The sequence below is a fragment of the Scleropages formosus genome, chromosome 1 (assembly GCF_900964775.1).
Source record: "Scleropages formosus chromosome 1, fSclFor1.1, whole genome shotgun sequence".
Lineage (NCBI taxonomy): Eukaryota > Metazoa > Chordata > Actinopteri > Osteoglossiformes > Osteoglossidae > Scleropages > Scleropages formosus.
In genome coordinates this window covers 36,062,738-36,304,478 of record NC_041806.1, presented here as the reverse complement: position 1 = coordinate 36,304,478, position 241,741 = coordinate 36,062,738, and the positions used below count along the sequence as shown (strand labels likewise).

Below are 241,741 nucleotides of genomic sequence, written 5' to 3'. Positions count from 1 at the left end.
CTGCACTGCCATCCGTTTCCTGAAGGTAAAGTCAGTATTGTTATTTTAACCTGCCCAGATATCAAAAGCAATAATTTCCTTGACTTTTACTGAGATTTTTTTCCACATAGAAAACTTGAATTCATTTTTTTTCTTGTAATGCCTGAATAAAATAGAACTAAGAGATTCAGGGGGAAAAAACTATGCAGATGTGTCATTTTGGTTGTACTACAGAGAAAATAATTGTTCCTGAATATATGCTTCTGATATAAAAGCATAATCTGCTATGTTAAGGATTTTACATGAGAACACTAGGTCCTAACAGCTTTCATAACACTAAGAAGAACTATCATAAGCTGACATACGAGTGAAACACAGTAACATGTTTATAATGACGTCTAATCAATGACTTTGCATCACACTGGGTTTTTGAATTATGAGAGATTTATGGCAATGGCAATGCTATGAAGGCTTTAAATGTCTAACTGAACATGGACACTAAGTGTTGCGTGAAGATGGTCTCAAAACCATATTAGTTGCATCAGCATCTCAGTTGATTCCAGCTCTTCACCTGATTCCAGTTCCATCTGTTTCAAAAATGTGTCCATCATTTTTAAGGGTTCCACTGCTTTTTCCTTGCATCTCTTCTTGAAAATAGTCATATATACAGCCCCGTTGTTACAGCTCCTTGGGATATCTAGTGAATACACACACACACACACACACACTGTCAGAACCGCTTGTCCCATACGGGGTCACGGGGAACCGGAGCCTACCCGGCAACACAGGGCGTAAGGCTAGAGGGGGACACACCCAGGACGGGACGCCAGTCCGCCGCAAGGCACCCCAAGCGGGACTCAAACCCCAGACCCACCGGAGAGCAGGACCCGGTCCAACCCACTGCGCCACCGCGCCCCCATCTAGTGAATAGGAAACAAATATTTTGAAACTGTATTTTTCATTACAAATGAAGCCAGTCTGAGCTTAAACTGATGTCATGGAGTGAAGCAGATACTGAATCAACTGGCTGAATGAAATGCCTATCAAAGACAGTGATTAAATCCAGTACATTTCAGTCACAAATCTGGAAAATTGCCCAAAATGCATATATTTTCAAAGCAATGCTAACGAAGATGTTTGCCTCACTTTGCCTTGGAACTGGATTTTGAGTGATGTAACTAGGACTTGTAGCAGTTCATTAAATAAACATGTATGCATATATTTTACGCATTTGCATGAATTTAGATCTACGAGTCATATTGAAATCGTTTAGCTTTATTTCATATACTTGTTTTTTTTTTTTAACTGTCTCCAAGAGTGATTTTAAAGTACAAACCTCCATGTCCAAGTGCAAAAGGGTGTGTCCTTAGACCACTGCAACCACAGACACATCTGTTTTAGATTATACTTGTGATGTCAGGATTCATAACGTTTTTGTTACAAAGAAGAAAACAAACAGACTTTATTATCCTGTTTCCTTGTAGATCCAGTTGTTGGAAATCATATCACAGCTAGTTTTCAAATATATCGCAATGTTTGTACTTTTACTTCTCTTAAATTAGCTGTGTGATTCATGCTTTGATTTTTCAGAACATTCACTACTGGGTATTTTTGGTTTTGTTGTAGTTGTGGATTTGCAGCCCACATTTTCTTCGTACACAACAATAGAGTATCTGAATACTTTTCATTGTGAGTTTATTTTGTGACAGTTTTAACCATTTTATATTTCTCATGTTAATGAGCTCCCACAGTACCATACTTCATAGTACAACAGTATCAAGATTTGATTGGGCAGTTGAATGTTGTGCAAAATATACCGAAAAGGGTCACGATTATTGCCATACACACAAAGAAGGGCATTTTCACTCTTCGGCTGCATCAGATCTTTCATGCAACTGAAGAAATAGTGACTGAATGTTTGCCAATTTAATTTCACTTGGTGTGAAAAATCTATATTAACAGATAAAATATTTTTTTTTCTGCTGTATACGATAACTACAAATGAAAAATGCACAGCATGAACATCATGCTAAATTAAAAGCAATTTCTTGTTCTGCATAGAATTCATTGCACAAACAGCATTCACAAAAGATGTGATTTGAGAAGTTGCCACAGGCAGAGGTTATTTTTTTGCCAATATAAATGAAACCGTCACGAAAGAATTGCTTTATATTAAAGAAGCAGAACTTTTGTATTCCATAACATTGCAATGATGCTGGGAGGTCTTTTTACTCTGTGGATTTACTTTTTTGCAGGGTGAAGACAAAATAATATTTCCACCAGGCAAAGCTAATAAAAAAATAATAGCATGTTTGCATTTGTTGTGGAATACAGTAACTACTGCATACTGACAGATACAAAATGAGTGATGAAAGTGGGGTGAGTGAGATACGAACAAGAGTGCTTTGCAAACAATGCAAGGCAACTGTTTCAGGAATGTGTGATCTGCAGAGGGAAAATATAAAAAAAAAAAGGACCTCAGCGCTGAGTAGATCATAATGTAAGGAAGGAATGGGCCAGAACAGTGGCCAGGTGGGTGGTCGTGTTGCACAACACATTGACAATAAGTGAGTTCATAACAGGAATACACAGCCTGTGTAAAGGGCAACAGGAGGCCAAGTTATGAAAAACTGTTACCCCAGATTTCTGTTCAAAGCAACTCAGTGGGTAACTCTTAAGGCAAAACTATTAATCAATATAAAGTTGCAGACAAGTTATACAGCTTTACGATTCCCTCGCAGACAGTAGCTGGCTATGCTTTATCTTCACTGACATACATAAGCAGACCACTCTTTTATTGCTTATTACACTATTTTATTCATGGCAACAATGTTATGCAATGCAATTTTTGCTAACCTATTAAAATTTTCCTCTTTGAGTTGTGCATCCATGACGTACTATTGGAAATACGAAAACAATATTTTAAAACTGTTTAAAAAGTTTACAAGCTTTTCTGTAACTAATGGCAACTGAAATGCTCAAAGCACAAACACAAATTACTACACACACACACACACACACACACACACACACACATTGTCAGAACCGCTCGTCCCATACGGGGTCGCGGGGAGCCGGAGCCTACCCGGTAACACAGGGCGTAAGGCCGGAGGGGGAAGGGGACACACCCAGGAGGGGACGCCAGTCTGTCGCAAGGCACCCCAAGCGGGACTCGAACCCCAGACCCACCGGAAAGTAGGACTGTGGTCCACAAATTACTATTAATTGTACATTTTTTTCCACAGTAAACCGCTGTGCTTCATTTTAATTAACTGGAATATATAAATAACAGCGAGCCAAAACCAAAAGAAAATGATGCGTAATCCCTGCCTTGCCTCCTGATACGGTTCACTGCTACCATGGCTGCTACCACAGTAACGCAACAGAAGAAGAGCACACAGCTGCACAATAAAGAGCTACCAGCTGTACCCAGTACAACTCCTCGGTCTGGAGAAATAATACAGAATCATATAAACATTTACAAAGGCTGTTTTCTAACTAGGGGGCTGCGGTGGCGCAGTGGGTTGGACCGCGGTCCTGCTGTCCGGTGGGTCTGGGGTTCGAGTCCCGCTTGGGGTGCCTTGCGATGGACTGGCGTCCTGTCCTGGGTGTGTCCCCTCCCCCTCCGGCCTTACGCCCTGTGTTGCCGGGTAGGCTCCGGTTCCCCCGTGACCCCGTATGGGACAAGCGGTTCAGAAAATGTGTGTGTGTGTGTGTGTGTTTTCTAACTGTTTACGTCTTCACCAACATATCTTTACGTGCTACAGAAGGGACAGTTTATGTGTGAGCAGCAACCTGATCCTCATTAAAATACAGAGTCACATACATAATGGTCATTAAGGTACAAGTTAGATAGATGTCTGTGTTACAGGGTAATTCTATCACTGTGTCGCTGGTTCCTCACAGTAGTCCCTCAAAGGAATACTCTTATCCAGGGGAAGAGTTGTGGAGTTCAATAAGCCAGCATAAATTGCCCGAGTTTTGGGGAAACTGTACATTTACTGCTTCTAACATCAGGATCTAACATCAAGATAAACAGCAATCGCCAGGTAGTGTACATATCATCTCCTCTCCCTCTTCTGCTCTCACCCACTAAATCACTAGCCTCCATGTATCACTCCACCCATCTTATAAAAGAATGAATTTTTCAGCATCATAGAAACATGCACAATGAAAGCAAAGACAAATTTACCAGTTAAAAGCATACTTTCTTAATGAACAAGTATCTCTGGGATGTGACGTTCTATATGTACATTACATTTATTTAGCAGACACTTTTCTCCAAAGCATCTTCCAATGGACTCTATGTAGTGTTATCAGCCCACACACCTTATTCACCAAGGTGACTTACGCTGCTAGATACACTACTTACAATGGGTCACTCATCTATATATCAGTGAAACACACTCTCTCTGTGTCACTCTGAGAAAACACACACAGACACAGGGAGAACAGGCAAACTCCATACAGACTAAGCGGGGATCGAACCCACGTTCTCTCACACCACCCAGGTGCTGTGAGGCAGCAACACTACTCACTGTGGCACCGTGTCACCTAATCCTATACCGTGTCGCCTTATTCTATACGGCTAAATACAGTACATATAGTCAAAAAGGCTGAGCTCAAAGACTGCCAGGCATAGCTGATGTATTACCATAAATACTAAAATATATATGTGTATTTTTCTGATTTCTTATGAGGTTCGGATACTTACTAACCGATGTTAATATAACATAACAATGTGAAAAATAGACTACAAGTGTAAATAAACCAAAAGAACAGAATGGATTTGCACTATGAATATGGCAGAGTCAAGCATGAAGACAAAGAGAGAGGGAAGCTTTTCCTGAGACGTTGGGTGTAAAATGTTTTCATTAATTACGTAACCGTGTTCACATGGATACATATTTTATGCTGTGTATTTCATGAATGAAGAAATGTACCATATAGAGTGTGTATGCAGCGTTTGTATGGATAACAATGCATTTTCCTTAGGAAACCACTTGCAGAAATCTATTTTTGGAGATAAGAATTATATAAACTGTTAATTCATCAATAAATGTTGATGGTGAAAACTCTGGCGAGCTGGATGAACACGCATGAGTCAGGACAGAACAATAAAGGGCGTACCGTGAAATGGTCAAAGACTGAACCTTTGTTCAGAATGAGACCTCCACTGCGGAAATAATAACATAAACAAGTGCAGCTCTGAGTAAAACATAATTCAAGGGAGGACTGGGAGCTGAGAAAAGAGAAAGCCATCCTATGCGCTCAGTCGTACATCATACTGGATTTCAAAAAAATGTTTTCCACTCATCAGCCAGCAGTCCCGTCCCTTACAGGCCTGAAGCCCAAGGGGTCTGACCTCCACATTAACCCGTTCACAGTGCGATACCGCTGAGTCAACGGTACCGACAATAGAACGCAGCTGTTAGTCTCCCTCACATTAAATCGTGCACCAGTCGCCTTCCAGACACCGCTATGCCCATCTTAGAAAACATGCTGCATGAGTCATTGTGAATACACCTTGTGCATTTACATACATTTGTGACATCATAAGTGACATTCAGAATCATCAGTGACGTTCAGACCCTATTTGATCCAAACAGAGCGGCAAAGAATGCAACTACAGCAGTAGGAGCTGAATTCTTCGTGGCGGAATGAAGTGTAAGTTCGGTCAGAGCTGAGCGGGGGAGAGCTGGGAACACGCCATAAGATCAAGACATCTGCTGGAACACACTGAGCTCTGGTGCAAGAGTGATATCAGCCACAATATTGTTATGACATCTATACATCTGTGATTGTACACCGGTCCCTCGTGACACATTCAAGTTACAGTTCCTCCAAGATACTGTAACGACCCGCGTTACTGAGGAGTGTCACGTTTGAGCTAGAACAGGTGTTCATTGTAAATCGTTGGGGATTGTGAGAAAAATGTAAAAAGTTGCTCAGTCACTGTGGGGGCTGACAGGGGTTATACATGGGTGAGAGGCTGTTGGGGAGTGTAAAATAGGCTAAAAAGAGCTGGAAAGGCTGGCTTGGGGTGCAGGTCCTACCTACTTCTAGCTGTGGGTTGCTGTTCCAATAAACGTTCGTAATGAACGGTGTCCGTGCATCCTTCTACACCCCATCCGAACCCAGACAACACTAACATTGTCCTTTTTATTTGTTTGCTTTCTTGTTTTATATTGTGCTGTTTTTTTTTTATTTTTTTACTGCTGCAGATTAAAAATGAACTCTTTCCGCATTCAGTCGCAGAAACTACTACTAATTATAATGTAGCTCGTAGTTAATAAAAAACGTAAATGTCCTCGGAGAAATGCTGAACGAGCAAACCGCGTCATTTTTTTTTTTTTCTGAACCGCTTGTCCCATACGGGGTCGCGGGGAACCGGAGTTTACCGGCACAAAAAATATGTATTAACTCACTGATGAAGCAGGGCACAGATGTACTTATTTTTCATGTACCAACTATTCTCTGTCAGCACACACTAATTTAGGCCTTGGATTGATGGTTCACAGCCAGCATTATGGGCTTGTCATTTAAGTGTACCTATATTTGTGCATGGAAACTTGGCTATGAAAATAAAACATCCTTGGCCAAACTCATCATGACTCCTTTGGGCACACTTTAAAACTACTACTATTAAGAAAATCATAACATCTTCTAACAAATAACGAAACAAAAATACATAATTTGCATTCAACAGAAATATTTTAATGTCTGTAGGAACCTTGTCAGAAAAGATATACCTGGAAATGATAACCAAGTGGTAATTTATTACACTCATTTTACCATATTATTATTCAGTAAAGATGTGTACATGCAGTGGAAAGAACAGTATTAAATTGAATAATGGTCATGTGTCTTTGAATATGTTTTGCAGTAAAGGCTCAAAGTGTATTTTTCTCTGCTCAGTTTAATGGTGCAGGTTGTAGATTTAATGCTGCCATTTTTCTCCACAGAATTCCCTCAAAAATAAGCTCATTAACAGATTTGTGACCACACACAGTTTAAGATGACTTTTTAGTCTCTGCAGTGTTGATTTTGGTTGGATTTCCAGTGAGTTCTCCCCCATGGCTGTATTTCATTTATTTCAGTATTGGAAATGCCTCAAGTCTGGCCCTCTGCAACATATTTTGCGAAATGAACAAATGTCAGGAATTGCTTTTCTTTAATCTTTTATTCCTTTTTCATTTATTTATTTATTTATTTATTAAATTGCCACCCCCAGAGAAACATCTGATGAATTGATAGTAATCATTTAAACAGCAGGGGTGCGATCTACAAAAACAAAAAGTTAACCTTGTTTTGAATTTATTGCTCCGTAGGGGTGTTCGTACTTGTATTTCTTCACAGCATTGCTTTGCTGTTAAATTCACCAGTAAAGCAGTGTGGTTTTCAAGGTATGAGTTTACGATTGCAGTGTTACAAGCCCCATGCAATCCCTAATGAGCATTCCGATCCAGATCCCAGATTAATACTGCAACATAATTTTGTTATTAAAGTTAAATGGCACAGAGAGACTGAATCTTTTCTCCTTGTACTTTCACAGGCTTTAGTAAATTACGTTTATCTGTTGGTCCCAAAGGCGTTATTTTGCTATTTAGGTAAATTAATAGAATAAGTACATGGCACAGTGGCACAGCAGATAACACCGGCACTTAGCATCTGAGCTGAATTTGGGTTTGTATTCAGCTGTTTTCTGCAGAATGTGCATGTTCTCCTAGTGTTGGTCTGGGTTGAATGCCACAGTCCACAGGCATGAGTTTCATATGAAATGCTGAAATTAAACGGGGTGGCACAGTGGTACAGTGAGTAGCACTGCTGTCTCACAGCACCTGGGTGGTGTGAGAGGACATGGGTTTGATTCCTGCTCAGTCTGTGTGGAGTTTGCATGCTCCCACAGTCCAAGGACATGCTGTTTATGTTCATCCATAGTGTGTGAGTGACACAGAGAGAGAGAGTGTGTGTGTGTGTGTGTGTGTGTGTGTGTGTGTGTGTGTGTGTGTGTGTGTGTGTGTGTGTTCTACTGCTGTATGGATGAGTGACCCATTGTAAGCAGTGTATCTTGCAGTGTAAATCACCTTGGTGAATAAGGTCTGTGGGCTGATAACACTACATAGAGTTCATTGGAAGCTGCTTTGGAGAAAAGCCTCTGCTAAAGAAAAAAAATGTGAATAAATAAAGGCACATGAACTCTGCTGTACTGTACAATATAGCGGCCCACAGTGCTCGAGGGTGCCCCCTAGCAGTAGGAGTGAGAACTGTTGGTCATATTGGTACTCTGCTGGTTTGGTGGATTTGTTAATTTGGTGAGTTTGTTGGAGAAGGTAGCTAAGCTTCTTGGTCTCGGGGCATGGAGATGTCTGTTGGCTATGCTGGATATTCTCTGTGGTTTCATGTTGGTTGGACTGGGTCTTTGTGTACAGCCATTGATAAATACGCATGGAGTATAACATCTTGTCCTGTGTATCTTGAATGTCTTCCAGTTTCTTACCTCATGCAAGACACCTGTTTTGGTCTTATGCTCAGAGTGTTGTTGGTCAGTTCTGATTTTGTCCAGCAGTTCCTCAGCAGCTGAGTCCATAAATATGTATACAGTACATGAATGCTGGGCTGCATCTGGTGATCCATACCCTCAGGTCCAAGTGTGGGTTCATCTCCCTGGACTTCAGGTGGCCCTTTGGCTGGTTCTAACACTAAGCACCTTTTACTTCTGATGGGCAACAGCAGCTGCAGGGGTTTTCTGACCACGGTTTTGTATTAAGTAACTCATAGCAGCAAAATCGGGTCAAACATATAGTCACTTGTCTGGCTATTACTTGCATTTGATTCTAATTTAATAATTCCTTTAGGTAATATACAGTCTTCAACATATGATACAGGGAAAGATGTAGTTGCAATACTGTAAGCCTATTTATAATTTCACAAAAAAGTTTGATACTAAGAAATAGCCTGATATCCCATAAAGTTTTTAATTAATCAGTTCAAATTGTAAAGGAAAATTATAATTGTAAATTATAAAATGCAGCAGGGTTTTTTTACACTCTTGAACGAGCAAAATCCGACAATACAGGGAAATTGTTTTCTAATTATAATGTAAGCAGTTTTACTGTGCAGTCTAGCACAACGTGCAGGAATATGGCAGTTAACTTGTCAGCGGTTCTTTCAGGAGCCAAATTATACATGAGCTGTTTAACCGCATAAGATTGTTTCAGTAATGAGATAAAAGACCAGATATTAATTTGTGATGTGCTTATTTTTAATTACGTTTTATGTAACTTTATGAACAATAATAAAAATTAATTGTAACATGTAAAAGAGCTGTGACGTGATTTTAATTGCAAGAATAATAGCGTGCGTATTTAAAATAAGCAAGAACGTGCTGTAGTAGGGAAACTTAGAAGTGAAACGTCATTGTTAGATGTTGCTTTATTCATGTGCAGCTCCAATGAATGCTAAGAACAACAGGACTGAATAGGGGAACCCCGCTATACAGACACACTGCTATACGGGAACCCCACTATGTGGGAACACCGCTATACGGGGACCCCGCTATACGGAGACACCGTTATACGGGAACCTCGCTATACGTTGCCCGGCAGACGCGTCGCTTCTTATTTACGCCACGTCTCACTACAAGGCACTTGAACCCCGCAAGTACATCGCTATGGTCACTAGACATCGAAGTTTACAAAAAAGCCAAAAACATCTATTGTTATTCAAAACTTGTCCTTTAAAAATGTGCGTGTGTCAATAAAGTGCGGAATGTGTACAGCACCGTGCCCCAGTGCTGAAATAATGACACAGTAACTGTCTATCGTTAAACCATAATAAACTTATAATATAACTCACTGGCATAACTGGGAACAAACATGGGACGTACTTTCCTGTAATGGCTAGATAAGGAATTCTGTAAATATTTTTTCACCGCAAGAATTATTTAAAAGAGTACATGAAAATCGTGGATTTAAAATGCTTATTCTTTGCGGTACTTAATACCAGATTGGTTATTTTGCACCAAACCGCCGGGAAAGCGCGACGTTTGCTACACGTACGCGTGGCCGCCACTTACCATTGTTTCGCTCAAGCGCACTTTTCCGTGCCGTCTGTACAGCGGAAGCGCTACGTCCATAACACTGATAAGAAACGGTCCAAAGTCGCACTAACAAAACGGAGAACCACCTGACCACATATTGTGTAATGTTTATCACATTGACAGTTACGTGATATGCAAAATTGCACTCGTGGCCGGGCGGCGCGGTGAACCTGGATAGTGCGAGAGGACGTGGGTTCGATCCCCACTCAGGCTGTGTGGAGTTTGCGTGTTTTCCCCGTGTCTGCGTGGGTTTCCTCCAGGTGCTCTGGTTTCCTCCCACAGTCCAAAGACATGCTGTTCATGTTCACCCATAGTGTATGAGTGACAGAGAGAGTGTGTTCCACTGATGTATGGATTGTGGAGTGACCCATTGTAAGTGTATCTAGCAGTGTAAGTCACCTTCCTGAATAAGGTGTGTGGGCTAGTAACACTACATAGAGTTCATTAAAAGCTGCTTTGGAGAAAAGTGTCTAATAAATAAATGTAAATGGCCCTCAGTGTAAATGGTGCTTAAGAATTTGACAAAAGCTAAGAACCCTTTTTCCTATAAAAGTATCCATAAATAAATTTTGAAAAAAGAAGTGTAATAATAAAGTAGAATAAATGTAAAATGTAAAGAAAAATTATAATTGTAAAATGCAGCAGGGTTTTTTTTTACACTCTTGAACAAAGCAATCAAATGCAAGTAATAGCCAGGCAAGTGACTATATGTTTGACCCGATTTTGCACTGAACTTTGTCTGCCTTCACAGAGAATTACACACACACAGTATTTGAAACCGCTTGTCCCAAGCAGGGTTGTGGCAAACCAGAGCCTATCCCGGCAACACAGGGTGCAAGGCCAGAGGGGGAGGGGACACACACCGAGGACAGGACGCCAGTCCGTCACAAGGCACCCCAAGCAGGAGTCGGAACCCAGACCTGCCGGAGAGCAGGCCCCGGCCAAACCCGCTACAACACCACGCTCCCCTCACAGAGAATTAGAAATAGCATATTAATGTTTTATTTTCAAAGGGGGGTGTGGTGGCGCAGTGGGTTGGACCACAGTCCTGCTCTCCGGTGGGTCTGGGGTTCAAATCCCGCTTGGGGTGCCTTGTGGCGGACTGGCGTCCTGTCCTGAGTGTGTCTCCTTCCCCCTCCAGCTTTATGCCCTGTGTTACCGGGTAGGCTCTGGTTTCCTGCGACCCTGTATGGGACAAGTCGTTCTGAAAGTGTTTTATTTTCAACTTTGAATTAGTTAGTGCTGTTTTCAAAGCAAGGCTGTGTTGAAAAGCGCAGCCCTGAAGAGCATCTCTGGACACCCAGGGGCTCCAGGGATGGTTTAAGATCCCCTGCCTGAGAGAACGAGTGTGTGAACGATGCACTGTGACATGTTATTCCATCCAGTGCCTGAAACAAACTGCTTTCCACAGGTCCCTGCAGCCCTGCAATGGATAAGCAATTTGTGAAGATGGAAAACAGAATTTGTGATTCCTTTACAGGAGAAGTGTTTAAGTGTCTTTTTTTAAACTGTCTGAACGTACCATGCCATCCCCCAAACTGAAATGTCTTTAATAACACCGCCACCTAGTGGCGTAACAAATCACCTTTCACCACCACCTGGTTTGTGTTTCATCCATCAAGTGCAGGCTTGCTTTGAAAACAAGTCAAATAAGTACATAACATTTTAAAATAACGTGAAAATATTACCATGCTTCCACTGTCTATGACACCGTTCTATAAGGGACGGCAGGTAGCCTAGTGCTTGGAACGGTCCGTCGCCTTACACCTGAAGGACACAGGTTTGAATCCCCCCACCCTTGTAGTATCCATTTACATTTATTCATTTAGCAGACACTTTTCTCCAAAGCGACGTACATCTCAGAAAAAAAATACGAGCCTTCAGCAAGATGCTTAACCGGAACTGCACCAGGGCTCTGTGGCCTTGGGAAGATTAGACACCAGCAGTTTGAAAGGGTTTGTACTTCTAACAAAGCGTTTGTAGAAGCAACACGGTGAAGCCAGTGCTCTGTGGACTCTGGCAAAGCTGCGAAAACTGAACTGGAACCGTTGAGAGAACACAGCAAATTTCCCGCGAGGCCTACTTGCGGACATCGCCACCGATGGCTTTCAGTATGTAATATTCATACTGATCCATAAAACACAACAAGACATCTTATGTGTTCGAGTCAAAATATAGTAACTCCTGAATGCGCTTCTCCTTTTCTGCAGACACAACACATCCGCTTTTTCTCCTTGTCTGCAGACTTCAGGGCCAAAGTGAAGGGAGGAAAAAATAATAACAAATACTGTTCTCCCATTTTTCCTCCACAATGTTGGCGATCATTACACGTTCGGGACACAATATTTTAACAATATAACTTGGAAAGCTTCCTACCACTGGAATAGCTTTCATACTCATAGCACACCAACAACATTATGTCTAAAAGCTTAGTCGGTGCAACCTCTTATGAACTGTGGCATTATGGTGCACAACATAACATTATATAGCTGTAAAGTTTTAAAAAATACATAATACTTTTTTTTATTATTTTTTTTTAAAAAACCATTAAAGGGAGCTTATTAGCGCGAGTACCACGTTCACAAAGGGCAACCGAAAGGGTGAAGAAAAAGAGAAAGTTCTGCAGTGAAGCATTATGGGAGGCGCCTACGTCACGGTGCTGAAGGGGCGTCCAACATGGCGGGGCTCTGGCGCCAGTCTGATTCAAGCTTCTACAACAACTGAACTGAAAACAATGGAGCGGCAGGATGTGCCGGATTCCTCGGCCGTTGACGACTGTAATAACAGTGAGGATGAAGAAATATGGTGTTTGAAAAGAGTGGGGAGGGACTCCGAGTGGCTTTGCCTGCACGACAACACTGAGGTAAAATTACGGCTAGGCTGTATGATACAGTATCAGTATCACCTGTTTCACATTAACGACCACAGCTAAACCGACCAGCTGGCCAGTTGCATATATAAAATTGAGTAAAACAGTGCTGTGTATGTAGGTACGTTATAGATATTTGTCACAAATTTTGTGTGCATGTGAATTTCTCCTGCAGCCCAGTTTGTTGTAAGCCGGTCCAACGGAGCAACGTCAAGTTACACCGCTGCAATGACTGTGAACACTTTTTTTTTTTTTTTTTTTTTTTGTTCAGTTCTTTGATGTTTCCTCTTAAAACTTTATACCTCCTCGCTTGTTTAGTGAGCTGTCCGTATGTTAAAAATGCACGTGTATGATTCTGAATCTGATTCATCATGATACTGTATCGCTTATCACTCAGGGTAACCCTGCTGCACTGTATCATGTATAATATAGATGGGTCATGCCGGGACTTGAAAAACGAAATAGAATAACACCAAGATTGTCTTAATTGGTTAAGAAATAACAAGTAACGGCAAGTGTAGTTTGGGAAAAATGAGCGTAATTGTTCTTCGTGTTTTACGGCTCCTGCGGAGAGAAAATTGTGATCGAATTACCTAAATATAAATGAGAGAGAAATCTCCATAACTTTTTAACCTCGCGATAACTTAATGAACTCTGGAAGACAAAAGGGAAATGGTGAGTGCTGATGAATGGTCATATTCGTTGTCATTATAGTCAGTAACTGATTGATTAAAACATTTATTAATGAGCGGCAGAACGTGACAGTCAAAAATCGACATCCGGCTGACCTCAGGAAAAAAATAAAGATATTGGTTGCAGAGTTGTTATAAAACCTAAAATGACTTGCTATTCATCAGATTTGGAGCGAAATAATTGTTTTATGGTTACCATGGTTACATCAAGGCACAACCATCGGTCATTTAGGGTTGCGGTGGTCCGGAGCCTATCCTGGAAGGTGTACTGACGGGATGCCAGTCTGTCACAGGGCACACTCACTCACACACGGCAATATAGTGTCACTAGTTTTGAAACTGCAGTCTTTGGACCGTGGCTGGAAACCTTATTGTGTCGGAACCCGAGCCCAGGAGGATTGAGGCACCAGCGCTACCTGCCTTGCCACCTATGAACTTTATGCTGAGATGCAATGCAAAGGCAAAGCAATGGATATGGGTTATTTTTTTTTTTTTTTTTTTTTTTTTTAGAAATGTCCCAGTGAGCTTTTCTTTAATAACTGCTTCTTGCAACAAATGTTGATTTTGTAGGTCACACTTGGACGTGGCATGAATGTCACCTACCAGATTTTGTCCCTACGTTATCCTTTAATGATATCCAGAAACCACTGTGCATTCAAGCAGAACAGTGATGGTCAGTGGACGGTAACAGACAATAAGGTAATACATTTTTATTATATTTATTATGTTGATGACTATACATTCTTTATAGACATCATAGTGTAATGCAGTTAAATAATGAATAACATTTTTCACTCTCAGAGTCTTAATGGCGTGTGGGTGAATGGAGAACGCATTCAAGCGGAAAAGGCAGTGCAGCTGAATGTCGGCGATTCAATAAAACTAGGGGTTCCTGTTGATGGAATGGAAGTAGAGTTTGAGTACATCCTTTTGCGAGACTCTCTGCGGACAGTCAAACCCTTTTTACACGTCAAGTTAGCGGCAGAGGACGATGCGGCATCCAAAACAAGAAAAAGTAAAAGAAAATTCAGCATGGAGGAGACGGAGTCCCCAACTGCACTAGAGTCCAAATCTAAGCTGTATCGTAGCTCCACCACAGACAAATCACTGGGCCTAACGTGTCCCGTAGAGGAGGCTACGCAACAGAGCAGGGCACTCCGAGAGGCGGCAGGGCCCAGCGGGACACATTTACAGCCGCAGCCAGGATCTGACACCAGTGCAGAGCTTGCCCGCTTACAGCAGTACAACCACAGCATGCAGGTGCTGAAAAGCAAGCTGCTGGACACGGAACTGCAGGCTGCAACTTTGCAAGCAAAGCACCCAGCCAGAGAGGAGGAGATGGCCAAGTTGCAGGAGCAGCTGAACATGATGCGAGAACAATTGAATTGTCAGCGTGAGCAGCAGATTCAAAGAGTCCAGATTCTGGAGGAATCTTTTTATAAGGAGGAGAAACGTTTGGAGGTCAGTGGAAATTACTCAAAATTTAGACGTTATAGGAACCAGATACCTTTGGTTCTGCAGACTTGAGTGTTTTTGGTAATTGGATTAAAAGGGTTATGGTCTTTAAAAGATCCCAAAAAAAGACAAAAGCAACAGAATGTACACTTGTCCAAAGTATGCTACCTCAGTGCTTTAATAGCATTCGTCTTGTATGGCACAATGTGGACGGCAGTGCAAATAGCAGTGCGGTCATTTTACTCAAATTCACTTCAGTTAAGATGTTATTCACTGTTGGCATTTTTTTCAAAATATGTTTAATACTCCTACATTATTGGATCAATAATTCCTGTTAAAGTGGAATTTTGTACATTCTTTATACATTGTGTTGTGGCTTAGCTGATGTCATCCTTTGTGTCCATTTACACTTATTCATTTGATGTTTTGGTGTCGCATTTAGTTAAACTCGCTTAAAATATATGAGCATCAATGATAGCTCACTGTTTTTCCTTACCTTCACTTTTCCTCATGGGTGAAATACCAGTAGCACAGGGATGGTGTTAACCTGCCAGTCTTAAGCTTTTAAGTCTGTGTCCTAAATAGCTTCCTGGCTTTACTACTGTGTTTGTGGGTCTTTGTATGTCAGCATAATAATTTTACATCTGAAATCCATCTAGATGCAATCACGAAAGTTGCACAGTTTTATTAAAGGAAGTTCTACAGTATTTTTATATTTGTGACATGTATCCTGTTTAATTTAAAGCCATTGTATAGTCAGTACTCAAAAGTACACTGGTTCTTGAGCTTTTGAACACAGTTAGGACCAGAAGTCTGTTTGTAACTCCAAAGTCACTTTCACCACTAAGTCAATCATTAGAAAACTATGTAATACAGACCTCCGTTTACTTATTCTCTTGTTAGGTTTTGTAAAGGCTTTAAGTAAGAAATGTAATAAAAATAAAGTAAGACTTCCATCCATCTGTTCACTATCAGTATCCACTTGTCCAGCGCAGTGTCATGGTGATCTGGAGTATATCCTGTAACTATGGGGTGTGGAGCAGGATACACCCTCTTCTAAAGGGAATTACTCTGAAGGTTTTACTATATGTGAACAGATTTTTTTCATTCAATTTTCTGCCTTTAAGATGGAAAAAAAACAACTACAGGAGGACAATTTGAAAAAACAACTTGAAGAAACATTGCTTGAGGTAGGTACACTTTTTTTTTCTTTTTTAAAAAAAAAAAAAAGTGCTTTATGAAAGTCATGTTAGATTGTTTGGTTTAATATTTGGAGTGACAGTGCTGCTTGAAAGTATGTGAACCCTACAGAGACGGCCATTATTCTTGTGTGAAATATCACACTTATAAAATTAATGAATGACTGATTTACACACCTGATTCTATGTACCTGCTTGGTTTAACTAATGCAACTTGGGGCTTACTTGTTTTTGCACCTGCAGTACTTCCATGTTTCTACTACAGTTTCCTCTAAACCAACATATGGAATTGGTCCTCACACACCTATTATGTCTGATGAGAAAGCCTAGTTCTGCTTAAATAATGATTTTGTGGTAAAACTAAGGGACACAAGGAGTTTGCATACTTTCAAGTAGCACTGTATATTAAACCCTTCTTTATTTTTAAAGCACAGAAAGGTGATGGAGGAGTTGAAATGCTGTCGTCGAGGCTTTGAAGAGATAATTCAAGCAAAAGACAAAGAGCTAGAAGAGACAAAGGTAGGATGGGGAAAATAGGGTCTGAGTCTTTTGTAATAATAATTAAATAAACCTTTTGGTATTTTTAGGGTTTGTATGCTCATTTTCTGAGAACACTAAGCAATTTAAAGTACTTGTTTGTTTTTCATTATATTGAGTATATTACCTTGTAGGAGGAGAAGGAAAAAGCCAGAGCCCAAAAGGAAGAAGTTGTAACACAGATGACTGAAGTGCTGGAAAATGAACTTCAGTGTATTATTTGCTCAGAGCTTTTCATTGAGGTAAAGTGTCAAAGGACCCAGTGTGCTTTATATTACTTACCTTTGTAAGGGCTCCCGGTACATACAGTATCGTCTCCATTATCCAATGTATGGAACCTGTACCTGGTAGGACACATGAAAGTGTTAGATAATGCAGAAACGCTGAAAATCGCACGTTAAATTGAAGTGTAGTATATGTATGAAATGATTTATCAATCTTTCTACTTTATAAAATATTAATTAATTAATTGGGTACATAACCATTGCTAGTTATTGTTTTTTAAAAAAATAGTGATTGCAGTTTGTTTCCCTGGTGTGCTTCTCTGCCTTGCGGCAAGTTCTTGCCAGCATCTCAGTAACACTAAACCAAATTCAGATGTTTATTTGTGGACTCACCTCTGTCTAGTCTATCTGAGAGGTAAACTTTCTCTTTTTGCTTGCTGTGTTCCTCGAACAGGAAAAAATTAATGGAAAATTCAGTTGAAAAAATAAAACACAATCACCATATGTACAGTACAAACCTTACTGACTAGTGCAGATGAGCAGGGTAAACTACTTCACTGATGGTATGTGACAGGTTGAGAAACAGGCCCATGGAATTGGGGCACAGTGCATAGAGTCCTGATTGACTGTGTTGGGCAAGGCAGTTTTGGATAACCAAAGTTTAGATAATCAGACTAAGTATAGTCTGATCAAAAGCTATACTCTACTGTGTTTTTCATCTGAAGGCAATTTTTTTTTTTTAAATAGAAAAATCTCAAGAGAGGTCCGTAGTTCCACACTTACACTTGGTATCTATGTTTCTTAAATAAATATGCAAAGGTAAACTCCGGAGAAGTAGAATTCTTTACTTTGGGTAAAACTTTTTTTTTTTTTTTTTTTTGTGTGAGCAGGCTGTGACTCTGAACTGCGCTCACAGCTTCTGTCTTCATTGTATTGGGGAATGGCGAAAGCGCAAGGATGAGTGCCCCATCTGCAGGCAGGTTATAGCATCACAGACACGGTCCCTGGTCCTGGACAACTGCATTGACCGCATGGTTGACAACCTTAGCGTTGAAATGAAGGAGCGACGACAGGCTCTTATTAGTCAGCGGAAAGGTGAGAGGTGCGTGCAGGACACAAAACCTTCTTCTGAATGCGATGCCTAAGCTAATGTTTGTAGTATAACTGCTAGCTCATTGCTCTGAGTTCAGCATATCTTATATTTGTCCTTTGGGTCCTGACTAACATTGTGTTTGTGTTTCAGCAGCCCCGCTTGTAGCAGTGGAGGTGGTACAAGATGATGACAGCCACAGTAACAGCAGCTCCTTTTGGAGCAGCAGTCCCATGGAGAGCAGCTACTCTGGAAGTGGCTTCCTGAGCAGCGGCTTCACTGACAATAGCAGTGAGCAGTCTTTGGACAGCACTTTCATGTCTTCTGTCCTCTCTCAGGAAGAGTGCAGCTCCAGCTGCAATTTGGACAGCTTCAGCTTCAGTGACAGTTCCATTTACTTCAGTGACAGCTCTTAATGTACATCACGCCTCTCACCTGGCCCCTTCTCGCAGGCTCGCTTTCAACTAAGTGGTCCACAAAAACCGAAAAAGCAGATCCTTTTAATATGTTTAGGGTCTGGTTATTGTTTACAAGCCGTTGCTTTTTACTGCCCTCTTTCACATTAATGCCCTAATAAATGTACCTCAGTCACATTAGATTACTCTGCAAGGTGTAGATTTTGGCTTCTTTTCCTTTTTACAATGTTGTTAATAAGAGACGTTACATTACAGTTCTGTTAAACGTTTACTGGTTAATAAATATTTGGAGAAATTCAGTGTTAACGTCTGATGGTCATCTTTAAGAACATTTCCAACTTGTTTTAACGTGGTCTTTTGCTGACCCCCTTCCAAAACTGTTAGAGCTATGAGACGCAAGGGGGCGACATCGTTCCAAAATCAACAAGTGACTGAGACAATAGTTTGTTCTGCATGGACATGCATATAATTTTCTGTGTTTTGTGTCATAAAAGGACTTGGCATGAAGATGAATGCTTTTGTCCAATTGAAGAATTGTTTTTAAAAGGGAGATGGAATGATTTCCCACAGAAGTGGTTTGAAATTGTGTGCAGTGGTCTTGAAATGTTTGTATTATGAATTGAAATGTTTAGTACTGTACAACCTTTTAGAACTTAAGTATTTTGTGTATATAAAAAATATCAGTATATGAGTAAACCGTATTCAGAATTTATTATACATTCTGAAATTGGTTTTAAACAAATTAGAAAAGCTGTCATTTAAAACTACTTTTTACTAAAATGTATGCAAGGGGGGCGCGGTGGCGCAGTGGGTTGGACCGGGCCCTGCTCTCCAGTGGGCCTGGGGTTCAAGTCCTGCTAGGGGTGCCTTGCGACGGACTGGCGTTCCGTCCTGGATGTGTCCCCTTCCCCTCCAGCCTTGCGCCCCAAGTTGCTGGGTTAGGCTCCGGCTCCCCGTGACCCTGTATGGGACAAGCGGTTCAGAAAGTGTGTGAAAGTGTGTAAAATGTATGCATTATTATGTACTGTTGTAGCAGTGACCATATCACTTGGTTAACAATGACAGCATGTATCCACAAAATGAAGTGATCACTACTTAAAAAAGTATCTTTTACCCATGCAGAAAACACTGCTGTTTGATGCACAATGAAAGTGCTTTCAGGAATTAAGAGCATTTTCTTGAGTTTTCTCTTGCTCATGTTATATGAAAGCTCAGAGAAACCACAACTGACAATAATGTGATATAACAAGGGCTAGGCCTTCAATCAGCTTATCAGAAAAAAGTACAAGCCCCAAAATGTGTTATTTTTTTTCTGAAATAGGTTATACATCAGTGCAATGACTTGAAGTGCAGCAAGAGGGTTCTATGAAATGTAAGATGGTTTTGGTCTCATATTTAAAGTTTATCATTTGCAATATTTTGACAAATCTTCAGGTGATTTTAAACATTTAATATTTCATTGAACATGTCCAAAGAAATTATAATTTGTAAAGGAATCTTCTATACAATGAATACAGTGAGTGCAGAATGGCATATCTGCTTACCATATTACAGACCAGAACTGTTGCTAAGCAACTTTGGCTCTTGAATATATTGGTCCGTTTCCTATTATCCTGTGACCAGTGCTTATTTTCTGTTTCCTTTTTAAGGTATTTGAGGAGTCCTTGTCTTTTTATTTCTTACACTATTTCCTTTTTACAAATCACTCACTGTCAATAAACCCCTTTGAAGCTTTGGTTACAAGGCGACACAAATTTCAAGTATTATGTTGCCTTTAAAGTGAAAATTCACTTAAATTAACCCTTAATTTGTTAGTTTGATACAAGGCAGTTGTATGTATGTAAATGAGTAATGTGTAAATAGGAGAAATAATCCCAATTTTAGTAGATAACTGAAAAAACAGCTTCTCTTCACTTACATGTGGAAAGTAGCCCAGTTTGAACTGACACAATTCTGGCTTTTACTGAAAAGATTGAAAGATGACTAATGTATTGCAATTCAAAGCTTAAGGCATCAATAGCAAGTTTCACCTCCAAAAACGGTATCATAAATACATAGTTTTTAAAACCAGACGTTCGTAAATGGGAAGGTACTTCTTGGTGGTTTATGTGTTCAGAAAATAGTCTATAACGTATCAAAGAGAAGCTGGGGGCTCTGATTGTCACCAACCTGTATTCTCCTCCTCTTTACCATCTGTTGCCTGTTCTTATTTTTTTTACTGTGTGATGGGCAGTGAAATTATCACTCAAGTCAGATCATGTGCAAAAGGCAAAAAAACAAAGTTCTTATCTTTTTTTGCCTTAATGAACTTCTGTGTATGGTGAAGACCGGGCCATGGTGATCGTGTGCTTTGCTTCTCCTTTAACGCATCAGCAAGCTCCACTAGTGAAGAAGCGCTCTCTTGGCCTTGCCCTAATTCTGTGTTCCAGTTCATCCTAAAGATGTCCTGTCAGGTTGAGCCCAGAGTTCTGTGCTGGCCACTGCAATATTCTGATGTTATGCTCTGCAGATCACGTGTTCACAATCCCTGCTTCGTGACCCATTTTCCTGCATTCAAAGGTGTGGTCCTCTGACTTCTGGTAGGATGGTGGAAGTACAGTAGCCAAGGCCCTTTAGTTGAATGGTTGAGATGTAGGCATTCATTTTACTCAACACTACAGTGAATCCGTGAAAACAAAATAAAAAATACTTATTACTTACCATTCCATCACGTCTGCATGGGGTATGTGAGGGGCTTTTCTGAACTTGTTAGTCCTTGTTTTTAATGCAGATGCAGGAAGATTCATTAAACATTGATGAAGTGCTTGGGATTTGCTAACATGAAGCTCTAAACACAAAATGCTATTTGTTCTATGTGCTATGGAAGTCTTTTGGTGCAATGCATGTGTCTGTAAATCCATTCTTAACATTGACTTTTCATTACAAGCTTGGACAAAATACCTTCTAGTGCAATATAACATTTAGTAATTTTTAAAAATAACATTCTTTTTTAAAGTATTTCCCATCTTTGCTGTTTCACAAACACAATGTGCATTTATGAATGAGAGACAACATTACAGTAAATTAAAATGAGGTGAATATGAAAGCAATTCTGCTGACAATTTGGAGAAAAGCAAGAAAGGCAGAGATGGGCAAGGCCTATCATGGTTGATACAGAATTACACAATGCAAGCTATGACTGACTTTAGAATATAAAATAGCTCTGTTTATTATTATTTTATAAAAGGCTCTAGGTGGTAGAGCAAAGTACGCAAACTTGAGCAAGGTTGAACCAGGTTTTTACTATGATTTGCTCCAGCAGGATAAATGGGAAAAATTGTATTTCCCTTTTGGATAAAACTTGGCACACAGAATAATAACATTAATAATGAACTTGCACTGATTAAATAGATTGCACTGAAGGCACTTACACATTTGGCACTAACACAGAGATTTATCTCAGCGTATGGAGCTTCACGGAGGTGGAGACAGGGTGATGTTGCGGGGGAAGGAGGGGTCTTGTTGTGAGATTGACTCACTGCTGAAAAAAACACTCTGCTGCCAGCTTCCAGAAATCTCACCCCCCCCCCCCCCCGCCCCCCACCTCCTGCGCTGTGGAGGGCGATGTCATATCAGTCCATTAGAAGGCAAGTTCAAGGGAAGCGTGTGTCTGTCGACTGCGATTACACTGAGATGACAGTGACGGACAGCCTCAGGCTGCAGCCAGTGTCAGACTCCGGTGTTTTCCAGGGGGTTTGAGTGTGATTTGTCATGAAAAGAACAGTGCCAGCATCAGTCACCCACAGCTCCTTTATTGGTTTTGTCCCATCAGCATTTTCTGGTGTCATCTCAGAAATACCCTTTGCATTTATTTTAATGGTCATGACACTGTAATTAAAAGAAATATCTTTTTCTACTTTCATACTGTGTTCAAACACAATCATAGAGGGCTTGAAAAGATTTATAAAGGCATCCTAAATCCTAAGGTTTTCTTGTGCACAGAAATTGAGCTTCATGGATTTGTTTCTGGAAATTCCACAACAAATACAATGCTTTGAGAGAGAGAAAAAAAAAGAGAAGACACCAGTGTTTGGCTTCCATGTGTTTCGCTTAGGGCTGTTGATGAAGTCTAAACATGGTGTGGCGGTGCCAACCTGACATGCCTGCGCTATTCAGAAAACCAGTTTGCTCACTGAAGTCTAGCTACAGTAAAAGATGGGATGGTGAGCTACTTGCTTACCCCAGATGAGCGCTGCCAGACTGTGTCACATTTAGGCCAAGTCACTTTTTACTTTTTGACTTCCCCCAGTTACAAAAGCTCCAGCTGCCACTGAAGGCAGCGCTCTAATCATACAGTTCCACTTCTCATGGTTTTTGTTGCCATTCTCAGTTGAAGATAAGAATGTTGGCCTTAGACTAATGCCTCAGCAGGATTGGGCAGCACTAATCTGTTGATTTTTTTTAAATTTCTGTAAATGGTTTAATACATATTTATAAAGCACACAATAATATACACTCACTGAGCACTTTATTAGGAACACTATACTAAGAATGGGTGGGGCCTCCCTTTGCTCTCAAAATAGCCTCAGTCCTTTGTGTCATGGATTCCACAAGATGTTGGAAACATTCTTTTGATATTCTGGACCCTATTAACATGATTGCATTGTGCAATTTCTGCAAATTTGTCAGCTGCATGTTCATGCTGTGAATCTCCCGTTCCACCACATCCCAAAGGTATTCTATTGGATTCAGATCCGGTGACTGGGAAAGCCACTGAAGAACGCTGAACTCATTGTCATATTCGTGAAACCAGTGACACAATGTATTATCACCATTAGAAGATGGGTAAATTGTGGCCATAAAGACATGACCATTGTCAGCAACAATACTCAAATAGGCTGTGGCATTCAAGTTATGATTGGTATTAACGGGCCCAAAGTGTGCCAAGAAAATATTCCCCATATCATTACACCACCACCACCACCAGCCTGGACTGTTGACACCAGACAGGTTGGGTCCACGAATTCATGTTGTTCACACCAAATTCTGACCCTACCATCTATATGCCTCAGTAGAAATTGAGATTCATCAGACCAGGCTACATTTTTCCAGTCTTCAACTGTCCAGTTTTGGTGAGCCTGTGACCGCTGCAGCCTTACCCTTCTGTTCTTGGCTGACAGGAGTGGAACCTGATGTGGTGCTCTTCCGTTGTAGTCAATCTGCCTCAAGGTTCAACATGTTGTGAATTCTGAGATGCTTTTCTGCTCACCACAGTTGTAAAGAGTGGTTATCTGAGTTACCGTAGTCTTTCTGTCAGCTCAAACCAGCCTCGTTCTCCTGTGACCTCTCTCAGCAACACGACGTTTCCATCTGCAGAACTGTAGCTCACTGGATGTATTTTGTTTTTCACACCGTTCTCAGTAAACACTAGAGACTGTTGTGTGTGAAAATCCCAGGAGATCAGCAGTTGCACAAATACTTAAAGCAGCCCATCTGGAACCAACAATCATGCCATGGTCAAAATCACTGAGATCACATTTTTTCCCCTTTCTGGTGTTTGATGTGAAAATGAACTGAAGCTCCTGACCTGTATCTGCATGATTTTATTCATTGCACTGTTGCCACATGATTGGATGATTAGATAATTACATGAATAAGCAGGTGTACAGGTGTTCCCAATAAAGTGTTAGGTGAGTGTATATTTGTAGCATTTATTTGCTTGTGCATATTTATTTATATACATATACACATACTTAATTTTTTGTTTGTTTATATGTGTATGTATTAAAATTATAATTCACATTCTTTTTATAAATACAGTATATTTATGTGATGTCAAAAATACCTTTATCAGTAGTGGATATAATCAATTTCCTTTAGAATTACTGCTATGTGGATGAATAAATTTGATGGAAGTGTTTCTGTGTACAAATTTGCCTTCTGTGCAAAGAAAAAAACCACCAGAGTTTTGATGTTCACATTTCTCCAGATATCGTCAGAGCATTGTGATGCATGAGTGAAATCACATTTATGTTATTTCCTGACATTTTTCCTGTGGAAAGCACTTAAGTCTCTGTGACCCGCATTGAATTAATTGGTTGAGCTTTTTGTGCATGCTGCCCTAGTTGCTTTCACACTGCGGGTATGTTTTAGATTGCATTTGTCTGTATTGAACTCAGGATGCCCATTAATTGAAATTAGTCCAATTTTTCTGAAGTGTAATTAAATAATGTAAGCCAAACAGTTTCCTTCTGATATTCTAAACCCTGATCATGGAGCAAATTCAAGTGCTTTTCTGTGATTAACTGTTCAGTGGTTACGTTTTTCTTTTTTTTTCATCTGTTAAATTTACTTTTGTAGTTGAATTTGTTTTCAGAATTCTTAAACAAATGTCAAAAGAATGCTAGTCCATCCATCCAATTTCAATAACTGCCTTTCCTGAACAGGGTCACAGTGAAACCAGAGCCTATCCTGGAAGCATTGGGCACAAGGCTGAGGGGGGTACATCCTAAACAGGATGCCAGTGTATAGTCACACACACAGACGTGTGAGAACATGCGAACTCCACACACACTGAGTAAAGATTGAACCAACATCCCTTCACAGCCCCCAGGTTCTGCAAGGATCAGTGTTGCACCACTCGCTGCACCACCATGAGGAATGGTAATCTCAGTGAGGAAATGCACCTTCGCATATGCCTATCCCACATCTTGGGTGGATTTTAAATACGAATGCTAATATGAGAACTCAGAATGATTTCCTGCAGTCACACCATGAAATTGATTTGATGAAAATGACAGCTTGGCTGTGGTGGTGCGTGAATAATAGGTTTACTTACTGAAAATTGGACCATCTAGCTGCTGGTACATTTTGTTTCAAGAAATACAATGATCTGCCGTCACAGTTCTGGAGTCAGTAACATGACACATAGAGGAAGACGAGCATAATCGCTGATTATGACAAATTATGAGTGATCCTCACATTAAACCATAGGTGTATGTGCTGAAATTAGACTATTGAATTCTGAAAATAATATCTTATGAAGAAGAATCAGCTATTAGACTGTGATATCAGATACTTGTCTTCGGGATTACTTTAGGATCACACATTCAATCAGTTCACCAACTTTCTTTAAAATGTAATGCTGCTCCCCGTACGTCTCTGCGTTTCATTCGCTGCACTGTGGAAACATTTCATATACGCCTCAGCTCAGATCCTTCAGGCTTTGGTGAGAGTGACAGTCAGTGGTTTTCAGTGCCAACGTAGTAACTTGGGTTCGAGCATGGTTCTCTCGTGTGGCACTGGAAAACCGATGAGACAAACACGCTTCTCTCCCGACACTCCAGCGGGCCCAATGGTGCAGTCACTGCAGGCTCAGACGATTTAATGTGCTACTAATTAAATGCACCGGACTTAGCCAGATCCCTCCATTCGCAAGTTTCCCACAGTGTCAGTTTCAGATGCTGCAGTACACTTGGACTTGCAGGCATTGCTTAAAAAAATGCAGTTCGCACAAATACACTTTAAGTCTACCAGGTCTACCACGGTACTGTTCTTGTGTTTGGCAAGTGAAGACAGAGCATAAGTTAATCATTATAGCTCCATGTATATTTTCAATACTGCCACACATATACATAATTATAATAAATACATAATAATTGTAGTTAAAGTGTGCTAAAATTAGGAACAAGCACACACACACACACATCATCGTTTCAGCACAGGACAAGTTCGAGATGCTCTTATAAAGAGGCAAAAAGCGAAGTAGTAATGTCACACACGGCTCTCCTCCTCCTGCGGGTGTGAACGCACTTGGAGCCGTTTACACGCCACCACGAGACGTGTCGTTATAGCAACAAGCTTCTGGGATCGGTTGCCGAGGCAACGGTCAACAGCGCGTGTGAAGCGCCGCCATTTCCGGTGTGTTCGAGGCGAGCGCCGCGAAACGTTGTTTTCCAACTTCAAGTGAAGTGTGCGGTCACGGAAACTTGCGAGGAGTCTTTCGTTTTGAAAAATTGCGCATGCATGGGTGACTAAAACTGGCGCGTAAAAATTATATCTTATTTTATTTATTGTTTTGACCGTTTTCGTGTATGTAGCTCCAGTTGAGTTGTTGACTTGGGGCTCTTTGCAGTATATATAATAACACGAAGTTGCGAAGTGAATCAAATTAGAGTGAAAATGCTCGAGGCGCTCCTGTGCACTGGATGACACACGTTACAAAGTCACGCTGCGCAAATCAGAAAATACAGGCAGGTAAAGGCTGACTTTTGTCATTGACAAGTTCTTCCTGGCCTTGGACTTTTCGTACAAGAAGGTTTAGATTGATTGATGGTTGATTGATGAAGGTTTAGATTGTAAACCACTGAAATGCACTGTAAGTATCCTACAGTATATATAATGTATCTCCTGCATGTGATCACCATCATCCGTGGTCGCCAGAACACCACACTCAGACTGCACCGTGTTTCCGGTGCGGTGGAACGTTTGATTCAACGGAAATCTCGTTTTTCCCTTTTCAGGAAATCGATATGTCCGAATTTGCTGACCGTTTGGAGGAGTCTTCGGAAGCCCAGGTGGAAATGTGTCCACCGGTGGCTAAACTGGAGCCTGCCGTAGACCCGAGAAGAATGCGCAGGATTATCGCTGAGGACACACAGTGGTCTTTAGCTCTGGTCCCTCTTCTAAGAGATCTCTGCTTGCAGAGTATTGTGAAAAACTTTGAAGGTACGTTTTTGTTTGGTGCGGAGATATGCTGCATACTGGCATGGATATAGAGAGCTCTTGTGCACTCCTATATAGGTATGGATCTGCTCCAAATTCCGCAGATCTCTCAGCCCTGGATTCATTTGCCAGTGGACAGCTGGGTGGAGCCATGTGCTTCAGTTCTTGTCCATCACTTGCATCTGTTGAGAACGGTCAAGTTACAGATGTTCAGAAATTGCCACAAGCAGCCTGTTTTACGTGACCTGCTGAAAGATGTCAGTAAGAAATACTTAAACAGGAATCTGAGGCTAGATCTGATCATTTAATTCCCTTCCACAATCTCGACACCTCCTTTCCGCTGTTACCGAGTGTTGACGGTCAATCGCGAGATGAGAAATGTTGCACGTTAATGAGTCCTCGGTCAAAACTGAGTGGGAGTTTGTGGAGACAAGTGTGTTTTTTTGAGTCATTTGAAATTTATTTTAATTGTATTAATACAATTTTAATTTTATTTAATTTAATAAATCACATTAACTCAATGTGGGGTTAATCAATTAGTCTTACAAACTATTAATTATAGCTATGTCTGAGAATTTTACAAAACCTAACCTGTAAACATGTCATGGGGCATCTTAATTGTGAGGCTATTAATGATTAAGACTTGGTTAAAGTGGTTAAAGTCACATTAGATTTACAAACAAATCAAATTACAGAATTCTGGTCTCAATAGGTACTCTTTTCTTCACCTTATGCTGTGCCAGAACGCCAGCGTCTATTGAAAGTATGTTAAGGTGGGACTCTTGTGTTTGTTTGCAAGCAGTCTTGTGTTTTGTCTTCATGTCACAGAAAAGCCTATCCTCAACGAACTTCTGCCCCACCATAAAACTGTGGTGTTGGAGAAGCTGTCTCCTAACCTGCCCCTGCACATAACAGCCAATCTGATCACTGACGAAAACTACTGGAAGAGGTGCTGTATACAGCGCTGGGGCTTAAGTGATGTCTCCACGTACGGCTACAGCTGGAAACGCATGTTCTTTGAGCGACACCTGCAGAAGGTCATTGAACTCTTCATTCCAGATGTGACTGATCCACAGTCAGTACTTGAATTAGTTCCACTCTGCAAGAACTATGTGCAGAAGCTGGATATCACCCAACTTTTGCCCCCAGTAAAGGACCCCCAAAAGCTAGAGGAGGCTGATGGGTCGGACTCAGTCAGTGAGGTGGGCTTCGATGGGCCTTCCATTGACCACTTTGATTTTGGCATCCTGTTGAACAAGCTTACAAAGCTGGAGGAGTTACACGTAGTGTATGGAGTTAAGGGCTGTGGTATGAACTTTGAGTGGAATCTGTTTGAATTCACCCATCGTGACTGTCAGGCTTTAGCTGAAGCTTTAAAATCTTGTAAATCATTGAAGGTAAGGTTCATTCCGCTATTAAACAATGTTTGTTGTTTAACTGCGGGCTACTATTTGTCATTTTGCTAAAATCAATTATTTGTTCTTGTATTTCTGTTAAGTGTTTGACTGTGGGGATGCTACTGTCATGTTCATCTGGTAGCATGGTGGCTAGAGCTGCTGCCTTTGGATCTGAAGGTTGCTGGTTTGATCTCTACTTCTGGCTGTAGTACCCTTGAGCAAGGTACTTCCCCTAAATTGCTCCAGTAAGAATACCCACCTGTCTGAATGGGTCAATAATTGTAAGCTTGTCATAACTATGACCTTAACATTTTAAGTTGCTTTGGAGAGAAGTGTCAGCTGAATGAATGTTTGTCATATTCCAGAAGTTAATTATATTTCATTGTCGTTGCAAAGGTCTTCAGAATCCATCAAAGTAAAGTGAGTGATGAAAAGTGCCGAACTCTGGTTAGTAAGCTATTGGATCACCCTTCACTGAGACACCTTAGTTTTTCCCACAACATGATTGGAGACAGGGGTGCAAGGGCTATTGGTAAACTGCTGAATAACAGCAAGTTGGAGAAGCTGAACGTTTGTGACAATAAGATCCGAGGCCCGGGGGCCCGGGCCATTGCCCATGCACTGTGCTCGAACACCACGCTGATCTCCCTCAATCTCAGGCTCAATCAGTTAGGAGATGAAGGAGGGCAGGCCATTGCTGAGGCTCTTCTATACAATGAGACCTTGGAGAGCCTCCACCTTGGAGCCAATGAGATGACAGAACCCACAGCTACAGCTCTCTCACAGGTCCTTGTTCAGAACAAAACCCTGAAGAATATCAATGTCTCATGCAACAGATTGGGAGTGGTAAGAAGCCCCTTAAATTATTAATGGATACACATACATACAGTATACAGTATATATTCATGCTGATGATTTTATGTTTCACAGTGTTTATAGCATATGTATCAGTAATCTGAGGTGTTAAAGAAAAACTACATTAAATGAAAAATTTAAAACATGCTTGTGAAGAAATAAATGCAGAAAGGTTTAAGAAAACAAGTTTGGATGATAATTTGTATCCAAAATTATAGTTTTTATATTTCTATACATTTATACTTACTGATGACATACGTATTCTTTGCATCAGTCAGTATTTAAATCAGTGTTAGTCCACTATAAATGTGCTTTTCATTTGATGGTTGTGAAACATTAAACCCTAACAATAGGTGAATGTGACATTGTCCACATTGCAGTTGTCAAGTATTGTTAGTCATGGCAACAGACGCGTGTCTTACAAGAAATCAGTGCCAATTTGCAAAGCAGTTGTTTTTAAAAACCTTGCTTGCTGTGCCACAGTAAACAAATCTGTGTGTAGTAAAACATAACCATGACAGCAAAACAGAACGAGGTCAGTTTTTCCAGAATACAATTAAGAAGACTTGATCATGTTACTTGATGATGTAACAAACCTCAGTTTAAGAGCGAAACAACAAAACGTTTAAAAACATAACAACACATAATGAGAGATGTATTTCTGTACCTGCCCAACATTATGCTGACTTTACAGTAGAGCGATATTCTCAATTCTGAAGCACGGCCTTGCAGTAATGTGGCCTCTGGTTTTTGTTTGTTTCTGAGGATGGAGGCAAAGTGTTTGAAGAAGGAATGTCTCATAACAGGACCCTTTTGGAGTGCGACATTCGTTTGACGGAGGTGAGCCAGGAGAGTGAGCGCTGCATCAGCCAAATACTTAAGAACAACCAAAATAAAGCACGGAAGAAACGTCTTCAGGAAGCACACAAAAAATAGACAAGATTGCTTTCAAATTCATACGCTTAGCACACACGATTTATGACCTCATATGTATTTCAATATCTTTAATTTTAAAGACAACACAGCCAGAATCAGTGAACTGAACAGCCGTCACTCCAGTGATCAGACTATTAAATACGATTGTTGATTGACAGTTTGGTTTATTAGCAGAGCACTGTACGTGGCAATGAATTCTACAATGGGGAGATCTCAGAAATGTCCTGCTATCAGTTATCAGTTAGAACACCTTTTTGCAGGAGTACATCTGCTAAATGAATGTAGCATTTTATAGAATTTTTTTTTCTTTGAGTCAGTAATTCATCTTTTCTTATTTCTCTGGTTAATGTTATGAGGCTCTTGAAATGGTCATCACATGATTGTTCAGTAAAAATCCATGGCCTGTACACAACCTAGGACCTGGTGAATATTTTGGTACTCAATACATGTCATTAGTTCTCCCATTTGAGGGCCGCACACACACACACACACACACACACACACACACACACACACACACACACACACACAAAGACACATCAACAGTTCCAATAATGTGATGCACCGATACACAATGAATGAAATATGTCATTCAGAATAAAAACCAAAATATCATTTTGGTACAATTCACTGATACATTGACTATGAAACGTTAGTCTACATCAGTTGAAAACACAGAATGTTTTATTTAGTTAGCCTTTTGTGATTATGATACACAGTTGGGTTAACCCTTGTAGTTTAGTGTATATGTAACGTAAAGGCAACATTGTGAGTGTTAATATACATACAGACTTGCTTTTTTCAGTCTTTCACATTTATTTAGAAGAAGTCAGCACACACCAGACTAGTGAAATACCTTATTTAATGCAGTACAAAAGGGCCTATTTTACATTATACCTGTCTGCTGCACTTGCTGCAAGGGATAACAGAGCTGCTGTTGTTGAACTATATTTAATGTTTTTTTACGTACTATTATAGTTATGGACCTGGCTAATCTTATCGCTCTTCATTGCGAATGTATGTTTTGAAATGTAATTAAAATACATAATCGAATTTCTAACATAAATGAAACAGCAGAATTAATGGGTAAATAATTGTAGGTAGCTTAACATTTTCAGTTGTTTTTGAGGAAATTGTCAGCTAAATGATTACATGTAAATGTAAAATAACTGTCCAGGCGTTCCAAGTGAAATTTGTGTAGTTTGGTAATGTGTTGATGAACATGTCGAATACTGAAGGGTCCCGTTTTCACAATCTTTCATCATCGTCGTTCTTTTTCTGTGCTGTGTTTGTGTATTGAAATGATGTGTACAGCTCAACACTGAAATGACATCCCTCAGAATGGTGATAAATGAATGCCAACATCAAAATGTTTGTTCTTTAAAACTGTAAAAGCGATGTGAAAAACAAAACAGTGCTCTGCCATATTGGAATTCAGATTATGCAGCACCTCATGTATGTAACTTCATTGTCTCCTTGTATGTACTGTACAGTATTTTTACTTGTAGATACATTTGTCCGACATAGTTTTCAGATTTACATTGATGAGTTTCAACAAACCAAGTACTCCCCTCATCAAGCACATTATGAGTACATTATGTATTATTAGTGACACATTCAAAAGTGCACAAGAAACACATGAATATTCCTTCCATTATTAAATCTGCATTATTTACAATATGGTGAACGTCATCCCATCCTGATTACTTACAATATACCGTATGTAATGATACTTAAATCCGAATTTATGCGTAACAAGTTTATTAAAAAGCAATGTGTTAACAGTCATTTATTCTGAAAACAAACTGGTATTTTCTGCTCTATTTTCTTGTCTTGAAAGGTTTTTTCCAGGAATATTTCTTCACATTTTTTTTCTCTCCTTCAATCTGTTTGACTTGAGTCCCATATGCACTAATTTAATAATATTTATTAGGCCTCAGTATACCAGTAAACTCACAATTTGCATTTGGCTTCTGATTATGCACATTTGTCTTCATTTATAACATGTATTTAGTCAAAGTATGTTGTTACATCTCTGCTTTTCATTTACATTTAAACATAAGACACATCATAATGTTCCCTGGTCTTTTGGTAAATAATCATAATGTGAAGGTGATAATGAAACAGACATTTGTACTTGACTCATTATCTCAAGCAGTACCAGAAATTGTTTGAAAATGTATTTAAACAAAGCAAACTGCTATTCAGATCTTCAGAAAATCACAGAACATATTAGGAATACATCACATTAGTGAGACAAACATTCCACTGTACCCATAATAAAACCCAGAAGACTACTTCTGCACCAAAATAAAAAAAGAGAAAATGGTTTCTTGGCTGTACACCTGAGTCTCTTGCATAGATGTGGATGTATGTTGAAAAAAAATGACCTTGGTTGCACCTTAAAAGAAGACAGATCGCCCCGCACCCCAGTCATTACTACATACCTTACATTACTACATACCCTACAAGCAATATTAATGATCCTGTAGACAGAATAGACAAACCTCTTGAGGAACATCCAGAGGAGTGCATTCTCACCTCATAAAGCAAATGTTTATTATTGTTACTGTAGTGAATACAGGTGGAATATTCACCTGCAGTTAGTGGTGTAAGCAGTGGCCCGAAATGATAGTAAATTATCACAGCACACAGTTGTCAGTGCAGGCAATCACTACAATCAATACAAGATTGACCATTAGTTGGGCTCTGAGTATTATCACTTTACGAACTGGTCCACCTAAGGGACATATGCAGTAGGTCAATGATGTGAAAAGTCCATTTAAATGCATTACCTATACATTCCTGAGGGCACCAGGGAGAGAGCTGGATTTTTTTTTAGTAGAAAAAATACAAAAATTTATGAACTGATGAATTGACAGCACAAGGTGAGACCACATCATATGCTTGGCTTGTTTTGTGGGACAAAAATGAAAAGTTTAAACCATTCTGATTTGTTAGAGTGCATGTCAAAGCTTGTCCTGTATAATATTAATTTTTGTGTGGATGTTTTACGCACTGATACCTAGCAAAATCCTGGTTTGGTGGAAAAACAAAAGTATAAATAACCCTTTTTATCATGAAATGAATAGCTACTACCATTTACATGACAAACAGTAGACGTAGTCTTAGTTACTGCTGTATTAGTAGTACAATTTACCACTGGTGAAGCTATTCTGACTTTGTCAATGGACTTAAGCATTGTCTCGCTTTCCAACCCTTTGAAACCTGTCTATCTGCTATAAGTATTCTCGGACTTGTTTAATTGTTTAATTTTCAGGTTTGTATATAAAGTCGTAGGCGAAACTGACCTTGCGTAATATGGGAAGCTGAGTAAATGTGTGACACAAACTACTTTTGGTAGTCTTCTACAATAAAATTTGAACTTAAACTAGAACTAATCTCAGTGACCGAACGTCTTTTGCTGATTCAAATGCCTCTTAATTCATATGTATTGCTTTTTTTTCAAGCTGCATCAAATATTTAGTTCCTTCCTTAACATTCATGCTTCCATTTAATACAAAATATGAGTTGCTTATGAGCTGTTGTTTTTTTTTTTGCAACTGAGGGTTGTTCAAAGAGCCTCCAGGCACTTAAGTTGCTAAACAAAGAGGTAGTTCAAGGGACAAAACTCAGAATAAAGCAAAGCAATACGACAAAATGAAGAGTTAAAAACATCAGAATTTGGAAAATTAGTGTTCAACATCCAGTACATGTATTGTACCTCGTGTACAATACCTTGTATTATTGATATGCAATTCTTTCCTTATTTATGAAGGTGTTTATTAATCTAAAAAGAGAGCAATATTTTAATTGGATAAACTGCTTCTTAAACTGTAATAATAATTATTATTTTTGCAGTTTCTATTGTTGATATGTTAATTAATTTTTAAATTGCTAAATACTTGTGTCAAATGACATTTTAAAGACGATGCACGGTTCCAAAGACAGTTTCCCATTAATTTCTAATTTGACTTTCATGAAAACCAAAAATTTCTCTTAAATTCTGTTTGAAGTACTCATGTCCTTTGGCATCCCTCACTAAATTATTCAGTACACTCACTAAGGTGCTATAAATAGAGAAGCAGGAGGAATACGAAGCAATATTTGTTGATATTTTGCACTCTCCAGATTCCAATAACTGCAAGTTTCAGTACGTGTGACATGCTCGTAACTGTATAACGTTTGTAAAATGACTAGTGTACATATGCAATGGCATCACGTGTTCATGCAAAGGGAGCTATTAGTGCTTAGGGAGCCACAATGGGATTCAGTAGCAACATTTTGTTGGAATTTCACAAAAAAGTACAGTTTCAGTAGTATGTATTTTTGTGTTATTATTATTGAGTATAATGATTTATCAGTGACAATTTACCATAGTAAAGTATGTAAGTTGAAAATGACATTCTTTCATAAATAAGGTATCATCTTCTTTTATAGTGAATAAATATTAAGTACTGCACAAGTGGTTTATTAATTTCTTAACACATTTCACCACGTCAGTCAATGTGTCATGAAAGTTGTATGTGCACCTGTGTAAAAGACTACAGCTTTCAGTTCATACTGCTTTTTTATTTTGACAGCTTTTAGAAAATGCCATTTCTACTCATGAAGCACAAGTCCGGCGAAGTCGAGAAATCTGTATAAAGGTGAGTTGGAGGAAATGTTTGAGTCAATGCAATAATTATAGGGAAACGGGAGATTTACATCAGTATTGTGTTATGCGTGTATCTACTTCTTTACTGTCCCTGAACAGAACTTACACGGTTGTCTAAACGTAGCTACAGATCCTACTAGTTCTGTTACCTACTTAGCGTAACACTGGGAATGTGTTGCTTTGTAGAAATTCAGATTTCAGAAGCACCTAGAGAACCGTTTCTGGCTTCTTGCCCTTTTGAAAAAATCTGTGCAATACATGGTTATTATGATGTGTGATCATTACCTCTGCCTGTATATGGTCAAATTAATTTAGTGTTGCACATGTATCCTTGCATTTTTTATTGACTTGATTTTAAAAATCTATTTGAGAAATGAAAAACCTAAATTCACCGACGTGGTGGCCGCTGAAAAGAAGTTCTGTGGTTTTCGTCATTATTGCCATAAATGCATATCAAGTATGCATTGCTGTTTAACTTCCTGTGAAGGTTTCCAGTGTTATATTCAACATATGCTGCATGTTCAGATTTCACTTTCGCTCAGTAACAGAGGTACTCCTGGAAGAAATTTTATCAGGTGGATTCACGTAGGAATGCAAGACTGACGAAATTATTGAACCCATGGATTAAAATCAGACCCGAAGGTATAATTCTTCCAGTTACGTGAACAGAATCCCTTGTTCAGTGAAATAATCCAGTCTGCTTTGTGTATGAATCCAATTGCTTTATTATGTCTTTATAAGGAAGTCTCCACACACGAGCCATTTCTGTGTAGAGACCTGTGGTTGTGATGGAGGCAGCCTTCGTTCCGGTGAACGATGAGCACGGGGAAGTAGAGAGCATCCTGATAGGGAGGGGGATTCTCCTCGCTCGTGACCTGCCCGGAGAGGCAGCGTGTGTTCTCCGTGGGGCAGTTCTGCTCATTCAGGCTGCCGCTGTGGCTCCTCCAGAAGCAGCTGCGTCGCGAGCCATAGAGGCGGCCCAGCGAGAAGCGGCTGGCGCTGAAAGGGATACGAGGGCTGCCATTGCATATGCTGAGCGCGCTCCTGGAAAAGATGGACGAGCTGCTGATGGTCCGGTGGCACCGCTCGCAGTTCTGCCGGTAGCCACAGATAGTGTAGGTGTTGCAGCTGGACAGCTGGGCGAGGTCCATGAGCACGGCCTCCGAGTAGCTGGGCACCAGCTGCTGATTGGAGCGAATGTGCCACTCCAGTTCCGTGCTGTCAATGGTGTTGACTCTGGGAATGTGGCGGCAGAACGGCCGCTCGTCCGAGGGGGTCATGGGGACATAGTCAAACCCAAACAGCTTCTCCACGTGGTAGTGGACGTATGCTGTGCGGTACTCAGTCAACACCCGCAGAGGCCAGGACAGGGTTAAGAAGGCTGACATCCAGAATACATAGTGAGACACGTACCACGGTAGGTGGTCTGGATCAGAGAAGGCAATCATGTATTCTTTAAAGTCTACATTCTTAAGATGCATTCCTTCCCGGGCCTCCATGTAGTCATCCAGGCCCTCGTTCTCCGTGAAGAATCTGGCGCGTTGCGTCAAGTAGGAGTTCTCTGACTCCACATTGGCGAAGCTAAAGCACTTTGTGAACCTCAACTTGGTGACGGCAAAATTCTCCAGGCCCAGCAGGTGTTTCGAGATATCCTTCACCCCACAATTGCTGTAGTCAAACTCAGCCTCCGCCACATGCGTGTTCACCCTCTCGTGGTAGACCTGGGTGGTAGTATACGCATCTCCGTTGCGATAGCGGGTGACCTGCCGGGTCCTGCGCACATAGTGGTAGCTGATTGCCTTCCACCAGATGCATGGCGTGGCTTGCTGCATCCTCTGGATGCGTTCGCACACGTTCTCCACGTCCACCTTGTACTGTAGCTCATTCCTGGTGTAGCAGTGCCAGCACTCCACAAGGTAGACCACGTAGAGCATGACTAGGAAGGCCAAGGGAATGTAGATGTAGCCATTGGAACAGGGACTGTCGTGGTACATCATGGATTTCCCCTTGTATGCGCTGTCGAAGGTGAGCCGAGTCACCTTGGTCACGTGACACCAGGTCATGGCTCCTATGCAACCGTACATGAGCAAGGAGAGCAGCAGACATTTCCAGTGGGTCTCCCTGCACAGCGACTTGCTCAGGGACTGTTTCTGAGGACGCTGCTATGCAGCAGTGCAGCCGGGTGCAGAAACAGCAGATGGAAAACATTAGTGAATCAAAAGAAATGTACTCATGTATTTGGGCAATCCTATCAAAATGAAAGCCTTTCTTATTTTCTTGCACATAACTTAACGTGCTGTTTACTTTGTGTGCAAAACTAGCAGGCAGCGATGAGGCCATCATTCAGCATTTCATACAATGAAAGCCGTACGCAATGTAACACATTCCGAACAATCTACTATTCGGTATACAGTACCAGTAATGCAGTACTGAACCGCAGCAGGGAGAACGAGCAGCCAGGAACACATTCTCTCTCACTGGTCATAGCGTAGGCAGAAAAACCAAGGAGCATTCACAAAATCCAACAGCTGTTCCACACCCACATGTCTAGCTGTCAGCAGTTCATTGATGCTGGACTGTGAATCCCAGCTTGTAGAGGGAGCAAAATATATTTTGGGGAAAAAGAAAGAGTGCTCGAGTCACAGTTGTCACTGCCTACTGCACGCAGAAGGACACCTGCTCCTGGACCTTTTAATCATGGAAAGTTTTTGCCGAATGCAGGCGGTGAAAGTGTTACGCGGGCCCTCGCTGCAGGGTTGACAGCCGTCTGCAGTCGCTAGAAGCAGCATGCCTTTTCTTCGTATTAAATATTAAATGTTAATTTACCATTCAAAGTGTTTCTGCATTTCTTATGCATGAACTGGGAGTTTCATGTGCTCCTCTTCACATGCTATAATAAAACATCTGCACACATCCATTTCTGGAAGACCCTGAGACACAGGACCAAAACTGATGTGCCTTTTTAGTCCTGAAATCCAAGTGATGCTGTATCTGCTTTTATGGCGCTGCAGAGAAATCCTGTTATTCTATAACCTAAAATTTGACTTCCACAGCGTTTAAATCTCCAGTAAAAGCAGCTTAATTGCTTTTCACACCAATATCTGACAGTAAAGTAACCTCTCCTTCGGAACGAACGTGAAATACCACTAGTTATCAACAACAGTAATCAACAATGTATTTATATATTCTCATACATATGTTGTTACATTCTTTTGTGCTTATTTATTTCACATGAATGTTCGTAGAAACGTATCTGCATAAATCTGCGAGAAATAATTCTGCACACTATATGACATGTTAAATGAACGCTAGTTTTGTGTATTTTGTGTAAGTACAAACACCAATAAATAATACATAAATCAGTGCAACGTTACTTTTAATTTATGTTCTTTCTTTGGAAGTTAAAGTCCTCATAATCGCTGTGGAGTTTCTGAGTGTCCCAGTATGAATCCTGAACGTTTCATGAGTATTATATAATTGCTGGAGAATGGATGGAAAGCTGTGGTTGTCTCACTCAGTCTCAGCTACACTGTCACATCAGCACACACAGCCACAGCTCTAGAGTGTGACAGCTAACTGCATGGTGCTACTAGGACTGCCGCTTTCACAGAGTGTTTACTCTCGGGAAGGGAATTAGCTCTGCCATTAATTGATAAGTCATAGATTTCATCATTATGCTTCCTCTCAAGAAAAAAGGCCTGTTGCTCTAGACTAAAGGTCAGCACTCTGCATTTCAACTGAACTCTTTTTGCCAATTAAATATATTTTAAAGTACATAAATAAACAAAATGGCATATTTTTACAGAATACTTTTATATAACTTGAAAATATCAAAGACCCTAAGATAAGTGTATTCCTCTGCTTATTAGCTATTTTGGTTTAAGAAATAAATACAGAATATACTTACTAGAGTGAACACCTTAATACATGTGTGTCTGACTAGAGTCCAATTCCTTGTGCCGAGGATTGCTTATGACCTTGCTTTTTATTTGATTTTAAATGTAGTTAATTATTTCACTAGCATATGACCTCAGATGCTGTAGAAGAAAACAAATGTGATATGCGATTTTTACTAATGGTGAAGAAATTGTTGACTTAATTCAATTCACGAAATAGAAATGAAATCTACAGAAGTGAAGCCCATATGATGTTCGACTATTATGTTTTTATAAATGTCACAATACAAGGTCACCAAAACAGCATGTTGTTGGGGGAACTACTGAAAAGTAAGTGGAAACAACATGCCCATTAATATCATTTTAACAACAGATTCCTCATAATTCTTCATAATCACTCAATTCCAATAACTTTCTATACTGTATGGTATAATATTGTTTAATTCAAGCAATGTTTCTCTGAAAGTGCACAAAATAAACCTGCAATATGTGTACTAGCCTAGGAAAAAATACAGATGGCTCAATTTATGCATTTATGAAATACATAAACCAACATGTCCCCATTGTGTCACAGGATTATAGCTTGATCACTCTAATGCATGATGCAAATGTAGTCAGAAACCGTGCTCAGCGTTAGCATGTATTGAGCACCTGTTCTATAATTAAGAGAACAACAGAACAACCTTTTAACATTTACAAGATAAGTGCCGGGTTCAATGCATGCTGTACATTGCTGGGGCAAAGGGTTATTTGGTAATCAAATATGAAATCGCATGCAGTTACGGCCCAGCTATTAAAGACTTCATTACAAAAAGATCTAGATTATTTCACAAGTCCACCATGGAAAATGCTAAAAGGAAGTCCTCTTTATTATTTCCTAGTCTCTTACATGTTGTGTTATTGGGGCTCATTTGTTTAATAGATAGTCCATATCAGACATTGTGTTATTATGCATCCAGAGCATTAGATGTGGTACAGAGTTACTCTTGGGGGGAGGTGTATCTTAGATCTTTGTATATTCTTATAAAAATGCTCATTTTAGTAACACTCATGGGCTCTAAATTTTGGTAAGTTTAAATGTGGTTTATAGTAAATATTCTTTTAACAGTGAGCAAAGGGGATAACAAAGAAACAGTTGCAATGTAATTCAGTACAGTGACCACACCCATTACCCCTAAAAATGATCCAATGTCTAATTGAACAAGCTTATTTCATTTCCTGGCCATCCTGAATCACAGTGAGGAACTCCTAGATTAGAAAGGAATGTGCCTGGTTGCTCACCATGCTTGAATAACGTCTCCCCACTTGTTCATGACGTAGAAAAAGCAGATGACGGAAATCTGGAATTAACTTTCTAACGTGACAAGCCTGTGATCTGTTTCATGGCCACCTGACTCAGCATTCATATTTGGTTCGAGGAAAGCAGACTGAAACCGTGAAACAGTTCCCCTCATTTTGTGATAAACCATAGCCAGCATTCATATGCACTTAGCAAACGTTGGAGTAAACCTACAGTAAAGCTCTAATATATTCCTGTACATAAAATCCATTTGTACAGCTCGTTGAAAAAACAGTCTCATAAACGTTGTTTAAACAGTAACAACACTTGTCTAACAACAAGACAAGCTTCCCAAGCTATTCCAATCACAGTTTTTCTCATGAAATTACTTTATACCCCTAATTCTTATAATTATTACCAAAGTGTTTTTTTTTCACTTGTATCATAATGTAACCACTAATTATCTGAGATAATTATTAAATGCCATAAAATTATATGGGATCTTACTTGTTTGACAAGGTGTTTTAAAATGCACTGTACATGTACAGAAATCACCTGCTGCGCTGTACTGAATGTGAGAGCAATGTGACGCAAGGCTGTGCGCTTTGCTTGAAATAATAATAACGGGCCACACGGACAGTGGAGTGTATTATTGACTGGCCGGTGCCACTAGTATGAAATACAGTAGAGTAACAGTGTTAGGGTCTTTCTGCAGTGTTTTACCCCACCAGTCCCTCAGAGCCTCACCGCAGGGCCGAGAACTGAGGAGGCTGTTGCAGTTCTGCTCCGGCCGGGGGCATTTCGCCGACTTTCATTTCACTCAGTGCCTTCAGCTGCAACGCTGTCAATTGGTGTAACGTGAGCGCGCGCGCGCGCGCACACACACACACACACACACACACACTCTCACAGTCTCTGGCAGACGCGCGCGCACTGACAAACGGAAAGGAGCGCACACACACGCACCCACACCGACGCACACACTGACTTATAACGTTCAAATGGGGAAGGAAATAATATTTTTTAATTGCTGTAAAAATACGGCTTGCAAATCCAATTAAGCTTTTTTTTCCACTCATATATTAAGCCTCTGTATAATTGGTGCATATAATATACAAAGTAACGGTACCGTAATGATGTGCTGTATATGGTCTCAAACAGGTTACTGGCGTGCGGGTGTACTCTTCAACCTGTACACATTGGTTGGTGTGTGTGTGTGTGTGTGTGTGTGTGTGTGTGTTGTGTAACGGTTCGGCTCGGTGCCGCTCGGCTCGCCTCTCACCTCCTCCCGAGCGCTGTCCGCCTCCTCCTCCGGCACCGTGGTGGTGCTGCTCTCACTGGCTGTGGCGGCTGAGGCTGGGGACATGGTGGTGGTGGTGGTGACGCTCGGACTGACAATGGGACATGGATCACGTCGCCGGCGAAGCGCTCCGAAAGACGCGGCGTCGGAAAGCGGCCCGAGAGCAGAAGGCGCATCATCCAAGAGCCTCCTCCTTGAGCAAAAAGCCCTAGACGTCCAGAAGAAACCCGTCCGCGGCTCCCCCCGTTTCCGCGCTCATTTGCAGCAGCATCGCCAGAGCGCGCTTTTAAATCTGCTGCTGCACGGCTACGCGCATCGCAAAAAAAACAAAACAAACAACACGCAAAACACACGGTGAGCGTGCCGGGTTCCGATCTCTTGGCTGGAACAGCGGGAGACGGTGCGGAGAAGCTGCTGCTGGTGCCCAAGATGATGGACCAGCAGCAGCAACAGCAGCAGCAGGCAGGGAGGGCGCAGCCGCTTCCCCCGCCCCCCGTGGAAATAATAGAACAGAGAGAGAGAGAGATCAATCAATCAGCTGCCGCCTTGGAAACACGCGGCTGCTGAGTGACTGATTGATTAAGCGGGATAAAGACGCGCGTGGAGAGAGGAAAAGAAAAAGAAAAAGAAAAAGTGGCGCACGCGTGCGCATCCTGGCCGTACTTGTAGATCCACTGACATGCGAAGGGCGTTCCGTGCGTGCGTGTTATGATCGTCTCCTCTCCTCTCCTCTCCAGGTGACGGGCGCGCGAGAGCGCCTGCTTTCTGCGTGGACTCTCCGTCTCCCCGCTGGGAGGGGGACGTGACCTTGTCCGTGGGCTTCGGCTCGTTCCCTGCAATATGAGCAGGGCTGAGATCAGCGACGGCGCTGAGCGCAAATCGCGTATCGCAGGAGGAGAGAGCGGCGCAAACAGCAGCCTACGGTGCATGACGCGGGAAAAGCGCCGATGCTGAAGATATTTAATCACATTCAGCTCATGCTGCAAAAATATCCGGTGTCATAATTAGCTGAATCAATTTTATACCCCATGCCATCCAGCTTTAACGAATGGATGAATATAGTGTCGATGATTGGCCGAACTTTGCAAAATTACACCGTTTGTTTTCCTGTTTCCCTTATGTGCGGAAAGAAAGGTGCTAAAATAATGTGTCTTGCATTTTTTCCAGGGGGTGTGACAGTGATGCCATAAATAGTGTGACTAAGGCTTTCATGCATGGCTTACTGTATCCCCTGGCTGTGACTTTTACAGGAGATGGTGTTCTTCAAGGGATTGGCAACAGATATGCAAACACTCACACCTACAATGAACACCGCATAACTCAGAGCGAAATATTTGTGCCTTTGCTGCCTGCAGGAATATCTTTTTGTAGAGAAGACACATCATACCTGAAAGAAAAGAACAAAGCAGGCCGTGAAGTGAGCAAGGTGATGACGGCAATAAACAAAGAGCATCATTACGGAATGAGCCAGAAAGCAGCACAGGGCTACTGCCTTGGAATATGTACAGTAGGTCCTGGGTTTGAATCCCTCTTCCTGCTATATTACCCTTGAGCAAAGACTTACCTCACATAACCACAGTAGAATACTCTGCTGTATAAATGCATACATGGTAATGTGTCAGAGTACAGAACTAACATGGTAAGTTGCCTTGAGCACGTGTCACCCGAGTAATGTTAATAATACTGATAAAACACTGAAAACTTGTTTCAGATACTGGTGCTTGGCCAAAAATTTCTGGTGACCAAGCTTCCATATTTCACCGCGAGATTTTGTTAAACAAGGATATAGTCTCAAAAGTGAACATTTTTCCTAGACAATGTTTGTTCATGTTTTGAATTTGTTTAGTTCAATAGTGTCAGGATAAATTCCGCAAGATTTAATATTTTGCGAGACTTGGTCAAAGACTAGGCATAAACTTCTTTCTGTAATATAACTACGATTCTTTTCATTGGAAAATTTAGGTTGGAGTTGTTAAAACGAATTGTTCTAGAAAACTTAACACTGTTTCTGAGTAAACAGATATTCTTTAATAGATTTAATGACATAAGGATAAAGTAATAATCAGATAATTTATCCAAACCAATCTGAAACATATACCCACCAGACACTCATTTGAGATAATTATTAAAATTAGTTGTTTGGATAATTCAATAGTGAACATGTTCCAAAACACACAAGGGGATGGTACATAATATAATTGTTTCAGCACAAGTAAGCAATATTTAATACAATTCACTAATTATTTAAAATAATTTCAACAGTAGTAACAGACAAAAATATATATATATCAAAACTGGGTGTTTACTGCCCCCATATGGATTTATAAAAACAACCATAATTGTCTGCAGAGGGAATACTTTAATTTTTTTTTAATTTACACAATGCAAAAACCTTACATTAAAAAAAAAACTTTCTATGGGTAATGCAACATCAGAAAAAAAGATTAATAGAACAGCATTCCTTAGTTTATGGTTTCTTAGATTAATTCCTGTACAAAACCCTAGCTAAAAAATGTGGTTTAGTCACATGAGGCTAAACATTTGGCAGCTCTAAAGCAATGGATTCAAGGCGGTTAATGAACAGATACAAGTAAGTGTACACATACAGTGGCTCCTCAGCTTACAGACACAATTGGGTCAGAAAGGCTATTTGTAACTTATTTTGTTTGCGTCACACCAACCCCTAAGTCACAGCCAAAAAAGGCGTGACAGTACAGACACCAACTAACCTAGTCACAGGTTAGCTTCTGTAAAAAGTTTCTTCCTTCTTCAACAAAAATTTTTTAAAAAAACTGTACAACGTATCTTATTTTATATTCTTCAAGGTTCGTTCACTAATTTTAAATCACTGCAAATAAAAATATCTTATCTCCCACAAACTCATATTCATTGCTGATTGTTGATCTATTTTTCCCATAAGCATGTGGAGCACTTTCAGCTTTCTTTAGCTCCACTTTCATCTCCATGGTAACAGCATGCATGTTCCTCATTGCTACCATTAAAATCACCAATTCTCAGGAACACCAGACATGAGCTGCAAACACTGCAGAAGTGATTTGAATTAAGTTGCTCCTACATTCATTTTCAGTTTGGGTGCATTTTACTGTCATCTCTATCTGATCAATGAGTAAAAATAGTTTGCAGGTTTAAGGCACTTCATACAGAAGTTTTCGAAAACGGATAAGCACGTTAAAAATAAGATATTTAAAAGCAATATATTGGGGGAAGTCTGTGCATTTGAAAATTTGTAACTGTACTGTTACAAGAGGAGTCTGTGTACAGTACTCTAATGTACAATTATGACTTTTTACACATTTGTCCACATGGTGGCAATCACAGCTGAAGACAAGGTATTAAATTTTTTTATTAAATTCTGTTTATCTGTATGATCGTTTAAAAGCGCAGAGGAATAAAGATTTGCAAAGAGAATAAAATACCGACACAGAAGTGACCGGTAGCAAAACTAATGAAATCATAAAGCATCTGTTTTCTTTGTTTCATTTTAATTTTACACCTTGAAAAAACAAAAGCTAAAAAGCTCAATAACAGTTTAAACAAACAAAAACAATTAAATCACACATGATAACTTTTACTTAAAATTGTGACCTTGATGTATTGCAAGGCAAAAAAAAAAATGTGGATGTTAAAAAATATCTATTTTGCTGTGAAAAGGCCTCCATAACTTATCTTCATGGTACTGTAACTGTGAACCAAACCACAAATGCAACAGATGGAGCAGGATTGCACCATGCTGAGGCCTATACAGTGCCTGTGTGCTCAGTCCAAGACCCCCTCTAACATCGACTGGAACCACGCCTAGAGAAGTGGCAGAGTGCCCTGGTGCTCACACTCACTGCCATAGACACTCCAGAGGCTCTGCAGATCCAACGATCACCTTACGAAAAAGGAAGGGAAGCAAAGATGACACTGTGAACTGGATATGCCTGTCAGAGCAGTATTCTTACCATGGTAAGGCTTTTCCCTTCATCTATTCATTCAGCTGTGCTTTCTCCAAAGCACCTTACAGAGATGTATTTATACAGCTGGGTCACCTTTACTGGAGCAATATAGGGTAAGTACCTTATTCAGGGACACGAGAGGCTCTAGGTAGGATTCAAGCCTGCAACCTTCACAGCAGAAACCAGCAGCTGTCACCACTACACTACCAGTTGTCTCGAGGGTTAGGCATGACTGTCGACAAGATACATTTGTATGAAATTCTGATTTCTGTGTAATTGTATAGATATGGAGGAGTGTACCTCTGCAAATAAAACACTGCCATAGTAGCGCCTTGTACATGTGCTGTATAAATGGGTAAGTAATTGTAACCTCAACCCTGTAAGTTGCTTTGGAGAAAAGTGTCAGCTAAATGAATAAATGTAAATGTACATAATTGAATTAAATCAGATCATTTACCGTTACTAATTTGACAGACACTTTTCTCCAAATCAAAGTAAAACTCAGAGAAAACAAAAGTGCATTTTTACAACAAATGGACAGATATAGATGATACACAAGTCTTGAATTCGGAACCCTTACTATACAGTCAGTTTGTCTGATGCCACTGTTAAAACCAATATACATCACATGGGTAGCTGCAGATAGAATTGACAGGAAATATGAACCTAATTTTGACAAATAATGTAATGGAAATTTATGGCGTACAGAGAGCTAGAGAGAAGTGAGTCTGAAAGAGATGTGTTTTAAGACCCATTTTGAAGGCTGAGAGGGATTCAGCTGCAAGTATAGAAATGTAGATATTGTATCATATTTGTCCATGTTTGTGTAAATGTAAAAAAGTAAAGCCATTTATCGTTTTTTATTTCCATTAATATGCATTCTGGTAAATGTTTCCCTCAAATTTCATGCAAGAGAAGTCTAATATAATAATGTGATGTAATGAAATTAAATGATGAAAGATGTCATCACTTGCATGGGTTTATTTAATAATTATTTCCTATTTATTCATTTAGCAAAGGCTTCTCTCTAAAGCTAATTAAAATGTTAATCAAATCATACTTCTTTGTTCATTTTTATAGTTGAGGCATTTCTTTTACCAGAGCAGTAAACAGTAAGTACAGCCATGAGAAAGAATTATAAGGATTTCTGCATAAATAGCACCTAAAATGTTCTTTATATGTCCTGCCATATAAAGACACACACATTTTACATTACTTGATCTTTACAAGAGTTCTTTTAAAGTGCAATATGACTTGACCAAAGGAGATTTCAGAGGACTTAGAAGAAGAGGTACTAAAGCTCATAAGACTGGAAACGTTGAAAAAAGAAGTTATGGACTTGGGCCTCCTTCATTTCACAGTCAAGAAGACAGGTTACAAATGGAAAACAAGAAGCACCACTGCAACTCTCCCTAGGAGTGCATGTCCCACAAAGATAAGTGCAACGGTAGGCCCTACATTCCTCAGACAAGTGACAAAGAACCCTGTGGAGATAGTTAGGCATCTGCAGGCATCTCTCGCACTTTCTAATGTCTGTCAATGTCTGATAACGTTCATATTAGACTACCATAAGGAAAGCACTGAACAAGAGTGGGGCTCCACAGACGAAACCATTGCTAACGTTTGCTAAAGACCATCTGGATGTTTTGCAGCACTACTGGAAAAATGTTCTGTGAGAAAAAAGCTCAACTTTTTGGTAAATACAAAGACCATTGTGTTAGGAGAAAACTAAACAAAATGATCCATGCAACACCAAAACACGAAAAATACTTTAGAATAACCAAGTTCTGACCTCACCACCTTTGAAATGCTGTGGTGTCATGCAAAGAAGGTCACTCACTTCAGACTTCCACAAAATATATGTGGATTTAAAATTGGGTAGCAACTCAGGGAAGCTGCAAACCCTGCAGTTTGCAGCTGAGTGGTGCATTTGCAGTTTTTGTTGGCAGGTATGGAGGTAATCCGAGATGGTTTGAGTTTGTGAAGGTCATGTGTTGGAAGGTATGTATGGAGCTGTGATTTAATTGGGGTACTTGAGTTCGTGGAGTTGCTGCATTTGTTGAGGGTGAAGGGCATCTAACGTGTATGGAGAGGGGTGGTTCTGGGACGCCAGACTACACTCTTGACTCTTCCGGAGGTGTTGTGGACCTATTTCAATGAAACACTGACAAAAGGAGGTACCCACTTGACAACCTCAATGAAATACCCATGTTGGTACCCTGTGGTTGTGTTGGTTAGGGAAGGAAGTTAAGCTTCTTGGTCTCGAGTCATGGAGATGTATGATGGCGATGCCGTATGTTTCTCTCTGTGGCTTCACGGAAAAGTTGGCTGGACTGGGTCCTCACGTACAGCCGTTGTAATATACGCATGGGGTGTAACATCTTGTCCTGTATATATTGGATATTTCCATTTATGCAGAAATCTAGATAATTATAAAAGGCTTCGCAATCTTGTTCCTCACAACTGTACATTGCTCAAGGGTACTGCCCCTTTAGTGGAGATTCAGATATGGATCCTTCAAGTGCAAGGCAGTGGAGTGAGCTTGCAATTTCAACCAGTGCAGATTTAAAACAGAATGGTAGGTCTTCTGAAACATGTCTTTATAAATGTATATGTTAATAAATAATTTAGTTTTGCATGCTATTTTCCTTTGTTTCAGCTTAAACATGACAAGGAGAACTCCAGAATCCCCAACAGAGAGCATCAGCACTGGTATTCATAGTCCCTTGATCTCTGAAATGTGCAAAAAGAGAGGTGAATACAATAAGGACAGCTGGTAGTGTAGTGGTTAGAGCTACTGCCTTTAGATCCAGGGGTTGCAATGTCAATCCCCATCCCCCTTCAGCAGCACTACCCCTGAGCAAGGTACTTACCTTAAAATTACTCAGCGGTGTAAATGAGTAACCCTGACATTCCAAGTCCCTTTGGAGAAAAGTGTCAGCTAAATGAATAACCGTAAATACCTACTGAAATTATGTCAGCTGACACACTTTGAACTATTCTAATGCTAAACCATTCACATTTGATTTATTCCTTAGCTGATGCTTTCTCCAAAGCGCCTTGAGATGCTAAAGTGTTACACTTGACCGGGGAAGCCGAAGAAATTTTCCTAGGGAATTACAAGAAATGTTGAAATTGTGCTTTTGAATTGTGCATTTTTTTCCCCATATTTTGCAGCTCGTTAATTTTCCCCGCCGTGTGTAGGCCCCAAAAACGTTGCAGCCCCTCTGCTTTTCAGTACCTAACGTGAAATGCGCACACAGTCCACAGCCGCCTTTTTTCCGCTACTTTCTGAAATCGGCATGAAGACGCGACCTCTGCGAGAGACTACACACCATTTCTGTGTTCTTTCCGTGGCATTTGAAAGCACCATTACAATGCATTTGGTCTGTGGGAGGAAACCGGGCCACCCGGAGCAAACCCGCGAAGACAGGCCAACATGCAAATTGCACAGACTGCTGTGGTGAACGAGCGCTACCCGCCGTCGTCTAGTGCGCCCATGTCACGTGCGTGCGCACAGCATCCGACCCACACTTAAAATTAATGGAAGCTGTTTCGAATCCTCCGTTATTTATTTCGTTCAGTTCCTAAAACAGCTTGAAAAAGCGGCTCATCGTCCAAAGAAAAACGGTAGGGATCCGCAACCAAGCGCTGTAAGTAAGCGGAAGGTTCCGCGTGGAGCAAACGCTGGAGGTCCAGCAGCGCGTGGGGGACCAAAGCGGTGCTGTCGTAAGCACGCGATCACACATACCGAGAGAAGACAGAAGACCCAGTCGGACCGGGGACACTCCACAGCGCCGCGCGCTGTAACTTGAGCACAGGCCACGCCCTCCGGGGATTCCCCCCCGTGGGCAGCCGTTCAAAGCGGCGCTTCCACTCAGTTGCCCGACTTTCTGTTCATACGCCGCGAGCCGCCAGGACCACGATGGCCTCAGGATGTCGGTAAACAGGGTTCCGCCGTGCTTTTCTCTTTTCGCGCGGTCACATCGATATGGAGCCGATATGATGAGCGCAGGAGAAAATTATTATTATATTTCAGGGGAGCTGGTGGTGCCGCGAGCCGGGTTTCCTTCCTTTACTATAATAGCTTGTTAACCGTCGGCGGGCAAAAGAGAAGCAAGCTGTCGGTGGCATGAAATGCAATAATTCACGCGGAAGGTTTCACAAAGGAAAGGGTTTTTTTCAGGTGTGACTTTTTACCTGTCCCCGCCACCGCGCACGGGATTTAAAAGGCTACTCCTAGTTGCAAGCCGTGAAGAGCCCGCGGACCTGCCGCGCGGTACCATGATGATGGCGAACAAGCCGGGCGACGAGGGGGCAAAGGTGGACCTCGGCGAAGACAGCCGAGTTGACTCGGGCATCGAATGCTTGAAATCGCTCAATAAAGAAGACCAGGGGGGCATGAAAGCGGCGCGGGGGCCGAGCTCGAGCGACTCGGACAGCGGCAAGGACAAGGTGGTGGACAATGTGGCGGAGGAGCGCGTGGACTCGGCGTACAGCTCCGCGTACAGCTCCGCGTTCTCCATGGAGAGCCTGATGGAACAGTGCAGACTGTCGGAGCCCGAGGCCCCGCCGATCGCACATGAGACGCAGGGCGCCGAAGAGGACTCGAACCTTCTGGCCACCATCACTGAGGACGGAGACACGTACGTCCCTCAACACCGCACACTTTGCCCGTAAAGTCTCCCTCATTAGTTGAGCTTCACGCGGACTTCGCAGATCTCCCCCCCGCCCCCCCCCCCTTTTAAACTAAGTGCATCATCATCATGTCTTTAATCATGTTACGTATGACAGGTTGGCGGCCTTTGATGAATTATTACAGTAGTTACTATTAAATCGAATAATAGTGCTAGATCAGTAGGCTACCGAGGCCCCTAAGGGTACGCCGCAGTTCACCCACACATTCTCATAAGGACCTTCACTGCAGCCCTCTCTGGGATTTGAACCCACAACCTTTAGTGCACAATTCCTCTTTAGATGCTGCAGCAGCTCCTCCGGTGTAAGTGCATGATGTTCTATCTCACATTTTCTTCCCCTGTAAAGCAGTCTTATTGGTTTCGAACCGGGCTCTGCTCCTTTTGCAGGCAAACTGTCCTCGTCCACCTACGGATTGCATGGTGGGAATCCTCTACTGGCCTCTTAGTGCAGTTTGGACCTAACTCTTTGAAATCGGGCTCTCCTTATTTCATCATTGTTTTTGTGGTTTTCGTGCTCTCTCGTTCCGCCGCTTACTGCGTCTGCCGTGAGTCGTATGTCTCATCCTCTAAACCAACTTCGCACGTTACAAAACTCAGTGTCCCCGTCAACTGATGGTAGCGTGAAGAGGAAGAACGTACAACACGCCGATGATAAATCAAGTTAAGACCGCGCGCGCACGCTGCGGCCCTTGCTTTCCTCGTATGCCTGCAGTGTTCGTTTTCTGTTTCAGGAGGAGGGATTTGCTGGTGGAATCCACCATTCCCTGTGGATATTAATCGCGATGATAAAAAGCCTTTGTCTTGCAAAACCGGCTTTATTGCCTCAGTTATCGCAGGGAGAGTTCGCTCCGTTTAGGCCGAGGCTCCTGCCTGTGACAGCGATCCACCGTCCCCCACTGGCTGTGGTTTGCTTTAGTCAGAAAGCAGAAGTGCACAAGTTGAGCTTGGAATTCCCCATTATAGGCAGGGTCCATGCACGTTGCCTTCTCTGCCTTGCCGTCTCGGCGAGCGGCAAACATGTGAAACGTGTGCTTGTGAAAAGTAACTAACAGACTTCGCTTTTAGAATCAGCCTGAAGAGCACAACGGCTGCTAATAGCAGGAGACGCGTGCAAAAAATACTTTTAAGCGTTCCGCTGTCTACGTATATTACATTTTTAAGGTCTTTTAGTAAATGGGTGTTTTTTTTTTTTAATCTGAAGTTCATCCCGAGACGTACCAAAATATAGCAATGCACTGCATAGGGCAGCATTCATTTTCACCCCAACCCCCCCCAACAAAAATATTTTCTGGCTGCATCACTGTGTTTAACCACTGTCAAAACAAAAGTACCTGCTGTCTTGTCTGACGTCCTTTCATTTCCTCTTGTTCGGCGTGAATGTCAGAAGGAAGTACTAATTTAGCACCACTTATTGAAAGGAAGGCGCTCCCACGGTAAAATTCCTATATTGTGCCATTTTCATACCATGTTACTGTTAGTGGTTCATTCAGCAGAGAGCTAAAAATCCGCTGCGGTGTGGTTAAAATGGGATCATAAAATATTCTTCAGTGGTCAGGGAGTGAGATCTGGTTGCTGTTTCGTGTCCGAAGGTTGTATCTGAAGAGAACCGGAGTTAAGATAGACGTAAGACTTGAAAAACACCTGTGAGTGATGAGAAGTTGAAATTCTCTTCCCTTTTTCATTGACTGAAAGAGAACAGATTGAAATGGGGTAAAATGATGAACACCTACAGTAGGGGAAAAACACTCCAACTTGCTCTCTACATTAAATTAAGGCGTTGTAAATTTTCTAAGTTCCTGACGATCTTTGTAAATCTCGTGCCCTAAAAAACTGCGATCAGGTACTGAAGTAGGTCGCTATAGCAGAGGTAAGCAGACTCAGAAGCTCAAGCTGAAGCAGTTGTTTTTTTTTTTTTTTAGGTGGCTCTAAACAATAGTTGCGCGTCCAATATTGCGTTAAGTTATTAATGTACTCTTTGGATGTCGGGGTACGAAGGAGCCAAATAGCTGGTGCACCTAACGCTGGCATGGTGGCCCAGCGGGTTGTGTGTTCGTGTGTGTGAGAGCCAGTTCGGCCTGTGTGTGGAGTTCGCACGTTGAATTTCCTCTGGGGTCTCCTGTTTCCTCCCACACTTTAAAGATGTGAATTGGCGACTCTACTTCTCATAGTGCGTGCATGTGAATGATTGCGTGTGTTTGCGTGTTATTTATATGTATTGTGTTATTCTGCTGTTAAAAATGGGTGAATGATTGTAGGGAGTCTCGTACAGCGTATCTAGCACCGAAAGGCACCTTGGACAATTAGGACAGCTAAATACTAGCGAATGATGGCTGTACAACATTGCTTGGGAGAAAAATGTCTCTGCTAAATGTGCCGAATGTAAAAGAAAAGGTGAGTAAGAGTTATGAGCAGTTCCTTGAATATTGGTCTTCTTGACCTGCGAACATTTTCTGTTTTCCTTTTTCACTTATCTTATGCTTATTATTGGCATCGCTTTAATTTTACGTAGCCATATTTCTACGTTAAGATGAGAATAGTTGCCAGAGTGTATAACAAAACTGAGCAATTTTCAGACTCAAAGTAATAACTCAGTACAGCAGAACATTAGTGTTGTTTTTTTGGATGCTTGGTTGTGCTGGTGTGTGTGAGAGAGACTTTTAGGTAGAGTACATAAAATGCTGGAAACTGAATTGTTGCTGTGGATACCAAACTCCCCAAGCAGTCATGCTGTAGCAGCAGTGTTACGTACACCGCCTGCTGTGGGAGGGAGCCGGGCGCTCTCAGAGTTACGAAACAAAAATGTTTCCATGGGAAATTTGCCTGTCATTTGAGTCACATTCGTATTCAGGGCAACGTGCGTTTTCTCAGGAGAGTGTACGAAACACAGATTTAAGTTCAGAATGTCCATAAATAAGAAAATGCAATAATATCCAGTAGATGTAATTGAGAAGAACAATTAACCAGTATACCGAATGTGTTCCCAGCGTTCTGAGACATACGTGGCTACCGTAATGGAGAGAGTAGGGAGGTGTGAATGCGTTCTGTGAACCTGAGTGTACTTTCAAACGTCACATGTACATGTGAGACTCTGAACAATGAAGGAGAATTGTGGAATTGTGGAAACCTGGCAGGTAGTGATTCTCGGAAGTTTTCGGTTGTAGCATGTGAAAAAAATTTTTTTTTTTTTTTTTTTGGTATGTGGATGCTGTGCTCTTTAGCCGTGAGAAAGCAAGTACCACTTTGAAGCATGAAGATATGTCGATTCCTTAACTTTACTGAGAAGGTGGAGTACATCTCAATATAGCTATAAGTGCAAAAACATTAATTTTTCATGGTGTCTGAAGCAGTTCAGCAAAAAAAAAAGTGCCACACCCTATCCCACCCTATTTATTGAGTACAAAATCTAAAACTTACAAATAACTGGATGCATATTAAGCACAAATCACTACACTAACCTTATTAATTTTTTTCTGTATAATATTATACATATGATATCACTACATTAACCTTACGACATTTTCCATCCTTATGCAAAGACCTTTTATGGGGGGGGGGGGGAAATGATGTACCCTTGTAGTTCCTCCTTTTGTGGAAGTTTTGGAAATGCCCTTCAGCTGAATGACCTTTTCTCTCCTGACTAGATGTAAAAGTTCCTCGGTTGTGTAATTTATCAATATGTAATGATTTCCTCTTTATACAACACATATGCAGAACAAAAAAGCTAACATGGAAAATATGTTCAGTTGCAAGGTGTAAAAGAAAAAGTCATTAAATTTCTGCCATTTGTTTGGTTTTTCCTGTTATGAAACACATGTTAGTGAGACATTTTCCAGATCAAAAATGAATTTTACTTCCCTTTTTTGTATTTTTTTTTTTTTTTCTTCCCTCTACAGAATCTTACACCTAGCAATAATCCATGAAGAATCTGAATTTGCTCAGCAACTGATAGACTTATTCCCAAAAGATGTGCTGGACATTCAAAATAATTTATATCAGGTAAATACACACAATTGCTTTCCATATACTACATTGTAGGTATGGGAAGAGTTTGAGGAGGGGAAAAAACCTAATGATAATGCTGAACCTAGTGTTTTTGTTTCACCTAGCCACCTTTAATTTGAATAAATGTGCACATGTATTTCGTTTTGTGACATTAAATGTCTAGTGAATGCCCCCAGAAATGAAGGTTTTAAAAATCAGGAGGCTTTTTTTGGGCCACTTTCAAAGGATGCTGTGTGGTAACTGTCTTAAGGGGGGGGAGGGGTCCCAGGAATTTGACATAAGTGTGCAGGTGAAGGGGGTAAATTTGCGCGTTACCACTGAAGCAACAGTTAGACAGGAGGCTAGCTGACAGGGCTTCTTGAGAAATCCTGATGGGTAACGGGAAATGGCAAGAGCATGCAGAGTTGATTTGGTCAGCATTTAACACAGTGACTCATGAAGCTGTCCTTTATACCCTTTACCAAGAAAATGACATGTGACAAAAGGCTATCTGAACAGCACTTAAGAACCTAAATATGGGCTTGGCGCTTTTCTGACTCTTTGACGTAAATCTGAGTTTAATCTCCTGGCATACTTAGAAAAAAGATGACTTCAAAAGCATTCCTAGCGTGTGAACTGGTTTTGCTATTGTCACGCTGTCAGCTCATCATTGTTGACTTGGGTTGGTCTCAGACGCCTTTACATCTAGCCACCTATTTAAACCTGCCGATGGTGGTCCGGGACCTGGTGCAGAAGAAGGCCAGCGTGGAGCTGCAGGACCAGGATGGTAACACAGCCCTGCATGTGGCTTGCGAGCAAGGCCGAATGGAGTGCGCCGGCGAGATGACGAAAGAGATCTCCATGCGGCAGTTTGCTGAAGTGCTCAAGATGCAGAACTGGAGAGGTAAACATCGCGCTGCACGCTCGAGTGTGTGGATTTGCAGCACAGAACAATGTGAGGGTAGCTGAAGGTTAGTGTAGCACCTTTTCCAGAGAAAACAAGGTGAGAAATAATACATTCATTTTTGAACCACAGTTGAACCTTTGAGTATCTGGATTTCCCATCTGCCTACGCTCAAGTCACTTGTGCTGAAAGCATGCTTTATAGAGTGAAATCTGGGTCTTTTCACAAAAACTGCTGCTAATATGTTAGTTTCATAATCCCCGTTGTGTAATTCAGATATAAGATGATGGCGTGTATATAAATTATGGTAGAGTAACCTGTGGCTTTGGGGTTACTGTATTCAAATCTCAGCTGGCAGTCGTCATTGCTGCCACCCTGCCAGATATAAGTATGTATGTTTTTTGATTGTGGTGAAACACAGGAAACAATTCTACATTTAGAAGAGCTGCAGTATGCAAAAGATGTTATTCACAAGACTATGAAATGTGCAAGAATCTGACTTCCCTTAACGTTACACTCCTCTGCGTCTGTCTGTTTCTCCATGTCTGGTGTGTGAGCGTTCTATTTGTAGTTGCATTATTACTTACATGCGACACATTTTGTCGTCAATAGCGTATGGCGAGTTTCAGTAGGTCTGCTTTGTAGATGTGTTTTGTAGGAGGAGAACCTTTGATCCAGAATATCTGATATGACTTGGCAGAGCTCCTTGTTGTTGTTAATTTTTTTTTTTTTTTTTTTTTGCCTTGTACATGATTTCAGAAGATTCTACTTGGAATATTTAGAGAACTGCTTCTGAAATGGAAGCTTATCTTGTTTCAGGTCTGACCTGCCTTCATTTAGCTGCATTGCACAAAAACTACCGCCTGATGAAGTTTCTAATGAAAAAGGGTGCAGACCTCAATGTGCAAGTATGTCAGATCTTTCAAGAACCATTGTGATTTTTCTCACCTCCCTGAGCTCTTAAAATCCTCAAGTATGCCACAAAAGTGCTGTGGCACACAAAGTTGTGGATTTTGTTCTGACAAATGAAACTCAGACTTTAAAAAGTCAGTTCATACTTTGTTTTTACATTTTGTGCTTTAAGATGACTCAACATTTTAGTGTTAAAAGGTGTCTGAATATAACTGTGGCAAACCGTGCATCCCAAGAGCGACTGTCTGTCAGATATTCAAGAGAAATGTTGATTTGTCATCAGTCCAACTGAAGCGGCTGCTCTGACCTCCCCGTAGGAGGGAACGAGTGGAAAGACGGCCCTGCACCTGGCTGTGGAGCTCCACGATGAGGTCCTCGTGACCCTGCTCTTGAACAAAGGGGCCAACGTTGACGCCGCAATGTTCAACGGCTGCACCGCCCTGCACTTGGCCGTCGGGAGGCAGGACGCCACGATTGCTCACCTCCTCTGTCAGTCTGGAGCCGACAAGATGCTGAGGAACATGGAGGATGAGACGGCACTGGACCTGGCTGATGGCAATGATGACGTAAGTTCAGCAACCCACCTGCATTTACATTTATACTTATTCAATTAGCAGATGTTTTTCTCCAAAACGACGTACACCTCGTAGAAAATACAATTTGTGCACCCACCTCTGTTGTGTTATTCTTAACATTTATAATTGTTTCCAATTATTTTTGTGCTACAGTGATGAAAGCACTCTAAGCTGCCTTTTGAAAAGAGATACCGCAAACAAAGTTTTTGAGGGCTGCTTAAGCCATTTATTCTCAGAGATGGTTAAGCTATGTATGGCACTTCTCAGAATTCAGAACAGGGAAGCGTGGTATGAAAGAACAGATTAAAAGTGCCTTGCCTTGATTTGTGTGCATTTATTTGTTTAAAGTATGTGTAGTGTTATGTTAGCCAGCCAAGCTACTGACATCGGTGTAAACTGATGCTCAGAGCTCAACCAGAAGTACGTACAGCAGGCCCCTGTCCTGATTGCTACGGCATGCGTCTGTACCCCTGCCAATGGATATTTCTTCCTCCTGTTTTTCAGATTCTTGCCCTCTTCCCATTTGATGACATTCAAATCTCTGGCAGGTCAGTTGTTGGCATAAAATTCTAAGCATATTTGGCCACTCAGAAGACTGTTTCATGTGAATTTATTCAACACAAATGTATCTGAACTTATTTTGACTTATGTAGTCTCCTTCAGAGTACTATAGTGTTTTTCTGCCATTTTTACATGGAATTATCGACAAATATGAAAATTGAAAACTGCATTCGCTAACATACATATAAGACCTTTTGATTTTTTTTTTTTTTTTATTTTTTATTTTTTTAAAAGAAGAGTTTGGTTATTTTTTACATTCACATGTGTTTTCACTGCAACAAGAGGCATTAGATAAGATGTAACTACATATGTGAATGGACTGTCAGATCATTTCTCTCAAGCTGAAAGTTTATGGTTTATATGTGGAAAGCATATTTAGCATTTCACTTGTAATAAATGAAAATACAAAAATAACCCAGACTTTGTGGAAATGTTTGAACTTCTTTGTTACCAATACAAATAATAACTTTCATAGGTATTAGACACTAAAATATTCTATAAAAAGAAGTGCATTGTGTACTGGAAACATACCATATTACCAGTCAATATTAACAATGCAAGGTTTAAATTGTAATATATCGTTTTTTGGTAATAAAATACCTAGCAAATTTTCCTTGTGACTCTTCAGTCATTTCAGTGTTTGGTTTGGTTGTAGAGTCTTTTTCTTGCACATTTCTACATCTTATGATAACCATACCATCTGAAAAATGTTAACATGTCTGTGAAGCTCAGATACACCGTTTCATACCTTAGTTAAAAGCTCTCATTCTACAGGTTTAAAGTGTTTGTTTTGCATTTCATTTATTATAATCTACCTTGTTTTAGTGTTCCTTTCCTCTTTGCCATGTGTAATAATACTGTTAAGTCGGCGATGTTTAATAGATAAAAAAAAAAAAAAAAAACTTGAAATTTTATCAGAGTTCACAACACCTCAGATGGCCTGAATATAAAAAATAAAATTACTCATTCTGGATGTTGGTAGCATCAAAAAGCTGTTAAGAAAACTGGATTTTTTTTAAAAAAAAAAAAAATGTAATTTGACTGCTTTGACCTGTATTGAAAAACAGACCTTTAAAGAATATTGAAACTGTCATATTACAAGCCATATAAAATGGTTTCTGTCTGCATGTAAAAGGATGAGTGAAAAGTGCTGAGTCAGCCTTTATCTTTTCTAATTACCCTGCCAATCCTGTTTTTGAAACTTACGGGAATATTAGTAACTGATGGTAACCATTGTACTTATCCTTGATGGTTCTTCCTGATAAAATACAAAGTACAAAGAGCTTGGAATTTCCAGTCATCAAATAATTTTCCCTTCCTGATCAGTCAGAATACACAGGGAATGACATTAGGTGCAAGGCCAAAGCAAAGTTAGGAAAATAAAGCCTTTCAAGACATAGTTGTGTGGTTTTTTTTTTACATGCCCTGCAGAGAAGGATGCACGTGGAAACGCATATTAAAATAACTCAGTACCGAAATAACCCAGGAGCTTGAAATATATTCAGTGTGAACTCCATCTGAGGAAGCTGTGAACACTGAAGAGTTTGTGTTTGCCGTGGTGCAGTTTGCTCAAGGTATGAAAGAAAGGTTTCAAAGTTTCAGCAGCACAAACTGTACTCCAGTGTGCTGCAAAGATATTTACATCAATAATGAATTCTTTTTAAAAGCTATATAATGTTGATTCAGTTAAAATGATTTAAGATTTAAATGACCAGTTTTTAATTCTACCTATAAACTGAAAAAAAAATCTACAAGAACTGAACAATTTTTATAGTTAAAGGTGTCATTACATATGACAGCAAGGATACCATTTTACAAAGGTTACACTGAATTAAGTTTATAGGTAATATAATTATATCTATGTAATGATGCCTAATAGTATACAGTGCTGCTTGAAAGTATGTGAACCCTAATGGGATGGTCATTATTCCTGTATAAAATATTACAATAAAGCTACATAATCTACATCATAGACAATTAGGGGGGTGTGGTGGCACAGCAAGCTTGGCTGGTCCTGTTCTCTGGCAGGTCTGGGGTTCGAATCCCGCTTGGGGTGCCTTGTGACAGACTGGTGTCCCATCCTGGGTGTGTCCCCTCCCCTTCCAGCCTTGTGCCCTGTGTTGCTGGGTTAGGTTCCGCCTCACCGCGACCCTGGCTGGGACAAGCGGTTTCAGCCAGTGTGTGTGTGTGAATAAATGATTTAAACACCTGATTCTGTTTACCTACTTGGTTTAACCAATAGAACTCGGGGGGCCACTTATTTTTGTACCTGCGCTACTTCTGTTTCTTGACTGCACACTATTTCCTCTAAAGCCACATACAGAACTGGTCATTACACACCTATTATGTCACGAGAAACACCGGTGCAGTCTCCTGTTTTTAGCTAACTTTCTAAATACATATTTGAATAAATTATGATTTTTCATATTCTGGTGAATACATTTAGTTAAAATGAAATTATGTGTGTTAAGATGAAGTGCGTGGGGGCACAGTGGCGCAGTGGGTTAGACCGGGTCCTGCTCTCCAGTAGGTCTGGGGTTCAAGTCCTGGTTGGGGTGCCTTGCGATGGACTGGCGTCCCGTCCTGGGTGTGTCCCCTTACGCCCTGAGTTTCTGGATTCGGCTCCGGTTCCCCGCAACCCTGTATGGGACAAGCGGTTCAGTAAGTAAGTAAGATGAAGCGAGCCAGAAAAAAGGCACCAAAATTGTATGAAAACATGAAATATTTACACTTTGAATGGGAAAACAAGCCTTTGCAAATCACTACGTATTATGCGTTACACGTTTTGGCGCTACAGTACACATCACATAGAAAGGCCTTTCATCCTGATCATCATCATCACGCAGTAAAATGTGACTTTTTGCCGTCTGCGGCTCCAGCAAACGCAGTGAATCTGAGGATTAAAAACGATCAGCGTGAAGGCCTAACTGATGTTCCTGCACGACAGGTGGAACTGGTGTGAAAAAAGAGAAAATCTGTCCTTCTTGGTGGCACCACACAGCTCCCTCTCCTTTTACCCACATCATGAGCCCCAGATGGTCCCTTGGGCCCTGCGCTTTACTGTATATTTACCACATTTCTGTACAGGACACTTTCGCCCTGCAGATACGCTGCTCCCCACAGAGAGACGCAGCATAACTCGCAGAAGAGGTCATTAAAATGAAGGAAGGTAAAGAAGGTCATTAAAAATGTCTGCCGAAGGTGTTCTTGGACTAAATAGTACAGCAGCAGCTACGTCACGTGTGTCTCACACTGACTCAGCCAGAATACTGCTCTGTTAATGTTAGCACTGTGTTTGTCGCCTCTCCGTTCTACTGCGTTCGAGCCACTGCCCGCCAATAATATATGTACAGCACAGTAAGGATAAGGATCGAAAAAAGTGGACATTTTGTTTAAAATATTTCTAGTTATGGGCTAGGGGTTAAATCGTCTCGCGTCACACCGCGCCGAACGAGCCGTTCTCTGAGTGCGGTTGTTCTTCCCAGCCTGCAGGTGGCGGTGTCATTTTAACACAGCGCCATTAATGTCGCTGGTGGCTGCGACCTCCTCCCTCTCAGCTGAGTACTGGGAAGGCGAATCTGTGCCTGAGAGATCGCAGGCGATTTATGATTCGTGGACGCCGAGAAAGGGGTAAATAATGGGCTGGGGAAAGCGAAAGGTGCCTTGGCGGTGACGGGTGTGTAAATGAGGCGTGCGTTAGCGAATCGGCCCAGTATTTTATGTGTTTGTTTGTTTGTGCAGGTGTTGTGTCCATGCCCAGCTGTGGTCCCTGTGGCCGACGTGTCCGGAGGTTGTGAGTCGCCAGGTGTTCGCGGTGCACAGGAGGGCTCGGCAGGGGCAAAATGGCCTCTTGCGCGCGGAGGTACTGCACGCGCCGGCTCTCCTCTCCCTCCCTTTCCTCCTCCTCCTCTCTTTCCGCGTGTCACGGCGCACGAGCTGCTGTTCGGCTCTTCTTCTTGTTCTCACGAACCAAAATATCATGACACGACGAGCAGAGTTATGAGTTCTCTACTCTAGCAGGAGAACTTTTGTCTGTTGTATAGGCAGCAACTCAGCGATTTACGCTACCACCAGCTGGACAAGCAAAAAAATACTCTTATGATACCACGGCTATTAATAATTACGGCTACTTCTTGGCTGTTTTTCATCAGCAACCAGAAGGCAGAAAGCCGGCCAGTACTAGGAGTTTCTAAATGCTTATAACACAATAATAGGGAGCAGCAGGGTGTGAGACTCGAACCGACAACCTTTATGCTTAAATCCATGCCTATCACGGTCATAACCCCGTTACGTTAGCATCTCGGTAACTTAGCTGCTGCCTTTGGACCCAAGGTGAAGGTTCCACTGCAGCGTCAGCTGAATGAAGCAGTTATGTGCTGTTCCACCACCTTAAACTTTATCCTTGTTGGTATAAATAGGTTTTTTCTAAAAAAAAATATATATATATATATATATATATATATATATATATATATACCGGAACAGACTAATATTTCACTTAACTATAGGAGGAGAATTTGTAGAACATTTTAAAATCTGTCTCTTGGTTGCTAGATGGAGGGCAAAAAAGATGGCAGTAGGAGAGACTCACCAGGAGTCCACTTCCTTTTGCTATGTTTTCTAGCAGTTAGGAGTTGAGGAAATGTTGTTGTGAAGGAATGTTTTGTAAGATCGTGGTTGTGTGAATTCTTATTGCGTGAGCTACATTTTTGAGATTCTTGGAGCCTTCCTGCATTGATCTGGTAAAAGCTGGCATGGTACACCAGCTTTGTACCAGTTTTTCTGGTTTTAGCCCCTCTGTCTGTTGTGGAAGCGTAAATGGTTGAGTTGCTGCCTTTGGATCCAAAGGTCGTGGGTTCGATTCCCACCTCGGCTGTAGTACCCTTAAGCAAGACACTTACCTTAAAATTGCTGCAGTAAAATTACCCAGCTGTATCAATAGGTAAATAATTGTAACCTTAACCCTGTGAGTCGCTTTGGAGAGAAGCGTCAGCTAAATGAATAAATGTATAAATAATGAATAAATGTCACTGGAAGCTGGCAAATGACATGTACAAAATGACTCTCTATATCCCAACTGAATGGGACAGGGGAAGGGTTTCCCTGCCCCGTCAGAATAGTCTTCAAGGGGTTTCAATACAGTTTTACTGTGTTTTCAGAAGGAATGCTTCAAACAAAATTGAGCTGAATAAAATGGCAATGTGCTGCAAGCACCAGGCAGGTTATGGGAATGCCAGTTAATAGTGTGAGCCATCATATTCCAGGAAAGCATTACTGGAGTATGTTCTCAGCAGCTGCCCAAGAGCTCTGGGTGAGGGCTTCAATCTGTGGCACCACTGCCAGAAGCGCAAGGTGGTAGCAGAGTCATGAGTGTGGGGCCTGTACACCGCAGGACCTGTTGACTGTCAAAGCAGGTCTTGGCATTTGTCAAAGAAGGTGAAAGGGCAGAATCAGCAGCCAGTACCATTTCAGGGCTCCTGGTGACAATATAAGACAGTAGGGGCAGTTGATGGTTATCAGAAGCTTCTAAGGAAGTCACAAGGAACTGGTGGAGCAGTGCTGCTCAGAACACTGGTGTGTGATGCTAAAAGGCCCAGAATACCGTGTGATCCCTGGTTATGCTGCTGATGATACATCCAGATATTAGTTTACTTTTATTGGCCATGAAAGGTCTTTAGAATTGATATTTGTGTGATCTTATAGTTTCCAAGCCAATGGCTTGGTTAGCAATCCAACTTAATTCATATTAGAAGTCTTTTAACAAGCAGGTCCTCAGAAAGTACCAGTTTCCCAAGGGAAATTGATCCTGTTTTCATGGCTCAGATTTTTTCTGTAGGTTTACAAGAAAATCTTGCAAAGCTTGTCCATGACCGTGTGATAAGACCTTGTAAGTGACCCTTTGTTTTTAGTGCCAGAGGACAGAGCAGCAGTACAGGAAACTCAACCTGGTTTTATTATCTGTGTTCCTTAGAATTCTAGCTGCATAAATTTGAAAGCATATCAGATAATGTCTGTATTATATTTGAAGGCTATACATGATGGTGAATTCTTGTATTTATGAGTCCTGCTGAAGAAACCTTTTTTTGAACAGGCAGGATTGTCCTTGGCTGAGAGGGATACAAAGAAATCATTGTCCTACTTGCTCTGGCCTTCTGGGTGAAAGCTGCTTAAAAAAACAGCACAAATCCTTTTTATGTCACAACATGTGAATGTAAAACTTGCAATTTATTAGACGATCCCTGGAAATGTAATCACTTTTTTTTAAGTTGGTGTTGCTTTAGTAGTGTTTATTAGCTTGACTTTCCTATGCTTCACAGTTGATGGTCTTGGCTTGGTGTCTCCAACTGACATTCCTTCAGCTTTTACAGTGTTTCACGACTCGTGCTGTACCTTGTTCCAGACTTCCCAGATTTTATCCAGATTGTTTGTCAAAGTTGTTTTACTTGTTTGGCTCTCACACCTCATTTGTTAGGAAGACATAGTTTGTATTACATGACACGTACCACCTGAACCTGTTTCTTTTTTTTTAGATATATTTATTTGTGTATATGTAGCTAAGTAACACACTGTTCAGACAGCGGATACAATAGGTATGATATCAGTATGGGTGGCATGGTGGTACAGCGAGTAGCTCTGCTTTCTAACAGTGCCTGGGTGGTGTGAGAGGACATGGGTTCGATCCCTGCTCAGGCTGTGTGGAGTTTGCATGTTCTCCCCGTGTCTGCGTGGGTTTCCCCCGGGGTGCTCTGGTTTCCTCCCACAGTCCAAAGACATGCTGTTCAGGTTCACTCATAGTGTGTGTGAGTGACAGAGTGTGTTCCACTGATGTATGGATGAATGACCCATTGTGAGTAGTGTATCTAGCAGTGTAAGTCACCTTGGTGAATAAGGTGTGTGGGCTGATAACACTACATAGAGTTCATTGGAAGTTGCTTTAGACAAGTGTCTGCTAAATAAATATAAATGTACAGCATGTACTTTTTAAAATATGTCTATATGCTTTGTATTTAGTCAGTTTATATGGAATTAAATATACAAACTGTCCTTGACTGGTTAAATGTTTTATTATTTTGATTAATATCTTAAATCATTGTTTCTTCACCACCTTAAATGCAGTGTTTGCTCTATTGACAGATTAAGGTAATAATCTTGTGACTGTTTGCAGGGTGAGGGATGATGTGTAATGTACAGTGTGACCTTTTAGGATGAGGTCCTTGTGTGCTCTCTAGGGATGGGCCTTGTCAACTTTCTTTAAACACTTAACGTAAAGGATTCCACAAGCAAATATCCCTTTTGACATTTTGTGGAGTTTGCTGAGGTTATTGTGCCCAGAAGTCATTGAATTGACTGATGTCTTCTTTTTTGTAGTCCCCCCGCCAAAAAAGGCGTCATTAGACATACCCGTGCTTGACAGACTTTTGTATGGCTACATTTTGAAATTTCTTCTTGTCAGTAGGAATTTGACAGAAGCTGTAGGCATTTTAAAATCTAGCCAACATTCTAAAAATGTGTATATGAAATGAAGCATATGAAGTATAGCAGATGCATATAGCTCTGTGTGTGTGTATATATATATATATATATATATGTGTGTGTATATATATACACACACACACACATTTTCAGAACCACTTGTCCCATACGGGGTCACGGGGAACTGGAGCCTACCCGGCAACATGGGGCGTAAGGCTGGAGGGGACACACCCAGGACGGGACGCCAGTCCGTCGCAAGGCACCCCAAGCGGGACTCGAACCCCAGACCCACCGGAGAGCGGGACTGTGGTCTCACACACACACACACACACACACACCACACACACACACACACACACACACACACACACACACACACACACACACACACACACACACACACACACACACACACACACACACACACACACACACACACACACACACACACACACACACACACACACACACACACACACACACACACACAACGGGGAACCGGAGCCTACCCGGCAACACAGGGCGTAAGGCCGGAGGGGGAAGGGGACACACCCAGGACGGGACGCCAGTCCGCCGCAAGGCACCCCAAGCGGGACTTGAACCCCAGACCCACCGGAGAGCAGGACTGCGGTCCAACCCACTGCGCCACCGCACCCCCTACCCCAGAATATATATATAAAAAAAAAAATTTATTTTTCCCAAATAAAGTGTGGCACAGCTGTCCAAAGTGCATCGAACCTGTGTACTGGTATTCTGTTAACTTGTTAAAATGCCTGTGTATAATTCACACAAGCAAAGAGCCTAAATGTCTGCACAGAAGACACAAAGAAACAAATCTGTTGAAAGTTTGAGACTGTCTAGTGTCTGTATAGTGGAAAAGTGTTCATAGTTGTTGCTTCCATTCCTTTTGCTAATTTGACTTTTAAGTTGCAGAATACTGCACTGTACAAACCTACAGATATAGATGAGCACCTTTTACCAGGTGTCTCCAGGTGCTCTTTCCAGCTGTGTTGTATCGCCGTCGATAGTTTCCTTTGCAAAGCATACTTGTCCTGACTGCCCTCTTTGTTTCCTGCAGGCCTTGGTTGCAGCTGCTGCCGCCACTGCTGCTCCTCCTCCTCCTGCCCCTTCTGCCAGTGGTTGCAGCTGCTGAACAAGAGCCACCCCTGGCCAAGAACTGGCATGACTTCTGGCTCTTTCGCTTCTTGATCAACATTCTGGGCTATGCAACGATCATTGTTCCTGGCTACATTCTCATTAAGTATTTTAAGAAGATAAATTACCTAGAAACAGGTTTGTCAGATATTAATTTCTGTGCATATTCTTTTGAGTAATGCTTTTAACTGTACTAGTAGGTGGTAGACACACACACACACACACATTTTCTGAACCGCTTGTCCCATACGGGGTCGCGGGGAACTGGAGCTTACCCGGTAACACAGGGCGTAAGGCCGAAGGGGGAGGGGACACACCCAGGACGGGATGCCAGTCCGTCGCAAGGCATCCCAAGTGGGACTTGAACCCCAGACCCACTGGAGAGCAGGACCAGGTCCAACCCACTGCGCCACCGCGCCCCCCCAGGTGGTAGTCATTGCTGTTAATTGTTTAATTTTTTATTTTTTACTTTTTAAATGAACTAGTTTCTTCTCCTTCCTCTCCAGGTCGCGGAATTTGTTTCCCTGTTATAAAAGCTTGTGTATTTGGAAATGAATCAAAATCCAGTCTCCTGGATGAGGTTTCCACAGCCCCCAGAAATGAGTCGGAAACTGCCTCGTCAACCAGACAGGCTTTAAAGTTGTTCTTTTGCGCAGCTGGGCTTCAGGTTTGATATTTATACTTTCACTAAAACTAACAGATTGCATGGGTTTTGTTTGTTTTTTTTCTTTTTTCGAACATATTTGTGTTTAATGCTTACTTTTGAAGAGTACTACTAACTCAAAACGATGGCTGTATTTTTAATATTACTAACACCTTTGAAAAAAAAGCATGTGCATAATAATGAAATTGTACACTGGTAAACAGCTAGTTCTTAGATGTGTAGCTTTATATAATTTTCAGTACAGTCATGGTTAAAAACCTTTCTAAAAATAATAATTGGTTGTGAATATATATTTACTTTTAAAATGTACGGCATTACGCGACTGCTGTTCCAGTGACCGAATGGTCCGGTTGTTTGAGACAACACTGTTCAAAAGACGGTGGGTCAGAGACAAGTTTTTATTTAGACAAATGGGCAGCTGGTAATGTAGTGATTAGAGCTGCTGCCTTTGGACCCAAAGGTCATAGGTTTGAATTTCACCTTTGACTGCAGTACCTGTGAGCAAGGTGATTACTGTAAATTGCTCCAGTAACATTACCCTGCTGTATAAATGGGTAAATAATGAGTACCTTAACATTGTAAGTCGCTTTAGAGAAAAAACGTCAGGTAAATGAATAAATGTAAATGTCAAGGTAACATTAAGCATCATGCACAGCCTTAGCAAAGTGCTGTAGACTGGACGTTCTAAAAACAATTTGACATTTATCATTCGTGGGGAACAATGTTTCTAGTACAGCCATCCTGTGTATGTCTCTGGGTGATATTCTTGTGTCCTTTGAGTGAGGGCTTTGTTAAATATTTCTGTTGCCTTGACTGACTTGACTGCTGGTGTTGGCTGGCAACTGCAAAATGTCAGTTGTATGAAAAGTGATTTAAGTTCCTTTCATTAATGTTTATTAAGCTTGCATATTTCTGATAATTATGAAAGTAACACTTGTCATATTTTGTTCCGGTTTACTTCTCTCCATAAAGACTAATACTTTGTGTGAATAAACATTGTGTGAAAACTTTTACCTCTAGGGTTCCTACTTGACTTGGGGTGTCCTACAAGAACGGGTCATGACGCGCTCTTATGGAGCAACCGACACAGAGGAGGGAGAAAAGTTCTCAGACTCCCAGTTCCTCGTCTTCATGAACCGCATCCTGGCCCTGACCGTAGCTGGACTGTGGTGCGTCCTGTTCAAGCAGCCCCGTCACGGTGCCCCCATGTTCAAATATTCCTTTGCCTCGCTCTCTAACATCCTGAGCAGCTGGTGCCAGTATGAGGCCCTGAAATTCATCAGCTTCCCCACACAGGTCCTTGCTAAGGCCTCCAAGGTCATCCCTGTGATGCTCATGGGGAAAATTGTGTCACGCAAGAGCTATGAGTACTGGGAGTACTTCACGGCTGTGCTGATCTCCATTGGTGTCAGCATGTTCCTCTTGTCCAGCACCACAGCCAAGCATCCCTCCACAGTTACCACCTTTTCAGGCGTGATCATCCTTGGTGGCTACATCATGTTCGACAGCTTCACCTCCAACTGGCAGGACAACCTGTTTAAGTACAAGATGTCCTCCGTACAGATGATGTTTGGGGTGAACCTCTTCTCCTGCCTCTTCACTGTGGGCTCACTGCTGGAACAGGGAGCCTTTTTTGAGTCCATCGCTTTCATGATGCGCCACTCAGAATTTGCCTTCCATGCCATACTGCTGTCCATCTGCTCTGCTTGTGGCCAGCTCTTCATCTTCTACACCATCGGCCAGTTTGGTGCTGCCGTCTTCACCATCATCATGACCCTGCGACAAGCCATTGCTATTCTGCTTTCCTGCTTTTTGTATGGCCATGCCATCACTATAGTGGGGGGCTTTGGTGTGGCCGTGGTGTTCATTGCCCTCTTTCTGAGGGTCTATGCCAGGAGCCGTATGAAGAGGAGCAAAAAGCCAGCTGCAAACCAGTCACAAGTCCAAAAAGTGTAGGCAGAGGAACTCTGTTCAGACACCACGTTTTCTGTGGTGGGTGTTTTTTTTTGTTGTGAATTGCATTTAAACTTTTCCTTTTTTTTTAAAAAAAAAAAAAAACAAAAGGGTTTTTACTTTGTATAGTAACGGTACAGTAAGGGAAAAAAATATATCTGTAAGATGTATGACTTAACAATTTTGCATCAAATGGTTAGTTTAAAATGACACAAGAGAATGTGTTTACTCAGATTAATGGGGGCTCATGTCATTGAACTTGGTACTTTTCAGAGATACGTGGATATTTGTGAATGTCAAGGAAGAAAAGTGTATGTTCCCCAATGTTCAAGTCTTTTCTTTAAATAATGGAATGTTTATTGTGACTTTTTCAGATTAACAACAGTTGATGTTAACTGTGGGATTAAAATTATACACTTAAAGCATTAAGTACTAAACATGAAAAGCAAAATGTTGTGCTTGTTGCCCAAGAACATATTGGCAGATGGCCTAGCCTGCTGGAATCTGTGCTCAAGAAAATGAGATCAAATGCAAACAAAACATTTGTGATGCATAGAAATGTTGGTTGAACAGTAGCTCTTAAGTAAAACACTGATAAAGTGTGAATGAGAAGCTGAGCTGTAGTTGGTCGGTATAATTTGAGTTTTAAGTCACGTTTATCCTTTAGCAAGGAAACTGATACCAGCTGTAGCACAGAAATGCAGTATATAGAAAATATATTTTAAAAATGACTAAATCCATAATGTACAGTTTTTTTTAATGGTAGGTTGGCAAGAGTTTATCCCCTTGTGGCTTGTTCGGAATATCCTATATTTGAACTGTATCAACTCTTGCTCAGTTCTGCTAGACTAAAAAGACAAAGATGGCATTTACACAAATCCCTGCTTCAAAACTGCCTTAACTTTTAAGCAGTTTCACTCACCACGCTGTATTCGTTATGACCAATGTAGATTTTTATTTTTTGCTTTGGAATTGAGTAGCTCTTTAGTGCTTGTTGAGTGTTTTGTCTACTTTAAACATAAAATGCACTAAAGCATTTGCTGATTAGGGTGGGTTGGATGACTCCATAAAAGAGGTCATTTATGTTTTTTGCTAAAATCAGTGTTCTTTTGTTGTAAGGGTCAGGTCTGGGTTCTCCTCTTACTGTTCTAAACAGAAGTGGTGTTGATGCTGATGTCTCTTGCACCTGTATGCCAGAGGACCATAGTTAGTTTTGCTTGACATTGTACCTATGGGTATATATGCCAAGCGGATAAGGACAACGGATAAGCTTATATCAGAACAAAAATTTAGCATTCAGATTCATGATTTAGTTTCTTTCCCCCTTAAGATGCTACATGTTTCTTTAGATTTACCTGGTTCATTACCAACCTGGAGTTCTCCAGGTCTTCAGCTGAGACTATGTGGCCTTTTGCGGTTAATACACAGCTCTCCGGCCCTGTGTTTGCGATTTGCACGCAAGTGACACCCATTTGCAGCAACAGAATTAAATTGAAACTTTGTTTGGAACCTTGTAATAAATGCCTACTTGTAAGGACCAAATTTTTTTTATAGTGAAATCTGGCTTACCTCATTGCTTTTGTCTGCAGTAATCAGGGTAGTTGCAGTGCGTGTTGGAGAACAACTTCGAAGGAGGGCATCGAATGATGTTTGCAATACTCTAAAACACTCTAATGCATGCTTTTCTAAAAGCCAAAGACTCAGTACTGCAGGACACAACCGACTCTGCTCTCCATTCTGCCCTACAGTTGCATGGGTTTTACACTGCCCACAAAGTCAGATTTGAATAACTATCCCTCTGTTAGTATGTGTTGTATTTCCAGACATCACTTTTTTTCTAGCAAACCCTGAGCTTTCATTTTGCTGCACATTAGATCATTTCACATCGCAAGGTGTGCTGAATTCCCAGTGGATCTTGTCAGCGGTGTGTTTAACTGTGCTGTGTCACTGAAACACTTAGCTGGATGGCATGAGCTTTAGTGCTCCTGTCCATGGGTTCAGATACAGTAAAAACTCTCAGGTCCAGTAAAAACACCTGAAACTTAAGTTAGAGTCCAAATTGGAATGTAATCGATCTCATTTCACCAGTGAAAACTGCTTATTAGTACTACTTTTAACGTAAGCACTCCATGGACTAAATATGCCTGGAGAGCCCTTGTTGGCAGCCTATGCCCTAGGAAGGGTGGAAGGCTTTGATGATGATGACTCCATGCACTAACTTCGTACTAAAATTTGTTTTGTTCCTTTTCACTGCCAAGTTGGTGACCATTGACGTTGCCTTTAGTGGCTATGCGCACAAGGCAATGCACAATGCTTATGGTGTCTCTGTGTTGGTTCCTCCTCTCGTTGCCTTCTAGAAAGAGCACCACAGCTTTGCGTGTTGGCCTAGTGATTTTAATTGCTGAGATCTGTTGTAAGCCTTCTATGGCTCTCTGCTTGTGTTCTTCAAGGGTGTGCGTTTTCCCTACATTCACTTTTTTTTTTTTTTATTGTTGATCCCTCACCAGTGGTCTGTGGAAATGCTTCAGTGAAAAAGTAATATTTGTAACATGTAATTTTTTTTTTAAAGTGGCCTAATGAAGTGTAATGACAGCTTTGACATGTGAAGGAAGAGCAACATAGTTGGCATCAGAATGCATACAAGGGAAATGAATGCATTACAGGTACTCCAGTTTTTATGTTAGTATTTTTTTAGATGGTTCAATAAAGGTATTTAAATGAAAATTTCTCATTGTGTCTCCTGCTATGATGTTATTGCTGCGGAAAGTAGGAATTTGGGTGAAAATGGGTGTGAGCATGTATATAGTTTCTGTCCTCGACCCCGGTTTGTGAGATCGATTACAGTGGTGCAACGTATTGTAATATTAAAAGACAAATGGCAGCTTTACACATAAGCCGAATGGAAAAAAAAATAATTTTGACACAGCACATCAGGTGTACTGTAGCCAGCTCTATTAGCATGACACTTTTAAGAACACACTCTAAGCATAATGTGGGTTAAGTTCAGCTGCACATTTGAAACATGCAGAATGTCCCGATTTGTCTCATCGTTCACGAAATCAAGTGTGAAAACGGTGCGAGTAGCAAAATGCGGGATTTAATAGTGGCGAGGGATGACCTGAGAGTGAAACGGCCCTGCTATGGTAAGTGCCCTCGCTAATGGGGAAGTTCCCTTACCAGGGTTAGTAACCCTGCTTCTCCTGCTGTTCCGAGGCCTTGTACTGGCAGCGTTCATCACTGTTTCCATTCCTCTTTTCAGTAATGTAAATGAGAAGCCCGCGACGTGTGGATGCGGAGAGAAACCTGCTCGTGCCTCACTTCTCAGAAGTCCACACGTAGCACAGTTTCAGTGTGAGTATCAGGATTAAGTTTAACCCCTTGTCGGGCCAAGTGTAAGTTCATTGTTGCGTGACCTCTCGACAGGGTTGCGCGGGAAACCCGCGTAGTAAACCGTACTACGGTTCGAACCTCTCGAAATGCATCGTTAGTGATTATTTCCTCAGTGATCTTTGGCTTTTATTGAGAACTGATGCACAAAGGTGCTACGGGAGATCTGAAACATAGTGTTGTCATTGCAGTGTGCAAGGACTTTGATACCGCACATGTGCACTATAATATGTGAGATTAATATTCAGTTTGAAAAAAATTGTTTATGTGAAAAATGTGCCAAGACCCGCACCTCAACAATAATCTTGTCAAGTTTTTTTTGTCCCGTCTCAAAAAGAATGGTGAAATACTCCTTCGGCTTGTGTTTGCACACACGCACCACAGACAACACACTGCGATATAATCAATGCAAGTCTGGCAGCACTGCTGAAGGTTTTCTTCAGCTCTGATGTCAGCATGTTTGTGTTTGTGCATGTTGATCTCAGCAGGCGTGTTGAGTTCTGGTAGAGAAAAGATGAAAAAAAGTTGCGTACAGCTCATTTTGAACTTTTGATGTCTGCTGTTGCTAAAATCTTAATGTTGCATTCAAGGTGATGGATGATTGTGATTGTGGTCTCTTTGGATTTCTGTTGTTGACCATTTGGCTCTGAAAATTTCAAATTTGTTTTGTAGTGTATTGGAACCGTGGTTCACGTGTGGAGTGTTGCCGTGACGACAGTCAACGCTGCCTCCAGCTCCAACGCACTCAGGTAGGCACAGGTACCTGGGCCCAAAGTTTTGTCACTCATCCCCCCCCAACTCCTCACGGCTTGTCCAGAAACAGGCGGTTCTAAAATGTGTAGAAAAAAAAAAAAATGCAGCATGTAAAAAAGGATGTTTTTTCACCATAGCAGATTTTGCTGTTACCAAGCGTGGTTGTGCATTTTTTTTATGGCGTGCTGAAAAGGTAAACAATAACACTGTTTCCACAGGAAATGACAGGTGTTAACCTGGTCCTTATGTAAGGGCTTCGCTTTACCCTGAAACCAGCAGGGCGTCTGACAGTGTGCCTCGTTCTGCAAGAGCCCTCGGCAGTGGCGGCAGTGTCATGTGAGGTGTCCCCAGCACAGTGCCATCAGTGTTCACTTTCTCTTAGTTGACGCCTTTTACCAGCGCGGCCAAGTTCGGCCGACATCTTGTTCGCCGTTTCCGTTACCCTGCTCTTGTGCATTCCTCGCGCTGCACGGCAGCTCTCGTGTTGCTTTTGCCAGAACGTCGAACCCGAGCGCTTCTCGGCGTTCATCTTGCTTAGCAGTGAGTGTTTGCCCGGCGCCTTTTGTTTACTTGCGGCTTCGCGAAGGTACGGCAGGGTGTACCGGCCTCCATCGGTGTGCTCTTTCTGCCATTTGTGGTTAAAGCTCTCAGTGCAGGGCTTCCTGTACACAACCTTGTCATTCCTGCAGCACTACGGTGTGGAGACGGGTGCGAGATGTGAACATGTGGGCTTCCTTGTAATATCTTTTTAATGATAAAGCAGTACAGTAGGTCCACGGGGGAAAGTGACGGCGTTTTCGCTGTGGAGCGAACACGGTAATACACTCCTTTCGTCCAAGAAGACAATTGAAATGGTGGTGATCACTGGTGTTCGAGTGCTCTTCCAGATCACCTCCCATAAAAGAGCGTAAAGGAGAAAACACTTAACACTTTTACATTTTTTGAAATCTAACTTGAGCCTTTTTATTCTGAACACACAGGCTGTCTGTACGGAGACAACGTAGTGCCATCAGATGCCTACTTTCACTACCTCTGGAACTTAGTAACTTCGAAGCAAACCCTCGTTGCTCGTTCTGGCAATTTTTAGTAGGGTTCTGGTCATTTCTGCACAAAGTTGTAACGGTTTCAGGTATTACGCTGGACTTTGGCTTCAAGCGTGGGCACGCCGACGCAGATGATGGTGGTACGCAGCCTCTCAACCACACACTGTTTATCAGAATGAGCAAACCAGTTGTTGAGAAGATCGTAGGTGTAAGACACCCACATGGGGAGCTGTTTCAAGTCCCATATGACAGCGTCGTGGACTTAGTCACTTTCGTACATGTCAAAGTAGACGCTGCGCAAAGCCTTGCCTTTCCTCTCTGTCTTACTACAAATCATGTGATTTGCAAGAAGTACACAGAAGACTGAGCTCATGGATTCAGACGATTCTTACATACACACACACAAATATAGGTGTACGTTTGTATATTTATGAAATTCTGTATTTCCACGATTCATCTCGCTTACATCTCTGGGTGTATCGTGCTTTCATCCAGCGCTGTTCTGGAAGACCTGGAACCTGGAAGAAGCTCCGCCATAAATCATGGTAAAGCTGATCTGTCCATCAGACGTGGATCTGTTACGTCATTTTCAGCAAATCTTAAAAATGTAGGTTGAGCGTGTTCATCGCAACGAGTGTGCACGACAGCATTTTCCACCTGGAGTGAGACAAACAGATTTTGCAGGTGGTGTGAACTTTTTCCTTTTTCTCCGAACCTTGCTGTATGGCAGATAACAAACTTATTTTCACCATTTGCCCTTTCAACTCACAAAAATCATCCGAGGTGAAAGTAGATGGCAGTTTGTATATGAAACTGCTGTCGGAGATGAGTTAATGTGCTCATGGGGGTGTCCCGTTTCTTAAAAGACCTGGGTTCAAGGCAAATTAGGTAGAACTATTACGTGGTCTATAATCATTGACATTTCTACTGTTAGTAATTTTATGAAGAGACGAATCAGGCCGCAGATGCAGCCCATCTCTGCGGTGCTGGTGTGCTCTAAAATGCTGGAACCGCAAAACGTTGTTTGGCAGCAGTTACGTTCACGCAGCGAAGGGCTGGAAGTGCTAACTTGTCCTTTGCGTTTCACTGGCTTGCAGAACTGTCAGCACTGGACTGGTGGGTGTTTCTCCTGAAAAACGGACAAAGCCGGCTGTCTCAACTAGTACATCCTCATGTGGGCAGCATGGTGGTGCAGCAGGTAGCACTGGTGCCTTTCCGCTGGTGGGCGGAGTTTGCACACTCCCCCGGCTATATGCATTTTCATGATAACATACTCCTTTCTCACACGCTCAAAACTTTACTGTAAGCAGAAGTTTGTGAAAATGATTCCCACCATCATGGGATGCAGTTTTAATACTGATCTTGTAAATGTTAACACACTCACATTTCCTACATTACCTTTTGTACGATTTTGACAGCTAGTGGTTGTGGTATTTGTCATTTTTAAATGGTTTCTATTGTGGTTAAGTTAGCTTTCTTTAATAAACACTTTAAAGTGGTGACACACCCGATAGTGCCTTTGTGTCACAGATCCTGCATGGTGCAAGAAGACGTGGGTTCGATCCCTGCTCATTCTGTGTGGAGCTTGCATGTTCTCCCCATGTTCAAGTAGGTTTCCTCCTACAGTCCAAAGAGATGTATTTCAAATGAATTGTGCTACTAAATTCCCCGTAGCGTGTTGATCATGTGAAGATGAGTGGTTGACTCTAGGTAGAGTTTCTAGCATTCTAAGTGACCTTGGGTGAAAAGGTATCAGCTAAATACTGGCATATTCATTGTAAGTCACTTTGGAGACTTTATTCTCACACTTTATTGTAGAAAATGTAATGGGTAATAATTTTTCTGTCTTACTCCTGGACTCAATTGTCTTCACTTCCTTTCGAAGGCCCCCCCGTCATGTTTACTCCTGCCTCTTGTATCTCCGGTTGTCTCATGGCACGCCTTTCCTCACACTACACATCTCCTGTATGCCTGGTATACTACCAACTTGCAGACTTGATTAAATAAGTCAGACAGCAGAATGGTATTGGTGATTGTTTAGGCCAGAAATAAACTGCCTTCAAGAAAAATCTGAGTGAAAAAGTGGACACATGCAATGCAGAAAAATTTTCAGTGAGGTCCCACTCAGGTTCTGGTGTAATCTGATACTACATGTGTGCAGTGGTGTCACACAGAGCTTGTTATAAACCAAGTAAGCATTTTCATATGTTTTCCTCAGGTTTTCACATGACACTCAACGTAGTCTTTTCCCCACAGAAGAAGCTCAAGATCTCAGAACCTAACCCATATTTCTGTGTGTTTATGGAAGTAAACACGGAAGTCGACAGTGTTATAAAACTTAGATACATAAGAACTTTGGATGCTTAGAAGTTGTAAGGCGGTTGTTCAGTTTTATTTAGGAAAAGCAAACACCAAATACAGACTTCAGGGCTAAAACAGTTCCATTGCTCGTGCAATGTCCAAGTTGCACTTGAACAGGTTTATCTCCCTAAGTAGTGATATAGTTTCTTCTGTCATTTACCATTTCAAATTCAGTGCAGAGTTCTCTTTGGACATGTTACCAGCCTATTAAGCTGGAACACTTGTCCATAAGTAAAATCTTGGCTGAAATTCTAAGAATGAAGCTCACAAGACCAACACAAGTCCACTAAAATATTACAGTATTGACCACCCATATTGATAAGGACATTAATCAGGCCTCAAAAAAAGATTTACAAATTACTGAGAAGTGAGGTCACAGACATTTAACAGCTTAGTCCACTTCTTCCATGCGTGAAGCATCATCGCCCTCTAGAGGTGGGATCTCATCTTCAACAGCTTCAGCACTTGGCTCTTCTGCAGGGACGTCATCATCATCAATGCCTGAGGACAGAACGGAGAGAAAGATTAAGAATGCAAACATGAAACAAGTATTTAACAGAAATGATTGAAAGCCTAAATGATGTTTACCAAGTCCAAGCTTGATCATCCTGTAGATACGGTTTGAGTGTGTCTGGGGGTCATCCAATGAGAACCCAGAGGACAGCAGGGCTGTCTCAAACAGGAGGATGACCAAATCCTTTACTGCCTTGTCATTCTTATCAGCTTCAGCTTTCTGCCTTAAGGTCTCCATAATGGCATGGTCAGGGTTGATCTCCAGGTGCTTCTTGGCCATCATGTAGCCCATTGTAGAGTTATCCCTCAGAGCCTGAGCTTTCATGATGCGTTCCATGTTGGCAGTCCATCCATAAGTGCTTGTGACAATGCAGCACGGAGAAGACACCAGACGATTTGAGACTGTAACCTGCGAAAAAGGATTGCAAACTTCTTACTGGAGGTTATATCATGATCTTATGGTCCAATTCATGTTCATTTGAAAAGCCACAATATTAAAACTGGTTACAGTCAAGCAATATTTTGGTTAGGATTTGCTTTTCACAAACAGTGCAAACATTCCTATAGCAAAATATTCTGTCATCTGTTTAATTTCAGCAAATCACACCTTCTGTGGAGGCAAAACAAGATAAGTGCACATTCCCCAATCCCACTGAAGCATGAATGGAAAAGGGACACAAAAGAGCCACTGACTATGGGATTTACAGCCCAAATTACAATCTGAACCTACATGGACAACAACTCACCCAGTGTGCCAAATGGCTGAACTAGGCCACCTGTGTGCAACCAAAATGGCAAAATGACATCAGCACTTTGGAAACAAATCGGAATAATGCAAACCAATACAGTGTTCATTTCAGTAAAAATTCTGGAGGTTTTAGGGTCTGTAGAGGTGTGAACAACCACTTTTGCATAAATTTACCTTCTCTACTTTTTTGTCTAGAATCTCCTTCATAAGTTTGCAGAGGCTCTCAAATTTGGCCTTGTCGTCTTCCATCTTTTTTTTTTCCTCTTCATCCTCAGGCAGCTCCAAACCTTCCTTTGTGACTGAGACTAGAGTCTTGCCATCAAACTCCTTAAGCTGCTGGACGCAATATTCATCGATGGGCTCGGTCATGTACAGCACTTCAAAGCCACGTTTGCGAACTCGCTCCACAAATGCAGAGTTGGCCACTTGGTCTTTACTCTCACCTATTACATAGCAAAACAGTTATTTTAGCAATGCAGACTATCCATGCAACTGTTGCAACTTCTACATCTGTAAATTTCTCCAAAATAAAGCAGTGAATCACTAAGGATAAAAAGTGATCTACCAGTGATGTAGTAGATGGACTTCTGATTGTCCTTCATGCGGGTCAGATATTCAGCCAGGGAGGTCATCTCATCCCCAGACTGAGAGCTGTGGTAACGCAGCAACTCGGACAGCTTCTTGCGGTTCTGAGAGTCTTCGTGGATACCCAGCTACAGACAAATAATGTAGTCTTACAGTTAGATATTACACTTCTGGGTACAGGAGTCATAAGTTGACAAGAACTCAAAGTTCCTCCGTGGACTGCTTTATGAACCACAAAAGGCATGTGCATCAGAAATGTTTTGATTACCTTGAGATTTTTGGAGAAGGCATCATAGAACTTCTTGTAGTTTTCTTTGTCTTCAGCCAACTCTGAAAAGAGCTCAAGACATTTCTTTACAATATTCTTGCGAATCACCTTCAGAATTTTGCTTTGCTGCAGCATTTCTCTGGAGATGTTGAGTGGAAGGTCTTCAGAGTCCACAACGCCACGAATGAAGTCTATAAAAGAGATGCAGCGTTACGGTTACAAGTTAGGAAGAATAAAAAGGTCAAAGTGCGGTTTTCCACCCTCTAGCCTGACCCTCCCCACTTTAAATAAAAGGGAATATAATTACTTAGGTATTCTGGGATGAGTTCATCACAGCTGTCCATTATAAACACTCTTCTGACATAGAGTTTAATATTGTTCTTCTTCTTCTTGTTCTCAAACAGGTCAAACGGTGCACGGCGTGGGATGAAGAGTAGGGCCCGGAACTCCAGTTGGCCTTCCACAGAGAAATGCTAAAAGGGACCATAAATTCATTATTTGCACAAGTATAAGAAGACTTGTCAAATATTCTCTTGGTCACAGCAGAGGTAGGCAACAGTGGGCACAGAGGGTACACTGGATCTTCTTAGATTTGTCATCATCTGAACCCTTAAAAGATTTAATGGAGAAAATTATATAACAAATCAAAACAATATATTTAGTTACTTATATCTCCTACCTTTACTGCCAGATGATCTTCCCAGTCATTTGTGAGACTTTTATAAAACTCTCCATACTCTTCTGTCGTGATGTCGTCAGGATTTCTTGTCCAGATTGGTTTGGTCTTGTTTAATTCCTCTTGGTCAATATACTTCTCCTTGATCTTTTTCTTCTTCTTGTCTTTGTTATCTTCCTCATCGTCAGAACCAACATCTTCAATTTTAGGCTTGTCCTCTCTGTCTTCTTTATCTTCCTCCTTCTCGGTCTTTTCCTCCTCTGCTTCATCATCACTGATTTCCTTGTCACGTTCTTTTTCAACCTTGAGAAAATATAAAACACGTTATGTGACTACTAACTATGTCTTCACCAAAACTTACAAATTCACAGCTTCAGCAAAATCAACTTGTAACACAACAGTTCACTCTTAGTTAGGATGTTAAAATTAATTTGATAAAGCCACCAGTAACTTACAAAAAGTGTAATAGGATAGCCAATAAACTGGGAATGCTTCTTGACAATTTCCTTGATTCTCTTTTCCTCTATGTACTCAGTCTGATCCTCTTTAAGGTGCAAAACAACTTTGGTACCACGACCAATAGGTTCCCCTACAAGAAGAAATAGTAAATTTACAGGTACAAACAGAAAATTCAACTTTTTATTTTTACAGCACAATGACCAAAATGGAAATATTTTGCAGCTAATATACCATGGTCAACTTTGACTGTGAAAGACCCTCCAGCAGAACTCTCCCAGGCATACTGCTCATCATCATTATGCTTTGTGATGACCACCACCTTTTCTGCAACCAGGTAGGCAGAGTAGAAACCTACACCAAACTGCCCGATCATTGAGATATCAGCCCCAGCCTGAGAAAGAGAAAGAAACAATGAACGTGGCATTAATTTGAAACTGATGGTTCTCAATATTTTCTTTGATTAAGCAGCATTGGTGGGTGTCAGTGTATACACACCTGTAGCGCTTCCATAAAAGCTTTGGTGCCAGACTTGGCAATGGTGCCCAGGTTGTTGATGAGGTCCGCTTTAGTCATCCCAATTCCAGTGTCAACAAGGGTCAGAGTACGCTCATGCTTGTTGGGAATAATATCTATCTTAAGATCTTTACCACTGTCCAGTTTAGTGGGATCAGTCAAACTTTCATATCGAATTTTATCCAGGGCCTGTGGGAGAAGGAGAATAATTCATTTTAATAATACAGGTAAGCTAGTGACAGAAGTGCAGCATGGGATGGTGTGTAACAAACACTGATGCCAAGCAAGCAGAAATGTACTTAGTAAAAAGCAAATTTTCCATGGTACGTACATCAGAGGCATTAGAGATCAACTCCCTGAGAAAAATTTCTTTGTTGGAATAGAAGGTGTTGATGATCAGGGACATAAGCTGAGCAATCTCTGCCTGGAAGGCAAAGGTCTCAGCCTCTTCCTCTTGTCGCATTTCTTCAGGCATCTACATAAAACAATTGATAATCTATTTATACTGTGAATTATAAGGCAGTGCATGTGAATGGACATCACAGATTTGCAATAAGAAATAACAATTGGGGCAAAAATGTGAGAGGAACTCTTTCTTAAAATAAAGATTTATTCATTCTTCTCCATCTTAAAACAAATGTCAACAAGAATAGGCTGCAACACATTTTTTAAGGGAAAAAGGAGATAACTCAGCTCAGAAACACAAATTCAAGCCCTCTCAGGGTGGTTGATCTGTCAGAACCAATACATACCAGGTAGGGTTCCCACCCTTTCAAAAAAAAAAAAAAGGTAAATAATTTAAGGGCACATACTCCAGGATAATCCAACCCATCTTTGTACATTTGGTAAATTATGTGAGATCCACAGCAAAGAGATATTTTTCCCTGCACAGAATGTTAACAGATTTGTGTGAACAGACTGAAGTCTTCCAGAATGTTCTGTCCTCCTTGGGTGACTTCACGCAAGTCAAGGTGCCTTTGTTTTTGTACTTGGGACACAGGATAGAGAAATCTATTCTGAATTTAGAGATATGTGCGCTCTGTATTACCTTTCTCTGTTACAGACAATATTTTTTTGTCTGATTCTCCCACATCTCCACCTGTGTCTACATTTGGTAGTTTCCCCAGACGAACTTCCTTTTTTTAAATCAAGACAAAATGTCTCTACAGCTAAGATATTAAAATCTAAGAACATTTTTACTGAAAAAAATCTAATCGGGTAGCGACACAAGTCTTGTATGGAGATCTTAAACTACCACTTACAGCGGTATAACGACAGTGAAATGCTTCTTTTCAGGCCTTAGTTAGTTTATTCGAGCGCGCTCATGTAACACCTCCTTACGCAACCGCGGGCGGGACGTCGCTGCACTGACGTTCAATATGGCGGCCGCCCACGTGCCTGCAGTGAGCGCACCACGTGGTCAACGGCGCGAGTCACAGCGACCATAGTCTCGCAGTAACACAGTGTTCCACCTTCAGGGAAGCGCAGAGCGGGAACAGTTTCCTGCAGCGCCGCGGTACTTTGGATCGGTTAAATCTCTTATAAACTAATGTTACTCGCCGCTGGACTAAACAAATAAAAAAGTAGAATAACTGCTGGGATGTAATTTTAGATTGAATAAGTGAATGTTTTCATTTACAGAAAAAGCAGGACAAACCATTTGACCTTTGATCATGAGTTCTTAAACAACACTACACTGTCTGTCAAATTAGGGCATTCCATTTTAAATCTAACTCAATTCGCTCAAGGGAATCGCGAGAGCCGCATGATCCAGAATGAAGGAGTCCCTTCTTCTTTGTCACACTCAGCTACTGCATCCACACACAGGGTGACACCTACTAGCTGCGGAAAAACAAAAACTGCTGCTACTTGGCCATTTCATACACATTTTAATGGTACAATACCTGACCGGGCTTAGTACAGAACAGGTTCACATGTTATTAGTTACAGTTTATTAAAATATTCCTCAGGCAATAATAATAAAATTGAACTGATCGATGTCCTACTATCCAAGAATTTGAACACAAATACTGAAATAAAGAAAAATGTATTACCTTTCTTAGTTCCGGTAGGTTTTCTTGAGTTAAATGCAATCAAAAGTGTCCCTTCCCCTCCGCTCTCTGAAGCACAGAAATTGAAAGAACTTCCTACCTAAGACAGATAACTATATGGCCACTATGTAATAGCCTGCATATCCATCCGCGGAAACGCACCATCCTGGTACAAGAATGACAAATCTACAGTTTGTTCCTTTTAGCAGAATTTGTGTGGGTGTTATCGCCTTGAAACTTATATATTTATATTTGCACTGTTGGGCTATCTATGTGTACTCTAAAACAGAAAAACCACTGGCGAAAAATGTAGCCATACAATCATTTACATATTCATGTTCTGCGCATTTCAGATGTTTATAAGGACATAAAATGTATGTATATTATTGCAATTTATGTATGTAAGTGTTGGTCGATTCATTACTCTTTCTAACCATTATTTATTTTAATTAGGGTTGACTATACAAAGATCTCTAACGTTCGGTATTTTATAGCATCTCGGAAGGATATTGGTGTGCTCTCGTTGTTGCGCTTCGGTTTTTCCAGCACTTTCTATATGAAAATCACAGATGTATGGTTAGTAGACCGAAAATCCCTGTTTGAGTGGAAGACAAGGTTCTCTATATCTATACTGGAACCGCCCCCTTTGAGTGCACTGTTTTTCTATTGGACAAGATGTGGGCACCAGCGTCAGTAAGTACAGGAACTTGTGCTGTGCGGCTCAGATGCGGTTGGAGAATTCGGGGTTGTTTGGCAGCTCTCTTGGCTGGGAATGTTTATAAAATGCTAGCGTGCTTATCCTTGCATCGTATATTATACTATTTCGAATATCTTGAAAATATCCTGCTATTTTAAAAAAGCTTAGTAGTATTTTATTTTAATCTTTCCACATGTAACAGTATCTAAGTAGAACAATGTGTCAAAGCTGAATTTAGGCCAGACCAGGTTGCATCAGAAAACAAAGAGAGAAAGACAAAGAGTGTACAATAACTTAGTCTACTTTATTTTTTCAGCAGAATATCAATCTATTTACATAAACGGCTAAACTAAAAGAGTGAATGGAAAACAGTTAACATGTCAGAGACTGTAACAAGTACATTTACTGTATTCATGTTGCTGACACTTTTCTCCAAAGCAACTTACACAATGTTAATGTACCTACACTTATTTACCCATTTATACAGCTGGGTAATTTTAATTTTACTGGAGTAATTTAGGGTAAGTACCTTGCTCAAGGGTACTACAGCTGGAGGTGGGATTTGAACCTGCAACCTTTGGGTGTAAAGACAACAGCTGTGACCAGCTACTCCAGGAGGTTCCAAACATTTTTTATTAGGCCTCTTTTTGAGTTTTAAAACACTACAATAAACCTAATGCAGAAAAATAATAACTCTTCATTTACAACATTTTTATTGTAGTTGCTTGCTGCTGTCGTTATTGTTGGCATTGTTATTAAAATATAAATTTCATGGTATCAGCAATTCACTGGGATGATTTGCACAATATATATGCATTTTTGTTTTCATGCAAAGCAAAATGATATTCTGTTGGTCCAGGTGTTGAAGCAGGTAGTGTAGTGTTACAGCCACCAGCTTTGGAATCAAAGGACCAAGCTTTGCATCCCACCTCCTACTGCGGGGCCCTTGACCAACGTACTTACTCTAAATTGATACAGTAAAAATTGCCAGGAGTGTAAATGAGTAAATAATTGTAAGCAGTATACACTGTAAGTCACTTGGAGGGGCTAAATTAGTGGAAGTAAATAAGTTGTTGAGTATTGATGTGGTACATGTATAATTCATTTAAAACATATAAGCGTGTAGGGTTGGCTTACCATGCTTTAATTTAACTTAATTTTTACACAGTATTATCATCATCAGTGGTGAGTTATAATGACTTTCATTTGCTTTATTAATTGAGCTTATGTAAATTTCTGAAAAAATGTACATTTCAAAGTAATTTTTCACGTCTTAACTTTTTACGTTTACTCGAGCGCACACCAAGAAAAAAAATGTACATTTACTCCATTACATTTTTATGTCACTATAATGCCTACTTTTTGCATTGTACATTGTCTCCTTAAAACTAAGTGACACCCCTTACTGTCAACAGTTTTCTGTAGATTTCACTGACCATCATTCATTCTTGACCCTTTTTTTTTTTTTGCTGAATTTTGCACCACCTCGACTGAAATAGTAGTTTCATTCAATTTCAGGAGTGATGGTAAACATAAGAAAAAATATTTATTTATATGCTGACTACGTAACAAATAATTTTCTCCTATTTCATGAGAGCTTAATTCTCTCTGAATTGTCCAAGTTTGTCTAAATTGTTCTTAAACTGAGTTATTGGTTAAGTCAACCCTGGAAATGAATTCTGGGAACTGCAATGTCTGCTCAGTAGGCACTGAGTCGATGTCCCCTCAATGCCTTGGCATTCCCCCCCTCCAGATAGATGATTGCCTTCCATCCAGTTTCCATCCACCTTCCCTGTATTCAGCCACAAGCTCCGTGTATTTCTGCCTCTTCCTCTCATGGGTCGCCTCAAAGCCTTCCTTCCACGGGTTGGTCAGCTTGATCATTATGACCACTCTGACTGTTGCAGACCATACCACAATGTCTGGCTTTAGGGGGGTTGTCATAGTTTCAGTGGGAAACCGGAACCGCTGATCAAGGTCTACTGTCATGGACCAGATGTTTGAATTCCATTCTTCCTTTGCTTGGTACCCTGTGCAACCTCTCCTTGCTTGACAAAGCACAGTAGCTGTTTTTTGTGGGAGAGGTTGACCTTTGTTTGCTTCCTGTATGCTTGTCTCCAAAACCTCTGGCAGCTTCTGCAGGGCTTGACCATATCCCAATCTGTACTGACCTTGTGAATATGCGGTCTGGCACCTAGATGGGAAGCACTGGAGCCTTGCTTCTAGAGTATCACAAGGGAGCGCTTCCCTTAGTGTCTTAGGGAACCCTGATGAGTTTGGCCTGCGGTATTTTCCACGTCGCACCAGCTTTTGACTCTGTTGATTACACTCTCGCAAGGGCCAGTCAGTAGTGTAGCAGTCAGGATAATGATTTGTAATGCTCAAGTGGTCTGGTCAAATCACAGTCCTGCCACTGCTGTATCGCTGTTATGAAAGGCAGTTATGCTGAACTGCTCTACAGGTAAAGAATTGTAAATCACTTTGCATAAGGGCATCAGCTAAATGGCAAATGGACTGAAATAACGTCACACTGTAACTGTTAACATTGTTCATGATTCAGAGCATTTAAAAGCCTCATTTCAATCAGTTCAGTTTTTGATTAGTCCCCCCCCCACCTGTTTCTTTTTCACTTTTACTTAAGTAATATTGAATGAATACTTCAGTAATTACAGTATATTTTGAAAGTAGTTACTTTTACTTGACAACTGTGTTTGGTTGGTTTTGCAGTTGTGATTGGTTCTGTTCACACCATGATCCACCCGCAAGTATGGCTGATATCACGTGGTATGAAGAGCAGTGTTAAGAATAAGGTAGGGAGGAAAGTTGGGTGCCTCAAGGTAAGAGCTGACAGTACTGATGCCGGATCAACTGTGAATCTCAGAATTTGTACATTTACCATCACTAGTTAAGATTAAAAACCGTCTCCAGATCAGCCCTCACTGGAAACCTATTCCCATAGCCAGTTTCTGCTGAGTAGGAAAACTAAAATCATGGGAAACATAGACATTGGCATTGGTTGAGAAAAAAAAATATGGTCATCATGAAACATTTTTTGGTATGAAGTAATAATAAGCCAAAATTTAATTTAGAATGCTCTGTAATATACATTTACACCATGCTAATTGTAGAGTACAGTTGGTCTGCATTCTGTACAAATGATGAATTACGAAGGTGTTCAACTAAAGGACGTGGTTATTAGGATGTTTCCCACTAGGTGGCAGAACTAATGTTGCACACATCTTGGCCTCCTATTCCTACACGTGTGGGGCGAGCGAAATAATTATAAAAGTATGACAATTTACATTTCATGCAGTGTGCTTATCCCCTATATTTGGTGTTTATGTCTGGGGAAATCCAAATGACTTTTTCAGCTTTTAGTACCCACTGCCACTTATTAGACTAACACTGTAGCAGGTTTATTATGATATGGGTCATATAATAAATAAGGAGTATGAAGCCATTTTAGGCAAAGTGATACAGCCTCTATTTCAAGATGATAACACTCCATACATACTGTACTGCTAAAAGGATTCAAGTATACATTTATGAAGAGCTAGATAAGCTCAGACACTCAAACCACATCCATTCCCCATCCTGACAGCTGCCCCTGCAGATGGTTCATTAAGAACAGCTGAGCATCAGGTGGGCCAGTTGTACCAATAATAAGACTCCTCATAAAGAGAGGCTGGAAAGAAAGCTGGGGGAGGTGTCTTAAGAGCATTTTGGTGAGAAGTTCTGAGTTATTTGTTACATTTTGAAATTAGAGATTGCGTTAATTGTGTTTTACTGTTAATTGTTTTGGGGGGTGCAGTGGTGCAGCGGGTTTTGCTGGGGCCTGCTCTCTGGCGGGTCTGGGGTTCGAGTCCTGCTTGGGGTGCCTTGTGACGGACTGGCGTCCCGTCCTGGTGTGTCCCTTCCTCCTCCAGCCTTACGCCCTGCATTGCTGGGTTAAGCCTCCAGTTCGCCGCGACCCCGCTTGGGACAAACGGCTTCAGACTGTGTGTGTCTGTGTGTGTGTGTGTGTGTGTGTGTGTGTGTGTGTGTGTGTGTGTGTGTGTGTTAATTGTTTTTTATTTTTATTTTTCTGTTAAACTTGGTAGTTTCTCACTGCTTGGTCTGAACTGAATAGACATTTCATTAGTCAGCTTTTATTAGTTTGGTTCCATCTTTGGTTCAGAAATATGATGATAAAACAATGAGCTTTCCTGCAAGTCCACCAGTGCTCATCCCCCACCTGATGACTACCTAGAATTGATGTGCCACTGCATGTTAAACACAATGAACAACCTTTTTGCACATTAAACCCTCTGTCAAGACCTTGTGATAACAAAAGGAGGTAAGCATTAAAATAAGAAAAAAATTTCATATTATTCCAAACATTCTCATGCTCTCTTTCGTTAGCTACCACTGCAAGTCAGGGACAAAGAAGGAAACTGTCACATCCATTCCCAAAAACTGAGCCAGATTCAAATTACACCCAAACGGAACAGGTACGGTGAAGATAACATGTAGCACCTCCATGCCACTCTGAAACATTTCCTATAGCACACACACTGCCTGAAACTGCTTGTCCCAAGCATGGTTGCGTCGAACCAGAGCCTAACCCGGCAACACAGAGCACAGGGCTGGAGGAGGAGGGGACACACCCAGGATGGGACACCAGTCCGCCGCAAGGCACCCCAAGCAGGACTCGAAGGCTAGAACCACCGGAGAGCGGGTACAGGCCAAACCCGCTGCGTCCCCCCACATTTCATAATGGCAACAGTAAAATGCAGTTCACTTCCACAGAAAAATACATTTCAGAACATACTGCCTAATTTGCTCACTGGACTATTTCACTTTCTTACCACTCTTCAACATGCACTCAGAAAAGAATCATAGCAGATTGAACAAGAGCATCCATATGGGCAGAGTGGTTGTAACCCCAAGGAAAGATCACGCAAGAATTCGACGGTTAAATGAATTTCTGTGCATTTCAGTCAGCCTGCCCCCTTTTATGTCTTTCCTGAAAAGGGGCTTATGAGGAAAGATTTCTAGTATATTTGTCGAATACTTATTGCATCCTCTGTGATTCTGGTGTGATTATTTTTCTTTTTCATGTGACTGAATTATATAACTGAACTCATTATTAGATTTGAAAAGGATATTTTACCTATGGGGGTGCAGTGGCATCGTGGGTTTGGCCTGTGCCTGCTCTCTGGTAGGTCTGGGGTTCGAGTCCTGCTTGGGGTGCCTTGCGATGGACTGGTGTCCCATCCGGGGGGTGTCCCCTCCCCCTCCAGCCTTGTGCCCTGTGTTGTCGGTTTAGGCTCCATTTCGCCGTGACCCCACTCGGGACAAGTGGCTTCAGACAGTGTGTATTTTATCTACATCTTACAGATTTTTTTTCCTTCTTATTTGTACATGTTGCATGTTCAGTCTGTCCTTTGGTGCAGAAGTGCATCTCCTCCCACAGAAAATGTCATCTGTGTTTGCTTGTCAGTTGTATTTGATGGGAGCTTTGATTACATTTTTTTTGCCCTGAAGTTGAACCAAGTTATCAGTAGTGATGGTGAGAGGTGAGTCATCATTCATTTTCCCACAACGTACTGCTGATCAATACTCACGATATGAAAAGAGCTGACTGCAGCCAAACTTCTTGTGCCTCACAAACACGTACATGATAGCACACACATTCACATTATGGGTACACATCTGCTTTCTATAATTGTGCAATGCCAAAAACTAGAATATTCACAGGGAAATACTTTTTGGAGTCTAGTAATGTAATCATCGCATTTTATATATTCTTTAATTTTGAGTAAATTGTGAAGTTTCACCTGTTATTACACAAATTGACAAGTTGAATTATGGAAGCTTGTTTCTCATTGTCACATAGGAATATTCTTTGACGTTTTTATCAGTATTGCGGCTAGGGTTTTAACATGTAACTTAATGTAAGTCACTTTGGAGAAAAGTGTCAGCTAAATGAATAAATATAAAAGTACATGGCATGATGAAAGTGCTTTTGAAAACTCAGATTTTTTGCTTAGGGAGGTGAATTTTACCTGTGATGTCTGAAAATACTATGAATCTAAGAGAAATTATGTTTCAGTGACTGTGATTAAGGCAATTCTTTACTCTGTCATTCTTAATATAATAACAATAATAATATATGATCAGATGAATATGTAGCAGCATCACAGTCAATTAAAAAAACACATGGGATAGTGTTTTTCTAATATTTACGTATGTCTATTCATCTAATTTTGAAAAGAAAAAATTGGTACTACGTATAAAAGAACATTCATCATACAAGAATTTTTTAAAAATCCCATCAGATTAGATGCCCACTGCAAACCAGATCCATTATCTTACCTAATTTTTATTATATTAACTATTTCATCCTACCAACAGCAGGGGTAAGATAGAGAAGAGGTAGCTGTTTCTCAAACACATCTATTTGAACCTTTGTCAGTGAAACCAGGCTGAACGGCCAGGTGCTCGTCTCCTGCTATGACCAAGGTTATGCTCTGAAAATCCATTAGAAAAGACAGAAATTTTTGAATTTACGTCTTGCCGAGAAACTTCAAAACAGAGCTATAAAACTCTACTATGTATTGGTCAATAAGACATTTTTCAGCACAATGTAGTATTTATGACATACATGGTAAATGTAGCCATTTTTGCCTCCAGCTTCTCAGTTGAGTACAGCATATAGTAACTTGTACAATAAAGGTAGGCAACTGTACTCAATAATATACAGTCAATAAGGGCTGAGAGTAAATAAAAATTAGGAACCTCCTGAATCCAGCTTGTGCTTTTGTGTTTTCGAGTGTATTATGCCTTGAGCCTAATGCTGGTGTTCTGGAAATCTCAAGGGTGAAATGTCTTGTTTGATTAATTATGATAGTGAGTGTAAAAAGTTTTTGTTTATTTGCTACATTTAAATCCTATTCCCAATCGCTGGGTTCACTTGTTATTTACTCAAAATTCCATAGTCCTAGTATTACCCACATAATTCCTTGAAAGCATATTTATTCTCCTTTCAGCAGCATTGGACAGTGTAGGAGTGCCTTGTAAACTTTGGTCAAGATCAGTTTTCTTGGAATCCAGAATCACACTGCAGGAGAGTCACTACTTCCTGTCCATGACTGCATCTTAGGAGCATGATATCCAACAATGCGGGAACATTTAAAATTACAGTTTGATTCTGTTATGGGTCTGTCATAAAAATATCACAGTAGGGTGATGGTGGTGGCAACTGTGTAATAATAGCAATCGTAACACCATCTTAGACAAAGACTAATAATCTTTTATCTATCAGATTGTATAACTGGGCATACACATAAATAACACAGATTTCACAGATTTATTTTGATCCTTTTAAACCTCGTAATGTGCAATGTGGTTTACAAAGGTATAGATTTATATGAAATTACAAAAGTTGTATTTTCATTATTGGACCTGCAGATTTTCCCCACTGTCCTTTAATAACAGTGGACAATGTTAAACAGATTACTGAATGTGTTCTTTTCTTTTACTTGAACAGATTTTCAGTAGTGTTCAAACCAGGGGGGCGCGGGGGCGCGGTGGCGCGGTGGGTTGGACCATGGTCTTGCTCTCCAGTGGGTCTGGGGTTCGAGTCCTGCTTGGGGTGCCTTGCGATGGACTGACGTCCCGTCCTGGGTGTGTCCCCTCCCCCTCCGGCCTTATGCCCTGTGTTACCGGGTTGGCTCCAGTTCCCCGCAACCCTGTATGGGACAAGCGGTTCTGAAAATGTGTGTGTGTGTGTTCAAACCAGTGATGCTTGAACTATTGTACTTGGCTGTAATGGGTTTCGTCTATTATTTAAGCAGGATTAATAACCCCCACAATGCTTTTGTAAATTTTTTGGAAGGATTTATTTTTCAAAAAAAGAAAAATTTCCTGAATTTGGTACTGGTGGTTTGGTATTATTGTAACCCTGCTTTGGATAGACTAGCAGTTACTAATAATAGATTGATGGTTGGACGTGTTACAGTAAATGTCCAGGGGACAGCTGGTAGCGTAGTGGTTAGAGCTCCTTCCTTTAGATCCAAAAAGTCACAGGTTTTATCCCCACCTCCAGCTGTAGTACCACTGAGTAAGGTACATACCCTAAATTAGACCAGTAAAATCTACCCAGCTGTATAAATGGATAAGTAATTGTAACCTTAACGTTGTAAGTCGCTTTAGAGAAAAATGTCACCTAAATGAGTAAATGTCCGTTGTTTTTTTTTTGTTTTGTCATGACCCACAGCAACAATTCCCCCTAGTGACCAGAAGAGGCGCCATTTAGTTCCACTAGTCCAGACCTGTACACCTGTTTGCAATTTGGTAATCAGTCACATATAAAAGGAGCAAACAGGATTGTGGATTCTTAATCAGAGTTCTACTGCGATTTCAATGCGAACCTTAGTTGCTCACTCGGTTCCCATGTCTTGTTCCATAGGTGTTTATGTTCCAGTCCCGAGTGCCTGTCCCAATTACTCCTGCCTTTTGTACTCCTGTCCAGGTACAAAGTTCCAGTCCAGTATTTTGTCACATCTCCCTATTGGAGTCCCACTCACAGATCCGCGTTTCACTTTTCACTGCGTACACTGTGTATCTCTGTGTCCCGTGTTCATTGTTTCACCTCCACACTATACTGTCCAGTTTGCAGTGTGCACTTATAAATACACTCTGCACATGGGGTCATTATGCTTTACAGCAATATGCATTGGTCTCACATACAGACGCAGCAGTTATAGCTTTATCTGCAGTTTATACAAAACCTAACCCTTGAAAAAATGGAGAAACGTCTGTATTTTGTAACTTTTAATGGTTAGTGTGAAAGCGACTTTGGAGTTACAAACAAATTGAGTTAGGAAAATACTGCTGGTTCCAAAACTGTTTGTAACTTGTGAACTGAACTGGGATTGGAAATCAATTTGTAACTCAATTTGTTAGTAACCCCAAGATGTACAATGTCTCCAACGTGTCCTAGGTGTGCCTTGAGCTTTCCTCCCAGGGGGACACTGTCTCACCAGTTCAGCTTCAATGGGAGTATTCTAGAAGAATATGCCAGAACCACCTCAACTGACCTCTCGATATGGATGAACAGCAACTCTACTGAGAGGGAGCCAAGCAAGACCAGTGATCCTTTGGAAAAGCCTCATTTCAGTTGCTTGTATCCATGATCTCATTTCTTTGCTTATTATCCAAAGCTTATGACCGCAGGCAAGGATGGCTTGGTAGACTGAGTGGGGAAATCAAGGGCTTTGTCCAAAGAATTTAGATTGCTACCACAGATGGGTAAAGAACCTGCATAACTGCTGATGTTGCACTGATCCACCTTTCAATGTCCAGTTCTTCTTTTTCATCACATGAGGACAAGACCCTGAAAAACTTGAACGCTTCCTCTAGGAACCAATTGTTTCTCCTTCAGCTGGAGAGCGCAATCCACTTTTTTCTGGGAGTGGACTATGACCGCAGACTTGGAGGTGCTGGTCTTCATCATAGGTGCTCACACCCAACAGTGAACTGCTTAAGTTCACATCGAAGGTCACATAAGTCACATGGCAGCACAGTGAGTAGTGCTGATGTCTCACAGCGCCTGGGTAGTGCGAGAGAACGTAGATTCAATTCCTGCTCAGTCTGTGTGGAGTTTGCATGTTCTCCCCGTGTCTGTGTGGGTTTCCTCCCACAATCCAAAGACATGCTGTCCGGGTTCACCAATCGTGTGTGAGTGACACAGAGAGAGTGTGTTCCACTGATGTATGGATGAGTGACCCATTGTAAGTAGTGTATCTAGCAGTGTAAATCACCTTGGTGAATAAGGTGTGTCGGCTGGTAACACTACATAGAGTTCTTTGGAGAAAAGCATCTGCTAAGTGAATAAATGTAAATGTGCATAGGCATGAAGGCAAAAGTGCAGTATTTAACGTGCCATTCAGCATACAGAGAATGGAAATTTGAGTCCTCACTGGTACCGTTGGAGTAGATTAGGGCTTTCTGGAGCTAGGCTTGGGGATAGAAATTTGTGTGGTCATAATGTGGTCCGACTCAGCTTGAAATGGCAATGTAAAGCCATCTTTTGGGCAAGGTGAAGAGTGGTGGTCAGGTTTAATGTCAATTCTTGGCATGGACTTAGACTCTACAACAAATTTTAGAAAATAGAACAGTGTATGTAGAAAATGCAGTTAAAAAGAAATAAAAGGGAATTGTATTAAGTGTCTATATACATGCACATACACATGTAAATAAACATAATTTCTCTGAGATGCACATCTCTTTGGAGAAAAGCATCTGCTAAATGAATAAATGTAATGTAAATATACACGTACATAAACACAAACATCTATTTTTCACGTTCACATAATGAGGCATCGTTAAGAAAAATGTGCATTTCAAGCCTATTTTAGCATTGGTAGTGACCTTTTGTCACATTGTCACATTACCTTCAATTGTGTCTAGTAGAGTAAAAATGAGCATTTATTTAGTGCTTCATCACATACAAAAAAAATAACCTGATATTAATTACTTGAAATTGCATAATTTTGGATGCTCTCCTTCTAAGCTTAATATAGTGTAATTTAGTCAGGCAACAAGTAAAAAAAGGAGGAACATATTATTTATGACATATGATGGATTGCTACTGCCTTTAAGTCCTTATTTGTACCTTATAAGGAGGAAACATATAAACAGATGAAAATATAATAAATTCCAATAAGTAGTGGCAGGTCTGATTTTATTCAAAGCACTCAAGTAAGGTAACAATGTTTCCATTCCTCTTAGACATTCCACTGTGGCTAAAGCATTTAGGCAATTGCCAGTTTCACAGCCCCTGACTCGACAAACTCACAAAGACCTAGTTTTGTAAACCATGAGTTCATAGTTATATTGGTTCGTTGCTTCTGACCCACATGATAGTCAGCAGTTGTGCTTGAGCTTTCTTCTCCTTGACAGGAGAAATCTGAGAGTGTATTGCAGCCCAAAATAAACTGCATATTTGCTGTGGGTAATTAATTACTACCATCTATTACTGCATAGTGAAAATAACTTTAACCATGAATTTCTTAACTGTAAAACACATCCCTACAATAAATCCCATCTGAAACTCATAACCCATCCCTCACATAATGCAGTTAATTTGTTCCATGGAATCACCTTTAGGCAAATTCTGTCATGATGCTATCAAATGACCATTACTTATTATGAAATAAAGTAATTGTTTGTGGATGAAAAATGTCACCCAAAATAATCTGTATTATAACAATAATAACAGAAACACATTTTAAATTTGTAACAAAAATCATAATTGTTAAGAATTATTCAAAAATTATTTCAAACTTTTAATTTTACAGATTTTTTTCCTTTTAGTGGATTTTTCTTTGCATTCATGATTTTTTTTTCAGTGTGTTTTGGATTTCCTTTCCAAACTTTGTAGGAGATATTTTGACAGTGTGGCTTATGAATGTTTATAATATAAATAAAAAAGTTCACAAGATCACTGCCTATGTCTTTCACTCTGCAAAGCAAGCCCCCCTTGCTACAAACTGTTATGATTTTTCAAATCTACAAACTTTTTTCGGTTTATGTATTTTTAACTGCATTCTCAACATCTATGTCCTAATATTTATGTTTGTACTGGAGTGATCCCTCCCATAGATGTGCCCAGCCATAGATGTCAGTAAAATGTTCTCGGGGTGGAACAGCAGCTTCCACAGTTCTTAAACCTCTGGTGTTGCTGAGTGTTAATGAGCAACAATATGATAATGTTATATGCGTTTATCGGATGAATTAGTCAGCAATTTGCATTGAAAAGGAGTTTGCAGAGACACCATATTTTTATTGTATTTTGAACGAGTTTAAATTGAAATATTAATGTTCTAATAAATTCTCTTGCAAAGGATTTTTAAGAGCAGTATTTGATTTTTAAAAGGCAAATGTTTCTTTTAGAAACAAATTATGCACAGTCTTATGGGCCCAGTTGTGTTGGTAAGATATGGAACAGGTATGTTTACATTTACCTTTACATTTATTCATTTAGCAGACACTTTTGTCCAAAGCGACATACATCTTAGCAAAAGTACAATTTATGCATTACATCAAGAGAAAGAGAGAGCTGCAGACATGTGACTCAAGTAAACAATTTGTTACCTACCACTTGCTGCACCCAGGTTCATCGTTCAACGTTCATCGATCATCGTGTTTAGACCTAACCCAGTGAGCATATTCAAAAGAATGGACCATAAAAGAGGTCACTGGCTTAACAGGCTGTCAGGTAATGCAGAATCAAAAATATCAGTAAAAGTAACAACGGAATTATACCTGAATCCTTGGGGCACATCAGGCTTTCCCGAACCCCAGTCCCACATATGATGTACGCACCATAAAACCACTGTTTTCTCGGGGAACCCTCAAAGGGAATCTTCATCTTGAACTTCTTGTCATCTACGTAGCAATTTAACTTTTATTTAATAAGTGATGCAGAGTCCTGCCGGTCACTGGGCAATTCGTATAAATTCTCACAAAGCATTTGATGGGTTAGTAAATGAAATCCATAATCATGTAAAAGCATATTCTTACACTTTTAAGAAATGTGACTTATTTTTCATAGGTTGACTAATCTATTTATTTACCAAAGTCGTTTGAATGTCAGGGCTTGGCAGAAATGACATGATCTGATCATGTAGGGGCTCCACGGTAAATGCTTTGTGTACGGAGGGTGTTCGTTTGACACGCATTTAAATATGGTACGAGCGTGTCAGATGTGTCGAACAGAAAGTGATGGTGATACGGTAAGCAGGGAAAATAATAATATATAATGAGGCGCATTTGAGGGAGAGGCGGAGTGCGGAGGAGCCTTGGGCGCCCTGGCAGTGCGACTCCCCGGAGAGCGGGAGCGGGAGCGGGAGCGCCCACGGACGCCGAGCACCGCGGCCACACCTGTCGCGTGGAGAACGAACGGGGCGGGTTGCTATTTCTGTCCCGTGAATAGAACGTGCTGGGCGTTCCGCGCGGCCTCCAGTGTTCCATCACTCAGCCCGTCGTGAATATTTCACTCAGGTGCTCCGCTCAGCAACAGCCCGGATGTAGCACAGTGTCCTCGGCTCGCGCCTGGGCAGCGGATCGACAGGCGCGCTGGGGAGGGATAACATGGCGCTGGCAGCGGCGGAACACTACCCACAACAATAATAATAATAATAATAATAACAACAACAACATCATCAGTAATAAGAACAAAAATACTAATAATGCACAGAGGTGAATCATAACCGGGAGGACATGTGAGGTCATTATCGAAGCCAGCGGGTAAGTGTGTTTATTTAATCGTAATACCCCACCGAGCGGAATCTCTCTTCATAAAATCCCCCCGTATTTGCAGGGAAACGCTTAGCGCTCACTCCCGTTCAATGGCTCACAGACAGAGTGTTACAAAGGAGGCAAAAAGCCCCGACTCTCCAGCGGCAGCGGCGAAACGTAGAGAAATGCGCAGTTTTTCCACCACGGCGACATGGATGGATGGATCATGGACGGGTGATAACGGTGATAGTTTCGCTGCGCGGCGGAGCGATGCGCGCCTCAGCCGAGAGACGGAGCGGCGTTCGGGGAATCGCAGCTGTTCCCTAGAAAAAGAGCCTTAGTTTAGCAGGCAGAACATGGACGGGCACGTAGACCGAGCGCAGCCTGCGTGCTAAAATGCACACATGATGATGCCTGCGGCGTGCGGCTCTGCAGGATGGACGGAGGGGAGAGCGTTCAAGTTGAGCGTGTGTAGCAGGCTTGTCCACCACCATGCAGCCGAGGCAGCGGCGGCGGGAGCGTGGAAGTGCCTTATGAACTGGGGCGCGATCGGATCAAAGTGCGCGAACGCTCGTGCACACGACGACGACAACGACGACGATGATGATGGCATTGATGCCCCGCGACTGCCGCGCTCTACTCTAGGGATGGTGGACCGCCGTTCCGGTCGCCCCCACGCCACGCCGGCGCACGGGCAACAACAGCGGGGATTAATAGGAGGAGGATGAGGATAATGCCATGGGGATCGGTGCGCACCTTTAATTATTTCCGCAAAATCAGACCCAAAGCAAGCCAAGGCTGTACCATGTTTGCCGATGCACACTATTATATGGTACGTGGCTCAAAGTAGTTGCTGTGTCCTATACAGCGAGAAGAGGCTCCGTCCGGCAGTGTTTCGCACGGCTCACTCGCACTCCCACACTTGCTGGAGAAGCATCTCTATAGTCGTGAAGTAATACCCTTCTGTGCTGTGAAGGTGCCTGGTTCGAATCCCACCGTCCTCCTCTCGCACCCTTGAACGAAGTGTTAAAAAAAATTATTCCTCTAAGAGTACCCCATTATATAAAACATCATAAGTCACTAGACAAAGGTATCAGGTAAATAAAGGCCCCCCACCTTTTTTTTTTTTTTTCTTTTAATTAGATCTAAAGTGGAGGCTGAGGTTTTGGTAGTTAGGAGCTCACACTTGCTGGGTAATTGACTGTGCTGTAGAAATAAGAGGAAAGGGTCCAGTTTTTGAAACTAGCTGTATTCCTGAGAGATGCTGAATCAGATCATTCATTTAATTAATCTTGGTGTATTGTTGTTTAATGTGGGAAATGAAATATCACCAACATACTTAATTACTCTTTTTTTTTTTTTTCCCTGCCGGTATGACAGCTAGGCCTGCTCTTCTTTCCTGTGAGATATACACACATATACAGTATATATACAGTGTATATTTTATATACACACATATTTGTGTGGATTTCATGCATTTGGAGAGCCACTAAGCAGCAATTGATGAGGTCTTGAAGGTGAGATTATCGAGCTGATATTCCTTGGCTGTGCCGAGCCCGAGAGGAAGCGGTTTTAGCCGCGCAGTGTGTCCTGTAACAATTGTGTGTACACAGTACTGTTTGTAGGTCAACACCAGTTTGTTTTCTCTTCGCTCGGTGTGTCTGTGCTGTGATTTAAATGACTAGCAGTTTATATTTTGCATGACTGTAGGCCAAATTATGGTAGATGTCACCGGGGTCGTGTCGCGTCGGGGTGACTTCAAGCAGAACATTTTGAACTAACCTACTTATCATTTTGCCGTTTTTATGGTGCGTGTTATTTATGTGGCGAATTTATGACGAGACCTTAGAATTTTCGGAAACATTAACGGTAACCATAGTAATTACGTGGAGCGTGATACGTTTTATTCGGATTATCTGATAATTCATAGGAATCTTTTCAATAATCAGATCATTCTTGTTGCCGTGGGAAATATTCCCGCTATTGTCGTTTGGAGAAATATTTCAAAGGTATCAACTGGCCTGGTGATTTCAAACTCATCCATCCAATTTCAATAATTGCTTGTCCTGAGCAGGGTCGTGGTGAACCGGATCCTATAGCTGAAGCATTGAGCTCAAGCCTGTGAGGGTGCACCCTGGATGGGATGGGATACTAGGCAGGGTAGTGACACGCACACGCACACTAGGGGCAATTTAGCATCAACAATCTGCATGTCTTTGGTCTGTGGGAGGAAACCAGAGCACTCGGAGGAAACAAGGACACAGGGAGAATATGCAACCTTCGCACATTAAAGTAAACATTCACACCAATTCTTGGTATCTCAGTGTTATTAATATCAATTCGACAAAGTCCATTTGTAGTCAAAGGGCTGGAATGCATTTCCTTATGTTTGAATGTCTTTTGGCGCTCGATGTACGAGGGGTTTTTCGGCAGCCAGTCACAAATGCAGGCGTACCGGCGGTGCCCTGCTGGTCGGCTCACCATCCAGCTTTGGGGATATCTCGAAGAACGAGGCCGAGGTCATTCCTTCGTTGATTATGTCGATGTCTCAAGGTACCAGTTTCTGCAGGAGAGACCCAGCTGAGGTGGAACACAGTCAGCCACGTGCCACTGATCTAGTAAGAGTAACTTGGCTGGTGGGGAGAACTGATAACATTATTCATTTAGCTGATGCTTTTGTCCAAAATAACTTACAGTGTTAAGCTGCCTACAATTATTTACCCATTTATACAGCTGAGTAAATTTATTGGAGCAATTTAGGCTAAGTACCTTGCTCAGGGGTACTACAGCAGTAGCCAAGGTGGGGAAAACAGCTGGTAGCACAGTGGTTAGAGTTGCTGCCTTTAGATTCAAAGGTTATAGGTTTGATTCCCCACCTTTAGCTGTAGTACTGTTGAGGAAGGTACTTATCCTAAATTGCCCTGCTGTATGAATGAGTAAATAATTATAAGCTTGTAACCTTAACATTGTATGTTGCTTTGCAGAAAAGCATCAGTTAGATGAATAAATGTAAGAGGCAGCTTTAAGAAGCGAATGGGCTTGTGTGTTACCGCTACACTCTCAGCTGCCCTGGGCTTGATCTGCAGCAGCAAGGTTTTGGATGCTTTAAGTCAAGTGGCTTTTTTGTCATTTCAGCCATATACAGCAACGGACCATGGTGCTACGTTACGCAAGACAAAGCTACCTACGCAGGACTACATAAAGTGCACGTGTGCAAGACGTGTGCAAACAAAACAAAAAAAAAAAAAAACAGAAGATATTGCAATATAATAATAAATACTATAGATGTAAATATAGTAATTAGCAGCCAAAAATACAGTTGGTCAGTACGGTACACTTCAGGAAGTCATTGGGGTGGTCACCTGCCGTTTTGCTTCCTGGCTTGTATTTGACACCATAATTTATTGGCGTCTGGTACATCTGGTGGGTGGTACAGTGACGCAGCAAGTACTGCTGTTGTCTCGCAGTATCTGGGCTCTTCATGTGTACGTCTGAATCCAGCTTAGCTAGTGTGGCATTCACAGGTTTTACATCTGTCCCCATGGGCTTCCTCTGGATGCTCTGGTTTCCCCCCATCATCCAAAGCCCGGTGTTATGGATGAATTGGTGACTCTAAATTGCCAAAGGAGTGTGAATGTATGCATTTGTGGCTATTTGCGATGATGAACTGGCATCCTGTCCAGGGTGTACGCCTCCTCACCTAGCCCCCAGTGATTTCGGGATAGGCTCTTCTTGACTTTTCAAGTCCCAGTTCCATTTCAAGATGTAAAAGGTCTCTATTTAATGTAGTTCCGCATAAATTTATTAATTTGGATTTGAACTTTAATCAAGTTATTTTTAGTATATAATTTAACAAGATTTTCAAATCACAACCTGCAGCAATGGTATGTGATCAGGAGGTGAAAGAAAATAAATGTTCTTGTGTTTGTGCTGTTGTATCGAAAATTTTCTCTCTTGAAAAACGGCAGAGTTGGGTGCTGTTCAATGTCTTGGCGATGTCTCCACGAGCTGTACTAATGTAGCAAAATAAAATCAGGATTTTAATGGCAAAATGGCAAACAATATTAGATTGTATAACAGGCAGCAACTGTGTGGATATTTAATTTGATTAGTTCTCTTCTATTCATCTGATGGAGCCACCAGACTGTTTACAAACTACCTAAATCATATTCTCTTCCCTAAATTAATTTTTTCAGAACAATAAGAGTTTAACAGAAACATAGCTGACTAGTTATTAATGTAGATGACATAGTTTGAGTTTATTGTTTTTTTTTTTTCCCTTTTCTGCACTTTTTAAATTGTGTTATAGATTTGATGTAAACAGTTACATGTTGCAGTGTTGCAGTTCTCAAGTATTAATATTGTGGTATGGATGACTAATCTGAATATATGGAAAGACAAGGACATTATCACTGAGGATTTGGGCATAGTGCTATTTGGACTACTGCTCAGCCTCAGTGCGTGAGGAGTTTAATGTGGGCTCACCCTGGGTGCTCAGGTTTCTTCCTACGGTCAAACATGCAAGTTTCAGGTGGATTGTTAACTCTAAACTGGACATAGTGTGTGTATGTGTGTGTGAGTGAATGTGTGTGTAATTGCTTTACAGTGGACTGGTATCCCATCCACTGTACTCTTCCTCAGACCCTATACTTCCAGGATAGGCTCTGGACCACACTGACCCTGTACTGAGCAAGCAGTTATCTGTGATGGATGGATGGATGGATGGATGGATGGATGGATGGATGGATGGATGGATGGATGTTGTGCAACCACAGTAAATGTTAGGAATCCAGAGACTGGAACTTCTGCAGGACTATGAGAGTGTTCATCAGTTCCTCTAATTTTCACTGTTTAGATAACTCACAAGAGCTATATGGGTCCAAAGTTTGCTGATTACAAAGTATAGTTTATGTGTGATTAACAATTCCAGTGTTCTGATGTTTCGCTTTGATTTTGAGATATGAAAAATTATGGCAATTTTTGAGAAACCTCTGGTGTTGGCAGTTTAACATGGCTTAATAGTTTTGGAACAATGAGCATAACGTAGAGGAACTACAGCTTTTTGCATATGTAGTACCGGGGAATACTGTACATTTATAAACTTTACTGCAGCTTCTTATTCCACAGATTGAACGTTGGAAGTGCACAGAAAGCATCGGCTTGAGCTCTTAGAGACATGGTTGACATTTAGATTAAATCTCAGCCTGGGCAATCTACCCGAGTTGTTTAAGAGCGAAATATCAGTTCTTTTAATAAAATTTGGGTCCTCGACTAGTTGGCCGTGAGCTGCACAGTGTTGCTGAAGCAGAAGAGAGTTCACGTTAGTTTTTCGTGTGTAGGTTGATGCTGCTGGAGTGGAAAACATAGATGACCTCATTTTAGTATGAGCATGGCTCTGGAGCATCACTCGCATATGTAGCTGTGATGTGCTGACTAAAATAATACAGTATTTAGCTGCGCAAGGCAATGAATGTGGCAGTGCAAAGTGAGAGCATTTAATGACAAACGTGAGCGATAACATGTATCGTTTCATTTCAAAGAAATATCAGCAAAGCCGACCAGCTTTCGCAGCGAGTCCGATGTTACTGGGGCTTCCTTGCTGTTTCTAAACGCATGTACGATTTCGCGTGCTTGAATTTCAGAATGAAAATGGAAAAGACCAAAAATGAGACTGCTGGAATAGTTACATATTAAAGGATGCCTGTTTTGCAAGCAGTGGGCTAAAGTATGGACACACACCCAGTGCCAAAAAGAGCTGAGTTGGCAGGAGAAAAGATGTACTTCCCCTTTAAGATAATATTTCAATTCAGTTATACAAACACTAACTGTACACTTTGATCCAGTGTAATCCAGAGTTAAATTAGTAAGTTTACACATGCAGCTGTACTTTTAACCAAGAATATAGGTGAGTTCATCTTAAACTATGTGTTCATGCAGTTTCATGGGGACAGTATTTTATTTTTGGGTGCTGACAGCGCTAACTAATTCCTCAGTCAAATATGTGAGCCTATTAAATCTCTTTAATTTAATGCTGTCTTGTAAACAGACGCGAGTGTATCTGTCTATACTTGCTTTTGCTGGCATATTGTAAATTGAATCAGGTACACAGTAATTTGCTTAGCATTGACAAAGAGACTCGGAGTCAGGGAAACACACAGCAGGGCTTGAATGATTCTTGAGGTCATCTGACTTCAGTTAAAACTAAAAATATATAATAAATATAAATATATAAATATCAAACAGTGCTACACCAAACTGCCCTTTCGAAACCACAGTGCACCTGTTTATAAGTTTGTTCCCCTGTTTTAAATCTCTTTACCATGGTTGTCTGTAAGGTTTCCCCTGCTATATATGGCAGCAGGAGTTAATTCCTTCACTGCGTAGATCCATACTTTCAGTATATCTCATACTGTAAATAGAAAAAATCCACAGAGCTGCTTCTGATGTGGGGAGCAGAGCATCAATCAGTGCAGTTAGCTGATAACTTGGAAGCCCTTTAATACGATGCAGGTACACATGATATGAAGAGTAAAATTTTCATCTTCTTAGCTGAACCGTGGGAAGTGCGTTCCCCACTGCGGAACAGCTGCCCGGCAGAAACATGTGGAATTTCTGAGAATTAGTGCTTGGATTGGAATACTACACGCTGGTATGCTGTAATGACATGTATCTTTTTTTAACCATCATAGCAAAAACATTTCCCTGGTAATTATTCAGTGCAATGACAATTTTTGCATGTCACGTGGAAATTTTACTTCCACAAAAGGTATTTCAGTCTTTATAACAGATTTTATGAGATGTTTTGGGGCAGTGAAGCACACATAGTATTTCAGTTCAGTTTTGGTCGTACTTAAAGGCAATCAGATACTTCCTTCTTCCAATCACTTTAATAATCTTAAGGAGTTGCAGCCACCGATTAAGGTAAATAAAGACCAGAACTGAAACGGCAGATGCGATATTGTAATTATTCTACGTTTGCAGTGTCCACATGCTTTGTGGAGTGAAAGACATGGGTGTGATTTTGTGAACTTGTTTTCTTCGTAGCATAAATATCCATGAGCCACGAGTGGATCTATAATTAGAATTATTTACGGTATTCTCTCTTCTGTAGTTTTCTACTGTGGCACCCATAACTGCATAGCGATCTTACTGAAACTCTCCTGATGGGCCTTTATTTATTTTTTTAAACTTTCCAAGCATTGCCATCAAGTTTACCAACTTTCTTCTGTTTAAAGTATTTCACCGTAAAAGCGTTACCTGTGCACTGTAGGTACTTTAGTCCCTTTTTTACAATAAATGAAGAAAACATCATTCAAAGCAATTGCAATCTTAGAAACTGGACAGAGTACAAAATCATCCCTTGATGCAAGTTGACTTTTTCGATGGACTTTTTGATTGAAACGCAGATTTCGCCAGCACTTTAATTTCAGTCTGCTGTATTACGAATTAGGTACTTGCATATGGAAACATAATATCAAAAGTTGTTCTCTCTCCAGACAAATATTCTCCCGTTGTTCATAGTGGACCTGTCTGCCATGGGAGACCCTACCAGGGGCGTATAGCCCCAGACAACATAGCTCCTGGACTCATTCAGGCACTCAAACCCCTCCACCACGGTAAGGTGGCGGTTCACGGAGGGACCTGGATGACAGACGAGACAAAGCGCGGTTCAAAAACCCCTTATGAAAAAAAAATCAAGGCTTCCGTTTACCCCGCCCGGTATGGGGTCACCGGGGCCCCACCCTGGAGCCAGGCCTGGGGGGGGGGCTCGCATGCGAGTGCCTGGTGGCCAGGTCTATGCCCACGGGGCCTGGCCGGGCTCAGCCCGAAGCCATGACGTGGAGCTGCTCTTCGGTGGGCTCACCACCTGCCGGAGAAACCGTAAGGGGCTGGTGCATTGTGATTTGGGCGGTGGTCGGGGCCGAGTGCCCGGCCAACCCAAACCTCGGGCGCCAACTCTGGTTTTTGGGACTTGGAATGTCACCTCACTGGCGGGGAAGGAGCCTGAGCTGGTGCGGGAAGTTGAGAGATACCGTCTAGATATAGTCGGGCTCACTTCCACTCACAGCTTGGGTTCTGGAACCACTCTTCTCGATCAAGGGTGGACTCTCCACTATTCTGGCGTTGCCCAAGGTGAGAGGCGGCAGGCGGGTGTGGGCTTATTAATAGCCCCCCAGTTCAGCCGCCATGTGTTGGAGTCTACCCCGGTGAATGAGAGGGTCGTCTCCCTACGCCTTCGGGTCAGGGAACGGTCTCTCACTGTCGTTTGTGCTTATGCGCCTAGCGGCAGTGTAGAGTACCCGGCCTTTTTAGAGTCCCTGGGGGGCGTGCTGGAAAGCGCTCCCACTGGGGACTCTGTCGTTCTACTGGGGGACTTCAACGCCCACGTGGACAGCGACAGTGATACCTGGAGGGGCGTGATTGGGAGGAATGGCCTCCCTGATCTGAACCCGAGCGGTGAGTTGTTATTGGATTTCTGTGCTAGTCGCGGTTTATCCATAACGAACACCATGTTCATGCATAAGGGTGTCCATCAGTGCACTTGGCACCAGGACACCCTAGGTCGGAGGTCGATGATCGACTTTGTAGTTGTTTCCTCTGACCTTCGGCCATATGTCTTGGACACTCGGGTGAAGAGAGGGGCTGAGCTGTCAACTGATCACCACCTGGTGGTGAGTTGGATTTGATGGTGGGGGAAAAAGCTGGACAGACCTGGCAGGCCCAAACGCATAGTGAGGGTCTGTTGGGAACGTTTGGCGGAGGCCCCTGTCAGAGAGGTCTTCAACTCCCACCTCCGACAGAGCTTCAACCAGGTCCCGAGGGAGGTGGGGGACATCGAGTCCGAATGGACTATGTTCCGCGCCTCCATTGTCGGGGCGGCTGTTCAGAGCTGCGGTCATAAGGTCTCTGGCGCCTGTCGCGGCGGCAATCCCCGAACACGGTGGTGGACACCGGAAGTAAGGGATGCCGTCAAGCTGAAGAAGGAGTTCTATCGGGCCTGGCTGGCTCATGGGACTCCTGAAGCAGCTGACGGGTACCGACGGGCCAAACGGAACGCGGCTCTGGCAGTCGCCGCGGCAAAAACTCGGGCTTGGGAGGAGTTCGGTGAGGCCATGGAGGAAGACTTTCGGTCGGCCTCAAAGAGATTCTGGCAAACCGTCCGGCGACTCAGAGGGGGGAAGCGGTGTTCCACGAACACTGTTTACAGTGGAAGTGGTGCGCTGCTGACCTCAGCTGAGGATGTCCTCGGGCGGTGGAAGGAGTACTTTGAGGATCTCCTCAATCCCTCCGACACGCCTTCCGTAGAGGAAGCTGAGGCTGGGGACTTGGAGGGGGACTCGTCCATCACCCTGACTGAAGTTGCTGAGGTAGTCAAAAAACTCCTCGGTGGCAAGGCTCCGGGGGTGGATGAGATCCGCCCCGAGTTTCTCAAGTCTCTGGATGTTGTGGGGCTGTCTTGGCTGACACGCCTCTGCAGCATCGCGTGGAGTTCGGGGACGGTGCCTCTGGACTGGCAGACCGGGGTGGTGGTCCCTCTTTTTAAGAAGGGGGACCGGAGATTGTGTTCCAACTACAGAGGGATCACACTCCTTAGCCTCCCTGGGAAAGTCTATGCCAGGGTACTGGAAAGGAGAATCCGACCGATAGTCGAACCTCGGATTCAGGAGAAGCAATGCGGTTTTCGCCCTGGCCGTGGAACACTGGACCAGCTCTATACCCTCACTAGGGTGCTGGAGGGTTCGTGGGAGTTTGCCCTACCAGTCCATATGTGTTTTGTGGACCTGGAGAAGGCATTCGACCGTGTCCCTCGTGGCATCCTATGGGGGGTACTCCGGGATTATGGGGTTCGGGGCTCGTTGCTACAGGCTGTTCGTTCCCTGTATGACCGGAGCAGGAGCTTGGTTCGCATTGCCGGCAGTAAGTCAGACCTGTTCCCGGTGCATGTTGGACTCCGCCAGGGCTGCCCTTTGTCACCGATTCTGTTCATTATCTTCATGGACAGAATTTCTAGGCGCAGTCAGGGAACGGAGGGTGTCTGTTTTGGTGGCCGCGAGATCTCGTCTCTGCTTTTTGCGGACGATGTGGTCCTGTTGGCTTCATCAAGTCAAGACTTGCAGCGTGCACTGGGGAGGTTTGCAGCCGAGTGCGAAGCGGCGGGGATGAGAATCAGCACCTCCAAATCCGAGGCCATGGTTCTCAGTCGGAAAAAGGTGGATTGCCCCCTCTGGGTTAGGGGGGAGTTGCTCCCTCAAGTGGAGGAGTTTAAGTATCTCGGGGTCTTGTTCACGAGTGAGGGGAAAAATGGAGTGGCAGGTCGACAGGCGGTTCGGCGCGGCGTCCGCAGTAATGCGGTCATTGTACCGGTCTGTTGTGGTGAAGAGGGAGCTGAGTCGTAAGGCGAAGCTCTCAATTTACCGGTCGATCTACGTTCCTACCCTCACCTATGGTCATGAACTCTGGATCATGACCGAAAGAATGAGATCGTGGATACAAGCGGCAGAAATGAGTTTCCTCCGCAGAGTGGCTGGGCGCACCCTTAGGGATAGGGTGAGGAGCTCAGTCACCCGGGAGGAGCTCGGAGTAGAGCCGCTGCTCCTCCGCATCGAGAGGAGCCAGTTGAGGTGGCTCGGGCATCTGTTCCGGATGCCTCCTGGACGCCTCCCTGGGGAGGTGTTCCGGGCTTGTCCCACTGGGAGGAGGCCTCGGGGCAGACCCAGGACACGTTGGAGAGACTATGTCTCCCGGCTGGCCTGGGAACGCCTTGGGGTTCCCCCAGAGGAACTGGAGGAGGTGTGCGGGGAGAGGGAAGTCTGGAGGACTCTGCTCGGACTGCTGCCCCCGCGACCCGGCCCCGGATAAAAGCGGAGGAAGATGGATGGATGGATGTTCATAGTGGGACTTTACTCGTGGTCCAGATGAGCTGTACTTTTGAGAACAAATTAATTTTATAGGAGTTTGGTAAAGCTGGTAGTGTAGTGGTTAGTGCTGCTGCCTGGGGACTTGAGGGTTGTAGGTTTGAATCTCATCTCCAGCTGTAGTATGCTTGAGCAAGGCACTAACCCTAAACTGCTCCAATAACGCTACTCAGCTGTGGAAGTGTGTGACTCAGTATAAGTAGTTTACCATCATAAGTTGCTTTGGAGAAAAGCATCCGGTAAATGAATAAATGCAAATTTGAACCATGCATGACTGATGGCTTTTTGAAGATTAGACCTTTAGTGTTAATGCTTTATGTAAGTCCCTAGAATGAGGTGACTTGTAGAACATTCCATAATATTAGTCGCTGTGCGAGTAAATGTAAATAAGATGTTTGTACAAATCAGTTTAGCTTGGGCTAGTTTATAACAAGGGGGAGTGTGGTAGCACAGCGGGCTTAGCTGGGTCCTGCTCTCTGGTGAGTCTGGGGTTCGAGTCCTGCTTGGGGTGCCTTGCGACGAACTGGCGTCCCGTCCTGGGTGTGTCCCCTCCCCCTCCGGCCTTATGCCCCATGGTGCCGGGTTAGGCTCCAGCTCACCGCGACCCTGCTTGGGACAAGCTGTTTCAGCCAATGTGTGTGTAGTTTATAACAGGAGGCCAAGGGATGTCAGTATGGTCTTTGAACTGCTGTTAGATGTCTCGCATGGGTCCACCACCAAAACCAGGGCTGCTTGTACCATAGTGGTTGATGCTCTGCCATTGGACCTGAAGGTTGCTGGTGTGAGCCCCACCTGTAGTACCCTTGATTAAGGTACTTACCCTAAGTTGCTCAAGTAAATGACTTAGCTGTATAAATGAGTAAATAATTATAAGTAGCTTTGGAGAAAAGTGTCAGATAAGTGTATAATTGCTTTTGTGGAACAGTCAAGGTTATTGAAGACCTCGTCTGCCAGTGCTGCGTACTGCTGATGAGTCTGGAGCCCATCCGCCTAAACTGTTCGTAGGAGTGCCGGACGAGCCACTTGCCTCCGCGGTCAGAATCGTGGCCGACATTCTAGTTTCGTTTTTCCGGAACGGCATTTTCTTGGCGTGTGCTGTTACAGATGCAAATTCCTAATGCTTCCTGAGGTGTTGTAAATGGGGCTGTTTCCTGCCTCGTCAGACACCCCCCGTGCTCTCGGCGTGCCATGTGACATAGGCACGCGCTTTGGGGTGCGACGAGATTTCGCAGAGCCACCCCAGAGCAGGCGCGCACGGCAGATGGGATATAAGAAATGAAGCTGAAGTTGACGCGTAAGTGACGGCACGCCGGGAGATGGCAGGAGCGGAAGCAAAACCTGGGCCGGGAGGGGGGAACTAAGGGTGGCTGGATTCCCAGCCAGGTAAGATGATTCCCGACACTTGGCAAACGGTTTGCCAAGTGTCGGGAATCATCATCAGGCCGGCGCACGTCTGCATCGCTGACCGTCACACGGTGAAGTCACGTGCAAAGGAATGCAGCCACTTTCACCGATGGGTGAGTTGCTGGTGGCTGATCTTCAGCGGACATGCGGAAGTAATATCCCGGCATCTAATGCAGAAACTGTCCAGTTCTAATGCAAGAATTGTGTCCGGTTTTAATAATTCCACCCAATATCCGGTGCATTTCATGGGTGCGCTAGTCTTGAAGAACCTGTGAAAATGAGCGTTTCTTTTCGTTTCACAGCATCCCACTTAACACAGGCGATTTGACCCTGAAGAGCACTTTTCAAACATTCACGTCTGCAGTTCTTGCTACTTGCGCGTGCCCAAGATTCGATTCCAAATTAAAATTTCATCTCAGATTTCATGCATTCCGTGTAGAAATTGCATATTTTTTGTACACAGAATTGGAAATAAGTTTTAGATGAAATATTATTCGACATTATCTGAACTTCTAATGAGGGGGGTGCGGTGGTGTAGTGGGTTTGACCGGGTCCTGCTCTTCAGTGGGTCTGGGATTTAAGTCCTGCTTGGGGTCCCTTGCGATGGACTGGCGTCCCGTCCTGGGTGCGTCCCCTCCCCCTCCAGCCTTACGCCCTGTGTCGCCCAGTTAGGCTCCGGCTCCCCGCGACCCCTGTATGGGACAAGCGGTTTCAGACGGTGTGTGTGAACTTCTAATGGCACAAGGATTAAAATGATTGTGTCCAATTCCTACTCAGTATTTTTACTGTAATAGTTTCGCACTAAGCCACTTATGCTGTCATCGTAGTTTTACTGTTGAGGCATAAATCATTCTCATGTGTTCCACCTGGGGTCGTTATTTCTTATTGCCAGTTGCACTTTACCTTGGCCTCTCGCGTCTGGTGGGCGGCCATAACTCTCAGTAAACTGAAGTGCAGAATCTTTATTAGGCGAACTGGCGACTGCGGTAGCTTTTACTATGGTCGTGCGTTTTAACCAACGCGGGTGATATCGGCGGTTATGCTCCGTAACAGTGCGCTCCTCAATGCGTACCCCGCTCGTGCGGTACGTCTCTATTGGTCGCACGGCCATCCATGCGTTCGTGCGCAGGATATGAGCATCCGTCGCACCGAGGAGAGACAGGTGTAAATGGGAAGATCGGAGGGTCATTCTGCACTTAGCACAGTGACGCACGGCCAGAGTGTCTCTCGCTTGCCGGTTTACCTTGTGGAATATTTTTGAAATACACCTAATGCCTGCGAGGTCCACCCACTAGGCTCTCGTTGGAAATACAGTGGATATCAGGATTGATCTGCTCTGTACGAAAGCACGTTAAGTGCCAGTTGAACGGCGTGAGATGGGTTGGCGCTGGAGGAGTGAACCGCAAGGGGAGCAACGCTGCTTTTGCTGTCAGGCGCTTCCTTTATTGGTGGCTGTAAACACTCTGGCCATGTGGCTCTTTCCAGGAAAAATGGAACAAATGTATTGCAACAAATGAACTAAGGGAATGAATACATTCTCAAGTGACAGCAAGGATAAGGACAGTGATCAGAGCGTTTTTATACATATACACACACACACACACACATTTTCAGAACCGCTTGTCCCTTACGGGGTCACGGGGAACCGGAGCCTACCCGGTAACACAGGGCGTAAGGCCGGAGGGGGAAGGGGACACACCCAGGACGGGACGCCAGTCCGTCACAAGGCACCCCAAGCGGGACTCAAACCCCAGACCCACCGGAGAGTAGGACTGCGGTCCAACCCACTGCGCCACCACACCCCCTATACTATACATATACAGTAAGTAATAATTTAATAGCATTTCAAGTTCTTTTACATGGCTGACAGCCTTTTACACACACACACTGTCTGAACCACTTGTCCCATATGGGGTTGCGGGGAGCCGGAGCCTAACCCAGCAACACAGGGCAGAGGGCCGGAGGGGGAGGGGACACACCCAGGACGGGACGCCAGTCCATCACAAGGCACCCCAAGCGGGACTCAAACCCCGGATCCACCGGAGAGCAGGCCCCGGCAAAACCCACTGCGCCACCACATCCCCTACAATCTTTTACATTACAGTTATTTACTTAGCAGATGCTTTTCTCCAAAGCGACTTCCAATGCGCTCTATTTAGTGTTATCAGCCCACACACCTTATTCACCAAGGTGATTTACACTGCTAGATACACTATTTACACTGGCTCACTCACTTTTCTGAAGTGGCTAACAATTGTTTGCCCATTTATGCACATGGGTGCTTTTTACCGTATCTGTTGAGGGTTAGGGTGCCCCTTGAACCCAGGTTCTTCAAGTGTAAGGTGGCAGTGCTTATCACTATGCTGCTGACTGGTACTCACTTCAAAATGGTAATAATTTCATTTTTCCTCCTGATAGGATTTAGGAGAGTCATTCTTTAGTGTGTCTCTGCTAGGTAAAATACAGAAAATGCATTGCTGCATCCTCAGGGATGAACATGTTTATTTTCTGCAGTGTTAATTCAAAAAAATACAGATGATTTATAAGAGCTTCTGACAATCTTTGGTCAGCATGTGTATCTTGCCCTCAGTATGAGGTGTCATGTAGCCAGTAGCAATGGTGAAATATGTTGGCTTTTTCCACACCCGGTCTATTTTTACTTCTCAAAATATACCTCGCATAACCCCTGACGAGGAAGTAAGTACCCCCCTCGGGGTACATGTACCCCAGATTCAGAACCACTGGTCTAGATCGTATTTGAACAAATAGACCTTCAGACTCTTACTGAGTGTTAGTGGCCTTGTATTAATCCATTGCTAATTGCTCAGACTTTCATTCAATCAGCTAAGTAAAGAGGGGGATGTGGTGGTGCAGTGGCTTTGACTGGGTCCTGCTCTCTTGTGGGTCTAGGGTTCAAGTCCCGCTTGGGGTGCCTTGCAATGGACTGGTGTCCTGTCCTGGGTGTGTCCCCCTCCCTCTCCAGCCTTGCACCCTCTGTTGCTGGGTTAGGCTCTGGCTCCCTGCAACCCTCCATGGGATGAGTGGTTTCTAACTGTGTGTCTGTAAGGAAGTACAACAGTTTCAAATCCTGGTCAAAGGGCCTCCTGTCACGGCTCCCTCTTTCTGCGCTCGGCCTTCGTACGTATTTTGCGCTGTGGAAACCTGCGATCCTTCCATTCCATTCTCCGTTCTAAAATATTACACCCAGTCGAATACGTTTTATGAAGCGCCTCCAGGGGTCAGTTTTTTTATATGAGTGCACCATTGCCATGAAATAGCACCGGACGAGATACTAGTGTGCGCGCGTGTGTATGTGGATTGGCTCTCTGAACGGGTCATTTAGCAACAAAAAGTCTAAGAGGTGCTTAAAGTCAACATTTAATGTTCCCCAGGCCATGGGATTGTCCGTCATACAGGAGGTATGAGCTGGGGAGATCAACTCTTTCATGGCTCTTCGAAATGGCCTATCTTTGTCCGCCAAGCCCTCGGAACCTGATGCTGCTTTTCATTTTTGGCGCATAATTGGTACTGGCTTCCACCTACTTGTTCTAATAAATGTGTTACGGGTAGTAGGCAGGGCATGCAGTGACGCGGCGGGTTTGGCTGGGGCCTGATCTCTCGTGGGTCTGGGGGTCAAGTCCTGGTTGGGGTTGGCTTGGGTTGAACTGACGTCCCATCCTGGGTGCGTCCCCTCCCCCTCCAGCCTTGCGCCTTGTGTTGCTGGGTTAGGTTCCAGTTTTGGGCTGTGTGAATAGAAGGCATATGTAGTATTTGTAAATGCATCACTACCTGAAGTCATCTGGGTCACTTATCATAAAAAATATTCCTTTTACAATTCCCTGTCCATCACTGTTCCATTAAAATACATGTTTTCACTAATAGAGGGGACTTATTTTACTGGAGTAAAATGTCAAAATCGACAAATACGTTGCGTGATCATCAACAACAATTAAATTATACCTGCTTTAGGATCAGTGTAGATATGTAGACATTCATGGGGTAAAAAAAAAAAAAATCACAAAATGCAGTTTTATTAACAATATTATTCTGTGGGGGGGTATGACACAGAAGCTTTAGTTAACAAACTGTTGACGGTGCAATAAGATGTGAGTTGTTTGGAAGAGGCGAGTGTTTCAAAATCAATGCTCCCCGCAGATACCTCATTAATACCGAGACCAAACAAAATGTAGCAGAAGGGCCAGTGTTGGAGCCACAGGGCACTTACATTATTAATTAAGTTTTCAAATTGCCAGCGCGTAACTAGTAAAAGAGGGGTCAGGCTTTTCGCACGACGACACCACCGAGGTCAAATTCGGTTTGAGAGCGGGAGACGGGTAAGAGACAAGCTGAGAAAAAGGGTGCAAGTTTTACTTACCGTGGTGGTGAATCGGTGCCACAGCTGCTAAGACTTATTCCCTTTTCAAGCGACACTCTGGGTTCAAAACAACGAGAACTTGGCACATGTCCTCAGAGGGTATTGATTGTGCGTAATTATGGTTCATTTTCAAGATGTAGCAGGTGTGCTGGAATGAATGCGTTTTACGAAACGAACCCCCCCCCCCCCCCGCCTCCCAGATTTTACATGCGAACTCCATCCCTGCTGCCAGAAACATACAGAATGCGTTTTTGGAAAGAAAAAATCAGATGAATTCACTGTTTTGGTGACTTTGCAGGCTGTGAGATCATTTGGAGAAAACGCTGAGGGTGCTGAACCGAATGGGTAGCGTCACAAAAGGCCTCTTTGGCCATTGAAATTGTCTCCGGGAGAGAGAGAATTTGAAAACCAAATGTCTTTACTAATTAAAAAACAGAGCATGTGGACATATGGGTTGTGTGTTTTTTTTCTCTCTCTTCTCTAGGGCAGAAGAGACACAATTAAGATTACCCTGCATACCTTGCATAATTAGTGCCAGTTCATTCCCTTGACTGAAGCGGAGGTTAAAATAAATTATATTTAAAGACGTGTTTTACCTGTTTCTTTGTATCAACTTTTTATGCACTTCTGGAAATTCGCTACATGCTTCTGGTTCAGCTTCTGATAAAATAAAAATCAATTCTCACATCCTGTTTCCTTGGGCGTCTGTTTTGCTGCTGGTTTGCACCGGCGGAAAAAGATAACGTACCGAGGAAACCCGATGGACAGTTTGATTGCTGAAGGACATTAAAAGGTGTTTTATCCTCTTTATTGTATTATTTGCCATCGCATTCCCAGCTCGCTCGTGAATCGACCAACTGACCTGCATTTACAGCACAATATAAAACATGGAGGTGAAACATAAAAAGAAACGTTATTACTGAAAAAAGCAGGAATCTAAAATTTCATTTTTCTCGTGGGATTATTGTCTGCATTTGTTCTCTCTGTGCTTTTGTCTGGGAATATACTGCTGAATTTTATGAATTTAAGTAGGTGCGGTTGTTTCACATACATCAAAGCCAAGTTCAGCCTTACTGTGTATACACATATTTTCAAAGCCATTTACAGTGTTTTTTTTTTATTAACTTTTTATTGGAAGGTGCCTCTAGTTCTTGCAGTTTCTAAATCAGTCCAAGTTCCCTCTTCTCGCCTTCGTTATGTAAAAATGTGTATAGGTCGTACCTGAACCTTGCTTCCGTGATTCGGGCGCAAAGTTTGAGTATCGCTTCCCTTAGGAGAATTGGTTCAGTTTGGAGGAAAGGGTGCGTATACAGAACTGTTGGGTGCGAGAACAGGGGGAATATATGCACACAGAAACCTCACCGCAGCGGTGCTTCAGTTTGGAAATTTCATTTTCTAAATGATGTCTATTGGTAGGGGGTGCGGTGGCGCAGTGGGTTGGACCACGGTCCTGCTGTCCGGTGGGTCTGGGGTTCGAGTCCCGCTTGGGGTGCCTTGCGACGGACTGGTGTCCCGTCCTGGGTGTGTCCCTTCCCCCTCCGGCCTTACGCCCTGTGTTACCGGGTAGGCTCCGGTTCCCTGTGACCCCGTATGGGATGAGCGGTTCTGAAAATGTGTGTGTGTGTGTGTGTGTGTGTGTGTGTGTGTGTGTGTGTGTGTGTGTCTATTGGTGTAGGGGAGTGCGGTGGTGCAGTGGGTTGGACCGGTTCTTGCTCTCTGGTAGGTCTGGGGTTCGAGTCCTGCTTGGGGTGCCTTGTGATGGACTGGTGTCCCGTCCTGGGTGTGTCCCCATCCAGCCTTGCACCCTGTGTTGCCGGGTTAGACTCTGGCTCTAGGACATGTATTGGTAGACAACTTCTGGTGCAGTGGACATTTGGGCTTTTCTTGTCCACGATGCCAACGAATGGAATAGGGAGGCCTGTCGGGAAGGAGCAGGAAACACAGGGGCACCGCTATTTATGGAGCATCTGTAAAAATAGACACAGCCTTCTGGCTCTTCTGCGTGTCAGAGGTCTGAAGTTCAGTATTTTGGCCCTTCACGGTCATTATGAGACTGTTTGACGCACAAACGTGCAGTCCGGTTCTTCTCCTGTTAGGTCCGCAAAGAGAGCGCGGTCGCCGCGCTCCCGTCCGCGCCGCATCGTCCCAGGTGACGCCGCCCTTTCGCTCCAAAGTCCCGCGTTACAGACTGAAACAGGTGCTCTCCCCTCCTGCCTCAATTCGAGATAGGGTCGGCGGGCCACGCCGGAGCACTGCCGACTTCCGTTACGTCACCGGAGTGCCAGGAGCGGCCCGGATGTCGCGATCGCCGGGGAAGGTGAGTCGTGCTCGCGACAGACGCCAGAGCTCACGGGCGCCGGCCGTGTGGGATGCGGGGCCGGCCGAAGGAGGGCGCTTTGTGTCGGGACGTGCTGGTGAAGCACTTTCTTTGGCAGTGGACAAACAGAAGGGTCTCTGCTTATTCTGTCTCTCGTTAGTTGTCCGCGTCAGCACTTTTTGTTTTTTTTTTTCCGCTAAATCTTCATTGGGATCAATTCAACTGTATAGGAGCAGAAACAACCGTACGAGCGGTTTATACCTTTGCTGAAATTTTTCCCTTACTTTCGGTGCTTGAACTTCCCATGATGATTCTGACAACCGGTGTTTGTTCAGCTTCGAAATGTCTGCGATCAGTTCGCTTGCTGTTTGTTCCACCTGCTTGATGGAGCCATGAATCTGTTCCCTGCAGGTAAGCCGACTCCTGGACCTCTGATATTGAGACAAAACATTAGGAAACAATGTTGAGTAGCCGGGGGGTGCGGTGGCACAGTGGGTTGAACCGGGTCCTGCTCTCAAGTGCGTTGGGGGTTCAAGTCCTACTTGGGGTGCCTTGCGATGGAGTGGCGTCCCGTCCTGGGTGTGTCCCCTCCCCCTCCAGCCTTATGCCCTGTGTTGCCAGGTAGGCTCCGGTTCCCTGCGACTGGGACAAGCGTTTCAGACAGTGTGTTTGTGGGTAGGTGAGCTGTAAACATAGTGCACTGCTCTTGTTAATGTAGGATTGAATTGTGCATGCAATACCATAAAATCACCTTCTGCATACGTCAGATTACACCACTGTATGTCCATGTTACACAGAACGTCAGAAGGGTATCATTTTATATACTCGCACCATATGCAATATTTTACTCATTCATTTACCTAAGTCTGTCCTCAAAAGCTACTTACAGCGTTCGCATTGTGTACTAAGATACTGCTGTTGGGTCATTCTTACTGGAGCGATTGAAGGTACGTACCTTGCTCAAAGGTAGTAGAGAAGGAGCTGAGATTGCAGCCTCGGTCCTTTGACTGCAACGCCGTAGCTCTCACGCCGACACTGTCTGCTACCCCGTTTCCGTGCGTTGCATTTTGCGTCAGAGCACATATATATTGATAAATGCTCTGACTCAACATTTTGACATATCTCTTTGCTGTTGAGCACTGCATTTGGATTTGTGTTCATGTAGTCATGGGTCACAATTAAAGCGAACATGCTTTGCTGTGCAATTATGTATTTGCAAGGCTGATTTGCAGTAGTTGCCAGGGCCACAGCCACTGGATGGGAAGTGAGCACCATCATTCGGATGTCCTGTGGGCTTGATGGTTGGATGTCTGTGCTCTCTGAAGCGCTCTACACGCCGTGACGTATTGACTCGTTTCGAGCTGGATGGCCGTTGCGGCCACCGCGGTCGAGCCACTGGCCCGACGCGTCGTTGCCTCGCGCTCCAAAATAGGCAGCGACTCGCTGCTGCTGAGTGGGCGAGTGAGAAGTTGGGGACGTTCCAGTTGAAACCCATCGCATTTTTTGCCCTTGCGGTTCGGACAGGAGAATCGCCCGCCGCTTTTCAGATGGCGACAGATGGCGATGGTTCCGACGTGTCCGAGGCAGAAGCGCCTCGCTTATTAATCCGACCCCTTGTTCCCAAACTTCCGTCTTTCATTCGGCAGCACGTCCTCCGCTGCAGCGGGAACGATCTGAGATGAATATAAACGAATACGGATAAGTCGTCCTTTTTCGGAGGATGTTTGGTGCTTAGAAAAGAGCCGCAGTAGCTGCGGGAATGAGGCGGTGACGCTGCGTCGTCCCTTGATGCACGCCCAGTGCCTGCTAGCATCACTTTTTTTTATTTTAAGTAAAAATCTAAGTCCTCTCAGGCACTGTAATCTTGTAATGAACATGTTTTCATCTAGGTCATAGGTTTCGTGCGGAGAGCGAGAGCTCCGAGGCTTCCCAGCCTCTTGCGTGCGTAAACCAGCTCGGTCCTCCGAACAGAGTCGGGGTCCAAACCCGACTTGAGGGCGCTCCCGTTGCGTGCAGCGCTGGGAAGGACGCTTGCGTTGTACGGTAACTGCTCGGCTCGGGAACATTTTGCTCCTGCCAGTCGTATTTCTGGTGGGTTCCAGGCTGGACAGTCTGTACCGTTAATGTGGTGATAAAATGTATTTCTGTTCTTTTGCTACTTTTCCTCCCACATGTGGCGCTTAAGGCTTGCTTAAATCCGAGCCCGGAGGATGGCTACGGTAATTCCGGAACGAGCGCGTGAGTAGCGTTGACTTGCGTTGCATTCCGATTGTGCAGTCGCTTCACTCCGAGCACCTGCATCGCGTGTTTTTGCGTGCGACCTTCTCCGCCGCTAGAATTTGTCATTTTCGACCAGGACCCGTGTTGTGAAGTATGTCCGTTTTAATCGTTTGCTTGATATCGGTAATTTTGTCATTGAAATGTGTTTTGGATCTGAGGTCTGGCGGATGAAAGTAAAGTTCTGGCCTGCTCCACTAACCCAGTTTCCGCAGCGCTTCAGTCGTGTTCCGCCAGTGAAGGTATTTCCATCAGCTGCTGGTTAACGTTGGGCCGGCTGAGAGTACGTGCACCACGGTGGGCCTGGGCGGGCCGCTGTGGAGTTGAGTATCACCGTGACAGCGTGGGTGGGGGAGGGGGGTACGAGGTACAAGGTGAGCCTGGTAAAGGGCTTGTTTGACACTCCCATGTACACACACTTCATCTGAAACCGCTAGTCCCATGTGGGGTCGCGGGGAGCCGGAGCCTAACCCGGCAGCACAGGGCGTAAGGCCGGAGGGGGTGGGGACACACCCAGGACGGGACGCCACTCCATCGCAAGGCACCCCAAGCGGGACTCGATCCCCAGACCCACCAGAAAGCAGGACCCGGTCAAACCCGCTGCACCACCGCGCCCCCCCACCACTCCCGTCTATACTCAGTTTATTCACTCAATCTAAATGTCGTTTTTCACATTATTTCTCTTCTATTTTTCTTTCTCTGGTCTATTAAGCGGCTCATACAGCAATAATTTTAACTGCACTCCAATAAAACTATACACGTGCATTACTGATAGACATTGTAATAAGTTTGAAGGATTTTTTTTTTTTTTTTTTTTATAGTTGTCATGGGCACTTTTGGTAGTTCACTCTAATGTGCGGCAGCAGTCCTTCCCGACACAGCGTATCTTCACGGCACAGTTTAGTCACGTGTTTGGTGGTGTTTTTTTAGCCTCATATATCATAGAACGTTTAATATCAAAGATCTGTAGTTTTTACTTTTTAGTATATCTGATTTTCTCTTTTGTAGTGATTTCCATGCTCTTGTAAATTTGCAATTCACTGTAAATAGCATTGTTCTGTATGTTTAGAATAAAATTTATTAAAAAGTCTATAAAAAGTACCGTACATCAAAAAGTCTATAAATACCATATACAATATACTGCATTGTTCAGTACTTTATGGCAGTTTTACTATGGTATTGGCAGCACTTTCAGGAGTTTTGCTAGGCTGCTGTCCTTTCAGGATTATGTCTTGCAAAAAGTAAAAATGGAAAAAGTGCTCCAACATTTAATTTCAATTTCAGAGAGACGCAGTTACACCCTATCAGTAAATCAGAACAAACGGTGCAACAATTAGTGTCACCCAGACCTTTTGTTGATCTCCTAACTGTCACTGCTATCAGTCATCTGACTTGACTGATAATGAATTCAGGATGTTGAAGGATGTCACCAAGAAATGTAATAATGCAAAGAAAATTGAAATTTCTCGCAATAAAGAAGCAAATCATATAATTCGACATTGTCTCAAAGATGTTGGAGAAAAAGAAAAGAAAGCAGCTGGATGGCACAGCGGGTACCGTTCAAGCACAGGTTGAAATTCAGCTCAGTCTGTGTAGAGGTTGCATGTTCTTCCTGTCTCTCTCTGTGTTTCCTCCGGGTACTCAGGTTTCCTCCCACAGTCCAAAGACATTATGTTTCAGGTTAACTGGTGACTCTAAAACTGTGTGTGAATCTATGTGTTTGGCTAGCGTTGGATGGGCTGGTGTCCTGACTAAAGTAGTGCCCAGGGTTTCTGGGATAGGGTTCAGACCCTGACTTGGACAAGCACTTAAGAAAAATGAGTGTTAGTGAATAAAGGAGTCATTTTGTGAAAGTCACGGATTGCCCCCTAATAGGTGATCTCATACCTTTTACGGTATATGGCATGTGTCGATCCCGATGCTGATCTCAAAGCGCTGTCTGGAAAATATTTATAAAATATAAATAAATGAATGAGAAAAAAGTTGTCAGTTTTTATAGAGTGATAGATGGACACTATTAATCTTGAGGAAGTGACACACAGCTACATTTATTTCTTCAGCAGAGGCTTTTCTTCAAAGCAACTTCCAATGAACTCTATGTAGTGTTATAAGCCCACGCACCTCATTCCAAGGTGACTTACACTGCTAGATACACTGCTTACAATGGGTCACTCATCTACACATCAGTGGAACACACACACACACACTCTCTCTGCAACACTCACACACTATGGGGGAACCAGAACAGCATGTCTTTGGAGTGTGGGAGGAAACCAGAGCAGCCGGAGGAAACCCACACAGAGAACATGCGAACTCCACACGCACTGAGCGGGGATCGAATCCACGTCCTCTCGCACCACCCAGGCGCTGTGAGACAGGACCGCTACTCGCTGTGCCACCCCTACTAGCTAGAACAGCAAATATGAAGCAAAGTAGTGACAAAATACATGGAAATAAATACATATCACACTGAGCCAAATGTAAAAGCGAGCGAACGGTAAGAAGGATGGTGACACCCGCACAGTGAGAGGACTCATTAGAGAGCCTAATGGCTTTTGACAGGCATGACCTCCGCCGGCTCTCCTGAGAACAGCACAACTGCAGCGGTCTGCTGCGGAAGGTGCTAACTGTTTCACCACGGTGGAATGCGGTGGGTGAGGGTTGTCAATCCTGATGGCTGGGAGCGTGGAGTCCTGCTCTTCGTGTGCACTTGGACTGATCATGTTTAAAGTTCTGGGCTTTGTCCTACCCCTCCCATCAATCATTCCTCTTGCCGGTCATCGCTGTTCTTGAATATTCTCAATCAGCTCACACAGCTCCCCAACTGGGAGCCTGGGCATTGCGGATGATGACGACGCCGTTGATGCGACGCGTTGCTCGTTTTCGTCCTCCAGCCAGTGCTTGTTTTCACCTACCCTATGCAAGGCAGGGGACGCGATGGGTTTGACCGGGTCCTGCTCTCCAGTGGGTCTGGGGTTCAGATCCTGCTTGGGGTGCCTTGCGATGGACTGGCGTCCCGTCCTGGGTGTGTCCCCTCCCCCTCCGGCCTTGCGCCGCGTGTTGCCGGGTTAGGCTCCGGCTCCCTGCGACCCCCCCCATGGGATGAGCGGTTTCAGATGATCTCTGATGCCTGTGCAAGGCTGTTTTTTTTTTCCCATCTTGTCATGTACAAACGCTCTCTCTCATGGCACTACAAACCATTCTTTCACAGGCCCCTGGTTCTTGGCCTCACAAGCACCGGTTCCTCTCCGTCCTCTACATCTGTCCATTCACGGGGACGGCGGTTGGTCGGCTCGGCGCTTGGGTCAGCCTGGCACAGGGCAGGGAGACGCCGCTGCAAAGCCGCCTTTGTTTTTGCAAGGAGAGTTTCCTACAGAAAGGGCCTTTCACTAAAGTGCGTTTCGCTCCTTTGCTCCGTGGCGGCCGTTCCCTAGTGGACGTGAAAGGCAGCCTTGTCTCCAGCGTTGACTCTTCGTTGGGTTTGACAGTGAACTGGATGAGCATTTTGATAAATTCTCCAGCTGCTAGAAGTGCTGTTATTTGGGAAGCCCCAGTTTTAGGCTGCAGTACGTTCGGCCACCTTTCCTTCCCGTGCCTTATGACCTTTAAAGCATTCTGTGTGAAAACTCTATAAACAATTGATGGCCAAGACTACATAAAGCCTTTTCTTGTCTGCTCATCTTTTCTCCCCAGCAGTAAAGCGCCGGCAGGCAGACTTGGCCTGGTGTCCCCAGTGCCAGTAGTTCCATAAGGAAGTGGCCCGCAGTCCTATTTGCACTCAGGCTTCATTTGCTCGATGCAGTGGCCAGTGCACGTCCACCGCTGTGGCTCAACCTCTCATTATACTCACACTTCCAACTGCCATCTTTTTCCTTCTGAAATACCAGCAGAAAAGCACGTCCAGATAAGGGTCGCCCGGTTGAAATGTGCAAATCCGAACTCTACAGAAGTTTGGATGGGGTCTTTGCCTTTTTACCCTTTAAAGCACTTTAAGCTCATATCATTTATCACCAAATTGCTTAGGAAGTGTTTTTTTCCCCCTAAATTGACTTACAGTACATGTATTACAGCTTCTTACTCTCTTTATACATGAATCCTGCTAAAGCAACTCCTGGGACCTCCTGGGATCTGATGACTAGTTTCTGCACCCCAGTGCTACCTAGTGCCGTAATCAAAGAAAAATAAACTTACGCCATCAATTGTTTCTCTGCAGAAGAGTGCTGGCAAGCGCCTCTTTTGAATCAATATCCGACACGTAGAAGATAAAGACACAGTAGTCGACCTGTTCTATTTTTGAGGGAACCTTCTGTGTCAGCGTTATTACTAAGGCTTAAGATGAACAGCATGCACCGTTTCACTAATTCGTCCTCTCCCTAACTTTTAATTTTCTGTTTATGTAATTCTCTGTGTCCTCGGTACTCAGTTCTGGAATACATTCAGAGTTAAATGCGGTAAAAGATTGCTTGTTCTTCCTGCACACTGACACATCGCGAATCCTGGCTATATGTAATTTGGCTGCTGATAATCGGTCAGCGGCTCGATGTCTGTGGACCCGGTTCTTTCGCCGTAGGCTCTGGTTCGCCGCAATCCTGCTCTGGAGAAGCGGTTATTGAAGTTGGATGGATGGATCCTCTTCGCTTTCCCTTTTCTTTGTATCTCTGTTTATTACAGACAGAATATGACATGTCTATGTGCCCAGCTGGTAGACATCCAGAAAAGTGAGGGATGCTTAATTCTACCGGCTTTCGCGGTCCTCGCACCTCGTATCTGTTGTCCGTGGGTGTTTGCGATCAGTAACAAGATAAATGTTGCAGATGTTTACAGGATAAGCGTTGAAAAGTAAACTGTCATTTTTCACAAGACGTTTGATCGGCTTTCAGTACATTATTCTTAGTAATGAAGTATGTCCCACCCAGGGTACATTATCAGCGTTTTACTTATTGTGATTTAGTGGTAAAAGTGACTTTGGGGCTACAGATGATGTGAATTGTGACTTTCGGTTCCAGATGTTGTTGTAAGTGGAGGAACTAGTGCGTTTATAAAATGCCAGGCAACAGCGGAGCCCCGGGACGGGCGCCAGCCAGCTAACGCTAAACTTGCCACCGAATTGCCCCTTAATGAGCTGCTGCTTATGTTCCACAATCAGGTGCGTGCGACGGTGGTATTTTTCCCGTTTCGTTCATGCTTATCCCCCCCCCCCCCCCCGTGTGCGTTCAGGTTTCTCCAGGTTTTCCAACATGTTTGGAAAAAAGAAGAAGCGGCTGGAGATCTCCGCTCCCTCCAACTTCGAGCACCGGGTGCACACGGGCTTTGACCCGCGGGAGCAGAAGTTCACCGGCCTTCCCCAGCAGTGGCAGAGCCTGCTGGCCGACACGGCCAACCGGCCCAAGCCCATGGTGGACCCGTCTTACATCACCCCCATACAGCTGGCACCCATGAAGGTACGCCTGCGCCGCTCCTCTCCTCCACGCTACCGCTCTTGCATAACGGTGCAGCAGGACGTGTGCTTTGACACGGATTGTATTGAAATAACAGCGGAGGGGGGTGTTGAAGTTGTGAGCAATTCCAGTCCCCTGGAGCTGGAGTTATTTAAGTAAAGTGCGGTTCACCTTTCCTTCCAAGTGTAAATCAGCCTTCGGAAGAAGAGAACCAGAATCCCACACCGAATATACCAACACGTCGGGCTGCAATTTGACACGTGCAGCTCTTTGTAATTTTCCTGTGCCTGTAATGCATATTCAGTGCCGGAACGCGGGTCCTAGGACCGCTTGGCGTGTGAGCCGAGCAATATGTCACTAACTCCTTTTTTTAAGGTAGTTATCGTTCCAGGTGCTCTTTGTCGCTGCTGTTGCACTTTTTCAGCCTTTTTTTCTGTTACTCCCTGGTCTGAGTGAACTGTCCCCTTCTCAGAGTCCCTCCTCCCTTTTGTGGCGATTCCCTGTGTGCCGGCTGACCCTGTCCTTGTCTCTGTGCTCCATTTACTGCGCTGTAAATGAAACACAGTATAAAGAATCATTATGTCTTTCGAATTAATTCACAGTCACAATATGCAGCGAATCCCGCTTTGCTCTTTAAGGCGAAGAAACCTGTTGGACTGATTAAAATTCATGAAACGAATAAATGATGCACGTATTTTTGAGTTATTTTTTTTCCAAATTACAGAAGGAAGTACTGACACATTTATTAGGTTATAGATTGGAGCAACAGTAACCAAAAGTAGCGTGGAAACAATTGGCACGGATGATGGCTTTTTTTTTTTTTTTTAAATTAATTAATTCTTTTTTTTTTTTTTTTTCTTTTACAATGAAGCACTTCTTAAGTAGATGGTTTGCTAGCAGCTCTTTTGGCCTTCCTGGAACCAGACTTTGGTTTCTGCGAAGAGCCGTAGCGCTGCAGGACGTCGGCCGAAAGCCCGCCTGCTGCCTCATCTCCGTGGCGCTGGGGGTGGCCCTCCAGAAGTCCGTTGTTTGCTCTGAAATCTCAGCAGCACCCAGGGATGCTGGTAGCACATGCATCGGGGGGGGGGGGGGGGGGGGGGGTCACAGGCACCAACGGGAGAGTAGAAATGAGGGCGAGGAAGACAGATCGGGAGTCTGGGAGTATGGGTTGATACGTCACGCAAGACCAGAGCCGTAGGAGATATCTTTGAAGAGGGGGAAACAAGAAAATAATCCTCTTGCTCTCTTCACAGATATCTCCCAAGAAAGTCCAGTCGTCCGAAACACCGTTGCGAAAAGTATGCCTTTTACTACACTTTCCCCCTTCCTCCCGCCTTGCGTTTGTTTTCCACAACACACACTCACACAGCACTGTTTTTGTACATCCCCCCCCCCCCCCACCCCCCCCCAGTGCCTTGCCGCCTGCGTAAGGAGCGGATCACACGGCTCCGTTTCAGAATCCCTCAGCCATGTTCAGTGTGAAGCGCATGCCACTGACCGTATGATGTCGACGTTATCGCTGAATGTGACAACCATTATGGGCTGAACTGAAAACTGCATGCTCGCCCTAAACCTCTTCACACGTGCGGCGTGACGGTATGCCTTGTGACTTGCATGCGTTGAAAAAAGGCCAGAGGTCACGACCCGGAACAAACTGGAACCGTGCGGAACCAGAATGCCGTCGTTTGCCATTCTCATTTCGTGCTCATTGATGTCTCCCTCCCCCGCCGGGCTGCTTGGGACGCTCTGTGCGATGCCTTCATCGACATGTATGCAGGGAAACATTACAGCTGCATGCCAGTTGAAGAGAAGTGATTGATTTGTTTGCAAAAAAGTTTTCGCCGGGAAGGCCTCCCCTGCGGTGCAGCGGTGAACTGCTGCGTGCCCTGCAGCGGGGGTCCCGGTTTGAGTCGCTGCCGTGTTGGCGAGGAGGCCCGAGGAGCACAAATTGGCCCTCGTTGCCTCGGGCGGGTGAGACGGCCGGGGTTTCCTCACCCTCTCTGCTCACGGCGACACCGACGACGTGCCGCCGGCCGGAACCGCGGAGCCGGGCGAGTCGCGCTCTCCTCCGAGCGTGTCGCATCGCCCGATGAAGCCTGTCGAGGGAAAGCGCCGCCGAGGAGGCGCGCGCCTGTGTTTAGGCCTGCCGTCTTGCCGTGCGTGACTGTTGGGTAACTGCTGATGACTAGACTGGAGGGGGGGGGGGAGAAAAAGTTTTAATTATCGATTCTGGATCTCGATGTGTGTTTCGAACAAAGTCATGAGAAAACGACCGACATGTGAAGCGTAACAGCAGGAGCGGCGTTAGCCTTAACATCGGCGTGCCTCTCCATCTCGTCGGTGACAGCGCGAAGCCGCCAGGCCAGGCGCGAGCGTATTTTTAGCAGCGTTCCTCATGTCCTTCCCTTCGTCGCTTTGACACATGAGTGATGCTCTGGTTCTTCTAGCTAGCGGACTGAGGGAGCGGCGTCGCCGGGGACACCGGCACGACGCGGCCGCTCCGTTCGCCCGCTCCAATAACCTCGTCTTGCCGGCGAGCACCTCCGAGTCCGTCGCTCTCGAGGCTCGTCTGCCGGAGGCTCCGCTTGGCATCTTGGGAAATACCGTGCCCGTCTTCTGGCAGAGCTGTGATTTCCACGTGAAATCCTTCAGGCTGCCGTTGGAGTCCTGCTCTCCTTAGAAGCATTTCATTATTTGTGCAAACGCGTAATCAAGAACAAAATAGTGGCCGGGCTGCCATCCAATGAAAATTGCCGAAAACATACCGTAGTCTGTGTGACTGTAACTTAATGTAAGAGCGGTGCAATAGCGGAGGTCACTTTACTGTACCGGCGTCGTTGACAACGTTGTCAGGTGCGCGCATAAATTTGGCTTAACGGTGAATTCATCGTGCTTTGCTCTAACGCCATAATTTACCCAGTTTAGCTTGTGCTGCGAACGAACGAACGAACGGTGCGAGTGTTTCGGGGAAGGACAGTGTTACACTGAGTGTATCGTATGTATCATGTTGCGGTGCTGTACCGGCTGCTGCTACGACTACGACTACGTGTGCCGTGGCTGGCGGACGGGGTGGTTGGCCGCGGTGCGCCGCTGACCCTGGGCCGGGCCGGGCCGGGTGGGCTCACGGAGCGGGGAGCGGCTCGCCTCGCCTCGCCTAGCCTCGCCCTCGACCGCTGCTCATGTAACTGTATCGCTTACAGCAGCACGGAGACAGAACGCAGCGGGAGGGAAGGAGGGAGGGGGCGCTCAGCGTGCACTGTTGGAAATGCGAGAACTGAGTATCGGTATGTACTGGGGCGGGCCGGTGCGGCCCCCCCGGGGGGGCAGCTGCGTGTCGCGAGTTACGGCCAGAGAGAAGGGCGCGGAAGGAAGGGGGCCGCAGGTGCGAGCGCGAGTGCGAGGCCGCCGTGCTGGCGGCGAAACGGACGAGGAGCGGGGGAGCGGCGGCGCGGGACCCTCGAGGGCCACAGCGGGTGACGTGCGCGGAGGTGCGTTTCTCGCATCGCATCGGGAGCGGAGAGGTCCGGCGCGTTCCCCGGCCTGCGGAGCAGAATTCGTATTCCGCACTCGGCACGCGCGCGCGCGCGCGCGCACTGTACTTACTTACAGTTACAGTACGTCTTTTTTTAGAGACCTGGTCGACGCCGGGGTATAAAATTGCTCGGGAAATGCTTGTTGTACTGGGGCTCGGTGCCAAGAGCCCGTCTTTTCGTACGGATAATCCGTTCCAGCGTCCCTTCTGTTTTCCGTCAGCAGCGTCGGATGTTTGGAAGCGCATATGTCAGTGCTCATCACGCCACGCGTAGCTGCTGCGTCTGCGAGCGCGCGTTTAATCTCGCCGCCGCGTCTTAGCCGCGCGCTGCGGGGCCGCTCCTCTCACACCGAGTTATCCGTGAAATGCGCTGGACTATTCTGGTCAGGCTGGAAATCATGCTGAGAGCAGAGGTCACAAGCGATGACTGAAGGCGCTGCGATGTTTCTCTCTTCGGCTTGACCTACTTCTCAAAAGTATCTCATCGTTCTTCTGTAGCTTCGTCTCTCAGGAAAAATGTCTTCGTCCTCTATCGGGGTTTTGGATTTCTTCCGTCGTTACGTAAAACGGAAACGTCCCTCTCTGTGCTGGAATTCACATAACATGTGTATTCATTGTCAGCATGTTACATTTAGGGGGGGCGCGGTGGCTCGGCAGGTTTGGCTGGGTCTGGGGTTCGAGTCCCGCTTGGGGTGCCTTGTGATGGACTGGCGTCCCGTCCTGGGTGCGTCCCCTCCCGCTCCAGCCTTGTGCCCCGTGTTGCCGGGTTAGGCTCCGGCTGGGTTGGACTCTGGCTCGCCGCAACCCTGGTTGGGACAGGTGGCTTCAGTCAGTGTGTTCGTGCATTTTACATTTACTTTTATTCCTCTAGCTGACTCTTTTCTCCAAAGCAACTCACAGTGTTAAGCTACTTTACAATTATTTACTCGTTTATACAGCTGGGCAATTTTACTGGAGCACTTTAGGGTAAGTACCTTGCTCAGGGGTCCTACAGCTGGAGGTGGGATTTGAACCTGCATATAACCCAGGCAGTATAAAATGTCATAAAAATAAACTGAAACTCAAAATATTTGGTTTGTTCTAAAAATGAACGTTTCTACACGTTCAGGACTGTATTTCTGTTGTTATTAATTTGCTTAGATGACATTTTTATCCAGTCTGACAGTTTTGTTTACATTACATTAACATTTATTTTGCATTTATCTATTTAGCAGACGGGGGGCACAGTGGCGCAGTGGTGCGGTGGGTTGGCCCGGGTCCTGCTCTCTCTGGCTCCCCGCGACCCTGCATGGGACAAGTGGTTCAGATGATGTATGTGTGTGTATTTAGCAGATGCTTTTCTCGAAAGCAACTTTCAATGAACTCTATGTAGTGTTACCAGCCCACACGCCTTATTCACCGTGGTGACTTACACTGCTAGATACACTACTTACAATACACATCAGTGGAACACACTCGCTCTGTCACTCACACAGAGTACCAGCGAACAGTTTTGGTACTCCTGGGCAACCTGTGCAGTACTTGTAGAGGCAAACTGGAGAGAAGAGTGAAAGCAAAGCACCCAAAGGTGTCCCGCGTCTCCGGAGACTGCTGCAGAAGAGCTGGGAAGATGTGGTGCTTCAATTCCTCACCACACTTGATACCCAAATCCTTCTCGGGGGAAAAAAAAAAAGACACGGGTGTCCAGCAAGTGAACTCACACTTTTGACTTGTGCAGTGTACAGCTGGATATTTGCTATAATAGTTCTGATTTTTCCTCCTCGGACGTCTCCAAACCTCACGCTTGTCTTGCGCACAGATTTAACGTCAGTCACCCTTTATTCCAGCCCATTTTGAGTGGCAGTTCAGGTCCACGGTTTCTTGAAAGCTGTCATTGTTCACTAATAATCTTGTTCGCGTCGTTCTCTCTACGTCGGCAGTGCGTTTACTACAGTAAATTTCATTCCACACTTTGTTTTTCCCCAGAAATGTCCTGTAGATATCCCCGACAGGGCAGGTAACGCACTCGTGCATATCGATTAAAAAGTGGCCGGTTGACCTTTGAAATTAATTTTAATCATAATCAAACAGAGCGCAACAGCTCCAGTGACGAGACCCTTTTCTTGTACTCCAGCACGCTCATCATCTGTCGAGCGTTGGCCCGCGGTCGCCCTGACCTCACGAGCGATGGGAGCGTTTGTTCCACGGCTGAGACTGATGCGCCGCGGGCCGATGCTCCCCCCCGCCCCCACTCCGCCGAGCGCGAACAGGAGAGAAGGGACGTTCTTTTGCCGTACCTGCCGTGGTGATGGTGCTGGAGTGACCGGAGCAGATGGTCCAGAACAGCGCTGTCATCGCTGGTCCGACCTGATGTCGCACCGAAGAGCGGTGGGGCTTTCGGCGGCTCTTCCGCCGCTTTGGAGTCCGTTGCGTTCCGGCGTGTTTTAGTGGGTTGCGAATTCCCAGAGCTCCGATACCGAGTAGGGCCTTGTGAAACGACGGGAAGCTTCATGGACCGGCGTCTGTGTAACATGCAGTGGTGGCGGCTTCCCAACCTAATGACTATTAGCTCGTTGCGTAACTGACGCTTCCTTAGAGGTAACGCAGCAGGGGCCCGTTCGGGATGGAATCCGCGGCTTTTAGCTACACGTCTCTGTCCTTTCTCACCGCATTGCCTCTAACTATGCATGCAGCGTGTATAATTCGCGGACCTGCCCCAGGTTCTCCGTTTATTAGCGCAAGCCGGCGTTTAAAGGACGAGTGAGAAGGCAACACGGAGAGCGCCGGGACTTCGTAAAGGGTACAGTTTTTAGTGTGCCTTTGGCTGGCGTTTTGTGACAAACGTCTTGGAAATTGCCAGCGTGTCACGACAGACTGTCTGAAAGGCAATGGCAGCCAAAAAAAAACGGAAGGACGGATGTCCTCGCAGAGGAGCTGCCGTTGGAGGACAGGCGCGTGGAAAGAAATGTCGTGTGCTGGGATTAGTCAGAACCGGGAGACGAAACGGCAGCTCGGAATCCGAGAGCCGGTGGAGCTCTACGTAGGCCGTGAGCCTGGAGAGCCTCACGCTTCCCTAGAGCAACTTTTTATGGTACAATACCGTAGTATAGTGGCTGTATATAGACTCATTATTATACTGTGTGCCGCCTCCCATTTCCATATTACGAAAAGATGGCTACTGTTGCAGCATTAACCGTAAGGGCGTCTTGTTGCACCGTTCCTCAGCGTGCTCTCGGCGAACCGGGCTCTCTGTGACAATAGCTGGAGGAGCTTGCAGTCCTGGATACGTTTCCAACAGCAAAAATATGCTTTTATGTCGGTGGTGAAGTAGAGCATACATTATAGGCATATCTCGGGCCCCTGTTAGAAGGCAGTACCGATGCAACACCATCGGATGTGATCGTCCGTTATTGCTTGGAGTCAGCGAGGCGGTATTTCTCCTCTTCGGGAAGAGCTCCTTCCCAGGTTACCCATTACAGTCCTGGCCCACAGCGCGTTTCCACGTTCTCTCTGTGTGTGTGCGTGTGTGTGTGCACACGCATGACTTTTTTTTCCAGAATCTTCCGTTTCCTCTCATGTTGTACAGATGAGGTGCGCGTGTGTGTGCGCGGGCTACCCGGGATCCCTGGGATAAGCTGCGGGTCACACATCCCTGAAGGGGCAAGTAGGTGTTGAATATGAATGACCGGACGTGATCTCTTCGCATAGCAGTTTGAGAGTAAATCGAGGTGAGACCAGGCCACCTTCCTCTCATAGTCCTCGCGTTGCCTCGTGCTTAATAGAGCTTCAGCGGAGCCTTTTCGGGACTGATGCTTATGATGGACTGGTGTGAAACGCAGGATGTCCTTGATATGCAACCGAACAGAATGACTTCGCACTCTGGCCTTTGTCTCACCTGAACATGCAGCAACCTATGAGAGGAACTTTTCCTGCAATTTCTGCCTCCCTTTTAAAATGATTACAGTGTTTGAATTTAGTTGCACAACGTGTTACTGCACTGTCCCCCAGTGGTTGACTTGAGGATGATATCTCATGGAGTAAGCTGTTCATCTATACCGCGCTTATCAGGGTTAATTGCTTCCGTGAAGTCAGCACTATAGGCGCGTTCCCATTGTCAGGGGAACATTATTTAATATGTGTAATAAAGTATAATTAACATTATTTTGGTTCCTGGGCAAGAAATGTGTCCGTGCTTTTATGTATGACAGTGGCATACCAATATATCGTATAATATGTGAAGCAATAATTACTGTGTATAGGTTGTCATTTAATTTTGTACTTCCATTCATTCATTCATTGGTAACAACTGCTTGTCCGGTGTCCACTCCGCAAGCACAGGGTGTAAGGCATGGTATATAGTACACTGGATGGAGACATTTTGATAATTTGGCGCACAGATGTTTATGATATAAAGAAATAAAGTTCCCAAGTCCAACGCCTGTGTCACTCTGCAACGCAGGTGGAAACTATGCTGTCAGAGGTGCTGTGCACTGTTACAGATGTTTGATGCTGGCTGATGTTCATTTGATGGTGAGATTAAGGCTTTAGTTATATTAGTTATATTAGTGTAAGGGTATTGCTGTTATTAAAGCTGTTTATATGATGGTGGCACACGTGGCCGTGGGGACGATGTTCCTCACATTGACCTTCCCCAATCCCTCACTGTTATTCCTCACCGGTCACAATGCCACAGTTAAAAGTCCACGTTTCACACGCACCTTCATCCATGTTTCCTTTGTTGTGTGAAATCACTGCTCTGAACTCATAATCAGGGCCAGGAGTTGTGTTTTTTGGGATCACCTATATAGGGATGAGTGCACGTGATTGCGTGGTTCTACTGCTTATTGCGTCTTTGTCAGGATCACGTGAAGCACATTTGTGACAGTACGATGGAGTAGAACGACTGCGTAACGGCCGAAAATACCGTTGCGCTGAATTTATTTTATAGCAGAACGGTGTGTGATTTCATAAGCCCGTTTTTCAGTTAAGTGAATGATGAGTGTACTGTCATGTGGAAAATATTTATGCTGAGTCATTAAATTGATATTAGATGTGAAGTACTTAATTATAATTATAATTATAAATTATGAAAATTGTAATAAAATATAAATCCGGGGGGGTGCAGCGGGCTTGGTCAGGTCCTGCTCTCTGGTGGGTCTGGGGTTCGAGTCCTGCTTGGGGTGCCTTGTGATGGACTGGCGTCCCACCCTGGGTGTGTCCCCTCCCCTCCCGCCTTGCGCTCTGTGTTGCCAGGTTAGGCTCCAGCTCGTCGTGACCCCAATTGGGACAAAGGGCTTCAGCCAATGTGTGTGTGTGTGTGTGTGTGTGTGTGTGTGTGTGTCTGTGTAATAAAATATAAATCCTATAATAAATAGTCCCCGTTAGATGTTGACAGTGCTCTTTATTCTGTAAAGAACTGACCTGTAAGAGCACATGAAATATACAGAGATTTAGTAAAATTCAATAAAAATATACCAAGATTCACCAATTCACCAGTAAAATGTAGAGAAAAGGCATTTCCATCAGTGCTTAGTTGCACAGATTTGCCTTCAGCAGTAACCTCCATTAGTTCAGTAACAGTTTTTTCCAGAAGTTTTCCATTCGCTGTGAGATCAGCATTTTCTGTACTGAAGTACAATGTATTCCTGTTCTCAAGAAATTATGAATAATAGAAATACAGGTACAGGATGAAGGAAAAGGACAATTTGTGCTTCACATCTGCAGGACAATGGAGCCTGCTGTATTACTGCAATGTATAGTATATTTTTCCTTGCAGTCTGGTTACTATGGTGACAAACTTCGATGCTACCGTATTTGTCGACAGCTAGTGCCTGTGGTTGAGTAGCTTTGTTCTGAGTGATACGAGTGGACACCTTCAGTGCAGGTGAGCACAAACACACCTAGGGGTTATACCTACGAAATAGTTTCGGACCTACATCGTAGACATTCTTCATTGCTAATGAGTTTCCCTGGAGGGAGAAACATACAAATAACCAATAATACATATTTATTGGGTCCTCAGCCTAGGCACACAACTGTGACTGGGACTCCTGAAGTCAATTTTTTCCAAAAATCCAGCCATTATATCACTATCAATTGAAGACTAATATAGACATCTATTGAGTTATTCATAGGTTAGGTTCTGTAAAAAAACTGACTTAAAGCTACAATGAATCAAAGATTTGCTGTTGGGGCTTTGATTTATTTACACTTTTTTTATTAGCCACTCCCAGGTTAGGTCTCAGTGTTCTGGAATCTATCCTGGAAACATTGGGTGTAAAGCAGGAAACACTGATGGGACACCGGTAAATCACAGGACCTTTATTACTTTTAACTGACTTACAGGAACATTAAAATACCAGAAAATATAAATATGTCAGCAATCCGACCTCCTATTCAGCCTGATGCGTTCTGCTTTTTACGTGTCAGCTCTGCGTCGCTCCTGCGCATCATGTACCTTAGGAGCGTAATGGAGAATAGCATGGGGACAACTCATTTAGAAGTGTGTGTTTGACCTTAAATAACCTTGACAAGGATGAGGATTCTCCATCATATAAGCATTTCCAACATTTGTCAGAATCTGGTGATTTTAAATTTTATTATCTATGCAGTCAATGACATGTACTTTTTATTTACTGGGTAGGGTGTATGTGCCTCAGATTCGGCTATAATAGATTTCGAAATTTGTATTAACTTCAAGTTGTATTAAAATTTAATTTAAAATGACTGGAAATTGAAACGCGTCGTCCCAAGAAACTCCAATTTCGTGCAGCCCGTAAAGGTGTTGCGTTCATTATATTGCATTTGTATATAATATATATGGTGACCCAAACTCTGGAAACACTGCGGAACCGAGTCGCTATCGATTACGGGTCGACCGTAGTGCGCGATACGAGCCGCTGAGCGAATCCATCCGCACTCCGACTCTTTTTGGGTGCATTTTGCCTCCACCTGATGACTATTTTGTGGAAACGCAGGCGGGTGTCGTTCGCGCCGTCACAAAATCATAACGTGGATCCATAAAATACTATTTTAAATGTTAAGTGTATAAATGAACTATGATTGTGTCTTCGAAAATGCATAACCCCAAGGACCCAGTGTACTGCTTATGCTCTTTTTTCATGATAAATGTTAGCAAATATCTTACATTTGTAACTTATTGTATCTTACTGTTACGTGAGCGAAGAACGTTTCTGGTTTAACGCAAGTAGTAAAATGGTTACACCAGAATTTAATTTCAGTACAGAAAGTTTGCGTTATGATTCCCTCGTCTACATTTTTATGACGTATGTACTGTGTAATTCTTCTTCTTGTTCTCAGTCGAGGTGCAAAACCAGCCGGACCACGGCTGACGCCCTGCTGCTGCGTTCCGTGCCCCGGTCGCCCGGACGGAGCGCTCAGCCCAAGGCCCCCTGCGGTTGGCGGACTGCGGGGCAGCGCCTGCGCGGCTGCGCCTACGCGGCTACGCCTGCGCACTCACGCTCCGGGCTATGTAGGTCAGGCCGGCGCTTGGGCCAGCTGTGGGTGACGCGCACAAGGGCGCTCTGATGCGCGGCACATCAGCGTAGAGAGAGAATGCGAGAGCCGTGGGGTGAGCACCCGGGCAAGGGTTTCTCTCAGCCATCGCAGAGAAAAAACATTCAGTGACATCCCCCAGGTAGCAGTGTGCTTATGTAGAAAGCTTTACAGCACTTGTGTAAAAAAAAAAAAAAAAAAGAAAACTGCAGTTTTACACTGGCATACGTGTGTATATATCTGCAGTATATAGATAAATGTATATACATACTATATATTTATACATGTATGTGAGTGTAAAACTGTGTATATATGTGTGTATATACTGTATATATGCATATACATATATATATATACACACACACACACACACACAGTATATAAAATCTACTCTATTCTACTCTAGATCTAAAATCTACTCTAGAGGCAGCATGGTGATGCGGCGAGTAGTGCTGCTGTCTCACAGCGCTGGGTGGTGGGTTTGATCCCCACTCACTCTGTGGAGTTCGCATGTTCTCCCTGTGTCTGTGTGGGTTTCCTCCGGGTGCTCTGGTTTCCTCCCACAGTCCAAAGACATACTCTTCAGGTTCCCTCCCCCATAGTGTGTGAGTTTCACAGAGAGAGTGTGTTCCACTGATGTATGGATGAGTGACCCAGTAAGTAGTGTATCCAGCAGTGTAAGTCACCTTGGTGTATAAGGTCTGTGGGCTGATAACACTACATAGAGTTAATTTGAAGTTCATTTGGAGAAAAGCATCTGCTAAATAAATCTAAATGTACTCGTGATTAGGGTGGTACTGAATGCCAAACACATTACTTAAAGAACTGACATTATGGTATTTGGAAAACTACGAGGAAGTAAACGGAGAGTACAGATGGACAAACCAATTTGATATTCCTGTCATTAATGTTAACTGCTAGCTAAACGCTGCTTACTGAATTATGAAAGATACTTCAGTGCATCTGTTGGACTGTCTATAATTTTGCCTTTCAGCAGCAATAGTTTGCTGAAAGAATAGCAAATTTAATTTTTTTTACTGACTGAAGAATAAGTCAGAAAGCTACGTAGCATGTTATAATTACATGTTATTTTTTTCTACTTAGATTTAATGTAGTGAAAATATAATTTAGTGAAACATTAAAACTCCTACTGTCAGTATGTCTCAAGTTTTGATATTTGGGATTAGATTATTAAATTATTCTACCGTGTTGTTTAATATACGTTGATTCTTGGAGATTTTTCCCACTAAAAAAAGTTCTTAAATTCTTATCGAAAAATTCTCATCTTAATAGACAAAAGAAAACAATGCATGTTTTAACATGATAGCCTTTATCACTTGTGTTGATTTACCCATCCCTTAGGTGATTTTCATCAATGTCACTTTCATAGAATAGCTGAAATTTATGTAAGTACTGGCTGTATCAGATACAATTTTAGGAACAATAATGTTCAGTATTGCAATTTACATAATTATTTTCTTTTTCGGTGCTGTTTTGAAGATGAAATCTTAGAAAATTCCCTGCTTTGATGAAAATTTTTATGAAGTTTCACAGTGTAAACCACAGTGGGACTCATGCAGAAGTATGAATGAATGAATGAATGAATGAATGAATGAATGAAACTGTACTGGGAGAAAGGAGTGCAACTGGAATCACATGAAATGACAAAGAAAGGAATGTTGAACTGAGTAACTTCAAGAACAAATTTCACATGTTCTCCTTAACTATACACGGAAGTGTATGTAATGTCTGTAATGCCAAAAGATGGAAAATAGCAATAAATCTGTGCCGTATATAAAACCTGGTTGGTTTGGTATATTGGAAGTTAATGGTGGTCACTGTATAATGCTGTAGGATCCAGCTTGCAGTGAAATACTGGTGATGTGGAGTCATAGTGGCAATAAAAGTCCTTGCAGAGACACACAAATGAGAGGATGTCCAGCACGTGTCTCCTGTTGTCAAGGGACATTTTTTCGTTTGATCCACAAGAGGGCGCCACACTCTCAACTACTGCACCGTACACCTGTCTGTCATTATTTTCAAGAGTCACTTCTGAAAAAAGCATGTTGGTCTTTGACTTAAAGAAGTTTTTGCTAACAGGATCTTTAAATCAGTAAATAATTTTCCGTCTGACTTTGATGATGGAGTGATGTGGTTTGGTAAGAGATCCTTGGTGTGTGTCGCTGTGTTTCACCGACTACTTGTATTTCGAATGGCCAACATAACAAATGTTCTGCGTCAAAACATTTTTCACTTTTCTCCAGTTGTTTTAATAGCATTTTCTGCATTTAACTAGTTTACATTTATTCATTTTGCTGATGCTTTCCTCCAAAGCAACTTAAAATTATGTGCTCATTTGTACAGCTGGGTAATTTAGGGTAAGTACCTTGGTTAAGAGTACTACAGCTGGAGGAGGGATTCAAACCTGCAACCTTTGGGTCTAAAGGCAGCAGTTCTAACCACTACACTATTATCTGTCTAAAAACATCTTTCTGAATCTTAGTGACCATGACCTCTGTTCACTTGCTCAGCCAATAGATGTCAGTACAATACATAGTATGGAATGAAGAGTGTGGGACCACGGTAACTCCACTGCCTTCCACAGTGTTTACAGCTCCTCTCCCCTCTAAGAATGTCAGTGATCAATAACAGTGATGATTCTGAACATTGCACGTGTCTATGGAATGAAGCGGTCAATGACTGCGGTGGAATACAAGTTTGTGGAGAGAAGCTATTTTAATTTTCACTCAGTTTAATTTGAGTTCTGATTAAATTTCACTTAACAAATTGAATGATGTCTGCATTATTGACCTGATTTTGATTTGTATGCTTTATAAGCCATTTCTGAGTTGCGGATATAACAAAGCACTTAGAAACTTCCAGTCCCCAGTGTATCACCAAATGGCAAAGCAACTTGGTTAAAAGTTTGGTGCTTGATAAAAATTCAAGGTACACCTGAAAATCTGTAGTTACTTTCTGCAAAAGGATAAAATGTGGCCGTAATTTTCATAGTTTTGCCCGACTGAACCCCTCTTAAACATATTTGGTTTATTAAATGTAAAACTGGGGCATTATCTTCCAGAAGATTGACTCCTATGCCACAGAAATAAAGACATTTATTTCTTTACTCATTTTGTTACAGTCATCTTTCGCATATAATAAAATCCTAGTTAAATTTTATCTCTTTATTTATCTTTTTGGGGGTGCGGTGGCACGGTGGGTTGGACCGGGTCCGGTCGGCCTGGGGTTCGAGTCCCACTTGGGGTGCCTTGCGATGGACTAGCGTCCCGTCCTGGGTGTGTCCCCTCCACCTCGAGCCTCTTGCCTTGTGTTGCCGGGTTAGGCTCCGGCTCCCCGCAACCCCGTATAGGACAAGCGGTTTCAGGTGTGTGTATGTGTATATTTATCTTTTCAGTCTTGGAGTATTTCAAATATGGGACCTAAAGGATTTCATCCAGGCAACTCCCTGCTGAACTGAATAACAGTCATTCATCAAGGATCTTTAATCCCAGCAGGTATCTCAGACACTTTCTCGTAGGAAGAGCATCCTCTCGCAGACTCCCCTCGTGGAACCCAGCCGATCCCCAGTGCAGCAGGATCCCAAGCGCTGCCGCAGCGAACGGATCCGAGCTCAGGACGAACGTGCTGCTGCTCCGCACGCTGAGCTTTAACTGCTTCCGTTAAAGGCGGAGAGAAGGGGAAACCTGAAAGCGCCTACAGTTGTATTTGTAGTTGTAATTTTGGTGATGAAGCTGTATAATGAAAAATGGGTGCAACAACTTTTCGCATTACGTGCATCTTTTTTTTTATAGCACCCTGGATCCCCCTGGAATAAATCAATAAGCAATAAGACACTACATTCATTCTGCGCTTGGAATTACATCCATTTACTTACAAAGTGGGGCTGAAACTGCCCCCTGTGAGTAGTTGTAGGGGTGGTGGTTCTGCTGCGTGGCGAGAAATGCTTGCGAAGCAAATCGAGACAAAGATGTACTAATTGCCTCGATTAATTAAAGTCTCGATTAGCTACCAGCACGTTTCTGAACGCTTTAGTGTATTACGAAGCGGGCGGAGGCATGATGTTAGAGCATCGCCGATGTCTACGGTTCACGATTGTTTTCGGCAAGAGCTAAAGGAGTGGTTTTAATCTCTCGCCTGATGGTGTGCTTGTTCTTAGTGCCACATTAATTCACTGCTGTTGAGCGAGGAAAAATCGAGCGTCCTACGCAGATGGATTCCCGAGGCGGCTGAGCGGCCTCCCGAAACAGCGCGAGGCCTCATGCGCGCAGACGTTCCATTAACGCAGTACTGGTGCGGGACACGGTACAGCGCGCAGCGAAACGGTAGCTACACAGGGTACGGCCCATTCCCACCGAGAGCGGCAACTATTGCGTTGGCTTGTGTAATTCTCCCACGCAGCCTGCATGAACAGAAACGCACCTCGCTCTATCGTTCTCGTTTTCATAGCTGCTCCGCAGCATTGATGTCATTGCATATATTTTCATCAAGCTTTTCATTATGTGACTATATAAACTGATTATTTTTAAGTTGATGTATAACTTGAATGACAATTCTTAACAATTTATGGCTTAAGCTGAAATGTGATTTCATTTTTTTAATTGTTTCATCTGGGGGGTGTGGTGGCACAGCGGCTTTGGCCAGGACCTGCTCTCTGGGGGGGTCTGGGGCTCGAGTCCCACTTGGGGTGCCTTGCAATGGACTGGTGTCCCGTCCTGGGTGCGTCCACTCCCCCTTATGCCCTGTGTTGCCAGGTTAGGCTCAGGAGTGGTGTGTGTGTGTGTGTGTGTGTATTGTTTGATCTGTTGATAATATGTATACTTGTGTAAATGGAAGGTGCCCAGAGATGCGCTGTAAGCAGCGAGAAGTCAAAACACAGTATGATGTCAACACAGGAACTGTGTACAGTACCTACACGCTTTTGCAGCGTTTTGTGTGATGTTGTAATGTGTCACCGCCGTATTCCTCTTTGTTGCTTTCGATGGGGGGGTGCAGGTGGTGCAGTGGGTTGGACCGGGTCCTGTTCTCCGATGGGTGTGGGGTTCAAGTCCTGCTGGGGGTGCCTTGCAATGGACTGGCGTCCCATCCTGGGTGTGTCCCCTCCCCCTCCGGCTTTCGCCCTGTGTTGCCGGGTTAGGCTCTGGCTTCCCGCGACCCCGTGTGGGGCAAGCGGTTCAGACAGTGTGTGTGTTTGTATGTGTGTGTGTGTGCTTTCGCTGGGCTTCACTGTGTAGCGTACACAGCGACCAGTGCTGCCCTTTATTGTCTTCTTTTTCTGTTTTTTACACATTTAGTCAAATGATCAAGTGTTATCGGCTTGCATTGTAACATACATACGTCGACATATTTTGAGGAATATTTTTATCCCGGACATAATTTTGGCGATGAAGATATATAATGAAAGATTGGTGCAACAACTTTTCGCATTACGTCAAGGCAAAGTCCAAAGATGTTCTGCTGAATAAAACCATTTTTTTGAAATGAAGAATGTTCAGTAGGGAAATGCTATAAATGCTGCCATTTATGTTTAGGAATGTTTCTTTTGAACCTCAGACAGCTGTACGCTCCCGCAACAATGCTGCAGCATGTGGGTCGGGATCTGTGCAAAATTCAGCCTTATGTACAAAGAGCGAGCAAATGTGTCTTTTAATGCCTCGGAACAGCTCGTCGCGTCACGATTCGAGCGTCGGATCGCGCGCCCGTGCGCGGGCGTGAGTCTCGGCCGTATGATTTCGAGCCTCTTTTACACGTTTCTGCAAATTTGTGATGTCGGCATGCCGTTATTTTACGGGAACGTGGGAGCGATTGTTGCAGAAACGGGGGCGCCGTGCCGAGCGCGAGACCACGTGTCGAGCACGCCGACGCCGTGTTACTGCGAGAACCTGGTGCTTAAGGCCGTGCGCGGGAGTCACGGCAAGGGCAGAATCTTTAATTGTCCACTTCATTATTACCAAGGTTAAAGCCCTATCACGAAACCGGCCTCATTTTTCACTCCGCAAGGCACTAGGTAGACAGATGCCTCCGCGAGCAGATCTATCACAGCTTATCGCTGAAGGACAGACCCCTGACACGGCGAGGGTGAAATATGGCCATTGTCACTGGGATCACGAGCAGTGGAGAAAAAAGAAAACACTCGAAAAACAATGAAGGGGGAAATGGGAACTGGCACTCCGGCATATGAGGCCCTAATTCACATTAATGGGAACATTGTGGTCACTCTGCGATTCCCGGGCTTAATGTTGATTTGGAATGCTGTTAACCTCGTCTCGTGCTCTACCAGGCTCGGCATGTCTCACCACGCCTGCCCCCTCCTTCCTCGAGCGCTGATTCCCGTCAGCAGGCATTCATCATATACAGTACGCACTCCATTTTTAGCGATAGCTGCGACAACTAGCCTGGTGAAATTACTCAAGTGTCGCGAAAGACTGCATGACATCGTTGGTGCCGCGCACACGTTCCACTTTCTTTTGCACACTGCATCTATTGCTACCAAATTTTAAAATGCGAGGCATAGAGAACACAAGAGTTGTCGCTATGTACCCGTCTACCATGACGTACACAAATAATGTACCGGTTTGCGCATCATCGCATTCTTAAACCTTTTAACACCCTCATCCAAACAGGAGTCTTTCTTTAAATCACATCATTCATTGGAGGTAGCAGTAATAATGGTAATAATAGTAATAATAAGTGAAGATAGGCAACGGAAGGTCTTATGTCCGTGTGCATGCTCTTGATAAAAAGGTAAATTGGATTTGAAATGACCCCCTTCTTTGGCTGTCCTTTGAAATAAGGGGTTTTTTAAAGAGCCCATAAATCAGCCAGCAATAAAGAGGGAAGAGAGGATATATGCTTTCACCTTTACTCAACCACCCGAGCTTCAAGTTCAGCATCTGTTTTTTTTTTTTTTTTGGGATAGTGGCCATTTATAGAACTCCTGGTTGGCTGGGAGTTGCATTCGCTCGCAGCACAAGTAATCTGTTACTTTGGGTATGAACTGAGAGCGACTCTCCAGAGAATGCACCACTTTGAATGCACCACGTACACAGTAGCCTGTGCGGATTGCCGTGACTGTGGTAGGGCACAAGATGCGAGATCACGTGGAGGCCGGGGTACGTCGGAAACCCGAAGGCTTTGTGCTGCTCTTATTGAGAACGGGCCTGTTATTTTCTTTTTTTGTAATATTTGTTTTAGTCTTTAGCATTGAGCAATGAACATAAACATATTACATTTGCATATTACCCATTACATCAAGGAGAAGCTGTAGAAGAAAAATCATAAACTGAATTTTTATTATGTGCAAATATGGATTATTTTAGAATTATTTTTAATATAATTTGTCTGATACTGAGATTTGGTGCTAAAAACAACAACAAAAACCATTAGAATGTATTCATCACCGTAGTATTTACAGCAGTACAGTACACATGATCTTTGAGTAATTTGAACAATATTGGCATTTCGAGCTTGGTATAAAGGGCATGCTACTGAATAAAAATATATAATAAATATTATATTTTCTGTGTAATTCATTTAGTCGGAGAAACATATTACCTCGCACGTGGTTTGAGGACACTGTCTTTTATTTTTATCGATTTGCTGATGTTAAATTGACAAGGCATTCGAAATAAGAGAGAAGATACCATGTAGATGGACTATTACGTGACCACGGGGATGAGTGGTCTCTTGAAAGGCGTATTTTCTCTTTAAGGCTTTATCATTTTAATTTATGCCTTAATTTTAGGGAAATGCTTATTGTTGGACTGTGTTTAATTACTTTTTTAGTATATTTAACTGTTAATTAACATTTTTCATAGTGGAAAAATGTCCAACAGATTTTTTTTCTTTTACCAACATTGTTTAGGAGGATTTAATCTTTGTGTCAGCAAACCTCAGGGGAGAGTTTGCAGAACGGGGGCTCTGGAGTGACTCGGGCCGTAAGGACTCTCAGCTGAAGCGCAGGGTAGAGCGGCGAGACCGCGCTCTGCATCTGTGCTGTGTCATCTGATCGGGGCTTGTGACACGGTGGACAAATGAGCAGCGTCGCCCTACTTTGAGCGGCGGTGGGCGGGTGAAGTGGCCTGGCGGAACCGGCTCGCTCTTGTGAACATTGGGCCACTCTTGTGAACCTCTCCGCTCAACCCTCGGTGTGCTAAGAAAGCTCTCGGCTCGGGAAAGAGCTCAACCGAGGTTTGTTACGCAAGGGGGCGGATGGAGGCACAAGGGGAGAACTGGAAATGACTCAGTCTGAGCTCAAGTTGGGGAAACTGACGCTTGGTAAAGAACTAAATGTGTGAGTTTCAGAGATGCTCTCGGAGGAATATTTAATCCGGAGAGAGAGACCCAAGTCACCCGCTTTCACATCACATATCTCTCGTATCTCACAAGGTATCTTGCGTTGTCTTGTTGTGACTCTCAAGAGTCACGAGAAAGGGTTCTATTCCACCCCTTTGTTTCCGGGACTGAAGAGTGTTCAATGACTCATGTTGTTGCAGCACAGTGTTTAACTGCATTTAAATGTGCTGCTTGTAAATGTCAAGAGTATTAATACATTCTCCTCAGCGAATACCTGCTAAAAAGTATCTGTTTTTGCAGTTAATCCTTTGCCCTGTGGTTCCTTCTTGTGCTTTTCTTGGATTATTTGTGTTAAATATGACCTAAGGTAGTTTAATATGTTGTGTGACCGATGTGCAGCATTCGCTAGAGACGTGACGATGTGTATTTTAGTGTCGTTGCAGACAAATTGCACATATGAGCTTTTTATGTCATGTTTGATGAGGTGGGGCAGCCGTGACTGTGTCGGGTGACTGTAACGAAGCCCGTTTTTCCTCTTTTGTAGACTATTGTGCGAGGGAGCAGGCCTCAGAAAGACACCTCGATCAATGGTCTCCTGGAGGAGTTTGACAACATTTCCGTGACCCGCTCAAATTCCCTTCGAAAGGAGAGTCCCCCAGCTCCGCACCAGTCTGGCTCCAAGCGCTCCTCCAATGCGCCTGAGGAGAACGGCTTTGGCCACTACTACTCACGCTACTCCTGTGACCTGGACAGCTCCAAAGACTTCCCAGCAGACAGCTATAAGGACAAGGTGTCCTTCGATGGGGAGTGGGCCGTGGGGAGGCACTATCGGTTAGCCAAGCAGAACGGGCACACCATCAGGAGTCCCTTTTACCCAGATGCCATGCCTCAGAAATCAGACTATGCCAAGATGCCCCCCGACTACCACACGTACCTGGAGACCAAGGGGCGGTTGGAGGAGGGGGCTGCAGGAAGCCGGGACTACTACCCAGTGTCCTCCGGGTCATCGGCCCAGGACTACAGGGAACAGCCCCTGGGCACGCCCTCCCGGACATCCCTCCACAGCGAGCAGATCTACTCTGACAGCGAGTGGGGATTCGCACCTTCCCGCGAGGAGTATGAGAAAAGACCAAAGTCATCCTATGTGACCCAGACCAGCCCCCAGCCTGCCATTCGCCAGAGGTCCCGGTCCGGCTCAGGACTGCAGGAGCCCAGCTTGCCATATGGAATTAGTGCTTTCAAGTCTACCCAGCAGGGCCACTACAGCTCCTACACGTACCCGCGCCTCTCTGAAACTGTGAGCGCCTCCCAGGTAACAGCCAGAAGCAGCAAACACGCACACGGACACACACACACGGACACAGGACACTTAGATGATCCTATTGCTCTTTATTGCTATTCCTTAATATTTAATCCGTTGGCCATCGGAAAGTTTTCTTGTATTCTCCCATTTATACAAACATACAGAAAAAAATATATATTTATTTTCAAGCACCTGTTTTCATTTTTCAATTACGTTATAATGAAGTAGCAGAAATGTAATGGCCTCCTCTGCATATTTAATAAAAGTAATTTCTGCCCAGTTGAATTGGCCTATCCTTTCTAAAAGTGTGTTTTATAGTAGAGGATACAAAGTCATCTTTTGAGCTGCGTGCTCCCAATTCCTTGTAAAGGACAAAGAGATGTGGTTTTGGTGGTGTGAGCGATATCGCCGCGCGATCAGGTCGCTCCCCCATCACACCGGCTGGCTTTAAATGCAGCGCCGCTGCACTTAGTGATGGATCTTTGTGTCACTGCTTAATCTGCTCAAGTCGAGTGGGACTGGAGGCTGCCAAAGACTCAGTCTCACCCACAGGACCTGGGCAGAAATCAATTACCAGGAACTCAGGCAATCATTGGCCTATCAGAATTAATTAGCCATAGGCAGCTGTGTGCCTTTGAATAAATTAAGCTTGGATGCTGTTGCTAATTTGAAAAAAAAAAATTTTTTTATCACTGAAACTCAAAAGTTTTCAGAAAGGTGTCAAATGCTTGACCAAAGCACAAGAACTGCTATTGAACTCATGCAGCATTTTCAGCGTGTTATGCTGCTTTCCTATTAATGTCTACATTCTAATGTTTACGTTTGCTGAGCTTTATTCGTTCTAAAGATAAATGGTTTCTTCGACAGAAATTAGAATATGATTTAGCAGGTCGTTTAGTGGGTGTTTGTATATATACTGTTATTTTGAACAGTTAATTCTCTTACCCATTTTCTTTCGCTTATTATCTTTCATGATAGTTGAGGAGCAATGATTAACGTGGCAGAAGCGTCTGATTGATTCACCCATCCACCCACCCATTATCCTGGGATGCCAGTCTGTCACAGGGCACTGACACTGAGGAAAATTTAGAGTCGCCAGTTCATCCGAAGCACATCTTTGGACTGTGGGAGTAAACATATATGTACACAAGAACGCACAGACTGAGGTGTATTCAAATGGAGATCTGAACCCACACGCCACTAGTTGTGAGCTAGAGAAGAAATTTAAGAAATTAAAGTAGTTAATAGAAAAAGTCATAGATTTAATAAAAGCTGCTAGTGTAGTGGTTAGACCTCCTGCTCTTGAACCCAGAGGTTGTAGGTTCATTTCCTCCCTCAAGCTGTAGTACCCCTGAGAAAGGTACTTGCCTTATGTGGCTTTAGTAAAATTACCCAGGTGTGGGTAAATAATTGTAAGTTGCTTTAGAAAGAAGTGTCAGCTAGATGAGAAAATGTAAGAACTGCAATGTCACCTGGCTGTGGAGTACAAGTGAAATTCGGTTTTCTGTGGCACTAACTCTAAGCGCAGTTTGCTTTTTGCCGGTATGGAAGTGTGACTTTTTCCATTTCGTTTGTGTAAAGCACATGAATATAGTTTTTCTTCGGTAATGTGTTTTCTAGTTTGCGTACCCTGGTCGACAAATATGGTGCAGTTTGTGGATTATGAACCAGGCCCAGCGTTTGCTCTCCATCGGCCCCACCGACAGTCGGTCGAGATGCTGAAAACCTTTAATTCGGCGATGAAGGAGACTTTGGAGTTTCCTCGAGACTGAAAGAAATAACATATCGCTTGTTAATGCAGTGCGCCTTCATTAGCGCATTTGCCTCAAGCTCCCAAACTGTGCATTCAGTGAAAAAGGAGAATGCAGGAGTGCCGTTTCAGCATCTCCCTCCATCCCTGCGTCCCTCCCGCTCCCAGCGTGTGAAAGTCACGCACTCCACTGGGACACGTTGTCCTGCAGCGGCGCGACGGGCCGCGGGGCGGAATGAGCTCCGGCTCGCGCTCCAGTAAGTGTGCCGTACGCGCGGCACTCTTTGTACGCTGAAGATGGGCTCTTGGTCATCTGTGTTCAGCGCTTTGGTTGTACAGCATTTAGCTGTAGTTAATGACCTTTATATAGCCAACGTCTTTGTCCAAGGGGAGTCATGGTGGTGTCAGATTGCAACTTTACAGTAGTTTCCCATTTAAAGCAGGGTGTAGTTACGGGTACTACACTAAGGGGACTCAAACCCAGGATCAACAGTAATAAACCACTATGCGTGCCATTTTACACAGGCATTAGTCTAGAGCATACAGAAAATCAGAATCAGAACGAGCTTTATTGCCAAGTATGTTCACACATATAAGGAATTTGTCTTGGTGACAGGAACTTCCACAGCACAGACAGGAGGATGACAGTGACAAGACAGATGAGAAGATAGAGCATGTGAATGAAGGATAAAAAAATATATAAAAATATGAAAATTTGAAATGAAAGATGGATGGTATAAAATATTACATTGCATGTGTATAGTGTGTAGTATGTCGGCTGAGAGAGGTGTTTCACGTCAGGAGATACTGCATCCTAGTCTTTGGCATTGGTTTCCGCGCGCGTTCCTCCTGGCTCGTGCACACAACGCTATATTGCCGTATCCTTTGTCCTCGCCCATTCAAAACCGACGGTGGGGGTGCTGGTATCGCTCTGCGTGCGTGTGTGGGGGGAGGGGGAGTGCGTGACCAAAAGCAGTCGTGCCTCTTCTATGGAGCCTAAATTCTTTTTCCTCAGCGCTTGTGAGCCGTTAGGTCTCAGCGCGCGCTGCCGAGGGCCCAAGCTCCGCCCACTGCGCGTCGTGCCGCAGCTTATAGTGACAAATTGATGTTGCGGCACTTTTTTTTTTTCGTTCTTTCTTTCTTCCCTTTTCTGCAGCCTTAGCATAAAATGGCCAAACGATGTTCCACTGCAGAATTCAATTTCACAGTTCAGTTGGGTTGTTGATTACACTGCCAAATTCAGATTAATGTGCGTTTAACGAACATGGATCAGAGCCCCCCCCCCCCCACGGCTGTCAGCCAGCTCCCGGCGCCGGCCAGCGACCCCCCCAGAGCACCCCCGGTCAAATTGATTGATTAAACGAGTCCACGGACGTAATTATTCCTCGTGCCGACAGATCACACGCTCGCGCGCGAGTCTCCCACCGGGTGCGCTCGAGTACCGTCAAAAAGGCGTTTGGAACAGTTTGTGTTCTGGAATACAGTTTGTGTTCCGCCACTGGAAGTGTGTGGTCACTCAGTGGGTGTGGTTCGGGTAATTTAATTTCTGTCCGCAGAGAGCTGGAATGGCGGCACTACGTCGCTTTTGGTGATCGTGCAGCGCGCGCTGTGCTGGCGGGTTTTGGCGCGAAGCCGGTCGTCGCTGAGAGTCCGCGCTCGCGTTCTGGTTTTATTTGTTTTTTTTTTTTTTTTTGTGTTGCTCTTCATCCGTCGTATCCATCTCTGTCTGTGGTGCTCGGATCGGGTGTGTGGAGAAGACACACCTCACTGTGTAGCACGAAAATTGTAAAACATACACTCATTTATGGGAAATGTTCACATTGTTTATCGTGCTTGGGAAACATAAAGCTTAGCAGTGAAGATAGATTAATCTGTTAGAGGAAACTGAATGTTTTGCACTGTGAAATTGTAATATATGCTGAAATTGATATAACTAAAATAAATTCATCTCACAAATATTGCAATACAAGGGCAGGGCAAAAAAATGCGCACACTGTCACAACTGCTAATATAACAGCTGGAATTGTTTCTCTGGCGAATAATGTAAAACGTGTTAGGGGTGTGTGGACTGATGCGGCGAGCCACAGGGTCCACACAGACACCCAGGCTGTGTGTGTGTGTGTGTGTGTGTGTGTGTGTGTGTGTGTGCGCGCGCGCTCGCCTGCACCAGCCTTCATCTGGAGTCCCTTTACAGACAAATAGGTGGCATACAGATAGCTTTCTATTAACCCACCCGTAAACATTCTGCAAAAATGTACACCTTCAGAGAAATAGTAAACTGGGAGGTGTTTTTAGGAGGAAAAAACACGCATCCATGCATTATAAATAATTGCTTGTCAGCTCCAGAGCCTGTCATGGCGTCACAGGCTCTGAGGCAGCGTACAATGAGGATGGGACGCGGGCCGTCGCAGGTCAATCACGCACTCATTCACTCGCGTTCCAGGGGCTGAATGTGGTAATAAAAAAATTTTGCTGTAGCCACAAAGTCAGGAATTGCAACAGCAGTAATGGCTGGTGGTGAGTGTTCTCATCAGGCTCCTAATTCTCCTCTTTTTCTTCCTTCACAGGGAGATTATGACAGGATGTCCAGGGATGGAAGCCCCCAGGTGCCCGGGGCAGAAACCTACCCCCGCGGCCCCCTTAAACTACCTCAGAGCCAAGCCAAACTGAGCTACCCTAGCAGCTTCCAGTACCCGCCAACATTCCACTACAAGCCCTCGCCGTACCACCACCCCCCTTCCCAGCCGAGCCCTCCCTACACTCCTCAGGGTGCGTACTCGCAGCCCTGCTCCCCGTACATCCCCCCAGGGGCTTACCCTCCCCCTAGCTGGGGTTCTGCGTCCGACCAGCCCCCGTCCAGGGTGTCCCACGAGCAGTTCCGGGCCGCGCTGCAGCTGGTGGTGAAGCCGGGCGACCCGCGCGAGTACCTGGACAATTTCATCAAAATAGGCGAAGGATCCACAGGCATTGTGTGTATTGCCACAGAGAAGCACAGCGGCAAGCAGGTGGCCGTCAAGAAGATGGATTTGCGCAAGCAGCAGCGCAGGGAGCTGCTCTTCAACGAGGTCAGTGCCAGGCTGAGCCGGGCCGAGCCGAGCCGGGCCGGGCCAGGCCGGGCCACCTCCCGGGTGTCACCTGTTGGAGTCTTAGCGTGCTCAGTTGAGAAGGCAGCCTGCCGTTTGTCACAGATAATCTGTTATTGCATCTAGGAAAATGTCTTTAAACTACTGCAGAAATGTTTCATCCTTTATTTCTCAGTTTGTTCAAACTCCCCAGACTGCTTTCAATTCATCCATCCATCATTTATCAATAACCACTTGTCCTGTGTTATGTTATAGTAGGCCAGAGCCTGTTCCAGAATTATAGGGTGGGAGGGTTAGGGTACACTGGAAGCCAGTTTGCTGCAGGAGAAGCACACACAAAGGGCAATTTTAAGCCACCAGTTAACCTGGAATATGTGTTTGTACTATGAGAGGAAACCAGAGCACTCAGTGGAAATGGGGAGAACATGCAAACTCCACGCAGGCTTAGATGGATTCAAACCTCTCTGTCTGTGAGGGGAGAGTTTCTCTGTTCCATTCCCATCATTTGTAAACTCGACTTTCACTTATACTTTACTAAACAAATGGGGATGAATTAGCAGCACCAGCTTTCCAGCCAGCTTTCAGAAGCACCATTTTCATTGCCTGTCTTCTTCTACAGCCTCAGCTGCCTTCAGACTAGCAAAGCTACAGGTGTACGAACTGCAGCAAGTGGGCGGTTGTGGGTCCATCACATCGACACCAGGGGCAAAGCAAGTGTACCTTTGCAGTACAGCAGTCACACAGCAGTTGCTCCTGGCTGGCAAGCACCTGGAGACCCTTAACAACGATGCTGGCATGTTGTGTAGGCAGCCGTAGGACTGAGCCCCAGAACTGCACACACTGGTCCTTCTGTGTGTCGCCCACTGAGGTGCTACTGTTGCCAACGACAACCGTGGAATTTATTTGTCTTTAGAGAGACAGAAAGGGGCATCACGATGATAGGTGCATTATTTTTGTTCCTGGATGCGTTTAATTTCATGTAATTTGTTTAAATGTTTTGGATATGTTGTCTTGGTAACGGATAAAATGAACTTAAGTTTTCACAGAAATAATAACCTACAGAACATTTTGTGTTATGCAAATTATGTACTTAATAAGAGCAATAATTTGAGCAAACCTAGAAGTGCAATATGCACAAAAATATTTAGCTGTTAATTTATTCTTGTGTACTTCTCATCAACATTATTATTAGACATGTTTCATCACCATTAGCAACAGCTTTGTGTGTGCAAGTGTCTGTGCTATATTTCTGAACATAAGCAAGTATACTTGAAGACGTTTAATCCTTATGCTTTTTATTAAATCACTACTAAAAATTAAAACAGGAAATATTTATGTTTCATTCCTAAAAGGTATTTTTGTCACAATATCTGAATTATGCTGCAGAACTTGTAATATAATTGTTAAAACTATTTTTCAAACAGTGTAGTGAGCAGCAGTTTCCAGAAGGTTTGTTGACTGATCTGCCTACTAAACTTTACTGAGAATAGCTTAAACCTTTACCATATTTCAGCAACCAATTTCTCATCATACACAGTAATTTCACGCATTAATTTTCAAATTTACATCAATTTCTAATGTTAATGCCAATAAAACATTGAGCCCTAGCAATATGTAATCCTTATTTTTACTTTGCTATTAATTCTGAAATTTACATAAGTGAGTAAATAATTTAAAAAGCTGACAGTGAACATGTTTGTTTACACAAGTCACTGCTGAGTGCATATTGTACTGTAAGTACTGTTGGACGCTTTTACTCCCTGGCTTCAGGTGGTGATCATGAGAGACTACCATCACGAGAATGTGGTGGACATGTACAACAGCTACTTGGTAGGAGATGAGCTGTGGGTTGTCATGGAGTTCTTGGAGGGCGGCGCTCTCACTGACATCGTCACTCATACAAGGTAGGCAAGAGCCTCCCTGCAAACTGTTGTGGCTCAGCGCTGAAATGAGTACAAGAGAATGTGCTTCCGCTGCTCTGCTCCTCTCTTCACACATAAGAGAAGCCTTGAGGTAAACAGAAGAGAGATGGACGAGCTGGAGCGAGGGGGTTTCTATCAGGTAGATAAAAGGTACAGCACATACATCAAGTAGAAAGAGGGAAGGTGGAATTGAAACTGGTTTGCCTTAACTGACTCATGCTGCAGTGCGTGTGCAGTGTGTGTGTGTTACTGAGGGAAGAAATACGTAGATCACGGCCTGCAGTGGATATAGAAAATGACTTGGAATCAACCATCGTATTAAAAAATGTGTAAAACTTGTAGCACAACATTTTTGAACAACTGTTTAGTCTGAGACACAAAATATAGTGAAGTTTTAGTACTAAGCAGTTTACCAAAGTTACCAAAAAGGAAGGTGATTCTGAAAGGATTTAAAGAATAATCAGTAAAATTATTGAAATCTATCAGCCTTTATAACACTTTGAAATTTTTACAAAACCCCTGAAGTTTTGTCATTAGATCCCTTTATATTTGAACTTTTAAGCAGTAGTTTTTGAGCTGCATCTCCCCTCCGCTATGTTTAAGTGCAATTTGTCTACATGTATAATTACAGTGATTTGCGCCGTGTGTCACTTGAGGTGGCACGGTGTCTCATGGTAATTGTAAGGCGTCAGGAGAGCACACCCGTGAAGAGTGGCCAACCACTGTGTCTCTTCATTTCGTTTAAAGATGTGTGACTCTTGCTTGTCCAGAGATGTCTTGTGTTTCTCATCAGCTGTTTGAGCTGCTATTTAAATTCACACTCAGCAGTCAACACTAAATGCAGGAATTCAAGGCACTAAAACACATTTCCAGTGTAAGTTAGGCACAAGAACCAACTGAAAATAAAACCTGGGAGGCCATTGTCACACATTTAATTTCCTATATTTATAAAGCATGCAAGTTTTAAAAACAGTAGCAAACCACCAAAGCAGCAGTAGCAAACTATATTTTGTACAAAAAATACAAATAAAGAAAACTGTTCTGCTTTCTTTTCAAACGTAAGGATACTTGACTATCATTTACTGTGGTCTCTATCCAGAATAGGGTTAGAAGTGGTATTTTTGGCTGCTTTAAGTGTTTATACATATTAGAGTGCTGTATCCTCACAGTTATGATTAGGGGCTCATCCAGATATTTCCATAAAGTGAGTTACAGTTCACTATTGTAGTATTACAGCTTATGAACTAAGTGCACCTGGACAGCTGTGTGAGGAAAAGATTAGCAATATTAACTTTATTTACAGTAATTTGTTAGCTGATGTTTCCAGTTTTTGTTGTGTCCCTTTTGTTTTTAGTAGACTTTATGCAGTATATTTATTAATTGTCCTCTTTTCCCGATTGCAATGATAATAGTCTGAAAGCATGAAATACATACACGGGTGGATGTTTTTGAAAAGCCCCCCTTGTCTGTGTGTGATTGGCTGGGAGGCACTGAGGGCATTTTTCTGTGATTATTGCATTTATTTGGCAGTTTCACATTCTGTGAAAAAGTTTTAAAAAAGTGGTAAACAACAATCAACAACAGGAATGATCTAAACATACCCTGATGAAAATGTTAATATAGTTTAATAAGTAAATTGCAAGAATTATAAATGGTCAAACTCTTGAGAGCCTTGGTATTTTCAAAGGTACGGATTATGTAACAAGACAACCAAATTAATTCAGAGCATATTTTGTCACTATGAATTGCACTTTGCAGTACATACATCCCACAAAGCATTGTACTGTAATAATATCGAGGATTAACATACTGTAATTGCTATACATTAACCCCGTCAGTCCACAATTCTTGATGTGAAGACAATGCTTAGAGATTTTCACTTTACAAAATATTTTGCAAAAGAGATGAGAATGAAAAGCGGACGGAATGGCACCTGAGAGATTATAAGCCTAAATTGTAGCTTGATCATGTCAGAAATTTTTGACATGATGGTTAATTGATGACGCGGTGCAAAGATACAGGAATGCGTTGTTTTTGTCCCACCCGGTGCTGTTCATGGTCTGTTGTCATGTTTTCAGTGCACATGTGTATGGCACAGCTCTGCAGCTCTGCAGCTCTGCTAACATGGCGCTGCTCTTAGGAGATAAGCTCTTGGGCTCCGCTTGTGCAAAAGAGCCATTACTCACTGCGCTGAGGTTTATCGGCTCTTTTACCTAACAGCAGCCTCCAACAGAGTGCTATCGTGGGATGAAAGAATTACATTAGAGCCCCGTTCACCATGTTATTTCAGACTCAATAAAGAATAAAAAAAGAGGTAAACGCACAATTCTGAGTGTCGACTTTGGATACAATAGGGTGTTATGCTTAACCCGCAGTGATGCCTCCTCGCACCTTTTTCAGGATGAACGAGGAGCAGATAGCCACGGTGTGTCTGTCTGTGCTCAGGGCTCTGTCATACCTCCACACGCAAGGAGTCATCCACAGAGACATCAAGAGTGACTCCATTCTCCTCACCAGCGACGGAAGGGCAAGTCTCACACGCAAATGTGCTTTTCTGTGTCTGTGTGCCCCTGTGCAGGGCTTTCTTTCCCTCTCTTCACCACCCATGTTTGTGCCTCACTTTCCCCCTGAATCGATAACATAGCAAAACATTTCACACAACTGTCGAGACGGGCATTGCGTTTGCACTGAGTAGAGAGCCCACATGTACAGACTGTACATATTTACATTTATTCATCTAGCTGACACTTCTCTTCAGAGCGACTCACAACGTTAAGGTACGTACAATTATTTACCCATGTATACGGCTGGGTAATTTTTGCTGGAGCAATTGAGGGTAAGTACCTTGCTCAAGGGTGCTATAACTAGAGGTGAGCCTCAAACCTGTGACTTTTGGGTCCAAAAGCAGTAGCTCTAACCACTACGCTACAGAAATTATCCATATGGCTCATTGTAATCGCTGTTGATCCTCAGTAAAGTCTCTTATGCGCAAGGATTTCTTAATGGGAGCTGGCTACTGCAACAAAGTAGAGAGTACGGCCACACTGACTGCTTTCCTTTTCTTTGTGTCGCCTGTGCTGTGCAAAGTGTGTCTTTCACAGAGGTGATAGGCCCCGCCGTGGCTCTACGTGTATGGCATGTTTGCTACACTTATATGCTTCTAGAAGCATCAAGGTTTTAGCTATTTTTCATGAAAGACAAAGAAAATGTGTTACTTCATGCATTATTTCCCTCGTCATAGCCATCTTAGCTGAAGTTATGTTTTAACCGTTTCATTTTATTTAAGATATATTAAAATATTACAGTTACGTAAGTCTATTGCATGATCTCAGAGAGTAATTGCCATTCTTTGAAAGGTCTATAAATCTTTGCTGAGTCAGTTCTATTCCATATGCCTGAATTTAATATTGCAAAATGCCAAAGTTTGGCACATCAGGTCAGAGACTTCATTTGGATTTTTATGTATGCATATTTTACGATTGCATGCATGCATACAACCTGTTTTTGAATGAGGCCTCTGTTCAAGAAGAGCTGGTATGGGCAGGGTTCTTTGGAAGTCTCTCAGCAGTGACTGAAATTAATTTAGGAAAAAAAATGGTAAAACCAGAATTGAAAGAGTATTAACACTGAGTTAGCAAAATTATTTCTTTGTGAAAGAGACAACAATAATGTGTTTTTGAGCCTGATTTGATCATGTGAAGTGTACAGTCATGCAGAGCTCTTGAGAGAAAATGTGACAGAAGGTAATAAGACAAAATAACTGCGGCAATGCAATGTGCTTTAGTTATAATGTGACCGTCTGCAATAGAGGAGATCCTACAAACAGTAGTTAGATTGTATCCTGGATCACCAAAAAAATTTTAACTACTGCATTAAGGATTACAGAGTAGGTGCCCAGCTAGATGTAAAGCTTAATATAATAAAGAAGAAACTGCGGCAGTCCTAAGCAAAGTAGCTGTGTTATTGCTCTTGCTTTATTACACTTGAGTGAAGTATTCACCCTGAATTGCTGTGGTAAAAATGACCTATCTGTATAAGTGGATGAGTAATTGTAAGTAGCTAAGCACTAAGTCACTTTTGCAAAAAAAAAGCATCGGCTAGATTAGTTCATATTGTTGTTATTGCTATTACTGTAAATAATAATAATAATAATAAATTTCTTTTTTTTAAATCTGACTTTAATTGATATTTTGTCCTATGTTTCCGCAGATAAAACTGTCTGACTTTGGCTTCTGTGCCCAAGTGTCAAAGGAGGTTCCAAAGAGAAAGTCTTTGGTTGGCACTCCTTACTGGATGGCACCAGAAGTCATTTCCAGATTGCCATATGGTACAGAGGTAAGTATTTGCACCATCAGAAAATGTAGCACAAATAAAATGAAATGAAAAGTGTTTCCCACAAAGTATTGGTTTTGACAGACAGCAGACACAGGGCATTGCATTACTGTAGTAAAGGACAACTGAGCTGTCATATTTGTTGTTCAAAAAGCATGAAAAGCAGCAAAAATGGGGTTGTCTATTGGCACCATGTTCAGGTGGACATCTGGTCCTTGGGAATCATGGTAATTGAGATGGTGGATGGGGAGCCACCGTACTTCAATGAGCCACCCCTCCAAGCCATGAGGAGGATCCGGGACAACTTGCCGCCCCGGCTGAAAGAGTCACACAAGGTGAGGCTGTAGTCAGTGTGCCACATGTTCCTTTGGTTACTGGTCATTAGTGCAGATATACACTTCACCCTTTCAGCATCACTCTCCACCCACGAGATGTGATTTGATGTGAAGTAAGATTTAAGTTGGAGAAGGGGGTTCTGTCAAGAATGAGACTTCTCAGAGAACATAACACAGAGTTAAGCTTCTGGCTAAAACACAAAAGTTAGACTTGTTCATCACTAAACTTTTCTTGGTAATGCCATCATAACTGTAAAGTGTTGAATTTATTTTTACAAAAATTATTTTTACAGAAACATTTTGTAATAGTGTGGGGTGCGCGGTGGTGCAGCGGGTTTGGCCCGTGCCTGCTCTCTGGTGGGTCTGGAATTCGAGTCCCGCTTGGGGTGCCTTGTGACGGACTGGCATCCCATCCTGGGTGTGTCCCCTCCCCCTCCAGCCTTATGCCCTGTGTTGCCGAGTTAGGCTTTGGTTCGCTGCAACCCCGGTTGGGACACGCGGTCTCAATGTGTGTGCCTGCGTGTGCGCGCGTGTTCGTGTGCGCATTTTATAATAAAAGTAATTTTTTTTGTTTCATGAAGGTAAAATGGAAGGAATGGAAGGTAAAATAAAGAGCAAATTGTCACTTCCTTCCATTCCTGGAATAACACAAAAAAATCACAACATTGTTTGCTCATTCCATTATCTGTGAGTCCAGAAATCGAACACTTTCTCTAGTCCAGCCCTTACATCCGTCATTCCTTGTCAAAAGGCCACAGATATCGACTGCACAATGAAATTGCATCTTTTTAATTGAATTGAATTTTTTTTTAGTTTACTGAGGGATCAGCACAACAAGCATTTAAAGATTCACTGCAACTTGTCAAAACATACCGAGGTTTTAATGGCTGTATAGTTGCTAATAAGTATTTAAACAAAAACTGGCACCTTCAAACTAAATATACTGAAATGAAATTAAAAAAAAATTAAAATTCATGGTGCTATCCAAAATGTCAGGTTGAGCAAAAACACATACTAATATCTACCAGCATGAGCCAGCCATTCTATTTCTTGGAATAAAAAGGGACTGAAGATGTTGCACATGCAAAAACTGGACCTGTAGAACTGACATAAAGAAAACATCACCCAGATTGATGTAACTCGCACAAAAAGTTAGAGAGTTAAGTAGATAGGTGCACGCCGACCAAATGACGGCTGCTTTTCCTAAACCTCAGCGTAGCAATGGAGGATAATGTGCCTTGTGGGCGCTCCAAGCCCCGCCCCCTCTGCATTGACTCGGGACTGACTGTGCCGCACGGCGCTGTTTGTACAGGTGTCCTCTGTGCTGCGGGCCTTCCTGGACCTCATGCTGGTGAGGGAGCCCTCGCAGCGGGCTACAGCGCAGGAGCTCCTGCAGCATCCCTTCCTCAAGCTGTCGGGCCCCCCCTCGTGCATCGTACCCCTCATGAGGCACTACCGCCACCGCTGACTGACTGACTGAGTGGCAGGGCAGCGCCTCGCAGGCTGCGCTGGAAGTTCCCAACACTGACACCGTTACCGTGTTGTAGCTTAGGAAAAAGGTCAGCCTCTGTTTAAAAAACAACCTGCCATGAGATGCAGGCTACCTTGAAGTGAGTACTGACCCCAGTCTTTACCATGTAGATGTAAAGTAGAATCTGTGGGGTGACACTTAGGTACAGTTTTCTCTTTTAGGCAATACATTCTGATTACCTTGTACAGTGTGGTAGCCGCCGAGGAGAGAGGACACCGAGGGTGCGGTAAGACGCCTTTCAGCCAGACAGCGACGTTAACGGGACCCTGTGAATTGCCCGAATTGCTGCTCGCGACGAAGGGGCAGGATGCAGAGTGTTCACAAGCTACCCATTGAATTTTGCTTTTTTCTTGCAGTATAAAAATATTCTAATTTTCTCCTCTAACACTAATAGTGTTATGTATTTTAGATCAACTGTATTTTTTTCTGTACAGTTTTGATAACCTCCTGTATTTTGTTGTGATGTAACTATTGTGATATGGGCAGTATTAAATATAATTAAGATAGTTTCTGCAAAGATTTTTCCTACTATTTATAATCCAATTTTGATTAAGAAATGAAGAGCACCTAAATAAACCAACCCCTTACTGAAAGAAATACCAACCATAATATATTTATTATCATAAAACATTTGTAGACAGAATTTCCTGTCAGTGTGGAAAAAATGGTATTGGCAGAATTTTGTATGCTGTAAAGTTATTATTTATTTTTTGAATTGAAGATTTATTTTTCAGTAGTGTAGGCTTTTTTATTTATTTTATTTTCTAACTATCAGAAGACAGTGACATTAGTTATATCATACAAGCAATATTTATATCTTGTTTATCATTACATTTTTATTTAAAGTTAAAAACTTGAAATTCAGCTGGCAATTCAACATGGGCAGTGTAATCTAACACAAAAAAAATCACCTGTTAAAATGGGAAAATCTTTGCTTTTGCATAACAGACCTATTTATGCAAAGAACACCAATTACATTTAGCAATATTTACATAAGTATGTTTTTAAACAAACCCTAACAATTTAAAATATACTTACATTCATTACTGACATTTTTAAATAGCTGGGGATACTATATTCATGGAATCTTACTATGATAAGTTATATTCATCACTGATCATCTGTTGTTAGTTAACCCCCAGTTTTCTGACTTTATTTATATATCATTCATGGTGTTTTGTAAATATGAACACAATATCATGTTTGCTGCTGTCTAAACCTTGATGAATGTTCAAACTTGAATGACTCTTACTTAACTGTGGTGTTGCTTGTAGAGTGAAATTGCATGTTTGTATCAGTAAAGCTGGTTTTCAATTAAAAATATGGAAATCTGTAATATGGATATTTTGTCACAGGTCAACAGCCATTATTCTCTGTTAAGATGTCAGGCTGCATCTCATAGGGACCTATAATACAACACGTTGTACATTTTCTTCAGTATTCTGAGGTCAGTTTAAACTAAAACAGTTTTATAGTACTTGTATATATTTACCAGTAAGTGACCACAAAGTGATGATGCTTTGCACAGTATTCAAACATAGTAGTCAGTTGTACAATTTTAATATTTCTCCTCCATTTACACTCATTCCAACTACTGTTAGTGTAGACCAAGTCCTCATGTTACGAATTGAGTTACAAATTTTCAAAGGTAGACACTTTCCTCTTTACTTACCGTATTTGCACGCAGACAGAATAGGGATGGCTGGATTAATTTACTTGGCATCATACATTTACAGCTGGTGTCTGGCGCTTGTCAGTGTCTGTGATCAATAACAATATGACGAATGTTACACTTGTTTATGGGGCAAGTCAGTCAACATTCAGCCTTAACTGGGAGTTTGTTCAGACAACGTATTATTATTTTCAGTTGTTTAAAATTGGTTTTAATTTCAGTGTAGCTGAAAGTTAAAACTCATAACTTTCACTGAATATTTTTAAATGTATTATTTAATTTATTATGGTTACATTGGAGACTTTTACCGTACCTTTCCAACAAATTATGTGAGGTATGTTTCTATTATTAGGGTTGTATTGATTGCATAGATACGAAAGTAAACAAAGTCATATGATGATAAACGCTGGACGTTTAGTTTCAATTTAAAAGATACTACGACAAAAACCCACTTAAAGACTGACGTTTGGTCCACTGTGTTCCTGTCTCATGTCCTTTGTTTCTACGCTAGACTATGGAACACCGGGACCCTGCGTAAGACCAGTGGCTGCTGAAAATGGAATAAATAAAGCAGTTAAAGCGATTATTTAATTTATTATAGCCTTCTTTGAGGTTTTGCAGAACTTAGCCTGTGAATAAATCAAAAGGTGTCTGTGTTATCGGCCTTTTATTGGTTGTGACTTGTGGTCCTATTTCTTTTTGCAAGTTGAGGAACCAGTGCATGTTTAACCGTCACTGCAAAAATAGTCATGTTTTTTATTTGGTTTTTTTCCTTCATGAGAATTACACAAACGCTACTACTTCCTCTGGTACTCGTTGCAAACATGTCTGATCTGATTAGTTTGATACCTATGTTTGTTTTTCAGATGGTGTTAATGCAGTAACTGTGTCCCTTCCCTTGAAGCATCACAGCAGTACAAAGATCGTGATTCCTAGAAAATTTCGTTTCAGATAATCGTAGTGTTATTGTAACGTTCAGCGACTGCTACTTGAGGTCCTCCTTGGAAAGTTGGGATCATACAAAAATGCCAGTTACCAGTGGGAAGGCTGGGAAATACAGGTCCAGGTATGTTGGCTGACAAGTAACAAAGTATGAGTAATACTGCACATTACTGGATAGCAGTTCTGTCAGTCACGTTGCTTCTCCATCTCTTCTATTTACATCGGCAATTTCCTGGTACAAACAGAAGCTCTTCTACTTTGGATCCAATTCTGGAGAAACCGCCCCCCCCCATCCGTCATGTACAAATACAATATTTTCAGACACTGAATTAGATTTAGGGGGCGTGGTGGCGCAAGCGGGTTTCGCCAGGTCCTGCTTTCTGGCGGGTTTGGGGTTCAAGTTCTGCTTGGGATGCCTTGTGGCGGACTGGTGTCCCGTCCTGGGTGTGTTGTCCCCTCCCCCTCCATCCTTGCGCCCTGTGTTGCGGGGTTAGGCGCCGGCTCACCACGACCTTACTCAGGATAAGTGGCTTCAGACAGCGTGTGTGTGAATTAGATTTAAACTTAGGTTTAAAAACCAAACACTGATGAAAATAAACACTGGCACTATCTCAGGTCCAGACCACTTAGGGTTTGTGTGTTTTTCCTTCTATGAACGTAGAATTCAGCCTGTGTTTATATTAAGCTCTCAACTGCAAACACCCAGCAGCTCTCGCACGTAGGCTGGACTTTCTCTTAGGCCAGGAGGCAAGGAGTAGGAGTGAACTGGAATGGAGCATCGCCTCCCTAAGGTAGTAGCCACACGTCTGGTGGGTGTTATATTTACTCGGTGTACAGCAAAATCAATTATTAATGACATTATAGTCCACCTCCTATCACTAAGGAATAACTGTATACACTCACTCTCTTTCATTAACCGCCTGTCCTTGTCAGGGTCACAGTGGTCTGGGGCCTATCCTGGAATCACTGGGCACTAGCCTAGGAGGGGTACTCTGGATGGGGCACTAGTCCATCGCACATTACTGTACACAGTAGTACCTATTTGGAAGAGCAGTTTTCCCACACCACGTGTTATTTTGTTATCTGTCAGTAGTCCAGCGGTATACTGCGCACTTCTCTCTTTACATGTGTTGATGGTGGTAGTTCAGCTTGCTGCCTTTACCTTGACCGACAGTTTAATTTTTCTCTTGATCTATTTAACTCACTGCTTGGAATCCCCTTGTGCTGCAAGTCGATGTAGCTGAAGTCTGAGAGCCAAAGTGGCGCAGGTGTTTTTTTGTTTGGTTCCGCATCTCCATCAGTAAAAGCAGATGCATTAAGTGTATCGCAAAATGTAGGTAAGAATCGTTCATAAAATCGGACTATAATATTTTAAATTTTAAAAAGCGTAGACATTTAGTGGTCCATATATGTGAAAGTCTCCTCCGAATGGACCCCTAACACAAGCAATGTAGGTCATATCCTTGGGAAAAAGCCTGCTCGGGTTAGCGGTGTGGCTAATTTGTAAACCCTGAGTTTGTACCTTGAGCATTTTTCACTTACATTTACATTTATTCCTTTAGCAGACGCTTTTCTCCAAAGTGACGTACATCTCGTAGAAAACACAATGTGTGCATTGCATTAGGAGAAAGAGAGACTTGGATGCAGACGCGTGATTCTTTAACGCAGGCGAAGACGCATTGAGAAAAGATATTAGGCTTTTGCAAGCGGCCCAGAAAGGGAAGGTCTGCTGGCTGACCCAACATTATCACTTAGTTTGTTTTCAATTTAAAGTTTCTCACCATGAGAGAAGGCGTAGACAAGGGCTCTGATCAATAACCCTGCCTGCATTTTCTCCAGGAAACAGGCATCGTAACTTGGCTATTGATTTCTGTACGACTCGAGTCGCACTGATTGTAATCTACTCTTCTTTCTATCTGCGTTGAAGTGTTTGGCTGCAAACCCTTTAGTGCGCATCAATTTCAGCAATGAGTAAACCTCCGAACACACATTTATAGGACAAGAAATTGAATTAATCTTTCTTTTTTGACAGGTAATTCAGCTGTGTTAAACCTCTGGCGTGCTACTTGTGTGCAGAAAAAAAATTTATATGCAATAGCAGTTCACTACAGAGTCAAAGAATAACAAATTTCTACTCACCCTAACTGTGTAGACTGACTTGCTCCTCTTATTGTAACTATTGCTATTGTGTTCGCTGTATATTACTCAGCTGCAGTCCCTGCCCATACCTCATGAAACAAGGTCTGCAGTGGATGTACAGTAGACATACTGTATTTTGAACAAGTAACAATAAGAAGGTAAAGTTCACTTGGTTTTAACGTGAAAAGCAAACGACATTAAGCTCATACTCGATAAAATGGCCCATTTAATTCCCATCACAACACTGGGTTGAAGAGGTGGTGACTCTTACTTTATGGTAAGTACGTCATGAAACCGTGAGCCTTGCAGACAGTGCACTGATTATGCACTTTAAGGTATTATATCAAGAACTGCTGAAATATAAAAATATACCATGAGAAAATATGTTACATCAATACACGGGGCAGGTGTTGCATAATTTATTTCAAGGAACAGAATTCCACACATTAAAATGTATGTTCATTCTCTTGACTTTATGCATAGTAAATATATTTTGATACCTTTTTGGTCTCACATTTTTTACAGTCTTAAAATTTGTTTTTAACTCTCCTTTTGTACGCAATAAATTATTCAATATATCTCCGTAAATATAATTTTAACAAATCTGTCAGGTTGATACAGAACTTCATTTAGTTTTATGTACTATAGATTTAATTACATTTTCCTATATATACACATTCAGATTCAACTATATAACAAATGAAATTGTAATGATAGCCCAGATAAATGTAAAGAACTGTCATTTATGTGCCTTTTTTATTTTGTACACACTTGTATACCAAATAACACTGTTCACTTTCAGTGCTGAACACAGCATTCACAACAAAGTTCCAGCCTGATGAGAGCAAAGTCTAACAATTTTAATTGAGCCTTTTTAAAATGACCAAGAACACAGACGAACAGAAAGGGCGGACTTGAAACGAAACTTGATTTGCGACCATACAAAAACGTAATGCTCAAGCGTACTGCAATGGCAGGTTGCAGTCAGCGAAATCAGGTGCTGAGCATCCTTACATGTTCTTGTACATAGATCGGTCCCTGGGAAGCTGTGGTTGGTGAGCCGTCATTTTCTGATGAAGGTGGTACACAGAGAGAGTAATGACTATGATTAGTCCCAAGATGAGGCCCAAAATCAGGGGCAATGTCTCCTCCAACTGCTCTCTCTGATCAGTAATGCATTTATAGGCTGCAAATAGGATTTAAAAAAAAAAAAAAAAAAAATCACATTACAACCAGCAAATATAAAAACGAATCATTACAACCAGTAAACGGTAGAATTCCCACAGGGTTCTAAGTTCCTGGGGATATGTGAAATAAATGCCCTTACACTACACAACATGACACATTTAAGTGGGTGCAAGAATCTGCTGCAACATCCAAAATACTTTCATCAGGAACTTGCTTCAAAAAACATGTCAACTAAATACATAAATGTAATGCGCATCTAAATGATCCAGAGGTACAGAGAAGGGGAGCACATGGTTATACTATAGTACAAGGCACTAATGCTACAAGATAAACGCTGTTCTTCACCAGCATGTTTATTCGACAGCACTCAATTTTCTGCACGAATTTTGATCGTGAACAAAAGCGGTCGCTTGTTAGAATGTGATCCATATTCTGTAGAGCAGGTGCTTCGATAAGGACGCGTTACTACGAAGCACTAGTGCTCCAGTTCCCCGCATTTCTAAGCAGCCTAGGGCACCAAGATCCAAACTCATTCATGTGTGACTGATGTCATCGTTTGCCTCGTGAGTTTAACACAGCGTTAACACACTCTTCTGTCATCCTACCATATGTGCTAAGATATTCCATCTATATACTGCTTATTATTAGCCATCATTGTTGGATTGATTTTATACAAAAGTCCAGAACCTTTTATTCAATGTCATTTACAGCTGAAGTGATGTTATTTTACACTGGAAAATGGCATACAGTAAAACCCTTCTGGACCCAACTAGTAGATCTGCATTGTTGTTAGGCTGTTGAAGTCCAAATTTTACAGTGGGGAAAATTAATTTTTATTTATTATTATTTCACACAACAGGAATGGCTATAAAAATGTAATGACCTTACAGCACCTGAGCAAAGCAGGGAAAGCACTCATGGGACAGCTGGCAACGCAGTGGGTACAGTTACTGCCTTCGGATCCAAAAGTTGCAGGTTTGATTCCCCGCCTCTGGCTGTAATACCCTTGACCAAGGTACTTACCCTAAGAATTTATCCACTACAATTACCCACTTGCAAAAATGGGTAAATTATTGTAAGCTTGTAACTATAATAATTATAGCCTTAACATTGTAAGCTGCTTTGGAGAAAAGCATCAGCTAAATGAATAAATGTAAACCAAGAAAGATGGTTAAGGTGAAGCCTCACCAAAGCAAGTCACTGTCACTGCTCTTAATCATACAGACTAAGATGCCAAAGCAGAAATGGAGCATCTGTCAAAATTAAAAGCACACTTTGATATGAATTGAATTCAATCAAGGGGGTGAATATCTTCCAGGCAGATATTTTGCTATTTAGACCTTTATGGGGCTTTTTAAACTACTTGATTCAGATAACTAAATGGTTCTGCATAACTACAATTTTGTTATACCACCAGGGTTTCAACTGATTGGCAAACACTTCTGTTGCTTTTATGTGGCTTATATTCATCATACCCCAAGCATTACCCAAAAACACAGGTTGTGAAATTTTAAATCTTAAAATTTAAATTAAAAAAACTGTGCGGTGTATAGAGGTTTTTGTCATGGTGGGGTAAGACAGAACATAGAATGTAATTGCAAAAAAACTGATAAAATGTAATTCCATACAACAGACCATTTAAATCTCAAGTATCTCAATATTCTTACCTATTCACATTGTAGTGATATCAAGTGAAGTCTCAAATTTGTTGCTTGGTTTTTAGTTGCTCTGTGTACTTCAGATTTTCCTCATTTGTATCACTGAAATATTTATTTTACAACGCGTTCATTAAAAGTAGCCGTAATGATGTCTGAACTGAAAGATGGCTTTTACGTAAACAGATTTTCTATCTAACAAATTTTTAAAAATTAAGAGCAAAAATCACACCCCAAAAAATCCGCCACACAAAAACAGTTCATGTTAATAAAAGCTAATTTTAAACAATTTAAAATTATTTACTTCTATTCCAAATTTTTATCAGTACAGTACTGGGTTAACAGTGTTTGTGAGAAAAGGCTCTTGTTTTTCCAGGAAGGCAGTCTTTTAAAACCTTTTCGCCAGAACTGAGCGTTCAGCATGTTCCACTTCCATGTTGGGGTTCATTAGTGTGACCCTGTTATGGAGATGCCACCCACTGGGATGCTTATTGGTGTAAAACAAGATTAATGGATCAAATCGCCCTCCCTGAACGTGACGATGCAGTGACGCGAGGTTATGATCTACACATCGGACAGTACGTTCATTCGAACGTTTTCGCCGCGAGGAGCGCCCTGGCAGTACTAGCTACCCACAGCTCACTAGGTCACGGAGGCCTCGACCGGAGGGCTCGGAGGTGTCGAGTTCACAAGGTTACCTTCACTGAACATGAAGTCGCTCTTGATGTCAAAAGGCTGCATCTGAATGTCGGCCATGGAGACGGTGACTCCCTTCTGGTGGTCGCTGGAAATGAGGGTCAACGTCTGGGTGGCCATGCACTCGTAGGATCGGCCCGCCGGGGTCACCAGAGCAGAGAGACGATGAGAGCTGGCAGTGTGTTTCCCCGCTGCAAACACACACACCGTGCGGTGAGCACGGAAGAGAGATGAACGCCTTGGTCTTCCAATGATCGAGTAACAAACAAGACGTTTCGTCGTGTTTCAGAGATTCTCAGCGCAGGACCCAGAACACACAACACCGCAGCTGCACCAACACGCCAGCAATACACAGCCACCTTTTCACGGCCTCACGCTTTTGTGTTGGGAAGAGCAAGAAAACAAAGTGACCGCGGTTTCACTTGGGAGCCACACAAGTTTTCAGTGCATTTTCCTCTTACGCACCTTCAGTTAAATGTGTGAAGTATACAATCAGGCTTACAAAACAGGAATTATTTAGACTCTACAAACATGATATTTCAGCAAAATGTGAAGTGAAGCCAGTATTAACTGCAAGAGCAGTTTCTTTCTATATGAACATTGGGAATAATAGTGTTTCAGAGCCGGTGTGTGTGTGTGTGTGTGTGTGTGTGTGTGTGTGTACTTGCAAAGAAGGACGTGTGAATCTGTGAAAGGTAGATAATTCCGGGCTACCAAACACTGACAGAATGTCGCACTGACTCTGCTGAAAAATGCCTAAATTATTTTTAATTTCTACAATTCTTCTGTACCCGTTTTGCCGGATTTTGACGGTGCGAATGCGACATAAACACATAAAAATATTACCGCTTTTTACAGATGTGTCCAGTGCAATAATTAGCGGATAATTTATCCATCCAGATACAGATTTTTTTGTATAATTAAAATGTACTACGGCAGTTTGACAATATATAATACTGACTGTTATACAATATAAAATGTGCACTTTTTATTTACTTTTCAAATATATACATTTAACGTATTCATTTCGTTAACATTTTTCATGAGAAAAAAGGTGGATAAATTAGTTTACTGCAAAATTCTGGCCGAAAAAAACGATGGAGCCAAATGCGGTTTTTCTTACAATATAATTCAGTAACAGCAGGTCTAATTTCTGTGAAATTTAAAAGTAGTTAAACTAGTAACTGGCGTTTGGTTTGGTAATTCTCGTTCATTTCCATTTCTGTAGTCTTGGAAGGAGCGAAACGGGGAAATTGCGGTCATGAAACAAAACAAAAGGTAGGAGAAAGAGAGGAGAAGGGAGAAGAGAAAAGAGAAAGAGGAGAAAAGAGAAAGAGGAGAAAAGAGAAAGAGGAGAAGGGAGACGCCGGGCAGCTCGAACGCTACACGCACTGACTCGCGCTGTTACGGCGCCCGTCGGCGGTCGAGGAGACGCGTCCCACTCACGGTTGTACGCGTTGATGAAGTGCGTCGTTTCTGAAGTGTCGTAAACAAACTGCATCTTACTGATCTTCCAGACTTCATTTCCCTTTGAGTCGTGCACCTCCTAAAGTAGAAAAGACGAACACATGACCGCTTCGCTTCGTTCTCCCGCCGCAGTGCCAGCAGTTTGCGGGGGCGCTCCGCCCGCCGCGTCCGAACTGAGCCGCGACGCTGTCGCTTCCTGTAGTTCTGTGTGTGTGTGTGTGTGTGTGTGTAGAACCCACCTTGAGGAAGAAGAGGCGAAACGTGTAGGCGTCGTTGGACCACGACACGCGCAGCTCGGCTTCGCTGGAGCCGCATCGGCCCTCGATCTGCGCGCCGCGGGGCAGCGAGATGGACGCCTGTTCCGTGATGAGCTGCGGGGTCCACATCATGAGTGTCCAGTTAGTGTTCTGGAGCGCACAGAGCTTTCCCAGTGCTGCATAACCAGCCTCACATCACCTCGACTACTGACACAGCTCGTTGTCACCCTATCACTTCATCCCACTAGAGCCTGGTGGGGGTTCGAACTAACAACAAGCCGGTGCAGGTCTAATGACCCGACTGCGTGCTGCAGCCGCTGCGCGAAACACCCTGCATGGTAACTGCTCGTGCGCTTCACGACGGACGTGTACCATGCAGAGAGGTCGTGACCGAGTCGAGGCAGCAGTCGCGCAGTACTGTACCTGTGTGATACAGTGTGTGTGTGTGTCTTTCAGAAATGACAGAAACACGCAGTGTATGATAACAAATGCAAGTTGTTCCACTACACGCATTATGAAATACTCAAGAGGAAAAAAATCTTCTATTATTTGTAGCGAATATATAGTATTATAAGCGAAGCGCTCCGCCGGATCAGAGCTACTAACTGTGTTGTTAACTAAATGTAATAAAGTGGAGGGTCGTACATACGTCTATGCCGTTCAGCGCGAGGACGTCGTAAGGAACAGTGAATCTGACCGCAAACTCCGCCATGAGGCACGTTGTTCCGTTCTCCCGAACCACGAATATGTCTTTGTCCGGGTTCGGGGACAGTCCGGAGAGGTTCTCCACCTCCTGCTCCGCGAGGGTCCGAGCGGCGGCAGCTGGGGAAGAAAGAGCGCAAAGAAGCAGCACGAGCCGAGCGCGCAGTTCAGTGAGTGTGTGCAGCGATGACAGTGAATGGAAAAGTTCATCTTCCATCACACTGGTAGTGACTAAGTAAGCGCAGATGCCGACCCCGATGCCCGAATTGTATGGAAAGGCGCTTCTGGTCTCACCTCGGCGTGGAGAAAGAAGAAGCGCAAGGAAGGAGACACGACTTACTCAAAAGGCAGAGCAGAAGTGGCCCGAGGTCCGAGCTCTTGAATCGGATCCGCTTCATCTTTCAGCGCGTGTCGGACCCGAGACCCGGACGGGACTCCTCGCTGGTGCTGGTCTCTGGAACAATGAGGGGATGGATTCCGCTCCCCGCGGAGAAGTGAGACCCCCCAGCAGTGCGAATGCAGCACACGCACGTAGTCGTAGAGCTGTGTACGACAGAGGCGCGGTCCAGATTCCAGCCTACATGTGCGCCGCTTATTTCTTGGTTTTATTGCTTCACTTTATTTTATTTCAAAGGCAAGTGAAGGGACGGCTCCTCCTGTCTTCGAAAAGAGAGACGCGGAAGCAGGACAGGTACTGAGGTAGCTCCGAGCGGATACGAACCCGCAGACGCAGGAGGAAGTTCGCAGCTGGTCTCGGTGTGGCCCCGCAGTGCCGCGTCCCCATGCAGGTTGCAGGTGCAGCTGCGGCGACTCGTGTGCGCCGACTGCGTGACAGCTCGCGCTCGCGCTCGTGCTCGCGATGCGGCGCCCCAGAAGTGCGGGACGAGTGGCGTGGAGGCAGACGGGCTCGATCTTGCCCAACGTGACGGTGGGAGCGACGCCCGCCTTTTTGCTCCGCCGCTCTGTTATTGTAGCGCGCGCTACAGGGGTGTCTCAGCAAGCAAAAACACCCACTCGATTTCCTCTCGCAGCAACTCTGGGCTAATCCTGTAGTACAAGTGCCCGTATCATTTCTACCTCCACAGCAAACGGTAAACTAACTTCAGAGAGTCGTGATCGCTTCTTTATCGCTGGTTATCCGTCGAAAGAAGCTGGATCTGAACCCTCACGTCGGCCTTGCAGCTCCCCTTGAATCCCGATCGCACCAATTTTGGGGAGGGGGGGGGGGGGTGTACCTGTCAGTGTTACTCCGCTTAAAAGAGCGAATGTGGCCGTACGGCGGAGCCCGAGTGGAACCCCTGCGATCTCGGGCTGCGGTGTCATAGAATCGGCGCTCGCCTCGTGCTCACAGGTTCAGTCCACGAGCCTTACCTACCTAAAAAGTGGTGTACTGTCGCTCGAAATCCCTTTGTTTCCTCGAGCTTTTTGTAACAATAACACAGTGCTTTTAACAAACATGATATTGGAATCGTTGTAAATTACTGCACACACACAGAACCGCTATGCACTCTCTCGTACTGGTGTGTAAATAATAATAGTGACGGAAATAGAGAACAGGCATCAACTGCGATGGTTGGGGGGGGTTGGGGAGGGAGTCCGGAAGGCCAGATGTGCCCCAGTGTTTGTGCATAACTGCACTGAGTCTGTGACTGAGCACTACTGCTGTTTTTGCTCTCCCGCGCCTGAAAAGTTGACGCACCGCTGGCGGGGGCGTCATGATTCACCGCGAAAAAAAATGCCGAGTCCGCCGTGTGTATTGCGCGTCGGGTGCGCGTGCACTCACACCGTGTTACCGGGTGCCACAGATGTTTCACAATATATTGTGTTAAGCTTTACTCTCCTTGGCTCATGCGTCGAATGCTTTGACGCACACCTTCGTGCGGCTTCCACGTTTCTGAAGTTACCTCAGGACACAAGCTGTAGCAGTCCAGCCTCGCGCCGGTCCAGCCTCGCGCCTGCGCTTCCGGGAGAGGCTGCGGAGCACGGCGAGAGCGAGCGAGTGACACAATGAATGGAGCAGAATGGGAGAAGTCAAGTTCCGTGTGGAAGTATCCGAGAAATTTTTGGCAATACAGTAGTAGCAGTTTTCAGGTCCTTGTTTTACATTGCTCTTTACACAGGTGAGGTATGTTGTGAAGTGAAGGTCACGCTGGCTCTTCAGCACCCTGTCTTTTTCCATATCAGGCTTCTGCTCCATGGTTCGAGTTCACTGAGGACGTCTCTGACCTTTGAGAGCCTACAGATCAGGAACCCGTGGGAAGGTGGAGGGTTGTAGCTTTCTGCTCTCCAGGACTCGGGAAGCCACTGGTACTATCGGGCAACTCAGCGCGGCCGGCGGTACATAGTTCAGCATCGTTTTACCGCAGGACCCAGTGAAAGACCAGGCATTGCTGGAAAGTATTTATCCGATGGCAAGGTCAGAACGCGTGTGCTGGTTCACGCTTTCTTGGCCAGCTTTGTTTCTGGAAACCCAGCAAAAAACATTATCAAATGGGCTCTGCAGTAGGTTCACCATCGAGGTTTCAGTCCTGTGTTCTGTGCGTCTATCATCTGGCCGTGCTGAACCGCAACACAAACTGCGGCATCGGCGCTTCTGGCTAAAGGTGGTAGATGGAAGCAGTCCATCTTCTCGACTTGGTTCATTGTCCCGATTATGGAATGGGCTTTACCATAAATGATAGGTGGTTTTGAATTGAGAACCTCTCTCAAACTCTTCTGTAAAATCCATAAGTTGTACTAAAACCTGTCCCCTACCTATATTTCCTGCAGGACAGCTCTCATCGTCCATCCTTTCATCACGTTTCTCCCTTTGACAAAAGCCACTTTTTCACTTTATTTGCTTGTAATGGTGAAGCAGACAAGTCTTCCTTCACATGATGGCCTAAGTGAGGGTTTTGCTGTTCACTTCTCGGTATACCACAGCCATCATGATTTTTCATGTTTTACTTTAGCTCATTTTGTCAATGTGATACTTGACAACTTCTGCTGTTTAGTTCTCCGCTTTGTTTTGTGCCGTCACCGAGTACGTATTAGCGTAGTGTTTCCTGTACGTGCACCGTCATTCTAACACAACCAGGTCAGCAGGAGGCCTGGCGGTTACGGAGTTTTGAACTTTGAAGATGCCTAGTTCAAATTCCCACTCCGCTCTTACGAGCTCCATAAAGCTACTCATGCTAAATTTCTCCAGGAGGAATTCCCTGCTTTATCACTGAGTAAATCATTTTAAAGTTGACTATCTAACACTGTAATTTACCTTGGACAAGGGTGTCATGTAGGTGATGATAACGACCTTCAGTTCATCCACTCCCTCGTGTCCACTTTCACCTTTCTGATTCGGAGCTGTGCAGCCACTCTTGTCTCGGAAGTTCAGGTTTATGCCACTTTGCAAAAGAAGTTTGAGAAACTTTGATCTGGAGAAAGTGTTGAGAAGAGGAACTGCAGAAGTTAATGGGATTTGGGCCCTGTCTGTTCTTGAATGAACAATTTCCTCACGGAGTGCATCAAGAATGAACCTCCCCAAATGGATTCAATCCTCGGACATCGCTTCCAGGAGGATTTCTTGTGCTGATTTTTATTGGCTTTTCTTGAAACGTTCAACATAATGGAACTTCCAAGATCACTTTGATGTTAAACCAGAAACCAGAGATACTGAAATCCATTTCTCTCCACATCATCCTGATGGTCACTGTCCCGTAGAATGTGTTTCATCCCATATTTAAGATTTTAAAATTAGTTACCAGGACAATACAAATATTAACATACATTTTTTAACATAGCTTTAAATCTGCAGTATTAATAATATAACTGTCATAGGCTGCTTCAGAGTTGCACAGGTTCAAAGTGTACTTATGAATATGCCTGCATTTAAGTACCTTGTGACTTCATCCGAACTGTGAAGACGCAGCACTAGGTCAGGATTTCCCAAATGGTGATGGAGCACAGCTAGTGCAGCAGTCAACTAATACAGGTGCTGAAGCAGATTTCATTGGCAACACACACACACACACCTTCTGAACCGCTTGTCCCATGTAGGGTCACAGGGAACTGGAGCCTAACCCAGCAACTCAGGGCATAAGGGACGCCAGTCCGTCACAAGGCACCCCAAGTGGGACTCGAACCCCAGACCTACAGGAGAGCAGGACCCAGTCCAACCCACTGCACCACCATGCCCCCTCATTAGCAACTCGGAAGAAAAAAATAATCACACTCTTTGCAATGGACATTTGAGTGTATTCACTGTAAAATTGCGGTGACTACATGTCCTTTAGGTTGTTATAGCGTTCATGTACTTTTTTCATTAGCTAAGAATGCGACTGATTAAGTTTACTATGTCCACACTTTGTATTAATATTGAGAGAGAAAATGAACGATGAAGCAGATGTGTTGTCTTTTGTCTGATGGAATCATGTTGTGCATGACATGGGACTGCAGTTACATAGCCAGGGGTGCTGTCCCTTGGACCCCTCTGTTCTTCATATCTTTGTGCTACCTGCAAGTTGTCTCCTACAACCTCTTTCAGCACTCGCCCTTTGTGCTCACTAAGACGTTACACCCACCACTGATGCTGTATTTTGGTCGTATTCCACTTATGCACATTCATGTCCTCTCCGTTATAGCATAACACACACATATACATCATCGATGAGATGCATTGTTCAGGGAGATCCTCTTTGGAGCTGTCTCTCAGCATGCTGTTTGTATGGACACTTGGAAGGAATGGAGGCCTTGACATTTCAGACTGTGTGTCTGTTCAAACCAAATTCCAAGACAATATGCTGTGGTAATCTGCATATTTAAAATCTTCACATGAAACATTCCAGACAGTGAAAATATATTGTTCTCAAGGTAATGCATGCATAATAATGTATAATCAATGTCAGTGCTGCTTAGAAGTACTGGTACCCAAGAACTGGCCAATTCAGTTGTGTGTAATTCAGTATTTTGCGTTTCACTAGTGTGTCACTCTCTCTTTACACTGAAATGTAGCATGAGAGTAGCTGTTGCTTCGTATGCAACCAGTCATAGTGGCTCCATATAAATGTACAAATGTAACTACGTCTAACAAATATTAACTCAAGTTGTTACATATTATATAGGTAGTCAAAAGGCAAACTTGACAGTTAATTTACTTACACTAGCATTTGCTATTATTGAGAGATCACAGTATTTTTTTCCATATTAAGCTCAAAAATAGTGAAAGCCACATTCTTGAGATAGTGAAGAATTTTTGTGACTTTCAAAACCGTATTGTCATCCTTCTCTTCTACACAGTTTAGGAACCTAAGATTGTGTGTACTTGTAAAATTATGATTGAAATACAGCTCAAACTTGCAGTCTAGAGAGTGTAACTTTGTGCTTTAGAAATGAGTTAATATGGCATATAAAATCTCTGCTACTTTGAAGGCAGACCATGACTTAAACAGGCATAAAACAAACATTGCATTACTGTTTGATTATTTATTGATACATGTACTATAAAACAGTATTAAAGTAGCAGGATAACAACAATATCTTCATTGCTAGTTCAACAAATACAATATAAATACAAAAACACTCACATGAAGTCCCTTCACCAAGCTAAAATGAAAAGGAAAGTGTAAAGACGAACCCATAAGTAAAAGCAACAATATTTCCAAAATAATTCGCTTTTACATTAAACTCAAAATCAAGTTACATGTAGTCACACAACAGAAAACAATACACAGGTAAAAGAGCATCTAATAACAAACCTTGTGGTATATAGCCATACTATCTACTATATTCTCTTTATATATATTTCATATATGTATTTATGTATATACATAAATTACCCTTTATTTTGGCATCGTTTTTAAATAACCTTTAACATCCAACCAGAGTTCTGTTGAGTGGCACAGCTGAAAGCGATGCTATTAATTTTAAAAGCACTTATACTGTAGATATGTGGCTGCAAGCATAGCTTTTATACAACACTGGAAGATGAAATGAACCAGAAAACAAAAATAACCAAAATGGTTGATGATAATTTTACCTCCCCAGTAACAAACATATCCTTATTTTCCCCGAGCCCTTAGTTTATCGATATACTGCAGAATCCATCTGGTCAAAAATAACACACAACATACATTCAAGTATATACAATAAAGTGACTATCGTCCTACTACAGCAGATTTAAAAAGAGGAAAAACTCCAGCAGTAGAGTTTTTACAGTATTTCTCATACCTTGTATAAAGGAAAAGCTTTAGCTTTTGGTCAATCAATGCTCTATGTAGTACCAATGAGCATGACATCAGAACAGCTGCCTGGAACTAAAGACATTCCCTGTAGTTGGGTAGGAAAGAGTCGACGCATCCTCTTAACATATGGCAATGACAACTTTTTTCGCCTGTAAAGATGTTTACATCAATGAGCAATTGTCTCACAGAAGAGGGGCACGTAATATTTGCATGAAAAACAGAATGATACAGATTTGGATGAGCCAGCTGTTGCTTGCCATGGAACCCTTCACAGGAGAATTCACTGAGTGCTGGGCAGGACTTGCTCTCTCAAGTCTTGTGCCTACAGTACCTTTCCATCAGCGAGAAAGTGAGACAGGAGCTCAGAACCACTGCTGCCCACAGACAGAAATGTCCCGCACCTCAGTGTTGCGTAAGGTGAGCGGCTACATTTTCACTTCCGTATGCAGTTTTATTCAGTTTATGTAACTTGCTGATTTCGGACATGCCTGCGAAACTCCGTTTCTCAACTCGGTAGCAGAAGTTTCATTGGCTTCGTTGACGTTTGAAAGGCATCAGTGAGAGTTACACGCAGAAACTCTACATTTAAAAATTACAGATGCTTGGTGAAATCCAGACCCCTGCTTCAGCACACAAGTAGTTTTTTTTTTAAATTTTTTTATTTTTAACTCAAATAACACTCTTCTGTTTCTCCTTTAAGCACACACAGTTGGCTTGCATAAACACTAGCTTTAGTTATACATCGTGGGAGTATTTTTGCTAAAATGAGGACACGTGATCACTCCCTTTCTCTCTGGACCCATATTGAGCTATGCCACCTTTCTCTAAATGTTCTCTAAGGACAGATGTTGGTATTACAGCTTATTAATACAACGATGCCAACTTGTCATGTTTTTGTGTTTGTGTTGTAGTTGAGATAAACTGTTGAGATACAGTGCCATGAAGATGAAGTTTATTTTGTCAAAAGTCAATTGTGGTAGTTAAGTGACATTTTGCAAATGGATAGTCATACCTGTCGAGAGCATCAGGGGCTTTATTTAACACACGTTACATTGCTAACTCAAGTCTGGATTCCATCCATTACGACAGTGAGTGACACAGGAAAATACTGTATTCTGGAAAGTCAGAAGACAGGACAGAGGGTGGCTCCATCTCAAAACAACAGACAATAAATGCATGATGATGACATTTCTGTAGTAAGTCTTTTAAGTGACCAATTTTTTTTTTTTTTTTTAAAAAAAAAAAAGAAAAGAAAAAAAAAGGTACGTGGGACAAGTCTTCTGAAGGATTGCTTATCTCCAAAATTCCACTTCAGTCACTGATTTAAATACTTAGCACAAGTGCAAGTCCATATACAACTGAGGGGTGTAGCTATTTGGAAATACTGAAGTGGGGCGCAAATAATTTCATAGTCCATTGCCATGATATTTTTATGCAAAAAAGGGGGACTTGTGTACTACATGTTGGATTCTAATCATTTGCTGTAAAGACATCTGGAATAATTTTCCAATTACATACAGTACATTATGCAAAACTATTTTTAATATTTCAGCTGAACAGAATATTTTATTTAACTACAAGTGTTACAGTTGGTTTTTAGTAAATGCAGTAAATATGCTGCTATGTCAATGGCTCATAGTTTATGTATGTTTGATGACAAAATGTGAGATCGTGTAGACTGGAGTTTAAAAATCCTTGTTCTGGGAACCCATTGGAGAATTTTTTTTTTTTTTTTTTTTAGTGTAGACCGAGTGCTTAATATGAAGTGGATGTGTTGACTGAAGTTTAAATAACTTCATTGTGTGGGAACTTTCAACCAGAAACTATATCTCTCCTCTACCAAATTATGAAAATACTCAGTTTCAGTAGCAGTTTACACGGCACTCAGACCAAGCTGTAAACATGTTGATTTCTAATTAGCACAAACTTTATTTTGCTCCCAGACTCATTCTTCTCAGGCAGGCCTTTTACAGAATCAACACAGAAGGTTTTCTGAACAACTTGGCAAATAATTGCTTGAACAAATGTTAGAATAGAGCAGGTTCCCAGGAACAGGACTGAAAAATCCTGATTTAAAACGAATTTAACATTTGGAGAACACCAGATTGAGCATGGAAGTAGAAATCCTTAAGACTAAATTCCTAAAAATAAAAGTCCCAACACATTTTTATTCTAGGTTGCAAGAATGCTATGTGTTCACTATGTGTTCATGTGTTCACTAGAAATAAAAGCTAGAAACTATCATGACAAACTCTGTCTTGTCCCCAGTAACAGTGTCAACTGTGAGTAAGAATTAACGGCAACAGGCTTCAACGTTCATAGAACTTTGTTGGTGTGTATTTTAAATTTGGTTGTAATTCAGGGAGTAACTTTGTTTTCTACTGCATTAAAGCTAATGACAAAAAATGGGTAGAGGTGGGAGATATGACAACACCCTCTCGATACTAGTACAAACTGCATCACGTTCTTGAAAAAATTGCAAACACTGGCATACAGTCTAGGCCAGGCTGCTGCGCCATAACTACGTTACAGAAAAGTACATTATACTGTAGTTTTAACTCTACTTCATTCACTGATTATGAATGTATGTACATGTTGAAAAGCAAGGCTTTCTCCATGGAATTGAATGAACATGTGCAGAGGTTTGTCTGTTAGTTAGCAACAGGTACCAAACAGGGCAGAACCTTATAATCAGTTTTCAAAATTATCTTCCAACCAATGGTGTTACAGTGCATCAAAGTAATTTAAAAAGTGCTTTTCATGCATGCGACTCAAAGTGGTCAACATTAAGCCAATACATAATAAAGTGTTTAATAATAAAACAGTAAATGATGTTTTGTGACATCTTTCAGCATCACATGACATCACAGCAGCTGTGATGCCATAGAGAGCTCTGATCAGATGAGGCCAGTGCTTAAGATTTACTCTGTAATGGCCTTTAATAGTTTAAAAATTTCATTATATCCTCAAAATTGTAACTGGATATCTGCTATAAACACCACAAAAATTAGCCAGAATGAGTTACAACAGAAGCTTTTGACACTGGTCTGGGCTACACTTCACCCCCCCTCTGCAATATGCTCGTTTCTGCTAGAGCTCTTTATTAATTATGCGTGACTGAGCTATTGTCTGAATGCACTGGTAATAAAGAATTCATTAATCATTTTTCAGTTTTATAGATTAATTGTGCAACCCATCATATATTTTGTTTCACACTATTTTGCAAAAACAGTACTCAGCTAAAGCTCAGTTTGTGTGTTCAAGGAGTTGCGTAGTCTGTTGTGCAATTCATTAAGTTAAAACATATCACTTTAATAAGCTCAGCTGTATCAATAAAGCAAAAACAGGGTTGCCAGCCCAAGGGACGAAAAACCATGGTATGTAATGCTGTGATCTATGCAAAAATAGCAGGAGAGGGGGGGAAACCACAGAAAAGTGGTTCTATGACATTTGGCTGTGGCTGGTTTTAAGGAATTAACTCACAACCAGTACTCAAGATCTGATCCCATTTATGTCAGGAAAGGTCATGTTTTGGTAGGTGTTTTTTTTTGCCAATTTCTGCAAACCAAAAGATAGTAGTAAGGAATACTACAGAATAGCAATAAAGAATTTCTACATCTTTTCTTCAGATGGTTAGTTTTTGTATACGTAGTGAAGACCAAGAGACTGCAGCCAGATTCAGTCAAAAAGTACGACGGGAAAGATGGTGACAGGACTAACTTATGAACTGTTGCATTCTCAATCCACTGAACTCAATGAAACTACTGAACTAGTTTTAGTTGGAGGAGCCTTAAAAATGACCTGTTTGGAAAATAAATACAAGATGAGTTGAATGTAGGGGAAAATTAACTCATTCCCAAATATGATTACACCTTCAAATTTTGAACTGGTTTTGATTTATGTTAAAAATTGAAATTAAAGGTTTTTACCAGCTATCTTTCAGTTTTATCTTTCAAAGGTATGACTCAAAAAATACACTCAAGAATATAAGTGCTTATTCCCAGGTACATCGCAAGCAAGGCAGCAACCTAAAAGACCACAGGCCCACAAGACAGGAACAGTCCCTGACAGCAATGTGATTTGAAAAAAGTGTTCCATGTGACAGGAAAGAAAGATGAACATTTTATCTGGAAAAGGCCATTATTCCTATTAAAACTGTAGAAAATGAGAAATTCAGAATAATGCCTTTTTGTAGTTTTGCTTTTTCCAAAATATGGCACTGCTGTGTTTCTGGTTGTGCCTCTTCTGTAACTTGACAGCTACATTTAAGAGAAACTAAATTTGAAATGTAAAAAAATTGGCATAAATGCCATAAATGTAAAAATATCTGTAAATATGTGATTATAATTTTTTGCCATATCACCCACCCCTGGGTACAGTACTTTACTACAGTAGCCTAACTGATTGTGTACTTTTAACAAACATAAAAATTAAATTAAAAAACATTTGGTTTGTCCAAGAAATACAACAGCATTGTGTCATTATGCTCTCATCTGTGTAAGGTTGTATTTATAAACTTTCACTTTTCTAATTCGCTGTCCTTGACTTTTGCATTATTTTACATTCTTAGAAAAAGACAAACCAAATGAGTGCATTGCTACATGTTTAACTATCTTAAAGCCTACACATCTTTAAAGTGCTTATGACATAATACTTAACTCTTGTGCATTATATAATTCAAAGATTGTGCTGACAAAAACACAAGATTTTTTTTAAACTTTGTGTAGTAAACTTGTACTGTTAAAATACAAATAAATGTATAAATACACTTAATACATCAGGGCTAATATTCTTGTATGACAAACAATGGGAGAGTATCTAAAATAGCAGCATGTCAAACAAATATTGTTACTTGTAGACTATGCTGTTCTTGGTTTTAATCTTTTTAAACAAGGACGAAACATTAAAAAACATTGAGTGTGGTAACTGACAATCCATGGGACTTGTGAAGGCGATTCTGTTGCTCAGGACACTCGGCACATTGTCAGACTGGTGTCCATATGAGGTGATGAAGTGCAGAAGAGATCCGTACCAGTGGCTTGAAAGCTCAGAGAGGGTAAGTATTATGTCAGAAGGTTTATGTTCATAAGAGAAATGCTCAGCAGGTGAGGGCCAGGAGACCAACCATGTGGGGCAGAGGTTAACCTCAGTTTGGACAGGAACAGTTTACACCACTGTGGCTGGCCTGCGGTCCATCTCCGCCTCCAGCTTCACCATCTCCTGCATGTCCTTGGCCTGCAATGACCAAGTCAACATCCTTAGTGTTCTACAGCCTCACAGTCTCCAGCTGCACCTCTGCCCACTCACGCTCCACTGTGCTCCATTGCGTGTGGAAATGCGCAATGGAATAAATCTAATCTATTGTGGTTTATAAGCAGTATTGCAAACTGTGCTCCACACTGCTCTTTCGAATTGCATAATACACTGGCTCCTCAATGTACACACACAACTGGGAACAGAAGTCCTTTGGTGATGCCAAAGTCACTTTTACCATTAATCCACAATCAATAAAGGCTACATAATAAGACGGCCCTGTGCTTTTTCAATGGTTAAGTTCTGTAAAAAACACAGATAAAACTGTAATAAATTAAAAATACTGTGCAACACTTGCAACCACCCAGTGCTTATTAATAACCATTGTCCAGTGAAGGGATGGTGGATTCATAGTCTATCCTGAAAACACAGAATGTGAGGCAGTGTAAACCGTGGATGGAGCACCAGTACACCACATTTTTAAAACTGATTTCAAGCTACTGTAAAATGAAAATGCATTTCAAATGACCAAAAATAGAAAATAACTCATCTACTCAACCTCTTATTTGGTAGCAATAGCTAACGAGTTCATCACATAAACGTGCAATGTTCATCGGTATCTGGCCACTTTCAAATTTATGTCCATAATCAATAAAAACTTAATACACGCAGACACACACAATGTCTACAACTGCTTGTCCCGAGGGGGGTCACGGTGAACCGGAGCCTAACCTGGCAACACAGGGCGCAATTCTGGAGGGGACACACCCAGGGCAGGACGTCAGTCCACTACAAGGAACCGCAAGCAGGACGTGAACCCCAGACCCACCACAGAGCAGGACCCAGTCAAACCTGCTGTGCTACCACACCCCCTAAACTTGATACAGATGTTTCTCAATTTATTAAAATCCAGTAAAAATCTGGGATAGAGCAATAAGTACTTTGTCAGGTTTTTTACTTTAACTTTGAGCTACATTAAATCTAAATCAAATTTAAAACGACAGAAAATCAAAATTTCTTTTTTTCTACAAACTACTAAGTTACAGACGTTGACCAATTTATCCCATAAATGTGTGTATCATTCCTTATCTTGTTACTGATTACTGACACTGAAGAAGAGCAAAAATGCGACGTGGAAGCAAGGTGAACCAAGGTGGTCCTACACTAAACACACACAAATTTTAGACAGCAGAATGCTAAAAGGGAGTAAAACAATAAAAAAAAAAAAAAAAACTGGAAAATGGTCATATCTGTGAGAATTTGTAACACGAGGAGCCAGTGTTTTGAAAAACCTGATGCTAATTACTACTTTACTGTTAATTGCAGAAGGTAACTTATTAACCTGAGGATGACAGATTTTACCAAGAAATATCAGACATTATTCCAGTAAAGTTCTTGAGTAGAAAAACAGGAACAGCACAGCATGAGACAGTGAAAGGAGACTCATATGGCATATGGGCCTGTTAGAAGAATGGCAGAGCCTACCTTGACACTGAGACTTTGCATGATGTGATTTCAAAAGCTGTACAAAAATACAAGTTCAAGCAAATAATATTAAAAATGGACAATACAAAATGTATTAAAACAGATCATGAGAAATGGCAGACAGGAACACAAACATTAGAAACAATGATGATAAAGACGACAAATGTATGACAATGGCAAAGTAAGATCTTTGCAAAAACTCCTGAACAAAAAAAGCAGTGCTCCACAGCTCAGTTATCTCTCAGACAGGCAGATGATAACATGTATAAAGATACAGCTGTCCCACAAGTAATAATACCTGGAGAAGACAAAACTTCAGCGCAGGAATGTCAGTACAATAGACACCTGTCCAAATATGTCCATATATCAAGTGTAAAAACAACAGGGTTTTGGATCCTTAACAGCCACAGATACTAAGTGGCTTTGTTCAAGATGTCAGTATTCACTTGCTACAAGATAATAGATTTTTTTTCCTGATGTTATTACTCATTATTGAGCTGACACCTTCATTCTAAACAACTAAGCAAATGATAGATAATGACCCATTTACAGAAATTTCCCCATTTAAACATTAGGATATTCTTACTGGAGCAGTTCATGGTTAAGTACTTTGCCCAAGGGTAGTAAAGCAGGAGTGTGGATTTGAATTGGGAACCTTCAGACTACAAGGTGACAACCCTAAACACTATGCCACCTACTGCCCCACTGTTACAAATGTGTCAAACACATTTACGGAATCAACCAAGCTGGATATGCAGGGTGTCCACAGCTGTCAAGTGGTAGACAGAGCAGTTGCCTTATACATGGGGATGGTTTGTTTGGTCTTACATAAAGGGACCTGTGAAGATACCTACAGGTGATAGATCTTTCCTACCTGCTCATTAGCTTTCTCCAGGTTCTCAAGCTGCTCAAGTTGAGCTTTCTCCAGTTGGTCCATCTCCTTGGATTGCTTCATGGCAAGCTTTAAATGAATAATTGTTTACATCATATATAACATATTTCATATTTAAAAAACAGCTCTTAATTTTAGTGAAAATTAATGCCACACACCCTTTTTCTTTCTTCAAGAAATTTTTTGGTGTTGCTACTGTTCAGTTCTCGAACTCGTCTGAAAAGAAACATAAACAAAGAATGAAGACAGATTTCTTCCTTACCACCTTGACCTGTGAAGCTCTTGAAAGTGATGGAGGGCATTTTTTAAAATTTCAATATTCTAAATTCTTACAGAAACATTCCCAGTTATAATGGCTGCTTTCTTTACCTTATAAGTTCATTAAACATACCTCTCTCTTTCAGCCTTGTTTTTGATTGTTTTGTCCTGGCTGATAGCTTTGCTGTTCTCCATGGAAGTCTTGGCCTGGTTAGCACGCATCTCTTTACTCTGTCTGTAAATGGCAGTTAAAGTCAAAGTCAGAACTGACCAAAGCCTCCATTGGAGAGTTGACAACAGGAACTGAGCCCTAGTTCCCATCTTCAAGCCATGGAGAGCACGGCTGAATCCTTGCAGGGCACACGGCCCTCTGTGCAGGCCACCTGGTTGCATGTAGCTACCTTTCATGAATGAGCTTCAGGTTCTGTGTCTGCTGCTCCTGCACAGCCAACATGAGCTTCTTGAGATGCTCGCACTGCTGGAGCACGTGTTGGTCCCTCAGCTCCTGCTCTTCTGCACCGTGAGAGTTGATCATCTCTGACCACTCCTTGGTGTGTTGTGCCACAATGTCTTTCACCTGGTCCCGTGGGAAGACAACGTCACTCCTCCTCCTCAATGACTAAATGGACAAGATAAAGGGCAGTGCCAGAAGCTTTTTGATTGTTTACCTTAGCTTTGTGGTCTGATGTCAGTGCCTGGATTTTAATTTCAGTTTCCTTTTTTAGTTCCTGACAATTATTTTCCCTAGAGTAAATGCAAAAAAATAGCTTAAAATTAGTCAAATGCCACAGGTCTTGGATGAACATCATGTTATGACACATGACATGTTTTTAATTTGTGATGAGATAATTACCCCCTTTTTTTAATGGCCTTCTCCAGCAGTTTTTCAAGCATTAGCTTTTCTTTATCATGAAGAGCCACTATCTTGTCAACCTGGGTACAGTGGGATTTCTGCATGGAACTTTGGTCCTGAAATTGAAAGTACTTGTGCCACTTGTTGCGTTTTAGATAATATGACAGCAATAAGAAAAGGAAAAAAAACTGATTATTGTCCAAAAGCATACAGGAAGAAACCCTGAACCCTTATCTATCCTCCATGTACCTCCACATTTGTGCATTTCCAGAATTTTTATTAGCTTACCGTACACAATGGTGCAGTTGAAAACTACATATTATTTGTAATTGTTATGTTGGATCCACACTGTAATGACAGATCACTGAGTAGTAGAGCTCACTACGCAATCACTACACTATCATTTTGGCATTATAAATAAGGAAAAAAGTAAATTACACCTTACCTTTGCATGCTTTTTCTTTAAAGCACTGAGTTCCTTCTGTTGCTTCTTCAGTAATTTAAGGTATGTCTAGGAAAACAGAGATCTTTTCACATAGAGACTGTGATTTAAATTTGACAAAAAAACACAATTATTTCATAATCCATAATGTGTGTCTAATTACCCGTTGATAATTATTTCCAATCTTAAACTTTTGTGTAGGAACTATACACATGGCTTCTGGTGACGAGAAGGGTTTTGTTCCTAGACTACCAACTAGGATGCAACCAGAGAGTTTGCTGGTAGCATAAACATGTATGTCTGGATAGAAAAAAAAACTGACAGTGATTCCAGATTTATTCAGCAGTTAGATCAAGCAACAAGCTGACAATTCACCAGTGCAGCTTCATATCCTACCTTCATCTGTTTCAAGTCATCAATGCTAACCTGAGGCATGATCAATGAAGTATCTGAAAGAGCAAAGAAACCATTTTCACTCTGAGCCCTTGGATTAATATGTACGAAAAGCTCCAAAAACAATCCAATAATTCACTGTTGTATTAATTTGATGCCAGGAGCAGAGAAGACTGAGCTGAATATAGCTTGAAGAGAGGAGCAAGTTTGGAGCAGTGAAACCCTGTGCACGTTTAGCCCACCTTTCCTAGCATCGCTGCTGTTGGTTGGGCCTGACGTGGATGTCTGCCTTGTATCTGAGCTGGTCTGTGGAGTCACGCTGGCCTTCACCGGGTTTACCTTGCCTTTTTTGTCATTCTTTGTGCTGTCATTTGGCACATCTGCAATGTCACTCTGAACAGCAGAGGGTCGGGTAGGGGGCAAGCATTGCAGAAATACTTATTAAAAGAGGAATAAAGCCATCATCACAAAACACAGAGGTAAAAAGTATAAGGACAGCCGTACTACCACATAAACATGTAAGGACAAAATATCGCCCGTAAAATGACCAATATTTTAATGAACATGTCTTGCCATTTGCAGAATTTTACACTTTTCACTGTCTCACTGTCAGACAACCGGGCCTCTGCCCATTTTACAAGCATTTTCTCCTTAAATAAGAAAACACAACAAAGTAAATCATGTTTTAATTAGTGGGGGGTGTGGTGGTGCAGTGGGTTGGACCACGGTCCTGCTCTCCGGTAGGTCTGGGGTTCAAGTCCTGCTTGGGGTGCCTTGCGACAGACTGGCGTCCTGTCCTGGGTGTGTCCCCTCCCCCTCTGGCCTTATGCCCTGTGTTACCGGGGTGGCTCTGGTTCCCCGTGACCCTGTCTGGGACAAGTGGTTCTGAAAGTGTGTGTGTGTGTGTGTGTGTGTGTGTGTGTGTGTGTGTGTGTGTGTGTGTGTGTGTTTTTTAATTAAGCAGACCCACAGACCTAAAATAAAGAACTGCAAGCTTATAATCTATTTCAGATTTACCAGAGTTTCATTAACTTTAATTTTTGGGGCAATGATTTGCAAACTCAAAATGTTATATTTCAGGGCTAGGACAAATACATAAGTTTTGACACAGTCCTCTGCAACAGATAATGTCCAGTAACCCCTTTTCAAAGGGAAAACATTTACATTTGGTCATTCACAAACCTAATCTCCTCATCTTCCACATTTCAAACTGCGACGTAGTTTTATCAAATTCAAGTGTGCCAGTATTGTATAAAAATTAGATGATCGGGTAGCAACACAAAATAAACCAAACAAAATGTTTTGGTTTTTATTTAAAGTAAAAGAACGCCCATGCGCTAAATTACAACTATTTATTCCTATAACCACAGTTATGTCTGAGACATCTGTACAGACTATGAAAGTTACTGTGAAGTACTGAAAAAAAATCTGTCAGAATAGCCAGTCCAACAGTTCTCAGGTGCAGCCAAGAAGCTCTTGATGTGTCCAGTGATGACAGTTTCTTTAATCGTTAATTACTAAAACTACTTTTGCAATGAATCATAGAAATGTCAATTTTTTAAACATTTTTCCTTTATAAGCTTAAAAATTTAAGTATCAATTTGCATGAATATAGTTGTTGCTCATTTCAGTCAAAGGATGAAACATAACCTGCTAAAACATAAATCCTACATCACAAGGCCTTTTCTTAGTTACAGGCATTTCTATTTCCCTGAAATATTAGTACAGTTGAAGCTGTGCAAACTTCAGCTCAAAGTCATACATTAAGTATCCTTTTCCCTTGTATTTTTACAAATTGATTTTATAAACTTTTCTTTTGTTATACTATAGGCTTCTTATTAATTATCTATGTGACAAAATACTTACCGTTTCGATGCCCATTGCCCTCATCTGGTCTGCTCTCTTCTCAGTAATAGACAGGAACTTCTTTGGGTCGGACAATGCATCCACAATAGCTACAAAAATAAGATTTTACATATTTCACTCATTTACGCTGTGTGGAATAAATAGTTGCAAATACCTACAACAAGTAGATTAAAATTTAGGAATAATAATCTCAACAACATATCTGTTTCGCTTTTCTTATAGTTACTTTGCCACAAGCCTTCTTTATCCCTCAGAACTTGTATGCAAACTGCCTATATAGAACTTTTGCCAGATTTCATTTGACTACTTTAGTACTACTTCTAGTACTTTTTCTAGCATATTTCAATTCTTATCCAAATAAAGCTTTAACGAATGGCTTCTGCTGAGGGGAGGAAAAACACCAGGTCTGATTGATGGCCTGTGATATGAGCCTAAAGGTTTCTCGCAGTATGAGTCCCTTTAATGTTTTTTAAAAAAAGCTAGCCCCCTGTTAAGTGCTTTTTCGTGCATTAAGTTGCACAGCCTTATTATAGATGTTTCTTCACACTCACCTCCGAAACCATCTGGCACATATGTCTTCAGCACAATGTTACAAAAGATGGTGGGCAGCGAGAGCGGCTTGTTGCCCTCGTTCCTCAGAGAGATGTGCCTGTATCCTGCTTGAAGCCCGTCTAGGGGTAAGATTCTCTGGCCGATCAGCTTGTTGTTGTCGTCATACACAGCGATTCTCAGCACAGCCAGGTCAGGAAGAATCACCTGGATGGACAGGGTTTAATGTGGGTCATGGATATGCTTCAGTGTTCAACCAGTCCACCAGGGCGCCTCCCAGGACAATTCCTTCGGATTGTGTGAAAGCCACAGGGCCTGACTGACATCTTTGGTACAGAGGATGATTGTCTAAAATCTGGCCTGTCAAAAATCATGAGAAAAAAAAAAAAAAAAAAAACAAATCTGCACCACTGAGAGAGAGGGGGGAAAAAAAAAAAATTTTATTAGAGGCGACTTCTTAAATAAGGAAAATTATATATACTGGATTTTTTACTACTAGTGTTACTCTGTGAACTGTAAACAAATTTTTATGTGGAATTTGACAGATTTCCATTTTCAGGTCTCCAGCAGTCACTGCAACAAAAACCAAATTTCAGCACACTAAAATTTTGCACCAGATTAAGCAAACTGGATTAGATTTCATTTACAACCCACAAGAGAATGGGAAATATTGGAAGGCAGTTTGTAGAGCTATTGGAGAGAAAAAGAGCCTAAGAAGTACGCGTGTATGTGTACTGAATGTGTACAGTATGCCTACGGGACTGTGGCAGAAAGTCAGCTGGACTGAGGGCTTGTGTCTCATCCGCCCAATGAGGAGCAGCCTTTTACCATCAACAGAAAAACCATGCCTTGTGGGGGAGAGACCGAATGATGGCAGTTCAAGGAGCGCTGTGGCGTGAAGGAGAGCAATGTTGGTGGTGATTTATGGTCTGTGATAGAGGCAGCACATATCTGCTGTGCTCAGCACTCTCCCCAAGCCCCCCCCCCCCCGACGTCCCCCTTTCTAGAAGCGCAGAACACAACGGAGCTGCAGTGACCCGTGCGTCACTGGAGGTGTCCGAGGCTAAATGCAGAGGTGAACAAATTAAAGCTGAGCTACAACAGCGGAAGACCTACAATGTGCTGACTGCACAGTCTGGACTGTGTACCAAACAAAAAATTATTACCAGCTTGGAGAAAACACCTGAGAGTTACTTCTTGCCTTGGACCAGAACCTCCTATTTGCCAGTTAAACTGATCCGACATTAGAATTCCGTCATGGGAGATAAACTTCAGAGAATGAACACTCACTGACCTTTCTAAAAACGAAAGGCTCCTCATTGTACGCAGGGTTCAGGCCATTGTTCATCACCATTCTTGTTCGAAACTCCTTGCGGATGGTGTCTGTCGGTAAGCCATACATGTCCACTTCCACATATGTGCCGATCTTCTTGTCTGACAGGAACTGTCCCGAAAACACCTACAGCATAAAAATTAACTGCATCATTTCATCAGATTTGTAATATGTGTGTGGCCACCGACACTGCAAAATAGCAACACAGCTTGCACTATCTGTTGACAAAGGAAACACCTGAACACTGCAGGTAGCTGCGATCACTCCGTCGACAGGGGTTTCAGAGAAGGGGTCAAACATCCGATCAGAGCGACGCATGAAGTCCGGCTTCAGCAAGTACCTGAGCACAGAGATGACAACAAGAGTGCAAATGACAAACAGCAAAGAGTGCATACAGCAAAGCTTTTAACTGCATACATTTACTGCATCCTTCAAGAGCCTTTAGTGGTGTGGCTCATGGGCAGGTATACCCTAAGTTGTAATTAACAACTAAATTTTAATAAGAAACAGAACAACACTGATCCGTTTTGATAAAGCTGGTTTGAGTCTTAATATTCTTGAGGCTAAGCATAACATACGGTTGGGGTTTTTTCAATAAAAATGAATAAATCTGGAATAATTTTCCAATATTTAGTACAGTTTAAGTACATTACAGACTGTAAAGCAGGGAACAACATTAAGAAAAAGGAACATTAAGACAAATTTTCATCTAAATTAAATCTTGGCCTGAGGATACAGCAGGCATTGAGTCCCCTTTGCTAAGATATTCATTTGTGTCTCACTTTGTGAGATGAGACGGTCTTTTGCGTTCTCTCATTTCCTTTAATGCGCCAAGTAGTTGTCGGAGGCCTCTGGCATTTCTTAATAGAATATGACACAGTTAATTTATGGGCTTGGAGGTACAGCGCTCCTACACTAAATGATAATGGCGGGGCTGTCACTCACCCACAGGACCCGTTATACTCAAACTTCCCCTGATTCAGCTGCATTGCTAAATCTGTAAGAAAAGTAGAAATATAAAGAGGATTAGAAGCATGATAACAGCAACAGCGCTGTTTAGCTTGATTTTATGACATACGTTGCTCTGATGTGCAAACCACTAGTGCATGCATAATTCAATTAACATAGGTCCATATGTGAAGGCACCGAGAGCAATCAGTGATTTCTTTATGCTCCTGTTCTTCAGTGCAATGCAAGTGCTTTTGAACTAGGTGCAGGCCTTCTTATTACACCTCCTTGCATGTTCTTCTGATTTTTCTCCAAACAAAGCTGTGTGTAAAACCTACTGCGAATACATCCCAAAAGGAAGCCATGTTGCACTCTTCCACCCCCCTCTCATGCTGCTACTGCTGCAGCGTTTTGGTCCTGCTCCCCTTCTCACGCCTCATGATTCTGCACATGCGAATTTTGCATGCAGCCATATGTTCTCCCCAAAATGCCGCTAGCACTGCCGTGGCATCTGCCCATAGATGGGAGGGGGACTGTCTGAATGCATGGCAGGGCACAGGCTTGCGGCCTGTGTTACCTGGGGTCTGGAAGTTCAGAGACACCATCTGGCAGCCGGCGTTCCAGAAGATCTGAGGCATGTAATTACTGGAATCCACTCTGCCTCCTTTGGGATAGATCCGACTCATTTGCCGCTTGTTATAGCTATGCATTTTATTCAGGAAAAAAAGGACAGGAGATGAAAGATTGTACATGGATTATTTTTAGACTGGAACAGCTTGCCCCCATGGTCTCCACAGGGACCACTTGGGTTGGGAAAAGCCTTGTTTTACAACCCAGGAGCACGTCTACATGACCAAACGGGAGAAAATTCAAGAGAAGGACACAAAGAGCCGGAGGAACAAATAAAAAAAAAAAAAAAAAAAAAAAAAAAAAAACTTGATTAAATTCTATTAACAAAAACTCCAAAAAAAATAACAATTGTATAATGTCACGTGTTTATCCAACAGGCAACCAAAGAGCAATTTGCTTTTTGCAATCTGCATTCATTCACATAACTGACTCTTAAAAAGGATACTTCACAAATTCTATTGCGTTCGTCTTCAGGTATCCCAGCCCCACAGACTCGTTGAAAGAGGACATGTTGTAGTGGATATTCCTTTCTAAAATAACAATACAAATGACCAGTGGTTATAACACAAAACTGAACAATAGATATCTATTAGATATTGCTCTAAAATCAAAAGTGCAAACACGCAAATGCATGCAATTCATTCTTCTGTAGTTTTACTTCTGTCATATTATCATGGGTAAGAAATCAAAATTATCTCATAAATAATTCAGCATAAAATGCGTGGCATTCAGAAACAAACAGCTGGCCACTATGTGCATTTAGAACATCACTAATACCACCAGATCAGTTAAGACAGAGATATCAGGGGAAAAAAAAAAAAAAAAAAGCTTTTCATTTTCTAGAAACAATAAAATGCAAATTTGTCAAAAGCTTTTGAAAATATCTTCATGTATTCAAAAAGCAATTAAAAGGCAACATCCAACACAGATGCTTAAAAGCACCAAAACTGATGAGTATAAACATCTGTGTTAGTTTTCCTGATACTAAACATATTGAATTATATGATTATAGGTATTAATATCTTTAATGACTTAAGCTTTTTGAAAACATTCAAATCTTAAAACTTCATACTTCATATGTATTTCTAAAAGAATCATTTCACTGACATTACAAAAAAAACTTGTATTCATCTGTGTGAAAAGTTGTTGGACAAATTTGCAGTGGAACAGTAGGATCCATTAAGTGGGGATGTGATTGATCCAAAAGAAAACCAACGAGTTTGAGGAGCAGAGCTCAGCCAAAAGGTCAGCTGTGGGACACTGGGAGACAGCAAAGCATGCAAAACCCCATAGGAAGGAGGGAGTTCAATCAGCAGACCACAAAGGAAGCATCTTGTTCTTACACCCTTCCTTTCATGTAATTAACTAATAAACGTTATTGATCTAGTATGATTTTATGGCCCTACCTTTAAAAATTACAAAATGCATTCATGTTTGTATATGAATTTGTGCAGATGATTTGTGTGTTATTTATACTGCAAATTGGTAGTAAACGACAAAGTCATCCGCAATGTCTAATTCCACTAAAAGACAAAGGGAATTTTATTCTGACAAAACCCAACCTTTACCTCTATAAACAGTATATTTCTATAGTGCTGCTGTCGCAAAGTGGAGAAGTTAGAGACAGTACAAGGCATGATCGAATATCTTGAAACTAACGACTGGAGACAATGTGTTTTACTCACTCGCTCATGATAACCGCTTGTCCTATCGTAGGGTTGCAGTGGCCTGACGCTTATCCCAAAAGTAGAGGTTATCAGGTCAGGTAGGATACACCACAGATTATGCATTTTAACAAATTCTATTTCAGTCCCTGTAAACCGGCTATAAAATTTAGATGTCTCACATAAATAAGACACGAACCCCATTACTAGCAGAAATTTAAATTGAAATGCCAGAAAGTTGCCAGAAATGCCTCAGAAAATGCAGGACAGTGCTTTAGTTAGGCAGGCTCTCTTAGGGCACCACTGCAATGGAACGCCTCCTGCTGGGCACTTTGAAACTTGCAGTATTATACATAGACATTGACTGACTGTGTGTGTGCATTTGTGCATTGTACCACATCACTGGCTCCTGCTGGCTTATGAGAGAATGGACAGAAGTCCACAAGACGAGACTGGACAGGACTTAATTGGGTTGAAAAGTGGGCAGGAAAAAATAATGTAAAACCTGCCTACTTAGTGTGACCTAATGCACATGACTGTTCAGATGAGTGAAGCTAGCTTTGGCATGGGTTGTGATTTTTACATTCCTGTAAACTAGCACTTTTACCAGAAGACATAGCAATCACATCCCCAAAAACACAGCAGAGGAAACAATGTAAAAACCACACCTCATATCTCTGACACATGCATGAGGAGTTTTCCAGTGAAAGTGCAGAACAGTCCACTAGCCACACACAGTCTTCACCAGCATAGCTTCAATATGTGTCTTGAAGTTATAGCACATATCATATGGTGTATATGATATAAACAGTACATTTGTGCACATATATCTGCATGTATATCAAAATATGCATCCAGTGCAATTCCTACAAACAAACTGTGAAATAATTTAAACATACATCAAACAAATAAGTGGGAGAAAGAAGTAGTTGGGAAAAGAAACACACTCCAGGAGAGGAAGAGTGAGTGGGAGCTGTTAGGAAAGAAATGATGTGCTCTGTATGCTGATGAAGTTATAGCATACTCTCCTGCGATGCACTGCCTCCTTGTGTACCATTCCACATGTTACACAGAAATATCACGTCTAAATTGAAAATTAAAGAAATGCTTGGGTTAAGGGCTATCCTCGGAGACACACAGGTTTTAATAACTTTTTGTACAGTATGACATTTTCTGGAGGTTACTTGCCTTCTGCCACTTCAAAGCTCTGGAACTTGACAGGTTGGGCATAGTTGACCATGGCAGAGAGGTATGGATGGATGTTAGTGGTGGCCCCCACATACTTGTAAGAGGCGATCAATGCTTGCTCATCATCCTCTGCTGTTTCACCAACCTGTTAATATAATGAGCAAAGAAATGTAAATTAAACATGAACTATAAAATATTAGTATCTTTAAGAATTAAAAAGTCGAGGAGCCAGTGCACAAGTTTATCAAGTTTCGAAAGATGAGTGATGATGCCTGTATAGCTACAGAGTGAGCTGAAACAAAACTTTACCATGTGGCTCACAGAAGCATCCTCTGGTTTATACAGTTATGTCTGATTCTGTCACTGCGATTTTTCTATTTTTGAGAAATCAATGTTTGAAACATCATTGCAAGCAATATATGTATGATAACAAAATCACAAGAATGTCCTCACTGAGAAGGCAGAGTCAATCCAATTAAAGGATAATTAACGTTTCTGTACCTGTTTCAAATGGTATGTTAATAACAGTCTACAATGTAATAAGGGATTGTATTACATTCAGACAGCCTATCGGTGCTATTTACATCTTGCACTTCAAGTCATAAGATGCATATAGAGGCAAAATTACCCAGTGAGACAAATCTTACACACATACTCTATTTACCTTCTTGTTATTGTCCTGGTCCGACGCTTCAGACACATCCGTGTTGTCTGTGGGTTCTGTTGTTTCCGATATCTCCGTGACCTCGTCATCAGTAACCTTATAAACATCAACCAAAAATTAAAGCAGTGTTAACCTCTCTGTTGTACCACTATATAGCATAAAAGTTAAAATGCACCACTACGATCACAGTAAAGGTACATCATTACTGAATCTCTTTCGTGAAGTTATAAATCTCACTGTAAAGAAAATTCCATTGTTAATTCTTCTCTGGTTACCTTATAACTAAGGAAATAAATGCACACCCCCTTTACATTAAAATGTTTATCTGTTCTATTTCTTTTATGCAACAGCAAAGACAAATTTAACAACATGTTTGACAGTTGCGGTTAACAATTACTTTACAGTGGCCACTTCCACTCACTGCCAGACCCATAGAAAGGCTCATATCAGTAAGACTGGAAATATGTTTAAAATGTTTGAGTAACATATACAATAGAATGGATTAAGTGCTGCAACATATATGATTCAACATCTTTGTAAGAACCCTGGTTGAAGTTATAGAAACACCTTGTAATTCAACTGTTTTTTTTTTAGGCCTGAACCCAGTTACTTTTCCCATAGTTCATTTTTACCATCTCAGCTGCGTTTTTTCACAGTAACATCTGCAACACTCATACCGGAAATTGAGCATATTGGTAAGATTCCTTGCAGCATGGAATACAGAGAGATCTAGCAGATCCTTTCTTTTAAAACCGTTAATATGTGTGCCTTTCTCACGAGAGATTGCTTACATTCTTGAGCTCTGGGTTCACATCTTTCACATCAGCTATACAGCATATGGAGTGCATGTAGGGGGAGAAAAAAGGAACATGTTTATCAATATGGCAATGAACATATATATGGCTTAGTCTATGAGTTCTATTACTTGCAGTCGCATTATGCTGCTGTGGTTAAGTGCATTGGCGCATGTGTATTACGTGTAATAGTATCACAGCTCTGTCAGAACTTATTGGGCACCATATAGAATACTCAAAAATACTCTAAAGCAATTTAAAATTTCTAAAGCATTGTTCAGTCTCTAGATACACACCATTACTTTGTCGTACCAATCTGTAAACAAAAAAGTATTCTCAAAAAGTCTCATATCTATGAAATAGAAGACAGTGGCTATATCCGGCATTAGGTATTAATGCTTACCGTTTTCAATCTCCTCATCATTTTCATCCTCCAGGATATTGGCGGGGGTACTCGTTTCACCTGCTTCCATTTGCTTTTTAAAGGCCTCCAGCTGCTCTGAAACCAGTCAGTTTAACAGTTTTGATTCTGAGGCTCCACAACTATAAATTCTCCTATAATAAACAGCTTGAAAAGGAAATAAACACTTGTCTAACTTCATTTTAATGCTTAATATTTACTGAAATCCCTGAATGCACAAAACATATTCTGCAGAAGCATGCATGGGATAATAAATCAATTTTTATCGTAATGTACCAAGAAGAAACCTACTTTGTTCAACTTCTGGCTTTAAGCGCTTGTTTTTGATAAGGATTTTTCTTTTGAGCTCATTGGGAGAAGGTAACGGTCTTGCAGGTTCAATCTGTGAGACAATAGAAGTAACAATGGAAAATGGACTTGAAACATGTTGCAATGAGGCACCTACATAAACACAAGTGGAGAGACAAGGAGAAAGAACACAAACCGGGAAGGTCTCCAGCGGCTGCTTGAGCAAGAGATCCCCAAAGATCTCTTCACAGTACTTAGCCATCTTGTATTGCTGTGGCTTACTGGGGGCGGGGATTTTAAAAATTAAAAAACATGAAGCGAAACCTACACTTCTCTTTACTGTGTGTGAAGCATGTTTTCATTTGAAGCATGTTAAAAAGAATTTATATTACCAAACAGTAAAATGCAGAGCATCATTCACCTGCAGTGGTTTTCAAACGAGAGAATCACGGGATACTCTGATGTCACAAAGGCTGTTTCTTTAATGGCTACAATCACATCCTAAAATCAAAGGAAACGACAGTGTGAGCACAACAGCTTCTACTACAGATCTGACATGTGTTTGCAAGAGGAACTGTTTTAACCTCGGATTCATTCTGAAAAAGCCCTGATTAAATTTAATACTGTACAAAGCTGATAACTTCATTGCAATTTAAACAGACATTGCTTTATACTGAATTTATTTCCAAAAAACCAATAAGTCCAGACCAGGTCATAATTATAGCTGATGTATGCAGAGTTGCGAGAAAGTTTATAACCCTTTAGATTATCTGGATTTCTGCATGAATGGCTCCTAAAATGTGATATGATCAAAGTCATAACAAAGATTGTAGACTTTAATTTCATATCGAATAAATAACATTTTACATTGCCATATTTTTATTGTACAAATGCTTTATTGTGGTTATTTATGGAAAAAGTATGTTTCCATGTATGACCTTACATTTAATAGTACTCCGTGACAAGTGGAACCTCCTTTACTGGCAATAACCTCAACTAAATGCTTTCTGTAGCTGCTGATCAGACCTATGTTGCAGTTAGGAGAAATTTTAGCAAGCAGAAATGCAGCTCATTTTTACTCTGCAGCAGGCAGAAATTTTAGGAAACAGGATGGTGAAGAAAATACAATTAAACTGGAAATGATCATATCTTCAAAAATATGTAATGCAGAGGTTTAACACAAAGAGCCAATGTACCTTATTTTATCACGTACATAGAACTGTTTTCTCATTTCACGCCTGAAACTGCTTGAATTCGACTTTGTATAGCATCTCCTCCTCAAAAGTAAACTTACCTTTTTGTTCGCAGACATCAGCACGTCTTTGGGCACAGACTGACAGTGCTCAACACGCATGCGTTTTACTGAAGTGAAAAGGACTGCAGTGGAGCTAATGAAACCTGAACTCATCTACCATCTCCACTGTATCTTTACAGCACAATTCCCATCCTTCCTGCAGGGGGGCGGTGGGCACTGGGCACTGACCTTGAACAATATGTCAGTGCACATAGCCTTTCCATGAGTGATAATGGGCTCCTGGTCCTCCCCTTTTCCATCCCAGCAGTCCAGCTCCACGCACCTGAACACACACACACACACACACACACACACACAGTCTGTGCTTTTTTATACAGCACTGCGAAGCAACAGTTTGCTTCATGAACAAATTTTCAGGAATGAGCAATGTCCTCATGGAGAACTGGTTGCTACTTGTTTTTAAGCACTGGGCTCTATCTGCGCTACAGGATAAGTTAACGCTTCACAAAGCTTTTTTGGAGTGAATGGAAGCAAAGTAAAGAGTGTATCAAAGTGAGGAAAAGACAAAGAGCCATTGCTTCTCAAGTCACAGTATCAAACCAGAAACCCAAGCTCAGAACTTCACACCGCATTTAGGTTAGTTTGCTATGTGCCAGCCTAATGTTGAGAAATGGGAAAATAAAAGCCTATCTCAAAAAAAAAAAAAAAAAAAAAAATCATAATTCAATTGATGAAAGAGGGCTTACCAACTACCAGTATTTACTTACATAAAGGGTGTTTATTATTTTTTTCCCCCCTTTAGGTGGTGCGAATGGAAACATTCGGTATGAATGATTCATTGCATTCCTCACCAACACCCTTCAAGGTTCTACATTCTGCTATTAACACAAATGACCTTATGCATGCAGTCCTCTGTGTTAGAACAGTTTGTTAGAACAGCCTGAAATGACATCACCACTTCTGTACCTGCATCCAGACAGCAGAACCTGCCGGTACATCTCCACGGAGGACTTTCCCCCGAACTGTCGTCCGGTCAGGTAGGTGTTGTGAGAAGAGCTGATGAAGTAGTGGGCCAGCGACTGGTCCATGTCTTGGTACAGCTCCAGGCGATCCAGGAAGACTGGGGCATTCTCATCTGACATAAGGTACCGGCAAAAGCCGTCGCTAGACATGCGACCTGCAGACAAAGGAGATTACAAGGTATTTAGGAGTCAGTGTTGGAAAGTTTGGCATATAGGCTTGTATAACCATACAGTTTCTGGGAAGAGTAACTGCAATACACTTTTAGGCTAATAGAAACTACAGCAATGAGCACAGAGAGAAAGTATGCTCAGCACCATTGGTCTTCTTTCCATGTGAGGCCACTTTCTTGGCATATTCTGATTTCAGAGTTAAGGTGAAGTTTCTACATTTCCAAAGAATTCATAGCATTGTTACAGTAGGAACAGTGCTAAATAAAATCCAAACTCCTTTAATAGACACTGATACAGTTTTAATATTCACAGTCCCTTTCTCTTGATGCTAACTTTGCAGTTTACTAACAAAAACAGGAGAACTTTCAGGAACAATTTTAAGTGGTCACTGTAAATTACAACTTTAACCCACTGCCAAAAGAAATAAGTTAGTCATGCAATTCTTCCTTTAAGGCAAACTGCCAGAACAAATGACTAATTTTTTTCTACAGATTAATGAGTACTGGTAATTGAAATGTCTGATTTCTGAGCGAGGAGAAGGAGGGAGCTTTTGCTTTCTCATGCTGTCTCCTGATTACCTTTCTTTTTAAGGTCTTCATCTCGCTCATACTTCTCTATTATCTGCATTGCCCTTTTGGGATCATAGAATGGGAACAGAATCTCATTGAGCCGAGGGTCTCGTTGGTGCTAGAAGAGCAAAACAAAAACAACAAAAAAAAAAAAAAAAAAAAAAAAAAAAAAAAAAAAATATCAAAAACTCAACGCCACTGTGCCTTCAAATGTCCAGGGAAGCCAACAGTGTAATTTCTAAAGGTAACAACTGAAATTCAAGAAAATTTGTAATGACAGAGACATGTACTTTATAACCTTTTTAATCACTTGAACTAAAAACACAGGGATTAAAGCTCAGAGATACTTAAATGCTTCTTTGAACAACGTGTGAAACGTCAACACAATTACACAATGCACAAGGCTTGAAAGCAAAGGCAATAAAAATAACATGTAAAAACTTCAAAACAGAAAACTATTGTTTTCATAGTAAGACACAGCAGAGAACATTCTTGTGTGGCTTGAAATGTCAGCAACATGATTTACAGTGCTCCTCTTTAGTGAAATTTTAAAACTATATTTAAGCAAAAAGAAACACACACCAACAGGACAGATGCAAAGCAAGACAGGACAAAAAAAGCTGGGCATTATCTAGTACGACCCCAGGGAGCATCGTGGTTACACTAAGAGGCACAGAGACATCAAAGAGTGATGAAGAGCGTGACACATGCAGTGTGGAAGGATGGAGGAGCAAGTGGTGGCACAGAAAAGTTAATGAATGAAAAAGCTTACTTCATTCAGAAAGCTGACTAATTGGTCTACGCTTAAATAATCAGTTTTGTCTCCATTGCTGAAAAGGAATTAATTAGAAAAAAGTTATAATCTTTAATTAATGAAAACGAATAAATAGAAGGTTCTCATGTATCAACTGCAACACATAATTTTAAAGATTTTACAGATTCATTAAAATACCACTTCTTGTGACAAATTTAAAAAACAAGAAACCTCTCGTTAGTTTAACAAACAGGTTAATATTAAAACTCTTGAAGCAGGTTAGGTTTCTCAGAGATGTTAGTAGAGCAGATGCAGACTGTCCCCAGGGTGCATCATTTGCTGCACTCTGAAAAGACTAACCAAGACAAAAGTTCAGTAACATAGATACTCTTTTGCGTTTATGCCTTTGTTAACGAGAGATTATTAAAAAGGGTAAATTACACATGATGTTCTCTTGTTTCTTTTCCTAGACACACAAGTTAACGTACAATTATAATGTTCTTTTCTAACGGTTACGTTTCTAAAAATAGTTGGCATTGTTTTTGTGAACTCACATTTTTTTGAATAACTCTTCTAAATCAGTCCGTGGACAAATCTTCTGCGTGAGGGCATAAAACATGTCAAACGTGAAGACGGAGTGCTCAATTTCATCATTCTGCAATGAGAGTGTCAGATTGCACAGTGAAACACAGTGCCGGTTCAGCCAGCGCTCACGCAGCATCGCTGTGGATGCCATTCAGGGCGTCTGTGGCTCACCTTCCCGCTGGGTAGGCCAAGCTCCTTCAGAGCCTGGAAGATCCCCTTCTCCGTTTTCCCAGAAGCAAAAGTCCGTGTGATACTGGAGAACAATGACGAAACATACTGTTAGAGCACTTTCCTCTTTCTCTATTGCTGCCAGCTCCTGTCCGTCTCTTCTAGCGTTTCACTCAGTTCAAGGTGCATCATAGTGCCTGTTGCTCCAGTAATGGCTTACGTTAGTTGAGCTCATAGACTCATTTATAAAGCTACCATCTCTGGGTAGAAAATGCAACATGTAAAATATGGATGAAAGAACTATTTCTTTTCCTAGCCCCCACTCAGAAAGCTTAAAATACCACAGGAGCAAACAACACAAACTAAAAAACTGATTAAAAATTCACAATACTTTAATTTTTAAGGCTTATTTTGACTACTTTTTTTAAATACACAATTTATGTGTTGAGGAAGACTATTTGAAGAAGCCATCTCCCATCCACTTGTTCAAAACCTTACAATATCTACAGAACATATTTTTTGGAAGTTACAGTTTCAGACTTCACATCCCACCAGTGATCCTTCATTACTACCACTTACCTTCTTACAGGGATTTTGCCATTGATGTTTGTCAGAAATGACAACTTCATCCAGCTAAATTAAGATGAAAAGCTCAAATTAATGTAAATATATTCAATACATTTAGTCAAATGTTTCATTTATATGAACATTTATGTAATTTCGACTCCAACAGAACAAGCCATCTGGAAAATAAAGAATATACTGTACGTGTATTTGAAACTGGCACTGAGAAACCTAAGATCAACAGGAAGACATGGTGACTACAGAACACTGCAGACAGATCTGTAGTCTCTCTCTGAATGTGGAGACTAAGGTGAAGTATTACTGTGCCAAGTTAATTCAGGGGGTCTACTCACTGTTTCTTCAGGCAGGTCATTGGACACACATTGTTTGCTTTGAAGTTATGAATCACACTCCTGAGGCCTTCCGTCCATTGCTGGGGGGGAAGAAAAAATTAAACACATTTGGACAAAATAAAGCGGAATCCATTTTTTACTTTTGTTTCAGGCAAAGCAATAAAAACGACTCTACCAACTGCTTGATGGTAGATGTCTTCAGAAATTCCACAAAGCTCAAGGGAATGTTCTCAAGACATGTGAGAAAAGAGCAGTCTGCAAATAGCTTCAGATCAACCTATTGTTATATACTTACATACAAATAACCATATATTATTCATCTTCATTTTTCATCTTGCATAATTAAACAGAAAACACCTTGCACTTGGACTCTCTCTAGCCTGTGAACACTGCACAGCCTTCTCTGAAGGCCAGCAGATGGATCCCTTCTTGACACATTGTCTGTGTGAAGTATGTATAATAAATTGTATCGCAGCCAATTCAATTTATAAATCTGACTGACTTTGTCTCTTTGAGGAACATCCAAGAGATGTATTTAAATGGCAAACGTCTGGCAGTGCTACACAAGAATCATCTCCTGTTTTGCTAAACATATTAAAATACCTTTTTGTACAAATGAAGGTTTTCAACAATACCAGCTATGAAATATATCTAAGTTTTTTTTTAAAGTTCATTTTATTTCTACTTCCTCAAATTGGAAAGGATCAAATATTTCATAAAAACACCTTTTTTATTGTGAAACAATTTGGATGTACTGCATATTACTCATATCAAGCTTCACCTTCATCACGAATCTTTATGTTTCGGTGGGTATGTAGCACTTCGAAGTGATTCCAGTAACTGGATCCACTGGAGGGCAGCACAGCCTAATGTTCCTCCAGCCAAATCCAGACAATCCAGATTTCCGCAGTTTCACATTTAATGCGTTAGGCGTTTTTCCTTTTTGTGCTTTGTGGGTGAGGACAATCTACCTATACCTACAAAGAGACTGTTTTCCTGGGACAGAATAACCTCACATGAAGAAAACAAAAACAGGGAGAATGTGGGATGACAGTGCAATTGCATGGTTCCTTCTGAGGACAGACACACCCCCGAGAGCACAGCGGGGCTCCAGTACACTGTCTTTATGTGTTACTCTAGTTTTCATAACTGGGCTTTCTAAAGCTTTGTGGCTTGTGTTCCAAGTTGTGCAAGATTGTACTGGAGTTTGCACACATCCAGCATTCTGCTCATACAGAGAGTGCAATTCAGTTGCAACTAATGTCAAAATTACACATAGAACTCCAGCAATCATGTTACAGATTGTGGTTGGGTGCTGGACCTCCATATGTATGCATGCAACTCTTTAAGAGTATTAAGAGTAAAAATTAGTATTTACTGTTTCTTGGCAGCAAAACTCACTCAACAGAAAAAAGGGGGTTTGCTTTTTTTTTTTGCAGATTCACAGAGCTGCGAAGGAAAGATTTCATTCAGAATGAAATTTATTATAGCTATGTCAAAGATTTTACATAAATATTTTTTGAATGCAAAGTGAAAGATGCCAATTAGAGCTGCATGTTTATTTCATGAAAAGATTCCATACTTATAGCCTGCTCTGTTGTCCTGTTATAAAGGAGACACATATTCAGTATTTAAGGTCAAACAGTTTTTAATACGGTCTCCCTGAGCTATTCTCCATTAAACTCAAACACACTCATTTCTATACTCCATGGTTTCATTCTCTTATACCATGTAATGTGCTGGAGGAACATGGCACTGCCTTGCAAGTATAAAGCAGAACACAGCACAGTGACAAAGGCTGTGGGCATTATGTATTTTTTATTTTCAGTCAAAGGAGACTAGTATAGCTTCAAGTTCATAAGAGATAATAAAATAAAGGTCCCATGACGGAGTGGCATCCCATTCACAGTATTCTTTGCCTAATGTCAGATGTTTCCAAGATAAAGGAACATTGAGAATAGAGTGAATAGAGACCAAATTTTCATTCATAATAGCTTTATCTAATGAACCTAACCCATGAATAAATTGAGGGATTAATCTCTATTAATATGCTTTTACTTTTTGTGACATAGTAGTTGGACTTGCATTCAATTTGAGTTACAAAGAGACTTCTGGTCCCAACTGGATTCATAAGCTGAGGTACAAGTCTATACAATGTACAGCAGATTTAGGTACAGGGACAGACAACTGATGTTTTTAAAAAGATATGATACAGATCACATTAGAAATGGACAGTGCATTGATTGTATTAACAATAGTAATAATGGCAGCAACAAATTAACAGATGGAAGGCAAGCAGTTACAAAAAAAAATCCAAAGAAACCTCATCATTAATGAGTGATATGGTATTTAGAAAGTGGACTCACCACGATCCCCTTAGTTACAAATGTGTTTCCTTGTTACCACCCTTCGTGACACCTGAACAATTTTAAGGACTCAACGAATATGCAACTGCAAAATCTTGTCTTTACTTGTCTTACTACTTTTTTAAAGCTTTTACTGATTTGACCTCTTTTTTTGTGGTTATTGCACTCTTGCAGAGTGTTTGTTTGCTGATGTTTTTGGAAGGATGGAAGTGCCATGGAGTCGAGGCCAATTCAGAACACATGCCTGGTTTCCAAGGCAAGGGAGGAATGGAAGTGGTTTGCCTACATGGTTTATCGGCACCTTCTTCCGTGCATATCTGAAGGGTGCATACATGGGGAGAAAAAAAGCAAACTCTTCACACCCTGGGCTTGAGCTGTGAGGCACCAGCTTTACTGACCCACCGTATCCCCATACGTTACCTGCATTTACAATAATATAGTTGATTAATTATAAAACTCTCATCATAAAGATAAAATGGCCTTTTGTTTTCTACAGAAAGGGGTATCCAGTGAGGGAACGTTGGACAGCAGCGAAAGGATGGGTGGGAGTCAGGCAGCAAGAAAGCAGGCAGCTATGAGGCCTAATACTGTCAACAGAGCTGCTACTCTGAGGAGGCTCCCCTCCTGCTCTTGTCCAACATTCTTGGAGGAAATGGGGTTACCTTAGCAACGTCGGCACTGTCCGCCACCATGTACATAAAGCTGAGATTGACCAGGTCAGTTCCGCTGCAGATGCAGATGATGCGGCCTTCCAAGTCACTTTCTGCAGCTTCCAGGGATGAGAGGATCTTTGGGTCCTGAGGTAGAAGACATAAGAAAAATATCCACATGAAAACTACACTTTTTTTTTTAAAATACATACAGTATATATCAAAAAGTGTGATAAGCATGTACAAAAAAAAAAAAAAATCCCAAAAACAGAATACCTCTTTGAAGTAACAACTTTACACACAAAAAAACCCCACAATATACTACTGTTTTATTTTAAAAACTCAAGCACAAAATTACTGGCCAAGTTTTCCCAGTGGTTATTGTTAATATAATGAGATCAGGAGGAGTCAGACATGCTGAGAAAGAGTATCCTCCTCAAAGCAGTCATGAACCACTACCACTAGTGTATGGCTAAGATACAAGAAACCAATGGCTGGCAGAACTGTGTGTTGTAGAAGTTCACCTTGGGCACTGGAGCACTGCGGATACTGTTGATCAATGAGCATTCCAAAACCTGGCCTTCCTAAACAAAAATAAACACAAAAACACATCTGCAGTACTGAGCAATTGGCTTAAGACCCAGGAAAAAATGTAGAAAGTGAAAATTTTCATTTACACTTGTATTTCAGGAAAGAATTTGATAACTCTTGGCAGAAACTATAATACAGCTACATTTGAGAAACAAGAATTGCAAAAATAATAATGCCATGACCTCTTTATAAACTTAATTCTTATCAGTAATGATTTACACTACTTTAAAGCAAGTGACTATTTTTGCAGTCTCAGCTTCAGGGAGCTGCTGTACCTGAGCAGCTCAAGTCCAATGAGCTGTCATACCTTTCCTTCACTTTTCCATGTGAGAAAGAAGCCATATTCATCCACTTTGAAAAGACAGTCTGGTTCAAAGACGAATGGATCCTGAAAAACAGATTTTTTTTTTTTTCCATTGCTCACACTTCATACAATTGCTACTTAAATACAGCATGGTGTAGTTGACGAGTTTGTGTACTGAACGTAGTGCAGCCTCACAACAGTAAACCAGCCTGATTTGTTACCAAACAGCCAAATGCTCTCGTAGATCAAGAGTTGAACCCAGGCTCACTGGCTGCAGCTCACTCTATTTCTAGTGTTCCTGATTTTGCTGAGGAACATTGTTTGTGGAGAGAATTTATTTTTAGATTTGTGTTCATTTCAATTCAGTTTGAAGTTAATTTATTATAACTGAGGCTTTTATAGAACCAAATCGGTGTGAACTGGCTCCAAAACTTACAAACATAAATGAGACAAGAAAATCTGTTCCTACTAGTCTTGTTGGTGAAAGTCAATTTGGAGTGACAAAGTTACAATCAATAAAATGGTAATAATACAGACTTCCCATAAATTTAAGGTGTAGGGTCTGTAACAATGTTAAAAATAGCTATTATAAAGGACTAATACATCTTATTTACTTCCAAGACAAGCTCCAGATCATGACAAGCCTGCACTAGACATGCGGTTAATAATAAATCAATTAACAGTAAGTCACTTTTCAGAGACGTGCCAGGCAAATGAATGAATATTATAAATATAAAGTGCACTGAAAGAACAGAAGACATCCATCTTGAGTCATCAAGTCACACAAACTAAATCAAAGCATAAAAATATGAAAACGAAACCTCAATCATGTCTTACATTTGTCGTCACTTTGGTACTATCTATGGAAATGTAAGAACGGATGTGAAATATGACATACCAATCTGATGCTATAAAAATGTTTCTCAGTTTCTTGCTAATGTCACTTACTGTAACAATATACTAACGGGGTATACACTACCAACAACAATGGCTATTATTACAGAGAAAATGTGCAGATTTTAAGTCACAGTAGGAACTAAGTCTGGTTAGAACAATGCCTTTCTACTCCTGAATCTGATACAAGAGAGTATTTTGCAAGCAGATAGCAGTATTAAATTACCTCAAGTGAGATGTAATGATTTTGGAACATCACTGCTGTCAGATTACAATGTGTTGCTCCACCAGCTTCTTACAGTGCACTGTCCATGTTTTCCTTTGTACATAGTACACTGGATAAGGATTTTGGCCAAATCAACACTGTTTCTGTATTTTTAAATCAACATACCACAAAGCAAAATGTCGTACAGCAAATTAATCTAAATACTATACATACACTTAAAAAGGTTGTTTCACATTTTCCATATTTGCATAAGTTGCTCATAGTTGCACAAGTAACAATACTGAAGCACATTTATCAACTAATATTCAACTCTTAAAACACTATTTTCATAAAGATCTGCAAAATGTGAATTTATGGTGATGGCTTATAACTAAGATAATTCAGATAGCATCACAACAGGGAACGTTAAAGACCCTATAACTTTGTAATTGTAATTTAAGGTCCCCATTCAGAATTCAGTGAACTTGTGAAGTAAAACTACAGAAAAGACAGTTTTTGCATGAACATGTAACATATGTCTGTGTCACAAACATTTGAGTTACGAATTTTTTTAAAGATACAGACACTTCAGGATTTATTTGTAGTTGCTTTTTCTTCATCCTTCTTTCCTAACATTTCTCTGCTGTAGAGCAAAAATGCCAAGGATTTCCAATATCTGCCACTAGCATACAGTAAAACGCACTCAAATGAGTAAAGGAGGGTGGTAATGTGAGAAAAAGGAGGCAGGGGGGTGGGTAATGTGAGGTGGGTCATGGTTTGCAGTGTTTTGTGGATTTCACAGATAGTTTTCATTTTGCATATTTTTTTACTGCTACAGCCAAAACTTTTACAGAAATGACAGTAGAGAGGTACATACTCGTAATTACGCTTTTTTTGACCCAGGTTTAAATCCCACCTCCAGCAAAAGTACCCTTGGGCAAGATCCTAACCCTAAAAACTGCCTATTTAAATGGGTAAATCATTATAAGTTATAAATGAATCTAATGTTTAAGGGGAGCAGGTCGATCAGTGGTAAATGACATGGACTTGAAAGCTTAAGAAGTGGAAATTTATCATATATTTAGCTCTGCAGCTAAAAATCCAACTGTAAATATCCAGTTAAGCTAAGTAGTCACAGAGAGTCATCCCTGCATAAACAGCCTGTATTCCCTAAACATCATCTGGAAGCACCCACCAGGTCCCACCTTTTACTTTGGTAAACCTCCTCAAGTATGATTGACAGCCACACATAAATACATCAATTTCCATGAGGGCGGTGACCGAGTATAATTAAATTTTGAGCCGGATTTCAAAGACCTGATTTTCATTTGAAAAACTCTGTGAAACTAGGTTTTGAGCTGGATTCTTATGTCCTCATGATGTTGACAATCTCCTGAAAACAGCCGACTAAGATATTTCCTAGGAAATGTATATTAAAAGGCAGTTCCAGAAATGGCCTTCTCCCACCAAAAAGATCTACTGGAAATTTCTGGATCTGGACCAGACACCACCAGCTGGGTTAGCAGAGGAACCTTCAAAACAACAGGCTACCATTATCACTGAGGTGGTGAGCACTGCACCAGACCTTGAGTTGGGCCAGGTGTCCGTATATATTCTGGTGCCACTGATCTGGCTGATGGGGGATGGAGGTGTGTGTGCAGCACATACACACTGGAACACTTTACCTGTGTGAAGCCCTGGGAGCTGAAGCAGGCAGACAGACACCATGCTGCTCAAAGACCGCTAGGCTGGCCGGAGCCCTACGGCACACACGGCCGTGCTCAGTAGGGCTCCTATGATCTTTCTGAGACCATCACACCACTCATCCCACACCCATGGTGACTTTGTCTGAACGAGGCACCACTCTTCACTGGGTAAAGCTTCTAAAGTGATATTCTGTACAATGTGCTCTCACAGTGTTGTGATGCTGAGCACTTCCTTTCTCACTTTGCAGGACACTACACTAAAGTGGACTTAACTAATTTATCGATCAGGTCTGACAAAATTTAACTCCTCATTGAAGTTTGTTTTTTTTTCTCCCAACAACTCATTTCAAGTTTAAATATGATGCAAACAAACTGTGGTAAGACAGCTGATACTCAAGTGCAATCAAAAATTTTAAGTAACATTAGGTAAAGTAACTGGAATAAGCCATTCAGACATAAGTTAATTTGTTTCTTTTAGATGAAGTGTTCGTATCTGTCCTACAGATGAATAAAAAAATATTCACTTTATTAATCAGTTTTATTATTAATCCAGTCTTGATTTTTCCCTTTGTATTAATCTTGTGTCATGATGAAACAATAATGCATGAGAAGAGATTACTGGCACACAGCAAGATGACAACAGTACTATTAATTTTTATACCATCACCCATGACTTTAAAAGATATTGTTCTGCAAAAAACAGGTAATCTCACTATTTACTGCTGGGGAAAATTAATAACTCATGTTGCTTTCACACATTGGCCTTGTTAGTTTTCATTTATTGTGTTGTGGAGGGGTAAGTGTTGTCAAATTGAATTCAACTCATGGCAACCACTTGTGCGATTTAATGGTAAGGGAGGCTACAAATGTGGTTTACAAGTTCTTTCTTCCACACATGTTCTGATTGTGAAAGGAAACGTGAAATTGGGGAGAACATGGAAGCTCTGCACAAACCAAGCCAGATTTGAACCCATGTCTGAACATGTAGTCCATGTGCTGTAAGGCACCTGCACCATCTGCTGTGCACAATGCAGCACAAGAACTGTAGTGACCCAAAATGGCCCTGTGGTTCTTTTTGTTACAATGAATGAATGGTACTCATCTTACAAGGACAACTAGGACCTGAAGAATATTCACAACTCAGTTTGTCCATAACTCCAAAATCACTTTTCCAATTATGATACAATCAAAAAAAAAAAAATTCATCCATCCACTTATTAATGGCTCAGGTTCTTCATAAATCTCAGACAAAGCTATAATAAACAAACAGTACTCCATAATCCTTTCATCCATCCATCATCAATTGCTGCCTATGCAGTGCAGGGTTGTAGTGGTCCTCTGTATGCACATGCAGCAAGGCAGAGGGACACAGGATGCGATTCCATTACATCACAGTGTAACACTTATTCTCTTTTAATTTAAAAAGTAGATTAAAAATAAAACATATTTAAAATTGCTGAAAATAAAACTGAGCTGTCTCCACAACACCTCATTTAATGCTGTTGACCAATGATCATTGTGAACTTTATTATTTATACAATCAATAAGAGCTTAATAAAACATATGTCCCTCAATTTACTTACAGGTAAGGTTATGCAAAAGTATTCCCCTCCCCCTCCAGCCTTGTGCCCTGTGTTGCCAGGTTAGGCTCCACTTTACAGTTACCCCACTTGGGACAAGTGGTTGTGGACATTGTGTGTGTATTATGCAAAAGTTTAAAAATATGTACTACTATAGTAAATAAAAATATTCTAACATTTCAACCAACATTATCAAAAATCAGCTTAAAATAAAAATGTGTATATTCCATAAACGCCTATCTATTGCTGACTAAGTCATATCTGAGTACATTTAGGCCTTTTTTAAACTATGTACAGTGTGTTTTCTGGGGACCATTTTGCACAGACAGTCCAAATTAATAGGAATACTGATCTATGAATAGTGTACTTACTTTAGTCTGGACTTGATCACCTTAAACCACTGACATACTCATTACCATTTAATGCCCCTACTGAATCATAACATGAATGCAAGGAAACATAAGGAAACTCGGGACCTATCACTTAGTATCCTGCTAAAGGTCCAGACTGGGAGTTTTTTAATGCAGAAATAAAGAGTGATAATTCAACACAAGTTGCACACTTCTGACCAAAATAAAGTCATGCTTGTGTGTTAAAGGCTACCTTGGGTCGTTTTCATACATTTTACGCTTTCTATGACATTTACAGAACGGCACTGAGCACAATTTGAGCTTAGGTAAAAGATATCACTGAGTAACTAGGTGTAGCTGAGTGGCCGAGCGAACGCAATCCTAGCGAGATCTCCTAAATGTACATAGGGGAAGTCAGCTGAATTAGTCACATGATGTTCTCACTTATTCTTCAGGACTAATACTAAACCAAAGTAATTGAACAATGGCATAATTATTTGCAACATACAAATAAAATAAAAAGTGAGTTTACGGAGCCTTTAATAACGTCAAATTCTGCTCACTGTTCACTTTGTGCCACCAAGGAGAAAATGCCTCACACCTGTTAGACCATTACAACCATGCATTCTGGCAGGGACTTATCTATTAATGACAAGCATCTCCATTCTTATCACATTATCTTAGAGCCACAAAATGATACACGTGCAGGCAAACTCAAATTCAAAGCTGTGTCCGTTACTTTCTGTTCTCCCCATATACGTTCAAAAAAGCTGAAAAGGCTGCTCAGTAAGCCATAGCCCACTGAAGATCGGTTGCTGACCAGACATGGACCACCTGACAATTCTCGAAACTGCTTACAAAACGCAACCAATTTTTTCCTAATTGTGTAATGCTAGCATGTGCAAGATAGGTGGGCAGTCAGGTGGTCTGGGTCCTCAAAGGTTTTTACTCCTCAACCAGCCTCAGAAGGCTGCTTCCTCTTCTGTTGGCATTTCCCCCCCCCCTTATTTTTAACTGTGCATCATTGTTTTTGAAAATTCTAGTTGTGCTATATCTATGTGCTTTCTGCAATATTCTTTGCTGGCTGCTCTGAGGCAACCTGTTAGGAAAGGCACTATAATAATAAAAAAAATTAACTGAAGTCTCAACTGTACATGGCAAATATTTACACGTTCAAAACGCCACTTCCCTAAACTAAATGACAGTATAACAACAGTAAACACTTCCAACTGTGCAGCAACACAGCATACATTCAGATCTAACTGGCTGCTGCATACGAATAAAGAGGTTTAATCACAAATACTGGATCAATTATTTGGGCAAATATAGTGCAATCTGCTGCAAACAATTACCACAGGCAGATAGAAGGAAAATAAATGTATTCCAGTATCGGTCTGCCCACATGCACTTATGGAGCAACTGTGATGAACCATTCATTACTTTACACTCATTTTGTACCAAACTACCCTTTATACATTGCAATTCTTTGTGCTATTGAGCTGACAGTAATTTCCACCATCATGTTTGATATAAAGAAAAGCTCTTTCACAAGGTGTGACAAGCATACATGGATGAAGGGCAGATACTGTACATATAGATAATGTCTAGTCATGACTGAGTGGTTCTGCGATATAAATAGCTAATATTTATATTTGCATATTTGATTAAACATTAGTGATGCTGAAGATTATATCTTAATAGCAATATGACATCAGACTTAATATTACGATATTCTGGTAAAGTTTTATGCAGCTACTTGTGTGAAAGGAAAAAAACTAACTGTACTTAATCACACATCTGCAGCTATGTATCTTTCTCCTAAGGTAATGCACAAACTATTTTCTATAAGATGTACGTCACCTTGGAGAAAAGCATCTTCTAAATGAATAAATGTCAATGTAAACAAAAAGGTAACAAACCTTTTTTTTTTTTTTTAAACAAAATCACATGCATTAAAATTTACAGGAATAAAATACTGAGGTAAAAAAAATAGTAGCATAGCAGTAACGGCATTTCCTTTTCACTGGACCATGGTTTTTTCAACTTTATTCTTAAATTTCATGTTGAAGTCGCAATTTTTACTTGTACCGCCTTTTGAAGATGCGTGCATGTACTTATGAATATCAAGCAATCTGAAAGGGTTTCACAAAATGATTCTCAACAAGAAATATCAGTGTATGGCTTGGAACCAAGAAACTCCTAAATAAGGTTGTGTACTAGTGCAATAAAAATGTATTTCCCATGTGGAACAGTACCAAGATAGCGTGTGCTAGTTTCCCCGTGCCGGTCAGATACTTAGCAAGCCAAACAGTATTACTGGTGACAGCTAGCATGAAGGTGCCAATCCTGTCAGAAAGTAAGGGGAACCGACTTCACAGAAGAACGTAATTAGCACTGCAAGGAGCTAAGGTAATTACCAAAGGAAAATCACTGCATTAGCCTCTGAGCAGAAGTATGACACTAGTACATGTGCATCCACATAATTATATCCAAAGGCAGCATACACACCGATCAGATAGGTGCGATCACTTAATCAGCCAAGGAAAAAGGAAACAAAAAAAAAAAGGAACTTAGAAGACCAGAGTTTCTTACCTCATCAAACCTGTCAAATACAGCACCTTCTTGCATGAAATCTGGGATGTGTTTCCGCCAGTTGAACTCATATGATTTTGTCATGGCTGCTCACAAATCTGCAAGAAAGTAGGAAACAGTTCTAAAAAGCAAAAAAATGGGAAACACTGGAAGTCTCCAATTTTACAAGATGTGGTGGTTTAAAATGCATCTGTGTGTAAATGACAGGGAGAGCGAGAAACACAGAGAGAGACAGAGAGCGAGAGAGAGAGAGAGAGGGAGCGAGAGAGAGACACATGCAACGAAGAAGACTGAGGCAACAGGCATAAATGACATCTGCATGCCAACATCCCAGACAGATTCTACATCTTTAAAAAAAAAAAATGCATTACATTTGTCCTTTAATCTAAGAAAAATAAAATAGCCATTGTCACAAACATGGAATGGAAATGATATGCAGAAGGTGCCAATATGAGAATGCGTCCATGGGTCCCAGTGCAGCGTGGTGCGTTTGCAAAGCAGACACGTTTTCAAATCCCGCCACGGTGGTAAACACGGACAGAGAACAGGATGTAGATGTGAGGAGGAAAGGACCAGCTGCAGATGACAGGGTTACAAGGGGCAGGGGATTCTCCTTTTGATGTCAGGCTCCACGATCAGAGACAACTGAAGAACACGGCCATTCATCTGTACCTTTTTAACCATCGAGGAATCCGCCTCGCTCTCCATTTGCACATGCAGCACGTTTTAAATCGTGTGTGTGCGCGCAATATGTGCCTGTATAGATACACATATTATACTGTACCTCACCTTACAAACAAGAATTCTGTTTGTAGCTCAATTTATTTGCAAATCCAAAGTCGCTTCTGTGACCAAGCCGAAATGAACAAAAGTTACACAACACAGACGTCCCTCCATCTATTCACAGCTTAGGTTCTACACTACAGAAAATAAATAAAAGTGATAAAATAACTAACAATGATAAAAACCCACACGTGCCCATGTTTCTTCACCTTCCCCAGAACTGCTGTTTGTACCTTCAACCTTTGATCCTATTTGCTCAGTCTTCTAGGAGAGAAGAGTCCATGACAGCGAACAGCATTGGAGCTCTGAGAGCATCCAGATAAACTTACATGTAGGAGCCCAAGATCCATATTCAAATATTTTAAGTTATTATTTTACATGACCGTACACCACCTTCTGCAGCTGCAGTTTACTATGAGATCTAAGAATTAACCACGTCCTGGTGAATTTACTGTTGTTTTTACTCGGAATCTGAAAGTAAAGGCCTTATTCAGTACAAAGCGAAAATAAGGTGACACAGACCATGCAAACCCCAGCGTTGAGCACGAGGACTTGTGCAAGGACACAGTGGGGTGGTGGGGGGGACGCCGTCCTTATGGGCTGGCACGTGGCCTGAGCAAACAGAGCTCCACCCAGCCACAGCAAGTTACACAGAGTGGCAAAGTGCTCGGTTACCACAAAGGAGGGGGAAGGAGAGAGGGGGGGGAAAAAAAAAAAAAAAAAAAACCACACACCATAGGAACAATTCAATAATGTCTTCAACTTAACTAATTTTCCAGCACTGACATTTTAAAACAAGTCAAAAGAAATACTTTGAAAGTACCATGACCACTTTTTTTTTTTTTTTTTTAATTAAAAAAAAAGGGGGCATTTGGAGAGTTTAATTTATATTAACTCAGTACAGTATATTGTAACTAGCAGTAACTTAATGATCGCAAAGTTTATGAGCTAAAATGCAGTCCTGAAATATGAGGGATGCCTGACAAACTGTCTGCTAAGTAAGTTTCTTTAAAATAAATGACCAACTATACATTTCCTTCCAGCTCAACACTGCGGATAATATTTATACATTTCATATTACACTTGTAAATTTATTTATATCATCATTAGCATTTATTTATAGTTAAGGGCAAGTCGATTTAGAAAAATGAGTCTGACATTAACAAAGACTTAAAACAAACAGTCTGAGGTAACTGCTGAACTAAAGAACTAAAACTGCTGAAATTTAAAAAAAAAACAGCAAAATAAAAAAGTCAGCTTGTTTCTTTAGAAAAAACTCAAGCACTGTACATTTCTGAAGAGCAGAAAATTTGTGACGAACAGAATCAATAACCCTCACAATTACATAAACAAATTCAGAGGGAGGGTTAAATTACAGATAAAAGTCCAGTAAGAGATGATTCAATATGATGTGAGCTTGATTGTTTTTCCTACATTTTTCCAAATCACTGACTGATGCAAATAAGTTTAAAAGCATTTCAGACACAAATCTTGAATACTGTATCTTTTAAAAAACAGAAATAAAAGTATAAGATAACTAATAATGTTGTGGGACCTAGGGGAGGAAAATTGCTTGCAAAAGGAAGTTGACCCATGATGGTGACCGCAGGCAGACCAAAGCCACACATGAACAAAAACTAAGCAGCAGAGGATGAAAATTTAGACAAGAGAGAAAAGATGAAGAAAAGTGAGATGAAAATCAGGAAATCAGGCACAGTGAGACAGCATAGTGTGTAATCTGAAAATTAAGGGTGACAAGATGCTGAGAGCTGACAATGAAATGGGGTACTGTACTGTACATGTATTCAGTGACATATACTGTTTGCAGAGTTACACGAGGTGATGCATGAACTTTTTTCAGGAGATCACAAAAGTATCCTGCAATCACAATCTTTTGTCTTTGAATAGAAGTTCCTTCAGAAATTAAATTACATGGCAGGCTACAATGACATTCACAGAAGGCAGCAAAAGTATCACTTCTGCAACCTTCCCTTATGATGAATAGCATGAGTGGTCACCATGAGTCGAATTTGACTCAGTAGTTTATCCTTACTATTAAAAATGGTCATTTTAAGTCACTTTATTTAAAATCACATCAGTTACTGTAATAACAGATTGCTTTTTCATATTTCTGCCTCCAGAGTGACCATTTTTCCTTGTTTTCAGCTCTTGCAGCATTATAGCCGAGATTCCAGACTGCACAATTCCCCTGCTTACTGTGTCTAATACTTTACTTTCATCTCCTTCTTCACTGTTTCATCAGATCTGAGAGAACCTAATTTATTTTGACGATAAAAAGACTTGCATGAACACCATATGTGGACAATTATCAGTGCAAGACACAATAAAGAAAATCAAAATATCAGGAGCAGTGGAAATTTAAAAATGCATATAATGCAGCCACAACGCTGATTTACCATTTACTTTCCGCAGTATTATTTATTTCCACTCTACCAATCTAACTACAGTGTAACTGAAGAGAAACACTGCAAAACAAGAACATATATAAATACTTTTAGGTACTTCTCATATTGTGTCCATCATGATTTTCAAATCAACACACATACTTGAAAAGAAGTTCAAATATATATTACAAATATAACTATGTTATGCAATGAGGCAAGACATCGTTTTGTTACTCAAATCCAACTCCAAGTCGTAATGTAGATGAGCAAAAGGTAAGGCTGAATGTTAAGGATATTGGGATGATCTTCACCTTGTGAAGCCTGAACACTCTGTGTGTGTGTGTGTGTGTGTGTGTGTGTGTGTGTGTGTGTGTGTGTGTGTGTGTGTGTGTGTGTGTGTGTGTGTGTGTGTGTGTGTGTGTGGTGTTGACTTCCCAGGAGGCTGCTTGTCTTCCCACTATGCCACTATAGGCGGATTCTGCATTGACAAAGAGATGCACAGTCCTATGTATTTCACATGCTTGCCTGCTCTGTTTCTCCATGCACATGGAGAGAGGAGGTTGGCATGAGGTCAAACCAAGGAGCAGGAACCTCAACAGAAACCCCTCCTCACTACTTTGGTCTCTCCCCTAATTCAGCCTGAACATCTATTACCCCATAAATCTCAGGGAATGTCCTGGGCAATTAAGAAAAGTGAAATATTCACAAAAAAAAAAAACATACAGTATAACATGCAGAAATAATTTATTCAATGAAGGATATTGTATTTTTAAAACCGTGTAACAATGATTTTCACAATGCGCATAAAAATTATCTGAAACCCTTACAGGGACATCAGAACTCAGGGTGCTCAGAAAGAGAAATATTTACCAAAGGTGCAGTACACTCATTTAGTGTAAACATGAAACACAACTGCCGCATGGTGCAAGGAAGAGGACCTGATGTGTAAGTACACAAGGAGCAGCAAAGTTACAGTGAGGCCATCGAATGGAGCACATTCTAAATGTCTTATCATTTGTAACAGCAGTGCAGCAGCAGTTTAGTGTGTTTACTGCATATTGAAACAAAGTTACAAATGTCTTTAAATTATAAAATTTGAAAAACCTTTTATTTTGGCATTATTCATTTTAAGTGACCTCTGACTGGGAATTGATTTTTTCCTAGACAAAAATACTGGTAATTTGACTGCCTTAAAACAAGAATTTGCCTAAACTAACCAGGTGATTTAATGGAAGAAATTAACCTTGTTATATGAGGACTATTCTTCCCCTTCCCCTCCAATAAAGTGATTATTTAAAACAGCCCGATTACCACATGTATCTAAAACACTTCTTAAACTGCACGGTTTACATTTTGAGGATTAACCTTAAGGTGCCAGATGGGATTTTACACTATTACTTGGAGCAAGTGTGGTATGGTTTGTGTATTTACCCGACTTAAGATGTCGGTCACCAAAGGTCCTTTGAAAGAAGAAATTATCAATAACACTGGAAAATGTTGCTTCAAAATCTGTAAAATAACTCAACAAGTCATCTCAGCCAGTGGCTCCTGTCTTGTGTATGGCCGCAGCAGGTGCAGGAGGCTCCTGTCACTTGTTCAGTGGCATTCTTGTTGGCAGCAGATTAGGGGGCAGGGGTCACTGCACAGTAACGTTACTCTTGATGTCTAAAGCTTCCTTGGTCTCCATTTGCCCAAAAATGGTCAAAAACTGCTGTTAAGTGGGGCTCAGTTGGAGTAAGTGTCTGGCCTGCCCTCGACCATGCAGCCATGCAACAACAGTAAGTCACAAAGCCTGGAGTTCAACACAATTCATTACCCCATGAGACTCTTGCCCAGGTTGCTTTGGTATTATTTCATTAGTAGCCATTCTAACAGAGTAACTTGTAACACCGGAACATCTAATAATAGCAGGCAAAGCCAGTGCCCCGTTACAGCTTTCCCTGACATTCCCTTGTTTCCAATTTCTAAATAATCCCATATGAAAGGGGAGACACAAAGCTGCACAACAGCACTGAATCCTCTCGCTGCCCAAATAAGTACCTATACACGAGCACTTCACGAAATAATGGCTGCTGCCCCTCTGACCTTTCCAGATAATGTGGCCAGTGGAATAAGACGGCATATTTTCCAGTCTCAGAAATAGAACACAGCCTTATACAGAGATAGTGAAAACATGGTAGAGGTTAAGAGTTTACCACTGTGAGCAATTCAGAGGGCACATGCACCGCATTTGGAAACCATTCTCAGGAGCTTTTGCCGCTTCCTATGATGTCTTAAAATCAGCTGGAATAATGGTATTGCCTTATTTTGGTGACACAGAAAAGGTTTTTTTTCCCCTCTGAGTACCAATGAATAAAATTACTTGAAAACATAGTAAAGTCAAGGGTTGGCATGGCAACTTCAAATCATAACACTTTATTAAAAGATAATAACACCTTTCATTTCCCTTTCAGTACACATTATTTATTGTGATACATTAGCTGCACTGTTGTAATGATCCAGTATTACTTTCTCAATAACAGCTTACTGGGTGACATTAATGATTAATCCAAAGGGAAGTTGGGCTAATCTCTTGTGAAATTTCTTTTAAGAGGCAATAAAATGTCTGCATTTGAACAGCATATTGACAGATGCTAAATGAAAAATGAGCGAGATCACCGTATGTCATCAGATGTTTGTATGACTCTATCCAGACAAACTGGATAAATTCTGTTTCCAAGGCTGAACTTTGGATTGACTTGCATAGATACCAATTCATCCAAACATTTTTGCAGGAGTTCAATATTCCACTTTTGTTTTAGGTAAAGATAATACAGTTTTGTGGTAACTGGTACACATGCTACTTAGAAAACTGCTAAGCTGTTAATGAATAAAACATGCAAATTATGTATTCACTAACACATTGTACATGGGACTCTTTGATTTGGATGTTTTTCTTTTACTTTCATGGGGGGGACCTTTCTTAACAAACAAACACCAAACAGATGTTGCTCCTATTTGACATCACACGTCTCCATGGCAACGAGCTACAGTAACTGCTCCTGTATAGCTGGGCTGGTCTGCTACACCAAGCAAAGGTAACACTTCACATGTCTTACTGTAGCACTTTACAGGTTCTCACTGTATTTATAGCTTTCATCTCTCACTGCTCAACTGTCACCTAGAAAACCATTTTAGCCCCAAGAATCATCCAAAAGAAACCAAATGCTTGAAAATATCAAAAAATATCCTACAGCCTGCAACAAACAAGGAGCCGTCTTACAACGCATTAGTTAGGAATAATGTTTATACTGCTTATTTTTAAATGCTATTTTACAAGATTTCACAAATGCAAGTTAATTTAGAAACAATGACAAGACAAAAAAGGACAACTGAAAAATTTATATTCCAAAATGGACCACAATGGTCTATCGTATGTGGTCTGAATTTGTCTCAACACAACTGGACCTTCGACGCCTTCACCACACTTAACATTTTGCATCATATCTCTCTTTCTCTCTCTCTCTCTCACACACACACACACACACACACACACACACACACACACACACACACACACCACTTGCTGATGTCATTCTCAGCACTGTTCTCAGAAGTATTCTTCTGTCTGAAAGACCACCATCAAAATCAGCATGATCCAGGGATGAAAGCACTGCTGTAATTTTTCTAATTAATCTCACTTTTGCTACCTTAAAACAAAACTACTATTTGAAAAATACATTTAAAGTTGTAAGACCATGATTACAAAAGAAGGAGCAGCTGTTTCGATCCCAAGTATGACCAAGTGCGTGTACTGACTACCTTTGCTAGCATACAACAAACACCACATAAAAGCTCAGAATGGGCGAGCTAGATGAAAAAGATGCGTTCCCTTTATCAGAACAACCTCATTGTCATAGCCAGGCTAAATATTGTGATGCTACCTCAATATACCATGTGCTTTTTTTTTTTTTTTTTTAAAAACAACCCACTAAGATGGCCTCACAGGTCACTAGTGCACAGCTCATATCTGCCCAAAATGCAGAGAGTAAATAAGCATACAGGAGGCTCGCAAGTAAAACAAAGTCTTGCTTTTCAAGACTGAATGCCATCAACAACAATGAATTCCATGCTTCAGACCTGTTTTTTGAAGGCCGCCCATACCAGTTGGGACTTTTGGAACAACACACACTCACAAATCTCTGCATTGTTGCTGCTTAAAGTTGCCAGCTGTACAATAGAGCACAGTTAATGGTTTCTTTTCCTTAGGATTGATGACACTGATCGTAAATACTGTTTTTGTGAGGACTTTTAAAAGCAGTGCAGAAGAAATGTCATCTTGATGTGACTCACTACCCACAAAGGCCAGAATTAGATGTACAGGATTAACTGATTTAGGGCCAAAGCATTATACAAAACAGAATCACATCAAAGATGGACAGGACACTACTTCATGGATTTTAAGTCCACTGAATACAGACTGACCGAACATATGACAAGATTCTGAAGGTGAGAAGACTGCAGGTAAAGACCTCTTCCTTCTGTAAGAAAAAGACAGCTTTTCAGGAACTGACTTTTCAATACTTTGTTCGGATACTCCTGACTCAGTGTGTAAAATACCAATTTTCCAGACAAAACAAGACAAGGCAGCAAAAAAGGATCCCAGGGTTAAAACAAGCAGCATTAGTACAAAATAAACCACCATATAGCAACAAAAATAGTGTGCTTACACAATAGTTACTCATTCAGCTCAGATCTGTGATTCAGGCGTTTAACCACACTTCTGCAATGAGCACCGATCTAACTTGTAACCTAATTTGATCATCAACTGCTACTGTCTAAATATGGTGACCGCCATACATATCTTAATCACAAGGTAATTTCATTGCTGTAAGGGAAGTGAATAGAACTTTTGTTTTTCTACCCTTCTCCCCCCCTCCCCGAAAAAGGGATTAATCCCCTCAAAGCATATTTTAAGTTGAATCACCTGTTCCCACTTGTTACAAATATCAGCCCTGCTGTTACACAGTAGCTAAGAAACCTGGCTTCTGCACAAAACTACTATAATCAGTGACCTATCATTTTCACTGAATTTTAGGAAAGGTGTTTGCTTAAGTGTTATTACCTGTAATCTCAAAAAGAAGAGGAGGTTAAAATGTGCTTGAATACTTCCAACAGGTTATAAATACAGCATTAAAGAAAGAAAACATGTAACTGTACCTGCCATAAATTTAACGGTTAATATATAATACATATACAACAACATTGTTCCATTAAATTCACATTACAAACAAAAAAGCTCAGAATGTCAGTTCAAAACCATATGAGATTACTAATTTCATCAGAACCCTTGACCAATTTCTCTTCTGAAGGCTGGGTTCAGCACTTTTAAAGATGACTATAGCTTGCTGAGCAGTAGTGACCTCCACCGTGACTGTTTACAGAATTCACTGAACTTAGAAAGTTGTCCAACACCAGAAAAACTGATTGAGAAAGTCAGAAAGTAGAAGTGACCAAATACATAATTCATTTTTGTAATTTTCAAAGTCTTTATCATAATTACTGTAAGATGTTTCTAGTACGCATTTGTGAAATTTCATACTGCACAGTGCGTACTTCAGGCAGATACATGTAATACTGTGCATAATATATTGCATTTTTGACCTGTCATTCTCCACAAAAACCTTTTGAGAGTCTTTTGACATCACATTTAATTCAATGGCTCAGTAAGCTACCCCAACAGGCTTTTCACCTAGAATCACTTCAATCTGAACACATCCATCCAGAAGACTATAAAACAAATTTATTTGGGTACATTAAGTATGTGAAGTGCTTCAGTAAGTAGGCTGTTTAAGTAGTTTTAAAAAAAGCTGTATGAAATTAGAAAAAGTACTTTTTGCCATAAAAGGTATAAATCTCATATAGGTGTCCGTTTTGGGACCATATTTGGAATGGAAAAACTGTATATGGACAAAATCTTATGTATTACATGAGAGATTCACATTTATCAGGTTCACATGTAAGACAAACAAGCATAACTTCAGTAGTTACTATACAACCAGATTAAATACTACAGCTTTTCTCCTTTGATTCTAAATACTTCAATTAAATTGCTATAATCATTAGTAATGACATCAGAAAGACAATAAATTTTTGATTCTTTTAATGTCAGGCAACTAACAGAACAATAACACTATTATAATGGATTTTCTTCAGCCAGAACACTGAGATGAATTAAAAATACAGAAATAAAAATCACTGCACAAATCACAACATTAAAAGCCAATGTCTCGGTTAAAAGGCTAGAAATTAAAACGTACATGACCAATTATGTATATTTTCTGTATAAATGCTGGTCTATGAAATTCCCACATTTACATCAACCGATTTAGCATGAATGTTCCTCTAAAGTCACAAAACCATTACTGCACTACTATTTAGTATTTAGCTGACACCTTTATTCAAGGCAACTTGCAGCATGAGAGACACTATATTATTTTTCCTGCAATCACCCATCTGTACACTAGGGTTAGGGTTATATTGCAGAACTACAGGCAGTTTAGAGCACCCAGTTCACCTGAAACATATCGCTGGACTCTGGGACTAACCTGGAGCGAACCTGTGCAAACACAGGGAGAACACTGAACACTGAAACTCCACATCAACTGAGTAGGGCTCAAAGCCACTCAATGTCCAGTCGTTCAGCCCAGGTACTGTGAGCTAACAGGTGTTCCATTATTCCTCTCAGACCTGTACATAACTGGACATTTTTAGCTTTTTTTTGTATTTCTGGCTTCTAGGGGTCCATTTCCGGCACTTGGCCCGCTGAAGTGTTAACATTAGACTTGTACAACCTCTAATCTCCTGAGCTAATCTAACCCATTGTAAGACACTCATTCTACTACCCAACAGTTCAGTGCAGAAAAAGGTGGAAAAAACTGAGTGCTGACTATGTCCAGGCACCAGTACTCTAACTTTCTTTTTTTTTTTCCTCAGTGCAAAGAAAACTTAATACTTTGAGGTGTGTGTCAGTTACTGTAATTTATAGGCTTCAATAAAATAAAATCCAATTTACAGATTATTGCCATTTTTTTTTTAAAATTTTTTGAAATTTGTAAAACAAGTAGTCTTTAACCTTACGTTCATCCCACTGACAGAATATTGATTCCCAGATTTTCGTTTATATTGGAGGACTGAAATTTCTAGCGGAAGATTTAAGAAACATTTGTACCAGTTCAAGATGTGCAGCTTTTTTCCTTCAAAGGAAGGAAAGTCAAAAATTTACAATAAAAACCAACATTTCTTATCCTTCGTTTAACTTTACAGTTCTATTTGATCTAGAAAAGGAAAAAAACAAGTCTGCCCTCTCACATAAATGTTACATGTATGTACATATACTACAAATAGTATTTCTTTCAATGACACACACAAAAAGAAAAAAACCTGTTCAAAATGGTCCATCCATTTATTGAACCACAGAGCCTCTTTTACTGGATAAAAACTTCCAACATCTTGGCACACACAGAGGTCTGAATCCTTGTTTTCTCTAACTCCCAAGGCTGGGCAGCTACCTATCTGCCTCCTATCCTGCACAGCAGTGTGAACTACAGCATCTCAACATGTGAGTTCAGGGAAAAACTGCTGAAGGGAGCCTGCAGAGAACTGAGCAAAGCCTGGTCAGGAATTACAGATGCTAAGATGAAGGACAGCAAAGACATCATCAGGGAAAAGTAGTAAAAAGTGCTAACTGACATCAGGCTCTGCCAACCCAGGTAGCTTTCAAACAAGTAAACAGGAAAGGGGGGGGGGGATCAAGACAAAACATTGGGCTTGCAATCTGCAATGACAGCCACTAGCAGATTGTTCTAAATGACCCATGTTTTAGACCATGTGAAAAACTCCTGAGTGACAGGATCCACTACAAGGTTACACCTGAATGAAGCTTCTGGATCATTTAAACTTGTTTGTTTTCATGGGGCCCTTTTACATAGAGATTTAAATACCCCGACACCATAACTGCTTAACTAAAATATGTTTGTTTTCACACACACAGCAGTTTTCTCAGTATTAACACCTGAGAAGTATAGCACATCATGTGTGAATGTTATTAATCACATTCGGCTGCCTCCTTTATTCCAGAAGTAATATTTTCACTGCTTGTATCCTTTCTTGAGTCATGTTCACATACCAAAAAAGAAGCAATCAAAACATTGGCTAACAATTATAACAATTTAGCTGCCAAAACTTGAATCAGAGAACAATACACAGTTTCAATTCTTTTACACTTTCAAAATGACCAGTTATATGCTGGCACACAGCTAAAGGAACAGACAAAACAACTGTTATAAGAACTGAACAGAATGACTTTAAAAATAGAATGTCTATTTTTTGCCACACATGTTACATGAGGTAAATGTAAGTGTTGCCACAAATATTCCCTTGATTAAAACAGCAGATAAGAGGGATGTAATCCCAAAGCCCCAGAAGTATTTCAATCTGTCAGGAACATTGAATGGCCTCTGAGTGAAAACCAATATGTCTCATCTTTTCAAAAAAAAAAAAAAAAAAAAAAAACAAAAAAAAAATCCTGCTTTTAAATTCATGTCAAATACATCTGGGAATGTAACTCCCCCCAAAAGACCAAGTGGAATTTAAACAAACAACGGCAGTCGAATGCATACAGCCACGAGAACGTCACAGGCTGACCTCCGTCTTAGCACAGCTGTTCGAGAGGATGTCCAGGGTGCTGAGAAAGTTGCTGCTTCTCCATGTCAAATGCAGTCTAGCCAAAACAAGAGCTGAATAGTAACTCATTAAAACACTGTGGGAGTGGAAATGCCTGCTGGATACCCCCAGAATATTACAGTTAAATAGTCCAACTACACATCATACACGTTTTGTTGCTAAAACTGATGCTTTTATCCGAAGACTTACAATACTAAACATTTATACAGTTGGGTATTTTACAGAAGCTATTCAGATTCTGCAGCACAACCTTCTGTGAACTGAAAAGTTGCAAGATTCAGTTACAACTTGCATCCTTAACATACTACCTACAGTGAGCCTTAAAAAAAAGTTTCCCTTGATAAACAGCCACCAAATAAAGGTACACATGAATCAAGGACCATTTTCTTCTTTCATCTGAAGTGAGTTAAAGTTAAGCATCCACTGTTCATAGCAGTTGTATAACGTTCAATAAAGAGTCATTATTAATGCCAGTAAAAGCTTTAATTAAGCTGTCTTAAAATAACCTTACGTTTTTAGTTTTACACACTTGAGTATTCAGGCAGTGTAAAACTTTCAAATTCTGAAGATCCGTTTCACAAAAGAATTACACCAAACTAGTGACAGTCAGCATATAGAGCACAAAATGTTACACCCCATGAGTATATTACAACAGCTGTACATAAGGACCCAGTCCAACTGACTTCTCTGTGAAGCCATAGAGGAAAACATCCAGCATCGCCATCATACATCTCCATGACTTGAGACCAAGCGGCTTAATCTCCTTCCCTAACCAACACATCATCTGCAGGGTGCCAACATGGATATTTCATTGAGGCTGTCAAGTGGGCACCTCCCTTCGTCAATGTCTCATTGAAATAGGACCACAACACCTCCGGAAGAGTTAAGAGTGCAGTCTGGTGTCCCAGAACCACCCCCCCTCCATACATGTTAGATGTCCTTCACCTTCAACAAATACAGCAACTCCACAAACTCAGTCAGCCATATTAAACAGTACTGCACCACCATACATAGTGTCAAATGCTGTAAACGCACAAACTCAAGCCATCCCAGATAATACCACATCTCCATACATGCTAACAAAAGCTGCAAAATCACCACTCCATAAACTTAAACCAACCCAATTAACAAGGTCATGCCTTCTTAGCTGTTGGTATGTATCTCCCATTACTAGTTACTTGCCACTAATTTTAACACTAGACGCCTCCCTCCAACCTATAACCCCAACTACCCTGCTCTTTTCTCAACCATAACCAGACTTGCATTCTCAGCAGCCCCATAGGTCCTTCGTCACCACCCCTAACAAACAGCCTCTAACAACAAATTTCCCCCAAAAGTGATGAAAAACATATTCACCGCATTTTGAAATGAGGAAAAAATACATAGCTTCCATTCACTATTGCTCAACTGATCACAAAGAAAGACTATGAAGACTATTTCCTTAAACGGAGCTCTGAGAAAGATGAGGCAGATACATTTGTGAGGTGAGTGTTAGTGGTGAAAGCCTTGGAGAGGAGAAGATTGTTCCTGCGTGTGCGAGAATCTGCACTTTTCCACTGAGACCAATGTACCGCTGCCACTTAACGAGCAAAAGAGAAATGAGGTCTGGGGGTCTCTGTCTAATTTCAGCTCGACAAGATCTACATATCGAACCATCTGCCTCCAAACTGCCTAATTAGTAATATTCCATTAGTAGAAAGGGTGTAGGTCTGGGGCAGCATTACAAAGGCCTATTCTTGATCAATCACATGGTCATACACTTTAGGCTTTTTCTTCCCTGCAAAAAATTGCCCACAGGGTTCTATGGTTGCTTGATGGCCACAAATACAAAGTGTGAATGTGGACGGTCTGGAGGAAGTTAACTCAGTTAGCTCTTTCAAACTCCGGCTAAGTAAACAACCTCCCCCACTATAATTGTGCTTCTGTTTGTGCCCTGCTGCACGCCCTCTATTTACTGACTCTTCTATTACAATGATAGCGCGTTGCTTTTTGCGATTAACATTTAGCATCATTAGCTTTCTTCTTTTTTTTTAAAACCAAAACTCTATGTTACTTTTCATATCAGCTGATTTAGCTGACAAATTGCTAGTTATGGATCGGCTGTCCAAAGATAAAATATTCTATGCAATAAATTAAAAAGAGGTTATTATGAATTTGCATGAGCTAAAAGTAGTAATTTATAAATGGTTAGGAACTTCCTCAATTTATCAGCTTTTATTTCTCTGATGTTTTTCTTTTCTACTCAGAAAATATTGCTGCTGTACCAAATTCAGCAGCTCAAATATTAATGTTGCCACAAAACACTTGCAAACTACCATATCTGTGTCTGTTAAGTACATGCTATTGGTAAAACCTTAAGAGGCAAATCAAAAGAATACAAAAAAGGGCTCACATTCCAAGTATGTATTAAGTCATCTGATCTTGGGAAGAAGTCATGTGTTTCTGTAATCAGACAGCGAAATTTAACCCTGTTGTGGGATCAGACTTTGCTGAGTCTGTTTGTTTTAGTGCTATTCTCTAAACCCTTTGCAACTACATATATGCAACATATTAGCCTAATTACTAAATAATAATAATAATAAAAAAAAAAGAGGTGCTACATACACAATGTGATGTTTATATTCTGAGATATTTTAACAGGACCTGCTCTTTTATACATGTTGCATTCATGATGTTTTACACAACATCGTCAAAAATACACAGTAAAGGTCACATACTTCATTATTGGGCAGAGGTCAACAGTTTAATTGGGAGCATAAATTATATTCACAAGTACAGCTCCCTTTAGAGGTTTGAGGCATGGGCTTGGTAGATGTGAGAAAAGTGATCCGTTTCCTGTAGGGAGCATGAAATTAGAAAGTGCAGATAATAGCTCCTCTTTACACAGTTTCTGTGTATTTTTAGGCTACACGTGCAGTCCAAGAAAAAAAAAAAAAAAAAAACACCTCAATAACCATGAAACATCTGTGGTGTAATTAACGTGTTCTTCTTCTGCCCCATCGAACAACACATTCATGAGCTCACTGGCTCCAGAGAAAAGGCACAGACTCCCCATACTGACCATTCCTGATTTGGACCTGTGACTTGGAGCAATATCACTTAGTTCATCTCCAACCTGCCACCATACATAACCAGGAAAGGCAAACACTGCTCTCCTGACATGGTCTCTGGCACAGTTCCAGCACCAGTTTTAAAAATGCAGCCACTTAGCAAATTCCCTTGTCCAGCTAACAATGTTTACAGTTTGGAGAAGAGCAAACAAAACTGTGGATAAGGAGCTGGTGCATGACCATAAAGTGGTTTGGTGTCTGAGGAGTGGGCCTACTGCTGGACCCTTGAAAACAGTGTTCCGCACAGTAAAACTGGCAAGCGTTAAATCAGCGCCATGAGGCATTACACTACGCAGGGAGAGCATACACACTCTCGCAAGTTGACCTATTAGCAATTTTACTATGTTGCTGTACAAATGGGCAAACAGCACAATGCAACAGATGGAGAAATAAAGCCCCCCAATAGCCAATGTAATGCCATGTATTTTGCTGCTTGCCCAAAATCGCAGCATTGCATAATGCATCACAATGGAGGAGTTTTCCTGTTCACAGCTTTAGAGATACTGCGTTTTCATGATGGACGCAAACTAAACAAGGTGCTCATCTTGCTCTCTCCCTGTCCTACCTTAGACTTCCTGTTCTCAAAGTTGAGCATAACAGAAATTTAGGCAGAATGCAACAAATACACTTTTTCGCAAGCATGTATATGAAACATGAAATGTGATCAAATTTTCAAACACCTGACTATAAAGCAAATGTGTATCAGAATACATGTTTTGTGTATGAGTAAAAATTAAATATGAACATATTTTGAATTCTCTAGGTTTTGTATGGTCACATTAATACTGTCTTTCATGTCTATGGTATAAAAGATAGAACTAAAGACTATAACAAATCAACAGCAATCAGCAAAGAAAGATATTTACACAGAATTAAACCTCTCTGAAATGATTACATTATGCAGCTGGCCAAAGCCTCATCATTTTTAAAACTGTTTAGCTATAACAATTATGTTAGTGTGGCATCTTACAAAATATCAAATTGATTTTCATCCATAAAGAATATGCCTTGATGAAATAAATATGCATTGTTGAAAGGAAAAGACATACAAAAACTAACAGACAGACAAGAATCTTATTGCTCTTGTCTAAAAAAAAAAACAATTTAGTACAAACTAATGGCCAATCAAAGAAATAAAACACAGGAGCTGTTAATCAACTATCAGCTACCACAGTGACAAAAGTTGGAAAAACTCAATTTAACCTTGTGAAGTCAAAGCATTTCAAGATCACTGACAATTACAAATTTCTTCAATGCAAATACATACATAATGGTCTTCACAACATTTTGCTTTCCGTCCTTGGTTTAACCTTTTTTCTAAACATAGTGTTTCAGTGCAATTTTAAATTAAAAAAAACTGTACTGACAAAAGATACCATAGATGGTGATGTTCATTCTTTACAGTTATGCTTTTAAATTTATTTTCAAATGTAGCAGAGACTGGTGCATGAAGTTAACTTACCAGTTCAAGATGAATCACTTTTGGAAACAAAAAGCATCTCTTTTCCTAAAAAAGAGAAACAAAAATCAGCAAAGTAACAATTTGCATGCCTCCTAACAAAACAAAACAAACAAAAAAAAACCCTGACAATAATTATAATCCATTAAAAGAATTTTTTTTTGAGAACAACCATCATGGACAACCACCCCATACATTCTGCAGAGCAAGGTAAAGTGTTCTCCTGCCAAAGAGAACATGCACACAAGATTTCCCCTGCATTTCTTTTCTCTGGAATGCATAACCACATAGAAGTTCTTGCAAGAGCCATTATGAATATGTGGGATCAGACAATAATGCAATCAAACATCAAGTGCCTAATAACTTAAATGAAGTTTAGCTGGACACTAATGCAATAGCAATCCATACAGGTATTATAAAATTGCTAAATTAATATCACATTCAGTAGGATTTCATGGTTTGAGAACATGGTGGGATTTTACCATTTAAATGCATCCTGATTAATTTTGATAGAAGCAGCTTGTTGCACATGTGGTGCCACAGACAGGACATCAATCCATCACCGGTTTATTGCAGCAATCCATCTCAGTAATTCCAAGTGTCATACTAAGGATGCCAATGGTAAGTCTTTAATGCATCTTTGCTAAGAGAACTTAAAAAGTGCTGTGATGTCAGAAACACAACAAGTTGTCCAGATACAGGGGTGTGATTTAAAAGAGTGCCCACAGAAAAATAATCATGTGGTTCTCTCTTTTTTTCACCGGACATACTGAAAACCTTAGGAAATCACTTTTATATTAGGATTTGATTTATTACCTACATTGCATAGTAGTAGCTCTTATTTCTGAAATGCACTGACTGGACTTTTATTCTTCATACCAATATTAAATGGCTCTTTAAAAAGGTCCTGAAGAGAAAATAGCAAATTCCCCCCTCTGTGCCATGTTGTCGTCCAGGCAGAACCTGCACAGCACTAGCGCTAGTGGACCCTGTGCCCAATTAGAACAAACTTCAAACACTGATATTATTCTACGTGGCATCATGGAGGCTACATGGAGAGCATCAAGTACCAATATATGCAAGTAGCTAACAAAGCAGTCTGAGAATCCTAGAGCAAGAGATAGAAAAATCATTTTTTGCATATCAAATTCCAGTATAGTGCAAGTAACTACACTGGAATCAGCTCTACTGAACCTTAAACATGCAGATACACTGTTTAAGGCATTCAGACAGGAAGCTGAATATGAAATATTAAAAATAAATGTCGCAAGGAATACCGTCAATGCACAGATTGACCCTGTATATGTTTTTTTTTTTTTTTAAAACTTATCCTCTGGAAGGTATCAGTCACAAAAGAACAGTGTGGCTGTTTTGTTTAGTGAAATGTCCATTGTGGATTTCTCCTCTGTGTGAGGGAGATAACTGACATGAATGACAGCTAGATTGACTGTGAACATCCCATTTAATCATCATGCCTTTCAAGAAAGCAGAGTCCTTATACTGTGGAAAAACACACAAAAGTTTATACAGGCTTGTAATTTTTAAAATTAAATACTGCTTCAAAAAAGTTATGTATGAAAAACTTAAGGTCAAATATTGGGGGGGGAACCACACACACACACACACACACACACACACACACAGCTTGTCCCAAGTGGGGTCGTGGCGAACCGGAGCCTAACCCAGCAACGCAGGGCACAAGGCTGGAGGGGGCGGGGACACACCAAGGACTGGATGCCAGTCCGTCGCAAGGCACCCCAGGCAGGACTCGAACCCCAGGCCCGCCAGAGAGCGGGACCCGGCCAAATCCGCCATGCCACTGCATCCTCTCCCTTCCTGCTTCAAGAGGAAAAAAATTGCTCAATAGTCTACATGTCATTACTAGCAGTGTAGGCCACAGTTCCTTTTCACCATGTTTAGCGCCACCAGGAAAACAAATGTGTCTGAATGTAGTCAATGACATTGTTTTTCCAGTCAAGCCAAGCTATATTTCCCCAATCAAGGTCTCTCGTGATGTTATAGTTACAGGTGGGTCACAAACTGAGCTGAAAACACTTGCCTGCTTCAGCAAGCAACACTGCACAACTTTAAGATGACTTCAATAAAAATTAACGTGGTGTGCGAAACCACTGGTAAGACTTATAATACAATGACTTGGCTATGAAAATCGCAGAGGGCCTTTTTACCCCCAAGTTCACATACGCTCTCTTTCAAGTTAAAAATGTCTGTTCTGCCTTCTTAGGGCGAACCTAGAGATTACCAGGGAATGTGACGTACAATCTATTTTCCTGCTTACTTCCACCTTACTTATCAGCACATCCTTGTCTAAATACGTGTTTGTTCATGTCCGTTCACGTCTACATGAGCCTCGTCACAAGCATTTCAATGCCCAGCGTACCCAGTACAACTGTGCAGATGACAACCAAACGACTGACTCTTTGTCAAAGAAGAGGACCTCACAAGCTGCAACTGGTGCTTCGCGGTAAACGACGGCAACTCGGACGCTTCTACAGCAGGCGTGAGCAGGTCACTTCTCCTGCTGCAATATGCGTGACAAAAAGTGGAGTTGCAGTGTCACACAGCAGACAGGACATGAAACTTGAGAAGACCAACTCAGGTTTACAGTCAACTGCACAAGCACACTGCTTTTACTGTAGGAAACAACCTGTATGCACATTTATTAATATTTAATCATGCATTCAGCTTACACGTTTGCCCGTGGCAACTAACAATAGGCCTTCTATACAAGTTAGTTAGTTAGTTGCCGCCGAGTTGTTCCCGACTCCCTATTTGTACTTTTATATAAACACTACTAAATTTGCAGCATGATCCTTTAGCGGTCAAGACAGGACAACTAGTAAAGAACAATAAGGAGACATCAACATTACAGCTATGGTGAAAGCCAGTAACTTATCACAATTACCTAAGTGTCTCTATATGTTAAAGCACAGAAAATGTGACACTGCCTGCTGTACAGACTGAGCAGTATGAAAAATCTCACAGGTGAGTGGCTGAGCTCTAGTGCAGTGCAGTACAGTCTACGGTACAATGAATGATTCAATGTAGTATGGTGCAGTGCTGACCTGTGCAATACAGTAGTGTTGTATGTATGGTATGGTACGGTACGGTACGGTACTGTAGTAGGGTACGGTACCTCCTCCGGCTGCACGAGCACTGAGCACTTGCTACTTGCTGTAGTTGAGCGCCAATATGGCAGGCCCTGCCCCGCTGACACTCCTCTACCCTCATTTACAGCGCGCAGCTCGAAAAGCCCGACAAATATTCATTTTTACATGTATTACGAGCTCTTTGACTATTGTACAAGCGGTCAGGCAACAGAATGACAGGAAACTTTCGAGAGAGGGAAGAAAGATAAACGGGAATACTGAGCTGGGGTCACACGTTTAGGTTAGCGGCGCCTCAGAAATTTAAGTATTAGTATTCTGCAAAATAACGGCACATTTCTTTCGCAGTGACCCGGTATGTCACTGCGACACGGGTCGCTGTTAGGCGCGGTAGAAGTGGCGACAAGGAGACTGTTCGAGGAGTTCGAGAGGGAAAGAAACGGGCGAACTGGAACGTGCCGCGCCGGTCCGGCGGCTAACGTTAGCCGGAGCGCCGGTCGCGACGCGCGCGTTCATGTCGCGACACGCATGAGCCCGCAGGTCCGGGGAAGCGCCGCTCTCTCAGTCCCAGCAGCAGCGCCGGCCGCCAGCAGGACGGAGGCACAGCGCTAACTTTAATAATAAATAAAAAAAAAAAAAGAAAAAAAAAACACACACAAAGCAATATTCCACAAGCTTCCTCGGACGGGAGCCTCCCACTGAAAGAGAGACACGTCTGAGCGCTTTTGTCAAAAAAGGCAGAGCGGTCGGATAAGCTAGCCGGAGCTGTGTGTGTCTCCCTTGCCCGACATGCCATGGCTCGGCTAGCTCTGCCTGTACCCGCATTTGTGTGTGTGTGTTAGAGCGAGAGAGACCCAGCACAACAATGGAGACAAGGAGACTATGTTCTTACCTTGGCCGGTTAGCTAGCCCGCCCGCCCGCTAGCTCGCCACTGACAGTAACAGCCCGGACAAGTGATGGAGAGATGCGGAGTGCGGCTCCTTCCTCTCTCTCCCTCCCTTCTGTCTCTATGAGTCTATCTGTGTGCGCGCGCGCGTGTGTGTGTGTGTGCGCGTGTGTGTTTGTTTCAGGCACCCTGTGTTCAACCCTAATGGCCCCGGTAACCGGCCCCCTTTCCCTCTGCACGCGCACAGACACTTCCCGCACCGCGATTGCCCACTTAGCAGAAGTGCTGCCGCCACCCCCCCCCCGGCGCTTCCTGCTCAGATGTCAGATTCGGACTGTTTGTCTCTTTCTTCTTCCCTACATCAGATGTTAGTCATGGGCGGATTAAAATCCGATGTGAAAATAATGACGGCTGCTGCTCTCCTGACTCCAGACGACGGCGCTCGCTCTCTCTCTCTCTCTCTCTCTCTCTCTCTCTCTCTCTCTCTCTCTCTCTCTCTCTCTCGCTCGCTCGCTCGCGCGCATCTCCTCCTCGGGGGTCCCCGGCTGTGGGCAGAGAGCGCGCGAACGGATAACTGACTGACTACCTGAGGGACTGATTGACAGGCTGTCAGGGCTCTGACTCATCGGAAGCGCCGTCGGTTCCGTCCAGACGCTTCCATGTTCCTCACGCGCCAAATACACAGCTCAGTCCTGTGTGTGTATATATGTGTGCACCTCCGCATCCTTTCAGGAATGTTCTAGTCTTTGAAAAATTTGTGTAATTATTATGGGTATTTATATGCGTATTAACGCATTTCTCTTATGAAGAGAAAAATCCAAGTACTGGCTTTTTTTTCTACATTATTTTAAAAGTTGATTATTTTAATAAAACTAAATAATCGGTGTGAGTATATGCCTGTATATCTATAATATATAACAAATTAGAATCAAAATGTATTTCATGTTTCTAACAGTGTAACAGGTTATGATACAAATGATCAGACAGCTTTTTATTATTTGTTATTATTATTATTAGTGGTGGTGGTATTGGAATTAAATTTATCAGATAATCATAATTTTATTCAGTGTTAGACCCTCAGCTTTGCAATGATTTAGCCATTAAAACAGCAGGGTATTTTTTATTTTTTTAGTTTTTTTTTTTACAGTTTTGGGTCAGTCCTCTTATGAAGGAGGAGAAGATTTGACCAAGGAAGCTGCAGTTTTGCTAGACAAGCACTCTTCCCACTGCCTCTGATTCTATATGTATAAATGGGATATATAGTCATGTGTTGTTGAAGGACAGGTGATGGAGAAACAGACAATAACAAGGCAGCTTTCCGGAGTGGAACTGAGGTACAATGAGAGTTCATTCCCACAGGTGGTCATGTAAATTGTTCCACAGGGACTGATGCTATGCTTGAGGAGACTCTTTCAGTTTTTCCATTTTCTTTTCCTGCCTTCGGAGTAGAGGCTTGCTGACTCAGTGTGAACGAAGCAATCCGTGTTCTGTGTACAAGAACGGGTCTATCAGATAAGGCCTGACAAGTATATTTAGGCCCTTACAGGTTAGGTAAAAATCACAGGTGTCCAGTGGAGTGTGAACAAGTCTGGTGTGACGTGAGTGACCTCTCCGGTTTTGTGGAAACCCTAACGACTACACTGCAGAGCCGCATTGGGGTCCCAGAAAGCACAAATTATTCCATAAGGAAACTTTAAATTATGAAGATTTCATTGCATCGATACAGGGCAGAAAAAGATTTAACCAGGCTATATTTTAGATGAAAAATAACTACCCTTGAAACAATTAATGCAGAGAACTGGACTGAAATGACTATGCTCTTAAAAACCAGCTCATGTATTAGTGTAGCTTTGAGAGTCAAGTGTCACAGCAGATTTGGTGATGTGACGGGTAGCTTTTGGGAAGAGCGCTGGCATCTTCTTTTAGCCAAAATTTTCCATAAAAACACTGGAAGTTGTCAACTTTTTTGTCTTTGTGGCAGGAATTCAGTTTAGCTTCTTTTGAATTTCATTTCCATTGTGTGCCGGTACAGCTCCTGGGCGGTGGATTAGGATGTGGGTTCGAATCCGGTGCAGTCTGTGTGGAATTTGTGTGTTTTTGCTATGTTTGTGTACTGTAGGTTTCTTCCCACAGGCCAAAGACATGCAGTTCAGGAGAGCTGCAGACTGTAAACTGCCCTTAGTGTGTGATTGCGTGACTAAATGCATGTGTATGTGTGTGTGTGTGTGTGTGTGTGCAATTTCCCTCCAATGGACTGGTTTCCTATCCAGACTGTAACCTACCTCATGAGCTATGACTCCAGGATATGCTCTGGAACACACTGAATTAGGGCAAGTGGTTAGAATGAATGAATGAATGAATGAATGAATGAATGAAATTGCTGTTGATATTATAGCTCCACTCACGTTTGCAAGGAACATCATCCCCTGCAAAAACACACCTGATGTCTGGGTAATCAGAGCTATTGCCATTTTAAGTGTTACAAACCGTTTCTTTCAAGTCTGAATGATGAGAGCATCTTTCACCGTGCAGAAGTGAAGTGGTGAGCTGTTGGGTGAAAAGTTGAACCTGGGTGAAGGGGAACAAATATTCTTACCATCAGATGATAACAATCATTAATCATTAATTAATCGGTCAGAGGAGTGAAATCCTATTTCATAAGCATTATGCATAATTTATCAAAGGAGACTAGCTATTGACATACTCATTTATGTCATACTTTTGAAGGATCATGAGAGGAGCTTTAGGGATATCTGCTGTTGACAGCAACAAAGGTTTCTTACTTGCAGCAAACCGTTCAGATACATTTCTCCCTTGGTGACACTAGCTGTTCTCTGACAGTGACACATGCAGAAGTTCACTGGAGAACTACAGTCCATCCACATGCTCCGTTTACATCTGAACTGTTACAATTGCATCTAAAGTGTGATATCATATTTACACCAGCAGCACGGTATAACAATCTATTACATAAAGAGTTGTAAAACAGAAGCACATCAGGCTCTAACGTACCAAGTCATAGTTTATGGACGCACTAGCAGAATGTTTTATCAATGACTGATGCAAATGTGATCTTTTGGCAGAGACATACAGCATCATTACAAGTTCTTACATTTACATAGCAGACGCTTTTCTCCAAAGCAGCTTCCAGTGAACTCTATGTAGTGTTATCAGCCCACACACCTTATTCACTGTGGTGACTTACACCGCTAGATACACTACTTACAATGGGTCACTCATCCATACATCAGTGGAACACACTCTCTCTGTCACTCACACACTATGGGTGAACATGAACAGTATGTCTTTGGACTGTGGGAGGAAACCAGAGCACCCAGAGGAAACCCACACAGACATGGGGAGAACATGCAAACTCTGCACACCCTAAGCAGAGATCGATCCCACATCCTCTCACACCACCCAGGCACTGGGAGACAGCAGCACTACTTTCTGTGCCACCATGCCACCCATTTTTCTTTTTCCATTGGAAAAGATTATATTAATAAACATTCACTGCAGTATCACACAGGTATGTTGTTACTTACTCAATTTTTTTGTTTTGAAATACAAAATGAAATGATAATTCTGAGATCTTGAATGGGGGGACACAGTGGGCTTAGCCAGGGCCTACCCTCCTGTGGGTCTAGGGTTCAAGTCCCGCTTGGGGTGCCTTGTGACAGACTGGCGTCCTGTCCTGGGTGTGTCCCCTCCCCCTCCAGCCTTGTGCCCTGCGTTGCCTGCTTAGGGTCCAGTTTGCAGTGACCCCACTTGGGACAAGCAGTTGTAGACGGTGTGTGAGATCTCAAATGCAGACCTAAGAATTAAGTTTTAATTATTCTGGTCAAGCAACGTCGACTAGTATATATCCATTACAAAAGTAAACATTTGCATGATTACTGACACACTGCAATGATCTCATCACATCCAGCTGCAAATGCAGCAAACGTTTGCAGCAAACAGATGCTGCAAAATTAATTCTGTAAATCATGATAATTTAATCTGAAAAGATTCCACTAGGAGAGCTGTCAATGAATTCTGAACTGATGTTAATGTTGGTCACATCTTGAAAATGACAAATGCCGCCAACACCTCTTTTTTCTGAAAAGGAGTCAGATTCTTCGAGCCGAACACAAAAGTGTCTTTGCAGAAATGGATATGTCCTAGTCTTGAACTCATCCTATTAATGGAAAGTGCCTCTTGGGAGAAGAGCTCAAAATCTTAACTAAGTCCATTCCGTGAAGCTTTTAGAAACAGTCTCTCAGGTGTAGAACCCGAGTAACACATGTGGAATGTCTGTTTTAAATATCGTCCAAAGGAAACGTGGCTTTGTCTGCTCATTCCAGCCGTAGAGCTGTAGGGCGTCCCCAGCATCTCCGCCAAAGTGTTTTCTCGCTGGTCAAGTGTCGTCCAGCTCTTCGTCCCTTTTCAGCCTTCAAGTCAATGGCAGTTGAGATGATCGCCAGTCTCGCGGAGCTTTCCTTCTGTCATCATCACAAACCGCGGTGGATAATGTGCAAAGAGCGTCGCACGCTTTAAATCATTTTAGTCCATTAACAAGCGTATTTTTGGAACTATTTAGGCTTCATTGCCACCCATACAAAACTGTGTTTAGAAAAAGTGTTCCCCGTCTCTCTCTCTCTCTCGCTCTCTCTCTATTACTGGATATTATAAGCAGGGATTAAGCTTTGAATGATTGGGAACACGGGATGTACCTTTACACACCTTAGTTCAGATTTGGGACCGAGCACTTTTCACAACACTCTGGAAGCGGCGTGCAGCATATTCCTCCATGTCTACTCCCATGTACAGTTTGAACGCCTTCAACGATATTTTTGCCTGCACTGAAATCCACGATGTGTAGACCGATTCCAGATTCTTGACGAATCTGCTCCTGTCGTTTGCTTTTTACGTTGTGTAAGTCTGACGTGTCTGTGGCTTCAGGAGAGTTAACAGCGATTCGTTTCTCAGTTCTCAGCAGGAAATTCCTGACTTTATGAAATATGGTCTGGAGAACTGACCCTGCCAATCTTGTTTAGCGTGGAAAACTATTTCTAAAGGTTGCAACTGGAAATAAAGCAGCATCTCAATGAAGGATTGGAGATTCCTGGATATTCGCTCGGCTCCTACATTTTGACGTTCCTGTACATCTGGAGATGCGTACGCTGTGAAATTAAGACGGGTCGAAGAGAAAAAGTAGATATCGTTGGATTTCTTGCGTAAACATGCAGTAAATTATTGTGCCCTCAGAGGGTCCTCTAATTGAAGGCAAACTAAACAGTGTCAGTGACCCTGTGATTTCACTGGTGATAAATGAGAGAAAGAAACAGAGCAATTTGGTGTCCTTGCAGCTCTCACGTAGCAGCAGTGCAGCTCTCCATGCTCTCTCTCGGGTGCGAGTAGAAACCCTGGATGGCTGACGACTCCTGTAGTGACTTATCAGAGCCTCGACAGGAGGAATGGGCCGACCCGGCAGCTGGACAGCTGGAGAGCCGTGCAGCCGTGCTCTTACCCAACTTGAGCGTGGGTCACCACGCATACTGCTCCTCTGCTGGACGCCTGTGCTCCTGCTGCAGTATGAGCCATCACCGAGGAGGACGGAAACTCGATTGCTGGCATTTCCCACAGTCACTGGAGCAGCAACTGCTCCAGATTGGGCTGGGCTTTCTGCAGAACTACCAAGGCTGCTCCTGTCTCCTCCTGTTTATCCTTCTCCTTCTAGTGGCTCGGTGGTGCAGCGAGTAGTGCTGCTGTCTCACAGGGCCTCGGTGGTGTGAGAGGATGTGGGTTTGATCCCCACTCAGATTTTGTGGAGTTTGCATGTTCTCCCTGTGTCTGCGTGGGCCTCCTCTGAGTGCTCTGGTTTCCTCCCACAGTCCAGAGACATGCTGTTCAAATTCACTCATAGTGTGTGAGTGACACAGAGTGTGTTCCACTGATGTATGGATGAATGACCCAGTGTAAATAGTGTATCTAGCAGTGTAAGTCACTTTGGTTAATATGGTGTGTGGGGTGATAACACTACATAGAGTTCATTGGCAGTTGCTTTGGAGAAAAGTGTCTGCTAAATAAATAAATAAATGTAAATGTCTCCCAAAGTGCCCCCGTGAGGGGGCGCGGTGGAGCAGCGGGTTGGACTGGGTCCTGCTCTCCGGTGGGTCTGGGGTTCAAGTCCCGCTTGGGGTGCCTTGCGACGGACTGGTGTCCCGTCCTGGGTGTGTCCCCTCCCCCTCTGGCCTTACGCCCTGTGTTGCCGGGTAGGCTCTGGTTCCCCGTGACCCCGTATGGGACAAGCGGTTCTGAAAGTGTGTGTGTGTGTGTGTGTGTGTGTGTGTGTGTGTCTCCCAAAGTCCTGGATCCTTACACCCTATGCAGTGATGCAGACTGATCACCACTTCCACTGACCAATACACACACCACTGTCTTGGCCCCCCTCTAAAAAATTCTGCATCTCTGGCTCCAGGTGAAGGCCAAGACACACACACTGCCTGAACCACTTGTCCCATACAGGGTCACAGGGAGCCAGAGCCTAACCTGGTGACACAGGGTGTAAGGCGGGAGGGGACACACCCAGGATGGGATACCAGTCAGTCACAAGGCACCTCAAGAGGGACTCAAACCCCAGACCCACCAGAAAGCAGGATGCAGTCCAACCCACTGTGCCACCATGCCCCTCGAAGTGTATCCTGAGCCAGCATGTGACTAAGGAACCTATTTCTTAGCAGTGTAAAGAAGGACCAGTTCTTATTGCTCTATATATACAGCACAGAGAATGCCAGATTATGATTTGCATATCTGCAAATATGGAGACAGTCTTATGTCATGCTGCCTCTACATTTGCCAAATATAATAACACCACTTTCCTTTAGATTTCACATTAGAACATTTAGTTACGGAACTTGAACACCGTGCAGGTACAGAACACAGCGTGAATCCCAGGTGTCATATACCTATGTGTACATATAAAGCATTTACAGTGCTTTCCGATAATTTGTCGTAAACTTCTCCGGCTTTCAGAAATGTAGTAATAGCAATGGGATTTGAACACAGTTCCAAATTTTTGCTTTTCGTCAAAGTCACATTTGTGTTAATACGGGTGATTTTTCTCATCTTCACTTATTACTCCTTCAATAAATTCCGTAAATCCCACTAAGAGAGATTTTCTTCTAAAACATCTCCCAGAGTAACGTCAACGTATCTGTCATTTGCAGATGTCTACGGGCAGAAAATAAGAAGGACATGGCCTTCAAGATGCATTACGGTGGAGCTTTTTAATTTGATCACCCACAAATAGCTTGATTCATTTCTAATGAATGCTCACAGAAAGTTAATACTTCCTTGCCGCGGTGTTCATTAAAGCACAGTCATCTCACACCTCCCGTCGCCCCTGAGCAGATGGGAAGTTGAGATTTTTTTCCGAGGGGGTATGCGGTGGGGGAAGGGGGGCATCTGTTTTCAGAAGCTTCGGATTCACATGAAAACAGTGTTCTCCTCTGTCCTGAGCTCAGCAGAAAGTTAATGAGTGGAGTTCCTTGTTTTGCTGGAATGTGGTGACACGTCTCTCAGCAGCAGCAGCAGCAGCAGAAGAAACGGCTCGGGAACGTTCCTTACTGTTCTTCACATGGCCGTTGATCGCGTGCTTCGCGCTGCACAATTACGAATGAGCGATGGAAAGTGGAATACAATGTGTGGCCAAAAAAATGCTGTTTCCAGAGAATTCCTGTGTGGGCCATAGAGGTGTCATGGTAAAGTTTTGCATCGCTCTTCTTCACACTGCATTTGCATTGCAGAAATGACTCCTGATTTCCCTATCATAGTTCCTAGAGTCATTTAGTTCGATGGCTTTCGGTTCCCTGAAGAACCCATCAGCAGATCGCTTTTAGCTTCTGGATCTCGCTCGCTAGAAAGTCAAGTGCCGAGAAACGTAAGTGTCATGACATACGGTACCGGGAGTGTGTTTGCTCGTACGTTTAAATTCAGATACTTAAATTCATATTCATATAAGCACACAGACTGTGCCCATAGACTGACTACAATGCCTTCACCAGCAAAGTGTGTGTCTTTAAATACCTTTGAAGTGTATTTAAATGCCATTTTCAAATCAACAAGTTACACAATCCACAAATACTCCTTGCAGAAACCAGAGCATGGTCCATGCAGTTTAATCTTACCTGGGATTCTTATAGCCTTGCGGGGGATGCAGTGGCGCAGTGAGTTGGCCCGGGTCCTGCTCTACGGTGGGTCTGGGGTTTGAGTCCCGCTTGGGGTGCCTTGCGACGGACTGGTGCCCTGTCCTGGGTGCGTCCCCTCCCCCTCTAACCTTATGCTCTGTGTTGCCGGGTTAGGCTGCAACCCCTTATGGGACAAGCGGTTTCAGATGGTGTGTGTGTGTCTTGTAGGTTCTTTATGCAAAAGGAAGGTCTTTCATCTCCATCGGGGAACATGCGGTACATCCGTGTGTGGAACATACAATGTATCCATATGAAATGGGAAAGTGTATGTTTATCCAGAGTACAGTTTCGTCCTTCGCAAACACAAATCGCCGAAGAGACAGGAAGATGAAGGCCATCATCAATTGCCCTTAGCAGAAACACCGAGGTCATGAATTGTACAACACATGTTTGGCGGCAAATGAAGAGAAAGCACTTGGTGAACGTCCAGGACCTTCTCACGTTCACTCCAGTCTAGAGGGAACAAATAAATGGCATAAGACACCCCCTCCAGTGGCAGTTTTCTGTTGGACCCCAAGAGACCCAAGAGGTGTTTTCGGTCCCCTGACTGTTTATTTTTAGACGTCGAACTGGAGCACTGGATGCAGTTCCTCACTAAAGGTCTGAAGCCTGCCATGCTGAGCTGTCGTCATGTATGTTTATGAAAGACATATGCAATCGTGGCTTTGGGTTCATCACATCCGTCAGGGGCCCTTTGCCTCGTGTCTGGTTTGCTATGAACTCAACATTCCGCAACGGAAAAAGCAAACAGAAAAGAACCACTCGGAGTAATATTTTCAACTTCGCTTGGACAACCGAATCCATATTACAAAAATATCAAATAAATACTGTATGTAACTCCGACTGGATGTAGCTTGTTTATAGAAGAGCAAATGAGCACAAATCCTTTGTTATGAGCACATTTTAGAAATTCTGGCCTCTTTGGTTACGCGCTGATTGAATTGAAAAGTTAAATATTTTCAAGGCCCCCTCCTACTCATCTGAGTTTCAACATGCCTCGTTCCTCCAGTCCAACGGCTAAGCAGAGTTTCATCAAAAACAGAGAATGTTTACAGATGAGGCCACATCTCCTTAGGGAAAAGTGGCACACCTTTCTCTGGAAACTGCAAACACGCAGAATTCCTGCCATTGTGCGCATTACACTGTTGAACAGGTTTTTTTTTTTTTTTCCCATGAAAAAAGCCAGTTTTCTAAGTATTTTTGCACACTGAATTCAGATATGTTTTCAGAATTTCACCCATAGTTTTTATGTGTCAGAATATTTACATATCATACTGTATAGCATATTGATACTGGTACTGTATGGGGCATTTGAAAGAAAAAGTTTGCAAAACACAGCTATTTTCATGGTTTGTGAAGTACAATAGCTTATTTCTGAAAGCAATTTTTAACGAATGACAGTAAAAAAGCCAAGGCACTTTGCTATTCTTTATAACTCGTCCTTTGATGTTACGTTTTCATTTATTTATTCATTCATTCATTCATTCATTCGAGTAACTGCTTGTCCCGAGTAAAGACAGGAGGTTCCCTCTTAGCCGAATCCTGGTCCATAAGCGCGCAGCACAACGTAGAGCACACATAAAGCACACCTTTTCCTATCGTGAAAAATTTTACGCAACCGATAGCCAATGTAAATTGCCTGGCGGTTGATCCCGGCTCCTGCTGTAGTACCCTTGATCAAGGTACTTACCCTGAATTGCTCCAGTTATAATGACCTTGCTGAACAAATGGGTAAAACAATGTTAAGCTTCTTACAATGAAAGTCCCTTTGGAGGAAAGCGTCAGCTTAATGGATTAATGATAATAATAGTATTGAATAGCATTAGTTAGTAATAATAGTTTTAAATCTGCTTTGTCAGCTGTCATGTAATATTTACCAAATCAAAGGTTGCGATGAGTTGCAGCAGGCAGCGTGATATAGAAAGTACGAGGTATGAAGTAGGTGCTTTTGCTATGGAGCCATAGTGTCTGCGTGCTTTGCAGAGTGAAAGACACATTTGGAAGTGAATGAAATACCTGTTAAACAAAAGGTAAAATAACAGCACAACCAGGCAAAAATTCAGTCTCGCATAATAAGCCTGCTGTATGAGAGAAGTGAATGTTTTCATGAGTGTATTTTTAGAAAGATTGTTATGATTTAACCTAGAGTCTGCTCAGTACTTGTGATGATCCTGAAGCCTAATGTCATTTTTTTTTTAATGTTAATGACATGTTAATGGTTGTACAGAAATATTAAGGCATCTTGAGGGGGGGGGGGGAAGTAATTAATGTAAATTTTAAAATTAAGAATGTAAATATTAGGGTATTAGATTTGATTGCAGAAGTTTGACATTTCCCCAATTCTAGATTTACATAATTCAGAAAGTTAAAGTGATATTTTTTATTAGCAATTTTAATTTGAATGTTATTATTACAATTTTTATTCGCATTTTTCATAACCCGTGACATTTACAAATATCTTTTGATGAAAGCACATCAAAGGTACACATGGTAGAATAATCATACCAAGAACTGTATAGAATATAATAGTCTCTAAAAATATAGGGAAGAGTGTAGCTTAGTCTTTTTAAGGTCAATGGAAGGAAGGGAGGACGTCTCATTAGAAATACCCCTCATTTAATGAAATGCACTAGAATGCTGGAGTTTAAAATTCTACCATGACACAAATGAACGCGTTATAAATAACTGTTTTAATGTTTTAATGAATAAATGAGCATATCCTTTCGGTATCAGTCCCACTCTTCAAGTTTAACGTTGCTGAGATTGCTAAGGTAAATGCATCTTGAGTCGTAGCTGACAATTTATACCTTTAGGTAACAGTATCGTAGAGAGTCAAACGTCTGCATTAAGATGGTGTTTTGCTCTTGAGTTTATTTTCCATGCTCTGAAATGACTGCGATCCTAAATAATCTTATTGTACAGAGACAGCGAGAATTATTACGGATATTAGGGAAAAGTCTGAATTTTAGAAAGGGTGCACATGTGAGCTAGGCAGCTGTCAGTACGTCATTACAGTGGCTGTTGCCTGCAAACCAGCGCCAGCAAAGCTGTCACACAACCGCAAGCACGGACTTGCAGAAGAAAGAGGGAATAATCCGTAAACAGCATCTTCCTCTCTAGCCAAGCTCATAATTCTTCAATCAAAAATTTTGTACACGTTTTACAATAAAGGCATAAAAAGTAAACTGTGAAATTACAATTTACGCTTACACCTTATTTTAGTAAAGAATAAAAAAGCCCAGGTGGCGGCAGGACACAGTATCTACATAGCTCTTCTTCACTCTCCTTTGGTTGGGTTTGTTGCTTTTGCACATGCAATTTCTTATATTTTTGTTTTGAAATGAAGCTGGGAAGGTAAAGAATGTCTAATTCTCAGAGTGATGTGCCAAAGTGCACTGCTAATT

General features: G+C 42.1%; 9 protein-coding genes across 29 annotated transcripts; 5 read left to right on the top strand and 4 right to left on the bottom strand.

Moving 5' to 3' along the window:
• Positions 1-12,730: 12,730 nt before the first annotated feature.
• On the top strand, positions 12,731-18,995 carry rnf8 (ring finger protein 8, E3 ubiquitin protein ligase). Of its 4 annotated transcripts, none has more exons than XM_018743511.2 (8): positions 12,731-12,944; positions 14,213-14,341; positions 14,444-15,103; positions 16,225-16,287; positions 16,726-16,815; positions 16,968-17,075; positions 17,948-18,152; positions 18,304-18,995. In XM_018743511.2, the coding sequence occupies exons 1-8, from the start codon at positions 12,816-12,818 to the stop codon at positions 18,561-18,563; spliced, it is 1,644 nt and encodes a 547-aa protein (XP_018599027.1). In that variant the 5' UTR covers positions 12,731-12,815; the 3' UTR covers positions 18,564-18,995. The 4 variants fall into 4 exon arrangements, with proteins under 4 accessions (XP_018599027.1, XP_018599026.1, XP_018599029.1 ...); XM_018743510.2 differs by having other exon boundaries at positions 18,301-18,995; XM_018743513.2 differs by having other exon boundaries at positions 17,948-18,159; positions 18,301-18,695.
• Positions 18,996-26,656: 7,661 nt separating this feature from the next.
• On the top strand, positions 26,657-43,345 carry drc5 (dynein regulatory complex subunit 5). 4 transcript variants are annotated; one of them, XM_029251350.1, is made up of 7 exons: positions 26,657-26,798; positions 27,065-27,269; positions 28,095-28,663; positions 29,060-29,509; positions 30,284-30,358; positions 35,038-35,103; positions 42,324-43,345. In XM_029251350.1, exons 2-7 carry the CDS (start codon positions 27,074-27,076, stop codon positions 42,390-42,392), a joined length of 1,425 nt encoding a protein of 474 aa, XP_029107183.1. In that variant the 5' UTR covers positions 26,657-26,798; positions 27,065-27,073; the 3' UTR covers positions 42,393-43,345. The 4 variants fall into 4 exon arrangements, with proteins under 4 accessions (XP_029107183.1, XP_018599236.2, XP_018599237.1 ...); XM_018743720.2 differs by lacking the exon at positions 42,324-43,345 and having other exon boundaries at positions 35,038-35,240; XM_018743721.2 differs by lacking the exons at positions 35,038-35,103; positions 42,324-43,345 and having other exon boundaries at positions 30,284-34,245.
• tmem151ba (transmembrane protein 151Ba) lies at positions 35,828-42,380 on the bottom strand. Of its 2 annotated transcripts, none has more exons than XM_018743724.2 (2): positions 41,569-42,380; positions 35,828-37,273 (listed from the first exon to the last, which is right to left on the bottom strand). In XM_018743724.2, exons 1-2 carry the CDS (start codon positions 41,650-41,652, stop codon positions 35,846-35,848), a joined length of 1,512 nt encoding a protein of 503 aa, XP_018599240.2. In that variant the 5' UTR covers positions 41,653-42,380; the 3' UTR covers positions 35,828-35,845. The 2 variants fall into 2 exon arrangements, with proteins under 2 accessions (XP_018599240.2, XP_029107178.1); XM_029251345.1 differs by having other exon boundaries at positions 35,828-37,270.
• Positions 43,346-49,062: 5,717 nt separating the features above from the next.
• Positions 49,063-57,673, top strand: nfkbie (nuclear factor of kappa light polypeptide gene enhancer in B-cells inhibitor, epsilon). Of its 2 annotated transcripts, XM_018743723.2 has the most exons (7): positions 49,063-49,487; positions 49,732-50,191; positions 54,136-54,238; positions 54,917-55,127; positions 55,947-56,035; positions 56,357-56,605; positions 57,119-57,673. In XM_018743723.2, exons 2-7 carry the CDS (start codon positions 49,830-49,832, stop codon positions 57,185-57,187), a joined length of 1,083 nt encoding a protein of 360 aa, XP_018599239.1. In that variant the 5' UTR covers positions 49,063-49,487; positions 49,732-49,829; the 3' UTR covers positions 57,188-57,673. The 2 variants fall into 2 exon arrangements, with proteins under 2 accessions (XP_018599239.1, XP_018599238.1); XM_018743722.2 differs by having other exon boundaries at positions 49,063-50,191.
• Positions 57,674-60,693: 3,020 nt separating this feature from the next.
• slc35b2 (solute carrier family 35 member B2) lies at positions 60,694-71,158 on the top strand. Its single transcript, XM_018743451.2, has 5 exons — positions 60,694-60,805; positions 60,917-61,037; positions 65,727-65,941; positions 66,310-66,470; positions 67,488-71,158. Exons 2-5 carry the CDS (start codon positions 61,018-61,020, stop codon positions 68,421-68,423), a joined length of 1,332 nt encoding a protein of 443 aa, XP_018598967.2. The 5' UTR covers positions 60,694-60,805; positions 60,917-61,017; the 3' UTR covers positions 68,424-71,158.
• A 4,815-nt stretch (positions 71,159-75,973) lies between these two features.
• Positions 75,974-81,878, bottom strand: hsp90ab1 (heat shock protein 90, alpha (cytosolic), class B member 1). The gene is made up of 12 exons (XM_018743757.2): positions 81,781-81,878; positions 80,058-80,201; positions 79,709-79,915; positions 79,445-79,604; positions 79,210-79,343; positions 78,758-79,057; positions 78,386-78,551; positions 78,079-78,269; positions 77,791-77,938; positions 77,400-77,668; positions 76,553-76,886; positions 75,974-76,465 (listed from the first exon to the last, which is right to left on the bottom strand). Exons 2-12 carry the CDS (start codon positions 80,199-80,201, stop codon positions 76,356-76,358), a joined length of 2,163 nt encoding a protein of 720 aa, XP_018599273.1. The 5' UTR covers positions 81,781-81,878; the 3' UTR covers positions 75,974-76,355.
• Positions 81,879-95,336: 13,458 nt separating this feature from the next.
• pak5 (p21 protein (Cdc42/Rac)-activated kinase 5) lies at positions 95,337-156,917 on the top strand. 5 transcript variants are annotated; one of them, XM_018743899.2, is made up of 10 exons: positions 114,770-115,184; positions 122,268-122,491; positions 123,742-123,786; positions 142,372-143,139; positions 147,448-147,945; positions 149,734-149,867; positions 152,286-152,412; positions 154,095-154,220; positions 154,418-154,552; positions 155,865-156,917. In XM_018743899.2, exons 1-10 carry the CDS (start codon positions 115,166-115,168, stop codon positions 156,018-156,020), a joined length of 2,232 nt encoding a protein of 743 aa, XP_018599415.1. In that variant the 5' UTR covers positions 114,770-115,165; the 3' UTR covers positions 156,021-156,917. The 5 variants fall into 5 exon arrangements, with proteins under 5 accessions (XP_018599418.1, XP_018599415.1, XP_018599417.1 ...); XM_018743898.2 differs by lacking the exon at positions 114,770-115,184 and adding an exon at positions 116,708-117,011; XM_018743902.2 differs by lacking the exons at positions 114,770-115,184; positions 123,742-123,786 and adding an exon at positions 95,337-95,770.
• A 4,239-nt stretch (positions 156,918-161,156) lies between these two features.
• On the bottom strand, positions 161,157-167,994 carry lamp5 (lysosomal associated membrane protein family member 5). 2 transcript variants are annotated; one of them, XM_018743498.2, is made up of 6 exons: positions 167,142-167,994; positions 166,749-166,921; positions 166,082-166,213; positions 165,768-165,921; positions 164,378-164,566; positions 161,157-162,022 (listed from the first exon to the last, which is right to left on the bottom strand). In XM_018743498.2, the coding sequence occupies exons 1-6, from the start codon at positions 167,197-167,199 to the stop codon at positions 161,847-161,849; spliced, it is 882 nt and encodes a 293-aa protein (XP_018599014.2). In that variant the 5' UTR covers positions 167,200-167,994; the 3' UTR covers positions 161,157-161,846. The 2 variants fall into 2 exon arrangements, with proteins under 2 accessions (XP_018599014.2, XP_018599015.2); XM_018743499.2 differs by having other exon boundaries at positions 161,160-162,022; positions 165,822-165,921.
• A 4,624-nt stretch (positions 167,995-172,618) lies between these two features.
• On the bottom strand, positions 172,619-230,527 carry plcb4b (phospholipase C, beta 4b). Of its 8 annotated transcripts, none has more exons than XM_018743811.2 (39): positions 230,115-230,527; positions 226,101-226,145; positions 209,617-209,714; positions 202,293-202,373; positions 201,919-201,978; positions 201,407-201,541; positions 198,379-198,458; positions 198,041-198,094; positions 197,465-197,546; positions 197,263-197,363; positions 196,727-196,784; positions 195,964-196,072; positions 195,159-195,369; positions 194,421-194,514; positions 193,359-193,438; positions 193,134-193,218; positions 192,941-193,031; positions 192,632-192,727; positions 192,226-192,260; positions 191,435-191,530; positions 190,771-190,915; positions 188,364-188,448; positions 187,866-187,990; positions 187,286-187,337; positions 186,578-186,680; positions 186,302-186,466; positions 185,010-185,214; positions 184,459-184,547; positions 182,835-182,985; positions 182,596-182,648; positions 182,203-182,268; positions 181,758-181,897; positions 181,573-181,648; positions 181,306-181,481; positions 181,038-181,139; positions 180,805-180,862; positions 180,629-180,715; positions 179,755-179,791; positions 172,619-178,251 (listed from the first exon to the last, which is right to left on the bottom strand). In XM_018743811.2, exons 3-39 carry the CDS (start codon positions 209,698-209,700, stop codon positions 178,163-178,165), a joined length of 3,636 nt encoding a protein of 1,211 aa, XP_018599327.1. In that variant the 5' UTR covers positions 209,701-209,714; positions 226,101-226,145; positions 230,115-230,527; the 3' UTR covers positions 172,619-178,162. The 8 variants fall into 8 exon arrangements, with proteins under 8 accessions (XP_018599327.1, XP_018599330.1, XP_018599331.1 ...); XM_018743814.2 differs by having other exon boundaries at positions 181,758-181,873; XM_018743815.2 differs by lacking the exon at positions 179,755-179,791.
• Positions 230,528-241,741: the final 11,214 nt, after the last annotated feature.

What these genes read in the sequence shown, in the direction of transcription:
- nfkbie (XM_018743723.2), top strand. Translation starts at nt 49,830, where the DNA reads ATGATGATGGCGAACAAGCCGGGCGACGAGGGGGCAAAGGTGGACCTC. An exon ending in ATCACTGAGGACGGAGACAC is followed by an intron (nt 50,192 to 54,135) that starts GTACGTCCCTCA and finishes TTCCCTCTACAG; the next exon opens with AATCTTACACCTAGCAATAA. An exon ending in GTGCAGACCTCAATGTGCAA is followed by an intron (nt 56,036 to 56,356) that starts GTATGTCAGATC and finishes ACCTCCCCGTAG; the next exon opens with GAGGGAACGAGTGGAAAGAC.
- rnf8 (XM_018743510.2), top strand. Translation starts at nt 12,816, where the DNA reads ATGGAGCGGCAGGATGTGCCGGATTCCTCGGCCGTTGACGACTGTAAT. An exon ending in TTGAAGAAACATTGCTTGAG is followed by an intron (nt 16,288 to 16,725) that starts GTAGGTACACTT and finishes TTATTTTTAAAG; the next exon opens with CACAGAAAGGTGATGGAGGA. An exon ending in GCTCAGAGCTTTTCATTGAG is followed by an intron (nt 17,076 to 17,947) that starts GTAAAGTGTCAA and finishes TTGTGTGAGCAG; the next exon opens with GCTGTGACTCTGAACTGCGC.
- pak5 (XM_018743898.2), top strand. Translation starts at nt 116,984, where the DNA reads ATGGCTACGGTAATTCCGGAACGAGCGC. An exon ending in GGGAGCTGCTCTTCAACGAG is followed by an intron (nt 147,946 to 149,733) that starts GTCAGTGCCAGG and finishes CCCTGGCTTCAG; the next exon opens with GTGGTGATCATGAGAGACTA. An exon ending in TCCTCACCAGCGACGGAAGG is followed by an intron (nt 152,413 to 154,094) that starts GCAAGTCTCACA and finishes ATGTTTCCGCAG; the next exon opens with ATAAAACTGTCTGACTTTGG.
- lamp5 (XM_018743498.2), bottom strand. Translation starts at nt 167,199, where the DNA reads ATGAAGCGGATCCGATTCAAGAGCTCGGACCTCGGGCCACTTCTGCTC. An exon ending in TTCGCCTCTTCTTCCTCAAG is followed by an intron (nt 165,922 to 166,081) that starts GTGGGTTCTACA and finishes TTTCTACTTTAG; the next exon opens with GAGGTGCACGACTCAAAGGG. An exon ending in CGCCGTAACAGCGCGAGTCA is followed by an intron (nt 164,567 to 165,767) that starts GTGCGTGTAGCG and finishes GTGTGTTTGCAG; the next exon opens with CGGGGAAACACACTGCCAGC.
- tmem151ba (XM_018743724.2), bottom strand. Translation starts at nt 41,652, where the DNA reads ATGTCCCCAGCCTCAGCCGCCACAGCCAGTGAGAGCAGCACCACCACG. An exon ending in CGGACAGCGCTCGGGAGGAG is followed by an intron (nt 37,274 to 41,568) that starts GTGAGAGGCGAG and finishes ACTGCTGCATAG; the next exon opens with CAGCGTCCTCAGAAACAGTC.
- drc5 (XM_018743720.2), top strand. Translation starts at nt 27,074, where the DNA reads ATGTCCGAATTTGCTGACCGTTTGGAGGAGTCTTCGGAAGCCCAGGTG. An exon ending in AATCTTGTAAATCATTGAAG is followed by an intron (nt 28,664 to 29,059) that starts GTAAGGTTCATT and finishes GTCGTTGCAAAG; the next exon opens with GTCTTCAGAATCCATCAAAG. An exon ending in GCGACATTCGTTTGACGGAG is followed by an intron (nt 30,359 to 35,037) that starts GTGAGCCAGGAG and finishes TTATTTTGACAG; the next exon opens with CTTTTAGAAAATGCCATTTC.
- hsp90ab1 (XM_018743757.2), bottom strand. Translation starts at nt 80,201, where the DNA reads ATGCCTGAAGAAATGCGACAAGAGGAAGAGGCTGAGACCTTTGCCTTC. An exon ending in CACAGTCAAAGTTGACCATG is followed by an intron (nt 79,344 to 79,444) that starts GTATATTAGCTG and finishes TTCTTCTTGTAG; the next exon opens with GGGAACCTATTGGTCGTGGT. An exon ending in TAGACAAAAAAGTAGAGAAG is followed by an intron (nt 76,887 to 77,399) that starts GTAAATTTATGC and finishes CCTTTTTCGCAG; the next exon opens with GTTACAGTCTCAAATCGTCT.
- plcb4b (XM_018743810.2), bottom strand. Translation starts at nt 209,700, where the DNA reads ATGACAAAATCATATGAGTTCAACTGGCGGAAACACATCCCAGATTTC. An exon ending in GCAGTGCTCCAGTGCCCAAG is followed by an intron (nt 201,542 to 201,918) that starts GTGAACTTCTAC and finishes CTTCTACCTCAG; the next exon opens with GACCCAAAGATCCTCTCATC. An exon ending in TAAAGAAAAAGCATGCAAAG is followed by an intron (nt 181,898 to 182,202) that starts GTAAGGTGTAAT and finishes AAACGCAACAAG; the next exon opens with TGGCACAAGTACTTTCAATT.
- slc35b2 (XM_018743451.2), top strand. Translation starts at nt 61,018, where the DNA reads ATGGCCTCTTGCGCGCGGAG. An exon ending in ATGGCCTCTTGCGCGCGGAG is followed by an intron (nt 61,038 to 65,726) that starts GTACTGCACGCG and finishes TGTTTCCTGCAG; the next exon opens with GCCTTGGTTGCAGCTGCTGC. An exon ending in GATAAATTACCTAGAAACAG is followed by an intron (nt 65,942 to 66,309) that starts GTTTGTCAGATA and finishes CTTCCTCTCCAG; the next exon opens with GTCGCGGAATTTGTTTCCCT.